The 288061-nt window shown below is 42.0% G+C and overlaps 6 protein-coding genes and 1 long non-coding RNA gene across 31 annotated transcripts; 4 read left to right on the top strand and 3 right to left on the bottom strand.

Annotated features, from left to right (window-relative positions):
* Positions 1–17102: 17102 nt before the first annotated feature.
* Positions 17103–21820, bottom strand: TOB1 (transducer of ERBB2, 1). Its single transcript, XM_054221810.1, has 2 exons — positions 21648–21820; positions 17103–19045 (listed from the first exon to the last, which is right to left on the bottom strand). Exon 2 carries the CDS (start codon positions 18909–18911, stop codon positions 17931–17933), a length of 981 nt encoding a protein of 326 aa, XP_054077785.1. The 5' UTR covers positions 18912–19045; positions 21648–21820; the 3' UTR covers positions 17103–17930.
* Positions 21821–67650: 45830 nt separating this feature from the next.
* On the top strand, positions 67651–76159 carry LOC128917954 (uncharacterized). Its single transcript, XR_008469421.1, has 4 exons — positions 67651–67864; positions 70106–70243; positions 73605–73948; positions 74528–76159. It is a non-coding gene; the product is annotated as an uncharacterized LOC128917954 (long non-coding RNA).
* Positions 76160–88089: 11930 nt separating this feature from the next.
* Positions 88090–152656, bottom strand: SPAG9 (sperm associated antigen 9). 10 transcript variants are annotated; one of them, XM_054221605.1, is made up of 32 exons: positions 152227–152656; positions 151558–151608; positions 145792–145912; positions 134270–134340; positions 125867–125961; positions 120961–121114; positions 116673–116883; positions 116053–116152; positions 114756–114877; positions 111540–111597; positions 110812–110964; positions 110673–110724; positions 110109–110239; positions 108779–108835; positions 107739–107912; positions 106933–107062; positions 106577–106669; positions 106117–106284; positions 105179–105350; positions 103845–104072; positions 102846–103041; positions 102541–102663; positions 101903–101983; positions 101333–101400; positions 99971–100119; positions 98618–98789; positions 97549–97662; positions 95711–95749; positions 94666–94842; positions 93735–93872; positions 91707–91814; positions 88090–89145 (listed from the first exon to the last, which is right to left on the bottom strand). In XM_054221605.1, the coding sequence occupies exons 1-32, from the start codon at positions 152530–152532 to the stop codon at positions 89081–89083; spliced, it is 4077 nt and encodes a 1358-aa protein (XP_054077580.1). In that variant the 5' UTR covers positions 152533–152656; the 3' UTR covers positions 88090–89080. The 10 variants fall into 10 exon arrangements, with proteins under 10 accessions (XP_054077580.1, XP_054077582.1, XP_054077584.1 ...); XM_054221607.1 differs by lacking the exon at positions 95711–95749; XM_054221609.1 differs by having other exon boundaries at positions 88090–91814.
* Positions 152657–152791: 135 nt separating this feature from the next.
* LOC128917914 (nucleoside diphosphate kinase-like) lies at positions 152792–161830 on the top strand. 6 transcript variants are annotated; one of them, XM_054221626.1, is made up of 5 exons: positions 152792–152867; positions 158432–158564; positions 159098–159199; positions 159945–160057; positions 160409–161830. In XM_054221626.1, the coding sequence occupies exons 2-5, from the start codon at positions 158436–158438 to the stop codon at positions 160524–160526; spliced, it is 462 nt and encodes a 153-aa protein (XP_054077601.1). In that variant the 5' UTR covers positions 152792–152867; positions 158432–158435; the 3' UTR covers positions 160527–161830. The 6 variants fall into 6 exon arrangements, with proteins under 6 accessions (XP_054077601.1, XP_054077603.1, XP_054077604.1 ...); XM_054221628.1 differs by having other exon boundaries at positions 152797–157195; XM_054221629.1 differs by having other exon boundaries at positions 152797–154909.
* A 947-nt stretch (positions 161831–162777) lies between these two features.
* On the top strand, positions 162778–165482 carry LOC128917915 (nucleoside diphosphate kinase). The gene is made up of 5 exons (XM_054221633.1): positions 162778–162932; positions 163240–163372; positions 163952–164053; positions 164729–164841; positions 165233–165482. The coding sequence occupies exons 2-5, from the start codon at positions 163244–163246 to the stop codon at positions 165348–165350; spliced, it is 462 nt and encodes a 153-aa protein (XP_054077608.1). The 5' UTR covers positions 162778–162932; positions 163240–163243; the 3' UTR covers positions 165351–165482.
* Positions 165483–166022: 540 nt separating this feature from the next.
* MBTD1 (mbt domain containing 1) lies at positions 166023–204705 on the bottom strand. 10 transcript variants are annotated; one of them, XM_054221621.1, is made up of 18 exons: positions 204181–204701; positions 202659–202706; positions 202134–202322; positions 196399–196600; positions 195043–195182; positions 194073–194187; positions 193894–193979; positions 188075–188192; positions 187291–187425; positions 186729–186817; positions 185194–185428; positions 183874–183929; positions 183483–183587; positions 182533–182680; positions 179798–179880; positions 179233–179467; positions 178506–178583; positions 166023–170043 (listed from the first exon to the last, which is right to left on the bottom strand). In XM_054221621.1, the coding sequence occupies exons 4-18, from the start codon at positions 196550–196552 to the stop codon at positions 169925–169927; spliced, it is 1896 nt and encodes a 631-aa protein (XP_054077596.1). In that variant the 5' UTR covers positions 196553–196600; positions 202134–202322; positions 202659–202706; positions 204181–204701; the 3' UTR covers positions 166023–169924. The 10 variants fall into 10 exon arrangements, 9 of the variants coding, with proteins under 9 accessions (XP_054077596.1, XP_054077598.1, XP_054077600.1 ...); XM_054221623.1 differs by lacking the exon at positions 202659–202706; XR_008469400.1 differs by lacking the exons at positions 202134–202322; positions 202659–202706 and adding an exon at positions 171302–171395 and having other exon boundaries at positions 169926–170043; positions 204181–204702.
* A 192-nt stretch (positions 204706–204897) lies between these two features.
* Positions 204898–213400, top strand: UTP18 (UTP18 small subunit processome component). 2 transcript variants are annotated; one of them, XM_054221748.1, is made up of 14 exons: positions 204898–205227; positions 205410–205537; positions 205643–205738; positions 206371–206450; positions 206693–206778; positions 206989–207114; positions 208004–208178; positions 208518–208618; positions 209440–209530; positions 209835–209958; positions 210830–211004; positions 211636–211778; positions 212513–212570; positions 213272–213400. In XM_054221748.1, exons 1-13 carry the CDS (start codon positions 204925–204927, stop codon positions 212535–212537), a joined length of 1653 nt encoding a protein of 550 aa, XP_054077723.1. In that variant the 5' UTR covers positions 204898–204924; the 3' UTR covers positions 212538–212570; positions 213272–213400. The 2 variants fall into 2 exon arrangements, with proteins under 2 accessions (XP_054077723.1, XP_054077724.1); XM_054221749.1 differs by lacking the exons at positions 208004–208178; positions 208518–208618.
* The last annotated feature ends 74661 nt before the right edge of the window (positions 213401–288061 follow it).

The following is a 288061-nucleotide window of genomic DNA, read 5'->3' on the forward strand; positions in this document are numbered from 1 at the left end:
TGACAACTTCGAGTTTAGAGCCTGTGTTTTCATACCAAATATTTGGTGTTTTCCCCTTCACTGGCGCTGGTTACTGATTGACTACAAGTGACCTCCAACTGCCTTATTGATTTACAGCGGCTGTCAAAGGACAAAAAATGGGCCCCATGTCCAGGATCTGAGAAATACTCTGAATGGAGGTTGCACAACTGAATAAATGTTCTGCCAGCTCTTTAAATCTTGGGGGGAGTGGAAAAAAAAGTCAGCTCTAGCTCCTGATCTACAATGCAAACACCGGTGGGATATGAAGATAACGCTGCAGCACTAGCGGACGTATCTATTAGCCAAAAAAGCGGCGCAGCCTGTTCAATTCACAGCTATTTATGGCTGGGCAAACGATATGACATTCAGGCCTGAGAGTTTAGAAAGCAAATGGAAAGCCTTCCAAAGGCTGCTCTGCAGTTCAGGTTTCAAAGTCAGGAAACGCTGATTTCGGTGTTTTGCTCTGCGCGCATCCCTGTTACCACCTTTTTGCTCAGCCAGCCCTCCCCGGTGCCAGCCTCGCTGGTCCTTACCCATCCAACCGCTGAATTTTGCGCCCAACCAGCAGGGTTGGGATGGTCTCCTCCAAACTTCAGGGTCGCTGGTGGACACAAACCTGTACGTGCTGCAGAAGCCCATGGCCAGCGCAGCTCTGGCAACGGCATTGAGAGCAAAACCCAACGGACAGGAACGTTCATGTTTCAGGATTACGGGCAGTTTGGGGTGGGGATGAACCTCCTCCAGACCCTACTCTGGGCCCTCTTCTGCGATCCTCTGGAGCTTACAGGATGGCAAAGGCCATGGGTCTAGTCCCACCTGGCAACTCCTACCCCCTCTCATTTGTCCCAGCGATGGCTAGAAATGCAGGAGGAAAGAAGGCTAAGGAAAAGAGAATGAGGAAAAGATTCATCTAGAGGGAGGAGGGGGAGCATTTTTTCACCTTAAACTGTCATGACAGCACGGTAGTTGGACTGGATTAGCTGGTTTCATTAAAAGGAACTACCCACAAAGGGGTTTGTGCCTTCTCTTCCTCCGTCGCTCCACCCCTAACACACCCAGACCAAGGGGGTATTGTAACACGTGTAAAGGACACGACTTCTTCTACTGCTTGAAATAAATAGCAAACCAACAGTAATAAGTCTCCCGGATCAGATGGTATTCACCCAAGGGTAAAAGTACTCACGTAAAAAATTGCTTAACCATTAACTGCAGCGGATAACCTTTGCTTCGGGCTGCGGCAGGACCAGAGGGCAGAAGGGGGCAAACATGGGGCTAATTTTAGAAAAGATTTCCTGGGGGGCTGAGTATGAAAACTCAGCAAGTCTGGTAGAAACTGTAATAGAGGGTAAAACTCACGGCTGAATGATAAAGATGACGTAAAGAGGAAAAGTCTGTGGACTTCAACAGAGGGAAGTGATGCTCCGTAACACTTAACTTTCTTTGAAGCCATCACGAGGACAGAGATGGTCCAGCTGATAGAGTCGAGTTGGATCAAGGCCTTAGAGCAGCTTCCTCACCCAAGGCTTTTTCTGACATTCAGCTGTCCTGCGGGGAGAGGTCAGGCAGTCTCTTGAGCCAACGACTGGTTGAAACATCGGCAAGAAAGGGTGAGACTGAAAGGTCAGTTTTCACAAGGAAGGGAAGTTATTGGCAGCGTCCCAGGGGACCTGGGCGAGGGCCTGGGCTGCTGGACGTGGATGGTCTGGGAGAGGGATGGGAGAGGTGGGCTACGAAGGTTGCTGTTGAGATCGAGTTATTTAGCGCTGCAAAAATGCAAGCTGACTGCGAGGAGCTGTAGAAGGGTATCGTAATACCAAGTGACAGGATGATAAAATAGCAGATGAAATGCAATATTTGTTAACACACATGGCGGGGGGGGGAGGTGAGCCCTCGCTGTGCCTTCCTATGATAACTTCAAACAAGCTGTTCCCGTTCGAGCCCCGGATGATCCGCACACGGATCCGAGCAGGGCGGCCGGTCCAGCCTGTCTCTGCTGCGCAGGCAGCCCCCGAGCCCATCCTGCACATCGCACCTCTCCAAGCAGCAGCACACCCCTCAAAACAGCTTCACGACTTAAAACGCTCCCATGAACAAGCACAAAAGCCTACGGACATCTTAAAAACCCAGCAGCACTTGCACGTCATGCTCAGCCAGCGTTGGTTACTGCCTTGCTAAGAAAACGCTACTTGCTATTAGAGACTTGCTCCTCAGAGCGCCAGATAAATCTCAGCCACATCCCAGCCCCAAAAATCTTAAAATACGAACCTTACCTCCAGCTGCCCCCACAAACACACCGTGCTGCAGGAGGGACGATGGGCACAGACACAAACCCTTCCAACTCTGGAGCCCCGAGTCTCTTTAGAAGCTGTTCTGCAATTGCTGCATCTATGGTGCTTGGGGACGACGCTGGAAATCACACAGCTCCCTCTGGAAACGACTCCAAGGTTGGCCTTGGCCAAGTCACTCCATCCCTGGACAGAAGGCAAGGTGCAACCAGGACCTTGTAGAGACAGCTGTGGGGCAGAGGAGGTCCCACTGCCCTCAACAGGACTCACCATATAAACAGGCAGGGTCAGGTTCTCCATCCAGCAGCGTCCAACCTATAATTTAATCACATGAGCCAAAAACAAGCACCAGCACCGAAGAGTGACACACACAATTATTGCCCCCGCCACGGCCCCAGCATGGAGGACCCAAGGTCTTCCTCACACGGTCACATCTTCCTATTTTTTGCAATATTTGGGGTGCAAAGAGGGAAAAAAAAAAAAAAAAAAAGCCTCGTCCCTGATCCCTGAAATGACGCCAGATGGCTGGAAATTGGGGCAGGAGCGTCCAGCTGCTCCCAGCGCCTGACACGAGATGGCGTGTGGCGTCAGGGTTTGGGGACCTCGCACGCACGGGGCCCCCGCCGGCTTGGGAAAGTGAAGCACCCCCCGTTGGGGTTGGATTTGCTTCGCCCTCGTCCATGGACCTGTTTGGCGGACACTTGGCTGTATCATTCAGATCTTCTGGGTGGCAAGCCAGCCCCCCTGGAGCTGGGTGGCCAGGTCTCGTTTGACTGACTCCATCCTTGTCTGGGCGCTAATACAGCCGGAGAGATTTTAAGGTTTATCGGGGGGAAAAAAACCCCAAACCATAGAGTAGGGAGTGTGGTAAGGCAATCACATCCATTCCCAGGGCTGCAGGAAAAAGACACAATGTATAATTTAGTTGAGGCTTTTTCTCTCCCTGTTTGCAGATTGCAGTTTCTAAATATATTGGTCCAGTTATTCAAAATTATTCATGAATCTCTTCAGTGAATAATACTTGACCTGCAGATCATCCACAAAGCGAATATTGCAATCAAATTCTCCGTTCCTGCTGTAATTTATTGTAGCTAACAGATGTACGCTACACGCAGGTAATTAACTCAGGATGAAACTCCAACTCTGTGTTTGATTAGAATATTTGCAATTCACGATTTTTACTGTGCTAGCCGGCTCCAAAAGTCATCTAATCAAGAGATGGGCAAAAGTACCTTCTCTCTGACATAACGACACTGGTACTTCTGTTGGGGGGGTGGGCGTTCGGGTGAAGGAGCAGCTGCTCACAAGCGCGGGCCACCAGCGCCGCAGCGCTGCGCACAGATGCAGCCGGTCTGCGCAGGCTCAGCAGGGAATAAACAGATTAAAAGGAAAAAGTTAACGGCTTTCTCAGATCTACTCCCCTCACAGGCGTGATAAGCAGGACTGACACCAAAATCTCCTTATCTATTGGGTCTCTGATGATGCTTTTCCCCTGAAAATATCAGGAGCGCGGTGGGGGTGGGCATTTTTCTCCTTCACTGTCCAGCCCGTGCCTGTGCTCGGGATTCCGGTACCGTGTTTGTCTTATGGGGGGGCCTGGAAGGGGGCCCCAACTCTGCGAAGAGGGACGGAGAGCTGCAGCTGACCCGCGGGGAGCTTGCAGTCCCAACAGAGGGGCGAGGGGAGGGAGCGAGGGGTCCCTCGGTGCCACGCGGAGCATCCCGGGTCCCGCTCCTGGAGGCTGGAAGGGCTGGGACCACCTTTCTGCAATTGTTACTTGTTGGGCTTTCGGTTACAGAAATATCTAAGCGCAGCCCAAAGCACTTAGGGATCGTGAGTCACCTCTCGGTGTCACAAACTGGGCTTTAAAACCTTGTTATTTCTTTTAAATAAATAAGTCCCTGGGTGTATTGTTCGTTCTTGTAATTTGCCTTCAGATGGCAGAGCCTTTTGGCGATCACAAGTTTACGCTTTCCTTTGCTGCCCCCAGCATTAAACGCATACTCTTTTTCTCGCTTTTATTTGTGAATGGAAGTTTCAGGTCTCACTTAGTCACATAATCTCCAAAGCAGGAGCTTTCGGGAGTCTGTCAACCCCGAGGAGACTCACAGGAGGGTCAGGAGGAGCAGTGTTGCCACCTAGGGACCTTCCGCGAGCTCTGAAAATCAGAGTTTTCTCCAAGACGGGATGCTCTGATGCCATTTCACTGGGGGGAGTGGCAGTTTTCCTGCTCGCTGGAGGTTTGGAGATGGTCTTTTTGGCTTGGCTTTTGTTTTCCTGCAAAATTATTAGCCCTCGTGGCTCAGGAATGTGTGCCAGCCAGAAATCCTGCCCCGCAGCCACCAGCTGCCCCATAAACATCGTCACCCAGCCCCTCCGCCCCGGGAATACATCCGTCCTGAGGTGCGCCTCTACACCTGTTACTTACCCATTCCATTTTTCGTGTTCAGCTGTAGGAGTTTTCCAGCAGACAAAAACTGAAGGAGGATTTGCTGCTCCCACCCCGGCAGGAAGATCTACACACGAGCGAATGATTTGTAACGAATACAGCGCAAGATAGATGGAGCTGCTTCTCTTGTTCACAAATTATTCACAGGCTACGGGCTTGAAGAGGAGAACTTTTTCCCTTGCTTTGTAAAACACATACACATGCATTTTTTTATTATTATTTATGACTACTTTCACTGTAAAAAACACTCCTGAGAGCACCCTTTTGCAGAATTATTGCAGCTCACAGGTTGTTTAGTTGGTAATCTCGAGAGAGGACAGGTTTGGGTTTTTTTTTTTCCCCCTTTCTTCTTTTTTTTTAGTCGTTGCCTTGACCAGTGAGACTTTTGTCACGGGTTTGAGCCTCTGGGCATTACAGGGTGATAAAACCTAAGTTTCTGGCCTGCACTTTTCTCCCCAGCCTGCTCAAGGGAGCGTATCGCAGCAGCGGCTCCTGGGTTTTGCCAGGAGAGCTCAGTCCTTAAATCAAGCTCCAGGGCAAACGCTCCCGAGCGAGGGTCTGTGACGTCATTCTGCAAGCGTTGCCCAGCCTGGCGAAAAAAGTGCTGTTTCCAGATCCAGAAAGGTTTCTGGCAAGAAGGGAGGTTTCTACAGCCTCAGGTGCCACCACGGGAGGAAGCGGTGGGAGATGGACACGTAAATAGAAACAGGGACCCCCGACACCCTGAAGGGCTCAGAAAGATGTTTCTAGGTAGGACCTTTGGAGTTCTGCTTATATTCCATATTTCCCATATAGAGGGACTCGTTTTCTTTTTCCGGATAAGACTTACTCCTCCCCACTTCCCTAGCTAGAATTAAAATGCATCTCCATGTCCTCGGCAATGCTGCGAGGGGGGCAGGTCCTCCATCCAGCTGTGCTACCTTCGCGTGCAACGTGGAGTTTCCCTCCCGGGCCAGCCGGGCGAGCCAAGCAGCTCCGAACCTCGCCCTCGTGGCAGCCGCAGCCTGGGGATGTCCCGCAGCCCTACGAAACGGGCATTGCTCCGGTCTGCCTAATAAACTCTAACAGTTCCTTAAAAACAAACAAAAAAGATAAATAAGTCTATTTTTGCCCTGAAGATCCGGCCGCTGCTAGGTGCTAACTAGGTCACTCTTCAAATCCCTGTCTTCACGGCGGGCGTGCTGCAGATGTGAGCACGTGTGGCTGCGTTGCACATCGATTCGTGCAAATCATGTAACATATGCAAAACTCATCGGCCCGTGAGCTCAGCAAATACACAACTGGTGCGCGAAGCCATTACTGGTAGGAGCAGATGGGTTGCTTGCTTAAATAAATGCATTTGCAAACTTGCAAACTCCTCCAGGTCCTGCTTTCAAAACCACCCGTTTGTTTATAGAGCGTGGCGTAGCCCGGCTCCTGCGCCCTCCGCTCGCCCAACCTTCCCTGGAGTGCAGGTGCTTGCGTTTTTGCATAAGGAAAATCTGAAGGTGAATACATTTTTGCAAACATAACTAAAAAAAAAAATATAAATATAAATACCTCTTTCGATTTGTAACGTATGAGTAAAGCATTGTTTACATTCGTGCACTGCTAATTGGAAGCATCCATAACACGAATACGTCAGCCTGAGGCAGAGCAAAATAGACACAGAATAAAAATATCTACAGTGACCTGGTCCTGCAAATGCTGAGTAACTTTATGCTCTGGAGCAGAAGTGCCTTGAACAAAATAAAGAAGCATTGCTTCTGGGGCTGCACACAGCGGGTGGCTGGAGTTAGCAAGGGCACGGGAGGGAAATAAAAAGCTACATTTTCCCTTAGTCTGCTGTTGCATCCTCAGCTGACAGAAAAAGTCAACGGGCTGGGGAAAAGCGCGTTTGTTTGCTTTGCGGCTGCTTGGGTGGGTGTTGCTCGTTCCCCTGCGGGAGCCCATTTCCAGCCAGCCCAGTCCTCCGTCCCAGCGCTCGCACAGCCCTACAGCCTGCAACCTGCCAGAGACCTTCTGCGGGACAGGAGGAGGAGGAGGAGGAGGAGGAGAACGTGCTCACGTGGCTCATCAGCTGCCTGCGCAAAAGCAAGCTGGTGGTTTCAGCCCCGTTCCCAGAGCACAATCGCCGAGAGCAGAGACACGGCGGGCTCTCAATGGCCACCTTTGTTGGCAGCCACGGGCAGGAGCGCGCAGGCTGCTGACGTGGCACCAGGCCGTGTCACCTTGCCCTGTCCCCTGCTGCGGCCGCACCGGGAGGCTGGACGCGGGGAGAGCCCTTCGGCTACAAGCGGGGGCTCAGACCACCTTCCTTCCTAATCTTTATGTTCACTTTCACGTCTTAAAATGAAAGAGAAAAGAGCACAAAGAGCAGAGCCCAGCAGAGGAGGGAGGAGGTGGAGGCATTTCCCCTTCGATAGGTCCTTCCTCTTTCTTCAGTTCCTTATTTCCCCCCCTTCCAGTTTCTTCCCCTACCTGTCGAGACACGGTTACCGCAACATGATGGCGGAAAAGCTGCAATTTTAGTACGTGAAGCTGGTACAATTTTAAATAACTGCTTTAAACCAAAACCAAAACCAACCCAGAGGAAGAAAGCGTTTCCCCCCTCCCCCCCCCCAACTCCTCTGCCACCCGCAGCACCCGGTGACACCGACCGCCCCGGCAAAAGCCAATGTTTACATTTGTCACATATATTTTTAGAGCATCCTAGACCCAGCCGTGCCTCAGCCCAGCCCCGTGAGCCAATTGCCATGTCGAAAGGCTCCCCTCAGCAAATGTTACTTCATCGCTGGGACGATGGAGGGAAGAAAAAAAAATGCCCAAGTGAGTCCCGGCAGGAGCCGGCTGCAGGGTCCCCGCTTCACCAGTCCGTCAGGTTCTTCCAGTTCGCCAGGACAAAGTGCGCAGCGAAGGCATTTGCTCTGCAAGTGGCCTCCCAGAACCTGACCTCTGCAAGGGCAAACGACGCTTACAGCGGCAAAGCGCCCGGCACAGACCCTCTCCCTGGGCCGGCCGCACCGCGGGCGGGCATCAGCATAAACCCGCTGGGTTTTGGTGGGCTTTTGGGGACTGCTTCTAGGAGGACTTCAAAGAGTTACAATTGGTAATGACCAGTTTACAATTCTCCTTCTTTTTGTCTCAACTGGCTCATCCCCATGCTGCTCAGATGCTGTTGAGTGTTACACACCAATTAACGCGTCTGTTGTGGGCACCGCACGGCCCGGGTCATCTCCCGCAGAAAGGATTTGTGCCCCTGTCTATGTTAAGCGACAGTCGCTGCCATTTCATCCCACTCGACATCAGCTCCCTTGAAAACATCCCCAAAAAGCAGCTGTCCCCAGTTTATGCACACCCCGATCACGCAGAGGATCCTGAATGGACGGAAAGCAAATACCACTTTCTCTTTTCCCGTGCTGTGGGAGGGATCGCGCACTTCACAGGAGAACAAGGGCCACCTTTGTGGTGCCAAAGTCCACAGCTCACCTCGTCCCTGGCTCCTCCACCTCTCCTCTGACCCGTCCCCACCTCGAGGACGGGGACAGCGATGCCACATGGGGCTTTTCTGAGGATAGAAGTCTGTTGATGACTGGGCGGTGCTTTACAACAGCAGCGACGTTGTACCCCCGGGGTCACCCAGGGCTCTCAAGCGAGAAGGAAACCTCACGGCTCCTCTGCAAGGCACAGAAACAGGGCTGCACCTTGTGCTGACGGGGAATGGAGGCCCACCAAAATGGGAACCGCTGCTGGAAGCCAAGGAGCAGGCGAGCACAGGGAGCAGGTCATATCCTTTCATTCCTGGCTCTCCACAGCATGATTTATCAAGTGGTTACAAAAAAAAAAAAAACCCCAAGTAAAGAAAGAAATAACTGGCTAGAGGTTATACAGCCTGGGCTCCCCTTTGTCTTTCATCCTGCCCAGATAAATGCCATTATGGGAAAGGCTGGAGATCAGATACAGCCCTCGAGTTCAGGAGCTCCAACGGGGAGTGGAAGAAAAGGCTCTGGATGAAGATAACTGCAGCAGTCACGTGACTAATCCCAACATCTACGGACATCTTCACCTCTGCCTGTAAGAGCTATGTGATCCTAAGCATCCTTAAGGAAAACAACTCCACTCTGGCTAGCAGGTGATGAACTGCTTGCAAATAACACAGATACCTTTTTAGATATGACAAAAGACCAAAATATCCAAGATGATGGTGCCCCACAGAAGCGGCTCGAAGCCGGGGCACTTGAGCACAGATAGCTCTTTCCGAAAAGCAACCGGGAACCGGACGACGCGAGACCTGGCCATAGCATTCCCAGCCAGAATGGGCCTTTTGTTCCAGCAAATGCAAAGGTCATGACTGGGAACGGGCCAGTTGCCGCCCCGCAGCAATGCCCTCGGCAGCAGGGTCGGGCTGGCCAACCTCAGATCTCTCTGGTAAACAGGCAAAGCCAAAATCGTAGCTCTAACCACTCTGACTTTTGTAGAGAGTCATCTCAAAGCCAGTCTCACAGACGACCCCTGTTCTCCACTTACATATCGTTCATTTCTAATTTCGTCAGGCAGACATTTAGGAGTGGAGTCTGTTTGTGCAGGCATCCAAAAAGCCAAACTCATTGGAGACCTCAGAGCAAAATGTATTTTAAAATGCATTATTACCCACAGAGCATATATAGAGAGGAAAAGTTTCAGTGACTGTAAAAGGCAAAAAATCCGCCCTGCCCAGTTCAGGTTTCCCTGCCCCCAGTTACCTCTGCTGTAGGTGAACAGGGTCATCATCCTCCTCTCCGGCCATCCTCCTCCTCCTCGCCTCGGTGGGCATGGGGGTACACCGACTGCTTCAACAGCAGCGGCGGCCGCGGCCATCAGCCTGGGAAGGGCTTCGGGATGCTGCAGGAGGGAAAGGGATAAAGTATATGATATTAGTACAGCAGGACTGTTTACAAGATTTAAGAGTCCCCCGTTGCTATTGACAATTAACTATAGACTAGCAGAGGAACATCGTTCTCTACCATAATTATGTGTATTTTTAGATAAACATGTTCCACAAATGCTTTGTAAAGGAAGCTTCTTTGCCTAAAGCATCTCCTTCTTCTATAGCCTCCAGTGGTACAGCGTAAACCGTGTTACTAATAACAATCGTTCCTGCATTTGTTTCTTGAACACAGATCACAAAATACACAGTTTATTTGGGAGTGTCTGTATACTCTTCCATTTCTGTCCTTCTTATTCAACCCCGTAGAGTAAAACAGGCAACAGTGAGTCCGGAGAGGGACACAGCCCTGCCCTGAAGAGATTACAGTCTCCATCAGATAATACGCTGCAAATTATACATGGTGAGGCACAGACCTCGGCATGGGAAGAACACTTGGTTTGGGAAAGAAACTAAGAAACGCAAGTTTTAAGGAAGACCTTGAAGGAAAAGAGAAGAAAAATAGAGAGGGGGAACCTAGGAATTTCAAAGAATAAAGGAGGTGAGAGTTTGTACAGCAACACATTTAAAAAAGGACTGATACGTAGAGATGAGATCCGGACCCTACGTTTAACCGATCTTCTGCTATCTGACTTCGGGCAGGGCAGCTGCTCCAAACACCGAATTCTTAAAACCAGACACCGAGACTTCAGAGACACTGAGAAAAAACAACCTTACCGACCTCCGAAAGTTCATCGCCCCCAAACGCATGCCATCTACTGAGGTGATCCTCACGTCAACCTTGCCGACGGCTCTCCAGTGTCACCATCACCTTCGCTCACCTCCCACCAGCCACTGCCACACGGCATGCGCGGGGACAGCAAGGCGATCCCAGGCAAGGTGGGCCAGATGGCTTGTAGACCCAGCAGCTCCACCACGTGATGCCTACGCTTCCCTCCTATTAATTGGGCCAGTAGAGCACCTCCCATAGTAGCTCACCACGGCTATGCCTTCGTTTGTAGGCTCAGCCGGGCAAGAACGAGCCCGGCAGATGCGTCGTAGCGGGGACAGTGCGAGACGTAAGTGAGGCAAGGGCAGGGAGAGGGGACACCCTTTATTAGGTCAGCTGCTGTACTTGGAAAAACTAGACACGCTTTCAGGCGCATAAGGCTTCCTCGGGTCTGAAATAGAAGCAATAACCTTAGAGCTAAATACAGGTTGAGAATAATTGTTCTGAGTTAAACTTCATTATATTAATGAATTAGGCAATTTGAGGGAAAGGGTGATTGGTTCCTGTTGATCAAAGGGAGGATAGTAGCCAAAGGACAGCTGATAATGTCATTTATGGCACAAAGAGAGGGCGAGAGAGACAGCAATAATTATTGCCTAGGGATGGCCGGTGGTAGCAAAAATTATAATGTAATACGCAATCAATATCTGAGTGATTTTTATATCCTAGAGTCAGGAATTTTAGTAGTCGGATTGTCTTTTGAAGACCTTCCTTGAAGGTCAGGAGTGAGAGGTCAGAGATGCAGCAGTTGATCTCTTACCGCGGGTTTCTGTCCTTTATCAGTTTGTACAAGTTAATTCGAGTTGGTTGCCGGCAGTTGTTGCCGCCAGACTGTCGGATCTGTGATCAAACCACACAGGCAGGAGGGCGGTGGTAGGTCTGGGTCCTCCCGTATCACTTAGACATCTGATTCCATTAAGCAGCCGTGGTTAATTGGCAAAAATTCTCAGTTCATCGCTATCCCTTAGATATTTTGTTTCCTGTGAAGTGCCAGTCCCAGGGAACCTGTGATTTCCTAAGGACCCAAATGCTCACATAAAAATTAAGTTCATAGAGGACTCATAGAGAAAAGTTCGAACATTCTGAAATCTATTTAACTCTATACCCAGAAGATAAATTAATACGGTGCGAGGTTGATTATTAGTTAAGATTACCTCATAATTTCTAAAATATTCTTGGAGGCCGGAACCACAATTTCTTGAGTGGTTTGGCAATACTGAAGGACTGTCTTTAAGGACAGCACTAACAGTCTAGAAGGCACAAATGGGGAATATCATTACGCGTTACTTAAAAATGAAGTACCGACTGTTCTCAAGTAAAAGAGGGTCTATGGCTCGAAGCAGTTAATAAATATGAGATTCACAAATACCTGCAAAGTCAGTAATTGCCGCAGGCATTAACACTTTCAGCAGCAGTCAGGAATTTTTCACTCTTCCCATTAAATTGCCAAACGGCGGTGCTGCTCGTACCTGACTAACCCCGAGAGACGGACAGAGAACCCACTGGCTTCAAAAATACGTTGCGGTTATCTACGACATCTGAGACTCAGCAGGGAGTTAAAAGGCTCAAATTTGGGCTTAAAACCACCGAAACTACTCTTGACAGGGCTGAAGCGATCTGTTGAAGGCTGGGCAGACAGTTCATAGCACAGCTGGCGGCAGAAGCCTGCAGCCCTCTCTCTGTGCTGGCGCGCGGGGTGCTAAACCTTATGGTCTAACGAAAATCAAAGGGGAATTTGTTTTAGCTCGTAAAATCTGTATGCAAGTCTAATTTTGACCAGCAGCAACTTCAGCGAGTAGGCTGGTGTAAAATTTTCACATGATTTGTACTGGAGGAATATATACTTCCATATCTATAGAAACACCCACAGAAATTCTTTTAGAGAATCACAATAGTCAGTATGTGAGATCTCACTGCTCCGACGGTGGGTGAATCAGACTCTATATACCATGGACAATGAGAATCAAGTGCTTCACTTTTATATGCATGCCTTATTCCAAAATGCAAAGGTCACCTAATACACCTTAAGTGAACTGTACAACGGAGGAGACTCTCAAAGGCCACTGAGACTAAAGGCAGTAGAAGGAGGGAATGGCAGGTCAACCTCAGAAGATGCTCCTGTGGCACACAGCAACTGGATGAAGTTCCTTATTGACCGCAAAAACACAGCAGTAGCCAGCTGACGTCTGACACTTGCTAACAGGGAATTTCAATGGAGACAGAGGAGGAAACCAACACAGAAAAGGGCAATGACTTGCCCAGAGCCAGATCTGGAACGTGGGGTGCCTGAGTTGTCATCTGTTATACCATGTTCATCACTAACCTGCCACCTCCCATTTCCATCAACGGGGCTAAAAACTCCCAGGCTGTTGCGTTACTGGACGAGGCTGCCCAAGCAGCAAATCCATGAGACTGTGAGCATCTAATACAATCCTTAACTGTATTCTGACATTCAGTAGTTCTTCACACTATGCCTTTAGAGAGAAAGTCAAGTAAGCCGTAGCCCACAAGGGGTGGAGGGAGAGGGCACCTTTCGGCAGCCAGAGCCTGGCGTGCCCAGCTCTGCCGTGGCACAGCAGCTCCTGGCGTGGAGCAAATTCAGAGATGAGGTCAGAGAGAAGTGGAAAGGGGTGAAAAGAAGAGTGGCGTCAAAGCCCATCGCAGCAGAGCAAGTAGCGAGAGACGGCGAACAAAGGGAGCACGCACAAGCTGGTCCTTCTGAGGATGCTGTGGGAGAGGCAGAAAAGACGAAGGAAGGGGTTATGGGCGTAGCAGGGAATGGATATATTCTGCCAAGGAAAAAGAGGGTGGTTTTCCAGGTCTGGTTTTAGTTACATTAGCCTGCCCTGTTGGTACAACCTTCTCAAAGCAGCTCGCAGGGGCACTAAACAATAATTAAGGCACTACATTCCCAGCGCTCTGTTTTGTTTCATGCTACGGGCAGTGTTGAAGCCAAGGGGAAACGGGAATGAGTGCAACGAGCTCCATGAGGGCACGGAGACGACAGCCTGTTTAAATGTAATGGTGTCCCAGCTCTCAGAGGAGGAGAGAATCTCTGGTTTCAGGCCTCTGAAGCACTAAATTACCCAATGAAAACTACAGCAAGTTCCACCAAAAGTGCAGCCATCAATACTACAGATTGTTTTGAGCAAACAAAAGTTGACAGAATAAAGGACGGGGGTTGAGGGATGTCTGTGCTGTACGCCAAGGTTTTTCTAAAAATATTTTACACCTGCTATTTGTTCCGCACACTGATCATATTTTGTCTATGAGGTAGAGAACTCGCAGTGCCAAAGGGAATGTGGTTTATGTTCCCGAGTCTTAATGCTTTTTCCCTTCTGTAAGGCAAAACTCCTTACTACCGTCACTAAAATAAAGCCAAGAGGACAAAAGTCACACGCGCACTGCCACGGTAACAGTTTAACCGTTCCTCTCGCTGATCTTTGGAAACAATCCCTTCAGCAGGATTTTACAGCTCTGGCACTTCGATTTAGCTCTGGCACTTCGATTTAGCAAACTTTTTATGCAGCTCATGAGAGGAATGCAGCCAACTCTGTACACTCAATTTAAATCAACTTGCTGATGATATAAAAAAGAGTGCTGAACCGCCGGTTTGCTTCATCTGCTCCAAAACTACCAACACAAACTCGGAGGTATTTATTCCTGAAACGTTAATAGAACAGTCTGGGGCGTCAGATCAGTAAATGAGCTCTGGTTTGATCCCATGCTGGCCCAAAGAGCTGATTTAACAACTAGTTGTTTGGTTACTTGATATTTCAGAAATGCAACTGGGCTGTTTGCTGCTAACGGGGCTGGGATACGGCGGGACACGGGGTGCTGGGTCATCATCTGCTGCCGCTGTCTGCACAAGCAATGTTAATAGCTTTCTAATGTTGCACGGAGAAGGGTGGATGGATCTTTCGGTGGCTTACACCCTGGTCTCAATTGGTATAAATGATGATAGCTTAGCTGGAGTTAAAAGAATGACAAAACTTGTACTCACCGAGACGGCAGTGCCCGTCCAGCCTGTGCCCTCTGGATCCCCGTCGGCAGCAGGAGCCTTTGCCAGCAGGACGCAGCGACGGAGAACTACGTATTGTCAACTCCACCTGCGAGCCGGCTCTCCTTTGCAGAAATAATCACATCAGTTTAAATTTGGTGACCGCTACTAGACTTCCAATTAAGAGTAAGGTCAGCTGTCTACCCACAGAACAAATGCAGCAGAGACCACAGCTGCCCGTTGAACCCCCTCCGCCCTGCCCGGCCACGATGCCCCCGCATTCCGTTTCACAGATCCCAGATTATGATCTTAAAAAGTTATCACATTGTGCTGAACTGAGCGAGCCATACAGCTGAAAGTGCGCTGAACTTGTGCCTGGGTGGGGACTTGGAGTGAAGAGACAGGATGCACTAAGCAGCATTGAGGGGGGACACATATTTAAGGTTGTACCCTTTTCTTCACCGTAAATTAAAGACACCTTCCGGGGTTTAACTTACACTGGCAATTCTAAGGAAGTAAACTGCATGTTCACACGAGAAAATACAAAAGAACTTGCACAACTGAGCAAATGCTTCCTTTCCCCCCTGCCTTCACTCCTTTTTAGGTCCCCGCTCTCGAAGCAAACGCCCTTACCTGGCAGCAGGCTCGAGAGCACAATGCTGGCTGCGTGCAAATTAAACCAGAGACTGACTTGGCACTCACTTGGAACAGAATGTTGCAATGTAAATGTTTGATCTAACAAATTCAGCACCAAACTTTAGCAAAAGATAAATAAATGGGTGAAGTAGACTGAAGAGAAAGCACACATCTTTAATTTCTATAAAGAGAAAACATTCAAAATCTTCCGATTTGCATTCTCTGAGAAAACTAGAAGCTCTCTCTACAGATTGTCTCCTTGCAAAACACCATCAACAACCCAGGGAGAACAAATCTCTGCTTATTAAAATCTTTGTATTAAAAGGTGCTGCAAAAAACCACCTCGTTTCCAGAGACTCCTCCTTGCTGCAAACCACCGCCCTTCACACGCGGAGCTGGAAGTGAACAAATCAGCATGGGAAGAGGATAAGCTCGATGACCTTTAAGACAAATAACCTCAGTTTAAATCACAGGAATAGCAATATGACAGAACACGCAGAATCGTCTCTGCCGTCAGAGGTGCTCAACCTCCTAGGCAGTTTAGGTATTACTATTATATTGTAAATACTAAAATTGTAGTAAGTCTTAAAGTCTAGGCACACAAATAGAAACAATACACAGAGCTAACATTCTCAACTTTTCAGTAATTCATCCAATATTTTTTTTCTTATTCTTTTTTAAAGCAAAACCATCCACTTAAAATTAGACACCAAACTTTTAAGTACGGTTCTGTCCACTGATGTGCCCTTAGTGGAAAGATAAACCAGATGGCAAACTCAATAAAAAGGAGCCAATTAAATACAGACAGACGAATGCCTAAAAAAACATTCGCTCCATTATTGCTTTTCAATTGGTTGCCATGACATTAGAAGTCGATAGCATCGTCAGCCTCCATCTCCCCCACATCCATTTCTTCGCAGCCTGACCAAAAGCAAAGATCCAAAGCAAAGATCTCACGCTTGGTGTGGAAAAACACCCTCTTCCTTGCAGCACTAGGCTTTTCCCACCAAAACTCTGCTTGCAGCAAACCGGGGGTAAAATCAAGTGCATCAAGTAGGAAGAGAGTCTCAAAATCCAGTTTCGGAATACTAAAGTTCAGATAATTTTAATCCTGTTCCACTCCTGCAGCTCACAATTCACCATCATGAGCCAAAGGATGACCCACTTGGCGTGTTGTCTTCTCTTTGTACAACTGGAACCGCCATGGAAAATAAGTTGATGTTTGTTAGATTTACAGATTCAAGTTTCTCTTTCCCTTGACAATGTCCACTAGCAAGGAGCACTATTTGCCGAACAGACGGAAAAGAGTACGGGATGTAACTTCAAAATAGCCCTGGAAAAGCTGAGTTGTTTTGTCAGCCTCCGAGTTTCTCCTCCTACTCACATTCACGGTTTGAGAATCAATTAAGTCAGAATCAGTAAAATCCACTAAAATAAAACCCTTAAATGTCACATTGTACTTGCATTACATTTCTCTTTTTAATAGAGCATATAAAATAAAAGTTTACAATGAGTTTAGTAAACTGTACATCAGCACTTTTATTCAGTCTAGTTTCTGAGCTATTAATCCCCAGTAGAGAAGCAGAACGCTGATGCACTGGTCTAGGACCTCTCCAGATAATAGTTCAAATCCGTTCTGATGACACGGAAAGTGAATTCCATTGAATCACCTGAGTCCCTTCTAGATACGTCACATCACACAATAACTGCACGTTTGCAAAGCTTATAGTCTTAACTCTCAAGGAAAAAATAAAAAAAATAAAATTACCTTCTGGCTTCAGTGAGCTGCAGTTACAGAAAACAAGTGAAAGTTTGCTCAAATAATTGTAGGCAAGTCCTTAATCAGGCTATGTGCTTTGTCAGTAGTATTTTAGGTAAAGCAACTCATTATTGTGGTGCATCAATACACAGCAAGCCTTTCCATCGCTCCTTTGTGAGGCACTGAGTCAGACTTTTTTGCATCATTAGCACTGACAACACAATAAACGCCGCGCTCTGATCTTCAGCAGAACAGTAAAAACACAGACCACAACAGTCAATTAATTTTGAAGAATTTTAATACAAACTTAATATAAACTATTTCAGTCCCTCTTAACATGTAAGACACTGACTCAAAATACTTTTATACCTTTTTTCAAGTATTGCACAATGTAGGTACAAAATTAATATTTACGATTACATTTTCTTCCATAATATATAGCAAAAATCTTTAAACTTTTAACAGAAAATACAATTTGTGTTTCTTTTGAAAAAAGCAAATATTTCGTACATTTTAATTCCACCACTAAGGAATATTCTGTACACAACTTTTTATTTTTTTTTTAGAATTGATGTCTTTAAGATGGATATCTTACAATTTCAGTAAAAAAAATACAACATGAAGCTGCTGCAGCTGTCACAGATCACTGTAGTAAAAAGATATAAATGCAATACCATGTTGTAGAAACAATATATATACTCTGATATTTTACAAACTTTGTACTAAATTAAATTATACAATTAGAAAAAGACCAATAAACCCACCTATTAGTGCCAATTTTTTTAATATATATACATATATGTTTGTGTACATATATATATACACACATGAAAAAAATTAGCCACGTCCTTGCTATATCTTAAATACTGTAAGAGGCCTTATTTTGAGAGTATATTTTTGTAATGTACAGTCAGTATAAAATAATTTTGTGCTTGGTTGGCAAATGAAAAAAAATGATGCATGTTGTATTTATCTAACCAAGCCTGAATGTATTCATACTACAAGCCTTAAAAAAAATCTCAAGAGGTGGAAAAAAAGATACACCCTTGGGTACGTGCATTTTAACTTGTACAATAGTATTTACTTGTATTTCACTTTCGTTTTATTTTTAGTTAGCCATAACTGGCTGGAATTGCTGGTTAGAATACTGCATGTTGTTTAAACTAAAATTCAAGCCATCCACAAAAGACTTCTCATTTAGACCTCCATAGGCTGCAAACATATCAAAGGCATTACTGTACTGGAGAGGACTGAGGTTAAGGGGGCTGTCACCAGGAAAGATGCTACTGGTACTACCTTGACCCTGCATGTTAGGGAAAATGAACTCCTTTGCGTTAGGAGAAAGGGCAGAAGTCTTCTGCTGTTGTTGCTGCTGCTGCTGCTGACTGCCTAAGCCAAGCCCGTAGAGAGAGTGCATGGAGGAGGAAAGGGCTTTCTGCTTCAACAGGTCATTGACATTCAAGCCAAGGTTGGTGGGAGAGGTGCGGGCGACCTTGTTGCTACGGCCGCTATTCTTCATTTTGGTCGAGCCAAACTTGGTGGCAGCAAATGTGGCAGTGGTGAAGGTTAAAGGCTGAGTGGAGCGGGGCATGAAAGTTGGGCTCACAGCAGCAGAGTGACCAAAGGGAGGAGAAGGAGAACTAGACACTGAAGATGCTGGGTCACTAATTGGCATGAACACCTGGGCCTCTGGGTTAAAGCTGTTCTTGATCTCCTTATCCAACTCACATCCATTTTCATTATCATCCACATAAAGCACTTTCACTGGTCCCTTTTCACCGATTTGGTATGAAACCTCAAATGGGTCAATCCAAACACTAAGATCCTGAGGCAAGTTGCCACGAACATCATCAATGTCCAAACCACTCTCTTTGGATGCTTGTTCTATGACTGGGTCCACTTTCTCCCCTATATGTATACATCTAAACCCTGATCCTTTGTATGGCTTTTCTGGATACCAGTGGCCTTCATACTTCTTCTTAAGAAGTCTTTCAAGCTCTTCACCAAAAATGTTGACACGTCGTCTGGGAAGCTTATTGTACAAATATGAAATAATAAAATTGAGTGCTACTTGGATTTCAAGCTGCATAGCTGCTATGCCACAAAGTTATAAGTCTGTTTCAAAACCCGAAGAAAGTGTTCAAGATGCCACAGGGAAACAAAATTTCATTCAAAGTGCTGATTCTAGTCGATTATTATCCTTCACCTTGAGTGCTCTTGTTCCTTTAAGAAAAAACAAAAGCAAACACATCCAAATAAGGAAAGCATAAGATCAAGCTCCAAGGCCTATTCTCTCAGCTTCACCTCCTGCATAAAATAGGTTACTTTTTAAAATCAAAAAAATGTGCATCAAACTACTTATGTTCATGCCCACGGAAGGTAAGGATGTCAATTACATTCAGTATGACTTAGAAACAATACTGCAGAAGATGCACCAGGCATGTGTTTACATATACAGCATGGGGCATTTCAAAATCACATGAGCTTGACATTTAGTTATTCACAAAGCAGCAAGGATAATTTTTAAGACATCACAGAACTGCCAGGCCTGTCAAGGGTTCAATTACCAACCCGTATTTGGATGATTTATAGTACTCAGCTGCAAAATTTAGCACCAGACTATTAGTTCAGCTCGAAAGGTCTTAGTCCAAGCGTCATTTATCATTTTAAAGTTTGCAAACATATTGGTTGCACCATAAGCTACAGAATTATAAAAATGTTAACAGTTGCTTTAGAAGGTTTCACACAAATAACTAAAATTATGCAACATTCATTTTAAAGTCCAAGCAAATCATCCGCATAAACTGTGCGCTGGCAAAATTATGCTAACTGAAGAGAAAATGTCCGCTGTACATATACAACAATTCTTCCTCAGAATAGCTAAAATGATAATGCAGCCAATGCATACAAAATAGATGCATATATCTTTTGTCACAAGGGTGGCAATGACCGTGAAATTCTTACAATAAATTAATTCAAATTTTTTCCCTTTCTATGAATTATTCGATGTTATCACATGTAATATATTAAAATTACTAAATTCATATATCGGGTTATCTGTAGCTCAGATTTCAAGAAGTTAGGGGAGCTAACAGGGCTTTTGATAGCCTCAAAAACAATTGCTTTTCTCCTTCTCCCTGACTCCATTTTACATTTAATATAAAATATGGTTGCCACTGCTTCACAAAGGACAAAAGAGAAATTATCTATCTATAAAGTTAAAAAAGGGACAAGAATCAAGTATTAGCTCATGTACCGCTAATGAAAATCCTGCAGTACCTTAGCATAAAAGGTACTCATCCACAGGAGACACTTTTGTTCAAAAAGTTCCAAAGAAACAAAATATGTGTTTTTTGGCTCAAGTTAAATGTCCAATGAGAATTTAAATTAAGTGTGCTTTTCTGCACTGCATCACTAGGAATGAAATTTAGTGTAGCTGTCACTAAAGAGTAGAGAAATCAAACTCAATATCAAAATCCTTTAGCAATGTGAATGCAAAGCTTTTTTATTTCTTGCTCCAAATAATCTCCTTTTAAAGTCTGGAACCCTATTTCCAAGCCACTCGTGTTCTCCCCAACATGGTATGGGAATAGTTTGAAAGCCTGTACGATAAGGCGACCTTTAAACGTTTGCTGGATCAGCACTGGGTGGGGATAAGGAAAAGATCAAGGGCAAACAGAAGATATTTACAAAAGGCACACAATCGGTACAGAAAAGCTGATTGGGTGGCTAACAGGGTCATTTAAACATTATTTATTAATCCATCTGGTTTGTTTCCCTTCCGCCACGTCCTTTAGGAATGAAATGATCCTTTCAAGGCGCACCGGGCAGACGCTGTAAATTTTCCTAAGCCCCAAAAACTGATCCACGGTACAAGCAGCTGGTCAAACAAATCAAGAAAGATCATTTAAAACTACTTTTTTTTTTTTTTTAAATTATAATTATTGCGAGGGGAAGCGCTCCCCGGGCCGGGCCCTGGCTGAGGGCAGTGTGGGGAGTTACATAACGCGGCGGCCGCCCCTCATTAGCTCGCTGCTCATTAGGTTGCTGCTCACAGCCCGGCAGCAGCAGGAGGAGGAAGGGCATTTTCTGAGCCCCTAAGAAAGAAAACGAAGAAGAGGAAGGGGGATGACTGGAAGGGGGATGGTGGTGGTGCAGGGCCCTTCTCCTCAGCCCAGCACCCCGGGCTCGGGCACCCCCTCGCCGTGGGGCAGGGTCCCGCAGGGCGGCTGCCAGCGCTGCCCGGAGCGGCCCGGGCAAACAGCAGCCCTTAGTCAGCCGCAGCCGGCAACGCTCACTCCTCCCAGCCCGAGCGCCTCCAGGGGATCGCCTTGGGAGGGACCCCCTGGCAGCCCGGCTCCCCGGGCCGTGCCCTCTGCCTGAGGGGCTGCCGGCGGTTCCGTTCCTCCCCCCCCCGCCCTCCTTCCCGTCGGCTCCTGTGCCGCCGCGCCCCCCCGGCCCTTCCCCTCTCCGCAGGGCCGTGCCCGCCTCGGTCCCCGGCACCGCGGGGTCGTGACCGGCTCGGCACCCCCGCCTCAGGGGCCGGCGCCGCCTCAGGTCCCTCGTCACGGCGGCCGGGGCCGCGCCCGCCTCAGCCCCCCGCCTCAGGGGCCGCCGGGAGCTGCCTCAGGCCCGCCGTCACGGCGGCCGCCTCGGCCCCCGGCCTCAGAGGCCGGGCGGTGGCTGCCTCAGCCCCTCGCTCGCCTCACGGCCGGGGCCGGGCGGTGGCTGCCTCAGCCCCCCACCTCAGCGTCTGCCTTCGGCCTGGGCCCCCCCCAGCGCAGACGCCCGGGCCGTCCCCCCGCCCTCAGCGAGCGGTACTCACCCGGGTGGGTGTGCGGGGGTTAGTGCAAACGATCCCGGCGGGGGTGTGAGTGCGGGGTGGAGGAGGGGTGGGGGCGGCTCAGCACCCGACCCCCATCTCGGAGAGCCGGCTCCCTTCGGCGAGGATGGGAGGGGAAAGGAAAGAGAAGAAAAAAAAAAAAAAGGGAGGGGGGAGGGTTGGAAAAAAAAAAGGGGGGGGAGGGAAAGGGGGGGAGGGCTGCGCTGCTCACACCCCCACGACGGGCGCGCTCGGCGGCCGCAGCTGGACTCCTTCTGCTACTGCCTCACCGCCCGGCGCGCCCCTATATATCCCCTCCCTTCCCCCGCCCCCCGCCGCGCGCCCCGCCCGGCCACGCTCACAAATCCCGCCCTCCACTGGCTGGCGTCGGGTTTGGCCCCGCCCACCACCCGCCAGGCCCCGCCCCCGCGCGCGCGCGCGCGCGCGCAGGTCCCTCTGTTGCCTCCTCCCCACCGCGGCGTGGAGGGGCCGCTCTCTACGTCAGCCCGCTCCTCACCTCACAACACCGTTGCGTCACTGCCCACGTCAAACCCTGCCCTCGCGCCCCTCGTCTCCGCAGGGACGGGAAGGGGTGGGGGGCGCGATGAACTACATCTCCCATGACCGCCGCTGCGGGGGGTGGGGGGGCGGGCGGTGACAGCGCACGGGGAGCTCGGCGGCGGCCATGGCGGCTCCGCGGGGGTCGGCAAGGAGGGCGCCCCACAGCCCCTCACAACCGGCGGGGCTGAGGCCGGGGGCGGCCTCCCCTCAGCGAGGGCAGCCCGCCCTCACGGGCGGGGGCGCGGCCCCCCCACCCGCCCCGCCGCGTCTAAAAATACTCCCCACAGGTAGCAACGCTGACCGATTGGCTGCCTGCCCGCCCCGCTCGCCGCCTGATTGGTCACTGCGTATCGAGGAGGGAGACGTCAAACCCCAGTTTTGGGGGGGAAAAGAGTTACCGGGGCGGTGCGGGGGGGGGGGCGTGGGCGCCGCCTGAGCCGCCGCCGGCCCCGCCGTGAGGAGGCTGCGGCGGGGTGAGCGCCGAGGCGGGCCGAGGCGGGCCGCCGGGGGCCACCGAGCCCGGGTTGGGCCGGTCGGGAGGAGCCGGGCGGCCCGGCCTTGTCTTAACGCGGGGCTCGGTTAAATCTTGGGGCGGGGGGGGAGCGGCGGGGCCTCCGCCTCCTGCCCCCAGAGGCGTTTGGGGTGAGAATCAGGCCCTCTCTGCATTAAAATATCCCTGGTTTTGCTCTTTAAATACCGCTTTCGGGTGTCACTGGGATTGGGGTTGGTCGGGTTAGCTTCAAACCGGCGTGCAGGGCCGGCTTTTGGAGGACGAACTGCGGAGGTTGATTTTGTTTTGCTTTGGTTTTTTTTTCCTTTTTTTTTTTTTAATCTCCTCCTCTTGCTCAGTGTTTGTATAATAATAAAGCATTTTGGCATAGACGCGGCATGGGCCCCAGGAGAGATTTGGAAATGCCAGTCAGAAGAAATGCCAGAACTTTAACCCTTTGGAGCTTGGAATATAGACGAGACTGTGTGGGAGGCGGGAGCCTGAACACCGAAATGTTAAGAAAAGGAGGATAGCAGGAGGAATCGTGGGGATTTTCCACTGCCGAAAATTTCTGCGAGAAGGCCAGATTCATTGTAAAACACATAGTCTGTTATTCAGATGTACCAGTGTTGATGCTACCAGGATTGCAATATTGCAAACAACTTGAAAACCTTAATTCAGGCTCAAAATAGTTATGATTTTTTCCCCCTATTTTTCATTCATTTTTAATCGTAAATGGTTGCATGGGCCTTCAATGAAAATTGGGTCATCTGTCATCACTGTACACCCCAAATGGAAAATAAAAGTATGAAGAGTATAAAATTATACACATTGGCAACCGGGAGACTACTGAGAATTGCCGTAGCTGGGAATCCAAACAAGTCTTGGCTTCTTTGTTTTGAACAGATTGTCATTACTTTTGCCACCAAAGTTAAGAGACCATGTGAAATAACTATGAAACAGATAAGGTGAAAAGGCAAATACAGTTGATTTTTTTTTTTTTTTAATTAGAACTTAGAAATCTCCCTAGTACAACAAACGCTGAACAAATTGACAGGTATCGCCATCAGCCGTGGCAGTGAACACTTCGACACGTTACTGTGCTGACGGGGGTAGCAGCAGCAGCAGCAGATTTCTCTTTGAAGTGGGAAAAACTGCACAACTCCGTAGATCGATGTTTTCAGGTGAGATTTAGTAAGGCGCTTTACAAACCGAGTAACTGTGCTGCTGAGTTGCTAAAAAAAAAAAAAAAGGTTGTAAAAGCAGAGACTTCCTTTTAAATGGCTTTAATGCTACATGAGAAGCATTAGGAACTGAATTAAATATACAGAGCTAATACATTTATAATCGAGGCAGCTGTGGGATCCTTTAAAGCTGTAAAAATGATGTACTTTTCTGTGGCTTATGTAAAGGAAGCTCCTACTGCAGTCAGTGCTAAAATTGCATGCTGTTAAACAAATCTGATGTTGGATGTCGAAGGCAGGTGATTGCCCTAAGAATAACCTCTTCAGGTCAGCGAGAATCAGGCCCATTCCTAGCGGCCCAATGGAAGCTTCAATTCGTTTGTCTGAGAAGAAAACTCTGACTTTCAAACTGCAGCGGTCATTATGGTGTCCACGTATAACGCATCAGAAGTAGGTGGCCAAACTGTAGTAGTGTTAAATTATTAGCCCCTAAAATCAGAGCCTAATCCAGGATCACTTGTATTCTTAAAACCTCAACGGGCTTTTTGATCCGCAAAGAGGTCAGAATAGGGCCTGCAGTATTTCTCAGTCCTTTTGACTAATACATTGCAATAACAAAACATCTGCCTCTCCCTGCTAGAAAAATCTTTAAAAATGCAGTCAATACAAAATAACAGCTCCAGCAGCAAAGTTTTACTCCCGTTGCCAATTCTATTCAACTGAAAGATTAATCTTAAAAGAAGAAATACATATTCTCATCTTTCCTGACAAAACTTGGCAATTTTTCTCACCAGCAGAGCACATCAACAGGGGTATTCCAGAGCGTGGCAGGGAGGCAGGAGTGAGATTGGAAGTAAGACGACTTTCTTAATCTATATTAAACGAGAAGGGCTTTGATCTCATCCCCTGTTCGTAGCCATATCCTGCGATGCTGGCCAGCAAGACGACCATCAACAGAAACCAAACTACAATTTCTGCAGAGCCAAGATCTCTGCAGCATCGAAGGCCCACAGCTCTGCAAGACCTCTTAGAGACTAGATACTCTCTGCAAAGGGACATTCTTTTTTCTACTAAAGCAATCTAAATTTGGTTCCCGAAATAATTGGTAGCACTCTTTTAAAATCTAAATCAATATTATTTATTGATGAATATGATACCTAAACGCAAAATACAGTTTCTTAGTCTTGAAAGCTGTTTAAAGGAATTAAAAATAGCTAAGAAAATTTTTACTAATCTATGTCAACATGGACAAGAATTTAAGCGCCATAGAAAGCAAGGCGCAGAATATCCACCACGCATCTGTGTCCTTTTCTTCTTCTCTGCTGAATGAATGTTGCTGTTCCTTACAGAATATATAAGATTTATCCTGACAGTGGACCTAAAGCTTTGTAAAGTACATTCCCAAATATAGTACAGTCTCTTTTTTAACGTTTTCCTATTTAGGGGAACAATTCTTCTTTTAGCGTGGGAGCCTGGGCTTTGATTTTGAAAAAATGGAAAGCTTTTCCCATTGTATTCGTCCCTCTCTAGCCCAGTTTTATCCATTTGCTGATTTTAACACCAGTTCCTTTTCCCCATCATCTATCAGTGTGAGCAACCAAGCCTGGCTGCTCTCCAGCATATAGCTTAACAATGATTTTGAAATGTAGTGTAGATTCTCTTACGTTTCACTTCACCAAGTGAGCAGAGATTTTTCCGTCAATGCAGGTCGTAGGGGCTGTTACACAGTTGCCCGGCTTCAGGAGCTCTCGGCCCACAAAGATTATTTTTTTTTTTTAGATGGGAACCACAAAATCAGCTTGTATGTACACACTGTTTTGATGGAACAACCAAGGAGAGAATTCAGCCCAAACAGAGAAGTTCATGGGACATTGTCCCAGCCAGGTCATCTTCTAGGGGAGCCCCAAGCCCGTCCCTCGTTATGTGAAGGGGCAAAGGGTTAGTTACCTCCCATCGAGAGCAGGCGGCTGGAAGGGGCTCCTGCCTGCGGGTTTCTCTGCCAGGTTAAGGGCACGCATGGCAGGACGTGCGCGCCGTAACTCTTGTTTGCAGACTCCTACTCCCAGGACAAACAGCCACAGCCAGCGACTGGCTGCAAACCCTGTGGCTCCGCAGCAACCCAGGCTGTGCCCGGACTTGTTCCTCCGGAGCGCAGGGCGATGAGGAATTCCGAGGAATGGGATTAGTGTCCCAGGGATATGGGAGCATGCAGGGAAGGGCTGGGGGAAGGAGGACCTGGGGGTTAGATAAATGTCTATTGGTCTTGACAGGGGTACAGTTAATCCTGCCGCAGAGAGGGAGAAATAGCCTTTGAAGTGGAAGGAGGGAAACATTGGGGTGAAAGGGGGAGAATGGAGGACAGAGGGTACAGTAACGAGGGGCTGTGATTGTGAGAACAGCATCCCTGTATCCCATCCTGGAAGCCCAGAAAGCCCGGGTACCGATTCTCATGAGATGCTCTGGGGCTGGCCTGGCCCACGCAGCTCAGCTGGGCGGGCAAAGCCAAACACCAGCCACCCAAGTTCCTCTGCTAATATAGCGTATGATGGTAGCGGCTCCGGTGATGCTAAGATTTCAGAAACTTGGCTATCAAGAGCTGGAGCTTGTATGCCAAGGATTGAGAAGCAGCTTCCAGATCTGGGGTATCTACAGCTTTGTGCAGGCAGTACACTCTGAAAAAAAAAAAATCCTTCTAAGCTGCTACTTTCTTAGATATTAGTGACCCTTCTTTAAAAAATAAATAAATAACATTTTGCTGGGCCAGTATCCGTAAAGGGGACTGATCTGCAGGAGCTTAGAGCTTACAAGACCATCGTTCTCTCTTAAGTGGCATGCTACTAATGTTATAGCTTGCTTGGCAAAAGTTACTGGAGTCCTGAGCAAGACACAGAAGGCAGCTGCTGGGTAAGAAGGGAAAATAAAAACAGGAGAAACCTGACACACTTTAATAAAGGCTTTGCACCAAAGCTTTGCTCTTCCCAAAGTTTCAGCCACCTTCCAGGATGAAGTAAAAAGTTTTGGGGTTTTTTTTGTGCTGAAGCTGGTATGAGGCAGGATCCCTTCTTGAAGAGAAGCCTGGTAAGTGACATTTTGAGAATGGGGTACAGATCCTGAGAAGACCAGGTAAAAAGAGTGAAATGAGGAGTAAGGAATCTAAATAAAAATGCTGAGAAAAATAACGGTCACAGGTAGATAGATACTGTAATAAGGCGAGGGGGAGGGAAAATGGGAAATATGTGAAATATTTCACGAGTATCAGAATTTTCTATAGCTATGAATAAATGGGCTGAAGAAGAAGGAAGGAAGAAAGATTGATTTTATACCTTAAAGAGGTTGACCTTTGAGGAAAGTTTTATTAAAATCCAATATAATTTTTTCCTCGTGTTCACCTTTGCGCTGGGATTCTGCCAGTTTAATGTCAGTTAGTTCCGCAGTATCTGCTAATAGATGAAATTATGAGGTTAGGACTGTCCTAGCTGATAGCCATGGAACTTCTTAGTTAATCAGCTTCAAATGCTTTACTACGCTCATTCCAAACAATGATTCATAAACAGTTTTAAAGAGACAGAAAGCTGCTTTTTAAACTGTAAGGGCTGCTTACATGAGCATGAGGAAATAACTCAGTCTGCCTAAACCGAAAGAAGGAGCAGTGGAGGGGCATCTGTTCACCGAAAATGCCTGATAAACACAGAGATTCTGCTAATTTTTTGACATTCTGATTATCTCCAGTTAGGGTAAAAAAAGATGATCTAAGAATTACCAGGGGGGTCCCTTTGAAATAAATGAAACCTCAACTTTCTTTAGGCAAAGATCCAGACAATAATATTTTTCTTGCTAGCCATGATATCCTCTAAGCCACTGCTCCAAATTTGCACCCTTTGGCTTTCCCAGCAATGTGTTTTGTTTACTTCGTAAGGATCAGATGAACCCCTTACTATTCTCTAGTCCTTTGAGAAAACAAGGTAGATGCGTCTTGAATGTGAAGAGGAGGAAGGATGTTTCCCACAAATTGACAATTTATCATAGAGAAGCAAGTGGAAGATACCTCGATTTTTGCAATAAAATCTGTAACAAAACATAATTTTAACATCCCTAGGAAGACCTCACCTGGTTCTTGACTAAGAATTTAAAGCAACCAAGCACAATACAGCTCAGTACGAAAGCATTCATATCGTAAGCTTTCAGGTGGGAAGCAATCTGTTTTTCTGGAGCACGACTGGGTTTCTTGTGCCTTTCTGCAACACCGTCCCTGTAAGTAACGGTGCTTTGTGCAGAACCCAGTACTTGCCCAGGGCTTTGAGAGTTCAGTTAGTGGCTGCTACATAACATGCAGAATATCACATTTAGGAAAGCCAAAGGTTACAAGTATTGATACTGGGTCTGAGAGCATTAATTTCAGAAGTGCTGAGTTAACCGGGTGTGCCGTCAAGCTGTGACCATGTGAATGATGGCAACTTCAAAGTAAAATGAGTTCAAATGTCAGTGCCTTGATGAATACAGTCTGAAAATCACTCTCATCAGAGGAAGATCATGGAAAACTCTCTTCTTGTTAATAAAAATCCGAGGGTGTTTCTTTTCAGATGAACAGAAGCCTAGTGACTCTATTTGTGCAGACACGAAGAGCTAGTTGAGTGGAAAGATGCCAGCTTATGACAGCTGAAGGTTTGACCCTGAATCTTTAAGAGTATTATCCATGGGGGAAAAGAAAGCCAATGGAAACTTCTCTTCAAGTTTGCTGCGCTCCTGATCTGGCCCTTATTCAACTCTTCTTAAAGTCCATCAGGTCATGGTGACAGGAATAATGGAGGGCAATGAAGATTCAAGCTGTGTGTTTGCTCCCAAGACAAACAAAGTGGATTTTAACACGGTTTGTGCATCCTGATTTTAACACAGTTCATGTATCCTGTTCTTGTAAGGAATAGTTCATGGAAGACTGAATCTGTCACTGGCATTCAAACCATCATTCGGTTTATATTGTTGATTCAAAGCATAGTAAATCACTCATTTCCTCTCCAACTCCTGATTCCTAAAGGTATAATTGCTCCAAAATAATATAATACGTGCCTTAAAAGATTAAGCAAAAGGTCACATTAGCATAACATCTTTCCTGGACTGGTGGCAAAATGCTGTGTAAACCTGGAGCCACACCTTGAAATCTCGCAGGACGGCATCTGGGGACGTGCCGGTAAAGCAGCGTCAGGGAGAGAACACGGATTCTTCTGTTTCACAGCTCACAGGCCTTTACCGTGCGATGGACAGACTGAGCAATCCTCACGTACCTACATATATATAACCCACTTCATTGTAACAGAATGTTTTCTCTTGAATACACAGACCAGTAGGAGCTATTATCTCATATTATCTCATACGCTATTATTAATGTGCAAGACTTCAGACTGTATCTGCACACAGCGGTGGACCTGTCTAGTCTCAAGAGTAGCCATAACTAACAACTTCTGAAGAAGGGATAAAACAGGCACGTTGCACAATTACGTTGGGTTTGGCAATGGGAAGAAGAGATTTCTTCTTGATCCCAGGTGATGATTATCTTCTACGCTGGAAAATGAGCTCTCGGAGTGACATACTTTTTATTGTAGCTAATGTAACTCAGATTTGTAAAGAAGGTGATTCTGCTATATGACCATATTATCTAAATTGCTTTGTCGCCAACGCATAGAAAACTGAATATAAAATTGCCTGAGCATAATTGAGTGCTGACTCACCCTCGATTAGGGTAAACGGTGCAGCGTTCCAGGGCGTCTTGGAGCTTTCCATAGTCTCACAATCCTATGTGAAATCTTCTGATTGATTTTTCTCCCCTCCAAGCAAACTTGCGTTCCATGCTCCTATTTGAGGCTAGATGCTACAAATCCAGCTGCTGTCACAAGACATCCTCCCCCTGCTTCGTTATCTTGATCAATTTTCTGCTGAAAGTCTCATCTTTCATCCTGGCTGGTGCAGTTGCCTCCCTTGTGATTATTCCAACTCCCGGCTCTCCATATTCATAGCCACTCTCCGAGCTCCAACTCTAACTCTCTAGTTTCTAAGGCTACATAGCTGTGAATGTTTTCTCACAAAACCCTTTTCCATAAATTCTCCCAATTTCATTTCAGTCAAATTTGAGGCTGCATCATTTTACATACATGGCAGTGCTCATAGCAGACTCTTTTAATAAAAGCACCGGCAAAAATGAGCAAGAAAACACAGCCCCAAGTATTTTAAATGGATTTTTTTTTTTTTTCGTTGAAAATGGCCTCATATCACAAAACTCCATTTGGAGGTGTGACTGTGGGACTATCCTTAAAAACAGAAAAATTTTCAGGTATTGAAATGTAAGTGGAAGAAGGGCAATTTTAAGAAGCAACGCCAGAAACCCGAGGTGAACTGAGCCACGGATACTGGGCAGAGAGCTCAAATTTAGCTGACTGTGGCACTAAGACAAACCAACACTTGTCCCTTTGGGTAACCTCTGCTCCGACTCTGTCACTCAGGTAGTGAATAGAAGGCGTGGAAGAAGAGCTGTGACATAAATAATTGGGACAACAGCAATTATTAACCAGCAATCCCACCCACAAGGATTTGCAGAAGACGCCAGCCCGCAGCTGGAGGATCTCGGAGTGAAACCAGTGATGGAAGTGGCAGAACTTGGTTTAGTTTCCAGCTAGCTACGAACATCTCCTTTCTTGCTGACTGAAATATCGCATTAGTAGCTGTTGAAAATCAGGTAGGGAAGAGACTGAAATTTGTTTCCTTTAGAGGTGGGACTGGTTTCATATCAGGTAATAACTCAGAAATGAAGAGTAACTTCGGCACACACATCAGGCTTTGGTTCTCCAGAAGCACTTGTCACTGCACAGCCCAACCTCGTTCCTTAGCAGGAATTTTAACTTTTGTTGTCTGGTAATAAATCATACCTGCCTTCCCCCAAAGAGGATAAATCTCATTTATTGCCAACTACAGAGAGGTAATAATGCAATTGTTCCTTCATACGGGGAGACCAGGCGTCTGTTACCTAGAAGTTCTTTTCCAAGTTGGATCAACTTTTCTCCAAGTACTTCAATCCGCAGAGTAAAGAGAAACTCAGTTGGAATGTATTTCCAGAGACGAATGAACCCCCAAGATAAAAGAATAACATTGATTGTAAAAAAATCACCATAAATATGGTATGGCGTGTGAAATCCAGAGCTGATCTAGAGCAGGGTCAGAATACATCCAGAATTAAGGATCTGATCTCTTCTGGTTGATCTGCACAAACGCTGTACCATCACAAAATACAGGCACATTTAAAAGACATAATGAAAAAAAAAAAAAAGAGAGAAATCTTCAATGGTGAAGAAAACAACACATTCTGAGAGAAAAAACGACTGTCTGAACCCTTCAAACGTAGCAGTGAAATACATGAAAATGTCCATGGCTTCCCCAGCGGGGTTGGTTGGTACTCCCAGCCTGGGCTGCCTTTGACAGCTCTCTCACTTCCACTACAAGAAGTGTGTTTTCAAAAGGGGGAAAAAAACCCAGATGTTCGAGCTCAGTATTTCTATCCAGATTGCTCTTGCTAAACGTTTGACACCAGCCTGTCCAAGTGACATCCGAGTGGGGACAGCGGAAGTATTCATGTCCCCGATTCAGCTGAATCAGGGAAGTGCCCAGATGACAAGGAAGAACATCCCCGGGAAGACTCGAGGGAGGCCCTCGGGGGCTTGCAGCGCAGGGCGATGTATGCCGACGTCTGCATCGCGGCAGTCGTGCCAGCGACTCCAGCGTTTAAACGTTTCATCTCCAGCGACTGCTGGGTCGCTGGGCTGCGATTTACCATCGGGCTGCTGGGAGGAGCGTGGGCAGAGCGGGGAAGGCAGGGGACCCTCAGCTGAAAGCCTGAGCTAATTCTGCAGTGAAGATAAGCCCTCGGATAGAAATTCTTCAAAGGGATGTGACCAGGCAGACTGTCACCATGCGGGTCTCAGAGCAGGCAATAGGTCCCCCCCCTTTAATAAATAGAAGAAGATACAAGATGGTCAGGGAAGAGTACACTACTTAAATGTGCTGGAGAAACAAGGCAGAAACATCTCTGGTTACTGATCCGCAAGGCGACAGAGGTGTTTGAAGGAGCAGTAGCGCCCGTGTAATCAAACGGGAGCGACTGTGCTGGTCCTGCCCCGAGGCTTGTGCTCTAAACTATAACTAATGAGTGTAAAGGCACTGACAAAAAAAAAAGCTTCCACAGAATCCCTTTTCTAAGGCCTTTGATTTTACTGGAACATGCACAGCAGTAAAATTCACATAGCCAACGGGAAAGCCACGTCCTGGCCTGACCCTACCGCAGAAAACAGCAAAACAAAGGGGCAGGGATTTGGGGTCACGTTTGGGGAGGATCCATGATTCAGCATGTCAGTTTACTAAATCTCCTCTAATTTGTCATGTAATAAGGGAGTGGGGCAAATACCTGCAGCTCCAGGCTGCTGCTTCGTTGTGAAAAGGTATGGCCCAGCCAGTGACGAGCATCTGAAGAACACATGACTCTCAATTAGGACAGTAGGTCAGAAAGAGCAAGATGATTCATATCCAGGACATACTCCAACCATCCACAATAACACTCAGCAATTCTAGAGAGCTTTATGTCTTCAAAGCGCCTACAAACACCCTGTCCTTTCAATGGCACTGGCAGGTAACAGGCAGCGGGGCTTGAAACGTGCGCTCGAGACCTGCTAATTGTTGGAGTCATTGAGCTAAGGTGGGAAGAAACAGCTTCCACTGTCCCTGCAGCGATAGGAAGGAATGAGGCAGCTCTGCCCTGGTGACAGCATGCCACCACTGGTCTAGAAATCAGGGGACACGGAGATTCACACCCCAGAATTAATAAATAAGGTCCCCAGAATTAATAGCCTCTTTTAGAGAACTGTCTGTATGCAATTTTCCCAGGAGCAAGCAACAGGTCGTGACAGATGGGGTTTAGGAGAGCTTGGCTCCTCGGTCGGCACCCTGACAATGCCTCCGCTCAGCTGTGCAAATCGTATTTTACTTGCTTGACTGTGAGTTGCTGGGCAGTGGGATGTAATTTTCCATGCTTGCAGTTGGCGCTGGGTTTTACCTTGACTTGCATTTGACAGCGCAAGCTCTGTCAACATTGTTTCACCTCTTGGCAAATAATAATTAAGAAGCCTGGACGATAGGTATATATTAGCACCCAAGAATTCAATGGCCAGCTCTAGCCTAGTCACCGTGGTTTACTCCTCTACAACAAAATGCCTTTTCCAGATTTACCTGAAGAGTGGGATGTCAGAAGAACTCAGGGATGCCAGACGTATGCTTGGTTGACTTTGATCTCTCTGAAGACAAATCTTTTAAAGTTTAGATCAAGGAATCTTTTAATGAAACAACGAAATCGTGCCACTTGTATCAGTTCCAGATATAAATAAATCAGCTAGAAATAAACAGGAGCAAGGCAAACGTAAAGGAGGTGGCCGTGCGCTGCAATGTCAGTGCAAAGTGACTGTCTGATGGATGATAATATGGCTGGCTCAGAAAAAAAGTCAGAGTTTAAGAGTCTTGCTGCCAGCCATCTGGCAAATCTTCCAAAATATATTGCAGTAAGACTTCACTGAATTGCTAGCTTTTTTGCATCTCCTGCTACCAAGACAGTCTATTTACTTTTTAAGTGTAGTGATGATTTGGAAATCTCTACTAAGACTCTCTCCTTAGGGACTCGTTACCTCCCTCCCCGTAGCCAACTCATTGTCCCTTCCCTCCACCTGTCTGCCATATATGCATAATCTGCCCAAAGTAAAGATGCTCTTACACATTTAGGGGGTCACTAAAACACCAAGCACATGTAGCTGCTCCGGCTGCTGCAGCCGCGCTCTCTGTGCGGTCTCAGGTGCCGTTCCCTTGTGCTGCAAACGGAGGCAGGAGCTGATGGCAGGGCATCCCTCCTCTTGCTCCAGAAGCATCGTTACTTCTCACTTGGAACGGAAGGGCGACATTTCGTACGTCTAAACAGTACAGAGCGTATTTTCATAACTGAGTAATTTGGACTCTGTACCCCATCAGGCAATAGTAAATATTACCACTTGCCACTTCCTAATGATCTGTGGCAACATAGAGCGATAAAAAATTACGGTCGCTTAAAAAAATCGTTTTCCATTCCATGAAAATTAAAAATCTCTTTACAGAACGGGCTGCCCTGCTGAACGCTAATGAATTTTTTTTTTTTCCCCTGTTTCATCAGCTCCTCCCACCTGGTCCATAATCCGCTGTAATCGAGTCCGCAACCCTCCCGAATTGCGATGAAGGATAATGGCTTGTGGCCATAGTACTGAGAGTACCGGAACGCAGATAACCCTCCGACACGCCGTCTGAGAGGCAGCTGGAGATCCTATCTGGTGTCCAGACACTCCTGGGTTCTAACATGGACTCAGTAAAAGCTATTTTCAGCCTAAACGATCTTTGATACTGAAACTAGAGTTAACCTGGGCAGTGAGTGGAGGAGATCATCTGCTCTGAGAAATAAACCAAGGGAGAAGGGGGAGGAAGAAAAGCAGGAAGACAGCAAAGGAGACGAACCTTGGGGGTGGGGTAGGGATTAAATTGAAAACACGCACTGATGGAAAAGGAGCACAGGAAAAAATTATGTTGTTGCATCTCCCCATCACGACAGATCAGGGCCCTGTCCCCCCTCAACTGCCAGCCGTGTTCACCATTTGTAATTCTCAGCCTTCTTAGATAGATGGGGCTAAGCAACAAAAGCTGTCTCTTTGCAGCCTTCAAGCTCATCTCAGCTTTGTTACAGCTCGTTTTAGACATTTTTAGTCAAATTGGTTTGGTTCTTTAATATGGGCTTGACTCTAATTTCGCCATGTACAGCGGTAACTTGTTAACAAGCTGCTCCAGGAGATCTTTATAGGACAGTGGAAGGCAGGGAAAGGAAATAATTACAGCATTTCCACCTACGGTAGTCTGCTTCAGGGCAGGTATAAATAGATCCATAAGTGTTTGTTCACTTAAAAGCGAGCTCAGCCTAACTGCTTTTTCAGTTGCCAGCAGCAGAATTGATGGTTTGGTTTTTTCCTTAAAAATGAGGGCAAAGATCATCTACTAAATATCACCCTCCCTTTCTCCAGACCGCAAGTAGCATTTTAAAAGTTTCAGAATTTTTACCAAATCCAGATGTCGGGTGTATAAAAGTATGGGCAATTTTTCAAAGCCATTATATTTGTGGAAAGGAGGACTAATTAGATCAGAAAACTCAATTCAGCTTCAGAACTGAAGAAATTAATGAAAAAAATAGTCATTCACATTTCGTTCACTTCGCGCGTCCAAAAAGCTCTGGACCGATTCATGCAAACAGTAACTCCCTTTGGGGTCCCACCACGAGTTTTAGGAAAGCACTTGCTAAAGTGTCTGAAAACGCCCCGTTTCTGGTCCGTAGGCAGCTGAAGAGCAGAGCGGGCACAACCCAACGCCCAGCTGGGATGGAACTGGGGTCCCAGCAGGTCGGGGGGGATCCATCTGTGAGCAGAGCAGCAGGACCCTTCCTTCCAGCTCCAGCATCCCAGAAACAAACTACCCGACTCAAAGAAAGTTAGGAAGCCTCTCCCCGGGGTCCAGCACACCTTGGTGCAGGAGGGAGAGGAGCCCAGTGTGGTGGCCCACCCAGGGTGCCCTGGACCTCTCTCCTGGAGCCACCCTCCCGTAGCTCCATTTGCTGTCCCACGGCTCCGGAGCCCAAAGCCCTGCCAACATCCACCTTTCCCTGCATGAAATTGTTTAAATAAACTTTCCCCACCGTGGGCTCACAGAAATGCAATAAACATCATTTAGGTAGTCTCCTCGGTAGCTCTGCTAATGGGCGGGCTATAATGGCGTTACGGGGGCTTTCTAGGCAAACCTGCTGGATGCTGCCTCTGGCCTCCCGTGTTAAAGCCTCACCTCGGTCCTCGGCTATAGCCCACGAGCACGTACTCTGCCACTGCCTATTGTTCAAGCTACAGGTACTATATTTAACTGAACAATAGCTAATAAACAAAAGATATTTTAAGTGGTCTGCGGTGTCTGCTGAGCACCAGCTGCCCTTTTTGTGTTTTACTGTGTCTTCAGTCCTGATGCTCAGGTCTCCCGACTCCCATTCAGCTGCAAAAGCCCACGGCTACAGCGAGAGGAACAAACTAATCTGATAGGGAAATAAAACAATTGATGGCTCATAAAAGCAAAAGGGACAGATATTTGAAAGGCAAAAAAGCAGAACAGATTCAAAGCTAATTGTAAGTCCTACCACAGGAGTGCCGTAGAAGCTGCGAGTTCCTCCACGTTCCTCCGCTCGTGCCCCAAGCCAGCCAGCTTCACAGGTGCCCAAACTCAAACCGGTGATTCCAGGTAGCGTTAATAAGGTTTAGATCTGGATGAAACCACTCTTCTGCTCGCCTGGGGATGTGATTCAGACCTCCGGTCTTGTGGCATGCGGCAGCCTTGGCTGCTTTAGGCCATGCTGAAGCACCTGGAGGTGCACATTTGTGGGTCCCAGCCCAAAGCCCTGGGACAGGAGCTGTGTGTAACCAAAGGAGGTGAGCTCTGCTGGAGTCTGCAGAGAGCTGAGGGAGGGAAGGAGCTGCTCCCAAGTTTCCCATGGGGAGCTGACTCCAAAATCAACGGTTTTGAAGGCAACAGCAGCTCAAGCTCCCCAACAGCACAGCGATACGTGGCTGTAGGCGAGGAGGACAGGAGGCTGAGCCCACTCACCCAATACCCCGCCTTCCCCCTGGCAGGGCAGTGGGTAGAGTGAGCTGCTGCTCTTCAGGGAAAAGAGGAGCCCGGGACCTGCTCGGACACCCCTGTGATGGGGGGTGACATCCCTGGGGCTGGCAGGGACCCCCTCCATGTCCCAGCTGTCTCAGCTGCAGGGTTTGGGGCTGTCACTTCCGCATCCCCCGTCTCTCCCCGAGGCAGCGGAACGAGGGCAGTGGAAATCTGAAGTAGAGAGATTTACTTTACTCGAGGATTCCTATTCAAAGCTACAGCTATTGACAGATATTTTTTCTATTCCTGCGTTCGGTGGGAGGAAGCTGATAGTATTTATTAAGCTGATCTCAGGCACCGAGGCTCGATCCTAACTCCAGATACGCAGGCAATCATCAGAGCCTGTTGTGTCTGCATGAATATACTAATCCTGCCTCTGCTTTCTGAATACATAAAGTGATGCATAGGACCATTCATCTATGACAGAGTCGTCTTGATGGCTGCAGAGGGCAAGACAGTATTTTTTAATATGGAAAACTGTATGGCAAGCTATTTTAGGACCTTAGGATCATTAACATTTTTGAATGTCTGAGAAGCTGCTAACATTTATAAGACTTTACAACCAAGATCCATTCTCCCAAATGGAGAAAGAGCTCATATTTTTCACATACACTTTAGATATTGATAATTTTCTCATTTTCTGATATGACAGGGCTTGGGGATTTTTTTTCCCCGCTGAGACAAGATGACTGACAGAAGGAGATGAGAATTTCTCATAAAGAGAAGCAATGCCTTTTTACACAGCCGAGGCTGGAAGAAAGCAATAATTGTCCTAATACGCAGGCACGGTTCTCCAGAACGGCTGATGATTTATTTCCAGAGACACCGCTGACAAAAATGCCAGGCATGTCTTCCCAAGCCAAGCCGTGAGGTGGGATCGGTTTGAACAAACCCTCGCCCGCCTGCCGTGCTGCCGGTCTGGGGTGAGTTCGGTGTCAGCCTGGGACACCCCGTCCCCGATGGACGTGGATCAGTGGAGCTTCACCGACCGGCACCTCTGCCATGGCAAGTCCGACCCGCTGTCCCAGAGGTGGGCTCAGTGGATGCTGGGGCGCTTAGAGGCGCCGGGGAGCTTTGGGCAGAAGTTAGAGCTGCCACTGCTGAACCCCTTTGGCCCCTGCTTTAGAAAAAAACCCAAACAAACCCCAAAAATGGAGAAGCTGCCTCCAGCGCTTGCGCCAGCGCAGAGCCTGGGAGCAGCCCAGTGCCCACCACGGGGATGCCTGTCCTCGAGGGTCACCAATGCTCCTGTATAGCCCTACAGCGGCCGAGCAGCTTTGCTTTCTGCGTGGCTCCTCTATAACCCCTGCCTTTTCCCAGGGCTTGCACCTTTGCAGTGGCTGTAGCTGTTTCACTGGTCCACACAAGCCAAAATTTACCCCCCTTTACCTGCTTTCCTCCCAGCCTCCTCTTCCAGCTGTTCTTTGTCTCCTCTCTCTATCTGCATCTCATGTTCTTCTCTGCTGTTCCTAATAGCTTTTATCTATGCCAAGTCCCATCCTACTCATCTCTCATTAAACCCCAGACCTTTCGCAGAGCTTTTCTGCATTGATCTCCCAGCCAGCTTTTGTCTCTTTGACATCTAGGTTCTCTTCGTTTGTACTTTTCTCTCTGGATCTGGGAATAATTCTGCCTCTATTGATGTTACTGGATCCAGGCCCTTATATTTTATTAAACTCCTCAGGGTAAGGATCGTGGCTTTCAAGGGATAGATGCGTATCTCCTGCTTCGCAGATATGATGGTGGGTACGACTGCTCCCTGCACCAGCAACACCCAGGGTGTCAAGAGGCTGATGTGCATCACAAACAGAAGGAATCTTACCCTGTGCTCGATACTGGCCCAAGAGAGACGTTATCCCTGGCAGATGCCAGCTTCACAGAGACATTTTCCATGGCAGCTCTGCCCAGGAATAGATCCTGACTTCATTTCAAAGAGGAGCAGGAGCTGGTTGTACAGCCCCGTGCCACTCGCTGGAGGACGGCATGGCCAGGGCGAGTGGGGCAGGGGTGGCCTCTGCGAGACCCGTGGTGCCTCTGCCTTCTCCCGCTCATTTTCCGATGGCGTGTTTTGCTCTCCTGCGGCCTCACACCAGGATCTCGATAGAAAGCTGCGGATATGAGCAGCCCCTGCCGGCAGCCACCGCTCCCCGGGGCACGAGGGGTCCCAGAACGCACGCTCTAAGCAGATCTCTGATTTGGAAAACTAGATGGTATTGACTATTTATAAACCTGAGCTTAGAGCGAGGCAAGGCCAGCTGGAAAATACGCCACCGTGGGGGAGTGAAGGTGCTTAGTTAGGAGCAGAGCAATGGAGGTTTTCAGCCCCGAATTACAGGGCAGCAGTGAGCAAGCGGCTTTGCTTTTTCTTTTTCCCCTCCTACTGATTTAGTTTGGAAGCATTTCAGAGGGCACTTTCTCCTGTTATATGGTGATAAAACCCTGGGCTCAATAACTGAGATCTGCTGTCTGGCATCAGAGCAATACAAATAACAATAAAAGAAACAAAATAGTGGTGAGTCAGGCTGGTTTCGACTTGGAAAAACATCAGTTATCCTTATTACTCACCAGCTCTGTCGTCTCCTGTGGGGGACTCTGCCGGCCACCAGTGAGTCTGCAGTCTAAGGGAGGCTGTATTTAGCTCAGACCCTCCTAGGAACGGTTTTCCCTGGGGTTTTGGCGGGTCAGCGGTTGCGTACCCACATCATCAGGACTGTGGGTGCGAGCAGCCTTTTTGCAGAGCAAGAAGCGTTTTGCAGCTGAGCCCAGTGGGAGCACGGGGCCGTAGACCTGATGTGGCATGGAAGGGCCACAGCCCAAGGTGGGGTGGACAGTCCTTGAGGTCTGTGTCTTCATCCGGGTGAAAAAGCAGGAAAGGAGCCCGGAGGGGGGACAGCCCTGTCCCCAAATGCTGGCTGGGGTCGCCCATGGGCTCCTGAGCGATGTGCGAGCCGCGGCTCTGCCGTGCCCCGCAGAGCATCCTCACAACAGCCCAACACGTCTGAAACACACCCAAGGGGCCAAGTCCAGCTGGAAGTTGATTTTTGCTATCGAGATTTGTATTTATTAATTTCTAGCCCGTTCGCTTTCTTTTGGCACCATTTTTCTCTGCAAGTGAAAAATTTAGCCTGAATCACAGCGTGTTATTTCCACTTGTCAAGATAAAGGTTAATGAAATACCAGGAACTGCATCACAAATCTAGCTCTGTATCTATCAGAGATTTTTATATGGCATGTTATGCTGCACAGCCTATGCCTAGAAAAGGCTGTGATTAAAGAAAAACCAAAACTGTCAGAGGTCAAGAAATTCACAGTTAGAGCAGCTGAGCCTCTGCCCTTCGCTCCTCACCTCTCGCCTCTAGGATGAGGAAGAAGCCCTTCTGCAATTGGCACAAACGAGCGGGGGTCGAGATTTAATCCGGCACACGCGATCCCGCAGGAGTGCGGTATTTAAACAGCATTTTCCTTTGCAGACATTCTCTGCCTCTGGATAATGGCTGCTTGGATATTTATACGCTATGTAAATAATATATAAATTACATATATCATAGAATATCTCAAGTTGGAAGGGACTCATAAGGATCATCGAGTCCTATAAACATATATAGGATTTAGAAGCAACATAATGCTGTATTTGCCATGTAGCTGTCTTCAAAGAGCTTTGCACCAGAGGTGCAAAGAGAATTTGACATACTTGTTGTGAAGAGTTTCTCATGCCCTGAACGGGAAAAAGGGGCTGGCAGGAGGGTGCGGGGCGAGGTGCTCCCTGCCCCGGGACTTGGGAGTCAAGTCCAATTATACAGTGACAGACACCCCCCCTCCCGCCCCCGGCTTCGAGATCCGCGGGCACAAGATGAGACCCCACACGAAATAGGTGGAAATAGAGAAGATGCACCCGCTGGGCAGCAGTTGGAGCACGTGAGCTTTCGGGAAGGAAGGGAGGAGCTGCTTTGTTTTCTTCCTTGGGAAGGCCGGTGACGACGGATGGATGGGATGAGTGTCAGAAACTGCCGTTTGGGATGAGTCAGGAGACTGGCATGGGGCGGTTTGCATTAACACCGGCTTGGATGCAGGCCAGAGAGGATTTCCAAAATTCACAGCCAGCTATTTCTTGTCATAGGGTTAAAAAAAAAATATAAAAATCCTATAGCCTGTTCTTCCACTCCAAGGCATGCAATCAAAAGCCTGGGGAGATTACTCTGAGGAGGTTTGTTTGTTCTGTAAATATGCTTTTAAAATCTTGAATACAGATGACTAAGTTTAAAAAAAAACAACAACCAACCAGCAACTCAAAAACTTTCAACAGAGCGAACCCTCTCACAGCAAATCTTTTCCCTCCTCCGAGGTGGATAAAAAAGCATTGTTGTGAAATCCCAGTGCAGATTTTATTATGGGCTGAATCAAAATGCTTTGGAGTGTTTGGAATTCAGATCTGAAGTTCATCGTTTCAGCCCATATGCTCCATATAAAAGTCAGATAAAGAAAGGGAGTACTTTTTCTTCCTTTTGATATGCAAAGATTTAGATGAAATACTTACTTTCCAATTTGCTTTTCAGTAGAAATTCACCAGAGATCCTACTGAACGTGAAACACCCTGTGAAACATGAGGAGCTCCCGAAATGATGGATGGATCAAGAGCCAAAAGAATATGTACAAAACATCTGAAGAAAGAGATCCTTAATCACCCTCTGAAGCCTGTTGATTTGTTGCCGTCTACTTAACTTAGAGCTTGTGCTGTCATATATCTAACTTTAAAATTTAATGACCCATTTGAAGAAAGGAAATCTCTGTTAAAAAGACCCCAGCCCTGTCCCTTCAGCCGAAGCGTGAGCAATAACACGCTTCATCAGATATTCTCAACAAGCCCCTCCTTAAAACAGCGGCACCAGGTGAAATCCGATTTCCCTAATGTTTGCAGGCTACAATGCAAGAAGGAAAATATTTAAGATCTTATGCATTCCTGAAGACCAGTAAAAAACCTGGTGCAAGCTCCCTTGCCCACGTCATTTGCTAGACCTCTTTCATTAACAAGTATTTTAATGTTGAAATTGAATATCAATACTATTTTTATTAAAAAAAAAAACCAACAACTTTTGCCCACTAGATGGCTGTAATTGTTACGGCCGTGCTTAATTTTTGGTATCACATTCCCATCTTTAATGAAGTCTTCTACCTTTTTTTGTTATTCTATATTATACCGTCTCGATCTCCAGCGCAGCGTTTGAAGCGATGCAAATTTCAGCTGTTTATAGAAAATTTAGGTGTTCAAAATGGCTGCTGCAATGGGTTTGTGCCACGTCTGAGGAACAGAAACCCGCCACCATCTTGAAGGATAAAGTGGGAATTATTTTCTCATTATTGCAAGAAATACCGTGTTTTCTGCTAATACAAAGACTGGTCAAAGACTCAGGGCCCTCCGGAAGCGCTTTTCCGATAGCGTGCCATTTAACGCGAGCAGCTTGTGGTTGCTGTTGTGTCACAAAAACGTTGCAAATCCAATGGCGGGGAGCCCAGAAGGCGGGATTGAGTGTCTCCTGCGTCCTGGATTCAGTGGAGGAGCTGATGTGAGAAGGCAGCAGGATCTGCTGGAAGGGGAGCTCAAACGCCCCATGGCAGGGAATACCATTGCCCTGCTGCCTGGGGGGGCTCTGGCCCGGGAGCAGGAGCGGGTCCGTGCCATGGAGCCGCACAGCATTTGCTGCCTGTGCTTCCCCATTCCTGCATTTTTCCAGAAGCTCCACCTAAAGGGAAGGACCACGTTGGCTCAGGTGCAGAGAGAGACTTCCCTGATGGAGCTGGCGAGCAGGACACGAACGCTTCATCTGAACAGAGCCGCTGGAATAGAAACATCTATCATGGGTTTGACAGCTCTCGACTACAAGATACATGGAACGGGAACTGGCTCTCTCCTCACTTTTTAAGCCAAACGCCAGTTTTTAAGCAGTATGCAGAAAAATTTGTAGCATCCCTCCACTGGGCATGAGTCTGTAGGGATTTGCCGAGGCATCGCTGCAGCCCCTCGGCATGGTGCCTGGGTCTGCTGGCGGCTTTGCAGCCCCTGCCCACGTCAGCTTGCCGATAAATCGGCCCTCAGTGGGAATTATTTGTTATTCGATGATGAGTTTGCCCTCCCACTTCAGTACTGCCCCCAAGGGGGTGCTCAGGGTCCGGCGGGTTTCGTAAGACTTGCGGGCAACTTCTCAATTAAGTGTCTGCAAAGAGGGTTTGCTCGAGCGGGGCCTCGCGAGCCGCTGGGATGGAGCAGCGCCTTTCCCCTCGTTAACAGCACCGCACCAATAACGAGCGCACCCCCAGCACCGCAGGTAATCGGAAAGAGAAAAGACCTCTGGCAAAGCGGGTGCTGCAACAAGATTTGGTTCAGAAGCAGCTCAGGACCGCTGTAGCACCACTTTAATATCGGTCAAGTAGATAATTTCACTTATTGCTCGCTCTTGCAGAAATACCACGTCAAAGTGCTTGGAGGCCCCAACCGCAGTCAAACCGGTGCACCGCCCCGCGCTTTAACTATATTTCTGCCTAATTCAGTATAATTAAGCACTCTCTTCTTGTGTGTGCGCAAACAGGTCCGGTGCCCTGTGGGTGGGGGAGGTGGGCGCTGGGGACGCCGAGCCCCGGCCCCTCTGGGCAGCAGTGCCCGGCGCGCCCTCAGCCCCACATCTGGCACAGCTGCCCCCTCGGGGTGGGCGCCTGCGGCAGGTTTGTCTTCTGCCCTTCCCAGTGGCCTGCAGAGCCAGTGGCACGGATTTAAATACCTGAGCATTGAAATCAAGTTCATCGCCCTGCTAGCGGAACACCTTATAAAGCCATGTTAATCAAGAAAGAATAAGGAGCCTTCAAATTAATCATAGAATCACAGAATGGTTTGTGTTAAAGATCACCCAGTGCCACCCCCTGCCCTGGGCAGGGACACCTCCCACCAGCCCAGGTTGCTCCAAGCCCCGTCCAGCCTGGCCTTGAACCCCTCCAGGGATGGGGCAGCCACAGCTTCTCTGGGCAGCCTGGGCCAGTGTCCCACCACCCTCACAGTGAAGAATTTCTTCCTAATATCCAGTCTAAATCTACCCTCCTCAGCAGTAAACTCACTCAGTTGTAAGTAAGGACAAAGGGGCTCTCATTCTAAATTGGTCCTTATTTCTAAGGCTTCTACAAAACAGGGAAAAGTATTTTTTATTCTGTAGCAAAACACTTGGAGATTAATGGATGAAAAGAGCTAGGTACTGCTCAGGAGGATGGAGATCTTTTTTACCCTCTCTTCCCAGTCCCTTGAAAGTAATTCCTGCTGTCATCCTTTGAAACAATCTGAGTAAGTCCTTAAAACTCAAGGCACTTCTTTGAGATCCTCTGACTTGATGACTTTTCTGTCTCTCTGTGCCTACAGCGAATCTTGCTGAACAGGTTCAACCAAAATAATCTCTGTGCAAACACTCTGCAAATCGATCAATGCCATATCCTGTATCAAACGTCCGACCTGGAGCCCGCTGAATAAATGGATGTCTTTGCTACAAAATTAAAACCCAGAACTTCATGTAGCATTGTAACCATGTAGATTTGAAATAATTTAACTTTCAGCATACGAGTTTTCAGTGCTGTAATAACAGCAGTATCAATAGCCACGTTTTCCGAGCATTGTGAAGGACGATTCCTTAAGGTCAGCGTCCTCGCAAGAGCAGTTTGTCTTTGGTGCCTGATTTAAGACTATCTGGAGCAGACCACGAAGGCTCCCGTTAAACAGTGATGGAGTTTTGGATGCTTTGTATTTTCTGGTAATCACCCCGGAGAGATTTTAACCTGTGCACACAAAATCCAGAAGTACGCAGAACTGCAAGATGCTCTCAGAACGACGGCAGCTGGCTCGCGGAGGGGATGGGGCTGGCTGAAGGCCGCGGCGCTGGCTCCTGCAGGCAGCGAAGCTCCCTCCGAGCTCGGCTTTGTGGAGCACACGCCCTCCCACCAGTTCACTTTCACACAGCAAACCAGGTACCACGGGGACGGGCTGGGTAAGGAACGAGCCACCTCTGCAGTATAAGCGCTGGGGAGAAGGAGAGGCAGGGCTGTCACGGGCGCTCCTGGCCTCGCCTAACTCGCCCCGGGAAGATGCTCGGGTATCCGGGAGCGTGGCACACGTCAGACCCGAATTGAGACGTGTCAGACCCCACCAGAGTTGCCTGAATTGTGGTAGAGATTTCCAGCTCAGACTCAAAGAGCTGGAGGACGCCGCGAAGGCTGAGAGCAACCAGGTTGGGTCGGATGCTGCTGGCTTTTTCCGGCCGAGGCACGTTGAGCTCCCGGGTCTGGAGCCAAAACCCCCGCAGGAGGCTCCGGCCAGTGTCCCTGGGCGTCCGACGGGGCCTCGGGGGGGTCCCACGCTTCCCGAGAAGGGATGTCTGCCACCTTCATTAATCTTATCTAGGGATTGCTCCGAAACAAAGCATTTCGTGAGCCTGAACACAAACACTGGGCAGCGCTTGGCGGCGAATTCTTTTGCACGCTCCCTTTTTGTTTTGTATGATTTCCAACATTTCTGGCAAAAACATTTCCTCTGACTGTTTTCCTTCTAGAAACAGCCTCTTCCAGATAGGGCTGCTCTGCCACTATTTAGCCGGGTAGACACGAGGCTATTTAAAACACGGAGCTGGAACATTAGCAAAACACTTGTCTCATTCCAAGACAAGCAGGGGAGGGGGGTGCACGGCTCAGGGTGCAACCTTGCTCGTCCCCGGGAGGTTTGTGCCTGCGTCACGCCGATTTGTGCTGAATTTAAGGCTTCTGGGGACGGAGTCTGTGACAAAATCTGACAAGATTTTTTAGAAGGCGCTGGTTCGCAGCCTTGAGTACTGATGATTTTTGGCTGCCAGCTCTGGCGCACTCTGTGGTCAGCGGTTTAATTATTTACCAGGCTATATACGGCACGGCTCAAGCGGCAACCATCAAACCCGACATTTTGATAATGCGAGGGTAATTGGGTTATTTTTTTTTTTTTTACTATTCTCTTTTTTCTCCCACCAGCTCAAAGCCCCCGTTCTGCCGGGAGATGCAGAGTCATAGCTCTGCCGGATTGGCTTCCTGCCACCTCGCTGCTCCTTTAAAACCCCATACCTCCCATTGAAGGAACTCGGTGTCCTGTTCGCCAGGAGGACGTCAATGTTTCTATGGAAACTCTTCCCAAAGATTCTCGCTCCACGCTGCCGCCGCTGCGTATTGTATGACCGGCTTTGTACACTGCAATTCATTATCGAGGCTGTGACGAAAAGGGAGCAGCTTTCTGCCCGAAGGGAAAAAGCATTCAAAAAAAAAAAAAAGCTAAAAAAACCCCACCTTAATATTAATAAAATAAGCCACTAAAACCAAAGGTGCTAAAGCTGTTTGGTACTCGAGTTATGAATGGAATCTGCTCGCCTGTGCTTCTTGTAATGAAAAATACCCTTTGCTGAATAATTAGCTCAGCTAAAGCAGCTTATAAATTCTACGTAAGGTCCTTTTTCTTCTGAGTAGCTAGGGGAAAATTTTCCACCTCTCGCCATTACAATCACGATGATGGATGAGTGTCACGTAGATAACAAATGGGCCTGAACAGGAACCCTGTGCCTGAACTGCTTTGGGCGCGGGGGAGGCTCAAACCCAGGCTCAGATTTCACATTTGAATTAACGCCTGCAAAGGGGGACGCAGAATTAATGGGTTGAAGGAAGATTCACATTAATTTCCCATTTTCCTCAATAACAGGAAATCGCTGGGACCAGCGGAGAGCGTGTTGATGGTGCTTACGTACACCTCCCTCACTAATTATGTCCAAAGGTGGCCAGACCGCGAACCCTTCTGCAAACGAGCACCAGGTGTTCCATACCAGGAAGGCAAAAGGTCTGGATTTTGTTCCCACCTCTGCCCTAGATTTGCTGTTATGTTATATTCAGAGGTAACTGTTGACTTGGAAAATCTGCAGTTTCCAGGTGCGGGTCTGAGGGACGCTGGGAGCTGGTTTTGAGCAGGGCTGGGGAACCTTGACTCCTGCTGGAAGCGTCTCAGGAACTCAGGCTGCAGGTGTCCCAAAAAGCAGGGACCCCGACACCGAGGTACTCCATTAGTGACACTTGCAGAAGGGCCACCCCTTAACCCAGCAGAAGTTTGAGATCTCTGGAAGAAAAAAAACATTACGTTTATCTACTATGCTGGGAGACGGCACCGAGTAAAAACCTGAGTAAAGACGAGGACGAGGGGAGACAAGTACTTTATTTTTAAACCTTATGAATTTCTGAGTAGTTCTGCTTTGTCGCTTTGCTAGGGAGGAGGGCAAGGTGGGGAAAACGGCAATTTCAAATCCTGCTGGCTCCCTGATACTGTGCTAAAGACTTGTATTACCTTTAATTGATGTTTCTGAGTGCATCCTCATTGATTTACTGCAGCCGCGCTCTTTATGCAGAGAACATTCTATTCTCAGAGCGTAATCTAGAGCCATGCAAACAATATAGATGTTTCCTGATAACATAATTTAGAAAGAGGAGATGTAATTACTGCCTATGCTGAACACACAGCATCTCTGTGCTTGCCAGTGCACTGCGAACCTGTGACCTCTTTCGGAATCCGTACAGAGAGAAACTCCCAAATCCTTCAATGTGGTTTTCATTTTCCTGAAAGCCTTTTCCATCGTATCAAATACGCTGGCCCTCGTGCCTTTGATTTCTAGCTGCCTAACGATAGCGCATGCTGAAATTATTTAGAAGGATCTCAAAGGCTCTCAGAGATGAATCTCAGGGATCATTCCTGCGGAAATGTGTCCATTGGTGGAAGAGGGGCCAGCAGCCACGTGGGCTTCTGCTGCCGAGGAACAGGGAGGGACCCGGCGCGTTCTCCCTGGGGGAGCTTGTTCTTTTAAGAAGCGCAATGAGGCAGGTTCTTGCTTTTGGGGACTTCTCTTAAATCCTTGAAGAGGAGGCTGGAACTCATCTGTCCTGCTGCGAGAGAAGTCTGCTTGCCTGTATGTAGTCCAGTTGCTGTGATTGAAGATGAGTAGTTGGAGCGCTTTGGTCTTATAAATCATCCCATAAGCACTGCGTTTCACTGACTTCCCGCTGATGGAAGGATATACAGGGTGAGACATTACAATCTGAATTTTCTCCTCTAGGGTCACATCTGTCTCAGTTCAGTAGTGGCTGGAAAGCCTTGCCCCGTAGTGGGGTTTTATGTGAAATAAGCACGCGTCCCTCCACTGCACGGTCAATTGAGATCCATATCACAGAGAAATCACCACTGTAATTGCTCCCTGTACCAGCTGCCTCAGGAAAAAAAATAAAATAAAATAATAAATAAATAAAAAAGTAAATCAATGACTGAATTGGCCCTGGAGACTCAATAACTCTCCTCTCATTTAGCGAGCGGTCCCTCCTGAACACTTTTCCACATTGCAAAGCCACCACATAATGGAACAATTCAGCTCAACTGACAGCCTCGGCTAAAATAGCCCCGGCGCTGCCCGGGGCGATGGCAGAGGGGGTGTAGGTTAGCGCCGCGGCGCTTGGCAGGGTTGGCAGCGGGAGCCGTGCCCACACTGAAAGAGTTTTTGAAATGACTTCAGCAAGACCAGAATTAGCTCGTAAGCCTGATGCAATGGATCAGTGCAAGGCCCTTTTGTGTTTTGAGCTCCCGCTCGTCAGGTACCGGGCTTCTGCCCACGCTCTGCAGCAGCTTTCCGGTTGGAAAACGGGCAGTTAACGAACAGGTACGTGTTGGGTCTGGGACCCCCTGTCAGAGGAGAAGCCCCAACTCCACAATCTGTTTCCTTGCAGGGATCTGATGGAACCTAAATTTAATTTGCCCTATGAGCCTGGGTAAAGCCCAGCTACAGACAAAAAGCATTTTCTGTTTAAAAAAAAAAAAAAAATCTTTAAACATGGTCCTAAATAGGTCTTAAGAACCAAAGGTGCATATTGCAATTGGACATTGGGGAGCAAAAGAGTTCAGCAACCGTCAGGATTAAGGGAGAGCAAGGAGACCAGCTTCAGGGAAAATAACAGCAACCGAACACAGTGTGACCCTGCAGAACATACAAGAAAAGAGGAACCGGTTTACACAAGTGAGGGTAAATACTACTGGCAGCGTTAATCTTTTAGTCTTCATACCGCTACGTATCCTCCCAAATCTGGTGGGACCAGACAACCCAGTGGGTTTGGTTTAAAACCGGTTCAGGTTGATTCTGCAGAATTAGCATGGGTGAGACTAAACCGTATCGCTCATGACGTAACAGTTTTACTGTGTTCATGCTAAGAAACCAAACTGAAGTTTAATTTAAAAAAAAAAAAAAAAAGCCAGCCATTTTCAAATAAGGCAGAAGTGCAGATAAATCAATGACAGAGAGGAACTAAAGGTGAAAGTTGAGAAAAAAATATAAATACATTTATTTTTGAACTTTTTAATTCAAAGTCACAGGAAAACCATTCACTCTGTACGGTTCCTGGGGTTTCTTTAAACAGGGAAAGAAGATTAAAATACTAATCTCCGCCGATTTCCCTGTGCAGCAGCAAAAATGAGCGTGGCTAGAAAGACTGACCTATGAGAAAAGATTAAGAGGAGCTAAATTTGTACAGCTTGGCTAAGCAACAACAGCGGACGGGGGACACACAGGCAGGGTGCAAAACCAGAGAAAACGGAGTATTATTTGGAAAAACAACAGGGTTAGGATGAAAATTAAAGGAAGGTCAGGCAGAACACTAGAAAAATGTCCTTTAAAGCCCTGTCATATATTTTAAGTAATGAAAGCAAAGGTACTCCGAAAATATAAGCACGAAGCTGAACTAAACGCTGGTGTGAGGATCGTTGGATGTGACCAGTGACTTCAGGCACTTCTGTTCCTGAGTGTCCAAAGCAAATCACCTTTAGAAAAGTGACGGCTCAGCTCGTACTATAAATCATTTCTTCTCAAGCTGGGCATCCAGCAGCCACTGAGCCTTTCTTGAAATCTTGAGCAAAAAATAAACCCCAAGGAACAATCCTGCGCGCTGGGGGAATGGCCAAGCTCATCGAATACATCTTTGTCATCTCTGGTTTCCATGACAGTTGCATAATCAGACCTTTATGTAAGAAGAGGTTTCCTCCTTAAATAGCAGCCTATGATCTCATGTGCACCTACGGTATAGCCCATTTGAATGGAAATGACGTGCCAGTCATGTGTAAAACTAATTTTTTAACGCTTCTGCCTTATTTTTTATTTATTTATTGTGGCAAACCAGCCCGGAGAGTGCCGCTCACACATGACTGACTTCTTGTTGTGGTGTTTTATTGGTCCAAAAATAACCACCGTCCCCAGGTCTGATGAGTGGCCGGGCTCCACGCTTGCTCAGCGATTCAGTATGGAAAACCACTCCGTATTCCCGAATCCCGAGCCCAGCGCAGCGCCTATACCAGCAGCCTTCAAGTGGCTCTAATCTGCAAAGGTTAATGGTTGCCCTCAGACGTGGTTTCAGGTTTGCCGCGGGGTCGGGATTTCCTCGCCACATCCCGCAAGGACTGGGGCGAGGGCTGTGACGGGAAAGCTCCAGGGGTTTGTCTTGGCCAAACTGGGATTCCTCGGGGCAGGAGGAAAACGCCCAGGCAGAGCCTTCCTTCCTCACGGCTCCTCCGAGCTCCCGCCTGTGCAGAGTCCCATAAAGCAATGCCAAAAATACAGATGCCTTCCCATGGGCGATATTAATTGAAATGGGGGGGGAAGCAGAACCGGCCTGTGAAATCTCAGTCCTACTCCCACCTAAGTTCATGTAATAAGAGCGAAATGCAAGCGAAAGTAACTGCAGCTAAATCTGCTTGCAAAAATAAATAAGTAAATAAATAAATAAATAAAAAATCAGCTACCTGAAAGAAGCGGCTTTTATCTAAAGGCTGCAGACATCAGCAGCCTAGGGAGTTGATCCCAATAGGCAGAGAGTTCTTTATATGGTTATTCTGGGGTATCAGAGACTCTCCAAAACCTGTTCAGAAGCTGTGTCCGGTTAGTCGATCCCAAAATGTAAGTGGTCCTATTTAGACTGTACCCTTAGCACTTTTTTGCATCACTCGGCAGCATCCACCATATGCAAAAATATCCCCCGAGAAGAGGCAAAGGGGCAAGAACAGAAATCTAACCCGTTCTGCCAGCCTTTGCAGCCTCAAATCGGTGGGGCTCTTGCCAACCTCTAGATGTTGCGGTGCCTTCTCTCAAAGATCCTGCTATTAGAATAACACAAAGTATATTACGGACGATTGTTCCCAATGTCAAACAATCAGCAAAAACATCTCCGCCTGCTCCTCAGCTTAATCTCTCTTTCTCCCACTGAAGCTGATTTAGTCACAAAGATAGAGGGGAAAAATAGGATGGATTGGGGTTTGCAAGTGATGGGCAATTGGATTTTGTAAACCCAGCAGTATCTCGGAGCAGGCTTCAATTTTCCCTCAACCCCCTGCAGCTCCTATTAGCCTCGATAACTGCTTCTAATTTTGGCCAGGACATTCGCCCAGATTTTTGAAGGGGATGGGAGGGGGAGGGGGGGGTCATTTCATTGTGCAAAGCGACTCCTACCTCCGTGCAGCAAACACGGGCTGTGTAAGGGCTTAATTACAGCGAGCTTTGCCGCGCCGTATCGCCAGGCTCTGACGCGCGTTACGTAACTGGATTGTTAATGCTTTTTATATGTTGGCGGAACTGAAATTAAAAGAGGAAATTATTCTCCTGATGCTCATCTCTAATCCCCATCTGTCTGTGTTTTTACTTTTCTGCACTTGCAAAGCTCCCTGATCAAAAGGTCTTGAATAGATTCCAGATTTCCAATTTAGTTTGCTTATGCAACCCAAAATATTATGGCAGTCTTTCCTGGGGGCGATTAAGCATATATTTTCAGTTCCTCCAATTCTCTCTGTTCCAAGAGCGCTAAAAATGGCATAAAGCTTTAGCTCATTCCATACCGTTAACATCACAAACAACTTTTTTCTTTTTTTTTTTTCTTTTCCTAAAGACTTCTTTAGAAAGATAGGAATAGCCAAGAGCTTTGCAGAGCAGGAATATATTCCGAATAAAATGTGATTTGTTAAATGTCCCCCATGCCTTGGCAAAACAAAGCAGGGAGTCTGTACTGACAGAGCTGCAGCCAAGGCAAACAAGAGGGGAACAGACGGGCGAGGAGGGAGCGACGTCCTCAACAACCAGGGCAGATTCTCGAATCCGAACCACTTGAGAGCTCTTTGGATCTAGACTTTTGCTTAGTCCCATCCTCAGGATGAGCTTCGGCTGGACAGCTGGGAATAGATCCGATCTCTCATGTGGTACTTGGATCATCCCTGTCTGAAAATTGGCACCGATTTTTTTGTAGCCATTTACTCTTCTTTCCCATTCCCAGCCCTTCGCCTGGCGCTAGAACTCCATGATCAGCAGCCGGTTTTCATTCAGGCAGGGAGGAGGCTCCTTATGCTGGAAAATGTAGCTTTTTACCCAAAGTGACAATGAATAAACCCAAAGCACCACTGCTAACACTTGCATTTCATCGTCTCGGGTTTCCAAGCGCAGGACGGGAGCCAGCACCCACGATGCTCATCCTCGCCGCGCGCGGCCTCAACGCTGCGGCACGGGAGCAGGCGACAGGGGGGATGCTCGGTGCCATTTGCCTTGGGTGCACTGTTGTTAAAGAGATATTTTTATTTTTAAATACAGAAGGAAAGTGTTTGCCCACGGCTGATGGGTGCCTGCTGGCTCAGGTGACGGTGCCTGATGCTGCACACGGGAGGGTGTCACCCCTTCTGGCCAGCGATTCCGTGCTTACGGCAGCTGGCGAGTGACTGCGTCTGGGTGCAACTCTGGATCAAAAATTTGAATGGCGCTTTCTCCAAATTTGGATTACGGAAGTTGTGATTTAAGGCTGATGCTGAATCCCAGAAAATACCGATTTCTGGCTCAGCCAAGGCTTGGAACATTTCTGCTTTCCAGGATAATTTGATTCGAGAGTCCGAGCGCTGCCAATCTCCCAGGTTTCAGAGGAACTCAGCACGCGAGGTGGCCAGAACCGAATTGGTGATCTCAGGGGAAGCCCGGCTGATCCCAACCTGCCTGGGTTTGCTGGACTCGGCGTCCAACCATCTCTGCTGACTATTTTGACAAAGTGCCAAACTCTACCCAGAACATCTCCAGCCTGAGCTCTCCCTCCAGTGGGGTCTGGTCTGAAACGCACCAACACGCTTGGAGCCTTTCAACGCTTGAAGCCTTGAAACAGGAAGGGTGCAGCAGAAACCCCCACCACAACAGGGACGCCCAGAGAAGGCAGCAGGGCTCAGATGTGCTCGGCAAAGAGCTCCGGTCGGATTCCACGGGCCATTTATTATCTGTATTTCAGCAACACCCACAGGCTTCAGGCAGGGACCTGCGCTCTGCGCGTACGACAACATCCAAATATAGAGCAATACGACAGCACAGCCACAAAGCTCCGCTCGCTCCAGCAGCAGCCCTCCCCTCCCCGCCCCGGCACCAGTCCCTCCAGCCCCAAACTGGGGAGGACGGTGTGGGACAGCCTGTGCCACCCAGGGAGGAGCCGCTCACGCTTGTACCAGCAATAGGCTATTTTAAGGAATTTTTTCTAATGTTTTTAGCAGCGTGACAGAGCCACCGGCACTACAAAGGCAGGTGGGTAATCACCTGCCAGAGCTGCTCAGGCTCCGGGTTTGGGGAGTATTTCAGCATATGCTGAAAATCCCTTGTCTCTGGTTAAAGCAAAGCACGTGTTTAAATGCTTTGCTGAACAGAGGTGGACTTGAGGACATACCTAGCTCTAGGCATGTGCTTAACTACTTTGTAAAATTAAACTGAAGATAATCAAGTGCTTTTGCTGAATCAGGCCCAAGTGCTTCTCAAACCCCCATCCTTTTAAGCAAGGCATCTTTCATCAACATTTAATTGGAAAACATGCTCAGAAAAGACAGTTTAAAAAAAAAAGAAAAAAGTTAAAGAGCCAGGAGCCTTTAGAGAATGGAAATAAATAACTAAAAAAAAAATAATCTGAGGAAATCATTAAGCTGCACAAACCAGCAGTGGTCTTTAAAAAGAAACTTTAAGTTGTGCTAGTTCAGCATTTGCACATCGATGAGAGACGCTGCAGCTCTAGGGATTCACAAAGGGTTATTTCCCCCCCCAACTCAGGCCACAGTTGCTGCCGCCGGGTCGGGCAGGTTCAGCCTCACATGTTTGCCCTTTGGTCTGGCCCAAAAGCAGGTTATTTTGGCAAACCAGGGTGGGAGGAAAGCTGCGGTAACCGGGGTGCGCTGGGGCAGGCTGTGCGGAAGAGGTCCCCAATCAAACGTTGCTGCAGTGAGCACCCCGCGTATAAACAACCCCCGATCCCCTTTCCGCCTGACCGTCACGTCCCAGCCCTGACAAACCAGCTCCCTGCAAATCCAAACTTATCCAATTCACACCCCCGTCCCAGACAAGCCTCCCCATGGTTTTTGGGCTCCCGTCCCAGCACGGGGTGATGGTGATGCCCCCCATAGGGACGAGCCCCGCCATAGGGACCAGCCATGGCATCAAGGGGGATCGTCCCCAGACGAGCTCGGCTCAATCCGATTCAGCTCCGGCACCATTGGGGTGGTTTTGCCAGGGGATGGGGTGTACGGCGGGGGGGGTGGGTTTAACCAGTGTGGAAAAGGTTTGATAAATGGGATTTGCACATTCTCAGATGTCTTAATACAAAGTAGTAAAGCTTAGATAGAGTTTACAAGACATGGAGTTGTGCTTTGCAAACCCTTACTCTTTTTTTTTTTTTTTTAATAGGTCTTTTGAAGGCTAAACTTACTGCAGACAAAATTATTGACGTGCACGTAACACGCAGATTGTGCCCTCTCCCCCTCGCAGACTTTCATCAAGAGGAGATTTCCTGGTTCGACTTCGGCTTTCAAATCTCAGGCCAGGCTGGCAGCGTTTCAAGCCAACTTGGGCTGATTTGGAGCTTGGATGCAAAAAAACCTCAGTGACCCGAAACAGAAGGAAACGTGCCTGTTCCCGCATCGGTCTGTACCCAAAACGCTGCTGCTGCTGGCCCCGCTGCTCCGGGCAAGCTCGCGGGGAAAAGGGCACCCCAAAAAACAAACCCCTGGCCAAATATCCGCCTGTGCACGCAGACACCACCATTATCATTTATACTCCGTGCAGCATTCCTCAACAGCTCAAGAAGAAAGTGTTCTTTCTTTAGGAGCCTTGCCTTTCCTCTCAACTACAGTTGCCCAAATAAATCTCAAGCGCCAGCCCACCTGACCTGGTTGGGATTTTTTGCTCACCATAAAGTGTCTACCACCGGGCGTTTTCCTCAAAATTTGATTTTGAAATTTTATCAGAACAACAAGAACATGAATAACCTATAATTCCTTCCTGAGCAATTTGTTGTAAATATTTAAAGGCTTTAAAAAAAAAAAAGATCAAAGAATCAAGGTTACCATTGGTACCGCTAAACCCCACGGTGCATTTCTATCCCATTGCTGGAATTACATAAATCTACACGATTTATTTTTTTCTTGCACAGATGCTTGGGGAAATGCAAACTTGAAGATGTGCTCGATGCCAGTGCTTCCCAGCGATGGCTTTAAAATTCCCAGCTCCCACAAACATTCCCGGCAGCACAAGGTTTTCCAGAAGGCAAGTGGAAAGGAGTCCTGCGCTGCCACTTAGTTAAATACTCCCAGGATTCAGAGTAATTACTTCCCAGCAGACCTGGTCAGCTCTACGAGCAGCAGAGCAGAACGCTCGAGTGCATTTTCACATTGGCCACTGCAGGAAAATCCTGTTTTGAAGCCGCAGGGGCATCTCGTGAAATTTTGAGATACAAGACCCACGGTTCAGTGACCCTTTCCATACAGGACGCGGGCTTCCACCCCGGGTAAACCCACCGGCCAGCACCCCTCCAGCATCCGAACCCAATAAAAAGCGCCAAGTAACAAACTTTGGAGCATGTGGAAAAGTGAAACGTCCAAAAACTGGCCTTGGAAAGTTCATGGACTTCTGAGTTTGTGCCTTCAGACCCTGGCTAAGGCGCAGCTTGTGTTGCACGGGGCTGAGCCCAGAGCAGGGAATAGCGGCCGCCAGGCAGGGAGGGTACCCGGGGGCCGTTTGCCAGGGCTGAAGGTAAAACCCTCGCCCTGAAGACACGAGTGAGAGCAGACGGCAGCGTTTTCTCCCTGCCAGCAGGTCTTGAAGGCTTAAAAGCTTTGCTTTGGTTTTAAAATGCTTCTTTCAGCATTGTCAATGTCCAGGGAAGTTTTAAACTTTTTTTTTAGTATTTTTGTGTGTGTATATATAAATATATATATAAAACTTCTAAAAGTTGAAAGAAGGGCAGAAATCCTCTTCCCTCATTTGAATTCCTCATTCGAGCAAAATTCCTCATTGAAGGAATAATATACAATTTATTTTTTTTTAATTTTCAATTGAACGCTCTCAGCACACTGTACATTTGAGACGATGTTTTTCCACAGCCGGGGCTTTGGAGCCTGTTTAAGAAAGCAGAGCGTTCAGAGCGAGTGGGTTACTCAGTATTTATTTGGACAAGTAGGTTTCAAAACCAGGTATTTTGCAACCCCTCGTCACCACGGGTTTGGGCCTGAGGCCGTGCTGCGTTTGGGCCGTGCCTGCTTCTGGCAAGAAACATCAGCTGCATCCGGGCAAGTTGGGCTTGTGTTTTAAGCACAAACTCTCCTTCACAGGGCTCTTAATTCCTCACTAATTGACAGCCTTCAGTCTCGGTACCCCCGAGCAACAACGGGGGCTGAACGGCCCCGTGTCGTGCTGGGCAACTTCAAAGTCATTTTAAATAGCGCGACTGCTTGTGCTATTTGGGATCTCGGAGGGAATCCCAGCTCATCCCCAAAATATTTCCATCGCTTGCTTGTCCTGACCACCCTGTGAACCCAGGAGGTCTGGCAGGTCCAGCGGGGTTTTTGTGCCGGTGCCAAAGCAGAGGTCAGCACAGTGGTACCCGCCCGGAGATCGGGGATCGGGCAGGCTTATTTACCAAAATATTTTCACTTTTCCCGCCCCCCCCTCCAGATAAATAATGAAGGACCTACTAAATTGGAAGCTGGGACCATGCTCGCCGGCTCGACTGTGAAGCTTTTAAAATATAACATTAAAAAAAATAAACAAACAAACAGACAAACAAAAAAATTCTCACTCTTCAGTGTAAACCTTACTTTCAGGGTTTTTCATTATGAAAAACTGCAAAGTAGTGATATCCCAGGTCAAACTGTGATTGCTGGAGACACTGCGCAACTGTATTTCAGGTAATTTAAAAACGCTTCTGAAAAGCCATATATGGGATACTCAATGCAAGCTATGAAACTTCCTATCAAAGAACCTCCCTTATTTTTTTCCTTTCGTCCCCGGCACCACCACTTTTAAGCTGCCCCGGGGCCGCAGCGAGGGGGAGCCCAGCAGCCCCTGTGTTTCCCAGGAGGGGTGACCACATCGCACCCCCCAGGGACCCGCCTTGGAAACGCTGTATTGGAAACAGAGCCCTGAAGCAGCGCAACCCCTCGGCTAAATATAGTTGTGTAAAGACGGTTTATTTTCCTGCAAGAGCGAGGGAAGCGGTGGCTGCCCCCGGGGACTTTTCACACACTTCGGCTCTGGACGAGCCCTTCGTAGCCAGGCTGACGGGAGCAGAATTTCAGTGCTCGGGCACAATCTGTTATTTGCTGCAGGAAAAGCACTGGTGCCTCTGGCAGACCATGATCTGCTTCATACACGCCTTTTGTACCACTAGAAACCATCACGGCTGGACACGCGACATTTATCATCGCCGGTTATAGTAGAGACCCTCTCATGTAGAAGCAGTTAAAAAAAAAAAAAATAATCCACGCTGTCCTTTCCTGCTGTAAAATAAATATGTTGCTATAAGCATCTCTTTTTTTCCCCCTACCCCCATTGCCATTCGCACACAAACGTTTGCAAGAAGAGCTAAAGTGGAAGAACAACCAATCTTTTCCTTTCCTTTCTTCTGGAATTAATTTCCAACGCGTTGGGGTTTTAAATTGCCTGATAGCAAAGTCTAAAAGAAGTATGTCTCCAGGGTGGCCTGGGTGTAATCTAACAGTATTGTAAATCTATCAAAACCAACATAAACTATTATTTGTATTTTTCTGTGTTCACAGGAGAAAAAAACGTATGTACTGAGATAAACTGAACCTTTCTCTTTGAACTTTTTTCTTTGTTTGAAATAAACACTCTGGAAGGCAGCAAGTTAATCATGCTGCAAAACGCATCAGGTTTGCAAATTCAGATTATTTTTTTTATTTTTTCTTTTCAATGAGCAAGTGTTCTTGTGATAACTTGGGGAATTATACTTTCTGAATGGTGGGAAAATACACAATTATGTCACATCCCTTCAAATAAAACACACTAGTCAGGGAAGAAGAAAAATTCTTTTTCTTTGCCTCTGTACTGGAGAGCTTCAGTTGGGGATTATAATTCCTTTTGAAATGCTCCTTCTTAATGATGTTGCTCCTATTCATGTTTCTGTCTCAGCGTTTCTGAATGGTTTTAGGTATTTGGATCTGATTTCTTAACTTGGAAAACATATTTTCCCCCTTATAGAGTAACGCTACGTCTTAAAACCCTTTGTGTTTTGATGTTATGAAGTAGGTACTCTTGACATAATGGTTAATGCCTCGTGGTGCAATTAATCGTCTTGCCGCGTTTCCGAGGGTAAGTGCTGTTTCTGATACAGTAAATCACTCGTCCCCATCGATGGGCAAGTCTTGGGCGGGCTGGGGGTCGGCTGCTCTCCCCCTCTCTGCACAGTCTGACCCCAGCTCGGCAAGAACCTGCGTCTGAGCCCTGCAAGAAGAGACCAGAGCAGCCAGTCCGACCTCTTCCAGTGCCCTCAATCCTCCACCTCCATGTTGTACCCTTGGGGCAATCCCCTCCTCTCCTCACAGCGCAGCTTTCTCCCCTCAGAGCCTCAGCAAGGATGTGACACACAAACCGATAACCGTCAACTGGGCTTGATGTGGGCTCCGGGAAAAAGCTCAGCATCTTTCTGCGGAGCTTTCCAGGCAGCAGCTGGCATTGTTTAGCTTTGAACCTCTCCGATTAAACTTTTCCGCAAAATTTATTTTGATGGGGATTTTTCTTGTTGCAACAAGAAGCCATGCCAGCTTTGGGAAAAGCCAAGCCGTTCCAACCAGCGGAGAGAAATGTGCAAATTGCAAAATGTGGTGAGTTTTTCAGGATGGAACGAGCCCAGATGGATTCTCCTGTTTCCTTTGCCAGGAGGAGAAGTGACTCAGAGCTCGTGCGTTCTATGGCAAAGGCTCGGCACTGGGCCACGGGCCCCAGGGACAGGACTGGGACAAGAGAGCAAAGGCAGGGTTCAAAATCAGACACTTTTCAATTACTGGAGACCAAAGAACAGACCCTGGCACATCAAAGTTGAAGGACAAGCATAGTTTTTGGTGCTTGTTAGAAATGTCTGCTTTTTTCCCCAGAAATCGGCTCCTTGTTTCCTTAGTAACCCCTCTTGGTAGAAGTAAATGCACCTGAGCGTAGCTTAGCAATGGGAAATTTCTACATACGTTGCTGCATCCATTTCCACCCACTCGCAGTGTCTCCATCAGCTTCCATGTCAGCCCTGCCGTTACACGGTGTACGGGCTGACGGCTCCAGGAGTAGGTGCAGTTGGAGACTGAGAAGCCCGTTAACCAAAGTCTTAGCGAAGCCCAAAAATAAACCCTCACCAGTCACCGTTGCAAATGTTGCTCCCAAGGGATGGGGAAAAACGTACGCTGCGATGTGTGCGCATAAGCCTGCCTACGCCTCTGTGTGGGAAGGGGTTTAATAGAGAGCCGAGAAAGAGCCTGCACGTAGGAGGAGAAAAGAGCAGATGTTAGCAGTGCCTTTTTGTTTTCCTGGACGGCATGGCAGGGAGGGAAGATGGAAAGGAGAGCTCCCCTTCTGCAGAAAGAGAAGCTGGAGACGGGTAAGGCTTTTTCCATTGGATTCAGGGGCGTTTGCAAGAGCAGCGCCGGTGAGACGAGGACTGGGGGCTCACTGGCAGCACCACGCAGTCGCCATCCTGGAGCACCAAGCACGGCACGAGCCTTGTTCTGGGGTGTCAGGCTTGGAAATGACTTCTCACTGTGCTTGTGGAGACTGGAGCAGGTCCTTTCACCCTCCCCCAGGGACTCTGGGGCTGGAGACAGTCACAGACTGCCAGACTCGGCGTTCTAAACCTATGGTTAGGGGCTTCTCCCGTCACAAACCCCTTATCAGGTTTCCAAATATACCCATGGTTCCAGTTCCACTACAAAGACTTTGGTGACTTTCCAAAGAATCATCTCTCTCCCCAAAATAGCCGTGTGGGATGCAAGTACATGTAATTCGACGTGTAACGCTCAAAGCAGCAGAGGGCTGGATAATTCACCACATCAGACGGGCGCATTATGCTGCAGGGCCATACTACTGCATTCAATACCTTGAATTTTATGCCAGGCTGTTCCATAATCTACAAATTCCAGATGGACGGCAGCGCCCGGTGAGCCACAGGCACACAAACCCCGCTGCTGCCAGCAAAGAGGCTCCTTCTCAGGAGAAAGGACTTGCAGGTCAGATACAAAGTGCAAAACTAAGTCAGAGGAGGAGCGGAGCTCTGTTGATGTGGAACACGGGACTGGAAGTTCGGAGGGCCAAATAACGCCTGGCCTTGCCACAAACGCCCTCTGTAATTTAGTTTGCACTACAGTAGCTTTTAGAAGCCCTGAAGGTAACCCTCGGCGCTGCGCGGCAGAGAGTCCCCGCTCAGAAGATTTTTTTCAACTTTAAATATTGCACAGAGTTTCTCTGTGCTCAGAGAAGGGCCGGGACTGCATAAATACTGCAGGAGTGTCTGGATTCTACAGGCAGAGGCCATTTGGGTGTCAAACTAATTGTCCTAGCCACGTTTTTATATGTATTTATATATACCTATATATACTTCTATTAACTGGCAAGGGCTGAGCAGGCTGCTCGCCCCGCAGCTCAGCACAGCGGCTTTGCGAGGCGGAGATACAGGGGCCCTTTAAAACTTGCATGAATGAGGCTCTCATAAATTCCATATTTGAGAAACTCTGGCTGTATCCTTTGGTCATAAAAAGAAATTAAAACTGCATATAACATTCAGTACCCTGTAATCCCGCTGCGCAGCCTTGTGCCTGCATAAATCAGAGCCTCTCATGAATATTGCACTGTACCTGCAGCTGCCTGACCCACATGTTTAAAAAAGATAAATAAAATGAAAACAAAGCGACAGTCACGTAAAGGCTTCACAAACAGCACCTGCTTTCTGAAAGCCTGAAAGGTCACCAAAAGCAACCTGAGAAGTACACAGATTTCAGGAACCCTATCAAAACCTTAAAAGGAGGAGAGACCGTGTTTTTTTCTTTCCTCCCTTGCAACAGTGAAGAAAGCCCTGTAACGCACGGCAAACCCTCTGGCAGGAGTTTTGTGGTTGGGGAGAGGGACAAGCTGCAGAACACCCCGAGGGTGGCGAGGAGAAAGGAAGAAAAGCTATTTTATAAGCCTGGGAGAGGGAAGGAGACCTGAGCTTCAACAGTAAAGCGCTTTTCCGCCAGAAATAACTCACAGAAGTTTAGGATTTCAAGTTTTGCCTTGGTTAGATATAAGGATCCACTCCGTTTTTATTTTTTTTAAATCCCAGAATTTTACAGAATAAAAATCTAGGTTCCTGTCCAGCCCCAAAAGAGAGAGCAGGAACTGCTGCTATTAGCGACTTCCCCAGAGACCTAGAAAACGCATCGTGGTGCTCAGGGGGTGGGTTTTGGTGCAGGATCTTCAGTAGAGGACAATAAAATTCAGCCAAGAGATCACCCTCTGTCCCCTCCACCTTTCCCGGTTTGTTTGCTGCCCAGCAGGTCTCACTCCCGGTATTTGAGCATGGGAACATCACAAAGGCAGGCAAGAGACAGCGAAAAGCACAGTGTAAAGCCACCTTCTCTGGAGGGACCAGGGACCACAGACCAAGATTGTCACTCTCTGGCCACTTACTGGCTTTGCAACCTTTCCCAAGTTAACTGCTTCTGCCTCGGTTTCCCCCCTTGTGAATCGTAAAACTTTAGCTACTTCGAACTCCTTGGTGTCCACCAAGCGTCCTAGAAGATACCTGAGCTTTGGCCTGCATGATTTTACGCAGTGGTTTGTAGGGACCTGCTGCACACTACCTTCCCACCAAATATGGGGTTTTTTTTCTTTAAAAAACCCCTTTCAGCTCCTCACATCGCAGCTTTTCCCACATCAACCAGAAACACAAGGCAGCATTGTACCCCCCACCCCCCATTGCTGTATCGCAAAATCCCATGTCTTAAAACATTGAGTGAAGGTTTGTATCGTAGCCAGAGAATACTGTTAAAAGGGTATCGAATGCTTTTTCCGTTGCCATTAATTGAGTGAAGAGAAAACAGACTCTGCTGCTGTCATATCACATCAAAATAATTAGCTCAACTATAAATAGCACAGCTTACTCACTTTTTTGCTTTTCCTCTCTTTTTTTAAGGTCAAGACTGCAGCCAAAAGGAGTAGCAGCGCATCCCAGAAGAGCATCCCTCGCTTCTGCTTGGATTCAGACAAAACAGCGAGGCAAGGAAGTGCATCTGTAATCAATGATCCTAAGGCCACACAATTACATCATGATTAGAAAACTAATTAGTCCCATTTAGGTAAGAAGGGGGGGGAAAGAGTGTTAGCAAGCCCACATCTATGCAAAATTACGTTAGCTTAATTAATGAGCATTTTCAAACCAATTTTAGCTCAACTGCCTTTGTTTTTGTTGGATGGTGCCTCTGTATCAAGTTAGCTTATTCTTTAATCACTTCAGCTTTAAGTAGAGCTTCTACACGAGTCAAATGAGTAGAACAAGCTGTGACACCAAGGCATTTTCTTCACCTTAATTAGGGGGCGTCAACCCCCAAGCCAGAGGGAGCCCTGCCCTTGCGTTTGCTGCAGCTGCCCCTCGTCCCCTCTGTCCCTCGTTAGGGGTTATATCCTGAATATACCTCTGGATGGCACCGTATCGAGATCCTACAAAGAGCAATAAGAATAAGCAGTCGTAGCAACACTGAGCGCAGCGCAGGCTCTTTTACTCTGCTCCCGCACGTTAAAACAGACACAGCTGTAAGAAAGCTACTTATTGCTCGACCCAAACTGCAGCCGCACCGTGTTCCCACAACCTTCCTGCTGCATGAGCTTCGCCATCGTTTCAGAATTGTCACCGTGTTAACAGCAGTTAATACCTCCAGCAGCCAACAGATCAAATCCACACTAGATACCTGTAAATCGTAGTAGCGTTAATTAGAAGGGGTCCTTGAAGTTTCTGCACGGGGGCTCTAACAGAGCTGTTTGTGCGAGGTTATTGTTAGCCCCTGGGAAGCCCTGATGCTTACAGCTGCACTTAGGTATTAAACTCCTTTTCAGTGATGTTTATTTTGTGCAATACACAGTCTCAGTTCCAGTCCAGGGCTTGCACAACGGCGTATTTAGATCCACCTCCAGCCGCTGTATGAAACCTGAAATAATCCTCTTCTTTCTTCCTAACTTCCCAACTCTTTCTAACATCATAAATCACAGACGCCTCACCGTGCTCGCTCGGGGCCTTTCTGCAGCAGTGTGTGAGGGGGAACTGAAGTCTCTCTCCACTGTTCAAAGCAAAAGAAGATTTTCTGCCATCACTGAGTTTTCACGGGAGCCGGTGGGAGTTAAATATCCAGCTTGAAAAATGTATTTGCACTCAGGCAGGTCTGGCAGGTCTTCAAGTGGATCCTGACCTACTCGCAGATATTCCTTCCTGGCTAGTCTCACATGCAACCGTATTTTCCAGATACGCTTATCTACCTGCCATATGCAATGATGTACAACACTGAAAAAAGCAAAGTGGGTGATTACCTTTCCCCAGTCAAGTGCAGTAGAAAGGTCAGGTTTAATGCGAAGCTGAGGGGCGATGAAGTGACACAGAAACCGTACAAAAATAGAGCGTAGCCACGCTGAAAGGCGAGTGTGTCTGCTCGTCCGGGTGAAACGCCCAGCAGCACAAATGCACCATTCATCTCCACAGAGGCTCTTTATTGCTCCCTAGTCTTCAATTTGGGATGTGGCTCCACTTCCACGGGAGATACCTTTTTTAGGAAGAGCCTGGGAATTAAGCAGGTGAATTATTTTCATCTGCGTGGCCTTCGGCCCCCCCGAGAGCCCCCTCCTGCAGCATCCCCCGGCCTGGCCGCAGGCTCCGCGCAGGACCAGTGGCATCCAGCGGCCGCCCGGCTCCCTCGCCTCTCCCCAGAGGAGGGGAGCTGGAGCCCACCCGGATCATCCCAAGCTTTTACGATGGAAAAGATATTTTTTCCCCAGTCCCACCCTTCCGATGGCTGGGGAGCTGCCACACGGCGCACAGGCAGCCCTACAGTTATGTTTTAATCTTGGTAGTATCTTTGTCCGAGCACCGCCGGACTGACAAAATGGGCAGATTGTTCACAGAAATGGAAATAAACGCACAATCCAGCAGCTCCTTGCGTTTGGAGGAATACAGCGGCAGTCCCTCTCCATGCCCTAAATGCAATCGGATATTTCACAACCTCTACATCTAAATTAGATTTTGCTATGTACGTTTTTTTCTCCAATCCCCGCCTAAAGCCTGCAGCAGATTTCAAGGAGAAATTCTGACCACTCATTAGGGTTCGAGCCCCAGATCCGAAGCCCTTGTGTTAAAGATTCAGGATCAGCCACAGAACATCGGAGCGGCTCTTAAAGTAATTCCACAGCTGACAACTAGCTCCTGCTTTTACTCTCCTGCCTCATTTTTGAGGTCAGGATTCAAAGTGCCTTTCCAAACTCAGCTCTGGGCAGACCTGCTTGGGTGGATAAATGCCTTGAAGGTTGTGGGTAAGACATCAAACTTGGAAGTGGTTATTCTTAAAGCTGAGAAAGGAAAGCTTCTGAAGCTATCTATGATAGGTCGATAAGAAATAATGGAGAATTGTTTCTTTTAAATACAAAGAACAATTCAGTCATAGTATGACTCGTGATAGAGACATTATGAAAGTTATCAGATGAAAGTCTGCATGTTAAACTCTTTAATATTGAAGAGAAATGTAACAATTTACTGTCCGTGCTAAAGCCTGGGCTTCCTGGAAGAGTGTCTTGCCTTGCTTCTGCTGCTCTGCATTCCCTGGATCTGCCTCTGTCTTTTAAATGAGTGCCATGAATCACAGTCTAATAATAGTTTTTTAAAGAATTACTTCTTTCCTAGGAAGTCAGATCAAGCCCAGTTAAAAGTGAACTCTGTGAATGTGCCAAATATTTAGAGAATAAATCTAAAACCCAATAGTAATCTGCTTCCTTTATCTACAGATACTGGGCGTGATCCAGATACCAGCACTCCCATTATCTCCCGTGGGCCCATGGTGTGCAGCCTATCAGGGGAGTTTTCAAGGAAAAAAGAAAAATTACATGTAGAACCAAAAACATATTCCAAAAAACCACTAACAGCTAATTCTGGCCCGCTAGAAAATCAATATAGGATCTAAACCAGCCATCTAGACCTTCCCTGTTGAAAGTCTGCTTTCTAGCAGGGCCCCCTTGAGCACCCCCCCTTCATCTGAAATGTAGCACCGCTAAGCAGAGAGCTGGCTTCCAACCTCTTTAAGGCCCATATGAAGAGTCCATGCCCTGCAGCAAGTTTGGCAGTCAGCACTTGAAAAAATAAACTCAGCTACAGAATGATGATTTGCATAGTGCATGGTGACTAAAATTAGCCGGCCTCCTCTCCATCTCGAGAGGAAGTCTGCCTTGCCGCTGCAGTTTCAAGTTTCTTGGCTTTAAGAGAAATTCATAGCATCCGAGGATCACGGTCGTGTCTCCTGCGCAGTTCTGCTCCTCTCGGCTGGCTCTCGTCTCCAACCCGAGGCGATGGCTACGCCTCAAAGCTGTCCTGCACCACCAGCAAAAGCCTCTTTCTTCCTAACGTGGGAAATCAGAGTACGCTGAAACCTGTGAAAGCCCCATTTTCAGTATGAAAATGCTTAGAAGATGATTTATTAAGGAGCGAACATGCTGCAGGTCACAAGATGGTCTGTCCTGGACGTAGGAAGGAAAAAAATCTCTCTGAGACTTAATCGCCACATGAGACAGAGGTTTCTTAAAGCAGAGGTGCGGTGAGAGGTGCTCTGCAGAAGACATACACAGTGTAAAGTCGTTTTAGGCTTGGTAGATTAATCTTCATTAGCTATCGGCTTAATGTGAGATACCCCGACTTGATTCTCAGTCATTGCCCCACATCATCCTTGCATAACAGCTCGTGTTCCTCCATCATAATTTAATATTGTGACCTGGCTGGCCAAACAACTCACACGCTCGCTCTGTCTCATTTAATTCTGCAGATGAATGGATGTCCATTGGAGGTTACGCCAGTCCACCATGGATGTCTCTGATGAATTTAAATTATTCAAAATGTCAGTCATCAGCTAAGTGCTAAGCTGTTTTTTTTTTTTTATTTCAGCTCGAGATGTGGCTATAGCCTCTCTCCCCGAGATGTATAAATAATTCATTTCGTTATGTAGTGGGATCGCTCAGGCCCCGTGCTACAGAGTGCTGCTTGCGCAGATCCCCGTCTCACCTACTGCACGAACTCAGCTCGGCTCGACCGTATTCCATCCATCCTCCACAGCTGACGTTCGGGCTTGGGCCTGGGCCCTTGGACCACGTTTCTCAGGGTTTTGTTTCCTCCATCACCGTGAGGTTCCAGGTACCTTTGAGTCTGAGTTTGTAGCTACCAGAGGTTCATAGCTTAATGCTTGTATTAAATTTGTGCAAAATAACCCTGCTGTAGCGATGATCCAGTTAAGTATTGGGTTTTATATTTTATATGAACGTAAGCCAGCATCTAATTTCGTTTTCTGCTGTGTTGTAGAATTGAAAGGTAATGATTCACTCTTAAAAATACATTTAAAATGATTTAGTTACTACTTTGACTACAGCCTATATCTTATGGAAGGAGCCCAGAGTAAAAGCTCACTGATGTGCAGAGTCCTGGCTGGTTGCAATTAGGAACAGAACAGCCCCATGACATGAAATCTGATGATACATTGAACTTCTGACCTACAGCAGAAATCTGATCGTCACAACCCAGCTTCTTCTTCATTTCAGCTCTGCTCAGGAAAACAAAAGTCTTCATTCAACATTCAGTTTTCTCCACCCTTCACCACTGGAATTTTTATATGATCTGAATTAAATATGCCAGACTTTGAAGGTAAATGTTTTAAGTGGCTAAGCGAAATCCATGGTGTCTTTCTGTTTCTTTAGCTATTGTCATTAAGCCTTGTACTGATCTGCTGGGCTCTGCAGGAAAATGAGGTGCTGCTGCATCCAACTTCACTGTGGTTTAAGCAGAATAAAATACTGAATCTAGTATTACTGGATTTTATTATTTTTTTTCTGGACGGGAGGCAATCATTGCTTTTTGCCAACCATAGCCACATTCTCTGCTCCGAAATTTAAGAATTAATCCTGAAGTCCTTATTCAGGACTCCTAATATCCAAGGCAAAGTTTGAGTATGGCATAGACTACCCGAAATTTAATTACCGTGCAGCGGTGATGAGCTGGGGTAGAGGTACCCAATAACCTGCGGTGTGTCACAGCCACGGAGCTGACACTTCTCCAGCGTTGTGTGAAGATAAGAAGTTCTTAAATGACATGCCACCATGCTGGATGGAGTCCAGTTCAGCAGACCTCCTGATCTGAGCTTCTGCCCAATTTTACACACATACACCCTTTGCTCATCAACGGCCAGCCTCCATGGGAGCCAAGAGTGCGTAAGAGGACGACGGCTTTACCCACCCACTCTTCTGATAAGCTAAAAACAGATTGAAGGTCCAAGTCAATTACACTTAAGCATGTGACAGAATTCTTTGCTAAACTGGGGCCTAAGTCAGTGTGATCTTAGGGTGGAATGCAAATAACTGCTCTTGGAGGAAGAAGAACGGGCACAAGAACGGAGCCAAAGGTTCTCCTGTGGTGACGGGCTGGGCCGAGCAGCAAGAGCCTGAGCAAATGGGAAAACAACGTGATCTGAGAGAAGGAAGGATTGTATGACTGGCTCCGTGGCTACGGCTTGGGAGGAGGAATTTCCTCGTGGGAACATTGCCAGGAGGGTGAGGAAATTGCTTGCTTTTCTAAGCAGAAGTAACTAATAAAGGAGGGGTGAGAACAAAGATTCTCGCCTGCGTTGTAGGCAGTGTCACTAGGACATAGTACTAGTGGCACTTTGAGTTGTGTTGGCTGAAATAGCATGCTTCCTTTAGACTTTTAAAAGTCGGATAAAGTAATAGAGTTCATCTCTCGTAAGCATCTGTGATCACCATTCAGGAGGTCTGCAGCAATGGCTTGTGTAGTCGAGAATAAAAACAGCCCAGGACTAAGACATCAGTCCCAGATTTCACCTTAAGTTCTGGAGACCAAGTGTTAGTGAAGTCCCTGGAGCTCTTCATCACACCAAGCTGCTTCTGCCGGGCTGCCTGCTCCCTGTTTCCACACTTACTTGGGGGCGTTTGGGCCACCTCTTAGTTCCTTGTTCTAAAACATGCTGAAAGTGCTTCATCATGAAATAAGGGAGAGCTTTGTCCCTCTGGAAGAATTTGTGGGAAAGGCGTGGAAGGGCTAGAAAAGATTATCAACACATGTTTCAGGCTTTTGTCCCTGTTGGAAAATAAGTACTTTGCAATCTGGATAGAGGGGTCCTTAGCTTCCCTGGAGAACATTTTAATACATCAGGAACTTAATACTGAAATTGGTAGAGCTGTGCGTGCCGGAACCCGGCCTCACCACACCCAAAGACACGCTAGATAGAGCCAAAAAGTCTGTGAAAGGCAGAACCAACCAACCTCCCAGAAATGACCCACTGCCCCCAAGGGGGCTTTGGGGCTCTGTGCTTGCTGAAAGAAGCTTGGAGCTGTGCAGGAAACCTGTTTCTGGAGATATTCCTACTGCACGGAGGGAAAAAAGACTTCATGCATGAAGGATCTCTGTGATTACATCTCCATTTCGTAGGTGCCATCTACAATTGGTTACAACCCAAAAATGGTAACTACTGCTGCTCAGAAGAGACAGGAGCCACTTTTCTCCCATTATACCAGAAAAAATTGTTTTGAACCGACTCTTCTAGATAAATAGCACTTAGATGTAAGCGTAGCTCTCATGATGAGTCTAGTGTAGGGTTCCGCAGTCACTTTTCATGCCAAGGATCACAAATTAATTAAGAAAATCTTGTCGCTTGGAAACTCTTCTATTCACAGGCGCATCAAATCACTGTAGCAGTAACTTGCATGGAAAAATAACATTAGGGATATTTTTATTTTTAGCTGTCTTAATGAAATATAGCAGATGGAAATAAAGAGGAGAAGCCCGTCCTATGTGACTAGCCATCTGTCTGGGGATCAGCAACAAGTATTTCATGGATCACAGCTAGAAAATTAGTGGGTAATTAACGTCAGTCTGCAAGCTACCTTACAATTCTTCACTCTCATTATTCCACTCTATAGAGTGGCTTTCAAATGCCGCTCATAACTTACCCAGCCATGAGAGACATGCTCATAGCACCACCCTTAGCTTTAGAGTACTAAACCTTGGGTTGAGCTCCAATGGTTCCCTGCAGTCCCTCCCTCCTGCACAGAACTGCAAAGCGGTCAGTGCTCATGTAGCCATCCACTCGCCATGAGCTCCACTACCAGGATCCTAAGGACTATTCCAGCCGATCTAAATTTGCCTTAAAGACATTCATATCCCGCCCTCGGTCCTGTAGCACACCAAGCACTGGGACCACTGGGACTGGCACAGGACCATCCCCTGTACTAGGCACGTCATGGAAACCAGCTTACTAACTTGAACAGGGAGTAAAGATCTAATATCCCAAACTAATATTTTTGTGTTGGGTTTCTTACTGACACGTAGCTTTTCCAAGTTCGTTAACTAGCTAGTCTGGAATCTCGCTCTTCAAAACTGCTCCAATTACTTCTACGCACTGTTGAGTTGGAGGAAGCCTGTCTTGTTTAATGACATCCTAAACAGACACACAATCCTGAACGCTGCTAAAGGTCACACAGCCCGAGCTTTTGGAGATGAGATACTTATTCAATGTTGTCATCATTATACCCTCTCGGTGCTCACACATGCTGCATTACGGCTGCAGCGTTTTCTCCCTTTCCTTTTTGGGAAAATCAATGCCTTGTCACAAGAAAGTTTTTATATTTCACCATTACAGAGTATTGCTTATTCTTCTCTGGTAACGGGATATTGTTATCGGGCTGTTTTAACTTTGTTTATTACCTCCATTCTGCTAGCTCCTACAATTCACTTGATACTGTTTTGGTTATTTTTATGCTTTGATTTAAGAACAGCGTGCTCCAAGACTGCACTTTAAGAAATGCCCCGAGGAGCAGAGCCACGGGAGTCATCAGCTCATTTACTGGACTGTTCTGAGCCCTACACGGTGCCTTAGGAAATAACCTCTCTTCCTGGAAATCCACGGCTAGCTGGTAAAACTCTACTATATGGCGTAAACATAATTAATCTTCACCAAGCCCTAGACACGCAATATCTGAACCCAACATAGCAGGTGGAAATTTTGTTGTTCCTCATACAAGGAAAGTGGCCCCACCAACAGAGCTCAAATCTAGGGAAACCAATTTGTAGACCTTTTTAGCTATGTCTCTTATTTTTGTGGCCCCTTTTTTCCCCTCTTCTGAATGGTAAGCAATCTCATTTTGCTGAAAAATACCAAATATTCGCAAACAGGTTTCAGTTTACCCCTTTGCAAGCTTGCAGGTACATTTACAAGTCGTGGAAATGTCCCCTCGACTCCATGACAATAACTTCACCATCTCATCCCCCTTCCTTTAGATCAGCCGAAGCGCCGGTGGGGGCCGTGCTCGGCAGCGGGGGCCGAGCCGGTGGCATGGCAGCTGGTCCTTCTCAGCATCGCACCCGCCGAGGGCGTCGGGGCTGGGGCGGGATTGGGATGTCAATTAGAGGGAGGCCATCAATCAGCCCCTCCCTTCCAGCTCTCCTCCGAAAATGCCTGTTAGGAAATTATTAAAATGCATCCCTGCTGATCCCCCCCGGCCTCGTCTACTGAGGTGTAAATGAGAGGAGCAGATGTGTGAGTTCGGTGTGCACTGTTTTTTCAGTGGTGCCACCGCACCGGCTCTGTGCCACCGCGACGCTCACGCCAGCGCCGTGACCCTGTGCCGCACGGCGGCTGGGTGACAGCCGGGCTCAGCCCCCCCGTGCCAGCGAGCGGGGTTCTGCTTTGATAGAGTCTCTCTGCCTAAAAAAATGGGGATTCTGTAGCTTACTGACTTCATAAAGAAATGGTGGAGATCGTCTAATGGATGCTCGGAAGGGTTGCTAGAGAACTGCAAAGTGAGAGCTTATGAGGTGTAAAATGCCATTTGCTTTTCAATGAAGAAAGGATAAAAATATGATCTTAAAAACAAACATATATGGAGCACCATGTGCCTTCTGCACGTGCTTTGCTGCAGCCCGGTTTGGGGGTTGGTTGCCTGAGCACATCTGGGTGTGCACACAGCGGCTGGAGGGGAGGGATCGAGCATCTTCTGCTTCCTGGAGGCTGGACAGACATAAAAGCCGACGTGCAGAGATGCTTGTGGCCCGGAGAGGAGCGATCCCTGCTTTACTCCTTCGCTGGCTGCGCTTTGAGAATATGTACAGCCAGAAGACTGACTTCCCTGATATTTTATATCCAAGCTAAGGCAGTAAGATAGCAGGGCGGCTCCAGGCCTCTCCCTCCTTTCCTCTCCACCTAAAATTTCAAGCAGGCAAAAGGTTGCACAGGAGGAGAACTTTTTCATAAGCTTTACCCAAGCCAAATCCCCCAACGGTCAGCTCTAAAGTAGTTCTGGAAGAGCTGTTAGCTCTGCTGTGGTTTCTGTCTCAGCCACAGGAACAAGCCTGAGCCTTTCGCAAGGCCGGCAGCGCCCGTTGCCCAGCGGGCTGCCATGGCCGGGCTGGTGCTGCCGGCAGGTCGCAGCCAGGCAGAGCTTGGCACCGGCCCCAAAAACCACCCAGATGCTGGCTGAAATGGCTGGTTTGAAGCTTGTCTGGGGCTCCGGGCACACACTGTGCACATCCTCAGTTTGCCTCCCATTGACCACGAGGAGCCTTTGCCAGGTCTTCCAGTACCTTCTATTTCCCACCCATCTCAGCCCGCTGTCGACAGCACTCGTAGCAGCAGGCAGGCAGCACTGAGCTCGTTTCAACATCCACTTCTGCTTTCGCAGCCAAATTAACCTCCCAGCTATCCAGGAACAGTAACAAAACCCCATGGCTTCATGGGCTCGATGGTCTGTTAATGACGCACAACGTAATCATCCTCCCCCTCTACGCTGCCATCCCACACGCAGAAATCCAAGCCTTTTTATGGTGCGTTTAACCTGGAGCTCTACCTCCCTGTAGGGATATGGCTGGGATTTTCAAATGAGTCCACTGGGAATTTGTTGCTCAATTCCAATGGTGTTTCTGGGGATTTGGCGAATAACTCACAGCCTCTTTTAAAAAATCACAGAACGGCAACGGAGATAATTTGCAGGTTATCCACAGAGGCAGACTGCTCGAGGTTCATTACAATACCAGTTAAATGTTATTTATCTCGTTCATCGTCTCATTCTAGTTACTCATTTTCCCTGGAAAGCCAAAGAGTTGGACACAGGAGCTGGCTGGACAAGGTTCTTCTTTCAACTGTCGTTCTCTGTTTAGAAATAATACCTAGAAATATCTTTTTCTACACAGTCTTAAGCCGCCAGCCAGGGCAAACAACTGCTTATTACAGGAGCTCAGATCCAAAGTTTACCACCATTCATGGGGAGCTGGATCCAAGGTTTTGGTTTGGCTGATGATAAAGAGAGGCGAGCAAAGCCGGGTAAACCCAGATCCCGACTCCTCCCGGTGTCAGCGGCCAGGGCCCGGTCTGCTCCCAGCTTATCTTCACAAAAGCCCATGGTCTGAGCTGCAAAAGTTAATTTTGAAGCAGCAGAACTGGGTAAAAACGCATTGCTGTTACTAACAGTAAATAAATATACAAAGTAAGGCTGCTGCGGTAAAGAAAACTGCACCTGAGCGGTGATATTTGGAGCCCTGAGCTGCACCCCCAGGACTCGCACCCGGGGCTTGCCGGGTGGCTGGGGTGCCGGGGGGGCGGCTACCCCCGGTCCAGGCTTTTCTGAGAGCTGCCAGCGTTTGCTGGGCTGTCGGCCAGCCCAAAGGGCTTCGGGCGCTGGGGTAGGTGACATACAGCGCAGCTGCTCGGGGCGCTGGAGGAACGCGGAGGGCGCGTATCGTGCTATTTGATCCAAGGAATGGCAGCGGAGTCCCGGCGAGCCCCGGCAGGCACGGCCGCTGGAGCGGGGCTGGGCAGGGAGAAGGCGCATCGGCCGGGTGCTGCTCCAGTGGCAGCGCAGCCGTCGGCCGCCGCAAACTGAATTCTCTCCCTGATCCCTCGTTTCACCACCCAGACACAAACATGAACTGGCCTTTGCAGCTGAAGCAAAAGGGCAAGAGGGTTTCTTTTCCCTGGCAACCCCGTCCGGACCGTTCAGATGTTGTGAGTCAGAAATCCCCAGTATTTTTTTGAAGTCTGAAGGCTACTGAGTTGCAACTAGTTCCCTGCCATTGATCTTTTAACGTTACTGTTTGAGGACTGTTTTCATTACAGCAGTAGTAAGAAACTATAACAGAAAAAAAACCCAAACCCCAGATTTTCTTTTAGTTGCGCAATGCCAGGAGGCAGATATAGAAAAATGACTGCAAGCCTTCGCACAGATATAATTACATTGCAGAAAACTCCATCCTACTCCTCAGCACTTAAATTCTCTTTTCCAGCAAAACGCGCCGACTGAGCTGGGGTGTTTCCCAAATGAAGGCAAGTTCCCGAGCCGTGTTGTCGGATGCCATTCCGATGAGCACGTGCCTGAATGCTCTGCTGAACCTCTGTCTCCCAAAGGACCTCTCAGCTAAATACCTGGTAGCTGCTGGAGCTTATAGCGCTGAGGATCCTCATGGGACAGATCCTTCATAACCCACTTAAAAATCAAAATATAAGGAAGTCAGTTCCTGCTGGTATTGGTTTTACCTGCCCTTGCTAAAACATCATCTTCAGTTTCCAAACTCGCTGCTGCCTTTCTTAGGACCAGAATGACAACCAGGCTCATCGGGCTGGAGGATTGGTGAGTCCAGGCTCTCATCCTGCTTCCTCGCTACTTGGGAATCATACTGCGTGGTTTGGTTTAGCCGTCCCCTAAAATAAAAGAGGTGATGCGTGAAAAAGGCAATAAAAGCCATAGTCTTATCCAAAAGCCCTGTGCCTAGCGAAGCGCTGTGGCCCCAGTGTACACACCTCCCTGCCGGCTGCCTTTTCTCTGGGGATGGGTGCTGCAGCGGGTCCCCGCTGTCACCCTCTCCATCCTGGGCGACAGGGTCATGCGGCACTCCCTGATTCCTGTCAGAACATGCACTTTTTGATTTTACTCATTGATCAATAATAGCCAACGTGGTTTATTTTCACATCTGCTTCAGTAGTGGGGGGGGTGTCAGGTGGGCTTTGTGTCCGTTTCAAAGTGGTGGAGACCAGCCCAAGTCTGGGAGGTTTTGTGAATGTTCTGCGCAATGGAAAAAGTCTGATGGGGGAGAGGAGGAGGGACCAAGCCAGGAGAAACTTGCTGCTGCTTCCAGCCACGGCTCAGGCAGGGCCCAGCATGAACATAACTCTTAGTGAAGGCTCTTCACCTCCTTATTTTTTTTTTCAGCTCATGGACAGAAGTTGAAGTGTGTGTTTCCAATCTAGAGGAGCAACACCGAGTCAGTCCTCTCTGCAGCACAGCTCCAGGTTGTCTCACCCGCCCGTATGAACCTGGTTTTCTCACCCAGTTTATATATTAAGAGCTACAGGGACATTCTTACTGGTAATCGTCATAAAGTGCCCTGCCCAGGGGGGCTGATGGACCTCCTTGTACCAACTGAATACGCACAGAAAGACCTTGCCATTGCCACGCAAATTAACGGGTAGAAAGACACAACATGTGCATTAAATCATATTGAGCAGTCCAAAGGATCAATTGCCCTGTTCACATAAGGGATGGTGGAGAAAAAGAAGCTTTCAAAGGGTTTAAGTTTCAGGCCCATCACTTTGCTGTGCATCTGGCCCTCCCACACCGCCTGGTTTGATGTAAATCTCTCAGATGGGGACTCTGTGCTCGGAGCCCTCCGCTGCCGCTTGCCCTCCACAGGCAGACACGCGCGTGTGTGAGTGCCACACGTCACCAGCCTGCGCTTCCCAGCAAATTAGCAGAAACACCACGGCATTACATTTGCTGGGATCTACCTGTCAGTCAAGGAGAGTCCTATGGTCCTTCCTGATACCAGGATCGCAACCGTCCACTATTTGCTACTAAAACTTGAGTCTCTGCCCACGAAGACTGATGGAGGCATCCAGCTGGTAACGTCTCACACCCAGACCCGGGGCTTGGCCTCCCCCCTGCCTGGAGTGGCTGCAGCAGCAGCCAGCAGCAGGGGAGCTAGACCATAAAAAGCGCACTAAATAAACCCAATCTTAGCACCAAGGTTGATACAAAAAGCCATAAAAAGCAGGGACAATAAAAAAGAAAAATGCACGGCAGCATCAAATCCGAGACGCTGACATGAAAGGATTCTGTTTGAAAAAGCCTGCCCAAAATTCTCTCTCCTGAAGGTGATCGCCACGTCCTGTCCTAGCAGGATTACTGCTTGCACACACATGCATACGTCAGCTTGTATTCATAGCCCTAAAATGTTCCTGTCAGTTGTACGCTCCACAAATACCAGCAAGATCTGAGATTCTGCTTCCCCCTCGCCCCAGCCCACCCCTGGTGTTGCTGCATCTGCTCGTTTCATCTATCATTGCTCCCGTCCCCGTCTTCGCCTGAGCATATGTTGCAGGAGGAGAAATATAATTAAGTTTGGAAAATTCGTCTCGAGGTAACCAGATGTCTTGCACCACCTTCAACATATTTCCCACACCTTAATTAGTGGAGGGAAAGTCACTGCCCGTGGCTGAGCGGCGCCGACGGCAGCGGGGGCGGCCGGCAGCCCCTGCCTCGCCGCAGAGCAGACAGACTTCACCCTCCGACGCGGGGAAGCATCCTCGCCGGGAACGCGTCCTGCCAAGGCTTTCGGAGCGCTGCCGTGGGTTTGGAGAGGACTCAGCTTCTGGCGCTCATCACCTGTACACGTCCTGATTGCCTACACGCATGCTTGAGCTGTGACTTCCCTTTGTTTTGCTTCAGGGCTGCGTGCTTGATTTATTACAGTCAGACAAGTGTGGTTATGCGTTCGAACACTGAATCTGCATCGTTAATTTGGGTCGTTACTTCTGGATGCTTGCTGGGTACCTTGGTGCTGGATGGGCAGTCATACAGCTGTGCTCGGGCAATGCAGTCGCAGGAGCTGCACGCACTAAATCAGGATTAGCTGTGTGCCTACAACACAGACATCCACCAATAACCTGTGAAAATGGCCTTTCTAGATTGCTGGTTTACAAGAAATGCCTTGTTATTCTGTAAAAAGTTGCAGGAGATGCCAGCCTGCCAGTCAGGACCAGATATTTCCAGAGCAGCAGTTTGCACGGAGCAGCGGGGCTAGTTTAGCTCTCTGCAAAAATCTTTCCTTCCTCTGCCAAAGCCTTAAACCCCTCTGACAGCCTTGAGGTGAACTCCTGGCCTGCGGAGAGGGACGGGATTGTGTGGAGGGGTCGGAGCGATGCTGGGAAGCCTGGAGATGGTGGGAGCAGCTGGGAGAAGTGCTGCTGGGAGGATGCTGGACGCTGCCCAGGTCACTCCTGTCAGCGCAGAGGGATGCTCGCTCCAGGGGAGGGTTTTCCTTTTTCCTATCTATGTCCATGCTGTGTGCCTGCTGTCTAGGGAACTGAACACTGGCTATTTCTGTACCCCCGTCAGCAGCCAGGAGCGATGGGGTATCCCTTTCCCAGCCCCGCTCCCACCCCCAGGGCCAGGTGTCCTCCTCCCGTCCCAGCCTGGCGCTGGGTCCCTGCCAGAGGCCCCGGTGCCAATGGAGGGGTGACGCAGCACCGGTCTCCCTTGCAGGAGTGGGGAGGGACGGGGGAGGGACTCTGAACTCTTCTCTGACTTGTGCCCTTGTCACCCCCCAGCTCCCTCCTGTCTGCACGATCCTGCTGCGTTCCTGCCGGGAGAACCACGCTGGTGTTGCATTTGCCGCAGGGATGTGTCTTCCCTCGCCGAGAGCACCCCGGAGTTTGCCAAGCTCACACCTCAGCTGCGCAAACCCCAAAGCAACACCCCAAAACCTGACATGACATCCCATTTCTGCATCATCAGCTGCGTTTGGAAATGGCTGAGATGGACCCACCGCAGTCTCCGTTTCCATCAGAAACAGCCGTGCCCATCCCAGGAGCAGCAAAGCCGTGCCGGGGCAGTCAGAGGGATGCAGGTTCTGCCCTGGGACCGGGCTCTGGTTTTGGGCTCAGCTTCCATGGCTGGGTTTCAGCTGCCGGCCAAGCGGAGTGGTACCCGTCCCCCTGCACCCTCCGAGCCGCCTCGGTGTGTCCCACGGGGACAAAAATACCTCCCCAGCTGCTGCCCACCTGGTGCCTGAGATGAGTTTAGGAAACAGCAATCAGAAACTGAAAATAAAAGGCTGAAAAGAGATAGATACAGGGCTCGCACCAGAAGTGAGAGAGTTAAAAATAGAGGTGATACGATCCTCAGAGCTATAGGTCATAATTAACCGCTCGAGTGTCTTCAGGCATCGAGCAAGTGCAATAGGAAACTCACAGGGGTTTAGCAGCCGAGACGGCGTGTCCTGGGCTCCCGGCATGCCACCGCTGAAAATAGATGTGTGGACAGTCCCCTGGCCAGCTGATGCCAGGCACCGGCGGGGGGGGGTACCACCCTCCGTCCCGCACTGGGCACCGCCACACTTCTTTCACCCCCGCCATAGAGACGGGGATTTCCCCTGGGATGAGCCACCCCTTTGCAGGGTGAGCCAAGGCCAGGGAGGAGCAGGCAGGCGCCAGCCCGGGGGCACCCTCACCCTGCTGGGCACAAGCCCACTGCCGTATTCCAGGTGGCTGCCAGGGCTGCTGGGAGGTGGGTGCATGGACGAGCTGCAGGAGCTGCTTGCAGGGAGCCTGCATAAGCCTCAGGTGCAACAGCATTTCCCTCGTGGCGGTTTGGGAAGGAGAAGCCATAGCCCTGGCTCGTCTTTGAGCCTTGGGACCAGGGGATCGGGGCTTTCTCGACTGCCCGTGTCAGGCAGTGTGCGGCACCTTCCATGGGGGTTTCTCCGTGTCTGCCCCTCACCAGGACCAGCACTGCTGCGTGGCTTGGTTGCAAGCCAAGCTTTTGTCCAAACCCTGCTTGATGCTCAAGTGATCGAAGCGATCACGGCAAAAGGCCTGGATGTGTCCCATCTCCCCTGAGCGGGGCCGTGCCCGCTCTCCAGCTCTAGCCCTCCCAACACCCTCATCTTTCACCGAGCGCAGCGACATCCTCCTGGCCGGGAGGGACCACCCGCTCCTCAGGGTGCCCCATGTCACCAGGGAAAAAGGGGGCTCGTAGAAAGGAGGGGGGTGCAGGAGGAGACTGTGAGAACCGAGCAGGGTAACGCTGCCGCAGAGGGGGGTTCGGCCCTGGCCCCGCTGCTGTGCTCAGCCCAAAGCCCCACGGGCCCAGGGCTCAGACCACTGCCCGCACCCGGTGACGTCTTGTAACAGTCACGGGGATGGATCTGGCAGATCGAAATATCACGGTTAGTTAAAAGGCTCCTCTCAAGTCAGTTTATGCTTGATATTTAGTTTCTGTATATATAGGACATTGCGCATGAGATCAAGTGGAAAGTTTCTTCTTTAATTCCTCCAGAAACAGAATTATTCAACTGAGCTGCTATTCCCTGGAAGCAGGAGACCCAAACATTACGACACTGTGATAGAGGAGAAACTCAACACCACCACCACAACAGCCCTCAGCTGATCCATTTTCTTTTCTGGGAGCAGGAAAGCTCAGACAGGGAGAAAGACATTTCAACCAGTTCAGCTCTAACAATCATAGAATTGTCGAGGTTGGAAGGGACCTTTAAGATCATCAAGTCCAACCATCAACCTAACACTGCCAAAACCACCACTAAACCACGACCCTAAGCACCACATCTACCAGAGTGAAATAGGTAAGGATTTTAAAAACAAGTATATGACTTAATTGATCATGATCCTAAGCAAAGTTAAAGCAGCTACAAACCATAAAGAATGTGGCGGGTTTTGGTGTTGCCTATTATGGTTGAAGAAGCCTGATGTCAGCCCTGGGCTGGGCACAGCCCCTGCACGGCCAGAGCTGAGCTGGATGGGAACAGCCCAAGATCCCACCAAAGCTGCCCGTGAGCGCTGAGCTCGGTGGGGGAGGTGAGCGCTGACCCCTTTGCAAAAGCACATGGGTACCCACTCAGATGCCGGTTCCCCAGCTTGCATCCCCCCAACGTATCTGCTTTAACTCCTGCACGGAGCCTCTCTTACCTCTCGCGGGGTTCACACCTGGCCCAGCAGATGCCCGTATCCCATACGTTCCTCGGGGTAACGTTACATGGTAGAGACCAGACGTAGCCCGATGCCCTGGGAAAAGGGCGGCCTCAGGGACGAGCCGTGCGCCCGAGGGGATGGGGGGGGACAGGTGGGCTCGTGCAGCTGTAGCCACGCAGGGTGCAGGGGGACGGATACACAACAGGTTTGTCCTGGGTGCGAACAACTCAACACTTTCTAATCAGCATCTCGCTCTCATGGCTCCTGCTCCCTGCCCCCAGGTCCCGGTGCTGCTTCTGCACAGCATGCGCAAGACCTGGAAGGAGACTGAAGGGCATTGCGTCTGCCTGGGGCTGAGATTTAGCAGAACTTTGGATTTCATGGCACAGCCAGTGCCATCCTGACCAGCAGGAGCACAGCACTGGGACCAGGAAGAGGAGACCAACATCATCTGCACGGCCATGGCCAAGGGTGCATCCCCCAGGGGTGCATCCCCGAGGGGTGCCCTGGAGACCTGCCGCGGCTGCAGAGCTAGACTGGGTTTGAGTCAGAAGAGCTTGAAAGTCATAATTTTATTTTCTCCCATTCTCCCTATTTTTGGCTTCAGATTCTTGGATGTCTCCTGCCTACTCCCAAAATATGTGACAAGGAGTAGGCTTGAGATAGTAACAATATTAAAATGAGTCAAAGTGCAGCATGAACTGAAAGTTAGCACAAATGCAGTATCAAAACTCTCAGCAAAAATATCAGCCAAGGAACAGGAGGATCCAAGCAGGAGATCCTCTCCAAGCAGGAGATCCTCAGGAAAAGACCAGGGAGCAAGGGGGGATCGCAGGCTCAGCAGGGTCCGCTGCTGCACGGTTTAGGAAGCCTCATGGGGACTGTCACACGTTTGATGTGCTCTGCTCAGCACAGCTCAGTCTGAACAACTGAGGAGGGAAAATCCAGAGAGGGATGGAAATGATCGGAAAATATGGGTTATGAGGAGAGAGAGAGAGATAACCAGGGTTTGTAGTCCATGGAGGGCCAAGGGAGATATAGTAACAGCCTCCAGAAGTTACTGCAAATAAGAAGGGAATAAAATTGGTTTCTACATCCATTGACTGTGAAAAGGGTAAGACTGTCCTGACTTGCTTTGCGTGACCTCCTGAAAAGCCCCAGCCGAAGGGATGCCTTATCTCTGACATTTAAATCTGCTGTCGAGTCAGTGGTGAAGAAAGCTAACCTGCCTCGGGCATAACGCGGATCCCTCTGGAGCCTCCGCAGGTCCCTCTTCCAGCTCAGTTCTCCTCCAGCAAAGACACAGAGGCCTTTCAGGGAGCTACTGCTGCCTTTGACAGATCTCCTGATACTCTGGTGAACCGACCTGGGCCAAGCCCAGCTGTGGTACCCGGGGAAGAGAAGCTGATTTCTGGGGAGTGCGACGGGAGCAAGGAAGGAACCGACACAGTGAGAAATGCTCATTTGCCTCATGCTGACCCCTCAGCAGGAATGGGTCTGGGGAGGAGGTGGACCACTTGCAGCTTCCAAATTAAAGTGACCTGTGTTAACAAATCACAGTTATTCATCGCCTTCTTTAGGGCACAGAGTCTTCGCTATAGAAAATATATGTTGATGCTGAGTGATCCATTTAAAGGCTCTATTCTTGAGCCAGACATTTGAGCATACAGCTCCGGCCTGGAGAAGTACAAAAAACTTCATGAACAAAGTTGGGAAGTGAGGAAATGAAAATGAGCCAAATGTTCGAGGGATCGATCAGACCGTGGAACAGGCTAACACGAAGCAGCAGATGCCTCATGGTTTGTGCAGACGCCAGTTGGGTGGAGAAGATGGCAAACCAGGATTATAACAAAGGGGAAGCAGAGATAGGAGAAAAAAGGCTTAGAAACCTCGTGGACCACCTCGGCGTTTGCCAGGAGTGTATGGTGCCGGGTAATGCCCCTCACTCCTGCACGGGGCAGTGACCCAGCCCAGCGTGCCCATGTGCCCCGAGAAACAGCAAACCTAATGGCCATCTTCTGGGAAATGAGAGCGCGCTGGCTTCTGAATAAGTCATTTCATTGAGGAGGAGGAAAGAAGCGAGATTTTTCCCCAATCGCCAGAGTTCCTAAGTCTGAAGTCGTCATTGCCACTCTTGTCCTTCCTCCGTGGTAATAAAGGAACTCACAGTATTTTGGGGGGGAAATCTTATTTCTCACGTCCCTTCTCACACCCTCAATTTAAGGCTTGCAGAGTTTGTAATCCCACAAGAAGCAAAGCGGCCGCTTCCCGTGGGGACATGAATAGCCCCATTGAAGTCATGTGCTGGGACTTTACGTGTGTGCTGAGAAGTTTGCAGCACTGAGGCTGTCGAGCCCAGGGGTCGTTTCTGGGAGAAGCGTCCCTGACACCCCAAGCACCCCACAGAAACTAAACGTACGCAGACCGTGGGTTCAGAGTCCCTCCTTCGGCAGGCATAGGGAATTGGAAGCCTGCTCCAGGAGGGAGGCACACCACAGTCCGGGTGCCCGTCCTCGGGCCACCAGCTCAGCTCTTGGCATTTTTCTCAGCTCCAGCACTTGTCCCGGCCCTGAACGGACCAGGACAGTCCCTAAATTGCACTTACCCACAGAAAATGTTTAACATTGCCCAAGTAGGTGCGTTTTTGATAAAAACATTTAATTACTGTACTTCCTAAAGCATCCCAGAAAGCACAGTGCTGTCAGGCAAATAAAATCTCTAAATAACTCCAAGCTATTAAAAGCCAATAGGTTCTCGCACCCTCCACAGCCATAAAGCCTGCAGAAATAAAGACGCCAGGTACTGACGCTATTCAAAGGGAGGGCACAACATCATGTCACCGTATGGTGACGTGGCGCTGGCCAAGTCCCTCAATTACACCGCGTACATGGCAATGGCTCATTTTTTTGCTAGTGCCCAGCTTTCCTGGGGCGCGCAGGCAAACAGCAGCACCCACACCAGAACCCGGCTGCCTCCACGCAGCAGCTCCCACCTCTGGGCCGAAGCAGCCCAAGTTTGAACAATCCCAGACTACATCTGAACCAGCTGCAGGCCAGGCTGTCTTCAGCCCAACTGCTCGCTGAGTGAATCCAGTACCCTTGAGAAAGTCGCTGCCATTGTGCGGGGTGACTCATGGCTGGAGGGGAAGGCAGGATTTTGCAGCGCCAGTGATTTATTTAGTTTTTGATGAGAAGTGATGAGAGCTGCCCAAGTTCAGCACATGCAGGGTGTGAGATATACTTAAAAAATGGAATTGTACAAACAAGAGAGGAAACTGCAGCAGCTGCGGGGATCAGCAAACACTCCTGTGTGGTTCGTCCAACCACCAAAGCTTCCCTGGAGGAAGGCGTGCTGCAGCCTAAGGCCGGTATTTGGGAATAGAGCAGCTGGAGGACCAGAAGGACCACCAGCACTGAAAATCCTCTGAACTGTGCCTGTCTGGTCTGCAGTTCTTGTAAACCATGACCATTCCAGCTAGTTCTTTAGCTCCCATTTTCTCTTTTGGGGACCAGCCTGAGAAGAGACCTATATTTTATGGTGTGCAGATACCAGCCTAAAGCAACGCTGAGCGAGCAGTAAGAAGCGTGGTCCAGCTGGGGATCAGTTGCTTGAGGTGCCAGGAGCCCAGTAAAGTCCGCTTTAACCATAAGAGGAATATGGAAACAAATTGTCACTTCATCAGCAGGGCAAGCCCAGCCAGAGCTGCTGGCCTTCCTCTGGCACAAACTGGAAACGCTCCTTAGGACCCACTCTGAGTTACTTCTCCTCCCTTTGTCTCATTTAAGATCACACCTTGCAGTGTTTGCAAAAGCCAGCTCACAAAACAGGAACGCCTTCAACACCCAAGTGCCGCTGTCAGCCCGAAACCCTGCTGCCGGCTCAGGCACAGCTTTGTTAAAGTCTCTTCATTCCGCCAAAAAGTTTCCTCTGTGCTCCCTTTTGCGGAGTTTCTGACCCGTTTGTACGATTCCCAGGCTGAATGAGTAGCGAGGGCATATCCAGGGCAAGGCTGGCTGCCGTCTCCTCTGGGGACGCGGTAGGGTGATGAACCACGTCTCCTGCCCTCTCCGCTGCTGTCACACGAGGGGCTCAGATGCCCCCAGCCCCTCTGATAAGCCCCACAGCAGTCACAACTACTCCTTTTCACAAGGCCGTGCCAGTTGCAGGCTTTTTGCCTTTGAGATGCCAAATTTGACCATCAGAGCCCTGAGCTTCTTGCAAACCAGGACCGTAGCAGAACCCAGAGGGGAAGGGTCTGAAGAGCCATCACTTTTCCTGGGAGGACCAGCCCCGCAGGATGGTGGTACCTCTCCACCTCGCCTCGCACCCGGGCACGAGCTGCCCGCCCGCCTCTCCATGCACGGCTCTGCAGCGGCTCAGCCGTGGCTTTGGCCCAAAGTTGACATTTCAGGCTTTATTGCAGACACGGGTTGCTATGGTGAAACAACCTTCCGAGCACCCTGAAAAGTTTGGAGATTTGGCTGAGAAATAACTTTTGCAAACACTTGCCAAAGACGGTCATCCGACGCGCTGTGCTGAGCTGACGGCAGGCCGGTTTGACAGCCCGGCATCACCCAAGAGGCAGCAAAACTGTGTCCTTACCCCCGTCGCATGAAGTCTTTACCCTGTCCTGGAGTTTTACAGCAATGGAAGTGCCAGTCGGACGTTGCTGGGGATGTTCCTGGTGCCACCTGCCCCACCTTGAGTCATCCTTTCTGATTTTCTCTTCCCGCACATGGAAAAGCACAGCCCCCCGCCGCAAGGATGGAGACCTCAGGTCTGGTGCTCTGAGTTTGCAACGTGGCTGCTGGGCTCCAACTCACCCCACACCTCCCAGGTCTCGCTGGGCACGGAGACCCCGGCAGCAGCATCCCTCCTTCCCGGGAGCAATGACATACAGGCACATCTGCAAAGGGCAGAAGAGCTTTTTTTTTTTTTTTTTTTTTTTTGCTACTGAGCACCCACACAGTGTTTATTTGCAAGTGAGTCAACCGGACTCTGATGGGTTCGTGGATGCCGCACAACTCACCTCTCTCTTATCTCAGGGATTTTCATTACCTTTTGGGCAATTTTGACAAGAATTCAATTTTCCCTGCCCACGCACACATCCTGCTGTTCTCTCATTGAACACATCAATTAGCAGCCAAAAAAGTCCTCAACATCTTTTCTCTCCTGGATTCAGCCTCCCCCCTCAGCCTTTAACACCATTTCCCAGTACAATTACCCACCGCAAACTGCTGCCAGGTCTGGCCTGAAAGACTGAAGCTCCTCACCCAGCTCCATGTGCTTCTCATGCCCACAGGCATCTCCCCGCCGTCCCGGGGAGCAGAAACCAAACGTCCCACACGAGCAGGGACAGAGCCCTGCATGGCACCCGCATCCCTGCGACAGCATCTGCCAGGAGCGCCCATGCAGCAGTAAGTGTTAAGTGGTGGAAGAAACATAAAGTTTTATCTCATTCTCAGTATTTACCACATCCAGAGGCATATCCAGAGGTATTCCAGCTGCCTTCACAAACAAATGACTTCCTGCTTTTTATTCCTGCTGGGATGCAGACAGCTGCACCGTTCTCCATCAATCCTGTTGCTTCCAGAGGCAGAAGCTGAGTCTTAAGCCTGAAGGCGTAGCAGGCTGCGGGGTCACCTACGGCTCTGCCCCGTTCTTGCCCTCTCCTCCCAGCGTTTCCTTTCAGCCACCCTCAGACAGGACACCAGGACCCCTGTCTCACCCACTGCAGCACCCATCAGCTTTTTTTTTTCCACCCCTGAACACAAAGGAAGCATCAGCCTAATTTTATTTTAAAGGGAGACCCTGAGAACCACATCTGCAAACGAGGCCATGAGATAGCGTAACGATGACACCATAACCAAGTGCCACCACTGCCACGAAGCTGGTCCAGAGGTGGGACCCGTCTGGCAGCAGCTCCATCCCTGCCCGCACAGAGCTGGGGCAGGGCCCCAGGGCCATGGGGACGCAGCGCTCCCCATCTCGGCCCCACGTGCTGAAAGGTGGAAGTGAAAAGCAGATGTGGACTCTGGGAAGCTTTCCAATACGTTTTGTTTTTTCCTTTATTCCTCACTTAGGCTCCAGACCTGAGCCAGCCTACGAAGCAGGAGCCCCTGGGCACAGTGACATTTTGTGCAGTGGCAGCAGCCGCAGCAGGTGATGGCAGCAACCCTCCCCTCCGCTGCAGAGACCGCCTGCGCGTCCCACAGCCCTCGGCCTCTGGGGTGGCAGAGGAAAGGGGAAGGTCCGTGGCCAGAGGAGCGCCACCCCCCCGGCCATTGCGGCCAGAGCTGCTGCTGGAGTGCGGCTTTCACAGGGCTGCGCTCCAGGCAGGGTGTGAATTAACGGGGTCGTTAATGCCCCACTGCCAATTGAAGCAGGACTTCCCTGGAGCTGGAGAAGCAGCAGGCAGGGGGACAGATGCTGCTCAACACGCTGCCTGGGCCTTCTTTAAAGAGGGAAACTCTTGCCCTTTCCTCTTTCTGAGCATCAGATGCAAAGGGCTGAAGAGGTCCCAGCTCCGGAGCAGCTGCCTCCAGCCCAGTCTCTTGGCTGGGGCCGTACCGCAGTCAGACAAACCCCCACAACTTGACTTAACCACGGCAGAGAGGTGGAGGTGAGGGAGAGCCATCTTCCGAACCCTTCGATGATGAAACACGCAGATTGTCCTTTCCTTCCTTTGACCACTGACTCAACAGCTTCACCCTGAAGAGCTGCTAGAGGAAACCTGAAACGTGGATGTTGAGAGAAAAGTAGGGAGAAGAGGATACTCCAGGAAAATGAGTTTTCCCCCTCCGTCTCCACATTTCCTTTGAATTGTAAGAGCACCATCTTGTGTTTAAACCCAACACGGCCGGCGCCCAGTCCCGGGGGTTCCGGCCTACCTAGAAGCACAAGCAGAGAATAACAACAATCCACGTCACTTCTCACCAGCTCCCTCCTCGCCATCACTTTACAGAGTGTTTTGAAACGCAGGAAAACAATTCTCACGCTTGGATTTGCCATCTCAGAATACCTCTTTAAGAATTTAACTGTTATCCTGCAAAATTGCAGCAAGACCTGAACGCTATGCCATGAATCGGAGTATGGTCTGAGGCCAAGAGACCTCCTCAGAGCTTCTTTTGCAGTAGATTTAAGGGGCATTCGTGCAGAGACCATCATAATATTAAATAACATTTACAGACTGTGCTACTCAAATAACTTTCACACAGGATGCTGAAGAAGGGGGGTGATGGCAAGAAGAATCCCTCATTTTGGTTTGCTATTCCATTGTAGAAAAAGGGAAATCATCTCAATCTCTGTCAGCAAGTTTGAGGTTTAGTTTCCAGCAAACAAGTATTTTCCAATAAAAAGCGTTCACATTGAAACATTTTCACTTCCTGTATGATTAACACTTCACATATTACGATTTGAATACCGCTTTTTATAGGAGACTGACACACCTGAGAACTTTTTTGGTACCTGCTGCAGAAGCGGCGAGTGCTTTCCCCGTTATCCCCGTGTTCGTTGCAGAAGGACCTGGGTATTTTCTAATGGCTTAAAACTTCAGTCTCCAAATATCATTCGTAACACCTTAACCCAGTTCACAATTCTATTAGCACTTCTCTCTCAATACAGGATCTGAAAAATTAAATCACTTACCCACAGACCCGAGGTGCTGCCAGAAGGGCGTAAACATTTGCACAACAAAGATTTCTGATGCTTCTTTCTATTTAAAACATACACGCGCTCTCTCGGCACACGGCAATGACATGACGTGCATCTGCATGGACACATCCCAAGAATAAACACTCCGAGGAGAAGGAAATTTGTCAGTACCTATGTTCTGGAGGGGCAAAAATCTTGCAAGAAAACTCCAGTGAATGAAAATAAAAAATAAATGTATTTTTAAGCACCAAGGTGATAAAATTTCAAGTTGGTACAACACTGGTTGTAGGACACAGTGTTTTCTGAACCACGGATGGATTCATATGTTTGCATGGGCCAATATGAAGTATTTGTATCCTAGAGGTACTCAAAATCAACGGCTTTACGCCAGTCCTTCAGTGGTGCTGAGAAGCGCGTGCCCTGTGCTTGCACACGTGCCTGGGCAGGCAAGGGACCAGCCGGCACCGTGCCCCGGGCACTCCGGGGGACAGTTTTCACTGCACAGGTCGGGGGGGGATCACCCCAATCCCTTATAGGAAAGGTTTCCCAAGTATTTTCAGTGCCCTGGCCACTTGTTACATACTAATCAAGATAAATTGTTGGGGCAAATGTGAGTAGGAAGTGGCAGATGAACCAGAAAAAAAAAATTAAAACCTGGTTCTAGGTGAGAAATGAACGTCTTGTCACGGAGTTCTCATTCTTCTGCCTTATAAATATACTACTTCCTTTGCTGTGTGGTAAGTAACCAACTTGCATTTGAGCCTTTTGAATCTCTGGTAAGGTGTTAAAACTCAAACACCAAATTCCAGTGCCGGCGCCTACCCCAGCCGAGTTCAGGGGGTCTCCTCTCGCTTCACCCTCCCTCCCAGCGGTGTGTGGCCACGCGGAGGCGAAGCAGCACGGCAGCAGCTGGGAGCCAGGCCCCGAACAAAGTTTTTCTTCAGCGTTTTTGCTCAGGCCCAGTAGGAGACAGCAGGGTCACACCAGTTGTGGGCAGACTCAAACATATCACTACCCATGTTCATGACGGCAATACTTGGCTGCTAGTGTGAAACACCCACTTACTGCTCCTTCTGGTAGCATCAGCCACCTCTGAACTCAACATGAGACTACAAAGAACACACCAATCCGATGCATGTTTCATATACATATTTATATATATTTCATGTACAAAGTTACATTCTGAACCCCATGGATTCAATAATAGAAATAAATACTGAAATAACTACACTGCTATATGAGCTTTTCTGCTCACAGAAAAGAAGCCTCAAGTTTTAACAGACAGCAAGTTTAACGCTGTAGTATCCATCTCGGATTACAGAGGCAAGTAAAATTCAGCGTAAAGTGTCCAACAGACAAAACTTTCAAAAATTACAGACCATAAAATGTTTAAAATATATGTTTAAAAGATTGAGAAATGTGCATCAACAAAATTAATAAAGGAAACTTAATCTTGTTAGAGGGCGGGAGAGACATTTAGTGTATAGAAAAATGCTCTGAGGTGCAACATAGGTTGTTACAATATGGCATGACCCTGTTAGAAAAAACATTTAATTTCCCTAAAGAACTGTATTTGAGTTTACCGTGTCTGGTTTTACAGAGCAGGGCCTTCACAAGACCCCATCTCAACAGGGTCACTTACAAGAGTGCTAAGTCAGGTTTAATCCTTTGGTAACTTTTATAATACTCACATGGAAATAAATATTCAGTTACACAGCATTTTAAAAGACACACGTTCTTTAGAACAGTTAGTATAATAAAACAGATTTAACATTTGTTTGTTACTAAGGCAGCCTATGATAAAGTGTCTACGCTCTGCCAGCTCTATCTGATCCAACGCAGGAAGACCTTTACAAGAAACGGACGATGCAGCAGCTTCTACGACGCGTTTCACCTTTACCATGCAAACACCCTTACCCAGGCAAGTCATGTGCTGCATATTTTGTGCTCGAAATGTTTCCAAACTATTAACAAGCTGTAGCTATCAAGAGATTAGCTCCTATTTATATGATGCTTTAATCACATGAGTGTCTGCATAAACGCATTCTCGAGGCGGATTTGGAGGAGCGTATCGTCATCTCGGTGCCGGGGTTTTTTACCTGCTTTGTTACCCTTCAAAGCGACCTCAAGTAGAGTTTATAAATCCCGGCGCACTGCGATGACAATAGGGACCCATCGAACCTACTGTACCTTAGGACAGGGGATAAAGTTTTTAAATGAGAAATACAGAGAAGTGCACATGCCTTTTATCTACACCCACAGTGGTACATAGTTAACCTATTGTTTTCTTTAAAACCCTTCCACTTTTAGACAGAAACAATCATTCTCTGAAAGATTTGCAAGAGTTGGCCCACTGAGGTGACTAAAATGGCACGGTGGACCAGATACATTTGGCAAAAGACCAGGTACACACTTGCCAGCTTGAACCGCTCCATTTGAGAGCGGGAACGCCGTTCAGAGAAAACGGCTCATCACTAGTTACAAATAAAATGCTATACAAGAACCAAGGAACAGAATTGTGCGCTTTTTTCTTTTTTTCTGAGAACATGAGAATGTGACAATCAACCAGTGAGTAAAAGCTTTGGAGACTGTGTTTTCCAAAGAGGGGGGGAAAAAAAAAAAAAAAAAAAGGAAATTTAAGAAAATGGCACGAAAAGCAATGGAACTGCACCACTCACAGTGAAGGTTCTGCACAACAGTAAAAGTTTAGACAGCATTTTTCTTAGACATCCAATTTCCTAAGTTAATTCAGATGTGCTTCAGGTTCAGCATACACGTCTGTAAGTTTCAAATGGGTCTTTCCAAGAGTGTTTAGCCAGTTTACTTTCTGAATTTGTATTTTTTTCAAAAGCTCCTAGGCTCTATATTTAAGCCGAAGTACTTTAAGAGTGACGTTAAAGATGAATTTGGAAAGCAAATTATGAACAACATGCTCTCATCGCTTTTGGCATTCTGAAGAGAAAAATACTACCAAGATATTAGACATCTTTAATAAGGATTTTTACTACATAGTTCATGTCCTAAATACATATTTACGAGAGGAACAGCTGTGTACAAAATATGTTGCTTAAAAAGTATTTATACATATAAATCTAACCAATAGACCTGAATGGAGTTTTTCTGGTTTATCAGCTATGATATGCATTTGAAAAAGCTGCCTAAATATATATTTACACAATAGACTTCAGCTGAATGTGTTCATTTAAAAAAATTAAGAAAATATATAAACACATGTTTGCCTGATAGACCAGAACTGCTCCTATTGCATAAAAATGTTTAGGCAGTTTTAAAAAAGTGTTCCTATATTTACTCCTCTGAAACTGTTCAGTTCTCTCACATAATCAAGTCACTAAATTTCTCTGCTAACCCAAACGGAACAGTCCCAGCCTTCTGGGGGTAAATGCTGGATGTTTATTAAAACCCCGCAAAACTTTTACTTTCCAGAGACTAAATGAAAGAGCACATCTGGGTTTTAAAATATTCTGAAGTACAGAAATCATGAAGCATTTAACTCAGGCTTGATACTAATGTAGGAAATTCAATGTAAAAGGAAGACAGTCTTCAACTCACATTTATGGTTAAAAAAATAGATGGTGAGTAGACAGAATGTCAGCCTAATATTAGAGTCTCCTGACTTTCATCAATTTACTCAGTGTTACCTGCTAACGTTGTCACTAAATTTTTATTTATTTTTTTTTTTTTTACTAAATTGGGATATGCGATTACGAAAAATACATTTTGTACCTAATTATCTGGCACTAGAGTTCCTTTACAATCTCACTTGGGCAGAACGCAGTTTTCCTGTACACTCTCAGTCTTTTCTCATGCTCTAATTAAGGTCTCTAACCTTCACACATGTAGTGCCTCATGAGTTTGACCAGCTAGGCAGAGAAGATCATTCTAGTGCTTAGGACATAAAGAGTTAAGACAAGAAAAGAACAAAACATACCCCCTGTTCAAGAATTTTACCATTATTTTCAGCTTTAAATCATCCTAAGAATAACCTTTGGAAACCGAGTTGTTCCATATCTGGAAATGCTCAAAAAAATGCTCAAAATCGCTCGTTATTGAGGGCAGCAGTTCTCAAACTTTAAGGTTCAATAGTGAAAACATGTAATTTTATTTAAATATTGTCATCTTAATTCCTATACAATCCCCTCTTCCCCCCATAAATTCTCATGAATGTAACAAATTAAGCCATATACATTATGTAAGCAAGATTTTCCAGGTTTGAAAACACAAGCTGAAGTTTACAGTTTGCTTTAGCCCTCACTGAATATTTGGATGAGTCTTAATAATCCATTTTATAATTTGTCAATTTTTCAATACTCTGGGAATAACTTTGCTGTTTTACTCAATGCATTATACAGTGAAATGAAGCTCAGTTGTAATAACGCTGAACTCAAGTGAGACTACCGAAGAAGTGAACTACATTAGATTGCTGTGGTACAGTAAAACTGATGTCTCAGTTGCTTAATAGGGTGTGCACACCAGTTTTGAGAAAGGTCCGATTTCGTTATACTGTTCCATGTAACACGGGTGCAGTAAAACAGCACAAGCTAATTCCTGTATAGTTAAAGGTATGACAGATTTGCAATATAAAGTTAAACAGCAAAGAAATGCTTCAACATCATGTAGTGAAACAGGTTTCACAAAATAAAAAAACATGCAGAAGCTTTTTTTTCTTTTTTTTTTTTTTTTTTCCTTTTTCTTTTTTAAGGTCTCCAGCTGCATCTTACAGGCTCACTCACCGCCACACATTACTTGCCACACTATCAAGTGACTCCTCTCAGCTTTGGCTACAGAAGGTTCAAGTTGAAGAGCTTCTCCAAGGAGTTCAGATTCTCCACCCTCATCACCTGAAAAGCAACAGCTCAGATTCAGGCAGACAATAACAACCAGTATTAACACCAAACGCAGCAAGACAAGTGACACCTAGGTTTACAAGAAAAACACTCTAAGAGACAGTAGCTGCCATATGCTCATATAAAAGCATATTCAAGATTATGAATACATACATTACAAACTGAAAGACTGTTGCATAATTATTTCAGAGCCCAGTATTCTGATGGTCATATTCTTCAGTTCTAGCCCCCCAAATTAACTGTAGTTTAAGTATCCATATTCTACATATTTCTTTACTTATAGCTCTTTGAGGCAGAGAAGCAACAACCTCATTTGCAAACTCGCAGTCCCTCCCAGGCAGAACTGGAGATGGTTACGCTAAGAGAAAGAGTGCTAGCATAAACACATAAACCATATAAAGTGCTCTGGAAATACGAGCAGTAATTGAGCACAAGACAGACAATGCAACACTCATGTCTATGATGAACAAGAGGAAAGATGGGGAGAGGTTCTAGTTATCCTAGCTTGTCACGGCTCTGCACGCTGGCACAAGACAGCCTTAAGCCTGTTCTCCATTATTGCTCTTCAAAAGAGCAGAGCAGTTTTATAACTGCGTCTAAAGTCTTGATGACATGAGCTGACTCGCATCAAAGGTGACTGACTAACCACTAAACAAAACTGCACGTAGACAGTAACAAACACCAATACAGAGGCAGCCTTGTGGTACAGAAGAACGTCAGTTCAATCAGATGAAACGGGAATGGACCTACAACTTCAGGAAGGTTTCAAGTCACACTGTGGCTGGTTTTCTGGTTAGACTACTTTGGAGACCTGAGGAATCTAAACACAGAATGGCCTGAGCTTGCTCTTCAGCCAGTTTGCTGCACTGATGTGGTAGCGGCTGAGCTAATGCAGCTCTAGTACTGACGCTGAAGCTCACGGCTTTGCATCGTGCTACAAGGCCAGCAAAATGCACGTTTGGTACACAGCTATACCAGCTCGCTCGCAACAAGCACAGAGTTTAATACCTCACTACAGCGTGGCACAGAGTTGCCTCAAGTCCTGTCTCCGGTGTAACTCCCCTTCATTGACTAGTGGGATGACAGAATTTGGGCTGGCCTTCATAGGTTTTTCTTTGGAGTGTTGTTTTGGGATCTTGGTGGTTTTGGGGGAGTTTTTTATTTGTTGGTTTTGGTTTGTTGTTTGGGTTTTTTTGGTTTTTTTTTTTTGTTGTTGTTAAAAACCACTACAGACAGATTAAGGCAAAAAGTCAAAACAAGGTCTAGGAGTTGTGACTGCTTTTTATGCACTTTTTGTCAAGGTCTTCAGCTGCAGATTCTAAGCATACAACAAAGTGAGAGTGGTTATAGTTCTACTTCCCCAAAAGCTTCAATTAAAAAAAAAATGTTTACACAATAAATCTTTTATGGGGTAGATCACGTAAAAGTGCTATCCAAAAAAAGCAGCATTTAAAATAAGAAGCACACACAAAACCAATGGTGAAGCACATTTTCCCCTTTTCACTCAAAAATGAGTAAATTTTAGTTTGAGTGTTCTTCATGTAATACATGACTGTTTAGAGTCAGTCTGCATATTTAAGCAACTGGACATATTTTCCAACAGTTGGGGACAGAAGACTAACCTTTCAAAGGAAGAATGACAACATAAATGGTAAGGCGGTACATGGCTACAAAGCACAGTTTCAAATAAACCTTTTTACAGAGTCAGCTCAGAGGCCGTGGTCTACTGGGAGAAGAGGAAACTGAAGGTGCGTGTGTGTGTGAGAACACATACTTCTATCCTCGCACTCGCTCAGTAAAGACTACGTACTGACCACACAGACACGCTCTGCAATCGCAGTGGAAGTTATTATATGGTTAACGACCTTTCACTATGAAGAGGTTACAACTGATTTTAAGCTCAGTATTTCTTACCCATTCTGAAGTCAATATATCCTTCTCCACCACTTATCACCAACATTGATTTTAAGGGACTCTGGTTGAAGGACTCTTGGGCCGGTTTATCAGCTGTTAGCTCTGTTCCACCACTACTCTGTGGGCAAACAACCTGACCTGGATTAAAAACAGAATACAGTTTTATGCCACATCTCACAGAATACTACCACACCTGTATTTGGTCATTGGATGACATAGTTAATCCCTAACGATACACTTAACTTTGGATTCTAGTATCTCTTCAGCAAGGGACAGAAAGCTAGCTTTGCCCCAATTTCATCTCTCTAAAGAGAGATCAAGAATCTGCTCAGGTCAGTTCAATGGAAATCAGAAAATTAAATGCCGCTTGATAGCTTTCACAGCACAGGCATGCAGATCTAGAGAATGACACTGAAATAGACTTCAGGACTTTCAGAGACACAACTGAAATGATTCAGCGCGTGTCAGCCCATTAAGCAAACTTCTGTCATTTACTTCCAGCACATGAGGTGCACACAAGCACTGAGAGGGTATTCAACCGGCACTGACCTTCTAGGGAACTCTTAGCTTTTTCAACTGAGATTCTTTCCTTTGGGGGCTTCTCCCTTAGCTCATCCTTCCTGCAGGATGTCAGACGCTTAAATTGGACCTTATATCAATTAGCAGTTGACTGCCGCCTTAATAGGCAAGTACTCACCACAGCACCTTTTTCCCCAGAAGGAAGCAAAGCACTTCTTTGTGACCAAACCCTTTCCCTCCCATTAAACAATACTGCACTTTGGAATCAGACAAGTCTTGTAAACAAAATATAATAAATTGTTTCTGAATGTATGATTTTTTTTTTCCCCACTTGCTATATTTGCCTAAACACTATGTTTAACTATGAGGGAGAAAAAGAAACTTCATTTGAAGCACGGCAATAAAACCTTACCAGGTACTGCGACAAAGAATTTTACAGCATCACGGTGCCCGTGGAAGCAAAGCTGCGCGTGTGCCATTGAACAATATGGTATAAATGTTCCAGGAGTGACTTTGTCGCTGTTTTCATCACCATATACACGTATTACACTCCCTGGACGGTTTCCGGAGCCTGCTGCTGCTTTATTAGCTGTAAAAGAAAAGAAGTGTTTTCTACTTGAAGACACAAATTACAGGAACGGTTATTTGTTAAGAAACCTTATGGTACCATCTAAAAGCTAAAGCCAACTTAGATAAAAATGAAACAGGAGGGCAGCAATGCCAATTCAAGACAGAGCTGGAAAGAAAAAAAGATTGCATGCTTCGTTATTTTAAGTACATCAGAAAATGGAGCAGGATTCTTATTAGTCTAGCATAAACATCAGATTTTAATATCCTACTTTTGGAAAAAATAATTTGTGAAAAGGACTGTATCTTTCATAGAAAATAAGTACCTCTAATGTGTTTCAGTATGCGCAAATTCAATGTACTTAAACATATAATTAAAGACAGTTTCATTCCAACTAATCATAGGGTATCCCCTTGCCAGCAAAGATTCTCCAAAAATAGCCACCTGTGGGCATGAAGGAGCTACCCTATTATAATTCTACATCTAGTTTTTACTGAGAAGTTTTAAAATCCATTAAAACAGAGAAGTACTCATGCTAGACATACAAGCCATCTCCATTCCAAAGACTATCAAAGGAGTGAAAGAAACAGTGATTTGTAACAAGACAGTAAATGATGTGGATTAATGACAAAGTTATAAGATATGGTATCACATTGGCTGGAAGAAAAACAAAGTCTGTATGAAAGTTCAGCTGCAACACAGGATGATATACTAAACTGCTGAGCAGATTGGTGGCTGTTTAGCAAACATAAAACTGCTGCAATGCAGTAACTGCAAGTGGAAAAACATTTAGGAACATACAAAGGGTAAATCTATAAGGAGTGGGAAACAGCCTTGAAGTGGCTATTAGAAGCCTGAAAACAGATTTTTGTTCAGGATCTGCACTTACCCCTCAGCCCCAGTAAACGTCCCTGGTGGAGGATTACAGCTAAAGTGAGAAAGGAGGAAAGGGGAAATGGATAGGTATGACAGTAGAGGAGAAGGATTAATGAGAACCCACCACTCTTGTATTTTGGATTTTGATAAGGTAGAGCTTAAAATTTCAGCTCCTAAAACAGTAAATATCTAATTACAGAAGATTCAATAAAAAGTCACAAAGAACAGCATCTTGTTATAAAAGTTTCAGGACAAAATGGACAACAAAAGCACTGACACTTTCATGTGCTTTATTGCTATAAAGTTTATTATTGATTAGCAACTTTTCCCCTTTCTCTCTTTCCTTTGTAGGAGGCTACCAAAATAATATATAACAACTCATGTTTTCAAGTGCCCTTTTGAAACATCATCTGTAGATCTGGAAAATGCCCTGCTATTGAGACCCAGGGAACTGAGATATGCAATTGCTTATGCAAGGATAGGACTGTTTTTGAAAACCACGAATACTTCTAAGAAGGTTTCTCAAACCCATTAACAGGCTAGCCACGAACAGTTGTTCTGATGCATGAACTAACAAAACTGATATTAAACGGAATAGCTTTAATAGGGATTTTTTCACGTTCACTACTGTTTTAAAACAAACTCCTCCGGAAACATTAAATTAAGCTTGACGCAAATTAAGAGCTATAATTTTTGAAAGCATGATTTAAACTACTTCAAATTCATGATAGGAAGTCTGTCCTTCCTTAGTACATTCATGCAATGCAAAAAAAGACATTTACTGAATGGATGGACAATGTAATGGAACAGTATGAGAAACAACGCATGTATGTGCTGTTCAACAAAGCAGATACAACATGAAGAGTTTTTGCTATTAAATAACCCTAAGATTCCACCTGTCAGGCTGTACTACTTTCTATATAAGAATACTACAATTAGGACAAAGGTGTATATTTAGTTTTCTGAAACTTCCGTCCATGTGTTTTAGTCTCAGGCACAAGCGTTGGTTGGGGTTTTTTTATTATAGTTGTACATTGTTGTTGTTTCAACATTGCATTGTTGTTTTAAATGCAATCAATTTACACACAGATTCTTCCTAAGCTTTACCTATTTAAGATTTATTTTGTCCTTGAACTAGACTGTTCCCTCCTCCTGAGGTTCAAGTGCCCATGTCTGCATGCTTTCTCTCCCACCCCCAAGTAGTTTCAGCCCATGACAAGAGTTTGGGGTCTGTTTTTAAGCAGATACCTGGATGCGCATGATTGGAATTTTACCCAGAAGTTAATGCTCTATTGTAGAATGTGTTTACAACTCTTACAACTTTGAACGTGCCCATTAAAGCAGTCTGTACTACTGCCGCTCCAGTCCTTTACACCAGCTTTGTAATGAATTCTCAAGAACTAAAGCCAATCACATTGCATTAGCAACAATTGCTAATCAAATTGCTTTGCTCAAATCAAACAAAAATCTACTTTGGTGATCATATGGCAGTCAAAAGTAACATTAATTAGAAAACTAAAGCCATTTCTTACAAGCAATAAACTTCTATAAATACTGCTAATGCTCGTAACACCTCTAAAGCTTCAAAGCATCTCTTTCATTCATGCCACAGCAACTCTGCTCAAATTGAAGTACAGGAAATTTTGGAGATACGCTTTTTGCTCAAAATAACTGAAAACATGTACACAGATTAGGTGCTAAACATCACACAGGCCCAATCTGTTATGAACCTGAAAGATTCAGCCTGTCAGTAAAGCTTTCTATCCATTAGCAAGCATCTGAATGGGTTTAATATTCTCTTTTTGTGTCTACAGCATATTGCACAGTGCTATTCATTTATATTTTACTTACTTTCTGTTAATGGAATGGAGATGATGACACCATTTCCTGTTCCTACCCATAAACGATTACAAGACACCATAAGAGCTGTGATTCTCACAAATGAGAATCCCAGTTTACCAGTACCTAAAAACAAAAGATGCTTTTCATCAAAAATTATGAGCAAGAATAGTTTTAGTTCCATAACAGAGAATCTTAACTCTAACTCCCAAACCACGCAGACAAGTAATTCCCCCCCACTTCAAACAGAAACAAGGTAGAGGAGTACATTTCAGTTGTAAAGATAATCTGAAAGGCTCTGCTAATTAAGTTGCAAACCCATACAGAAAGAGATTAACATTAACTGTGAGAAAGCACAAAGCGTATAACAGCTCCATAATGCTGCACAATAAAAATCTTTTGGAGCACCAGGGCAGCTTCTCAAATAAAACAGAAAAGGTGAGTTTACAGATGTAAGATAATGGGTTCTCATTCATTAAAATTAATTTCTCATCCATTAGCACTATGAGGGGAGAGGAAGAAGGCTGACCAGCTAAGCACAATGGCACAGTAGTTACTTGTATCTGTTGTGTTATGTGGGTGGTCAAACTGCTCTTATATAAACATTAAAAAAAATATCAGGAAGCTTATTAGCTTCAATAGCAATAAAAATTTGCTCTTTTGCATTTTCTTAAAAAAAAAAAAAAAGGCAATTTTTCCAGGCAAGTAATGGATTCTCCCCACTCTCAGATTTTTTAAAAAAAGACATCAGTACAGTTAAAAACAGGAAGATTTTAGTGTGTCTGTTGATGCCCGCCCAACCCAACCACCATTGTCCTCATTAGTTCTGAGTTTTTAGGGACACCTTAGACATCAGGTAGGATCAACAGACTGTATCAGAAGACCTATCATCCTCATCATGCTTTTCAGACTGACTTAGGCTTCTACTTCCAGATTCAAGTTTTCACAAAGAGGATTTGACTAGCATTCCACCCACCCTTCGCCCTAGCTTGCAGTGAGAACTGCCTGATCCATAACAAGAAAAGAAAGCTCCAGGCAGCAAGAGATGTAAGAATACAACAGTTTTTTCTTATCAACTTACCTAGCATTTTGCTTACATAAGGTTCAATGTCCACATCTTGTAGATGCTGATACGTGTGCGCATGATAGAGACGCAGGGTGGAGTCCAAGCGAATAGACACCCATACCCCATCACCCACCCATGCCAGCTGTCTCACTTGGCTTTCTCTTCTTGGGTGTGCATCAAATGACTTCTACAAAAAATTAGATTTTAAATTAGAAGATGAAACGAAGGAAAGAGTAAGAAAGGCTTCTCTGTTACTCTTACACTGTCAATACTGGCAATTTTCATAAGTCATCTACAATCCTCTCATTTGCAAGACGACTAGCAGATACTGTATAGCTTAGTTACAATTACCATATGATGCTGATAAAGTCAATAGTAGAAGTGCTGATTCCCTTCCCTAGAGTGTGATCTCAAAGCCATAGTTTCCTACTGCGTCTTCATTTATATATCACATCCCAACCTACTCTGGCGTCTGTCTCCATTTAACCTGGAGCCTTTTCGGTATGAGATCCTCCTGTCACAGCACAAGGTACACATGCCCAAAAAGTGGTTTTCTCCCTAGTTCTGTCAAGCCTTGCTCTTGCCTACAAACCCACCCATACAAAACACACTCTTCTCCACCAGCCTACAAACCCACCCATACAAAACACACTCTTCTCCACCAGCAAAACAATTAGTTTCACTGTTGTATGAATTCCTTCATTTCAGTTTTCCCATACATATCATCTTCTTCACAAAAATAGATGATTAATTGGGTGCTTGATATTTTCAGAAGAGCTGAGCAGTCGCCCACAAAAGGTCTGGCCCATGTCTCAGGCCAATTAGCAGAAGCTGAAGTATTAATACTGCTAATGGCTTTCAGAAACCTTTGCCACTTTCTGTATGTGAGATGCCAGGTACAACACTGCAGAAACACCAGCTTACACACCTTGTATAAACAAACTATTTAATAACTGGAGGAAGAGTACATTCAAGATTAACACTTACGCGCCTCTAAAGTATGCAAAGAGAGATCACAGAGCAGGTTACAGGCGGGTGGAGAACCTAATGAGACATGCCTGCAGAGTAAGCTGGCAGCTAGCCGTATGAGCTCTGCACAAGGACACTTTCCAGTTCCTGGCCAGCTAGAAGTGGAGAACTAAACCCCCAAAAAATTGGCTTCAGTAAATGAGAACTGTCTCCTCATGGCTTAAAATCTTCTAAAACAAGGAAAAGAAAATGTAATAGTATTTCGCAAGACAAATTTGTTTGGTAGCTTGTTTTCTGATGAACAAAGAACTTCTCTGGAGTTACTCTGCAGTTTGAGCTGTTGCATGAGATGGCATTAAAACATAACATTTATTTATTTTGAACACCATTTTAACTTGCCTCTATTTTCATGGCCTTTGGTTGAACAACATAGATTTTGTTCCGGTAGCCACACCAGACTTTGTCATGTACCACTGTCATGCACCGTATCGAGTGATGTGGCCGGCCCAGGTCTAAAAGGTGATAGTTTGTCAAATCCCATTGACCATCTTTAAAAACAGAAGAAAAAGAAGAAACAAAACAAAACATAGGTTTCTATGAGTTTAAAAATATTTTAAAGTACAGGCAAATATCTTAACAGTCTAATTTTTTAGAAGCACTGTAGTAATCTAGATAAGTCAATACAAATTTATGACTAGATTCCTCATTAAAAAAGCAACCAGTTATACGAACTACCAACATCCCAAATGATACTTTGTTTAAAGATAAGGTTGTACAGTGACTCATGTTCAAAACACGTCAAAATATTTTTCAAAACAGCAAGTTACCTAGTGCTAACTGCTTTATTTGGTATACATTATACAGTATACATTACAAGCAGCAACTACCCACACAGCACTAGGCACTTGCTGCTTGACTGAACAGAGAAATGTTGGCCAGTGCATCAAGATGTTTTAGAATATGCTGCAAGATCTTCAGAAAGGCACCTGAATTCTACTAAAAACATACTAAATTTGGTCATTTGACACTAAGTAAAATTCTTCTGTAGGCTGAGCTAAGCCACAGATCATCACTGACATTTACTCGAGATCCTTAAGGATTGTAAACCACTAGAGTTTGAGATGAAAAAAAAAAAAAAAAAGAAGAAAACCGAACAATTTAATCCCAGATGCATCTTTCCCAATATTTGCATTACTGATGTGCAACCTCTGTAACTCTTCTAAATGCTGAGATTTAAATGCCACAAGGAAAAGAACAAATGAGTAGGGAGTCTGTGGAACGAGGTAACAGCTAAGTTCCAGTTGCTCCTAGTTAAGACCTTCCCCTCCAGGTCATTATTCTGGAGGCTGAAGAATGGAGCTCGTCCAGGAGTGGTTTGGCAGATATTCTGAAGGGATGCTTACAAAATTCTCATTGAAATACTTGGCCACAGACAATTATTAACACTAATAACAAAACAGGAAACATAACTATTGAGCGTGATGGAAAAGCAAAAAAGACGATGATCAAAGCAGACTTCACTGCTTTTCGCTATTTAGCTTAGATATTCTCCTTCTCAGAGTAAGGAAAAACTCCAGGAATGCACCAGGACACTGCAAAAACGGTAACTGAAACTGCAACTGAAATACTAAAGATTTCTCAAGACAACCTGTAAAAAGGCCATTAGGGAATACAGTTTCAAAACACTATTTATAAATGGCACATTTCTTTCCTAAATACCATTACAACTTCACTGGTTTCAAGGTCTAATAGAATGCTTACCAACTCCTCGGTGAAATATTGCTAGTGTTCCATCAGCTAGTGCAACTAATACTATTCCTTTTACATGTCTGGGAAAAAAAAGGAGGCACAAGAATATACACCGTTAAACTGCATTTCTCAAAGTGCAAGTTCAAAGCAAGGTATAACCGTTTTATATTGCAGCGTACTTTCTATATTCACGTAAGCCCTAGTGCTTTGATTTCTACAATACAGCTCAAGAGAAGGGACAGTAACAAGGCGTCAAAATCCAGTTCAGAAAACTTGAAATATATCTATCTACAACGCCTGAAGAAAACAAAGGATAACAACCTATAGCTGTTTTGAGTATACAGGTACAAAGAATACCAAGTATACAGCTACAGCTCATTATTTGAGCTATAGTATTTCCAACAGATACAAGATTCCTTTTATTTTCCTTACTCCCCAAGCGTTTTCCACTGCCCCTCAAAGAATATGCATGCATTTATGGCAACTGACATTCTCAATATCTGAGGAGGAAATATAAAACTACTTTGCAAATATTTTAACAAAAGTTCATTATGATTTACATGACATTCTTTCAGGACTTACACAATACTGAGAATAGAATCTTTAAGTTTAATGGCATGAACACATTTCCTCCACTGGGCCACTGACGAATGAACATAGAGGCTGCAAAGACAAATCAGGAGGGATTAAAAGCACTAGGAAAGGTCTACCAGACAGGAAAAAACCAAGCAAAAACCCTATAATTGAAATCCACAATCAAAGGGAAAGTAAGTTTTCATCTTCCACTGAAAACTATGTGTAGACTGAAAGAAAAGCTACATGAGCAGGCAGAATGGTTTTTCACAGGCCTAAAACGTTACCAACTCCCTTGCAGATACATCTGCAGTAAAAAGGGCAACGTACTTTTCTGGCACAATGAAATACTGGAAGTTATGGAGTTATCAGACCATAACTATTTATCTGACTACAAAAAAAAAAAAACCAACCAAAACTTTTCTGCAGATAAAAGTGTTATCCACCAAAAAGAGCTTACTAATCACCTACAATACTTTCTTTGAATTCTAAAATTCCTAAATATAGCAAAGCGTACAAAATTCAGGCTCTCTTGAGGTCATCTGGAACTTAATCTTGACTGGAGACAGTTATCAGGCCTGTAAGCACAAGAAGCAAGTTTAAAATAATTTTTCCAAATACATTTAACAAGATCAGCATTTTCTTACCATCCATTCTGTGCTCCAAGCCACATTGTCGGCAAAAGGCTACTCATTTTCTGTGCTTCTTCTCTCACTAGATCTTGCTCATTTGGCAAAACTGCAATGTCTTTATATAACTCTGACTCAGTACTGAAAAAAAAACCACAACAAAACAGTTAAATACATTGAATTGTAAGAAGATTGTAAGAAAACTTAAAAGTTAAGTTTTAACTTAAGAAAAAAAAAAGTATCTGTTTCATCCCCATGTTGTGTTCCTGCAAACGTTTTTTTTTTTTTTAAAATACATTTTAAGAGGTATGAGAACTATGTACCTAGGGTGGTACACTGGAGACGCCTCTGTTGTATTCTGCACTCCCAGAGGATCTGTAAAGACATGCTCTGTGTAGACTCCAGTCTGTGCAATATCAGCTGTGTCTTCTCCTGTCCCTGCATTGACTTCTGTTGCTTCTGTTGCCTCCTCTGCTGTTGGAATGTTCTCATCTACTGAATTACTTTCAGTTGCAATATCTATGGAACAAAACATTTGAAAAGCTTTTAACAATCTCGAGAGAAGAATTCTCAACTGTTTAGAACAGCCAGAACTTGATAGTTAAAACTTAAGTGAATAGCTGTAATAATCAATCACAATGCAGAGTTTGTATTTCATCTAAATAAAAAAAAAAAATCAGATGAGAAACAGTGCAACCTACTAAAATTTGGGTATCAACAAGTGTCAAATGCAATTTATGTGGCAACTCAGTGACTGATAGCACAGCTTGCCTTTTAACTCGATTAACCAGAATAGCAGTGAAATCCAATCAATTAAAACACACACAACTGTGGCACAGTATTATACACCAGAAGAAAATAAATGATGTTCAAGTCCAATAACCCCACATGCATTAACAATCGTATCACTATACAGCTCTGAAGGGTATATGACAGAAAATATTAAGAATGCCTGCAAAGGAAACAGATTCATTTAAATCTCTATTAAGACTCTCTAAGATTTAAGGCTTATATCCATCTACATTCTCTCTAGTCATCTGTCAGCAAGATCTACATTTCAAATACCGAATAACTTAAAAGCTCTCTTTAGACCACGCACAAGATACATTCTTTCAAATACTTTTGAGAACTGTGTTTAACATCTCTCCACAAAGTTTTCAGCTAGGAATACACAGTGCAAGTACGTCAGACTTATGGGCCACTTCGCACAGAGTACCTCACTGCTTACAGCCAAGCTATTCCGTTAGTACCCGTACCATTCATTTCTCAGTTACACCTAACGGTGTTTGGCCAGCTTTGGCACACTTGTAAGATTTTCATACCCGACTGTTTATCTGTCATGGGTGAGCCACCGTTTGCATCGTGAGCTACAGGTGCTCCTGTGACACCCTCTGCAGTGCAGCCGACCACGGTTATTCCTCCCAGCAAGCTGTCGGTTTCCGCAGAGCTGTTGCTCGTCATGCTCCCACACAGAGAAGACTTGTCCACTTGGCTGGGATCTGCTTCTTGAGACCCTTCTTCTCCCGCAGGATAGTCTGTCTCCCTTGCCCCTGGAAGAGATTCAACTCACATCTTTCTTGTGGGCATAAAGAGGAGTCACTTTTCTATCTAACAACAAACTAAGCTTTCAAACTGAACGAACCCTCCAGCAACTGAGATTTAACACGCAGATACCCATCTACAAGCTTATTTTAACATGATCAGCAGACATTAAAGATGCCGTCACAAAGCTCAAAAAGCAAAAGCAGTATCTGCACATCTGAATGTCATACGCTGTATTCCAATATGCAGTTTTCCAACTAGTTTATTTCTATTTCAAATAATTTTTCTATTGAAATTAGATTTCGTAACGGTGCATATATGCAGGGATACCTTTCTACATCTTTATGAAGAATTTAAATGCAATAAATCTTTTGTTCTGGGAGAAAAGCTGCTTTTCTCTCATACAACCCTCTCGAATATTTTTAAGATTTAAAATATTATTGTTGGTTTCTTGAAATTTTTATCTTATCTTACTATATTTATGCTGGTTTGATTTTACAAGTTATACATAGTTTCAATGGAGCAAAACCTCAGACTTCACTGCAAAGAGATTTCTTCTGAGCTCACTAAACAAGACTACTTCACCAGAACTAGCGCTGCAGACTTCTGTAAGTGTAAGTCAAGAAACAAGAAATTCAAAAGCACAATTAGTTTTTCTCCAGAATCATAATATCCTCCTAATTAAACTTCCCTCAGTGCACTCTCAACATACGCTCCCAAGGTAATAAGGATTCCTCTCTAGGAAGCTCCAAGACTTGCTACTTATCTTCAAGAGACTGAAGAGGTCTAAAAAACCAGCACATTTTTCTTTTGTGATGTTCACAGTTCCATAAAACATTGGCACTATTGCACAATTTATAATACAGCAGACAAAATAGTTGCTCCTGGTGACTGATGTCTCTTTACCTTTGAGTTAAAATAGGTAAAGAGCCAACTGAAGAGTGGAACAGTAGAATAGAAATCCAATAGTTTTCCCTCCAACTAAACACCTTCTATTGCTGTGGTTACCGTAACACTTTATCACACTAATTAACAAATATTTGGCTTTTCATTGTGTAAGAAAATCCAAATACGATACAGTTAAAGCCTGAGCTAAAACATCACAAGTCTTTACCTGGTACGCTAGCGATACAAAGCACATGAGAATTGCAAACAATGAAACTGTCCAGAATATTTCCTGGTTGATTAGCATCGATGATGATAACTTTTGTAGCAGAATGCGTGCTAGTACAGATCCAAACTAGACTGGATAATTCTTCCTGATGTTTCAGCTCCTTCTGCTGGTCCTGAAGGAGAATAAAGGCAGAAGTGAACAACAGGAAGGTGGAAAAGAACTATTGCATTTGATCTTGTATGTTCTTACATTATCAACTTCAGAAATATACATAAATGTGTGTTAAGTTCAATATCTTTAATGCCATTGTAACATTACATGTATTAACTTGTTCTCTACGTACGTGGAACATAAAGCCCCTCATATTTCATACTTGTGTAAAAAACTATAGAAAAGAATTACACCGCACAGTTATGCGGTCAGACAAGTATAAAGCTACAGAAGGATGCTATTTACGTGCCAGCTACCATACTTGGTATCGCCACAGATTAAAGTACGTAAAGTCCCCAAGCACTTCAAAATTAAGCCTTTGTTTCTGTGCCCCTAATACAAATTCCATTCATTGCTTCTTCATGAAAACATGAAGACTAACACATTTTTAAACAACTGTACGGACACCTAAGAAAGCTTTTTTTTAAATGGCAGTCAGAACGATTCTGTCACCAATGTTTTTTAAAGCAGGCAGCACTGGTATAAGCAGTGCATCATTTTGATATAAAATTGATTTGTTTCTCAGATTTGCCAACAAGCTGGCACACAGGAATCACACAAATTTTGTAGATGGATTCAATAACTCAAATATCTTGGGTTGATGACTACCCAAGAAAGAATTATTCATTACCAATAAACCCAATTAAAAAATTTATTATTAATCTACATATAGACAGTAAAGATGTTTAACTATAGAAAATACTTAACATGCCTTACTGTGATCTTACCTTGAGCTCCTGGTCTAGTTTATCTAAGCTACTTTGAGATCCTGTTTGCTGCTTGTTGCCGTCTGCGTCCATACCAGTCACATCATTGTAGAATACACTGGCACCAACCACAGACCCGCCATCCCGTGTTTTCCCCCCTGAGAGGTTTACCCCTACAGCACACCACAGCTTGAAAGAAAAAGAAACACTTCACTTAAACATTAAGCTAAAAAAAAAAAAAGAAGATACCCCTATTGTTACATATACTGAATTAAATCAATATTATTATATATCTGCAGTCCATTTTAAGGAATTGATGAAGACTGAAGTCATGTACATTTCTACTGAAGCTTGAATTCCAATTCCCCTGTGCTTTAAAAAGAAACAACTTCATTTCAAAAGGAAAATAATCGTGTCTAAAATAAAAATATTTAAGCTATAGGTCGTCCAGTTCTCTATATCATTGGTGTAAGCGTCCTACCTTCATAGAGGTATCCTTCTCATCTAAAGGTCTCAGGTAAACAGGTACAGGCAAGTTCTTCATCTTATTGTCAACCTGGCCACCATTTGCCACCTAGGCAAAAAACAAACAAGCAATCAGAAAAGCCTTCCCCTTTAAAAGAGGTTTACAGTCTTTGGGCTCAGCTGATCAGACTTTGTTAAACACGATTAAGAATTCTGCATTGTGTTTTTTCTTAGAAAGGCTTTTTTAACTGCAAAAGTTCAACAAAAAAAATGCTGTAATCACTCAAAACACAAGCTGTGAAATTATCCTCTGTTCAAATTTCACAAAACACAGAGTTGTTACCACTACATTTGAAAATATAAGCATGATACCTGTTTGTACTTCTGAGGTAGACTCCAGCCAAATGCTTGCACTCTACCATCCTCTTTCTGAACGTGTGCTTTCACTTGGCGGTACTGCTCCCTCTTCTGCTCTCTGCGGGAGGCTAAACTGGCTTCGGTTCTAGGGAAGAATCATTATTAAAGAACCTGTTATTTATGCTCTTTAGAATTCTTTCTGTAATGGGAGTTGTTATTAAACTCAATAGACAAGATCTCTGTGGAAGCACTGGGTTACCACAGAGATCACTGGTTTTTCACACAGCAGCTACAGAAAGCCAAGTTTCCCATGAGCTATTTCTAAGGGACCCGTGAAAGACAGGCAAAACCAGAGAGTCTATTGTCAGTATTCTTAAAGAAAATTAACTTGGGTTATGTACCTCTACTAGAAGCTTTACGAGTTGTAAAGAAGCACAGGAGGAAAAAAAAAATTACAGATACTTGATAGTCTGACTGGTGTTATTCCATTTTTCCACTGAACTTAAAGTGAAAGTATCTGTACAGTTATTGCTGAACTACAACACTTGCTTATAAAAGTGTACCAAGTGCTGCCTCCTGTGCCTGAAAGCACTTTTATAAAAGCCAGTGACATTTGCCAAATAGAGTACTACTGCCGGGAACCCAGCATACGCATCCAGTGCTGTGCATTTCAGGCCGCACTATGTTGATTTCTTGCGTATCAACACTCATTTCAGGAGAACGTTATACCTATACTTGGCAGTATGCTATTTATCTCAGGGGATTAAGAGAGTAAATACTCGATAGAGCATATCTAGTACTGTAACACCAAAATGACTTACTCTTCACTGAGGAATTCAAAGGCTTTAGATTTGTCACTAGGTAATTGAGATAAGGTGCTGCTTCTTTTCTTGACTGATGGAGTAATATGCGAGGTTGGAGCATTGTATTTAACGTTGACAGGAGGTTCTGGTTTCTTAGCTGTATTGCTAGATGAACTGAAGAGCCTGCTAAAACTAGAAGAAAAGAAAAGAAAGATGAGAGTTAAGATTTGTAAGATACATCCAAATTAGACTATGCAGACAAAACACTGCATATGCTAGCCTGCTCAAGCCAGTTAGACTAAGAAACTGGAGCCCAACATAGCAGCAGCCACTGCACAGTCAGCAACACTCCCAAAGCACTGAAACTCACGTCAGTAAGAAAAATTGTTAAAGAATTATCATCCCGTTCGTTTATCAGGTTTAATGGGATCTTCATCTTGAATGAAGATCTACAGGGAACCAACAAAATGAGGATGTGAACGTCACACCCGCTAGAAAGTTTTACGAAGCATATTAGTTCATGCACTGAGCACTTTAAAAGCCCCACCATTTTCTAGGCTAAAAGATAGAATAGTTATTAGCAAACCACAACATCAAAAGGATTATTTGACAAATATCTTATTGTGAATAACACTGGTTTAGATTTAAGGAGCTTGAAGTTAGAAAGAAAAATTTAACAATCAGTAAGTGGTACTTCACAGAGGAAAAGGAAGATGAAATAAATGCAATCCATTCAAGTTTCTATTTTTCATCATAAAAAAAAAATCCAGAAAAATGTTCAGAACAAGAGCCCTGGTGCATATTCAGCTAGAAAAAAATTACAGCACTTTGGCATTTAACTTCACAAAGTGCACAGCCATTCACTACGCAATGCAGCTTACGATACATTTTGTCTTCAAGAACAGTCTTACCGAGCTGGCATGCTAGGTAACAAGAGGAGAACAGTTAAGACATCTTAATCTGCCAAAAGATAATTAGCTAACACACAAAAATGTGCCAGCTAATTGGTTAGGGTCTTTTATTTATTTTTTGCCAGCGAGTTGCATTTCAATACTTACAACTGCCAAATGCTTGATCTCTTCTTTTCTTGCATGGCTGGATTTTCTCTTGATGCTCTACAAGAAATGAATTCCAAGTTTACTGAGTAAGCATTAATTAAGAAAAGGAAAGGAACAAACAGTGTGTAACACTTATTTAAAAAAAACAGGATAACATATCAAAAATATCAAAGCTTACTTCTTCACATTGCCACTTCTTTTCTGATCAGCGCACAATATTGAAATTCTCACTAGATGAACTGAAGTCACATAATAAACATCATCCACATTTATTTGTATCACAAGCACAACTGGGGACTGCTTTTCAGACAGAAGACACAAATCTGTGTAACACTGCAGTGAAAACAACTAGAAGAACGCAGCCAATAATTTTAAGTTCTTCTGCCTCCTGTTTTTTTTAATATTTTAACCACTGCCTCTTATTTTAAGACCTCTTATTCTTCAACATATCATTAAATAAATTATAAAAGTGATTGTTCCTGAAGCCATAGATGCATTAACAGAGATACGAGAGGATTTCTACAGGAGACCACAGCTACAGAAAAGCAAAGAATGTCTGCTTGGGAATAAGTATTTTTCCTCTCACAGGCTCAGAGCTGAAGTGGCTCACAGGTATTGAGGACAACAGAAAAAATTAAATGCCATTGTTACACCTGACCGGCAGGCGGCACCAAGTGACACCGTTACCTCTGGACGGGACACGGCTCGGGGGGATGTGACAAGAACAAGCTGGGCTGAGGCCAGGGGCAGGAGACTTTTGTTTTTAAAAATCATACCTTCCAGACAACTCAATATTCAGGATGCAAATTAGACTGAAACACCACCTTTATTGCTTATATTTAACAAACCTTGTGCAGTTTTAAAATTGTGTTCTCTCCTGAACAAGCCAAGTCCCAACAAATGGCTTACACTCAATCCGAAGACTGTACGGTATTCCTGTTTTGACCTCCCAGCTGACAACTGGGCCCACTGCTTTGAGGTATGGGCACACATACACACAGGAACGTTTCCTGCCCACCAATTAATTGTTATTTACAATTACCAAGTTTTGTAACTGTTCCAAAATACACACATTTCTTCAAGGGATGCTTATTTCACATCATATGAAGTACTACATCTTCACTGAGGTCTCACCAAGAACCCATTTGGACAGGGTAAGTTCTATGCTCATAACTTGAAAATAAAGCTATTCATGGGCATGCAGGGAGACAAGCAAAAGGGCAATTAAGGCCTCATAAGCGAATGTACTGACCAGATCCCTCTGCAGCTAAAAATCAAAAGCTTGTAAAATCCAAGGAGCTCTATCAAAGATTTTAAAAGAGCCGGTTACCTTATCATCTCCGTCCATCGGACAGCTTCCTGAAGCTCCATCAACCTCTCTTTATACTGATTTCTTTCCATCAGAACACGGGCCATTTCAACACGAGTAAAACGCTTCCGCTGAGCGGTGGGGACATCACTCTGAACACACAGAAAAGCAAACATGGGACAAACAAAGGAGCACAGTAGGGCCTTGCAGAGTCAGCCTCTGCCTTCCCGTAAGAGTCAGTTTAGGGCACAATTCCAGGTTCCAAATCATTTGGGCCTTTGTAAAACTAACTCAATTTTACCTTCCTCTCCTCCCATCCTTTGTATGTAGTATAATCTGAATAAAAACAGTTCTTCAAAAAGAATGTGACACACAATAAATAGGCAGAGAGGAAAAAGAAAACCAGACATGGTCAGTTTAAGTTTACTTGTGCTCTTTAGATCTTCTATATTTTCTATACGTGGACGAAGTTTACCACCACTTATTAAGCAGTAAAGTTTAGTAGCACTCCCTAAATGCATGTGAACTTCTAATGTCGCACTGTGAATTATACATACAAAAATAAACACACACACAAACACCTACATCATCATCATCTTTAGCTTTCTGTCTTGCTTCCTCTGCTTCTGCACGAGCTCTAAATAGAAAACAAAAAATAGCTGCATTAGATACCACAGTGGTATTTTTTTTTCTTTCTTTTTCACAACCATAGAATTAAACTTACTTTCTCAGCTCTTCTTCCAGTTCCTTATTCTTCTCTTCAAGCTTTTGTTTTGCTTGTTTTACAGCCTCTAATTCACCTTGTAGTACATCCTTCTCACAGGTCAATTCATCCACCTTTGCTATCAAATCATTCTTCACTACATTCAGTGCATTTCTACACAAACATTAAAAATACACCGTTACAAGGATGACTATGGTCTCAGTAGTTTAGCTTCAGCCTGATTTTATTCTTCAAGACTTACAAATTTCTTACATAGAGCTGCTGTAAAAAGATACAGCTTTCTAAAACGAGTCAAACCCTCTCCCCCCAAATCTCAAATGCTCAAGCGCATTCACACCTCTGTATTACAAGAAAGTACTGATAAAGCAGAACAGTTTGCTTAGAGGTTGAATTCCTCAACAGTGCTCCAATGGATTAGCTTCTGCAATTACTGCCGTGTTTCTAACAAAGAGGCAGGGCGTTGATCTCATTAGGACACGGCACTGCATTTCTTGTAGCCTTACAAGGATAAAAGCAGCTTTTGCTTCTTAGGTCCTTAATTTCTAGAAGGATACCAACTAAGCTATGTACTTAGCCAAATCTACATACAAATTCAAAATACTTATACCACCACTACTCTCAGAACTGAGAGCACATTTGAATAGTTTCAACTTTCTGGGTATGAAGATATTGAAGATATAACAAAAAAACCAGAGGTCAGTATTTTTTACATACACATTCTGACTTACTTTGTCTCCAACAGCTGAGTGTTTTCCAAAATAAGGTTTTCAACTTCACGACCCATTCCTTTCCAAAGGAAACAAACACATGAAATTAACAGATAAAATTGATGTTATTGTCTTTGGTTTTTTTTCCAAAACCTATGTTTTGCCATTGTCTAGAAACAGTTGAATTTTAAGTATGACAAACTTGGCAAAAAAGCTACGAGCTATCTGAAGTTTCAGGAGCGACCTACTTTCTAGAGTTAGCTTTCCCCTCCACCTTCTTCCCAATCTGCCTTCAGTTAAAGCCTGAAGACAACCCTGGCTGACCACTGGCTAGTGCTGCCTCTACCTACTCTATGTATAATTTTGAACAGGTTACAGTACTAGTAAGTCAAAAAACAAGCATAGCATTACTGGGGAAGTATTAGTCCACAAAAAGTTAAGTTTAAAACACTTGACTGTCTTTTATACCATGTTAGATGCAAAAGTACATCAGCTACAGACACAAGACATGCTGAATTATAAAGCTCAGACTGTGAAAGCCCTGCAGATTTCCCAGAGCAGAGGGTACCTTACCAAAGAAATTATGGTCTTTAAAGGCCATGCATTCCATGTAGAGCAAAAACAAGAACAAGAAACATTTCATGTAAGGTGTAGTATGAGCGAAGAGCAATAAAAGATTTAGACTTATGAAGTAAGAGTGAATTAAAACAAAGCCACCACCAAAGATCTGAAGTGGAATGTGATGTGATTAGAAGCAGGATTTATATGAAAGACAGATGTTAAAGTTAAGTTTGTCACACCCATTTCTACTGGTTAGACCTCTTATAAAAATCAGTAGCTTAATGAAAGCCTATCTCATTTTCTGTGAAATAATTTAGAAGCACAGTACTTGGAAGAAATGCTAAGCCATTCAGTAAAAGTTCCAAATCAATATGCTGCTATGGAAAAAAGTGAACATAACTCTTTAGGTAATTACTTCAATATGATTTAAATTTCTAGAAATTAATTTCTCACCCTATCGTCTGCATGCCTCAAATAATTTGTAGGATTTTGAAAAGATAAACTTTCAGGTAGAAAATAATTATTTTACATCTTGAACAGCAAAATAATTACCACACTGATAATGGCAGAAGTTATGCTAATTCACAATTAACACAACAAATGAAAAAGGCATCTTAATGGTGGAGGCCTTTTAAAATAGTCTATGAACACAATCTTCTAAGCAACTTTGATAACCGAAGACTTAAGATATTTGGATAACAATAAAAAAAGGTATCTAAAAATAGACATGCAAGTCAAAGGTCCCTCTTTGGGAATTTCTCTCTCTGGGTTTTGGATTAAAAGTAAATGACATTTAATACTGAAGGAACTTAGATCAGCTATTGTTACTTTAACAATATCTAGAGAAATCCCCTATACTACAGTCATCCAGAGGTTTTATTCGAGTGGCTATTGCTTTTTAAATGTTTTCAGTATTCAGAGATAAAAGTACTTAGGATCAATTCCAACAGGTTTCAAGATCCTTTATAATGCAAGAACAAAAACTAGAAAGCCAGAGTGCAAAGGCAAAAAAAAAATAATGTTACCAAGCAGGGAAAAAATGCAGAGAATGTATTTTATGAGAGCAGCAGCCAAGAACGCCTAACTGTAGAAGCAACAGATTTCAAAGAATTTTTTTTAAAAAAAGAAGCATACACACCAGAATATTCCCCTGGGTATGCAGCCCAAGAGAAAACAGATTAGAGAATCCCAATTAACCACTTTTACAGTTTAATGCTCACTTAGAACAGATCCAAATGCTTGAAACACATCGACTACCCTGGATGCAGATGTGGCTTTTAAGTAACACAGAGTAATTCGGACTGTGGTTGTGCTCGAAGTGAAACGGTGATTATATAGTAAAACTTTCAGACCAACACATTCTGCATAACAAATGCAGTTATAACAATGTGTTCGTTTTGCACACACTGGTGTGTAGTTTTACAGAAAATGGTAATGAAGTCAGTGACAAACTTTTGATATGTTATACTAAAAAGTATATTATTTTTGCCCATGGAAAACAAAGCATCTATTACCAGGAAGTCCTGACAGTAATTTGATTTCTTTAAACAATTTATCATATAGATAAGGGATGGAAAGTGCTATATGTAAATAGTTCTTCTCATGTATCTATATTTTTGCATGCAGAATGTGTCATCAGTTGTCCCTGTGACAACAGAGTGCAAGAGTTTTGGATGAAGTTCGTTCCAGCAAGGACGTGGTGGTCCTCACTGCTCAGGATTCAAAGCAGCAGAGAGCGACAACAAAGAAAACCCATCTCAGACTGGAGATAGGCCCACTACTCCCAGGGAGTAATACTTTGCAGAAATGTCACCTGCTTGATGTAAAATAAGTTTCTGGTGGAACACTGAACAACCAGAAATCCAGACTGCACACACAACGGTTCTAAACAACACTAGTAACAATCTGTATTTCTGCTGGGTCAGACGACAGAAGCAAACTGCTGATTTTCTATACAACACATTCCTAAAACACATAGGAGTTGCATCGGCATTTTATACATTCCATAGTACCAGCTTTCATTATTTCAAAATGAGGCCTGAACACAAATATGTCCCAAAATATCTTGTTATAATACATGACACTCATTGTTTATAGAAAGATCCTTCTTTTAATGACCTTTTTGCTCCTGATCATCTCATATTCCCAAAACCTACATTCTGTTCAGTCAGCACACAAGCGGCAGCAAGCCGCTCAGAGAGAGGAGAAATGTGGGTTCCCCCTCCCATTTCAATTAATGGTTTGATTCTCAAATTACCCCCACTGCATTCTGCTGCAATTCCTTCTTACATGTTAAATTCCACAGAGAGGTGATAAAGCCAGGCCATTACAGATTGGGCACAATCGCAATTAATCTATCTAAAACTAGTTCAAGATAAAAATCCTTGCTCAAATTAAAAAAAAAAAAAAAAATCTTTGTATCAGAGAACATACGGGGAAAACTGAAATACAGAATAGTGTCACAAGCGCCCCTAAACATTAAGGCTGATATTATCATATTGAAAAAAAGAACAAACACTTTCTCCTGTTTTTTTGAATTCCAATAACCACCTTAGGATGATATTTAAAAGATTTTAATGCAAAGGAATCCTAACAGTAAATCCAGCAAGGATAATTAAGCTCTACTAACTAAACTCCACTAACAAGGAAAATTCCTCTTTAAATAACCTTTCTTACCCAGTAAATCTGCACCTTCATCCACATCTCCAATTAGGCCAGAACCAGCTGATGACAACTCTTCAAAGAGTGACTCTGTATTACGGTCAAATGCTTTGTTCTCTATGCCTTTGGTTGGAGTGCTATTCAAAGAATTAAAACAAGACATAAAAAAAAGCAGAAAGAAAACATTCCCAAATTGAAGAAAGTTTTCTCCATGTTTTTACTACTACTTCATTCGTTACCCCCCCAAAAAAAAACCAAAAAACTCAACAAAACAAAGCAGAAGTAAAATTTTCAGAAGGTTTCAACTGGTGAAGAGTCCCAAATTCTATTTTCAAATACTATCTTGGCATCAAGTAAAGATTCCAAACTTGAGGTATCTGCTGATAATGAGCTGGTCAGGATTTTAATAAATTAAAGCATATCAAGTTTTGGCATACAGAAATTCAGCCCCTTAGTCAGCCCAAACGCTTGAAGAACAAACAGCTCAGCCAAACTGGAAATCATTTAATATAACAAGAACGCAAGAGAACCAAAAAGAGATCAAAATGTTCCTCTGGCCAGAAAGGGGGCTTCTCTCACACAAAGATCTTGCACTACTAACATTCACTATAGAAGGTCATTTTTTCCATCTCACCAGACGAATGAGACACAAAGACGTGTAACATATTGGAAGGACTTGGGGCCAGACCCTAAATTGTCCAGGGCCTGCCTAGAAGATCAGGCACACCCCCCATTACTAAAACAGCACTTGGTTATTTTTGATGGGGCTTTAGACTTTTTGAAAGAACTGTTATCCCCCACAAGCAAAAGCCTACAAAGAAGCAGACTCAGGAAAACCAACACTGGGATTCCACCATCAGAATCTGATAAATAAATGCTGTAACATTTGCAAAGTCAGCCATAAGTCCAGATTTTAAAGATACGGGTGAAAACACAAGGGCCCAGCTTGGAAACTGCTAGTACCTTGAAACCTCGATCTAGTGAGAAAAGGTCTCTTGGTATAGACCCTTTGCTTGAAATATGGAAAGAATATTTATTTAAGCATTCTTAAGTCTGCTGCAATACGAAGTACCCTGAACATTCATCAGGCGCAGCAGAACAGAAGGAAGAACTGCTGTTGCACTTAAAACCTCCTGAGGAATCTGGGGAAGTAAGGTCACGGAAGTAGCAAGTTCATTATACAAAGTGTGTTATCAGTCTGGTAAAACTTCTAAACAAGTCACGAGTTCAAAACCAAAGTCTGGTACCTTCTAAAATTGGTCTTCCTACTCAAAAAAAAAAAAAAAAAAAAAAATCACAACACTCAACTTACCTGGAACCCTTATATCCACTGAGATCTTTATCCATATCCAACTCTGGAGTTGACTCAATGATTGCCTGAACTTCAGATTTTTCTTCATTTTCATTTCCACCTAGGGAAAAGCGAGCGGTATGTCTCCATAAAACAAAAATCACTGTGACATATGACATTATCTAAACATAGTTGTTATTAATCAGTCATCAAGTTAGTAGATTTCAGTTCAAAGACTTAAAGTAATTAAATGAGAAGGCCTATGGATTTTGATACTCTAGTGCAGACACTGGGATTTCTAAGTCTCTCCTGAATTTAACTTATGTCATCCAATGGTAATTATTTCCCACTTCTTTTGCAATCAAAACCAAGCAGATGTCTACCATCTCAGGACTTTTTCCATCTAGATGAGTGCCACTTCGGCTGTTTACAAGGAAATGTCATAAACAATTCTAATTCTAGGAAAATATAGACTACAGCCAACAATAAACAACAGACTTGTATCTCTTACCAATATTCCGTACTCTAAAAATATTGAGAAAAAACATTTCTCATTTGTGGCACAACAATTAAGATATTTCATAAAGGATTAAATATGAGGCCTATAATAAGCATATACTAAAGAGTTTAAAGCAGCTCACCAGTGGACACATTTCTTGTCTCTTGAGCTACCTGTACTTCGATATTCTTGCTTACGTCCAGCTTCTCATTCGGCATATCTGTGTCCTTTGCAAGCCCTTCAACATCTTCCTTTTGAGGAGTTTCAGCAGGCAGCACGGGTACATCTGAGGGAGCTGTGGATGCTGGAGTAGTAGATTTTGAGCCTGCTTGGCTAACGTCAGAGAGCTCATCCTAAAATTGAACAGTTACCATTTGAAAAGTGCATACAAACTTAAATTATTGTTAGAAGAGCTACGTAAAGAACAAACACCAACATTACTGTATTTTACTGAAGAATAGGCAAAATAGGCAAATGCAAAGAAACAGGAATGGAAAGAATATACTTTAAGCCAGTACTGCCAAATTAATCTTTAGACTATGGGTGTTTCACTTCTGTTGAGGAGGTTATAGCTACATAACACATGTCCTTATTTTTAATACTGGTGTTTGATCTCAGTTGATAATTATAGTGACAACTTTAGGATGCTTTTCTGTTAAGTCTTCCAGACAACAGGCAGCATTCCCATGTTAATAACCCTTCTAGCTGCACAAGGAACTGCTGAATCTTCCCAAAGCTGTTATAAAATTAATGGTTCAACATGTGCATGATTTCTTAAAACATCTTCTTAAAAAGCAGACATTGAAGCACTGATGCAGAACATGGATTTAACTGACACAGTATTTGCAAGCACTTCACTCAAACTGTTTTTACACGCTTTCCAGTCTGAACTGTAAGCTCTGGATGACATTGGAACGAGACCTTGAACTGCAGTGACTACTTGTCTGGTTAGATTTCATGTCAACTATAGAACATCAGTAAATAGCTCCTTCTTAGAAGCTGATTCCTGGCAACAGTTTGCATTAGAGTGCCGCTGTATGGAGAAGGGACAGTATGGCTGTTAATGCTGCAGCTGGACTCCAGATGACGATCGTTACTCAGCCAGGGCTGCATCAGGCACTGCGTTCCAGGGCAGGCTGGACTGCGATACAACTAGAGGCTACACCTGAGAATAACAGCAGCCCTTTTCTGGACTTTGTCTCCTTTCAGTCGCATTTCACCCCTCGTTCACAACCACAGTCATACCAGCATCCAGATGTCTTAGTTAAGACTTAAACAGCACGTAACAGTGAAAAAGCACTCGCTGCTGATATGAAAACAAATTTGTCTGTTTAGGCCAATATTTTCTAGCACACAGTGTTAGAGGAATCTCCTTGGGAAAAATAAAGACGAAACATCAAGGCTGGTAAGTGCAAAATGAAGGCAGAATGGTAAGTTTTCAGAAAAAGTTCTTTTAAGGGGTTTTTTTGGGCATCAGAGGTGAAAGCAAGGCTCCTAGACAAGTCTGCAACATTTAAAGAAGATGAATCTGTTATCTCAGGAAACCTAAACTTGTCAAGAATGAACCAAGTTTAGACTTTGTGAAGCATCACACTGCTAGCATCCCTTTTTGAAAAGGAAGTGACACTAAATTTTAAGGTTATTTAAAAAAAAAAATACAGGTGAGACCTGCATATAGACACAAATTCTCTCATTTGTATTTAGTATAAGATGACTAAAAACTAAGAAACTCTTACTCTTGAAACTTCTTGGCAAGATAAGATTTTAATTTCTGGAGTCAGGGAGGAAAACACATTTATGTATATCAGAATAAATGAAAAGCTTGCATCCTATAGTGACATCCCCACATGGAATTTGCAATCTTTAGAAATAAAATTCACTACTTTCCAATTTTCATCCTTTTTTAGTAAATCCCCAAATAACTGGTAATTAATATTTAATATTCTGACAAAATTATTCAGAAATATAGTCCACTAACAGATGCCTTTAAAGGAATAAAACATGTTCACTTACCCGTAGTAATACAAGGCAACAAACCTGACATATTAACGTATTACGTCCATTAAAAAAAAAAAAAAGAAAAAAGCTACACAATTTACCCACTTGCCTTTTGAACTGGTGAGGTTCAGCTGATGGATAGTGATTCATACTTCAGCAAGCAGATACAGAAGGGAGGAAATGGTTACCCCTTACCAAGGGAATCCGGAGTTCACACAAACAGGGAATGAAACCTCAACAGAGCTGTTGGCTCCGTTCAAACATTTCTACATCTTTGTATTCCAAAAGCATCCACTAACCGATGCAGCACAGACTGATCACTGACTTTCACACACAAAGCTCAAGAAAACCAGCTTGACAGCACAAGAAAAAACGGTGAAGAAAATGGTCCTTTCCTTAAAGGAATTTCAAATAATCCCATCTATTTTACATTTCTAACTCTATTGTCTAGCTTATTTTTTTCACTAACTCTTGGAAACTACGCTGATTAAACTATCATGAGTGTTTGTTTCTAGAACTAAAGAAAATGAAATGCAATTCCATTAAGTGACAACGAATTAATCAAAATATCTCAAAGCGTAAGCATCTGAAAGTCAATGCTGGGTTGACTTAGCAAATTTGACTTTTTTGGCAATGTTGCCAAAAGATTGTTCTGGAAAAAAGAAGAATTAGTTTAAAAATTAGATAATTAAATCTGAAGCAGCAGCAGCTCATCTGCAATGCTTTGCAGAAATAAGCAGAAGAGAATGAACAGCACAGAACTGTATGTTGTCTTACAACAATACCCAGCAACGTCACTACCGTACAAGCTATGGGATACCCAGTCTTTTCACTCTGGGTTTCTCCCCAACACCTACTCTTTGTGATACTTTTAGAGGAAACACTGACTGTTAGTGAAATGCTCGTGCATGAATGGAAAGCAGATGCCTGAAAGCAGCAGAACATTGCTTGTCCCTTGTACTTGATGTTAGAAGTATTTAGAGGAAATAAAAATTATTAGAAAAAAGTTTCAAATTCTGGTTATGGCTTCAATACATTATATTATTCAACATGTTCACTCCAGAAGTACTTTACATTCACGGCTAAAAAGTAAAGATGCTGCTTTGAACCTAAGGAACTTACTCTGACTAACTAGGTTTGGAAAATTACAGTCTGTGCTGTTTTGTAAATTCTCTTTTAGCAGTGCATTATTCTTAGAAGAACTATACCAAGAAGCCTATTTTGACAATATATAGTAACCAATATGATTTTCTGAGGGGAGAGGATGGGATCAGAGACTTCCCTTTTTACCTCATCTTCACTTACTCTTAGTCATAACTTCAAGTTATATTTCAGTCAGCTCTCCTGAAGTCTGTCAATTTACTGATGTTAACTGACACAGGACAAAAGGAATAGGACAAATTTAAGATCCAAAAATGATCCTAACCAAGAGTTTGTTAAGTGGTAAATTTTTAGATCCAAACTCCTGTTGTCACTTTGATATGTTTATCATTACTTACATTACTTAATATATTTAGCCATTACTTACACTTCCAATTATCTCCAGATGACCTCTAGGCAAAAAAAAGTCTGGGTTCCAATTATGTCTGGATAGTTTTTTTTTTTTAGTTCTTACCAGTTGAATATTCCCCTGCTAGGTATTAAGTTCATTTAGGAGGAAATTCCTCTCGGCTGTATGCCTTTTCAGAAAAAACAGTACATCCATAGTCTTCCGAAAGAACCTCATCAACATAAAGATACAGGGAGGCTTTACACATTCTGGAGTTCTTCGCCCTGCAGATGCCTCCTCCTGCTGTGCTGTTAGTGCGCCCTAGTCCCGACTGCCGGATTCACCACACTCCAACACCACTCACCCATTTTTCCATTTCTGCAGCTTGTTCTATGCCACCCTCTCACTGTTGGAACACAGAACAATTGCAGGAATTATAGCCAAGCTACATGTAAGGGAAATCATAATTGCAGGCTAATTTAGGAAAGTGAGGTCATTCTGAACTCTGTGGTATACCTGTGCTATACGCAGAGAGCAGGCAGAGGCTGTGTTCAGAGTACTGCCTGAGTGGTAATTAAAGCTTTCCTTCTAAAAGCATATGAATCCAGCAGGCCTGTTTACACTGTCTAATTACATATCTAATGTGTAAGGAACAAGTGACTGACCTTTGGTCCTTAGTCAGAAAGAAAAAGCGCACTCCTGTGACTGAAAGGAGAACTAGCCTGTCCTAGCGCTCATTTGGGAAATGCAACCCAAACTCTGTTTCTTCCAGTAAATAAGTTCCCTCAAAGCTCATTTGAGTAAACAACATACCTGGCTCACACAAAGATGATTTAGGGTTTTCCCTCCTCTCCTTCAATTTGCGTTTTCTCCCCACTAAGGATCTATAACCTGTTTATGGGTGTTTCTCCTACCAGCCCAGGCAGCCGAGCTGCGTGCTCACCTTCAGGCTCGTGTGGGACCGTGGCTGACTCAGCTCGTGGAATTTCCAGTGCTCTGACCCAGGCGTTTCCCCCGCTTCTCTCTGAGTTTCAGGCGTAAGTAGCGCATCTCCTGGAGGTAAGGGGAAGATGCCCAGAGATATCGGACGCTCCTTTCTGTTTGAAAGAGAAACAGGTTTCATCAGCCATTTCAGATGTCGCACAATTTCTTTTCCTCTACGCCTCCAAGATCAGGAGGGAAGTGCTAAAATTATAAATTCAAACATTCATACACTACTCTCTACTAAATATACAATACCACATACACAGTTTGTATTACAGCACATAATTCCCCAGTTCACACTATTTAATTGCAACTAGTCTATTCCGTGGCTTGAGGCAGCAGTCATTGACGGCATCACAGCTAATCTATAGTAAACAAGTTATACACAGAAGTGGAACACAAATAGGAGTATAAGATGAAAACGCTGCCTTATTTCAGACTAAATTACAGTTTTCAGCAACTACTCTTAAAAATATCGGTTTTCACTTTTTTTTTTTTTTGCAAGATACAGTACCACATAACTTCTACAACCGCCAACAGCTGAATCACGAACGGAAGCATTTGGGAAAGTTGCAAACAATCAGCTTAACACCCAGCTCTTTGCAAAATGTATGCTATTTTTCTTCTGAAGATCACAGGAATTACATGGATTTGTACAACTGAAAAAAAAACTGGGTCAAGGAATTACTTATGTTAAAACTAGCCCAGCCAAAACTTCTGTAGTTTTAACAAAAATCAGTTTAACCCTCTACTTCACCCTAAAGCGGTACAAAAGCTTGTGCAAATAAGGCAAATTACTTCATCCCAACTCTTCACCATCTCCGCTATCTTTATCACTTCCCTATGGCAAACAATGTTTGGAAATTCCAAAGTTTCATAAATTGACCCGCCAAAAAAAATAATCCCCAAGTCAATCTTGCTGTCAGTAGTGTGATCGGTGAACAAAAACATTAATTCTTCCTGCTGGCAAGGGACAAAAACATTGTGTAGAACGCAATTCATGGGATGCTACAGCCAGCCCTGAAAAAGGAAAATATCAGCCAGGCATAGAATTGAGATAAAGAAAAGTATTTGTTCAGTCAGAACAACAAAATACAGAAAAAAGGACTGTAATCAACTAGCACAGCTTTAAGCATACTACGGACAGAAAATAAAAGCATGCACGAGTGATGGCAGAAAATTACGCTTCTTGAGAGAAAGCACTGCCTGTAGGTACCCCTGCAGAGACAGTCCTGAAAAAAATATTAAGATTTGAGAGATCTCATATTTTAGCATTATAAAAAGTCAAATCACAACCATACATACTTTCTTTCGCAAAGCTTTTCAAAACTTAAACATAAGTTAGGCAGAATTCTACGCAGAATACCCACATATAAGTTATATGCAAAAGGAAAAGCTAAACTTTTATTTCTTTATTTACTTTGAAGAAAAGGTAGTCAAGAAGGGATTGTATTTAACAATTAAGCAGTAAACACCTTTTGGTAAATTGCACATCACCAAAAAAACAATGTTCAAAAAGTAAACGATTTTAATTGGCATAAAACTTTCCAGTCCAGGCGTACAAAAGATGCTCCCTGTCACAAAAATCTTTGCAACTACTTCTCACATTGCACGTATCTTGGTCTTTCATCAATATTATTCCAAGTTAGGTCATTAATTAGGAAGCAATTTAGCAGAGCAAAGTAGGCAGCAAAGTAAAGCAAAATCGGTCAAGGTTGTGAAATAAAAAGCATCAGATACTGCTCCAGCATCTGCAAACTAACTGTGCTGAAAAGTCTTCAGGAAAAATACCCACAGAACTAAAGAGAATTTGATTCCAAGGGTTCCCCCTATTGTAACAGGTTCTGCTTTTCTTTAGGTTTCCCACAACTCCACTGTGCGTGGGTAACAAAAGCCACAGCACACCATGGAAGCTGATGGTAAGAGACAGGCTGAGGCGGTTTCATTGGTTAAGAAGTCCAGTGACAAAAGAAGTAAAAAAAAGCGGCCCTTGGGTGGAAGGGAAAGCGGTGATAAAGCCTTCATTGTGGAGGCCCTTCGCTTTGGGAAACGCCTCCCGGAGCAACGGTTCAGGGCAGAGAGATTTGCTTCCGTGCAGGATAGGCCACAAAGCTCAGCTTCTTCGCAGTCTTCAGAAGAGGGAATTTCAACAAAATGGGTACCAAAGGAGTTCACAACTGACATTTGCTTTTTTTGCAGAATAGTTCATTATGAACCCATTTTGATGTGCTAAACGCAGTTCAGGTGCATCGCAAAACTACACAGTAATGAAAGTTGAAAAGGGGGCTTATTTTGGAAGTGAAGGATACTATACCCGTGCCTGCATTAAAAGGAATTATCTGATTAGACTGAAGCAATCTCAACTTATTTCACTCCTCCTTGACCAAAAAGCAAAGAACCCCTTCTCCTCCCCCAATGTCCAAGAAATAGCTGAAAATACGACAGCGAGCAGAAGGCAGGCACGTGTTTTAAAAGCTTAAACTAATATTCTGAAGTGATGTATGGAAGCATTTGCAGGAACCGTAAGGATAAGCAACCAGATGTCTGTTCTAAAATCCGACTAGTGTTAAAAAAATAGAAACAATTATTCTACAATTAGATTCCTTCGGCCTATATTTTTTATCTTTTTAAAATGAATAAAAGATTAAGGAACTGAGTTCCAATAACTCTAATTCCTAAACCAACAAATTACTAGGGGCGGGAAAAAGCACAGCTTCCCCAAGCCCCTCAAATCCATTAAATATTCTCCAGGGAAGTAAAAGCACATTACAAAAAAAAAAAAGTATTTCTTAAACCACTTGATATTTTAAATATAAGAAGTCTGATAAAAATTATTGAACACGAAGTTTAATATTTTGTGGGTTTTTTTTGTTTGTTTGTTTTTTTTAGAGTTGCGGATTATTTGGTTTGGGTTTGATTTTCCCCCTTTTAAACAAGGGCAGCCTTACTAACTAGTTCAGACTATAGACAGTTACACTTTATTTTATTTCTTTGTACTTAAATATTCATACATATATATTTATTATCGTTGTTATTAATAATCAGTATTTCTTTTATCTATTGATTAGCTTTAAACCTTTGGAACAACCCTTCTGTGCTCAGAGACGCAAGTTAAAACATACAAGCATACAAAGTCTACGTGCACCATGTACTATGGAGAAAAAGTCACATGCCTCTTTCAGAGAACACCACTTCCAGCATTTTTCCCTCTTTAAATAAAGTTTACTATTCAATTTACAACCACAGTTAACATCTGTCAAGTTATTGGGTCAGAAAGCTACATTTTAAAACTTTTCCAACTGTTTCCCATTTGTAATCATAGCACTACAACATGTCAAGATTACTGCTGGTCACAATATTCTAATGCATCTCCGCTACTGCTCCAGGCAACTAGGACAAACAGCACACAACTTGAGGGGGGACCGAGCTGGCAGCTTGCCATGCAAGTACCGAAAAGAGGAGAGGATAACATTTGGCTGAACAATAGTGAATAGGCTTTAAGAGCTCTAAAGCTTAAGTAATGAAAGATATTATTTTTTTCCCACCACCCGGTAATCAGATTTTTTAAAATAACGTGATCAACTAATTACTGCGGTTTTGAGCAGATCACCAACTAACTGATCTTATATAATTCTTTTGATTTAAAGAAGTGAAATTTAATAGTACAAAGCCTCAGACTGCATACATTTATGGCTACACAAGATCAGCCAAGTACCTGGCAATACACTTAATGGGAGCTTTATCCACGACATTATCACGGCTTTTTTTGAAGGTTACAGTAAATCGATGTAATAGCTTTCTAAAAGAAGATACATAAACTGACCTTGTACTTGTTTAGATAAAAGACAATGAAATTTGAATGTATAAAAAAACATACTGCCATATCCTAATCCATAAATGTTCTGTTTACAAAAGAATTTGAAATTTATGCATAATTTACATCTTTAATTTATCCTTGCCCTTTCTGTTTGAAAGGAAAAAGGAAAGCAGAGAAAGAGGAAGAGCACACGAAGGCAAGGTTCAGTGGGTCAGAGTACCTGAGTATCCTCGGCAGGTTCTGCGTCAGAGCTGGCACACCGGTAGAAATAGAAAAGTGCACGAGCAGCAAAACCGAGAGCGATACCAAAATCGCGGAGTTAATGACCACCGCCCCGCCAACGAAGCCAAACACAAACAGCAGCATGCAGCCAGGATTCATGGCGCTGCGCTGGCATGGTGAAACGCCGGAACCGAGAAGGCTACAGAGGGGCCGAGGGTGTATCTTTGTAGGCAAAGTCTGTCATTCAGCCGCTGCCACAAAAACAATGCCATCAGCAGCAGCTTTCCGCTCTTCTGCGGCGGCGGCGGCGCAATGACATCACCGCTCTCCTCCCCCCCGCGCCCCAGCCGCCGGGAACCTCACAGCATCTCTGCAGAGACACAGCCAGCCCCGGAGCATCCTCCCCTCCTTCCATCCAGACTTCATAGGCTGGAAAGCATCAAAATCTGCATAATACATTCACATCGAGCCCTTAGGACAAACGGGTACCACCACACGCACCTTATCAACCTGTACACAAAGCCGTGGCAAGATCGCAATTATTTTGGGCCAGCTGCTGACATTTTCCCTGCCTACCCAAATGCAAACATGAGAAAAAGCAGAAATTGTTTAAGGCCGATGCACAAAGTATATCTCAACGCTTAGCAAAAGCCTCTTTCTATTGATTTCTACACTATTCTCTTACCGCATTCCAATCATACAACAAATCTTTCTGATTCAGCCGAACTGTTGTTGTAGGATTAAAGAACAAAGTCTTGCAAACACAAATGAATGGATTTTTTTTTTTTTTTTTCATTTCAGGGCGAGAGCGCAATAAATAGCTTACCTAATTCTACTGTGTGTTGTGGATTCTAGCTGATCACCCCCTGTTAGCTGATGAAGTTTGGTTCTTTCCAAGTGCTCCATATAATTGTGGATCATCTGTTTAAAATGACAGAGAAACAACAAGAAATATTTAATACCATTTACTTTTACTACAACTGCATAATTCTTGGCCAATACAATATAATCTTTCCCTGTAAAGCTAAAAATAGTAAAAGCATTCAGAAACATTAAAGAAATAGATAAAGAAAGAAGCAAAATCATACAGTGTGTAAAACCACAAACCAGAGAGAAGCCCACAGTAAATAAAAAAAATTGGAGAACTTACTTGTGCATTCATGCACAGGAAACATCCTAAGGGCACACAAAGTGCATGTGGTATTACAAACAAGAGTTTTGAACAGAAGTACCATGTGCAAATCCATCCCGGAGGGTGTTTAAGACCTCCATGTCCAGCAGAAATTAAAATTTATTACAGGACACAATACATTTCACTATAGCCTAATTGCAGAGTACTGTGAAGGTCAAACAATATGCACCTCATCTATTAAACATAATGAATCCACAGCTAAGAATCAAATTATTTCCGTAGGCAGAAATCTGAAGTCAGAATCTCTTCTCTTTTTTTCTTCTAACATTCCAATAAATTTAAGCTTTCTGTATTTTCTAGAAGTGAAGTTTGGTTTTACATTATCTGGACTGACTTGTCATAAACAGGACCGAGTGCCTGTGGATTTTCAGCGCTCGAGAAGAGCTTTGCTTGCTCTCTCTCTTTTAACAGAGACAGCCACAGGCCAACACACCGACTCCTGCAGTCATGATTTATTTAGTGAATCCCGAATCCAATCGGCCAAGGGATGATGCTACTAATATGTAACTGATCCGGAACATGCACGGGGAGAAGTAACAGGTATCGCTGCATCACTCCAGAAGGTTAATTTGAACATACGTCTGTGAAATGAAAACGGGGAAAGCCTGAAGAGAAGCCTACATGACATTTGGTATTTTTAGCATTTCTACACTCACATTCAGAGATGAATAGGGCACTCGCAACAAAACAAAAAAAAAAAAAAAGAAAAGAAAGAGAGAATGAAATCATAGGTATACTGCAAAGGAATTTAGTGTACTTTTTTCCCCAAGACATATTCAGGTCACGTCTCAAAGGCTTCCTCTAGAAGAAAAATACCTATCTGTAAAACTGTAATTTCGTCTGCTATTCTAGAAAGGGTATAAACACGCTTTTAGAGCAGCGTTATTAGCAGGCATTTGTACAACCAGTATTACATAACCTCTTATTTTGGGGCCATTTGCATACATTAGGACTGAGTTCAGCAGGACCTGGAAACCTGCATCTCCATGGTACTTTCAAGTCAGGGCTGATGTGTCCGAGGCCGATAAGCTTCACCTTCTGATGCTACTGGCTTCAGTTAATGTCAGCCTCTCCACAAACACTGCCTGCCAGCGTTAGCTACGTATGAATAGATCTTCTTAGTCTGAGACTTTTTTGGTAGAGCAAACTGGCTTAAGATATCCTGATCGATGGATATTCTATAAATCACTAACTTATATGGTAAATACTGGTTACGTACAGATCCTGGTTTTCCCAGCATTCACCTGAACTAATTAATATAATTCAGACCAGAAAAAAAAAATCTTGCTATTTTTAGAGAAACATTATATAATATACTTTAACTGATGTCAAAAGCTTACAAAATTTATCCTCCAACAAAATGATATAAATGCAGTGTTTCACTAAGACCACCTCATTAGCTTTCTGAACTTTTTAATGCTTGATCATACACAGAAGCAATCAAAAAAAATTGAAAGCTCCACCTTTAACTGTCCACATTTCTTGGGGTTTTTTTCTGCTTCCACCAAGCAACCAAAATTAGGTGTTCCAGTGGTTCCTGTGCATAGTTTACACAAGAAGTTTATTACAATCCAAATTAATTTAGAAATTCCAGGAAAAAACCCAATGCATAACTTTGAAATGCACATTAGGCCATTCTGTATGCTGTTCATGTATTTCCTCATCACAGGAGGGAGATATTACCGAACAGAAGCCGACCTACCTGCAAACACTTCCCTTTGCAGCACACCAATTGGTCTCTCTACGTAAAATTCTACACAGAACATCTGTGGTGCTTTTTAGCTACTGAACAGAAGCTGAGTAACTAACTAGTACCCTTCCAGGGAACAATTAACATATGGGAACAAAAGAGTAGGGTCAGTAAAACCCACACAACTTTGATGTTTTGCAGAGTACAGGGTTTAACCTACTTTCTTCCCTCCCATCAGTCTATTCTTTTGTTTACTGAAATGTCTCATCATGTTTATTACCCAGATACAGAAGCTGGAGGGCAGGTCAATTTAAAGGACTATGTAGTTTGGTATTGTTCTGCTGATGAAAATACAGCTGATGGTAAAATAAGCAAATCTGAAGGCCACATACTTCGGCATAAAGTTTGCAAGCTACAAGAACACAAAAATAAAATGAAAAAAACCTAATGTGTGCATCATATGCACATGCATGGCAATCTGTCCACAGATTCAGGCTCTATATACCAGCGATGCCCCAAAAATCAGAAAAACAGTGGTACTGTCATGTGAAGCCTACGCACTGCCTCGAGCCAGGGTCCCAAGGGTAAAAGCTGACGATACTGGAATATTGTCCACAAGCAGCGAAGCTCCTCACCCTCCCTCCCTACCCACGGGACCCGAGGAGCTGTAGAGTTATGAGACATAACACACAGAATCTCAACTTCTAGAAACCAGTTAACGAAAAGGTTGAAATAAAAAATTAAATACTCTAACTTCTTGGTAAGTTAGTGAGCTAACTGCTCATCTACAACAAAATTTTGAAGACTCCCTCCAAAGCCACTGGGATTTTAACCAGACAACCTCCAGAGGCTCTTTTCAATCTAAATTACTCCAAGTCTCAGCATATCCTTGAAGTCGCATCCTGATCAAAAAAAAAAAGTCTAATGAATTAAAACACTAGAAATCTCACGTGCTCAAAATTTGATCAAAAGTTTTGATGTTTGGAGATTACTCAGCTATCCAAAGAAAAATATCTACTATTTCTGACAATTTAAAAAAAGAAATAAATAATTGCTCTATACTCAGCACAATTCTTACAGAATTTACAGTAAAGGACAGACGGTAAATAAAAGACTACATCTACTACCCTTCTCTTCAATACAAGTTAGAGTCAATATTTCACCACCCATAACCTTTACTACTGCCAGCACACCTTGCTGCCCCTGAAGTCCACAACTACTTTGAATATGATCAGTTGTTCCAAGGAAGACATCATAAATGCTGACCGCTCTTCATCTTTGTTGTAATTAAATACATTGCTCAATTACCATTAGTTGAGGGGATTAAAGAAACTCAAAACTTGGAAGAATTGCCTTATATAGTTAACAGCATTTCACAATTCATGTGTTAGCTCATTTTAGGGCACAACATGTAAAAACTGACTACAAGGAGTTTCTGAAGACATTAAAACATGAATATGAAAGTCATTCCCTTCAAATGCAAGAGACAGCAATGCAATGTCTTTCCATCTCAAAAACTACTCAGATTGGTTTCCTCATACAGCATGTGACACGTTCTGCAACTATAGAGAGTGTAACAGGTTTTTCTACATCCTAAGCTTTAGCATCCGGCAAAAGACAATGAACGTCCTGCCACTGGTGTCTATTCCTTCCCTTACAAATATGACCGCTCCCAACGTACACAAACCTGACACTTTCTTTGTCACAAAAAAAACGTGTATATATCACGTTGTGGTTATTGTTACCTGCACCTTTTCCTTAACCAGGTTGAGAGCATCTCCTGTATACCTTCCTTTCTCTTTCACTCCTCCTTCCTTTCTGTGTCAATGCTTTAACTCCCCCAGGAGTTCAGTAATTCTTTCGCTGTCAGAATTCTTTCTCTGTGCTACAGCCCTCGCTGTTCATCCTGCAGATCCAATCAGGTTTGGCACAAGCGGCTCCTCCCTTTGGGAATGTGCGACCAACTGTATATATAGATCCTCCTGTGTCCCACATAATCTAGATTTATTAAGGTAATGTACTGAATCAAGGAGATTCTAGAAATGTCTAAAAGTCCTAAACATACTTCCACGTAACCATTTTTTACCTTTAAGCATTTGTGGTGAGCTTGTCACCTAAGCAAAAGCATCATTCCCACTGGTGAGCCTGATGCATCTTCATCCACATAGAAGACAATGTTGCTGGCAGATACAATAGTATGTAAAGACATTAAATTTAGGCTTTGTGCATCAAGCTGTTAACACTTAGCATACAGCTTTAGAAAACCTATTTGCTTGAAAAGATATCTAAAGTCTAATCTCAAACCCACGATGAGTGGTACCCATGCTTAGCCACAATTGTAATTAGACATCTCCACTTAGCCTTCTCTTCCTGTTTCCCTACACAGGGACTTGCTGGGGATATCTGTTTATCCAAACGAACCTGACAAAGTACATTCCCAACGCCAGAGACAGGCTCACTGCTCTGTCACATCGTATCAGTGCAAAACACTGAGAAACTTCCATGGCCCAATTATGCTTCATTAAACTAAGCCCATATTCTGTGTGTCAGGGAAAGAGATATTGAACTATCTTAGCCTCACATTTCCCAAAAGATAAAAAGAATTACTTCCTTAAACAGAAAAAAAAAAAGTGTTATTTGGAAATCTGTGCAGAGAAGTGCCACAGGTGTTAGTCAACTCTCAAGTAGATGCTAAAGCACTGCTTTGCCTCAGTTTCCCAATTGGGTAGTAAACGTAAAACAGTCTGCAGCCAAGCCTTTAAAAAGGCAGTGCCATAGTTAGGAAGTGTGCCCCATTAACTCTGCACAAAAAGAAAATAACACCTTTTACCTCCTACTCCAGGGGTTTGCTCTGAAAGAGTCACTACCAGCACTGCATCACCTCTGTGCAGCAACGGCAAAAAGCACCAACTGGTACACGCAGAAGACAAAACTGCTTTTATGTAGGCAATATAACAAGGAAACTTTCTATTAAATAGAATAGTATTTGAGATAAAAGGTATAACTGAGTAATAAAACGTCTTTCTAAGAGCAAAGGTCCAAATATTTTTGGATTAGACCGCTGTCAACCCTTCAGCTTTCTACCACGCTGTCCAAATGCCCAGCTACACGCCACCTTCCCGTCTACCAACTCAACCGCTCAGGTTATCATACCCTAATCCATTTAAAGTCAAGCCAGCTCGCTCAAGCACAGACCTACCAGGGAGAAAGCTTAAGGGGATATGCGCCACTCATACTCATTAGCTCGTCTCCCGAGCTGCAAGGAGATAGAGGCTGATTTGACAGAAGGGTCTAAAGCCTCTTCCCAGAGCTTTAACAAGTCAGGGCCGCCCTACCTGCTGTCCCCGAGCTGCAAAGCCGCCGGGCTGCTAGGGCAGGCTGGTGCCATTGAGCAGCAATGCCGAGGAGCCCTGTCCCTGGCATCACTGGTGTAACTCCCCATGGCTTAACCAGTTTATGTAGGTCTTGGTCCATTTTGACTGGAACTGTTAAGGTGAAACGCCCGTGAGCTGCTGAGCCAGCAGCGATCCCCAGCACACGGCAGCCAACAAGCAGGCTGGGTTAGTGCTGGAAGAGGACATGGTCACAGAGCCTCGGTGAAGCCAAGAGTTGGAAGAGAAAGACATCTGAAATACTAAGCTGTGAATTAAAGAATAAGGGGGGAAACAGAGGGAAGCAAATACTGAAGATAGGCAGAATAGAGAAAAATGGTTAGAAATTAAGATTGCAGAAAATGCAGACAAGTCACATCTTTAATGTGACACCTGTCAAAGTAATCACTGCCAACATCTTTGAGCTAAAAAAAAAAGTAAAAAAATATCTTTCTAATGCTCTGTTCATTATTTGGTCAATTGAAAGGAAAACAATTGCCATTTCACTAAGTGCCAAAGATGGATCACTTGCAAAGACAATGGTGAAACTGATTCAGAAGGAAAAAAAAAAAACATTCCTAGAAAAACATGGAAGTAAGAAAGGTTTCAAAAACAAGTATCATGATAGAAATATTTAAGCCAATAAACTCGATAATGCTTAAAGGAGGTTGGATATTTGCCAAAATATATTGCATTAAAAGAAAAGAGTTACTACACAGACCTAAAACACTGGAATTTGTTACGGGAAATGGAAGCAGGAAATCACAAAGGGGATGGAGGAAGAATGGCACTATTATCAGACAGCCCTCTCCGGTCCCCAGGGATTTCAGTCCTGGAGTTTTAACCACACCAGATAGCAGCACTAAAATGCTGACCTGAGAGAGTCTATGGCTGAAGTACATCAGGAAGCTGATACTTTGCAAGATTGGCAATGGCCTCTGTGATTGTGCTCAAAAATGTCTTTGCAAATGAAGATAAGGAGTATCTACTTCACTTCCTGAGGTTAGTCACACAGCTGATAAAAAGGCTGCCAACTCCTGGTAGCTATTCTTTGCCCCTAGTTGCCAGCCCAGAGCTGAGCTTTCACAGCCCACAAACCCACTACCCCATCAGCTCTCCATGTCCTATCTTGAACATACTGTTGTACTTCAGCAGCTGCCAGCTGGTGGTCTGAGAATTCTGGGTACCTCTAGTAATGTGTACACACACTTGTCACCTAAAGACAGATCAAAATCTTCATAGACGAACCCAGAAATAACCTAAGGTAAAGGTTTTTGGTTTTAGAAGCTATGTAACATAAAGGGAGAGGTGAAATATTCAAAAGGGGAAAAAATGCTGAGACTGGGAAACAAAGTAAGAAGGAAGTAAACATGCTGAAAGGAAGGGGCACAGAAAACACAAGACCTGCTTTTAGGGGCACAGAGGTATGAATATACCGTGCAGCATTATAACTTATTTCTTTATGAAGGAAGGACATAGTCACCTCAGTAATAATAAAGCCCAAGGAAACACCTCTCCCTACACCAAAGAAAGTGAATTTAAGATGTAAAAGCATTTAATAAATTGGAATCAAACCAGCAAAGGTTGTTGTCCATTTTGGAGCAAAACCTACGTAAAAAGATATTCAGAACATTACATTAGCATTTCATGAAATTAATGGTGCCCAAAACATTTAGTTACGTTGAACGCTGCAAAACAGGATTCAATAAAAATCTTTCTGTGCCATTTCTATTGTGATGGTACCCACAGGTTCAAACTAAAATAAACCAAAACTTTGCAAGCACGCAGTACTCTGAAGTACTTCCAATTCAAAAGGATGTAAAACTTAAGTGGGCAGTACTAAGCTTTGTCACTTCTTATTTTACTTATATTTCCAATTTTCAGCAGATGTAGCATTCTAAAGCAACTATTTAGTAACAAACGTGATCTCAAATACATTAGGATTTCAGTAAACATGACTACTTTTTAAGAGCCGCAGAAATCTTGTCATTGCAATACTCCAGGGCTATATACTGACTGTGGTTCCAAGCCACTTCCAGCTCTTGTCAGTATAATACACTCATCTTAAGATCGCTAAGGAAGTATTAAAGGTAACCAAATCAGACATCTGTGTTTGCTTTCCCTTTCCCCACATGTGGTCTTCTGAACTAGGAACAGTCAGTATTGCATTCCCCACTGTTAGAGACGATCTAAGAACAGCTATCTGACCTTTCAAACAAAGGCAATCAGAGTAAGGAGGAGGACTGCGCTCAATACTGGGGCTTCAAATTAATCAGAATTATTCAGAGAACCTAGTGATTTCCACACTAAAGCAAGTATATTAGTTAGACAGTAAGCATCCCTGCACGGGAAAGACAACCTGCTGCTAAAAATCAAAGCACCCCAAGTCCGTTTATGCTCTAGAACCAACTTTAAAAGTGTGGCTCTTAGTTATTTAATTTAACAAAGTCAAACTTGTTCCATCTTCATTAACAAATACTGTTTTCAGTAGCTAGCAATAAGTATGGCAGAACTTGTTTTAATCATGAATCTCAACAGGAGGCAAATTTTTTAAGGTATTTGTTCCTTCAATGGTAGAAGTAAAACCAACACAGCAAACTGCTGGAAAGAATACTGAGATTGCAATTTCATTTCTATTTCTTTGAAGTTTGCTAATGTGCTTTGAAGAATTGTCTTTGAAATGTGAAAAAGCAAATTCCTATTCTTTTTTAAAAAGACTTCTGAGTATCTGAGAAAGCTATAAAATTGACAAACGTGTAATCAAACTAACATGGAGAAATAAACACGTAGATGTGAATCAGAAAAACTACATACCAAATGAAGCCAGGTTACAATCAACATTACCAACATAAACATCCAAGCATCAGTGAATAAACTAAAGCATCCAATAATTTCCCTAGTTGCACACAACATGAAGTTTTCCATAAATCTACATTTTAACAGATACCCCGAATTCATCTTGGCATAATGACCTACCTCTGTATGCCTTGAATGAAGTGCATTGTATTCTTTCTTGAGTTCTGCCTCCCTCTCCTCAAGTCTGCTAACTGGAAGAAGAAAAATTAGAAAAGAAATTAAAATTAAATTCAGAGTTCTAGTAAATGAGACTGTGACTTGCCTAGGACTAGGCAACCGGCTCAGAGATGAGCGTACCCTTAGTAGTGAACAGCAAGGAGCGTGATAAAAACTATGTTGGTTCTTGTGTTTTTGAACTCTCAACACTTGAGCTTCCCAAGTACATCAGCAGCAGCACAATCCTACAATTTGCAGTCCTCAAAGAGCTGAAGTACTATTTTCCCCAGCTGATTGCAAGTCCAACAAGAGGGGAGTTTTATGTTCAAAGACAGCTTACTGCTGGCACCAATCCAGACTGTTTCACACGGGCACATGGAAAACGTAGGAAGAGGCAGAAGCCACGTTACAGAGCTAGACTCAGTCTCGGATGCGAGCCGTGAGCTCCAGTTAAGGTTCTACATTGGTTTCCCAGAATATAATAATCACACATAATTTCCAGAGGTGTTTAACTAGGATAAACATAAACAAGGTATTTTTTTTTAAATAGCTTCAAGTCATATGTTGTGGTACAGAAATTAAGACTTCTGCTGGTATTCTGAGAAATTAAAAATACATCTAGCAGATTTAGTAGAATTTGAGACAGCAAATTCACATGAAGAGGAGGTGAGCTGGAACAAACTATACAATTGATTTGCAGAAAAATGAAGAGAAATCAGAATGTTCTTCACATAACTAATTCCATCTTTTTGTTTAGGTATTTTTGAGCATGATATTTATGCAATATAAGCATATGTTTCAAGTTCGGTAACCGAGCTTCTCTTCTTCCACTTGTCATGTTTAAATACCCCTGGGAAACTTCGAATTTATAGTTACTTGTCTCCGGAGAGCCATTGCCAAGCACGCATTATCTGAAGACAAATGCCAGCGTCTTCTCTGCCATTTGCACATTTTCATACGGCCAACTGGGCCTTCTGAAAATTAATTCTCAATATAACATTTCTTTTTGCTCCATATATCTGTATTTTGGCACAGTATTTATCCTAAGTATGTAACAATCAAAAAAAAATATCTTTGCCAGAGTCAAATGCTGGAACCAAAATACGTAATTGTCTACTTACTCAAATCTGTGTAAACAGTCTTAGCTCCTAATCTAATCTTGCTCTTACAAGAACATTAAATTCCTTGACACAACCTTTTGCACTCCACCTATAAATATCTGACCAAAAGCATTAAATCACATTTTATTTATACTAACGTAAGATTGAACACTTTCATTTCTGCACTGTTATCAGACTGAACGAGAGTTCTATGGGTCAAATAGCAGTAAGTGATGTAAAAGTGTTTACAGCACAATATATCAAAATATATTTTAAAGCACAATACATACATAAATATGCATACTTGAGACACAATGCAGGACACAAATCTTATCTAATAAATGGAAGATTTTTGTTTATTATTTTTAGGCAACAGATGCTTTAAGCCTCCCTATACATTTAAAGAGAGGTTATATGGAAGTTTGTGGTTAAGTGCCTACAGAAACAAGGGTCAGAATTTATAGTTACAAAGCATGACATGACAAACCAAATTTTACCCGCGATCTTAGACTGGCCGGTATCCTAGTCAGAAGTAATTACATTTTACAACAGCTGGCCATCAGAGACAGCCTAGCAGCGAGCAGTGGGTAGGTACAAGGCTGAGCTCAGCAGCTCTCGCTACCCACACGCCGTCCAGCGATGGCTGCGCTCACTGTCTGCGGGCTTTGCGTCGCAGTTCCCTGCCCCTCTCCCTTCAGGCAGACCAAGGGCCTGGAAGCCTTTCTGCTGTGCTAGACGTGCTCTAGGACAGGCAAACAGCCTGGAAATCAGAGAGTGCAAACTGCGTGACTAATTGGCTTCATGTTTCTGTGAAACTAGCTCCTTCTCCTAGAAACAGTGTCCGAGCAGCATGCAAGGGGTGGGCAGCCGTGCCCAGCTCCGTGCCCACACTGCCTCCTGCGAGACCCCGCTGCTCCGCGCTGGGCGCCAAAGTCACCATTCAATGCAGCCTCACCAGGAACCTGCAAAGAAGCCCCGGTGATGCTCCCCGACGCTGCTCAGTACACTCATGTCTAGACAGCACAGCCAACACCAGCTCCTAGAGATTCATTTTATCTGGTGGATTCTGAGAAAAGTACTCGACAATGCATTTAATGAAGATTAACGCTACATTAAGTGTTACAAGCAATCTTCTTTCTTTGTAGCTATCCATAACCTACCTTCATGAAATCCACAAAAGTGTTTCCCACTGTTATGGATATAAAACTTTCACAACAGTTGAGGTTCCCTAACGAAGCACACCATTTTCTCCTTCTACTGCCCGATTTTAAATAGTTCCTTAAACCAAGTCATAGAAGACAAATGCACATACATATGGGTACTGCATAGTCAAGGAGGATATCTACGTTAAATCTGAAAACTATTTTTGTTACAAAGGTTAAAAAAATGACAGCCCTGGAAGATGATGTAATTGACATTCAGCATTTTCTTCTGGAAGTCACTGCCAGCTGCGTAACACATGACAGTCCTACAGCTGGAAGCTTCAGTCACAAGCGGATGTACACAAAATTTACATACCCGCAACAGACACCACCATTAACAGTCCTCAAAACAGGCTCTTCCAATACCAGCAGGATGATACACAACACCAGAAATCTATTTTACCCAAAACATGCCTCCCATCAAAGATAAGATCAAACCACCAAGCTTCCCTTTTCCAATTAAACACTGTGGAAGAGAACAGATGTTCCCTGAGGATCAGAGATCACCACGGACTTGAACACAGAAGATACCTGAATGTAGAAGACCACGAGATTCTTGCCCCAAAATCTTGAAGAAACTTAAGTCGCTATTAAAGGTACACTCCCCATCAGCAGTAATGGGAAGCGAAATAGGAGACAAAAAATGCCTTCCACTGGCACCCAGAAGTACATTTAAAACCGAATTGTCGCCGGTTCCATTTTACTCCACCAGCACACAAAAGAGTGGAAGTCTGGCACCACCTTGATAACATCCACCCCAGAGGGACGGAGCTGGGTGCTGGCACTGCCCGAGACGCTGGGTCTGCAGAGTGGCAGCCAGACACAATTCCCATCAATGTGACTTCTAAGTAACAATAAAAAAAAGCTCCTCTGATATTTTAGTCTGTGACTTTCTTCCACTACGGTGGCAAATTCTTAATGCGTAGATGATAAAATCAGTTTGATGATATACATCGTAAAAGTAAAATATCCATTGTCCCTGTTGTAAGATGTCTCTTATAAAGCCATTATATCCTTGTTACATCATGGAAGATACTACACTGCAAGATTGCATTGTGCAAGACACTGTATGTGCAAAATACAATAAACATCTAAGAAGTTTCACTACTCATGGTTGCAAGTCTACCTGGAAAAATTTCCAAGGCCTTTCAGCATCATAAGCATGAGCATAAAATGCAAATATTCATCCCACTGAAACAACACCACAAACTCATGCCCAAGGTCTGCCTGCAACCTTCTCCAGCGCTGTCAATACTCTTAACACATTCAATGACCTGAAGTACCAACCCTAATCAGACTTCTCACAAATCAAACCAATCAAGCCTAAAAAGGTGTGATTCAATATTATAGCAAATTAGAGAGAAGCCTCCAGACTTTCTGCCTCCTGACAGCATTACGAAGAATTGGGCAGCAAAGCTGCCCACCCTGCCTGTTCAAAAATCAGAGCTTACCTCCCAAGTCTGATGGCTTTTACCAAGTTTGGAACACCCTCCATCTGTATGTTGTCCTCTGCCTCAAACTGCTGATAAGCCTGAGGGGGAGAAAGAGAAACACACCTGCTAGAATGCCAAATCCAGTATGATGCCTGCAAGAGGAATTACAAGTTCCTACTACACAAGCCAGGCCAGATCCAGCTCGTTACCGAGCCTCTTCTAGCACTAAGACTATATGAAGGTTCTCCTTGGACAACTTTCATCCAACTCCATTCATAGAAGCAGGTCCCATACTAAAGTTAAGATCAAGCATAATCAATCTCCAGGAGGAGCATAATCAATCAAAATCCAGTAGGACCCTATGACCTATTAAGTAGTTGCTAGAGAGCAGACACATCAACCATGGATTGAAACGAGGACTGAAGCTACCAAACAAGTATGTAACCTGAAAGTGTAAGACCAGGAAATAAGCAGCACAGAAAACTTGTAAAATTATAAATTCGACTCCTTGGCAAGACCAACATCTTCAAGGAGCTCTGATCACTGTGAACTACAGGTCTAGTTCTCAGATTAAGAAGTAGGGCACTTTCAATTATGAAGATAATTTAGCTGTCAAGAATGCTCTGTTGATAGCAAATACCAACACATACAGCTGCATGGTTCAAGTATCCACTATGTCTCAGACCCACAAAATCACAGTAATTTATCACCAAAAACCTGTCTTGAAGTTTAAGGAGATTTTTTTAAGTATTCTGCCACAACCATTTAATACAAAGACAACCTTATGCCAGGTTTAAACCTCATAAAGGTTGAAATTCAAATGACCAAGGATACATACAAGCCAACTTCTACCCAAAATCAAGTCAAAAAATAACTTGGATCTAGTACCAACTTCTCGCCTAGTCTTTGGCCAAAACAGTGTTTCACTGAGAAAAGTTTTGATTGATTGACTGCTTTGAAAACAGTGGGATGCTTCATTTGTACACTTGCCTATTGAAGCAAGTAACATTTTTTAGAAAATCCAACATGAAGTCAGCACGAACACAGAAGCTACAGCAGAATGGGTATGTTTTTAGAGCCAGATAACCAGTGACAACTCAGGAATGTAAGATTCTACAAGACATGTAAAGCCGTTTTCTTCATTGCTGCAATATTTACAGCAACAGAATTATTATAACAATTAAACTCCAGCACCTAAACCACTAGCACAATACTCCTTTAATTTTAAAAAGTACATGAGCAGTTAATTATATGCCAGTGGATTTCAACCTCCTCTCACCACTTTTGTTCAGGTATATTAATAGACGAGTTTAAAGCAGGCCAATCACTGCTCTAATTTTCTACTCCATTTTATTCTAGCCTCCAGTCTCGCAGCATGACGGGGTGCAATCTCTTGAGCTAACTGTACCCTCTGCTCCATCTAGTGGACTGCTGACTCCCCCAGCACAAGAGAGAGCCAGTGGGTGCTCCTGTAGCTTCACAGGACAGGGCAGCCAGGAACGGAACTGAGAAATGCTTTAGTCAGAAACAAAGCCCTTCCCTTCCCGTACACTTTGAGGATCACACTTCTTACAGAAAGATTCTTCAAATTTAGTAAGTGATACCCGAGGCACAGCGTAGGGAAGGGCAGTGGGGGAATCTGCTTTGTAAACAAACTAATGTAGATGAGAAACAGCAGCACTGAGGAAAAAAAGTGGCAAACGGCTCCAAATGTGTTAATCAAGAAATACAAGAAGTCAAAATGTTCTGTTCCTTCTTTGTTGGAAATAAGATCAGTTCTGCTGCTCTCAGTCTTTGAAAAATACATAGGAACAATCCAGATCCCCACTGAACAAACCTCAGCTTTTCAACTTCTTTCAAGATCTATTGAAAAGCTTTCTTGTATTCCTCAGAAAAAACACTACAGTCGAGCCATACCTAGAAATAGCATTACTGACAGACGTATTTCATATCAGTTTAGTTATTCTCATCATCACGTGTGCAGATACACAAGTCACAAGTCAAATCTCAAAACAACGTTAAGCTTCACAGCTGAAAGTTCGTATTAGAATCTCCTTGTTAACTAGGCAGATCTGTGTTAAATTGCTGCTGCAGCTCTGTGCAGGTGTATCTCAGAGTATTGGATGTCTTCAGACTATACATCAGGAGGTTGTGTACCTGGGTGTACATTACAGTAATGCTGGTATCTGGAGAGCTCGAATGAAAATAAAATACTTAATAACTTAACATCTGCAGAAGATTCAGAACAGAACCTGGTCTTGCATTTTCTCCTGAAGCCAGTGAAAGAAATACTTCTGTTCGCTTCAGAGGAAAACAAATCTGCATGTTTTCAGGTCAGCCGCCAAAACGTTTGTCTCATATCCCAAATAAAACCTACAGCAAGCTATATCAACTGCTGCACGATGTCACCTGATGTGGGAAATACAATCATCCCAACACTTGCGTCAACATTTGCAGCTCTGAAGACCAGGAGTTGTTTCTTGGTTTGGTTTTTTTTCTCTTTTTTTTTTTTTTGGGGGGGGGGGGGCGTGGTTGTTTTTCACATATGTAGTTTTCCCCAAATATAATCTAACTTGAGCATAAATTACAAAGCTAAGGTTTGGTAAATTTAGGAGGTACAGAAACATATCTGTGCTTTGGTTGTCCTGTCAAATGCAGTATATCGCTTTGGCTGTACTTTAGCACTAGGCAGATGCAGAAAAGGAACCAAGTCTTTCAGCTCCCACAGCCTACCACCTCCATCAGAAAGCACCTCAACCATGTAGACACCGTGTTTTTCAGATTCTCTCGTAAATAAGTTACACTGAGAATGATTCCTCCAGAAAGCATCCTCCAAAGCTGTTCCGTTCCTGTAGTAAGTCAAAATATACCACAGTCGTCTTTTACTCCATAAAAAAGAACTGACATTCCCAAAAAGGAAGGCAAGACAGTGAAAGAAATTAAACCTCCGTAGCCCCCACAGAATTCAGTGGTACATTATGTGGGCGCTGGAAGGCACTTACCCCACTTGGCAACTGGAGACGGAGCAGTACCCAAAGTAGTATCATATTCCCTCATGGCGCATTGCTGGACAAGTGAGCTGAGTATTGCTATTACAAGTTTTTATAGCTCTAAGTGCCTGGTTTTCCAGAGTCAAGGCTGAAATTTGAAATGTTCTAATGCCACAAGCTAATTACAGGCAGAGCTAGGAGTCCCACCCTCACAGCAAAGACTTGAAATAATGCGGAAGTCAGATATATTCAAGGTCTTGTAAGAAGTGTTTATATCAAAAGAACTTCAGACACATCATGGAAGCAGAAGGGAAGGTGAAGAAAAGAATTTAAGTGTTAACTTTTATTTTTTGAAAGCCTGGCATTTCCATGCTTGGTGCACCTCCACAATATTCAGAGATGCCTTCTGCTGCTGAGAAAACAAACAAACAAGAAACCATAAAAGTCTAGTTAAGTGAAAACCAAAATGAGACATTTGCTCACAGTCAGTAAAAGTTTGCCAAAGACCAATACCAACAGCTTCTGAAAATTCTGCCCGTACCAATATTGTCCCTAGACAAAACTCCAAGGAACTCTGTGATATTTAACTTGCTTTAACTTCCACAAGCCAGAGGCCCCTAAGAGCACTTACCTCCCTGCAGAGGTAATGCTGACAGCCAACACGCCCCAACGCGAGGGCAGAGGCAAACCACGGAAGGTTCCAGAGAGGAGCAGCAGTGCAAAACGAGATGAGGAGATGGGTGAGGGGCCAAAGAGCCACACCACTGCAGCACGTTCCTGTCCTCAAACAGAAGTCGCAAATCCTTATGCCTCGCATCCCAGGATGCAACATGTCACACCATTTTTTGACAGCAAATTTGACTTAGGCAATCACCACAATCCACCAAACACCGGGAGCAAGTGTTGTATACCATGCAAGAGTAGTAACTCCACGCGCATCTGCCCCTGCCATTCAGCGTGGCTCACAATCCGCCCAGCAGTGCCACCAGGTCAGCTCTCCCTCTTTCCATTTCCTCCTATGAAAGGGCAGAGTACAGCAGTTCACTCACCTAGGAGGGAGCTGACAGCAACTTATTTAAATTTGTAATACAGGAAAAAAAAAAAAGTCAGTGAACCACAGGAACTAGGTAACTGGTTGACACAAAATAAGCTTCTTATTTCACTTCTTTAATTTCAGATTTATTCCAACCCAGCTGGTTGAATACATGGCTATGAACGTAATCCCACACGATAAATTTGAGTGCAAAGAAATATTTCCCTTTTTCTTTAGCGTGATGATCACCAAGACTGCAAAAACAAGCACTTAAAATTCAGGACATAACAAAACTACGGCTTCTTGAGCAACTTGATTGAGATGCAAGTTCAAGCACAATCATGCTGAACCTTACCATGTAACTTAAGAGGTACCCTCTCCCAACGCTAACTAGTCTTCACTAAATGCTCAGGATGGACGGTGTTCAAGGGAATCAGTCGAAAGTTTTTAATGGACAAAACTTGTCCTCACACACCTTGCTTATGTCAGGAAAAACACATATAGCGCAGGAAGTACTCCACAAGAACCAAAAAATCTTGTAATTAAAGTACTGCATGGGATCGCGTCTTACCTGTTTTCTATTCTAAACTATTAATCATACCATCAACAGATGTTGCCATCTCAGACTCTATACTCCAACACAAAAATGCAAAGCCAGGTTTTATTTGTTTACCTGCTCTGTGCCAGGCATTTGCAATCCCCATTATCAATGACAACACTACCACTATTTTGAATGTTGATATGGTAACAGTTGGCAATACCACAGGCTAATTTAAATCCATGGACAGTAGTATAGGAAGTAGAAGAGAAAAAGAATTATAGCTAGGAGACTTGTAGCCGCATCCAGTGAATTCAAGTGACACATTGGTATCTTTGGTATGGTAGGACAAATAAATCACCTTGCCTAGAAAACAAGATAATGCAGTAGAGTCGGACAACTTCGCAAATATGTACACCAGTATGGTTTTCACACCCTAGAAATTTAGATCACTAAAACCAGTTCACTTGCATAATGTTCATTAGATGTTCAACAATTGTGTTTATGTCCCCTTTGATCTTCCTCAGCATCAGCAGCACGTCAAATCTTCATAAGTCTTTCATGTTGTCCCAGACAAGTTATCAACCCAAATCATAAGCAAAACTCAATGTTCAACAGAGCTCTACTGTTTCTCCAAAGTTACATTTTTGCTACCACAAAAGGTTTTTTCCCCCTCAATAAAAAGATTTTGGAACTGTTTAAAAGTCACATGTTCTATCACCCTAACTTCATGCTGTTATGATAACTGTTTCAACAACACTACTTCTTACCAAAACAAGCAGTTTTGGCCAACAGTCATGGTTCTACAATTCAGTTTCTCATGCAAATACTTTAATTAATATGATACACACACACAATGTAATTAAAAGCTTAAAATCATATATATATTATTGAAGGCTTAATATTCAAGGCTAAAAAAGAATGTCACACAAACAGATTTGCAGAACAACATAAAATGGCATTATGTACATCAGTATATAAGTGCAATTTCTACAAGAGAAACTCTGTGTATAGTGCCACATACATTGCCAGGAATCCAAATGATTTTTCTTTTTTGTGCAACTAATTTGTACTTTTTTTGTATTAACAGAAAAAATAATGGCCTATATGACACGATGCAATCTTGGTGCCATAATCCTGTTGTCAGAGTACAGGGTTCCCTGTTAACAAGTTGTTTGGGCTGTGGGCTCAGAGCATGGGCGTTCTGGAAACAGTGTCCTTTGTTACCAAAACAGACCACTCAACTCTCCTTCCAATGTTTTCTTTTCCCTTCTTCTGATGCTTTTGAACACTCAGACACGCTTCCATTCACAAGAATCACAGCATTTCTGATATGAGTCTCTACAATATGCTTTACAATTACCCATTTTAGCCTGACTTGATCTATAAAGATACACTCGTATAAATCAATCATCCCGGTTTTCACTAGGAAAGACTGCTTGACATGTTCCTCCATCACAGCCTGTACAGAATCCAAGAATATTTTAACTGCAATTGACCTGAAGTACATGCTTCTAAGATTTCCCAACAGCGTTTCTAAACCATTCAAGTTTTGGAAAGATTCACCTCTGCATGCCACCTATGTTAATCTTAACACCAGCGCACTAATACTCCCACCCTGCTATAGACTCACTCGCGCCACTGAAAATTACACTTTACAGGAAGATTATTATACCGTAAATTGAAAAAGAGAGCTATGACTTATTGCATTATGGGCATGAAAAGTGGCCAAGTAGAAACAAAGGAAGAAAGAACAGTGAAAAAGAGCTGTTTTGACAACTGGCACTCTGCTTTTGGAAACTGATCTTATCTCAACCTTATCAGGCTTGATATATTCTTACTTTAAATTTCTGTATGGCCTAGCAATGAAAGCTGTATAGTAATCGATAGACACGATAGTCTTATGTCAATAGAAATTAGCTTAGAAGCATGACAAAATGTTCACATTAATTCATATTGATCATTATTTTCTATACTGTGCTAAAAAGGTTAAATGAAAACAAAAATCATAACCCTCATTGCATGTTTAACAGACTCACAGCAAAAAAAAAAATGAATCCATTGTTAGCAGCATAGGTCTTTTATCTTCAACTTAAGACTGCGGGGCAGGGGAGACGAAGTGAGAAGATAAGACTGCTGTGGGTTTGAGGTGTTTGGGTTTTTTTTCCTCTAAACTTTATTCAACCAGAAGCTGAAAAACTGTTGATCAAGTTTCATTCAATGACCATGTACCTGGAAAAGAAGCAGTCCAGCAGAATATCTAAGCTACAATATATTCACATTGTAACTTTCAGGATTTCAGGAAAACTGATCATTGCTATCTTTTTCCAGAACTTACACAGGTTTTCATAAATTACACACAACATCTCTAAAAGTGGAAGTGTTCTTCCTCACCTCTTTTCCTGTAAAAACTAAATGCCTAAGAAATAAGTAATTCAGCAAAAATTATACCAAAGCTAATGAGAATCAGCATCAATGGTATTCTCATCCCAGTAGTGCTTCGAAACCCAAAGGTTACATTTATTTTTAGCACAGACAACAGTTTAATGGGAAGAAAACTAGCTTATTTTATGATTACAAACAAGGCAATAAGTTCTAAATACCTCCTGCAAAAGTTGCTAAACATGAAAATAGCATGGTCAAAGAGGAAAAAAACCCAAACAAGTACGATACCAAAAGAATCAGGTTACGAGTCACAGGCTTGGATCTCATTTGTTTGCCTTAATTCTAAGGAAAACAAACCTGCACAAGAGTTAAATCTAGTTATCTGTGGAGACTGACTCTTGTTCAGGGAGTGTAGCAATAGGACAAGGGTAATGGTTTTAAATTGAAAGAGGGGAGATTTAGATTAGACATCGGGAAGAAATTCTCTCCTGTGAGGGTGGTGAGCCCCTGGCCCAGGTTGCCCAGAGAAGCTGTGGCTGCCCCATCCCTGGAGGGGTTCAAGGCCAGGCTGGACGGGGCTTGGAGCAACCTGGGCTGGTGGGAGGTGTCCCTGCCCAGGGCAGGGGGTGGCACTGGGTGGGCTTTAAGGTCCCTTCCAACCCAAACCATTCTGTGATTCTACACTTATCTTTCAAAATATGGGAAATGGACAGCACAGTTGTTTAGCATATGTATTATAATTTTACAGAATGAAATTTAAAATGCACTAATGTAACTTAAAGGAAGTGTAACATGTTTTACTTACTTTGATCAGCATAGTTTTTTGCTTTTAGTTCAAGCTGTCGAGTTTGTGATTCTAATGCTTCCACTCTAGTCTGCAAGTCCTTTTTCTCTTGTTCTTGCGAATCTTCAAACTCAATGAATTTCTAAACAAAAAAAGGTGAAGTTAGACTCAACAATTAATTACAAATTTTTTGTAAGAAAAGCCTGAGTGAAGTCCATTCTCTACAGAGGAGGAACAGGTTTACAGTCATTCCTAGGTTTAAAAAGACTTTCACTTGAAGCAGCATGTAGGAAACAACGCGGCAGCCCTTCACAGCAAGGAGGGGTATAAGCAGGTTTCCAGAACAGAACAGATCTGCAGCCCACATTTAAACATCAAGGACACTAACTATATTAGTCCAGTGTCCATCAGTCAAGCATCCCACCTAGGTTGCTCTATGTAATTGCTATCAACTAAGTGACAACTACTTCAGAGAAGCTTGCTTGGCTAACATAAATATGAATTATTTCACTCTGGTTCGTAACTTCACACACTTGCCTGCCAACACTGCATCCAAAATTACATGCTATCTTTTCATTCCTACCCAATTTCTGTTATCATTTGATAGATTATAAAATGCTCACAGTCTTCATCAAATACTTCATAACCATCTCCTACAATCTGTCAACTGCATAGAAAACTATTCACGGACACTCTGCAACTGTGCTGATCACCATCATCTTTCTGCTACCTTGGTGTACCAATTTTTATAACATTAAAGTTACCAACGCATCATTATAGCGGTTTCAAAACCATATTTTTTGCTATTTTATCTTAACCAAAACCATAAGAAATTCAGTGTGTACAGGTAGCACAAAGAATACTTCTAATAGCCAAAGATGTCTTAGGTAATGTAGTTCTCTCTATTCTGCATTGCAAGGAGAAGGCAAGGCCACAAACACAAGCTATGCAGAAGGCTCATCATACAGGGAGGAAAAGCATACCAGAAGCCTTCACAGAAAAAAACCAAACACAAACAAACATCCAAGACAGCTACATGGTCAGAAAGCTGCAGCTGGGTACCACATGGAAGCAAAAAGACAGAGGAGGCAGCAACTTAAAAATAGTAATATTATAGGTGATGCAAATATATATTTTTTCCTATGTATTGCTAGGAAAACTTAGTGGGAGAAATACTTCAAAAGCTCACACATCAACTTTTAATAAGCTACTACTAAGTTTTAGCCAATGTATTTTATAGCTTTTAAAAAAAGTAGAAACTCATAACCCTATAAAAAGAGCTTCAGCTTAGCAAGGTCATCAGAAGTTTTGCTTAAAAATTACTTCAGATGTAGAAATGCATCAAAAACTATCAAGTGGAACAAGAGTTCCTTTCAGATAAGCTCTCCATGGCTATCACAGGACTAGGCACGGTGTTCATATGACTCTGCTTGAAGCTAAATCATGAAACAATTGAGAAACAGCTGACGGCAGGCCAGGTAGCGCTGCTTTGGGTTCAGGGATTTAAGATGAGTTCTCGCACTTCAGAAAGACAGATGTGCAAAAGTCTCTCTGCCCCCTCAAAACAAAGTTTGGGAATATTAATTTGTCAACATAATACTGAAAAACTAAAACTTTAAACTTGTTTCATGTCTCCTTTGTAGTAAATGATACATGAGTTTTGCCCCTTTTATATTAAAGATTCACGTCATGTCTGGCTTATTCTTAGCAGACTCCCTTTTTAAAAAGGGCTTCAAAGTTTGACACAAACTTGGCACTGGGGCTAAAGACCAACATGCTTTGTTACATTAAACATGGGAAAACATGAAAGACGAATTATAAAACTGTAACATCTTTGTTTAGTTGCTTCTCTGATGATTTCCCAAAGTCAGATATGTCTCATAACTTGCAAAAGGTCAGCGACTATACTTTTGAACAAACAGCCGTTCAAAGCCATCAATGTCATTGTTACTCATGAACTAAAGATAGATGTCATTTTACATCTCCTCTAAAGTTCTTCAACTGCAACTATTAAAAATGGTTTTGTATTAAAGTTAAATGGTTTGATTATTTTTCTTCATTTTGTTAAAGTTGGAATTTAAGTTACAGCTCTTCAGAATATTTTTATAATTAGAGCTGGGCTATTATTTTTTTTTCCTCTGCTGAAAACTATACTTGATCAAATTATGGATTGAGTACTTTAGACTTTGAATGTTTCTATTTGGTTTCATCTCTCTCGTAGTATTAACACAGGCTGAGTCCCAGGAAATTGGTCATCTCATCCTGACTAAGCCTGTATGACTATGATGGAAGGACTAGTCAGATAAACCGCTGCAGCAGCCAAGGACAGGTTGAGCACCCATATTAAAAGACTTTTTATTTTATTTTTAAATTTACATTGACGATACACTCAAATATTGCACATCATCTGCATTGTTTAAAGTAAATGCAGCAGCATATGCAGGAACACGTTAGCCACTCAGCATACAGGCACTAGACATTCTCGTTTCAACCCAAGCTACTGGTTACACAAAATACCAAGGCAGACATTTAAAAAAAAATTAATCTAGCTTTCCTCATTTTAAGTGACATCCTGTCTAGGCCACAAAGTCATATCTTACAACTCTAACAAGAAGTGAGGGTTTTCTTTTGTTTGTTTGGGTTGTTTTTTTTTCAGAAGAATAAGCTGAAAGACACCAACCTGCCTTTAAAACAACCAGACCACAAGATTATAGAAGATACGGCTAGAACGGTCCTTTAAAGGTCATCTTGTTTCAAGGCTCTGAGGCTCCGTGTTGATATCTGGAACCTAATTTTGATTAGGATATCATGAGGTACAAGCACAGGATATGATGCACGTTGCCTCCCGCATGTGCCTACTGCTGAAATCCAAGCTTGTGAAACCTTCATGAACTATGTTTGGTAACTCCCATTTAATCCTTCTCATTTTCTCCAGGCAGTATCAACTATGTCATTTCAGAAAGACGTTTGTCTAACCTGTTCCTAAAGACCTCCAATAAAAAGTATGAAAAGGTACTTCACAAACAAGATTCAGAAGCCTTTATGTAATCAGTTTTAAATCTACTTCAAGTTCACAGCAATAATCATTACAACAAACATGAACTGAGACTACACAACGGAACAGCACAACACACACATTTGGAGCCCTCTTTCATGCACATAACCGTTTCATCACTTAGTAACACAGTACTATCCAAATCAAACCTTTCTTCCTATATTTATGTCATCATCTGCTTCCTTATGTTTAAACTTGCTTTCCCATCACATGATCCAGGTGCAATACTAAGTGTATCTGATGTCCGGGTTCCACCTACTTGGCAGCCTTTATCACCCTATGACATGTCCCTCAGTAACTTTTATTGCGGTGATGCCAGCTCTCCAGCCAATGGCATGTTCTTCCTGGAGAAGGCAAAGTTAACTATGAAGGCAGCTCAGCTGGACTTGGGGTAGATAAAAATACATGTAATTGAAAACAACCAAGCAAATTCTACACTATTTTAGCAAGCTTTTTGTATAATGGATCTCGATTTTGCTCTCATATAAATAAAAAATACTTAAACTCTTACTGCAGAGTGTTCATTTAACATACAATCCTAAGGAAGAAAGTTAATTTTGGGAACAGGAAGAACTTAAACAAATTCTCATGGTGGTAAACCCTGCTTCATGGTTGCAAAAGTAGCAACCATGTATTGAACATCAGTTTTCAAGAACAGCTTAATCCCACCAACAGCAGAAAAGCTAGAAGATGTACTAGACAGCTTGACATGGCTAAAAAGAGTAGATTTCATCCCGTTCCCAAGTCCGCACAAAACCCCTTCTGCGAGCCACACACCCCCGGGTATAGAGCAGTACACTTCTACAAGAGTAAAATATATTAATGTATAAAATAGCAGAACCCCAAATCCTTCTTCCTCTCCCACTTCTTTGTGGCAGGGCATGCTGCCTGACATTCACTAAGTGGGAAGATAAGTTATGCAGAACTGTAAGCAGAACAGCAGAATAGCTGGTTCCTCTATTTCTTTAGCTATCTCACAAAACACACCACGTTAAAAGTCAGACAAGTGACCTCACAGCAATTAAAAAGATCATGGCTTTTACCCAGAGGACTAAGAAGTAGGCCCAGAACTTCTGAAATCATATTTTTTTTAATGTCACTATAACAGAAGTCCACAGGCAACAACTTTCAAGATGTTTCTTTAGTAATGGCTCTTAAGGAAAGGAAATAAAGGAGGCAAATTAGGACAATGGTGTAAAGAAATTCCTATTCAACTAGTAAACCATTAATATTCATCAAGACACTACTGCAAATAAAAATTCTTACAACAGCAAGCAGAAAGTAAAAGAAGCTAATTCTTCAGGACAGTCAGAACAGATGATACGGAATATTTAACTCAGTAGCTCAAAATTCTCGATTTTGCTAACAGATTACACAAACAACCTCCACAATCAAAGAAACGCACTAAACCAGTAACTTGTTTTCCAAGTAAAACAGTTCCTTTCGTTTCAACCGTACTGCACCCACCAGATTGTCTCAACATTCAAAAAAAAAATGGTTGCAAGTCAAGTCTGAATAAAACACGTACCTCTCATAAACATACCATGCTTTATCTATGACAGACATTTTCACACATGTACAACATAACTGACCTCAGCACATACCAAAAAGATGACCTTTGCACTTACAATTGAAAATATGGTCTTTGATCTAATTGCACTTTGGAAAGCATCAGTAAGCTGTCTTGCAGCATGAGTACTAGTTTTTAGACTGCATAATCCTTGTCCCCTCAAGTTAATTTATCATGACATAAAGAAATGGAGATCAGAGTGAAGTACGCTGTCAGTATAAGCACGTACAGCTCCTGAAGAGCCACAATAACACTGTTAATACCATATTCTATTTTATCATATTGTTACAGTTTCTGTTCTCTGCCCAAGGCCTGCCTTTTTTTTTTTCCAACATGACAAATGTTGCTGGTGTATCAAGCCTGACTGATTTTCTCATGAACTAGTTCAGAAAACATTTATCAGTCTTTTAATAAAAATAAAATATGTTTTCTAAAAATGCCTTTTACATGCAGCTTGTGTCAGAATTAGTGATTAAGTCTTTATGGCAATAGTCCCCAGACTGAAGTCCATACAGCTCTGTCAAACAACTACATGTCTGACAAGGAGATGAATGGTCTGTTGGTCCAAGAGCCTGGGGGACACTGTTCCCACAACATTACTTTGTGGCAAACTACTGAAGCCCTGGAACAATTTGCAGACAACATTTTTCACTCATTCACAACCATAACGTATACAAATATTTGCACAGGGCTAATGTTTTTCAAATTAAGTTTTCGTTGTCAATATTGTCTTTACCTTCGGTGTTGTTATTTTTCTGATTTAGGTAACATTTAGGAGGTAAGCACAACAACAGAGCTAAGCACAGGACACCAAGTCTGGAAACAGACTTATAAGATGGCTTGTTCTATTACAGATAATACTGTCAATCCAATTTCCTACAGGAGTTTGGCAAGACAATGAGCTGGAGGAAGTTATCCTGCACAGCCGCTTTCTATTGTATCGCTTTATAATCTTGCGGAAAATAGTGCTTCGCAAGCTTATTTATGCTGAAGTAATTCTTAGAGATTTTTTTTTTTTAATTTTTGTAGTAATATCCTAAAGAGTTTATGCTGTTGAACAGTCTGCACCACCTGTTGCTGACTGCAGCTTTTATGTATCAACTTTGAGGAACTACAGTCTAAACAGCACTTATTTCCATTTCTTTTTGCAATGCCTCCTCACCCTTTTTTCCGAATGCCCTCTACAACTGATGCGAAATGGACTATCCACCTCCTGCCACGGAGAAAACCCGGAGGGAAAGTGAAAGAGCGGCACAGCCAGGGCACGGTTCCATGTTGGCCCTGCAAAAGCAGCGCTGCTTTTCCTCCGTGGCCCCGGTGCCGGGCAGAGCAGCGCTTCAGGTGGGTTATTTCCGAGTCCTGCGGGAAGAGCCAGGCCGAGGAGGGGGCCGAGGGGGGGCACAGCCGAGCTCTGCCACGGGCTGCGCTCACAGACCGCACCGCGCTGCCCGCAGCGGCACCGACCGGCTCCTCCGCGGCGCCGGAGGCCGGGCAAGCGGGGCGGGCAGGGACTGCGGACCGCAGCAAGGCAGGCTCCCCGCCGCCGCTCCTCACGGAGACACCGCGCGGCCTCAGCTCCTCTCCCGGCCCCTCACACGGGACTGTCATGTCACCCCCTCCCCCGGCCCGGGCTCTCCCTGCGTGGGAGCGGGCAGGAGCCGGGCCCAGGTGCCGGGAGCACCCCACCCTCGGCGGCCCCGAGGGCAGGAAGCCCCCCCCCCCCGCGCCTCCACGGAGGAAGCCCGGAGCCGCCGCCCGCCTCGGGAACGGGCCCCCGCCCTCCACCGGCTCCGCTGCCGCCTCAGCCCGCGGGCCCGGCGCCCGCCCTCACCTCCTCGGCCTGCTTGCGCAGCGCCTTCTCCCGCTCGTACTGCGTGAGGAGCTGCTCGTTGTCGTCCCGCAGCAGCTCCAGCTCCACGCTGGTCTCCTGGCTGTGGGCGCACACCGAGTCCAGGTTCTCCAGGACGGCCACCACCAGCGGCATCAGCTCGGCCACCACCTCCTCGTCGTAGCGCCCGATGAGCCGCTCGAACTCGCGGTAGATGGAGCCCGCCAGCCCCGACACCCGCTCCGACATCATGGCGGGGCCGGGGCCGCCGGGGTCCTCCTGGTATACCACGCCGTCCGCCAGCTCCATGGCTGCCGGCGAGCGCCTTCCCTGCGGGGGCCCGGCGGGGCGGCGGCGGCTGAGCGCGCTCCCTCTGCGGCGGGGCCTCGCCTGCGGCCGGGCCGGGCGGCGGCGGGAGGGGGGGACGGAGCGCGGCGCTGGCGCACGGCACTGACCTCACCCGCCGCGCCGGGGCGGGGCCGTCGCGTCACGCGGGGGGGCGGGGCCACCCGCCGCCTGCAGCGGTGGAGAGGGCGGGGCCAGGCGGTGATGTCACGCGTGGGCGTGGCCGGGGCGGGTGAGGCGATAGCGGCCGCCATCTTCCGGGGTGTCCGCGGCGGGTCAGCGAGGGAAGAGTCGAGGCGGTCGGTGTCGGGGGGCTGCCGGCCCGCCCGCCCGCCCTCTCCCGGGAGAGGGGCTGAGGCCATGTCGGTACCAGGGCTGGTTGCCGGCCGGTCGCGGCGCGGGGCTGGAGGAGAGGCGCTGAGGCCCGACGGGCCCAGCCCTGCGGGAAGCCGGGCCGCGAGCTCTGGGGGTGGGACGATTAACCTTCGTCTCTCGGAATAGAAGAATTCAGGAAACGCTATCGGACAGCTGGCGTGGAAGCAGCGTTATCGTTTATTTATTGCTCCCGCAGAGGCATAAATAGGCCAAGTGATTCATTTCGGGATGGCTGAGGGAGCTGAACCGAGGAGTTAGGCCTTGGCAGCTCCCAAACCCTGCTTGGGGCACTGCCTTGGGTAATTCCGAGGACAAAAAGACCTTTTATTTCTAATAAAGTCCACAGATAAATTAGTATTAGAGATCCTGTTTTATTAGCAGTAGCACGGCTTAGAAAGCATCTTGCAGTTGCTAAAAGAGACTCGTTTTCCTTGGATTTGGAACACTGAATTCCATTCCGGATTACATGTTTTGTCATGGGAATGATGGGAGCTATTCTGGACATCTACTGTAAATTTGAAAACGTTTACTGAGATTGAAAAGGTTTAGAGTTGCTTCACGTTTTCGTCATACAGTTTTTATCATACAATTCATATTTGGAGAAATCACTGTTTTTCGTTAAGTAAATGTATTTCGTGTACAAGGGAGCTGAGGAAGCCAGTGGCCTAGTGGCAGTACAGGAACAAAGAAATGGGTGTTTTAAAAATACAAAAGCTTGAGAAGTGGTGGAGCTTTAACTGCGGTGATTGCATTAATTTCCACTGGAGAGCAGTAGAGATTTGCAGTGTATTTTCTCTCATTTGGACTGATCTAAGACCGAAACTGTGCTTTAAGTGCATATGCTGCATTGTCCTTTTATGTACTAAGCTAGTGGATCTGCGCAGGAGTGACAAAGAAGAACATACAAAGAAGAAGTTTCCTCAGCTCTGTATATTGTGTTTTCACGTGAATTGTGTTTAGACATCCTCTTAAGATACTATTTAGCATAGTGCAGCCAGGGCATAGGCAGTTCAAGTAGGGCATAGGCAGTACAAATTTCTTTATAAACACAGGAAAAAGAAAGAAAAGCTGTTTGCCTTTTATTTATGATCAAAAAAATTACATCATTTTAGCTAAAAAATAATTTTAAAAAAGACAATATGTACTTTCCTACTCCCATCCCCTCAAGTGAAATTTTCATTTAAATTATTAGAAATGATCCCTATGAAAAGATTTTTTTTTTTTCCTCATATTTCTCTCTAGCTGTTGTCCACTAAGAAAAGAAAATGCGACTTCCCTGTGTTTTCCTGCTGTCTGCCATGGATTACCATCTTTGCTTGGTGCAGGAGTGTTGAGGGAAGCTGTCTTTCAGAATTTCACTCTCCCTTTAGGTCATACATCATTTCCCATTTTTCCGAGTTGTTTGCGTTGCGGGAGACACTGAGAGCTTTTTGGGTGGGGGTTATTGACTTGTGTTTTTTTTACTGAGCCTGAATAAATCTTGTAGGAAGGCTGCAAACAGCCGAAGTTGAGAGGTAACTCCGTTCAGCTCTCAGGACAAGGTTGGCGAGCCATGTCTAATCGCAGCGGACTTTCCACCTAGAGCTCCCCACGTTATTCATGCATAATACTGCATAATGTGAGGACAGCTCTAAACAACTGCAGATTATTGTGAGGATAAAAATACCAGTCTTCTTGAATGGTAGCAGAGATCATTTTCTCTGTGGAAGGTTTTATAGTTACTGACATCGTACTTGGCAAATTGCACCAATACATTAGCTCAAAAAATGTACGTTCTGGCAGACAGCAAAAATGGGTCAAGGTGTCTGCTGACAGCCTTTAAGGGAAGGGGTCTCTGAGGATATGCTATTTTTATTCTCTTTCTATTAGCAAAATTGATAGATGTGGCTTGCTTTCACAGCTGGAGCGAGTCCATCACTGAACAGGCCGGCTCTTGCTGCTAGAGTTGCAGTCAGACTGAGAACAGGTAGAAGAGAGCCATTTGTGCTCGTGTTTTATTTCTAGTCACCTGGGGAGGGTTTCTAACATGGATAAATGAAGTATTTAAAAAGAAGGAATGTTAGAAAAAATGACCTGGGAGTGGGAGCCAAGTTACAAGTGGTGTAAAAATGTATTTTATTGACAGTCTGACCACTGTGATCACGTTTTATGGTGTGCACCTTGCAGTCAGCGTGAGATCAGAAACTCAGGAATGGATTAAAAATAGAACAAGTTACGGAATTACATCCTAGTTTTTTGCCAGGAGATTAAGAGACTTTGATGACCTGTCAATTTAGTAAATTAATCAAGTATATGAAAGAGCACAAAGAAACCTGATAGCGTTGTCCGTGTAGTTTGAAAGCAGTGTGGTAACTACTAGAGTAAAATGCAATTCACACTCTTGGAGAAAGAACTGTCTGAAAAAGAAATTAGTTTTCTGGATTACAAGAAAAATTATATTCCCTGTCCCTAGAAACAACAGTTTATTCGAAAGTAAATTGATTTGCAATTTACCAGGGAAGAAAATTAGCCCTTGAATTGGTATGGGGTGAGAAGAGTTTAACTGGGACTTTATCCAGAGAAAGAAATTGTTGTTAACAGCTTCATTCTATGGTGCCTTATATCTTAAAGCGCAACAGAAATCAAGCTAAAACAAGATGACTGATGGCAATACTTAGCTAAATGAAGAACAGTATAGCCATGAGCAACAAACCACACCAGGCATACGAGGCTGATTGTAAGGAGCAAGAGTTGCACAGCACAAAGTGCAAGTCCCGATGAGAACTCCCCGGATGTTCTGAGTGGTCCAGATCCAGGCTGTTAGCCGAAATCATTGTAAAGCTGGGGCCAGACCAGCGAAGATAGGAGCCACGTTTCAATTCTCCTGAAGTTTGGAAACATTCACAGGCAGTCTTTTGCCTCAGGCCTGTTTTAAAAGTCTCTGCTGGTTTTAAGTAATGTGTAAATGGCTTGAGCTCGGCAACTATGCTTAGTTCACTCACTGAAGACTTTGAAGGTCTTTACTTTCTCTTCCCATGATCAGTTCGTTTTTAGGACATTATTTGTCTAGACTGTCTACTTCTTTGCATTTTAGGTAAAAATAGGTAATTTTCAATGTAATTTAGTAATTTTGGTAGAATTTTCGGCCAGCAAAAAAGCTGCTTCTTTGTACGTTAGAAATATCAAGAAAGCATACTTCCTTGGTGCTTCATGTACTATACAATGCACAACATGCTCTGCTAATCATGGATTAATCTCAAAAGTGACAAAGATGGCCCTTATTTAAGGAGGTTAAAAGACTTGGCGAGGATCACACAGCAGAGCTACGGTAAAGCTGCAAATAGTGCTTGCCCGCTTTATGGCAAGTCCTAAGCTTTAATCGTTAAATGACGCAGTTTTAGCAAGGCTGTAAGTAGATGTCCTGTTGCTGCTTTTTAGTGAATATTTTTCTAAACATCCTGTTTCTAGAGACCTTTTTCTATTTTTAAATATTACTTTGCCTGAGTGAGGATTACAGCATTAGAGTTTGCAATAATAGTGTCTTAATGAAGACACTACTTAATGAAGACATAATGACATATCTTAAATAATCGCGTATTGAAACAAGAGAATAAAGCGGATTGTCATTATCAGGAGAATCCTCAGAAATTTTAAGTCCAGAATAACTGAAAGGGGAACTTGTTAGAGTATAGGGTGCTGTGGTTTTTCAAACATCTTTCATTAAGTCGGAGACCTTGGAAAAAAGAGTACATCATAGTATGATCATACCTGGATAAAAAGACCCCCAAATACTAGTAAACAGGTTGTATGAATAGATCCTTATGTCAAATGCAGATTCTCCCACCAGGACTAAAAGTGAGATGTGGGTGTGCGATGGATCGCAGCGAAGAAAAGGGATCCCAAGTAAGGAAGTCCACACTATCAAAAAGCTGAACTTATCCCTGTTCGGCAGCAGCCAAGTCCTGCCCAGAGGGAGGTGAAATCCATATTATTTTAAGAGAGTCAGGGAGTACAGCCCAGGAAGCTCATCCCAGTTTGAGAAACAAAACCAGGACAAACACAGATTTCCTCTCAGCAGGACGGGCTGCGAGTGCGGGAACTCGGGTGTCCAGATGTTTTATCCTCAGATCTCTCAAAGGGAATAAAATGCTCAAGGCAAAACAGTTACGTGGCAAATTGTTGAAGGGTGTTTTGGACTCAGAGATCTAATGTGATAGAACCAGGGGAAAAAAACAAAAAGAAGCCTTCTTTAAGAAGAAACTTGAGCAGAACGGTACGATAATGAGATTTTTATGAAAATAATTTTGTGTGCCTTTTGTGAAATAAAAAATGAGATTCAGCAGCTGAGACTGAAATGCTTAAAAAAAAGGCACTTTTAAAATAACTTTAAATACCCCGGACAACAGAAGATCGGCGGGTGACGGTGCGAGCCGCCGGCGGCCGCCCCGAGCTCGGGGCCGGGGAGCCGGGCGCGGCGGGGGTGCCCCGGGCGGCGGGGAGGGACCGCGGGGCCGATGAGAGGGAGCGGTGCGGGCCGGTCCCGGCGGGGGGTCCCGGGAAGGGCCGGGAGCGGCGGGGAGGGCGGGTGTCCCCGGGGGCAGGGGGGGGTCCCCGGGGGCGGCGGCACCCGCGGGCCGGCCGCACAGCGCCCCCTGCGGGCGGGAGGCCGCCCCGTCGCCATGGCAACCGCCGTCCCCCGGTCGGCGGCCCCGCGGGGGCGGCTTAGGGCTAAGCCGCGGCGGGGCCGGCAGCGGCGGCCGCCACCGGCCGTCAGAGGCAGCCGGGGCCGCCAGCAGGTGAAGCGGGAGCGGGAGGTGCCGGGGAGAGAAGGGGAGGCGGGGGGGGCCCGCCCGGGCCGGGCATCCCACGGTTCCGCGGGGCTGGGGGGCGGTGGGAGGAGCCCCCACCCCATCCCCGGCCAAACCCGGGCCCGTCTCGGCGCTTTCCTACAGCACCGGGACGGCCCCAACGGCCGCCTCCCGCCGGCGACGTCCTCCGCGGGGCTGCGCTCTGCGCGTTGTCTGCAGGCACGGGCAGGGGGACGTACACACCCGCGTGTGCCGCAAAACCGCGCTCAAAACCACCCAACCGACGGACTTTACAGGTGAAAGTGATGCACAGGGGTTTTTTCAGCCCACTTTGCCCTAAATTGCAGGCAGCAGCCTCCCATGCTGCACTCAGAGACGTGTCTGTGACAGTCTTTACCTTCCATTCCATTTTAATATTCCTGATTTTAATCAGGAATTTTAATTTTTTATCCATTCCTGATTTTAATATTTGCTAATTCCTTGCTTCTGTATTTGGCCACACTGTTACTCTTTTAAACTTACTTTTCTAGCACTTGTGAAAACCCGGTGTATGGTGACTGATTTATCAACTCAGTGCAGATCATGGGTTAACGACCTTCAGATTTGATTATTATAATAGCTGACATTACACGCGATACAGGGCTGTGATTGCACTTGCCTGCTGATCCTGGAATAATGATTTTTATTCCCTTTCTCATTAGGACGATGGCTTCTATCGCCGAGCGGACGTTCATCGCCATCAAGCCTGACGGGGTCCAGCGGGGACTGGTGGGAGAAATCATCAAGCGGTTTGAACAGAAGGGATTCAAACTGGTGGCCATGAAATTAATACATGTAAGTGTTCTTTAATTTGTATGTCTTCCTTTTCACATGAGCTGCAGCCTTAAAATAGAACAGCACGCTATAATGACAAATGTAGTCTTCAGAACGATTAAACCCAAAATTTTGAGAAGTCTTTGAATATTTTGGATATTTTGGAAAAATTCCAGTTCCCAGCTCTGGCTAAATGCTTTAGACATGCTAAGCACGTTAATTTTAGTAACTTGATGTCCTTAGTCTGAAGAGAATATTTTTTTAGGTTCATCCTATAGCTAATAAATACCTCCGCATATCTTCAACAAATACCAGATCACGAAAACTGCCTCTATTGGAAAAAGATACTTTTCTATGTTCAGCTGAGGTTAAAGCAAACAGTTAAAATTTATATTGACTGAAAGTACTTCTAGGAAGGTGCTAGAAATGCTGAATTTTCAAGTGCGTGCAAGTTTTAGGATTAATAGTGCTGTGTGGTTAATCTATGTGATTTCAGTATGCTCTTAAGTTCTTACGGTAAGCTTTTTTGTTTGTTTGTTTGTTTTTTAATGCAGGCCTCTGAAGACCTCCTGAGAGAACACTACATTGACCTAAAAGACCGGCCGTTCTATGACGGTCTGGTGCAGTATATGCACTCTGGCCCTGTTGTAGCTATGGTGAGTTCTTAAAAATTAAGCTCAACTAAGAAAAATTGACTGTTTAATTGTCTTACCTGCAATAAGATCGTGTTACCTGTTGAATTCTAGTTTACTTTTAGAAGGACTTTAAAACCTAGATTCGAGTACTGTAATTAGGGAGATGTACTATTAACTCCTTTTTCTCTAATCTTTTTTTCAAAATCTTTCTCTCCTCTGAGTCAGTAAGTTGAGGAAGAGGGCAGGGGTAAAGGGGGAACCAAAGCTGTGACCCTGAGGAACAGTAAACCTGCACAAAAAACCTACTGTGAAATGCCATATATTAAGTATGCTGAAAAACGATGCTAGAATATTTTTATTACGCTCCTAAGCTATAGCAGCTTTGAAAATCTTTTTCAGTCTAACTTCATTAGAAGAGATTTTCTCTTTTTTTTCCCTTGACAGTGTATTTGTAAAATAGTTGAGCTGGAGGTCTAGATCTTCAGTGAGCAGACAGCTTTGGAAGGCTGTTTACCATATTGAAATTTAAAATGACTCTCTTCCCATCCTTGGTGAGGAGAGGTGTTGTGCAGCAGAGAACTGCAGCAGGTGCTTCAAGAATCTGACAGAAAAATTGGGGATAAAATATGTCTTGCTATTAGGAGTATTTGTGTGGTGATTTGTGCCATGATGGACAGCATTGTGTAATTCTGGAAGGTATGATTAACTCTTGCTACTTTATCTACTGCTAAGATTTAATAATCTTGATGGATTATTTTTTTTTAAGGTGTGGGAAGGTCTTAACGTTGTTAAGACTGGAAGAGTGATGCTGGGGGAGACTAATCCATTTGATTCAAAGCCTGGCACTATTCGTGGTGACCTCTGCGTTCAAGTTGGAAGGTATATTTTGAAACTGTTGATGTCATCTAAAGAGGCTAAATGTCCAGTGGTATGTGATGATTATATGTCATGATACGTGCAGGAACCGTGCTCCGTCCTTCTCTGTCTTACACACGGAGTGGCCGTTTCCTGTGCCTGTATCTGTCTGTGCCCGGACTATCTAAAGATGGAAGGCGAGTTTTTTGACAAAAACCACTGAGCGAAGCTGGGACTGCATACTCAGTGCCTGTTACTACTTTACGGTTACTTACAACTTCTCTCCATAACAGAGACCACTTCAAAAAAACGAAGCTTGCTTTGCTTCGAGTTTGAGGATTCTATTACTTTTATATCCACCTTTTCTTTTCCTAGGAACATCATTCACGGAAGTGATTCTGTAGAAAGTGCTGAGACAGAGATCAATTTATGGTTCACTCCTGAAGAACTGGTTGATTACAGAAGCTGTGCTCATGAATGGATCTATGACTAAAACTGAGCCTATACCTCCTGATATCCTTACTGTCTGTAAAGAGCTGCCAGCCTCTAGCTGTTTCACAGCCCTGCACATAAACCGGTAGGAACCTGTCTCAGAAATCTGTGAGATTGTTCTGTTGTGAATGTTAAACGTAGTCAGTGTTTGCTGCTGCTCTGGTTAAAAAAGTTGTCAAGCTACAGACGGAATTGTACTTTTAAAAAGCTGCTTCTGGGAGTGAGAGGTATGAAATTAAAAGACAGAGCATATAACGCACATACTTTTCCTGATACACTCTGTAGTCAAAGAGGGCATTTTGGTAAATAGAAAAAAAAAAAGGTAAAAATTTATTTGGTAGATAAATATGCAAATGAACCAGTATCAAACAATAATTTTGTTAAAATGTTAGGGAACAACTGGTGATATGTAGATATGCTGAAAGTGTGCCCAAATGTTGAGGACTGAACTTGCTATCAAGTGAATCCCCATGCCCAAAACAGCTGCAGAAGCAGCAGATTTGATTTCTCCCTCCAGAACACACCCTGCCTGCACACACAGCATAGCTTTGATTAAAAACAGAACTTTTTGCTAGATTGACAGTGTTTCTGCTCGCTTCCCCCCCCCCACTCCAGATTTGTTTAGTATTTTAAGGAAGGATTAATAGGCCAGGCTTTCTGAAATGCCCTTTTATGTGAAAAGAAGATTAATGTGAGGATGGATGAGGGAGATCTACCTTCAGCCACTTTGCAGCAGCACAGGGCAGCAACAGTGGTTTGCTTTATTGACAGAACAGCTGATAATTTAGCGACGTTCTCATTTGTGTGGTCTTTCCCTTAATAGCTGAAACTACAAAGCAAGCTGTTCTTGGGGGAGGTATTTCAGAAATGACTGTAGCAATATTTATTTATTTAATCATGCAAAGAAATACAGCCATAATAATAGTAAGTGTATTTCAGTAGAGGTGGCTGCTGTCAGAGAAAAGGATCAGCCTCTGGCAGAAATTTTAACAAACACTAGCTGGACTGGATGAGGCGGGAGAAATGCCATGGGGTCCACATTATGTATTTATTTACCTGCAACATTGTATTCATTAAAAGCAAGAGTTTCATGAAAGTGGTCTGTTCAAACGCTCGATTTTTTCCCTGTGGTGAGTTCTAGTTTCAAATACTAAACCGTGCAATGAATGTTGAATTCAATGCTCATGATACTTTATAAAGGTATCTACCTCCTAAAAAGAGGTTGTACAAAATAAAACATTTGCTGTATCTTAAGTAAAATAAAAGGAAATTTTCATTATATTGTCTTAGATCTAATTAATAAGGAGAGGGAAGAAATTCCCTCACTACCAAACTGTACATGAGGTTGTTAGCTTCTTTTCTGAAAATATTTGGTGTTATAGAAGATAAATAATGAAGTTAAAGGCTGTTAGAAAAAAGGGAACACGTGACAAACCTGTGCACAAGATGAGTGCTCTCCAGTTCCGCTTTCGCTTGAGATTTCGTTGAGATTTCTTTTTCCTGATTGCTTACTACAAAATAGAGAAACTTGGGTTACCTGGAGACATGGGGGTTGTCAGAAAGCTACTGAGTATTACTGAGTATTACTGATTTTTAATGCGCTGAGCCCGAGAGGAGGGGGAGGTCAGCCGCCTCGGAGAGCGTGCACCGGAGGTGTCTGGCTCTTCCAGTTCCACTGACTGTAAGTGCCTGGTCAATGGGAGATGGCGTAACTACTGCAAAGGGCATTTCTTTAGTATTACAACTGCAGCGATGGTGTACGATTATAACTAGCTCAGGAAGAGAAAAGGTGTTTTGTAAATTAGTGAAGTACCAAGTAGTAAACATAATAAAAAGTAACAACGCTCTTCCTAATTATTCTTATGACACGGGTCCAGGGGCTGTGAAGTTTCACACCTGATTTTTGACACTTTGCAGCTTTATCTTCACATATCCCAACAAAATCACTAAAAAATTCCCTGCCTTACAGCTCCTCCCTCACTTTTCTGAGGGATGTGATTTCAGGCAGCTGTAAGGGGCGCTGCTCGGTGAAGCCAGGCGGGCAGCGCGACCCGTCGTTAGCAGAGGGCAGGGACACCTCTGAAAATGGCACAGGAGGAGAGAGAAGGCGGCAGGTGCGGCCCGGCCCGGCCGCCTGCCAGGCGCGGCGGGGGCTCGGCCCGGCCGAGGGAGCGCAGCGGCAGCCGCCGGGCCCGGCACCCGCGTCCGCCCCGGCCCGCTCCGCTCCCCGGCACCGCGGGCTGGCGCCCAAGCGAGCCCCCAGCCCCGCCCGGCCCGCCCCCAAGCGCCGCAAGGCGGGCGGCTCCTCCTCTCCGCAGGGCGGGGGATCCAGCCACCGCCCGCCTCCTCCTCCTCTTCCTCCGGCGGCTGCGGTGCGGGCGGCGGCGGCTGCGGGAGCTCCGGCGAGGTGAGGCGGGGGCCGGGCCTTCCCCCGCGCTTCGCGCTCCGCTCCCTGAGGGGAGGCCGGGGGGTGCCAACGGCGGGCGTTTCATGGCGGACGGGCCGCCTCAGCCCCGGGCGCGGCGGCGGTGGGCTGCGGGCCTCGTCTCAGCGAGGGGGGCGGAGGGGAGGGCGGGCTGAGGGTGGCCGGGCCCGGGGCAGGCTCAGCGCCAGGCCGCTGCCACGTGGGCCCCGCCATGGTGGGGAGGCCGCCGGCGGCCTCCGACCTTGAGGCGGCGGCGAGGCTCAGGCCTGCGCCTCCCTCTGTCCCGCAGCGCGATGGCGGCCAACTGCGAGCGCACCTTCATCGCCATCAAGCCCGATGGGGTCCAGCGGGGGCTGGTGGGAGAGATCATCAAGCGGTTCGAGCAGAAGGGCTTCCGGCTGGTGGCCATGAAGTTAGTGCACGTAAGTCTGTCTCCGACGAAACCGTTTCTCTTGCCTGCCAGAATAGCTACTTCTATATATATATATATATTTGTATCTATGCGGCTTTTCCTGCATCAGCGTGGGAATCTGATGCTGAATTTGCCCAACAGCTGGAAGCGCCGGATCACATGTCAGGCCGAGCTTTCTGTCGAGCACAAAGGTTTGATCTCTCCCGTTTCCTCAGGAAACACAATTTGCTCGGATGGCTTAATGCAGCCTAATTTGAGCGAGCTGAAATGACCTTGACCGAAAGGTTGTATTGGGTAACATCATCCAGACGTCTTGTACCCAGCTTATTGCTGAGGATTACTGTAACACAAAGAAATGGTTTTGACAACTCTTAACAGTGACACTACTAAAGGAAAGGTGGTGCGTTGTGTGCTCCTTTAATTTTACATTAGGGATTTTCATTGAAACCCATAACAGCATTGCAGCAGCTGTCGGTAATATCAAGGACTGGTGGACCCAGTCACTAATGCTGTAGTCTGACAGTAGTAACACCGTTTGTGGCATGGTATTTGGAAGGTGGTATTTAATGTTACATCTGTCCTTTTAAAGGCCTCTGAAGACCTTCTCAAACAGCATTACATTGACCTGAAAGACCGACCATTCTACCCTGGTTTGGTTAAATACATGAACTCTGGACCTGTTGTGGCCATGGTAAGCAGCTTGATTTTACTTACAGACTACTTTCTTGAATATATTTGTCTTGCTCCATAAATTATTCAAAACATTCTGATACACTGTTACAGAAACGCTCTTTCGAGCTACCCAGTTCCCATAGTCTCAGAAGAACACAAAAATTAAGATGAAGGCAATCAAGCAAGAAGTTACTATTTATTAACAAGGAGAAAAGTGTGCATGTATAAAATGCATATTAAAATGCTTAGCGTGGGTTAAGCAAAATTCCTGAAAGCCAATCTTCTGCACCAAAGAATCTTTTGTTTTGGGCAAAAAAACAAAACTCCCCCAAAAACAATAAAACTGCCCCAGTAGCATCTCCTTTGTTGTGACTATGTACCTAACTGGGAGCGCCTGCAACTCACCAGGCTGTGCTTACCCGCTCACTCCAGAAAGGTGTGGGAGTTGGCCTTGTACATCAATCAGTTAACTCTGAGGCTCGGTAAAGTATTGATAGTCCTTTCTATAATACTTCCAGTTTACATGTTTTTTTTTCCCTGGTCTTCTTTACAGGCCTAAGAGAATCTACACTAGATTAATTTTTTTTAGTGGTGGAGCCCTTGTTTCTTTGCAAAGTATTTTATTAACAAAGATTAACTCTTGGTATTTTGTATAAACGCGTATTAATAGGATTTATTTTCTCTTTTCCTTAAGGTATGGGAAGGACTCAACGTGGTTAAAACTGGGAGAGTAATGCTAGGGGAAACAAACCCTGCAGACTCAAAGCCTGGTACCATCCGTGGTGACTTCTGCATTCAAGTAGGAAGGTTTGTGCTCAGTTATCAATTGAGATTAAAAGCCATTTTTTTGGGGGAATTCTAAGTTCTTGTTAGATACCCCAGTCTGATGGTATTTTATTTGCAGGTCACAATCCGTAACTGCTACTTAAGAAAATGGCTTGGTACAAAACTGACTTTTTTGAAATACAGCTACTCGTCAGAGGTTCATGTAAGATCAGTCAGTGGCTGGTGTGGTAGAGTAGCCCTACTCACCCCTGCTAGGCTTAATTAGCTCTTATAGTGGGGGTATTTGAATACTCTACCCAAAATGGTAGTCTTGCAGCTCTAGATGCTTCATCTGAGTTTTTGCCTATGGAGAACTACGAGGTTGCTGAAGGTGTATTTTTATAGGAAACAATTCATTTGTCTTCTTCCACAGAAACATCATTCATGGCAGTGACTCTGTAGAAAGCGCACAGAAGGAGATCAACCTGTGGTTCAAGCCTGCAGAGCTCGTTGACTACAAGTCTTGTGCACATGATTGGATCTATGAGTGAAATGGGTTTCCACAATGAATTGTGCCTTCGTAACGCATCATCTCATTCCAGCTATTGACCTGGGAGCAATTACCACCACAGTTATTTTAGTCATTTTTCAGCACTGTCAAATAAATGGATGATACAAACTCACTTGTTGTGGTGCGTTCATTATAAGACAAGACTACTGTGTTCAAATATTCATATTGTCATTTCACTCAGCTGTTCAATGTTTTCGTCTTGTAGAAGGAACGGTTAACACAGCCTGACATGTACAGGCATACCAGAATAAAAATTCTGTGACTTTGTTCACTGCAAAGTTGCTTTGAAGGCTACTGAAATACCTTACAGTTGTAAAGCCAGCTTGCAGAGGGCGAGGGAAGGGAGGGCCTGAGCTATTTCCAACCTAGCAGAATTAAATGAGAAGAAAAGTGTGGTACTGCTCTGTGACAAAGTTTCCCTCTACACAACTATTAATTATCTGTGAAATACCAGGCCTTGTTCTAATACCACCCTCTCATATTAAAAAACCTTACCTTGTGCTCCGACTAATTACCCAGTTACTTAAAACATGCATGGTTTAACAAATTGGTTTTTTTTTTTATCTGCATTCTCTGAAGAGAGAAAGCTGGAATGCATTTATGTACCTGCCAAGGAGTGCCTTTTGAACACCACAATCAATACTCAGAACAAGACTTTTTATCATTTTTATTTTGTGTAAAAAAGGCAAATTTAGTGAATTATTTTCATCTTGTACACAAAGTTATAATTTTAATGCTTTTCACATCCATGCTGAAAATCTGCAGTCTCGTAAAAATGAAAGTAACATTAATTTCTCCAAAAGCATTTTTCACTTAGTTATGTACATTGCATGAGAAAGCTTTAAAACTCTCTCTCATTGACCACACAAATTACCAAGAAAATAAAAGATTAAATTTGTACAGATATTGATCTATATATCAAATACATACAGAAACGATGTAAAAACCCTATTTGTTTAGTCTTGATTCCCGCCCCAACATTTTCCCAGGGGCCAAAGCTGATGCCTTTTTTGTATAAATGGCTGTGGCTTTTTGTTTTAAATACGAAAATTAAAAGGAAGAAAAATTCAGTTTAAATCACAGTTTTTTAAAATCCCTTCCCAATAAAGGATTGTTACCAAATATATTAGCACCATCGTACAAATATTGATGGGAGAGGGTATTCACATCACATAAAACAACAATAAAAAACAAACAAACACTGAAACCCGTGTTAGTATCCGTAGAACAAGGAATTGATAACTGCTTTAGCTTTCCTCAGATGCAGCAAGGAAAAGGTTAAAGAGTTGTATTTAAAATAACATAAAAATCAAAGATCAGCAGAAAGATTTTGAGCAATAAAAGACGGGTAGCTGCAAAGTAAGGTACGTAACTTGTGCTACCCCACGGTTACAAAAACCTGCTATGCCAAATGCTGCGATTAGTTTGATCCCGTTGAAGATTTCAGATGTCCAACACTTTGCTGCTCTTTTAGCCCAAGTAACACAGCTTAGAGTAAAGCGAAGAGAAAAATATCTAGAGCCATGTTACTGACAAATGCTTTACAAATACAGTGAAGCCCATACTATGGATACCACAGCCAACAGGGAGCCCACGCTTTGAAGAGACCGCTCTAAATAGCTGGCAGAGTTTTGCTGAGGTTTTCCTTAAACCTCTCCTAAGCAAGTGACTTCGGTTAGTTCCTCATGCGGTTTGCTTAGGACAGATTTCACTGTACTTGACAATTACACAATTTAGGTATATTCTGAATTCAGAAACAAGAGAAATTTCACCCATGAATCTCAACACGCAACTCCTACTGCGGTCATACGTGTCTGAGAATGCAAGTCAACTCACATACTTTAGTGTTTAATGAATAAAATACCTATTTTTAAAGAACATTATAAAGACTGACAGACTTCAAATCCGATTCTTACATTCAGGAAGTGTGTTCAACTTAAGTGCTAGTTTTCCTTCTTGACATTTGAAGACTATAACTCAGAAATCAGGTATAAGCCTGGGCAATACAGAGAAGCCCAAGGTTTAGTGACTTGGCAATATACCTTGCTCATTACCAACCCAAATTTTCACATTATGAAACACAAATTAACACAACAGTTTTTCTGCTGAAGTCAGAAGCTATTGATTGATGAGAGAAGAAAGCAGGATTGTGCCAACCTTGTTGCAGCTGACTGGAAATCTGCAAGTTGCTGCATTAAAAATAAAATCAATAGTGATGTACTTACCAAACCAAATCAACACTTGCAGAGCGGGATTTTACTGCAGGTTAAATGGAGAACACAGGAAAAAAAATAATCAAGGCTCAAAGTGTCATTACAATGGTCTCTAATCCTACTTCTCCAATCCAGGCTGTTCAAAAGAAATGTCATGGGTGGGTCAGAATCCGAGAGAATGTATTTGAAGTCCACCAAGCCTGACAAAGTCCTTTTTATGGCTATTTTAGAGAGCCAAAATGTCATCACCACCTGAAGTTGCAGACACTTATAATCTGATTACCAGATTCTGTCAACATAAGAAGCTGTTGTTAAAAGGGGTTCACTATTTAAGAAATTTTACCAGTATGGGAGAAAAGAATTCCAGACATTTCTACACTATACAGGACATTTTTTACTTCCAGTAGTAAATACAAAACTTTACATAATTAACCCCTCTTGCATAGAATGAGGTAAACCTGTGCATATCACCAATACTATGTACCCAAAGTTAGAGCAATATTTTAGAAAATAATCAAATTGCTGGTTTTCAACTTTCTATGCACTTTTTTTTTTTTAAGCTCAAACAACAATATACAAAAATGGTCTCCCGGGGCTCTGTGGGTTGATATCCTTAAAGCATTTCTTAGGCTGTAGGAACACAGGTGTTAATAATTTTAATTTTTTTTTTTTTTAAGCCCTAATTTGTGGTAAAGAGTCAGATGATCATTGTACTGCTCTGAAGGGGACCTGCTAAGACCCAGAAGCACTTATAGAACATATGCAGTTAATTCCTGAGAGTTTAGTTAATGAACCTTACTGGTAAAAGCTAAAGCTCTTGATGCACATTTTTCCAGTCACAGCTCTGCAGGGCTGATTAATCATTTCACTAATCAACTCCATGAGTGACGTCATTTACAAAAATGTACAAAGTTTAAAAATATGGAAAGATAAAACCCGAATTATTAAGAGCTCATGCCAAAATACTTTATATTTCACTGGTAGTAATTTTCACCCTTTTACATTACTTTTGCCTTTAAAAAAACCCAGACAGTTAAGCAGGCAGGGCTAATGGGATACCTGAAGTGCGACACAAGGATTCCAGGCAATAAGCAAATCCAGTTTATGAATTACACACTAGACAGTATATGGTTTACATACTGTTCTCAAGTCTCAACTTCCATATTACGCTATTGCAGCAAGAAAAGAATATTGCAGGCTGTGCAGAACTGAACTAATTTTTTTTTTTTCAATCCATAATGTATGGCTCCTTTTAGCTCACCTGAAACCACGTGGAACATCAGTTTTGAATGTTCAGAAATATTTACGATGGTAAGGAAACGTCTAGGTCTTTCTGAATAGAAAAAAAAAAAAACCACAATCGGAAGAATACTCAGAAGTTCCTTCTTACTACCAAGGGAGGCCTCAGTTACTGTTCATCTAAGTTTCTTCTTCAGCCTGAATTCATAGCTAAAACTAATCTTCCAAATGAGGGAATTTGCTGAAGTTCCAGTTTGGCATAGGGCTCTGTAAACATTTGCTGAAGCTTTCCAAGATTACAGACATTCATATACAGACAAGAGCTTTGTAGTCCCCAATCCAATGCCCACTGCAGTCAACGGAGACAAGGCTACTGATATTAATGGGCACTGAATCAGACCCTAAGGAACTTTTTTTTTTTAAAAAAAATCTTATATAAAAAAAGTATTTTAGAGTAAAGAAAAACATCTTGAAAAGTTAAAATCTTCCTCAGGTGACGGCTCCGTTGCAACTGGGGCTACTCACTGAGTAGAGCTTTACAGGACTATCTTCCACACACAATTTTTGCCTCTAAATTAAGGCTTAAATGCCTTATTTTCACAATTAAAAAAAAAAAAAAAAACAAACAACCAGAGGCGTGACCAGTGCAGTTCACAAGAGTCTAAAAGTCTCCCAACTTGTACCAAAAAGGTTCATTTGTTATGACAGTTCATTTGTATTTGCAACTATATCTTCCTCCAACCGCTTCCCACAATCATGCTAATTAAACTTTAATCTTACCAAAAAATTAGAATTTCAGTTCTTGTTAACAATGCACAATAAATCTGAACTGGAAAATATTACAAAATTCTTTCAAAAGCTTCAAATACAACACAAAAGTGTCCATTTTTGTTTTTAATAAATTGAAAAATCTTTTTCACTAAAATAGTTTCCCCGCCCTTCCAAAAAATTCTGAACTGAGTCTAACTCATCTACAGTTAGCAAAGTGCCCCAGGTACAGTCTCCTGAACTGTACCATCCAAGTGGGAGCAAAATCAGTCAGTCTTGGAGAAAGGCTCTTTTCCTATCACCAATCCTCTGCCCCTCACTTTTCTGAGCTGCCTTATGGTTCTTGTTTGATGTAGTAACTGGCAGATCCATTGCTTTCCTGATCAGATGCTCCTTGAAGGAAGCTATACTCCTCTCCATCCAGCAACTCCTCCTTCAGCTGCAATGAAGTCACTGAAAATAGAAGATGAACATTAAAGATCTATGAAATTTCAATTAAATACAACTTTTCCTTACATTTACTAACTTTAGGTAGACCCCAGCTTTCCTATTTTCTTATATTCTGTATTTTAGTGATTCTTCTTTTTAACATTCCCACAGAAAACAGATGCTTTCTGACCATAAATCGAACCTTAAGTTATGCTCCAATATTAACATATTTGAACAAGTTACTTGCAGTAATTTATTCTCTACAGGGTTTTCTCAAGAACTTAGTATTTTAAAACACTGGTTTAAGAAGGTAACTGAACATATTAATAGGAATAATTACTTGCTCAGAAGAACACTTATTTTACTGTTTACTCTTGTTTACTTTCTATTAAGTCTCTACGCAAGTAAAAATAAGATTAACTGTTGGCCTTTTAAAATCTACAAGTCACATTACTTAGACTAATTACTGTAAACGGTCTATGTGAGACGAGTAAAAACATTGACAAAGATCTCTCAATACATCATTAAAATTTTAAGATCCCAGAAGATAAGTTTCATTCAAGCGAAACATCTTTTTTGTAGTGTTAATCTTCTCTCTTCTTTCTTTTGTAAAAAGAAAATAGAAATGAGATCTAAGACATAAAAACGATGTTATGAATAGCAACAATGTCACAATTACTTTTCCAATTTAATTAATGAATAGTGATAATTATCAAAATATGAGCATAATGAAGAGACCACTGAAAGCAAAACATGTCAAGACTTCCATTAAAGGTGCAGTACCCACATTAAAGGGTTGATTATACAAAAATAAATGGTTCTCTACGACCAAATGAATGAGAAGAGCAAAGCTTGTAGCTACTGAATACAAAGTTTATATGCGTATCTTGAAATGCAGAAATATGCAGTGAAAGCAAAAATAACCCCCATAACCTGTTGCTACTAGTAGCCCTGCAATAACTTACAAGTCATTTGATTATTCTTTTATTATTTTTCTATGTCATCTTCCATGTTGAAACAAACTCTTGTGCTAAATAAAATTTGAAAATTAAGATATTAAAAATGTCAAAAAGTTGCAGTATAATGCAAGCCCTCCTCATTATTTTCTTTAATAGATACCTCCTCCCGCTTTCATAGCCCACAATCCATTGATCGTTTTTTTCCCTAAATACTTTTCCCTACATTATGCCCAACTCTGATCAAGAATCGTGATCTGTGGAGGACAACAAAAGCACTGTCTAAATAAGACATATAATTGGTTATTTGGATATGCTGCTAATACCTTAAGCAAAGGCTACACAGAGGTCAGGGATACAATCTGAAATCCACCAGGCATGTTCTTTTTCTTCTCTACCCCCAGTATTTGTAGAATGCTTCTGCAGGTACAAAAGTAATAACAGTTTCCATAATTTGGCTTGCCTCTGGCTAATGTAAACCTAAATCCTTACATTTAGATATTTACTGATACTATTCTTCATTTGTCCTTGTTATACAGCTTTTAACTACAATCCTCCATAATAAAAGCTACAGCTAAACAAGAAAAGTTACTTGAAAAAAAGAGTAATAAAAAAAGCCAATGGAAGTCATCTGACTGATCATCTTGGAAGTAAAACAGATGCAGGTGCGCAAGGTACTCCTTTTTTAAGTAGTCTCAGTGATTTGCCTGGAGACAAAGACTGTGTCTGGTGCAGTGTCATTTAGATTCCCCAAACATCTATACAGAATGGAGCAACATGGCCCAAAGTATGCGCAGAAGTAGGGTGAGTCTCTCGGAACAGTCTCCTCCTGCAACAGGCTGGCTATAGGCTCTTTTTAAAAGCAAAACTGTCCAACAGTTGCATTTCAGTGCTTAAAAGATCATTTCATATGCATCGAAAATGCAGAGTACTCACGTATGCTAAAGCAGCACCATGACTTCGCTAGAGAGCAAAACCATTTCATACTACACAAGATGAATAAGTCTGAAATCTTCTCCTGTGCTTATGACCGTACAAGAGGGGAAAGAGTTGTTTAATGAGCCTTAGCGAGATCTTTGATAGACAAGAAGTTTTAGAGCAGGTGCCTGTCTCATCACTAATCTTACACTAATTCCATGCAAAGCCACATGGGCATCTCATGCAACGTGCCTATGTCCTAGCTACAGCTCCTAAAATGTGAGGCAGTACACGATGCTGAGGAATATGCATGCAATTATTAAGTTCTGACTGATATCAAATGAATTTTTAACGTGTTATCAGGGTTATGCCCTCCTCTTCCCCAGAGATTTTAATTTAAACACCTTTGGAGAATGACAAGGCTACATCACCAATACAACTGATTTTGTCCAGCCTCTCCAACATTCAGAACTTTGAAAAGCTCCCCCAAAATGATGATAGAAAACATCGGGTGTCAGAAACCAAAGAACACAGGTGTTTCATAGGAACTCAGAGATCTAATGACACAGAAAACTGAGACTGTGCATGTCTGTGCACTACATAAATGCGCTTTAGCTGTAGATCTGCAGTAAGAGAAAAAGAAAAGCTGTGCAGAAATGACCACTCCAGAATGCTCTCTCCTGAGCAAGACTTATCTTTTGCATCAAAGACTCTGTTAAAAGACAGGCATGCACATACAAGTAGCAAGCTGAAGTAAAAATAAAGGAGTTCTTCAGAAGCGTTGAGAGGTGCGCAGAAGAGTCAAGATTTGTTCTCAGGCTCTAAAGGTGGCAAGTAGGTTACTGTGTCCCATTCTGTTAACGGACAAGAGAAACTGTCTGGGATGTATCCCACAGTCAATGGAAAGTGCAGATACGGCAGCCTACTTAGACTAAAGAAAGTTTAAGGGACTGTAAAATCAATCAAATCTGAAGGTAAATCTATCAACCTAGCAATTGTCCTGCCAGGACAGCATAATCCAGTTTGTCTGGATCATGTTGCTACAACATATTTGTTAGAAATAATTTGTTTTCCTGCTACATTATACTGCCATATATATTAGGAAAAGGGAAGAGAAAAAACCACCAGATCCTTGAAGTTGACTTCTATAATTGAAGATTGATTACCTTACAGAAACCATCCCTAAATAAGCTCAAAATTTTAATCTACTTGCTCAGTATTACTGATAAATGAGTTTAAGATTTTGTTCCCTATTTACTCATATAGATGCACAATTATACTGTCAATACTTAAACCAAAAACACGTTTTGCAGCAAAAACAGGGAAAAGATCAAATTCTAAAAGGACAAACTCTTTTCACATATATTTTCTATATTAGTAACCCACAAAATTTCAAATAATGCTTACATCTGGAGATCTTTTTGCAGATAACTGTGTTTTTCTGACACAAAGGCAAAAATCACTCCTTATTTACTTGTACAGTTACTTTTTCTGCAAAAGATAACGCACACTAACTTCCTGCTTATATCAAATATTCCCACATCCACGTTACCATTCAGGTTTACGGACTACATTTTTGTATTTTAAAACTCTGCAGAGCTCCCCTGTGCCTTTGTGCCTCAGTAGCCTACAACTCATCGTCCTATGAAGTTCTAAAACAGTTGCGACCCTTTTCTATGATTAATTCAGTGATGTGGTGCATCAGTGAGAATGAAAAGCTCTAACAGAAAAAAGAAAACCAACCAAAATTTAAAGAAAAGAAAAAAAATAAGAAAAAAAAGAAAAATTGATGAGTCAGCACATTACATGCCAGACCATGCTTAGTTCCCCACCCGGTCTGTCATTTTTCCCTCTGCAGTAACAGAGGCTGCTGTGGCTAGTTACCTGTTTTGAGGCTGGGACTGAACTCTCGGCTAGTCCTGGGAGGCTGGAAGGCCTCCGGGGCTGTCTGTGCTGGAAGGGTTCGATATGGAGGAGGAGTCAACTCGTCATCACCAGAGAAGCTCCTCCGCACCTCACCTGTCATGGGTGGGCTGGACAAACTGACAGGTTTCTTCCCAACTGGTATCTTCCTCTCTAAACATCAAGTCAAACTAAAATAAACGCTTGGGTTAAAGTGCATTAGGTAACTCAGACTGTTCACTGAGAAATGGCTCTGCTTCATATTCACTGATTCTGGAAGACAAGGGCCTGTTCAGTGGTACCATCCAGTTATTATTGGGAATATTGTTCTCAGCCACACTTTAGTTACTGAATTCTATACAGACTGGCTGGTAGGACTTTCATTGCATTGCTTAAAAACACAATCCACTTATTTCATACCCTATCAATGAAACACAAATGCCATAAATTGCTTCTGCTGCAGCTACACTGCACAGTCAATATACAATCCTCTGGTTGGACACTCAAGACATACAGGCTCAGCTTGAAACTGCAGTTGTTTCAGTGTGTGTGCCTAAGAGATAGAAAGGATGGGTCTAAGGAACCAATACAGTCCAGACAAAGTTTATCACCTCCAAAAACATAGTTTAAAAATGCGTGCTCTTAATTACTTTAGAACGGTGCTTCTCATTTCTACAGTGCCTTACAAACATCAATGAGCGTTTTGGTGCTTAGAAAAAGTACCTTCAAAAATGCCTTCAAATTATTGAACATTGCATTCATGAAAAAGTGTTATGAAAACATTTCCCATGCAAACTATTAATGTGTTCCTCCTTTATCACTAAGACACTCCAATTCTGTGCCCGAGGAAACTTCTCTACGATATCAGGCATGCAAGCACTAGAATACATCATCTCCGCTGCTTTCAGCTATACCAAAACTACGGTTGCTAATGCTGAAGTATTCTCAGCACTGTCAGATAAAGACATGGCAAACAAAAGCCTAGCCCTGAATAGAAAAGGTAACTGGATTATGCATATGCTAGAGATGTCACCATGCTTAAATATTTTTACAAGACGACTTCAGGATGAGCCTTTTAGAGAGATAACACTGTTGTCTACAGAATCCTGGCTTTTAAAACGTTGAGGTAACATTACCATTTCAATAACCCTATTCCATATATACACCTTTCAGAAAGCAGGTAATACGAGCAGATACTGCCTGCTATATTATTAACGAATTGTCTAGGCAAACTGATAAGTTACACTTCAAGTGTTCACCTGCACAGCTTTCTGACCAGTATATGAATGACTCAGAGACACTCTGGAGCGCACTGTGAGTACATATGAGAAAAATATGCAAAAGTAGCACTTCTCTGTGGTAAAAATAATCTAGTTTAATTAAGACAAATACAGAGTTTCTTGTTAATCAGCTGTGGTTACCGTGTGTTACTATGAAGGCATTACTACTGCATTATACCTTTTTACAACTGAAACCCTTTTCCAAATAAGACTTTCTATTTATTTTTATTGTGAAAGTGCTGAACGATAAAAGGCTACAGAAAACGTTTTTAGTGTTATTTCCTGTGACTCAGCACATGTTTACTCATAGTAGGTTATGGCAACAGCAGGCAGCCAACACTAACTTTTCATGACCTGGTTCTCTCATCTCCATTTGATAATTACGTAGACTTTTTAGTATTGAGTAAACAGTCCAGAAGAGAAACCCAACAGAAGTTTTTCCTTGTTTCCATAGCCCACATTTACACTTCAGGCTACTGAGAAATGAAGAACAAATTCCACTACAACAAATCTCCGTCCTATGGCACAAGATAAAGGGAATTTCCCTTCCAGTGTTTCTGTCACACTTACTGTAAGAAAGGTATCAAGAAACTTCTGCATAGGTATTAGCTGGAAGGAGAGGGATGAAGTAAGGAGCAGGATGGTCTCGCACAGCTTGCTAAACAGTATCTGCTCAGAAAGTCCAGAATTATTCAAGAATAGGTCCTACACAAAGGTAATTAATGATCTTTCCCTAGCTTAAGGCAACAGCACTCACCATTTTCTCTAGATATTCTCAAATCAGCAGGTTTTTTTGTACCTGAATTCTATTTAAAAAATACTGATGCAAGATTCTGAACACGACCTGGATTTTACCATTTATTTCCTCAAATAGCAGAAAGGAGAAAAACAGTGCAACGTTTGAGACACTTAACAAGCGGTTGTAAGAACTTCGCAGACACCCGTGGCACTCACTGGTCAGCTGCTTTTTATGTACGAAGACCAAAATAGCAAAGGTTGCCTTCTGCAATGACTAGTGAAGAAGGTTCTACTCTACTCACAATTTAGCAGGAAGACAAGACTTTTATTTCCTCACATTAGTTCTACACAACTGTAGCACAGCTCTTCATTTAGGTCAGTTTTTTTATCACAGGCAAAGCCCCAGATAAAAACAAAGTTTTAATCTCATTTGACACAATTCTCAAAATTGCTGCAGGAAGCTAGGGTAGACCTAGCGCATAGTTTAGCTTCAGGTCCTACTCAGAATGACGATATCTTTTGTTCCTATGCCAGGTCAATAGGCCCTCCCCTAGCAACTAGAGCAGGAGCAGTTACTTCACCTTGCATAATTCAACCTAGTAACTGGTCCATTTAATCAGACTTTACAATGAGCGTCAGACCCATCTAGAGTTCTTTTCCCCTCACCATACTATTATTAAATCTTTCACCTCACCAATACTTTCCTCCCATACCTATTCCGTTATCAAGGAACATTGGGCAAAGGCACATGACAGTCCTTAGAAATCAGCATCATCTTCTGGAAGCCTCCGATTGTAGCATTGGCAGTAATATTGAAGTCATCAACATATTCAATGCTTTGTAAGATAAGGCTGTCCAGAACTTATAAAGACTACATACGGATTCACCATCAGGAAATATATGTTACTGAGAACGGCTGCAACGCAGCTACACCTCACATATATAGAACAGCAGTACGGATTTCTACAGCCTCCATATGTCAAAGTGAGTTTTTAAGGGATGGTGGAAAACTATCTTTCAGAGAATGTGCCTTAACATTTTAGATTTGTACTTGTATGAGTCTCAGAGCAACAAAACTCTCTGGAAACAAGTCTAAATAAGTCAAGATGACACAGATTCTAATGGTAAGAAAGGCCTAATGTTTTCACTTAGAAGAGTATTTCACATAATAAAATCTCTCCTAATGTCACATTAAGGACTGTTAAACATTAGTTAAGTTTGCTGACTTGCAGGTAAAATAACTTTCAACAACAAAACTGTTGATTTGATTGAGTGGCTGCTAGGCTGTCCTATTAAAAAAAGAATATATTGACAAAGAAGCAGGGCCAACTCAAGATGACAGATTATAGACCCTTTTCTGTAGCCGATCTGCCCATATGTCTGCAGTGTAAAATACTGCACCTTCTTTCCAACTCTCCTCTGTTTCCAAGAAAACACCAAGAGAATGAGTCAACATAATGATTTGATGCTGCAAACATAATATGCATAGTTAAGCTGTCTGGAACTAGGCCATCTACTTCTATCAAGACAAACTATTCATTCTCATGAATTCTTCCCCCCCTAATTGCAATGGGTTCTTCTTACAAAAAAAGATACTATAAAATCTTGAGTTAAACATCATTAAGAATTGTGTAGCACTTAACAAGATTATAGGCTTACCCTACGTTCTCATTTACCACGTTATCTCTTGCACATACATTTTTCTTGTACAATGTCTGTCATGTTGCTGCTGCTCTTCACTCAAGAGGTAGCTGCCTTTCAAAATTGTCAAATTATTGGAAAAATGGATTAAGAACCTCTGGAATAAAACTGCCATATGAAACTACAATATTTCTTAGAGGAGAGAATACAGATGGATCTAAATTCCAGAGAATAATGGGAGAAGGCACAAGGTCCTCTTAGGATTGGCTGCCTCTGCTCTCTTTATTTTACTGATACAAAACAGATTTTCAGTTTAAACCAACAGTCAGGGAAATAAAAATGTGGAGGAATGCAAAATGTGCATTTATGCAAATTCAGACTGGTTGTGAATTTTGAAGATAATTTGATCCCAAGGGAAATAATTACTATGGAAACAACCTGAATACGTCAGATTCTTTAAAATGTCATTACTATGTTTTATAGTGACAACAATTGTCACATACAGCAATGCTATTTATAAGATTATTTTCAGAAACAATAGAAGTTTTATTTACATACAGCTTCACACAGATATCTCATCTAAAAAACTGGCAAATAAGTCATTTTTTTGACTTAAAAAGGAACCAGCTAGATGGTAATTTGAATTTCCTGCATCTTGTTCTTTCTGATCTTATTCCTACAGGTTCTTATTCCTACACCTGTGTTACAAAGAACAGAGTTAAAACTGTGCTGATACCTGAGTATTTTCTGTAAGGCAGTATACCTACACAGTCAATGTATTATTTAACTAAAGTGATGCCCAAATACCAAAAATATTGTTAACAGTAGTCCACCTACAATTCATATAGATTATTAGCAACAAAACCCCTGTTGCAAGTTATAAAAAAAAAAAAGGTTATTCTCAATGAAAAAGTTCCTTTTATGGCATACTGCACCTTTAAGCATAACACCTGTTTACACACAAACATTTCCAAATAGAATAGGGGCTTAGGAAGAGACCACAAACTTTTTAAAAGAACAGGAAAAGTGCAAACATTGTTTTGTCACCCACTTTTCTTATGTCCTTTGTATTGTTGCGATTTAGCTTTTTTCTTCTGTTTTGATGAACTTGACTGGCTATCTCTTGATGCTGCAAAAAATTAAGAATTCAAAATTAGAGTTTACTATTTTGGAAAAACACTTCAGAATGCGTCAAAGCTGCTCACAGTTACAGAATTTCTCTGCAGTGACTGAATGAAGGCAGAATTCCTTTATTGTGGGAAACACCTCCCATTAAACTACTACAAGTAACTCCTGTTACCCTCCCATTAAACAACTACCAGTTCCTGAAATACAGTTGTCAAATATTATTGTATAACTTGACAGGACAAGTCTTGATATACTAAATAAAATACAGCCTTCTCACATAAATAGCTATGCACACGCTGAATTCCATCAATTTTTTTTACGTAAAGCATATAAATTTAATATCTTAAAGCAATATAAACTCTCTGTGATACTATCCAGAACTGACAAGCGAGTAACAGGCTTTTTCCCTGGATTAAATGAGCATCTTCCAGCATTAAAAAAATAGTAAGTAGCCACAGAAATTCCCAGAAGTACTTTAAAAGTCAAGGTGGAAGAGATTAGAACTGTAGACTTCTAAGCATTGTCAAGAATTTGTTCTGGCTTTGTTATGCCTGGTGACCTAACTTGAAAAGGATGAAGTAGGAAAATCATCTCCCATGAACAAGGGTCAGTAAGCAACTGTTGCATTATTTACAAAAACAGGAACTTACATTGTGGCGCTGGCGGCTGTAGTTGATATCCAGTTAGCTGACACCATCCCACTGGATAGAGGTCTGGGGACTCGCAATCTACCCACTGATCATATTCATCTTCCCACCCATCAAAGTGTATCCTCAAAAGACGATGGATAATGCGAGTTACTGTGGCCACACATACCAGACGAGGTTCCATCAGATCAACAGCCTCCAGTTTCATTCCAACATGAAACCCATGGTTTGGAACTTCCTGGAAAAGCAAACACAAGCAAGACAAGTATCAGTAAACAAACATGTTAATTAAGATGGTTTAAGCACAGTGTTGAAATGAATATTTCAGACAACTTAACATAGAAAAATACTAAGTATTATTTGTGAAGTTTCATGTACCCCTGTACTTATTTAACATTTCAGAAATATTCAAGCTTAATATACTCAAATGGTTCTTATTTCTAAAAGTCTCCATCTTAGTTTTTCAAAGTTGTATTTAATGAAATGTGTCAATCCCATGGACTATACAGACAGAAATTTAAAGAAAATACTAATTACAGTTTAAATATACACATATAATGTTTATTACCTTATTGAAGAGCTTTACAGGTGCTGCTATTGAGTCAGTTTCCCTGAGGTAGTCAAACCATTTAAAAGGGAGTTTTGCATAACCTGTGAATTTTAAACAACGTTTTCATACATCAACTGCAAACATCATGCATAAGAACAACAACAAAAATAGTATATTGGCACTGTGTTATGGCTAAAAAGACCACAAAGAAGCAAAACATTAACATCAGAAACTTCCACTCTCTGAGCTTTGGTCTAAGGGACAAGACAGTTATCTGGACATTGCCCATTTGCAACAAACAAGATGAATGAACCTCTGGATAATATAGAAAGTGTCATTTAATGTTAAGATTAATCATTCATACTTGAAGCTTTCTGTCCACGTAGATTCTTGATCTCTACAACGCCCCACACAAATGACCCAGAACAGATCACGTAATTAAGCACATCCAGTGTCTTTCCTGTGGGGAAAGAGCTCCACTATTGAAACACTTGAATTGTTATGAATAGAGTGGTAAGAACAAGCATGGATATATAAATAAGGCTAAAAATAGCAATAATATGGAAAATTACAGTATTTTTTCTTTTTAATTTCAAAAGCTATTATAAAGGGAAGAAATTAATCTCTCAAATATATTTAGCTTTTGTTCACCTACAGAATAAGCATAAAACACAAAGGACTTCTTTTTTTTTTTTACTTTGGGCAACTTTTACAACTGCTTAAACCAACAATTCTCAAATTCTAGCTGGAGCAACAGCAGCTTGGAAGACTTCTTTGTGGCAGTATGCAGTGCTGGACTTTCTGAGAAGATTGCAGCGTAGTGGGCATGGCATGGGGAGCTATGGGAAAACGCTGGGTCTCCTCTAAGGCAGGACAGAGAGCTCCCACTGAGTCATAGCTCCGTACTGCAGGGCCAGACTCATCGGGGAGCTACCATTCACTGCCCCAAACGCAAGCCCATTCTTGAAAATGTCTAAGCATCTTCATCTTCTACTGATTTCAGCAAGAGATGAAGATGTTTGGAAGGAATAAGCTTATAAAGTCCAATATTTCAGAGCAGCTTATTTAAGTTCTCCACATTAATAAATGTAATTTTGAAAAAGAGTGTTCACATTAGGTATGCAATACCCGCAAGAACAAGTGTAGCTAACAATTAATAAGGGTAATAATGGATCAGTTCTGCATATTAATGCTTTTCTTAATGCACAGTTCCTCTGTCCAGACCAATACATTTATATGCAAGCCCTTTAATTAACTTCTCACCACACACACACTAGAGACATGTTCGTGTGGTCCTTGTTAGAGTAGTCGGAATTAAGAAACTGTCTATTTTCAAGCACAAAATTTGGAAAGCAAAAACACCTCATAAGAGCTAAGAAGCTTTGATCACTTTGATCCTATTAAATATGTTAATGTGCATTATGGTCTGTATTTTACTCCTGTTAATTCCTCTTTCAAATGAGACTATTGCATGAGTGATTTATAATCTCCTCTCAGTGGATGACACAGGACTGTTACGGAAAACTGCAATAAAAGGAAAAATTTAAACGTAGATAAAGAATAAGGTTGCCACAATACAAGAAACACAGAAGTATCATAAATCCGTTAACAAAATTCACATACTATTGTGTAAGTAATGTTTAAAGAATAAAGAGGAAAAATTTCATCATAGAATGGAGGTTGTTTCCTATTCTGTATCATCAATTTAAGGTATTTAATTCTAAATTGATTGATATTTATTGATATGCATGCTTTTTCTTCCACAAAAACTTTTCCTATTGCAAGAGGCTCTTGCACCACATATTTCTGAGGGGTGATTATGCCTATGAATTTCTAAATTCATATTCACTAAATTCACTAATTCAGCAGCAAATTCAGCACTAATGCAGCAAATTAACTAAATGAGTTGACTGAAAAATAATAGTAAATCTGTCCAACTGCGCTTTCCACGTACGTAAAGATGACAGATTCATTAGTGTACAACAATGAAAATGATATGAAATTATTTTCTTCATGTTGCATTACACTGTCTTTGTAGTTATTACCTAGAAAAATAATTTAATAAATACAAGTAGAAGCCTGCAAGAATAAGAACGGAGAAAAAAAATCCATAAAAAACACCATTATCTCCTGTTACACAGCTAGTTACAATCCTCTTTATAAATTGCTAGACCAAGAAAATAAAATGGAAAATAAAGGCAATACAGTCTTCTGTAGGCATACATGCTAGTGGACAGACAGCTTTTTCCTCACAGAAGGGACTACACAGCATACAGCTTTAATGGCTACTTCCTCAAACCTCAAGTTTGTACATATTCTTCAAAAAATTGACCGGTATCATTGCAAATTAGCCTGAGTCTGAGATTCTTTACAATGTTTGTTAATCCTTTTTGTGACCAGGACTACCCAAGCAATGACATATTCTGAACAGTCCTTTTAATGACTAGCATACTTCCCATTCACTTAATGGATATACTATTCAACTAGTGGCTATCCTCAATTTCTGACAGCAAAAGCAAATTATTTTAGCCAGAGAATCAATCAGATGTTCAATTTGACTTTTTCTAAATTAAAAGTTTCTTATCGCTGTTTTAGATTACTTTCAAGTTATGCTGTTGTATTTGTTTCAGACTTGAGAAAGTCCTAAAATGTGACATGAATTTTGTAGACTGAGTTAAGAAACAAAGCATATGGCACATACAATATCACTGAAAAATATTTAAAATAAAAGGTGGTCAGAACACTATATGTACCTCTGGGTGGAGTTAGTTCAATCATGTTAATTTCACAGAAACCAACAGGGAAAATAGAAGGGGAAGTGGCATGGTAACAAAACCAATCAGACCCATCTGCTGCTTCTGAGCCATCAATCCCAATCATAAGATAGCCATCTGCTAAAACCTTTGTAAAGAAAAACAAAATTTTACATTAAATACCTTTAACTGTGTGATAAGGCTAGAAAGAAAGCATGCCATGTTTCAAAAGAGTGAAAAGTAACTCAATAATAATGGAAGTACACTTAGAAGGATATTCAATCACATTGAAACAAAAAAACCCCAAACTATACCTGTCCTCCAAGACCATGTGTACTATTGTCAAATGTACTTTTGTTAACTGCAAAGTCATGAGATGAACACTTCCTTTTTCTGACCTCCAGTTCATTTTTCTTGTGAATATCAGTTCTACTTCTAAAGTTTTATAATTCACTCTACTCTTTAGCTTGCAAGGATATTCTGCACACCATTAATAACAAAAAGACTTGAAATCATAACCACACTCCTCATTGGTACAGTTATGCAATTCTGCTAAGAATTCAAGCTAGGAAAAAAAGTACATCCTTAAAATGTCTTCATAGACTTCTGCAAGTAAGCAAGATGAGGTTTCTTTTTAAACAGTTGCAAAACATTTGGTGTAATTAGCAGAAGGTTGTCCTGCAAATTAATCTCACTAAAATATTACACTCTAATTAGAGGTAAGGCTGAATTTCCAGAGATTAAAGTCAAAATAAAAAAAATAATTACACAAGTATACTGTTTTTCATAGCAGTTGTATATGAACTATTAATGGGCGTATTCCATAATCATTCACTGTGTGAATGAACTGCATTTATTTTGGCTTTGAGCTTTTTGTTTCAAACCTGAATAAAGCTGAGTGAAAAAAGGATTCCTATCTACCTTCCCAAAAACCACATTTGTTTTCTTACCTTTCTAATAGTTGCCACACATATTGCCGAAAGGTTTAAGGGGTCTATAGCTTCCAATTTCATTCCTTCTTTAAACCATTCTCCAGCTGCATCAACCTCTTTTACCTAAAGAATCACATAACAGCACCAGAAGCTAAGAATGTAATAAGCCTGGAACAAATTATAACCCCACACCAAAGTAATAGATTGAAATACCTGTTCTGTCATCTCAGTTTATGTCAAGGAGGCCAAATGAGGCAAGTGTTTGAATAAAAAAAGAGTAATGCTTGTGCTGGGCATATTCCAGGGCTTAAGGAGAGTTTCAGGTCTGATTTACACACACCAGGAACCAAAGGTTCTCAATCAAATTTGAAAAAACAGCGCTCTTGCTAGTTCTTGCTAGTGAACTCACCTTCATAAATAGATGTGAGGGTGCATCAAAATGTCCATCCTGTTTTTTCGTAATATCTACAAGGAATAATAATACATATTATTCAGAAGTTTTGTTAATAGAGCAGACAGCATGTTTTTCTGAATATGTTAACTAATACAATGCAATCACGGGTGTGGGAGGCACATAGTTTATAATAAGTCTACCACCAAAGTCTGGAGGACATAATGCATCTATTTTCCTTATTGTCCTCTACCTGAAATACCTCTATAACACAATTTATGGAAAAAACCCAATGTCCAATATTTGCAAGGCTATTTGATTATATCACAAAATCGACACAAATATGCATGGAAGCTTTTGCAAAAAATTGGCAAGTAAACTACTTTGCACTACATTATGATAGAAAATTATATTTACATATTTTTAATATAATTATACATAATCACTTTAAATACATATATGTATCTGGTTTTAGCCAACACTTGAATACTACTTTCCAAGAGGAATCCCTGGAACTCTTAGAGACATTGTCTGGGAAGTAGCACTGCTCTTGGTTTCTCCTGCTACTTTTATTTATAAATGCTTTCAGTGAAAGTAAGTACCAGGAAAACTGAAGGTTTTCCTGAAGGGATGGCTTGTAGAATGTTTTACAGAAATTCTGTTTCTGACAAGGGACACAAGCTCAGTGGAACAGATAAATATTAAAAAACTGACTTTGTTGTTTACAAGCCATAAATATTTGAAATTACAAGTATTTTTGTATTTTAGATAACAGTGGCCTTAACTGTGTACCATCTATTTGACTGTCACTTCATCTTCCCTGCCCATCTCCCAATGCCCTCTAAAACATATAAATCTGGCAATATAAAAATATTAAATAGGCCTTAAAGTTGAAAGCAAAAAAATTCAGTATCCAATAGGATATTTGTCCATGTTGTATCGTACAAAAGAGACAAATTGTGAAGAAACTAGGAGTTTGTGGAGCATCACCGTGTAATTCCAGGTATCAGCATGAAAAATGAGGTTTACCATACTTGAATATTGCAATTCAAGGATTTCCTGTTGATCATTTTATCTTTCTATATATCAACATACTACAAATAAACCTCAAATTTATTCTGGCTTTTCCAATGCTGCAAAGTACACTAATTATACTTTTAGCTGAAACTCCCAAATGCGATATAATTGGTAAAACCCCTGGGCTGCACGGTATAAATTTTTAAAGATCATTATTCAAGCTAGTTTTATTAATTTTATAAAGCGACAGTATTGCTTATGTCAGACTTCTCCAAGCCAACACTGGCCCACAAAGACACCTCTAACACACAAGCAGCTTACCAGATCTTTTGAATCTGTGTCCTATACTTCGAGACCAACCAATATGATGAATGAGCGGACTGTACATATGGCACCAGAAGTCATCAGTTTTGTCTTCACTTTCTTCATACACCAATCTTAACCGTCCCCCAATGACACTTTCTACAACTGCTACCCTTGTTCGACAAAGGTGCGTTTTGTCAACAACTTCTACTCTCATGGAAGTTTTGAATGGATACTGCATACTCTCAGACACCTTAAAGTAACAGCAAAAAAAACATTCTGTAAGAATAGACTCCATTTTCCCTTAGTCATCTGTCTTCTGCTATTAAAGCGCAGTATCAATGTACTTTTTATTTAATTCAATTACTTGTTAATTAACCTGCAAAAATGACAAATTATTTGTCTTATATTTCATTGTACATGGGAAAAATGAAGTGTTTCAGAAAAATAAGTAGAATGGATCCTACAATACTTTAATTATCTCAAGTACAGCCCCTAATGCAATTCTCACATAGGTTACAGGAATTTTCCATTGACTTAATGAAAGTTTGTTCAGTTGTTAACAATGGATAAAATTACCTTGAGAAACAATTTTAACAAAAAAAACCAACCCCAAGATTATTTTTTTCCCCTCCCTTTGTCACCCACTCAAAATACAGCACTTTAATTATATTGAAGGTTTGTTTTCCATGCCTTTTAAAGCTCTCCACTCAAACATATTTCTTCATAATATACCAAAACGAAAGGAAGGGAATAGAGTAATGTTAATCTGCCTTGTGACAATACATTGTGCTTAAAAATCAGTATCTGTCACTTGCCATTTCCATTATGAATTCCCCAAAGTGTTGAGATCTTGCCAATTTAATTTGGTTTCCAACTGAGCCAATTTTTAAATAGAAATGAACAACTGCAGAAAGGTCTTTTGTTTGTTTGGGTTTTTTTTAATATTAGATGCAGTTTAAGGCAACAGTAAGTCTCATATTCCTACTAAAAACTATGTACCCTTTCACAATATTGTTAAGTAAACTTAGAGCACACTATGCAGGCAGCTGCCACACTTAAAGACATGACTTAAAGATATCAAAAAATGTAGTCCAGAGCAGATGAAAATATTAACATTTAAAAAGTATGTACTTTATTGCATCTAGATATTTGCTATATATGCCACATTTTGTTCAGTTTCTTGAAATAGTGCATGACAAAAATCATTCGTGAATTAGAAAAAAATCAGTTTTAATTTTTCTTACATATCACAGGGTAGCTTATTAACACTTTTTTTTTTTCTTTAAATTGGGGTATTTTAAAAATAAAATAGACTAACTAGTTTTTAAAGGAAATTACTTTCCGCTAGAGGAAACAGTTTTCCAAAAATACTGACAAGTGTGGACATAAGCGGAGGATAGAGATTTCAAGGAAAACTGTATCTAAGAGAAGAAACTATTGTATCATCTTCACTATAAAAGGAGCTAATGTGCCATTGTAAAATACTTCAGTTCTTCACATTGTGCTGCAATTTCGCTTATAGTACATCATTGATATTGCATCAGCCTTACCTTCTGAGAAAAGTCAGGAGGAAGTGTTTTGGCACCAGTAAGTCGTTTCACTAGAAAAGCTTTCCAGTTTGTGTATTTGTGTTGGATGGCTGTTGCAAATGAAGGGGAAAAAATAAGCCACTGATTTTTAATTGTGTCCGTTAGAGACAATATTAGAGTCTGGAATATGTAAAGAAGAAGTCCCAGATGACTGTTAAAAGGTCTGGATGACAGTAATGACAAAAACCTCTTTAGAGAATGAATGCTACCCAAGATTAAGTTTATGGGTATGTCAGGGTGAAGAATTTTATAACAAAATATAAGTAAAATCAGTGCATGTTCACATCACTGATTAGCTAACTGCTTCCACCTCAATCTTAAAAACTAAGTCGCATCAGATGGGCTACTCCAAGAAACACTTTCAGCATCAGTCAAGTTCCTTATTTTTCCAGAAGTTAAAATCCTTTATTCATAACTGTTGAAAGACTTCTATGGTAAAAAAAATACTTTGATATCTGGACTATAAGCAAATTTAGTTTAATAAATAGTAGCCTTACTGATTGATATAAAAGTCTTTACATACTTCGAGGAGGGACTAGGGGCTTCCCACTGGTTGCACACCAACCAACTGGGTGGATGTCAGACCCACAAACGTTGCACCAGAAGTCAAGACTTGAATCATTTTCAAAGCCTTCGTATCTTAGCAGAGCATTGTAGCCTGAAAGAAAGCAATCCATTAAAAAAGGACAAAAATTAAACAAGATTATGAAATATGTATTAGTATTTCTTTACTAATGATATTAAATATTACATTTGATTCGCTAGACTGTAACTTTTTATACAACATTATTCTTACTGCACATTTCTGCATGTTGTTAATACACAGAATGGATTACTTTGATAAATTTGCACATGCTATCATGTAAGCAAAATGCTAATTAAAATTCCTGAACTATAAACCTTTAGAAGTTATATGTAGGAGGACAAAATTAACTACCCACAATATCTGCTTTTCCATATCTTAGCTATGTGACCTTGAATTTTTAGCTTTTAACCAAGAAAAGTGATTCGTATAAGGAGGCTTACTTGCTAGATATTATACCATTTCCTGTCTCCTCATTCTGCACTGCTCTTACTGTACTCTGAGGCAACATAAAATAAAACCCCAAGCATTCTCATGCATCACTGAAGCCACTGTAAAACAGTATAACATAGTGACAGTGCTAAAACATATAACCTATTGACACAGGTCTGACAACCTAACCAGTGTCAACATTCTACTAACCAGGTGATCACTGACTGAATTATCATCTCTCTTCACACAGTTATTTTGATTATTTTCATCATTTCAACTAAAATGTATTCACCTGCTAATTTTACAATTCCAGCTATCCAGAAGACTTTGGTAGGTAGGCTGCAGTCGGTGTTTGGAACCTCCACTCGCACTCCTTCTGAGATATCCCCCCAGCATGTCCCCATAGGTGCCTATCATTTAAGGTAGGGGGGAAAAAGTCACCAGTTCACCACATGAAAATAATTAGTTTTTGTTATATCAGTGTTTTACAAGTGACTTTAAAAGACAAAACAATCAATATACATGATAAGATATAAGAATATTTTTAGAAAACACTCTACGAAAACCCAGTTTGGTTTCAATTTTCAACATTATGTGTAGTATTGTAATTGTATACAATTATCACTGTGAATTTCCTGCAAAAACTACAGGATTCCAAGTTTGAAAGTCCATAAAGCACAGCACAAATTGCATATACTTACAGGTCAGCTTTATTCTATTATGTTTCAACTAGGTGCAAGACACTGATTTTAGCGAGAATGGTGTAATTCCTCTGCAATTCTACTTGCAAGAAAATTATGGTACTTCAAATTCATACCTGTACCACATACATCATAATCTTTACACTTTGTAAATCAAAAATATTCCTGAAAGTGGGTAGAAGTTATTTCTTGGATCTATTGTGATTATTTATTATGGTGGGGCTTATCACCCACTGGTCCACATCCTCTCAGAAGAAGAGGCTTTCATACTACTTGCAAGTGACCATTCCATCAAGTAAGCAAAAAGAACAGAAGGCTGAGTGGCACCTTTTTAACGAATGCCAAAAGGAAATGCAGAGCTAGATTCCTCACAGACTGTCCTGAAGGCTTAGGCTAATGTGTTAGTAACAAGAAGAAATACAAGCTTGATGAACTACTAAGGATTTGTGGATATTGGAGATAAAAGTTACATTTAGTTTGCTATTTCAAGAAGAACACTTTGTTGAACAGAACATCATGAAAAGATAGTCAAAGCGGGAATTGTAGAGATATCAGAAACGCACAGTGCTCAAGAATCTAAAACCTTAAAAGTTACTCAACTGAAGTTATATTGGTAACAAACTAGAAAATGACTCAGTCTACGTTAAACTTGAGACCGCCAAGAAGGGAAAGATTCAGATTCAGGGTATTTTAAAACAACAGTCATATCAATTCTAAGGTGTTCTGAGAAAAATAAATTATCAGTTCAGAGAATATCCAGATATCACAGGGACAACTGAAGGGATCCTCTGGTTCTGTACGTAGTGTGTGGACAGCATTCTAAGGCTGTGTCTCATTTACAAAGCTCTTTGCAAACACAGAGAACTTAATCGCTCAGTGGGAATAGCCTCCAACTTCACAAAATTTTAGCTGAGAGCCACAAGTGAAGAAATTTGGATTAATCCTGAATGTTTGGAAATCACAGTACTGGAATTTTGCTGGCAATCAGCAATAGCCAACTAGCAGCACTAAAAGCCAAACTTATCTTAAAAAAGGGATACCCTTCAGTAGTAGAAATATTTGAGGCTAGGCATGCAAAACTTAAAACTAGTTTTAACTATTAAAGGAAAAAAGTTATTACAATTACGCCAGTTTCTTATTCTTGAAGCCTGCTTTCTTCATGTTCTGCTATGTCCCATCTACACCAGTCTAGACCGCAGAGCTCTTTTCTGCCATCTGGCAGACAGAGAGAAAAAAAACAACTTGAAAGATGATGGCTTATTTTCACACATGAAATATGCAGATACTGCTTCTTAATCAAGTCCTACTACATATTCACTATCATCTCTAAATTGACACGTGTAGCTTTCTGAATTGAATTGGGGAAATAGTTTTTTCAAACTGCATATTTTAGTAAATCTTGTTGTCTTGTATAGAGATATAGATGAAGCCAAACAATCAAAAATAGTAGTGCTGAATAATTTCATAATCCAGCTGCACTTAATTGAAATATATTTTGCTGCTGGCTCACCTATTCAGTTGATTCAGAGAAAAGTATATCGAAACACTCCTTACATCAACCAGTAATGGAAACGTGACAAATTCTTATTTCTAGAGCATGGATTGGTATAGAGGGAAATAGCAGAAAGTTAAATTTGTCCTTGTCTGTGAAAATATTGGTTCTGCTAGTTCTCCTACACCAATCCATATTCCTTCCTTTAGAAGGAAGCCATCCCTGCGTAGCATCACTACTGAAACGACAGATAACATTACTGTCCCTGAAGTGATGGTTTACAGTATACCTGGTATACTGCACCATCTTTTCCTTTTTCACTCATTACGAATATTCTTAAGGGAGGAAGACTGCATAAACCAGGGCTATAACAGCCGTCTTCCTTCATATCTTCCCTGACTTCATCTGATTAATCAATCAATGTTTGCACAGTGCTTTGAAAAACTCAAAAAGCACCATATAAGCATGAAGTCTTATTCATCTGCTGTCTGGAAGGGTAGCTATGAAGTCTGGATTGGCATAGTGCGAACTAGCAGAACCATAATTTACAGGTAAGAACAAATTTACCTTTCAGACTCATGACGAAGAAATCCACTTCGTGTCACTCCCAAACAAGGAAGATTTGGTTCATCCCTTCCTGCTCCAGGAGATGACCTGGGAGGGTTTATCTGTGAGCAGCAGCTGCCTTCTCTGCAAGGTAAGTGGCAATCAGGAAGGTCCTGTTCGACAAGAGCTAAAGGCTAAGTATCCCCACAGGCCTGGCTGAACAAAGAGCTCAGGAGTTAAGCAATTGGCTCCTAAAGGTTAGGGATGGCATTGACACTGCCATGATTTCAGGCTTGAAACTTGAATCAGGATTTTAATGGCAAAGTGATGCTACCAGTTCCTGAAGGGTAAGGGTACTATGCTCAAACCTTGTGTGTGAACAGTACCCCCACAAAGGATAATGCCAGAGAAGACAAATGGTTTAAAATAGAAAGTTCAAAGCAAAGCCCTGCCACCTAGTGTAAAATCCTGGAAACACTCCCTTAGAGCAAAATATTCATTTATTTTAATAACAAAAGAAACCAAGAAAATATTTCAGCTCAGAATAAAATTCAACTGGAAGAAATACTGAAAAAATCTTAACTTCAAAAAATGCGCATCTCACTAGCAACAGAGTGGAAAAGAAAAGTGTCTCTTAATTGTGCATTAAGTTGTATACTAATTAGTACTGACAAATGACTCAAAGCACTATATTTGCTTTCATTTCTAGGAATGGTTTGAGCTAATAAAAGCAAATATGGAAATAAGTGAAAACTGTTTAGATGACAATGAAATTGGAATGCAGGTTAGCAATGAGCACATTGTAAGTTACTAAGCTATAACACAATATTAAAAACATTAAATTAAGAGTCTTTCTCCTTGCATCAGCTACTGCTGCATGTCTGATCAATGCAATACAAACAAAAAAACGTGCAAGGCGCACAAACTGTAATTCTGGCTCACAGGCTTCCTATATGACATAAGCCAAAGCAGCTTCCCTACTTCAGAACTATAAAGTGGCCACAGTTGCACTATTGCTAGTGAATTTCACGAGTGTTACTCAACACTGCAGTCTGGAATGAAGGTAACAGGGAAGTACAAAAGGCACATTAAGTGCATCAAAAGACTTTGAAATTAATTCTGCTTATACAGAGAAAGAGATAGAGAAAACTTTGAGATTTAAACGCTTTAATTCTAAAATATAACTGTTTTTAACTGAAAAGGAAATAATTTCCCAGGCAAAAAAAAAAACCTGATGTGGGAAAATTACATCAGACCTGACTGAAGCATGTCTGGTTATTAAAACAATAATCAATAAGCCAAATCCCACATCTTATAATATCAAATATCCATAGAGATACACCCAATATAACCAGACGCATATTTTATCAATATTTATCATATTTTAAGAGTAGATATGTCATGATTTTACTGCCAATTCAAAACTTTTGTTTTGAACGGAATAAGCTTTATATATTCAGTCTCATGGACATACACAACACATGCATGGAATCCATAAAGGGATGGTAAACAAACATCAACTAATAGAAACTTTTATGAATCAAAGCAATATAGTACACAGAAAACATAGCAATAATCTTTCCAGACAGACAAAAAGAGCATTGCTTCTTTTAATTATCAATGGAGAGTGGGAGAGAGAGAAGGATCTAACAAGATTACTACTGCGTTTTCAGATTCTGACTGGTTTAAATAATGTATTTTTGAAAGAAATAATTAGAATAAAACTAAATGCAAATCACACCCTTGTAACACTAATGTCCACCAAAGTAGAAATCTCTAAAGGAGATTGCAGGAGTTGCATTCTACTTGCATAAAAAAGGAAAACAGGGATGGAAAAGAAGCAGCATTCAGGCTTAGTAGCACTGTTGCCATGTAGCCTGTGAAAATTTTCAAGGTTAAATATGAGCATGAGTATTGTATCTGTTCACCTTATTGGTGTACCATTCAACTTAATGAATGAAGCTGTAAGAAATGAAGATATAACTCCTTTTAATATGGAATGTTACAGCATAATTTACAATTGAACTATTGTATCTGTATCCCAATTAATGATGTCGTACATCATGAAGCATTTGTTGTTATAATAGCACAGCCCATGTTATCAAACAATACCTTTTAATATGTACCTATGAAATTACTTATTATAGCATGTATGTAACAGTGAAAGCAAAGTACAAACATGCTTACTTAAGCACGTGGAATTTGATACAAATTCATGAAGCTATACTAACGCAAGGCTCTGTTCTGGGCAATAGTTGAGGCCTCTGAACATAAAGGCTGCTATTCAGAAAGTGCCAACTGCCAACAGTCCTCAACTCCTACTGATTTATGAGTTGACAGGGCTCAGCATGAATCCCAGAACTGGACAGAAAATGTGTCTCTTCTCCCCGTGAACAACTTCCACAAATCCAAATGTTTGTTTTGATTGCACTTTTAATCAGATAATTTTGAGCAAAATAAAGCTTTTGCAAGAAGATGGAACACTTCAACTTCCCAAATAAAAAAAAGTATGCTCAAAAAACAGTCAGAAAGTTTTTTAAGAGACAGAAAGTACTGACTATTTTAAACAAGATCTAATAATCAGAATTTAACAAACACATTAAAGACAGACATTGCTAGATTTTCCTCATCCCCTAATTATATTCTGTAATGACTGAGGACTTTTGTTTGGAATTTTTGTAACTCTAATACAAAGAAAATCAACCTCTTCCATTTCAGATTTATAAAAAGTCTTCATTTCAGATTTATAAAAAGTCTTCATTTCAGATTTATAAAAAGTCTTCATTTCAGATTTATAAAAAGTCTTCATTTCAGATTTATAAAAAGTCTTCATTTCAGATTTATAAAAAGTCTTCATTTTCTTACACTACCTGGCAGCATCACGGACAGGGAGGAACTGACTAAAAACCAAGAAAAAAAATTCCAAATCCAAATATATAACCAAAAGACCAGTTCAACATAATGGAGCAAGCCTGACTCGATCTAAAATGCCTTCTGCAACTTTTTCTAATATTGCATGACCTGGTTGGTTTGATATTCTTTAGTGCATTTGATGATTTTGTACCTTGAATATAAGAAAAATAACTCCACAAGTGGTTTTAAGCATCGTCCTTTTCCTTTTCTCTTTATGGGAGCATGTACAATGAGTAACTGATAGTGTTCAGAATGGTTTTAAAGGACAGATAAAAACAAACATACCTATCTAAAAAGTAGCCATACTAACACAGTTTACAATATAAGTTTCATAGCCCAACGCCATGAAACATATTTGGATATTAATGTTTTGCAAAAATGAATTCAAGAATTAAAACGGACTCTCCCTCTCTCTCACACGCACACACAAAAGGATAGCACATATTGAAAAATACTTACGTGTTTAAAACAGGTAACAGGAGCTGCTGTAAAGCTATTGCTATTGATGTAGTTACCCCAGCTGAAACCTTCCACAGGGACAGCTGCTAAGAGAAAGTTATTTTATTTAGGAAGCTGCTAATGAGCCACAAATCTTGTATTACCAAGAATTTGTTCGAGCTCTGTTTATACGCCATTACCTGCTTTAGTCTTTGCCTGGTTTTGTAAAGTTGCTTGGTACTGAGCATATGCTGCTAATTTAGCCACTAAAGGTTGTTTTTGTAGAACTTTAGCCTTCTTTGTCGGAGGTTTACCCTAAAACAAAAAAAGCTAAGTAAATAAAGTCTTTCCAAACTCCTACCAGGAAATTTCCATAGATCTGTAGCGTATCTCTGGTACATTTAACTAAAATTAGAACAACACAGAATGGAAGTTGACTAAGTATCACAAAACTACACGTAATATTAAATAAATTTAAAAACCAGTAGCAAAGAATGTCCAAAAGATGGCTTTTGTACTAGTATTCCAACTTGAACAGCATTATAGATTCATTGTTGTTTACCTGAAAAAAAGATAGCTTTTAAAAGCAGGTCAAAATGAAGCACTTTTAATTTAATTTATACCCATGCAATTTCTTGGTATTTGTTGCAATGAATTTGAGATAGGATATAACAGTATTTCATAAAATATTATTTCAGTGTTACAAATATACCTTCAGGATTATTTCACTAATATTTTAAGTGAGCAGACAAAAAAAACATTTTGCAAATCTATATAGTTAAGAAAACCCTCAAAAACAATGCTAAATAAACCTGAATTTCCTGAAATTTAGGCTAAATAAACCTTTATGCTCTCTAAAGCCAGAAAATATCTAGGGTATGAGATGCATGTAATTTCAAGTCACTACATATGTAGAATGAAGATTTTTACTGATCTTTTTCTTGCAGAAGGGCCACTGTAGCAGAAATGAAATAAAGTGTCAGCATTGTCTGGAATTTGCTCTGCTGAGCAAAGTAATTTGTTCATGACTGATACAGTTCTGAGTTTTGGCTTACAAAGTTACTCATGTGAAAATTTCAATGTCTTAAGAAACTTGACTTATCTTAAAACATCATGCAAGTTTTACAAACACAGACTATAATAAGTATATAAAGAAAATGGTGTCTGTACCGCTACCTGAAGTCTGGCCAGAATGCTGGCCTTCTTGGAGTTCGATGAATAGCTTCTAGAGCATGACACACTGCAGAAGCGTTTTGTTTTAGAGTAAAAAGCGTCACGGACACCAACCATTCCACACATCTCGCACGTAGCTAATCAGAGGAGAGAAAAAGCCAAATGTTAAGATTTACCTCAGTAAAAATTCAGAACAAGAGCAACATAAGGAAGGTCCTGTAGGTGGCACCACCAAACAGTTCCTCTGGGTTTGACCCCGTAGAGAAAAATAACTTAAAATAAGATCACCACCACAAATATCAGTGAAACACCAAGAACCTCAAGTTCATTGGTGAAAGGGTGTCTCCTTTCTGCTCCCTGTTAATTTTACCACAAGTAGAAGTGAATGACCCAGTTAAATCAGCTAAAGCCCATTTTTGTGTTTTCATGGCTCTCGAGGAAATGTCTGCTTTGAATCTGGGCCTGCCAATCTTGATTTCCTCTAAATATTTAATACTTCCAACCTGAAATAAAACCAGATCTCTTTTTTGAATCATAAATTAGTATACCAAAAAGTACCCTAGCCCACGAATATTCTCTTCTAGCTGGAATCATATACTACGGAGGTAGACAGCATCACCAACAGAGTTGTTCCATGATGAGTAAGACTTTGGGACCAACTTATGCCAATGGGACAATACCAAGATTCTACCAGAGAGTGCTCTACTAATCACTCATGATTTTGGCTAAAATATCGTTTGCCTGATGATAAAAGCAATCTTCCCTTTTTTTGGTTTTTGTTTTGTTTTGTTTTTGTTTTCCCCCCCCGCAGTATACTCTATCTCACAGCTAGTGGGCAGTGAACAGGTATACGCTGACAGATTTTAAACAGCAGCAGTAATGAAGTTTTTCTAGTATAGGAAGAAATATATTTAAATATATCATATACATAACAAAGGGTAGAGAGAATATATGCCAAAGTGTAGAGAGAACACACAGACATTTTCATCAAAGCTCAAAGAATAAAAACATACATGAGAACTAGATGATTTTTAAGCTCCCTTCCAACCCGAAGCATTCTGTGTGTGTGAGAGAACATACACATGCATGTGCATATATACACAACACACATTTGATGGGAGGGTGAATGTTCTCATACTATTTCTTCCCTGGCAGCAGGATTCAAAATCTGTCTTATTTCAGTTTAGCAAAAATCAAACAATTCCCCTCCCCCAAACAAACTACCCCAACCCTTCAGCTGTTATGGTCCATTTCCAGTTGGGACCAATATTTGGGATTGCACACTCACAACTCACAGCACAGGCTGAAAAACATAAATATCAAACTCTTTCTACTCATGCACCACATACTTACCCATACCAGATTTGCCATCTGGATAAGTATAGACCTGTCCATTGTTCTTTATAATTGGGAGACTGGACGGCAAAGGAGCAACCTCCTCTTCACTCTCTTCTGAACTGGAGCTACTGCTCGTGTCCTCACTACAACTATCATAACCGTCAAACATCCCGAATGAATCACGTCTTTTCCTTTCTGCTCTTGAAGTATGTTCTGTCTAAAAATTAAAAAACAAACAAACAAAACAAACAACAACACCACAAACCAACAAACAAAAATCCCAAAGAATAGCAGAGCATTCTGAATGCAAATATTTCAAAGTCAAGCTTAAAAAGTTTCAAAGGTCAAAGTCAGCCTTCAAAAGTAGATGTACTAACAAACTACTCTATCAGCACAGAGATATGAGCCACATATTGCCAATGAAATTAGTGTAGTCAAAACTAGCCAATTTTTGGTATTGTGATATACAGGAACAAAAATCTATCTCACAGTCCACTGAGAATACACAGCAGCAGTCCATACATTTTTTTTCTTGGTATCTTCAGAGCTCATTAATCCTGATGTGCTGAATAATGACAGCTAGAAAGATCTTATATGCAAATTAGCACATTCCAGATAGCTGCAGCCAATTTCACTAAAATTCATTCATTTGAGAAAGCTGGGCAGAGAAAAGACAGTTCAACCAGGACAGCACTATTCCCTAGGAACAGAAATGAGAGTCTCTCTCTGCTCTCATTGGCTTGCGAGGTTATCGATAAATCACTCGGCTTCCCTATGATTCAGTTTCTCACGTGTGAATCAGGAATACCTCTCTACCTCACAGGGATGTTCTGAGGATTAATACATTAACAATTATGAAGAGCTCAGTTACTATGGCAATAGGGTCTGTATAAATGCAAAAAGATAGAAAGGTGACTAATTTGCCACTGTTATATACAAAAACTTGTTATATAATAGTTTTCCTGTAACAAAAAAATCTGAGGTGAAATAAAAACCATACAGTTTTAAAACAGACATAATAGTTAAGCAGTTTCCAGCAAAGACATTGAAGAATTATAAACAACAGATTAACTGGTGGGTTTTTTTTTCTGTTGCACATCCAATATATGCATTTCAATACAGTGACAATTTTAACTTTATTAGTATCTTACACAGCTCTACCAAAACAAGGCTACTGCTACATGAGCTGCCCTCATTAAGCTAAAAAAATAAAAAAAAAATCAAAGTATTTCCATTATCCTTAACAGTATCTACTAAGTTTGAGAAGAAATCACAGATAAAGACAAGACAAAGAAAAATTCTACAACAGAAGCACAAGTTAGGAGAAGGAAGCACAACCAAGAAAACAGAAAACAATTTATTAAAAAAGCCTTTGCCTCTATTTCCTTTTCCAAGAGCTAATTTTATTTAAAAGTCATTGTAGACAGAAAAATAATAATATGATTGGACTTTCCCTTCTTAAATTGCATTTGGATTCATAGCTTTAAGATTTCATCACAGTAATTCCCCAAATCCCTTTTCTAGAGAGTATATGCCTGAACATCTTTATTGTTGGACATCATCTGAGCCTTTTTCTGCCACATTATCCCTTTTTTATAATATTCTCTATTCTCCTTTGCAATCTAACCAAATCCTATTATGGAAGGATTTCCTTATAGTTAAAAGGGAAAACTGATTTCCACACTGACCCAATCCTAGCATCCAATTAAAAACAAACAAAAAAAAAACCCCAAATCCCAAAACCATTAAGCACAAAAGGTTACACAATAAGGTAAACAAATTTAAAACACTTAAAGCAGCTCTGAAACAAAACAACAACAACAAAGTGAGTGTTATGTTAATTGTGCACACATTCCTCAGCCAACAATTCAAAGCTATATTAAAACCAATCAAAGCTTAGGATAGGCCATAACTTGACAGTCCTTGAAGGACCTGACATCTGCCTGAAGTGGCTAGGCTAACAGTCACAATCATTGGAGGAAACACTGAGCAATGGCAGAACAAAACCTAGTCCCGACCTGCACTGGTAACAAGTCACACCTGTACATTATTACCAATGCTATCAGCCAACAAGAGGCAAGATCAGTTATTTGTTTGTGTGTGCACATGTGTGTAGATGAAGGCAGAAGTTGAGCACAATGTTGCCATAGATACAGTGTTCTGCAAATAGTGCCAGTAATTTACAGATCAGAACACGAAGACTAGTCATCTTCCTCAAGATTTCATGAACACCTTAGTGTCTCACAATATTTAACTTTCCTTGACCACAGCCTCTGCTAAGAAATGAAGTGCAATACCATATTAACCATTCACAGCAGTAATACCAGAACACCATGATGCCTTCTAGTATAATGGATAGATACTAGTGGTGTTTCAGAGCCCATTGGCAGGATCTCCCTCCTCATTCACTCATCCTCCATAAATCAGCTCATGTGATTTCACTAAGAGATTAGGGCTCATCCCACATAAAGGAGGACTTCAGCCCTTTAGTGGAGGCTGCAGTGCAAGGTAGTTTTGGAACATCCCTTTTCCATTCCCGACTGGAGAACTCTGGACCCACACAGCAGTTCTGCTTTGCCCAGTATTTTGCTGGTAGAGATTTGAAACGCTGTAGCAGCTCAGAAAGAAGTGCAGCCTGCTCCCAGTCCCTCCAACTCCTGATGCTACCAGTAGAGAAACTCTACAGCCAGCACTGCAAGGGAAGGCAAAAGCAGAAATGGGAGCTTGGAGACAAGACGAAGGACCAGTGGCCCAGAAGGGAAGACAGGCTGCTCCAGGCAAGTTGAAGCACATTCCAAGATTACAATTGCAGATGCCACAACACCACATTTGGCTCATTTTTTTGGGTTCTTCTTTTGCATCACATACATTTAGAACCTCAATACTACTGCCAAGTCCTCTTTGACAAAATATCCACAGATGAGAAAGAAAACATTTTCACTTTATACACGGAAAGTTGGGCCCTCTACTAAGTAAATCATTCTTCAGCAAGTTCCTAAGTAGCAATCATCAAGTTTGTCAAGTGTAACTACACTGTCAAAACAAATCTAATATATCACCTTTCCATTTACTTTATATTTGGCCAAATTGTCTCAGTTCAAGCTACAAGCGATTAAAACCAGCAGCTTTGCTTACTGTTTTAAAATAATATTGTAGTTTTTATCCAAGTTTTTGCCAGAAGTGAGCAAACTTGCCAGCTAATCTATGTAGGGCATTCTTAATCTTAATGTATAGATATTATCCAGATCATAATTCTGGGGAGATTACTCAAAATATGTTTTGTGAGACCTGGAAAAGGTACCATTTTGCAACAAAAAAACCCCAAAGTACTTTGTGTGCAGAAGCATGTGGAAGTTAGGAAGATGACATGCAAATAGCTATGCCAGAATTTTGCTAGAGCAGATCAAAACACTTCTATTTTGATAATAAACACCACTAAGGTTCTTTTTAACCCATGTTGAAAGACAGCATTTGTAGAAACAAGCCAACACCACATGGAATCTCCGATAACCCTTCCCGCAGAAGTTAGAGTTCCTATTCTTTTGCAAATCCCATCTAACATGTGATACAGAAAAAAGTTAGGGTACAACTCTGAACTCAAAGGTCAAAAATGGCATCCTTACAAAACAGACAATATATGCCTCAAACAGAAACATTACTGAGATAAAACAGCTGCTTCAGTAAGAGCAGCAGCCTGCAATTCCTGCTGAGTTCTTGCAAGTGATGAGCAACAGCATGCCTGATCAGCTGAGCAGCCAGATCTTGTCTGGCTGACAGAGAAGCACCTAACCATGGTAGCTACAGGACCTCTATGATTGGAAACATCAGAAAGAACAGCTCATTACCCTGCAAGGTGTTCCCACTGAATTTTGATACACTGTCTATGAGAACACAGTCTTTCAAAAAGCTACCACAGACTAATAGCAGTAGTAACTTAATCTAACAGTTACAACCATAGTAAGGTCAATTCATGTTTCACAATATAGGCATACAAGAAAGTTTCCTACTCCTAGAAGATGGATCTAGCATTAAAAATCATGCTGAGGAGGTTGTCATTTCCTCAAAACTGAACCAGATCAGTGTTCTTCGCCTTCTAAAAAATGAGGCAATAGCATCCTGCCTATCCACAAAGCACACTTTGAGCAAGAGTCTGGCTTACTATAAAGCATAGAACATTTTAGCTGGTTAATACCAAAAGAGCAGTAGCTTAAGTAACTCCACCACCAATAGAGAATCTATTGGTATATTAAGCAGAAGCAATGCACAAACGAACACGTCAAACTTTTAAGCATACTGGCTAAGGCTTATTTTCCTAATGAGGTTACCGGTTCCTCAACAGGAAAGATTTTTAGACAGAGCACTACAAAGTCTAGGGTAAGCGGGAATGGCAAATGAGCCTGTATGAATATTTGCTTGGGGGTTTTCTTGCATACTTTTCTTTATTGAAGGGATGGGTGGAGAAAGGAACTCTTAAGAACTGCTTTCTTATTCTGCCCAACTTCCCATTTTCCTGTTCTTCCTCTCCTCCCTGTGAATACTTGGCAACAATGTATTTTTAAGAAATACTCTTAATTAACCATTACACAAGGCAAATGGTACGATAAAAGAATACAGTTAAGGAAACTGGTTTCCCTAAAAGCATGAAGGCAACTCTAAACAAATACAAAAAATAACTAGTTTCTCCCACTCTCTTAATATGAAGTCTTTTACATATACAGTTGATTTTGGTCAGCACATTAGGGCATACACTCTTTGAGTGTAATAACTACTCTTTCTGCATAAAAAATTGGTCACAAAGGGTGAACAATGCATGACCAAAACACAAAATAAAACCATTTAATGTTTAATTAGACATCAAATACTTACTCAGGAAATTGCTTTAGTGTCTTGATGAAGACTATGCTCAAGTATTGGCAAAATTTACGAGAAAGTGTTTTGAAGGTGAAAATTTGCTACAAAAAACATTATTAAGTAACCAAACCCCTTGCCCTCAAGCGCATCCTTGCCCTCAAGGGCATCCCGGCCAAAGGCGGATGATCCACAACAGTCACAGAACGGTTTCAAACCACTCAAAATGGTTGTTGTTACTACTGAATCAATTTAGTGCTTGAATTCAGAAAGGCAGCAATTCAGAGCTTTGAGTACAAGAGCTGTAGCTTAACAAAGGCCTACTAGCACCTATAGAGATAGGCATCACTTTCTGTATTCAGATCTAACCCCCAGAAACGTGACAGAAGTATGGACAGATGGTATTTGAAGCCAAGGTCAACAATGAGGTCACCATAACCTTCAAGCCAAGGGTCTGTGATAGGACACATTTACTTTCATCACATATCCTTAACAGATCATGCATTTCCCATAGCATATTTCCAAGTTGGTACTAAATTTGATGCACAGCTTTTGTTTTCAAAAGTTCATTAACATTTTATGCTACAAGCTTAGTTTTAGCTTTGGCTGTTAGCATTAAGGAAACAAGACGATGGAACTAATTTATTACAACTCTTCTAAATGTAAGCTGGCCAAAATAATTTACTGTAGTAATACTAGTTTGCACCCTGTGGAACTGAAGTCTAATTGTGCCTCATAGCATGACAAAAAAAAGAAAACTCAAACATGGTACCAATTTAAAGAAAACACACTTTCAGCTTTCATTAAAAACAAACAAACAAAAAAAACCCCAAAGCTAAACATCTTGGGATTCCTGGAAATCAGAACCAACCAAACTTACTTTTTTTATACAAGCAACTCACCTCTATCTGGAAATGTGCCTTCCACTCTTATTATAAGTAAAATCTCTGCTGGAAAATTACAGAAATGATTTTTCCTGTCTCTTCATTTGCTATGTATGACAGCATTTTGTCTGAAGCCAGTTTCTGCTGTTTGCCAATGGTTTTGTCCATAGCCTCTTCCCCAGGGGGTTTCACACAAGAGGGGAGACTCTTTCATAAAAAAATATATCAAATTAGCAGGCAATTTTGGAGGGGGTGTGTGATGATTAATATGTGAAATATCCAAGTTTTGAGAAAACTGAAAATCTGTTACAAACTCCATTATGTTTCTACAAAGCCCTTACACATAGGAGTATTTGGAAGAGGCAAATACTTCACTTTAAACACTGTGTTGCCGTTAAAAAAAAACCAAAACAATTTAAATATAAAAAAACCCCAAAACACACCACCAACCCAAACCCAAAGTCTTCAACACCTTAATTCACTCCATGTGCTCAGAGCTAGATTCAGCAAATTATCACACATGCCCAGAGTGTACCGACTTACCTGAGAAATGAAGGTATGCAGTAGTAGTTTGCAGAAGGTATCAAAAGCCTTGCAAAATTAAATCAAATTTTAGAAGGTAAGAGAAATGAAAGCCAATGAGAGGGAACTTTTGTACATGTTATTATTACTGCCACAGTCATCTAGCTCTTTGGGGATCAACAATGAAGAGAATTCTTACTTTCAGTCTACAATCCTTTTGCACATGCCCAAGCCTACACACTCTCAAGAACAACACGTAAACTATTCTTGTGGCATAAATAATAACTTCCACATAGGAGAGTATTTACCTCTGCTATGTTCCCCTATAGCATACATTGCACACTTCCTCAAAACGATCCCTAGGCAGAAGCAACGAGTAAGGACTACTAGCCTACCAAGTTTGACTGTTTTTTTAAAGGAATATATTGTTTTAGTTCCCGTTTAGTATTCCAGATTAGAGTCTCTCATAGCTTTTTTATTCCATTCCTTACAAGCTGAAATCAGACTGCTATAAACAAATACAAATAAGTAAATGCAGGTTCTTAAAGCTGCAAAATAATTTTAATTTAAAATACAGACGACTGCCCTGCAGCATTGTTTTAACTGTTTTTAGATGTGAAAAGTCACAAGGGTTGCCATGCATGTTTAAAATCATTATTTTTTAAATGAATTATTTTTTCACACGCAGTAGTTTCTTCCGTAATTAGCATATACTTTGTAGTAGGATTTTTTTAAGCCACACTGAACAGAAATTGCTACACTTTAAAACATTTCCAGCAACGACCTGAAAGTGAAACTGGTTTCACGGGTTTACTGCTCCCCACACTGAGAACAAAGTCACAATATAAACAGTCATAAAAATTATATAGAGGGGAGAAACTGGATGCAAAGAATCCTGAACTTTCGAAGCGCTAGTAGTAAAGAACACAGCACTCAAAGCGAGCACGAGTGGAAAACTAAAACTTAAAGGGTTCAACCACAAGAGGAAGTTGCTGAAAAAACGGCACTTCACTGGACCACTGCGAGAACGCCTGTATCACTGAATACGAGATAATCTGAAACTTTTTGCTCCCGACCTGGAGTGCCGGCAGGAAGGAGGAGGAGGAGGGAAGGAAGGACAAATAAACCCCCCGCCCGGGCGGAGCGGACCGGAGGGGGGAGCGCAGCGCTTGGCCAGCGCAGGGGATCACAACAAAGGGGGACCGTCCGCCGCCGCCTCCACGTGCCCGCCGCTCCCCGCGGGTGACAGGCTCGGCGGGGCTGCCAGCACCTCTCACGGCCCCAGGGGACCGGGTGGGCTCGGCGAGGTTCCCCGCCACCAGCACTGCGGGGAAGGCGGCCTAAAGCCAGCACCACCCCCGCGCAACTCATCCCCATCCCGCCCCCACAGAAGCCGGAGGGTGCCGGGGCTGCTCCCCTCCCACGGGCGACCGGCCGCCCGCGGCGGCTTCAGCCCTCAGCCCCCCAACCCGGCCACCGCTCCTCTCAGGCGCGCGCCCCCTCAGCGGGGCAGCCCCCGCCTCCCGCGAGCTGAGGTACTCACCAGGTCCTTTGTGTTTTCCATCAGGCCCTCATGGGCAGGAGACGCCCGCTGCCTCTGCCCCCTCCCCTCGGCTCGGCCCCCTCCGCCTGCCGCCTCCCCCTGCGAGGGGCCGGGCCCGCCGGGGCAGGAGGCGGCCTGGAAAGTTCAGCCTCTCCCTCCGCCGGCAGAACGAGCCCGACTCCCTGCGCCGGAATATCAACAACATTCGCATGGCGCCTCTGCGCAGGCGCGGCGCCCGGCCCACCGCGCGCCCTCATTGGGCTCACAGCTGTTTGGGGCTTCCTCGCTCGCCGTACCCCCCCGCTGGGCGAAACCATTCGGAAACGGAGGGGGGATTCAGCGGCAGGGCAGAGGCTGGGGGATAAAAGCAGCGCCGCCGCCGCTCATTTTGCCTTCCAGTAGACAGGTAGTACACTTAGAGCTGTCGCTGGGCCGCCGGTGAGGGGCTGTTATTGTCACACAGGGCGGGGGATCCCTCCCGAGCGCGCAATGGAGCGTCCCAGCCGTGGGCCGCGTCACGTGGAACTCAGGGTGGGAGGGGGGAGGGGAGAAAGGGAAGGCAAAGAAAGGAGGTCACGTGACAGCGCCTTGAGGCCGGCGGTCCGTGGCTGGGTCACGTGGGCTGAGGAGGGGCAGCAGCGAGAGCCTATCACGCTCGGGGGGGCGGGGCGAGGAAGGCAGTATAAAGCGGTGTCACGTGGAACGTGAGCACGCCTTCCGGTTCCGGCGTGCTTGTGAGGAGCTATGCAGCGTGCGGCGGCGCCTCGCCCGGGCCCGGCGGAGAAGAAGAAGAAGAAAAAAAAAATGAAGAAAATGAAGAAAACAGTAAAGCGTCTCCAGCCGCGCGCGGAGGACGTGGCAGCTAAACGGGCAGCGGCAGAGCAGGCGGCGAAGGAAGCGTCTCGCCGCGCCCGGCACTTGAAGGCGCTTGGTCGCGCGTCGGGAGCTGAGCAGGAGGAGCTGGAGGAGCTAGAGGAGCTGGTGTTTGGCGACAGCCTCAACGTGGGGGAGGACGAGCTGCTGCAGCGCCTGGCTGACCCCCAACGGGTAGGACTCTGGGCATTGCCCCTGCCCCGCGGCCCTCCCTGGGGCATGGGCCCCGCCGGGGGATGGCGCGTTCGGCGGGCCCGAGCGGTGGCTGGGGCTTCAGGTCCCTGCCCCCGCCGTGTCTGTCAGCTGCCTGCAGACATCCGTGGCTGGGCTAACAGGGCCTGCTTGGTTGTTTTCAGCTGAAGGCTACAGAGAGGAAAAGCTTCCAGAAAGACTCCAGCGATTCAGAAGTAGAAAATGAAGCAAAAGGTAAAATCTTGTCTAAAAAGCCAGCCTGGGTGGATGAAGATGATGAAGCTGAGGAAAAGTAAGTTAAAGTTTGGATGTAGGAATTATGTGTCATGCTTAAGAGTGACTGTAAGTGGCTTCAGTTTGAATGACATTCATGTTGTGTGTGTTTTCTCACTGATAGTGTTGATATGACCCATCGGTATAGGAAAGACTTCATGAAAAGCGATGCTGAGAAGATCCTTACTAAGAAAAAGCTAAAAAGGAGGCTTGAAGAACAGTGAGTTTCACTAATGTTTTTGTGGCTGACTTTATTAAGATGGGATAAGATATGCCTGTATGACATTCAAAGTAATTTTCCTCTTTACCCACTGTATTCACGTGGACTGTTTAAAGCTAGTGCTTTGTACAGTATTTGCACCACTTTTAAATCCAAAATAATAGTAAATAAAACATACATTAGTTTTGTCTAAACTAATTTGTTTAATACTTGCTTTAGTAGAGGTGCACAAACCTTTAATTTGTCCTCTAAGGAGTTATACCAGAAACTTTTTATAGCAATGTGTTGCTTTGTAAATAGGATGATGGAGATGGTAATTTAGGGTGACCTGAAGAATGAGCTGAAATGTGAACATAGTCAGATGGCAAAGTAGAACTTTAGATGTGTTTGGGTTGACTTGGTGTTAGCATGTATCACTCCAAAGAACAGTGCTTTTATGTTTGCTATCAATTAAGCCAGCCAACCACAGAAAGCCGAGTGAAACATTAAAAAACTTAGATAGTGTTCAAAGTGCAAGTAATCTTGCAAAATTATGCCTGTGGGTCTTGTAAGTACGTAACATATAGAAGGAAATTACTTTCTCAAAAAAGTTGGGTTTTTTTCTTATTTTGCCCCCACCCTTCTCTTGCTAGGTTTCAGCGAGCTATGGGAGGAGTTCCTGCCTGGGCTGATTTAGAAAACAGGAAGAAACCCAAAAAGACCGCAAGTGATAGTAAATAAATCCATTATTATTCTAATAAGTGTTTCTGCGTTTCCTTATTCACCTTCTTAAAAAGTAATTATTTTTTATATTTTCTCAGTTTCAGTAGTGTGATAATATGCTGAATAAGTCAGCTTTATTCCTTTCTTCTTTCTGTGTGTGTTTGATCTAATTTGTTCCTGTAAGGAATTTGTGGCTTTCGATGTGGGAATATTTGTGGAATTAGCCTTTTCAATGTGCTTTGTGTTAATTAGGTGACAGTGATGAAGATGATGATCTGCTATGCAGGACTGGCAATTTTATCTCAAACTCAGAGTCCCTGCCAAGAGGTATTTTGAAGGTAAAGGCAAGCCTATCCTTCTGCCTCGGTTTGAACCTTGTGCGCACTTTGACTTCTTTGTCAATGTTCATGTCATGCTGTCTAAAAGTTTGTCATAGAATTTGAGATCTTGTTCTTGTAGTTCAAAGAGCAATGAAATTGACTGTTCGTCAGCATAAGCAAAAGTGTGTAAATTATATTTTGTTTTAAACTGTTTGATCTTTGTTCTAGATGACTACCTGCTTACCTGCTAATCAGGAACGTTTTGCTAATGGAAAATTGGCAACTGTGCAGTTTCATCCATCTGCTCAAGTGGTCATGACTGCTGGACATGATCGATCTGTGTCACTCTTTCAGGTGAAGAATTTTGTTCTATGCTATGTAAATGGCCACTAATACAGAATCATTATTTTTTTTTTTTAAGTGTACACAAGATAGCCTGGAATGATAGACATTCTTTTTTCTCTTCCTGTGATGGTGTGCTCACAGGGGTTGTAATGTCTGTGGTGACAATGGAATTTTCCGGGTTGAAGGCATCTTGTTGGAAGAAATTTCCACCTGTGACTTCATACCAAACACTTGCAGAGTGTAGGCAGTCTTAGTTGTAGCGGAGTTTTTAGTTGAAGATTTGTTTTTAATGTTTGGTTTTAAGGTTTGTGATGACAAGGAGTAATGAGATCTTTTTTTTTTTTCTTAAGTTGTTTCCAAACCCTACAGTGTGGAGCAGCCCACTTTTAAATAAAAATGTAATATTGCTGTGAAGTCATTTTGGGGGTGGAGAGACTGTGCTGCAGCAGGAAGCTACTTATCCTGCAACACTCCTGCCCTGTTCCTCTGAAAACTAAAGATCATAACTTTATTTCGGAACTTTCAGCATGGCCCAGTATCAGTGAAATGGTCAGACACAAGTTGAATTTGACGCTCCCACAGGGCTGCAGGAAAGAACAACATGAAGCTAGTGTTTCTGTTTAGAAAATCACAATAGAAGATTATTTGAACAAAGTGTGGGCAAGACAGGGAAGAGTAAGAGGTGTGAAGTATATCCAGGAAGGCTGGGAGTGCCTGATTTATAGGGTGAGGACCCAAGAGCCTGGTTATTTGTCGATTGAAAAGAGGAAGAAATTGATGTTTCAAACTGGTGTACCTCTTACTGTTTAAGTCTCTTGTACTGGCTAGTTGATGTGAGTTTTCTCTGTAGAAGTATTTGGTATGTTTCTTAATATGATAATTTGGTTTTTTTTTGAAGGTTGATGGTGTAAAGAATCCAAGAATACAGAGCATCTATTTAGAGAGTTTTCCAGTCTATAAGGCTTGTTTCAGTGTTGATGGAGAACAAGTTATAGCCACTGGTACTCACCATAAAATGTTCTTTGTGTATGACATGATGAGTGGAAGTATTATTCCTATACAGAAAGTAAGAGGTACGTTTTATAATGCTTTAAGTATCTGGGCATAGCTGAAGATGTACCAAATAGCATGTGAATCTGCTTTAAAAGGAAGTGCAGTGAATTGTTGGAGGTAGCATTTCTAATTTGTCTTCAGGCATCTTTACTCGAGTGTCTTTAGCTTTAGTTTGTATGGGACCTTAGAAGTTAATTGTTACATGTAAACAAGGTTGCGTTGTAGCTTTACTGTGACAGTCTATTACAGAAGTGAAAAGCTGAAGTGGAGTCAGGTCTTAGTCATATTCATCATACTTCTGAATATTGAGAAAAAAGGATAAACTATGCCAATTTGAAGTTCTGAATCTCTTTTTAAAGGTGTGGAGGAAAGATTTCTCAGAAATTTTGAAGTCTCTCCAGATGGATCATTTATGCTTCTAACTGGAACTTCAGGTTATCTTCACTTGTTGTCAATGAAGGTAGTTTCTTGTCATGGTTTGTGTAGCTTCAGTTTCTTGGTACCTTTTTCCTTTTGAATCTGCTTGCTTATACTTAATCTGAAAAGTGGTCTAGCTTTCAGTTGAAACAAAGGTATGACGCATACTGTGACAGCCTTTAAAAATGACCTGCTGAATCAATTAACTCTAGCTTTAGAAGATTATTTTGGGGTGTCTGGGAATTTTTTTCTCGTTGTGCAGCTCTCTTTGGGACTGGTGGAGCTAAGGCCAGTGTTCCATGGGGTTTTTAAGCTGTCACTGGAAAAAGTTGTATGTTAATGTTCTGTTTCAGCTGATTGCATGAACACTGTGCTGGCAAATGGCCTCAGCATGTAAACGGGCATCTGAGGGCGGAAAAAATGTAGGACTGATTTTATGGGCGCTAGTGCATGCTGGTGTACCATGTTCATGAATCATGCCATCTACCGTGATTCATAATGCATGCAGATTTTTATTTTTCAGTTAAATTTTAAAATGCCATATGGTGGTACATGGCTTTGGTTTAAACTTTTACTAGGAAAAATACTTTTTAAAAAAAGGTACAGTTCTGTTATATAATGAAGACCCTTCATTGAGGGACCAAATGAGTGTTTATTGAACTAGCTGTAGTTGTGCAATAATAAATTGATCATGGACTCCTGAGTGTCAGCTTCTGCTCTGCTCTGTAGGCACTTGAAAGTGTTGGTGCTGTTCTTTTAATGTCAGTGTAGCTAGCTTCAGACTTTTGTGGGACAGGAGTATGGAAACAACTTCCCTACAGATTTTTGGCAGAATAATTGTAACCATTGTTCTTCATCCTATAGACAAAGGAACTGGTTAGCACTATGAAGGTAAATGGAAGATGCACTGCATCTGCTTTCACTCCAGACAGCAGTAAAATATATAGCTATTCAAGTAAGTATTCTCTCTAACAGCACTAATCATAATTCCATTTAAATTGCATGAGACTAAGACATTTATTGTTTTACAAAGATAATTAAAATACTTTAATTTTGGCCTAAATGGCCTAAAAATGCAACCAAGTGATCAGTCATTAAAGAGTGGAGTTAACTATTTTAGTATGCCTTTAGTTTTGTTTTTTTATAGTTGTAAATGAGCTAATAGTTGTCATCTAATGAAATTTATTTTAACAAAATAAACAAACTATGTGTTCTGTATATATGGTTTCTGTAATCTTCTCCTTTTGTTCTGCAACCAGAGGAAGGTGAAGTTTTCATTTGGGATGTGAGAAGCAGAAAGTGTCTACACAAATTTGAAGATGAAGGTTCTTTGGAAGGAAAGTGCATTGCTGTTTCAAAAAATAACCAGTATGTGGCATGTGGGTAAGTGACTTGGATTTGACATCTTCCTCCTATCTCATTTTGAAGCTCTTCAGTAAACTTATTGGTGGTTGGTGAGAGCGTAGGAACATGGAATAAGTTTGGCTTTATAAGGTTAGATTAGAGGTGAATATTGCCTGTTTTATGATAATTTAATTTGTTCCATGTATATCTAAGTTACCATAACATACTTAATACCAGTATCGCTTCTAATGTATTACTGTTGCTATATATGGGTTTAGCGGTTAATTTTGAACTCATATTGACTGAAATTGCAAATTCTGTAGTACAAATACTAATTCAAGTTCTTCCCCCTTTCCTCTTTCCTATGCTCCTAATTTGGCTTCTGCAGTATAGCATGTTAGCATTTGGAAAGATGACTTCAGCTCAAAGTCACAAGCTTGAAAATGTTTCTCCAAGTGTACTTATTGAGATGCAACTTCAGCTAGTGTATCAATCCTTTTAAATGAGACTAGCAAATACTTAAGTACAGTATGCGTTTTCTTAGCCTACTTAAGAGGAGGATTTTTAAGTGGAATTACTCTACAGGGTATAAAAAAAAATAATCAAAAAGCTTGAAACTTCAAAGAATCTTTTGATACCAATCTCTTATTGCTTTGAATTCATTCCGTGTAAAAGATGGCTTATCAAGGCTCTTCACAGTTAAGTGTGTCTCTAAAAAAAACAGCAAACCTCTCCACTAAATACTGTCATGAACTCCAAAGCAAAATCAAGTTCTAAAGAAAATATCATTAGAAATTCCAATAAATAATTGGAAATTACGTTTTAAGTTGAATGGCGGCTATAGAGAACAAGACAGTATGTACTGTAAATGTTACTTTGTGATATAATCTTTGCTAATTTCTTTTTTTAGTTCAGCTTCTGGAGTTGTAAATTTATATACTACTGATGTCTGTCTCAAAGAAAACCATCCTAAACCAGTTAAAGCCATAATGAACCTAGTTACATCTGCTACATGTGTGACCTTCAATCCCACCACAGAAATTTTGGCAGTGGCTTCCCGTGAAACTGATGAGGCTGTCAAATTGGTATGTTAGCTTTGTTATACAAGCTTTTTTGTATCTTGATCAAAAATATCCCTGGTGATGTAATAAAACTGATATTGAGCAGATATGTACATTGCAAAATTTGCTAGACTGAACCGATCAGGACAGATACAAGATACTGTATATTTATAAGGAAATATTTTTTTCCTTCAGGGAAGTTGTTCTGAAAAGAACAACTTATGGTCTAGTTTACCTTTTTTTCCCTTTGCGAGGTGCCCTTATTTTGGTGCTGTAAATATAACTCAGCAACAAATGTGAATTTTCAGCAGCTGTTAACTGTAACGGTCTTACTATGTGGGGTTTTTCCTAGCTCATTCAGAGTTTTGCCAGCTGTGTCAGAATTCTGGCCAACAGTGGAACTATTGAATTAATCTGAGGGTTTGGAAGCTTACTTTTACTACTTAGATGTAATTACTTAAAAATAAATGACTTGCAATAACTGGCTTTTGTAGTGTGTTCCCTGCACCTTTCCTCCATATATAAAGTGGCGTAGGATAGGAATATAATTGAATGATTGAACTTAACATTGACCTTCAATTTTAAATTTGTACTTTAATTTGAATTTTGGTGGCTTTTTCCTAATTGTTATAACTAATCACTTATTTCTCAATAGGTGCACATTCCTTCATATACTGTATTTTCAAACTTCCCAGTGTTCAGAAGAAAACAGATTTATCTTGCTCAATCTATGGACTTTTCTCCCAGAAGTGGTTTTTTCTCTGTAGCAAATAACAAAGGCAAAGCTTTGTTATTTAGGTATGTACTACATTAAGTTTCATCAATCCCAGATAACATGTTTATATTCTGTAAGATGGGGCAGATGACTGGTAAATTATAAGGTTTGACTTCATGACTTAACTGAGTGGGGATCTGGCTTTCCCTTGTGGAGAATGAATGAGCATTGTTTATTGTCTGATTATAAAATAAAAATTGCTGCAGACAGACATCCCTGTCAAAACTGTCATTGTCCTTTTTTGAAGTAACTACTATGTAAAAAGCCAGATGTTCTCCCCATTAAAAACCAGAGGATTGAAAGAAGAACTTGACCCTTTTTGTGAGAAGGGACAAGTGGTTTTTGTCTGCTGGTGTGGTCAGGGGTAAGGGGCGGTAATAACTCAGAGCAGCAATATTCCTTTTTTTAAACTAAGTAACTCTATGTGATACTTGAAAAACTTTGTATTTTTAATGTGAGATGTTAACGATTTATGAAGTCTGACAGGGAGAATTTACAAAAAGACTTCCAAGCATGTCTGTAAAAATGTGAATGAACCTTGTGATTTGTTCTTTGTTGGAACTTGAACTGCATATTATAATGGCACTTCAAGTAAATTGAGCATGTGGATGATTGCTATGTTTTGCTACACCTGTGTTTCGGGTTAGCTAAGAATACTCAAAGTGACATTATTGAGTAATTGTTGCTTCTTTGTGCTGTTCACTCAACAGGTTACTGAAAAGTTTTAAATGTCTCAACTGTTTTTTTTTTTCTTCAGGCTGAAACATTATTCAGATTTTTAAAAGAAGATACAGGAGAAAATGGACCAGTAACAGGTAAAAGAAGCACTAGAACTGTTGACAACACTGCCGTGAGGAACTTTATTTTCATTTTGTTACCTCCACCTCTTTATAGATGGCCACAAGAGGTTCTTAATACTGTATAATCTGAAACTGTTCTCTCTGGATCACTCCTGTAGTAGGCTCCACGCGATGGGCAGGAGTTAGGCTTGTCTTGTCAGTCTCGGCTTTTCTAATAACACTCTTAGAGGGAGTTGGTAGTTCAGCTAAACTTCTGCTCATTCCTGTTGACAGTAGTTTTAAAAATCTGAATATATTTAATCAAACTCATAGGCAGGGTTGTTAAAAACAGCTGCAGGCTGGCAGATACTTGGCTTGATCCTGTTATGAAGTGATGTGAGCCCACATGAGTCTGCATAACTTCAAATTTAGATGACGTAAATTACTGAAATTTGAAGTGTAGCTTGTGTGCAGATACGATTTTATTGTACACTTCAGCCTCTTCTTGGAAAACTGGAAAGACTCGTCAACCTCTTGTTGGAAAACTAGAAAGACTTGTAGCCTTGACAAGTAATACAGTAGTTCTGTTTGACCCCTAATGTGGTAATGATTGGAAGCTAAACTCATTCAGACTGGAAGTGGGTAGTTTTCTGCATGTTAAGCTTGCACAAGATTTTGCGATGGCTAAATGTTTGGAAGATACTAACAAAGTTCTCTCTCTACTGATCTTTCCCCAGGTGTTGTAACCTGCAGATACAAGTATGCTCACAAATTCAAACAAGTTTATTTTATACGGAAGTTCAAAAATACTAATATAACATCTGTGTTTTTGAATGTTGTTTCTTAATAAATGTACCTGATAAGTTTCCAGGCAAGTTCTTTCAACTTTTTCCAATGTTTTGTGTAAGCAAATGATTAAGTAGATTTTTAACGGTTGGCATTCAAGCTACTGTCTTCAAAGAATGCTTAAATGTCTTTAGTTATTATGAGCATATGAAGTTTTCCAGTGCTGAAACAGAAAACATCAGTTTTGTGTAAACTGTAAGCTCTGCTCCGTGCGTTTTGCTTGAGCTTTTCCATCAGCCAGGTTCATTTGAGACTGGGTTGGAAACAGCATTTTGCTGACTGGAGGAGCAAATCAACCTGAAACCCTGTTGGTGCAGGTCTTGTATGTAGGTCAGCCCAACTTAACGGGCCAGCTACAGCTTAAAGATTGCCTAAACTAAAAGGGTAGAAACAGCACCCTCAGTTGTGCTTACTGACTCCTATGTGTCAGAATATGTAACATGGTTTTAATTCTTAAAGGAAGACCACATTCTTATCTTTCTGTGAAAGCAAAGCATCCTGAGTTATCACTTCATACTTGATTTTTAAATGAACTGTGAAATTCTAATACCATTGGGCTCGGCAAGGACTGCTTTACAACTGTTGTTGCTGGTTTGTCCGATGGCAAATATCACCCTTCTGATCACTTTGTTCTTGAAGTGGCCACCTCTTTCTTTTTAAATACATGAAGAAAAAGTTGAGTAGGAATCCGCTACAATAAAAACCCTGCTTTGAGAATAAATTGTGAATAATACGTCTGTCTGCTTCACACGAGGGAGCTTTTTGCGCAGTAACATCAAGAGCCAAGGTGCTCCACTAACCAGTAGTGAAGTCATTAAGCCTTCAGTGAAAGTGGCGTTATAAAAAAGGTACTCTGAGCATGAGAAAAAGCTAATTCTATCAAATTTTTTACGTATACGAGCCTATTGTTAAATGCTTGTCATACTGTTTTAAAAAGTATAATATTGTGTCTTCTGATGTAGTGGGTTTTTAAAGTGACTTTGCCAGTGATTCATTGTAAGATGAGAACTTGATCTCACTAATTGGAGGAAAAAGTAGAATATGCTCTGGAGGTGTTAAATTGACTACAGTGTTTAACCTTATTGCAGTGCTAAGCCTAAACTAAAGGCCCTAATATGGAAGAGTGAAATGAAATTGTAAGTGCACTTTATTAAGATGATTGCTGTGGGATTCTTCTGTTACAAACAAATCTAGCTAATTTGTCTGGGACTGAGATTTTGTTATATTTTAGAAATCTAGATGGTGAAACTGGGTTTATGACTTCACTAGAGGGCAGTACTTAACCACTCATTTGGAGACTTGACTGCTTCATGTTACTGAACAGTATGTCTTGTGCTAGCACTGCTGATGAGTAAGGCTTTTGTTGTGGTTATCAACACAATTTGCCTTTTTTAATCATCTCTGCGTTTCACTGTTAAACTATTTAAACTATTAAATAATTTTGAATCAAAGACTTCTGAAAAGGTAGGTTTTAAAATATATTGTCTTTTACCAAATCTCACTGAAGTACCTCTGAGGTATTTTAATACCATTGAATCTGATTGTCCTGAGATTGTCCCTGTCTTTGCAGAGTATGTGCTTTTCCACTTTGCCCATAAAAGTGTGTGTATATCTATATATCCCAAATCTAGTGATTTGAAGCCATACAGCAAGTCATTAGCAGATCTAGAATTGGAACTTGAGAATTAATGGGTTCCTGGACTACTTTAGTTAGCATAAACACAACGGTTCCTGATGTTTTTCCTTGCCCATCCTGCTGACATCTGGTTGTAAGAGGTCCAGATTGGATGGAGTGTGAGAGTGAATGGAAAAGGTGTTGCCAGACACACGGAGGTCCTTTGTACTTCTTGTATCACTGCAAGTGATTTCAAATAGTGGCAGGAAGGAAGGAGAGATTAGACATCTCTTTTTGCAAATTCTGTGATGTAAATTGCAAATATTAAGCTTGATACTGAGTTATGGGGAGCACTGCCATACGAGAATGTTTAAGCTTTGTACTAAATACCTTAATTCTTGTTGCGTTTTTGTCTTCTGCAAAACATAACTTACTGCCCGATCCAATATAAAATAGGGAAGACTTTTGCCTTGAGAAATACAGGCAACCTCAAGACTCTTGTTGCATTTCTTCATAGGTTTTGAGCAATGACACTTTCATGTACTAAGCAGGTCTTCAAGGTTGGATGATATGAAGTATTGCAAGAAGTTGAAACTCTTACTAGTGTGTCCAGGGATATTTATTTGCAATGGGATGAGTTACTATTAAGTGTACATATCCCTGTACTCTCATTCTGAAAACCTCAGCTCTTTGTCAGTTTGCCATGTGTTAAGAGTACTTAAGCTTCTGACCTATTTAAAACATCTTTCTGTTTAATTCCTTTTTTCCTAGCGTGGGTTTTTTTTTTCTGGCATTGCTAAGCTGAAGTTCTTTTAATGAATTATTTCTCTGCTTTTCCTCTCCTTCCATTCTCCTTGGCAAAATAAATTTTATTGATGTAGCCCATTAAATATTTATCACCAAAGCCTTTCCCCTTCAGGCTGTGATCTTGTCCGATTTTGCAAGCTAAAGAGAATTAGTCTGGTTAGCGCTTAGAAAGGAAACCTCCAAGAAAAAAAACAACCCATGGCTAGATGTTAGAATAACGCTGGTTAGTTAGAAGATTATTGGGTTTTCTAGTAAGTCTGTCTTGAATCAGCTGTTTGATCCTGCTCGTGTTTGAGAGCTGTGTTTGTGGTGCAAGTGGTTTAGCAAATTCTTAAAGGGCTGAATGATTTTTTTTTTTTCCTCCTGTGTCTCATTCAATATCCATGAGCGCTGCTTTCAAAATTGTTTGGAAAGTTACGGTTCTGTAAATCTCTTCCATGTGGAACTGTTTCAAGTGCTACCTGATTTTTCCAAATGCTTGCTGATCAGACAGCAAATTAAATTTGCCTCGTTGGATGTAGTGCTGAACCCATCTAGTGGATGTGGCAGTCCTAGCACACCTTGAAAAGAAGCTGGTTTCTTGCCTAAGGATGTTTCTCAAAGTATTTGAAGGCCTCTGGTGAGCCTTTAAATAGATATTATTTTTTTCTCTGATTTGTAAGATTTAGGGAGAGGATACAGAGCTCTTCTGGAGGGTGTCTGAAATACGTCTGTACAGGATAAAAGCCTGAGTTACTGCTGTCCACTGCCTCCAGGAGTACTGGACATCCAGCTGGTATCCAATACACCGCAGCATCGCTTACTCTTGCACTGAATTCTGATGTATCCTTTTGGATACCCAGCAGCAGCAATCTGCGGGGCAGTTAATGACACATTACTGACATTGTTTGGATTTCTTCTGTTGAAACTATGGAACAATGATTGCTTTTTCTGGAAAAAAAAAGTTTTCTTGTGTATTTGGACAGTTTTGTCCTGTGCTTGTATGACAGTGAGATAGCAATACAGTCTAATCCATTTTGGGGCACTTCTGTAGAGGCAGTCTGCACCTGTGTATTTTCTTACAATGATTAAAACTATGCAGGTTATACATCTTATTAAATTACTTTGAGGCCCCTGTGTAAAATCATATAAGCTGATCAGACACTTTGAAATGGCTGCAATATGATTTGGTTTTCATAATAGATATTGTAAAATGTGTCTGAGATCTCAGTCTTCATAGCATTATATTTTGCACATAAGATTGCCTGCCATATGAGACTTCCATTTTGTCTCTACAATATTGAATGTTTTATTATGCTTAAACAGATGGGAGGAAGAGTTGAAGCAGAGTGGAGTTTGGAAACGTGATGCAGGAGCCCCTACTCATAATTGCTACCCATTGCTATTCTTCTGCCTTGTCAGAAGGTCAGCGATCTCTATTAATCATGGGTTTAGTATGTATTCTATTGCATTTTTCAGTCAGTTTCTACTGAATTGAGACTGACTTAAGAAATTAAGCCTAGCAAGATGTTAACAGATTTACACGGCTAGGAACTTGGGGAAGTTGAGCTTCAATTTAGGGTCTTTGAAGACGCATCCATTTTATGAAAACTGAGTAACTTCTGTCTGCAAACCCTGATGCAGTGTAGTGTTTAGCTAAGGGTCTGTATCACATACTGAAATAAACATCCTTAAACACAAGGGTTCTTTATTCCTGTTTAATCTTTGTTTTCAGCATTGGATGCAGATTGTGAAGTTACTGGAAGAGAAAAGATGTTTTGAGTATTTAAAATTCAAAGATAATTGTTCAAAAACTTGCGTTGTCACTCAGAACCTCAGCATGCTGCTGTTTGTGAGATTGTTTCAGTTACTTGGTGAAAATCTATTATCCCTGATCTACTGGGAGGAATTGCATTAAGAATGAAATAATTAAGCCACGCGTTGTTGGGTTTTTTTGCCTGTAGCTTCTCTCATGAAGGCATTGCAGAAGCAACAGCTTGTTCTGAGCCTCACTGTGCTCCATGGCTGCATTGTCCTTCCTTGGAGGATCTTCATTTGTACAAACGTGTTAGACGCGACTGCAGTCACAGCCATGCTTGCGTGTGCTCTAACAGACTTCAGTGGATGTGGGAGACCGTGCAGAGTACCTTTTTCTGCGCACAGGGATTAGATTCTGGAGATAACAGTTCAGCTTGCTGAAGAAGTTTAGGTAGGTTGGAAGATATGAACTAGATTACAGAAGAAGAAATTGCGTCCCACTGATCGCTAACACTTTGCATCGATTCCACGTGTGAATTCTGCAGGGTATCAGGTTTGTACTGCTGAGTCATTCTTAAAAATACAGGTATCTGCTATTCTGTGGGACAATTGTTAGCACTCTGTCCTAGCTGCAGTATGCTGCAATTCAATAAGGGTGAGCTAGAGAGAACATCGCTGTAGTGGGAGATGAAGCAAGTGTAGTTTGGAAACGAATGGAAAAGGCCTCTGATGATAGGAAATTCAAGGTTACATTTAGTCGAGGACACCCAAGAAGTGGTTGGGTAAATATAATAGGAAAATGACGTGGGATTCATGAGTAAGAGACAAATTTGTGTAAGTTAATTTTGTATGTAACAAAGCCATTATTGCTTATAAAAATATTTATGTCTATATTAACACAAACTAGTCTTTCATCTGCATAAATTTATCTAGCAGAGTCGGGCCCGGAGGCTGCCTGTAATAACTACAGAGGACTTCGTGGGCTGTCAGTTCTCAAACCACTTTGTGCTGGGATATTTCAGCTATATCATGTATCGCATACTGAGACGAAGCTGTAGAATAAAGTGGTGTGTACTACTTGAGATTAATTACTGTAAAAGATTTGAGTATTATGGATGGATACTCGGACAAAATTGAGCAAATCTCCCATTAAAGTTTTCTTTCTTGAAAAAAGAACATTGTTTGACTGACCAATGCTGATTTTTCTATCCCTAAATTTGTCTTGACCTATTATAACTGTATGTAATGACATTCTAGTGTAATTGTGTAAAAGAATAGAGGCTGTACTTGGGATCCCTCAAGTGTGCGGGCTTCAGTTACAGGAAAAGCCAAGCCTGAGTGCTGTTTCCAGTTGAGTGGAAAGCGTGCTTTTTTGTGAATTATTCCTGTTTTAAGTGATGTGTGACATCAGCCCGGATAGCAAATGGCTTACTTGAAAGATACTGAGGAAATTCAGTAATGTACAGATTATAATGGGGTGGATCAAAAGTTTTAAATTTTACATAGTTAAACTTCCTAAGTAGACCTGTGTAACTTCGGAGCAAGTCTAAGCTGTTGCAGATTTGAAAGCCTTTTTGAAATTCAGGACTATAAATGATACTCTTTCCCATTGTAGGATGGGGATTATGTATCTTATTTTCTTCTAGCTTTTAAACAAAAGCTGCAGCTTCATACTTATCCCCTAGGAGTGTTGTGCAGCTGAATGCGTGTTTCTAACATTTCTCAAGGTGCTCGCATGAACGGCATGATGGGCAAGACTAGCAAAGGTGCAGATTACTGTGGTCAGAAAATAAACCAGTATTTTGCTTAAAACTCATCCTATTTTGCTTAACATAAGAGCAATTTGTTCTTACTGCAGGTAGAATGTCCCCTCGATGGTCTTAAAGTGAAGGCAGTAATTTAACAAGTCAGTGTCCTGAAGCCCAGCAGCACAAAGTCATGGGAAAATGTTAATGTATTCTTTGATAGTAATCGTCTGTACCTGCAGCCCCTCCCATTTGAAGATTCAGAAGGGCTTTATTAAGGCAAAGCATCATGCATAGTAAGTAATACTAGGCTCATCTCATGGGTGGGGGAAAGAGGTACAGAGGTGAAATGAATTACGTGCTGAGTCAGAATTGGGAATTTCAGCTTAGTTTCTTGATTTCCTGTCACGTTTGGGTTTTTTTTTTTAAACACTAGATTAGCTTGTCACACTGAAAGCTGCCTTGTTCTGTTCTTGTGTGCATGCCTGCTATTTCCTTTTTTACTGGATTGCAGTTTTTGAGCGATGCTAAAGGTGCTTCATTTATTCTCCAATCTGTTCTCCTTCCCAGATACTTAAATGTGACTGCTGATGAGTACAGCATTCAGATTTTTGTGACAAATACTAGTCTGTGGGATCTGACATTTGTATCAGTATTTCTAACTAACCTGTCAGCTTTGGCAGGTTTCTGCAAAGATACTCATCTTACAAAAGTTCAGATTGTTGCAGAAAATTCACTCCTGCAGAAAAATTTGCAGGTTCCTGTGGCTCTTCTGGATACAGAGGAAGATGCAATCCAGCAATGGGAGAGGGATGGGGGCCTGTGGAAAAAACAGATGCAGTAAAGTTGGCTATGGTCAGGGCCATGTAAAAATAACTACCTTTAACATAAACTTACATAAATATCCTGCTGTCTGCATGGCTAATACTCTCAGAGCTGATTTTCCATTGCGAATTGTGTCTAAGGTCCTAAACATTTTGGGTCCCCATCTGTTTTCACTCTGTATGATAGACATGAAACCTTTAAGAGACATGGGATAAACCCCACCTCCAAATCACAAGAAGTAAATTTTTACACAAAGCCTGAAGGAGACTTTTATATTAGTTGTCTGGTTTCTTGTCAATAAAGAGAATTCCGGTGCTGTTAGGGGATTTAGGGGCTATGACATACTTAACAGTAGAAGAGTTACCCCGCAGTTAGCAGAAAGTTTAGAAGAGGCTGTCGATGAGAGTTTTAATCTGTGATGACCTATGGGCTGCACTGGTGCACTGCACGAGGCTCCAATGACAAATGGAAGCGCTCAGTAACACGCAGTCAGCATTGTATCCATTGCTGAAATAATTGCTTAATGCTATTTCGCTTATCTGAACTCGGGGCGTCTTAGTAAACAAATGTCTCATTACAATATGTACAGAATCGTGTGATACATTCGGTGTACTCCTACCTCTCTCCAGAAGGAAGCTGAGAGATACCTCTGGAAACTGCATTTTGGGGGCATACCTTTAAAATTAACAGCCACAGTAACTCACTGATTTGTTTGACTATGTCCTCCAGGAAATCACGTCTTCACCTCAGAGCAATTAAAACAGTGGAACAGAACTTCACTTGAATGCGTTTACTGCTTTTCTCCTGCTTTTGCCATATGCTGATTTCTCCCAGAGGGAGAAAATCTGAGTACCGTGTAAGATTTTCCAAATAGAATAATAAACGAGTGGGTGTTTGAGCTCTGGAAGGATATGAATCTCTGAAGCTGGCTTAGCTGATTTGTTATTTTAGTTGCATAGAGTAAACCCAACATTTTCAGGGGTGTTTTCAGCTGAGAAACGTGTGTGTGCTTATGCAAAACATTGCCAAGAACAAATGAAGGTGATGCACGTACAATAAATTAATGAACAGGTCAGGTCTCTGGTATCCCACCTCTGGAAGATTTTACCAGCTTTTAACTACAGTAATTAACAGGTTTGTGCTGAAGGGCTCTGCGAGAAGATGAACCTCTGCCCCAGCCCCTCCTGCCCTCAGTGGGGCACGGCTGCCTGGCAGCCCAGCCAAGCACTCCTCACGCGGCTCAGCCTTCGCTCCTGCCATGAAAGAGCTTCTGTTATCCTGTACAGATGCAAGGGGGTGTTATTTGGATGCTTTTCTATGCAAGGAGGCTCCAGAAGGGCTGCTAAAGGACTGGTGAGACAAGGAGAAGGTTAACGCTCAGCCATTGATGTGTTGTACCTCAAGGCAGAAGTTCCGTGCAGGGAAGATGCTCAAGGGGAGGAAAAACCTCATTTTTCTTCTACTGCTTATCGGTCGCCAGATTTCCAGGCACTTGGTGTCTCTGGTAATCAGTATCTTAGCAGTGTGGCTAATGAGTGATAGAAAGCTGGTATTACAGGTCCAGCCTACTGCTTCAGTAAGGCCTGTGGCTGCTCCAGTTTGATGCTTTAGAGAGTCCCAAAATTCCCAAGTTGCTCTTTTTCTTCTTTTCTGCCTTTCCCCCGATCTGTCCTCTGGGATCCTCTTCCTTGGTTTCAGGCAGACTCAGAGAAGACCTTAGACAAAAGGTTGCAATAGGTCTCCAGCTCAGCCAGCACTCTTAATCTAAAAATATGAGGCACGTAATTGCTGTTAACACTCATAACAGTTTTAAGTCTGTGCAAAATTAGCCAGTATTTTTAATGGGGCTACTTCACAGTTAGATTATGTTCCTGATGAGTATGTCATTGCTTCATTAGTTTTCTCCCTTCATAGTTTTCCTGCATTTTGATAGCAAATGATCCTTGGCTCTCAAGGACACAGCCAGAGCGCGTGTTCTGTGCAGCACGCGGTGATACCACGTAGAGAGGTACTTTACTATATAAAGTGGGCATGCTGCTTCCAGAGATCGGCGTAGTAAGAAGGGGTGGGAAGAAAACTTGAAAAAATTAAGTAAGTTTAGTAAATTTGTATGGTAAGGATTTTGTATACTTATATATATTGTGGTGATGAAAGTGAAGAGATTTATATACTCCAGCTACTAACATATACTTCATTAACTTTATTAGACAAAATTACTTAAGACTTCATAAATATCAACTGCTAGTCCCTGCACACAGGGTGGTATCGCAGCATTTATAAGCATCATTAAGTGCTGGAGCATACGCTTCCACATGTATGTTGTAGCAGAAGCGAGATAACTCTAAAGAACTCAGATGTACATATTTATTTTCTGTCAAACAATTTCATGAATGCATGGGAGTTTTGAAAGTATTTCAAGGAGTTCTGTGTTTCATTAATTGTTTGTACTTACGCTTTATTCTGAAGTTTTTACCCAGCAAAATACCAGCTGGGGATGTTGGGTGTTTCTGTCTGGATGAAGGTTTATGGGGTCATGGTCTCAGACTGCAGAAACCCTTGATTTTTGAGATGCTGAACACCCATGCTCTGGCTGGAGTCAGTAGGAGAAACTCGGGTCACGTGTTGTTACAGAGGATCGGGGTTCAGTCCTCCTCCTCCTGCTCTCGCTGTGTGGAGTAGTCACAGGGTTAAACACTTAAGACCTACTTAATATCAACTATTCACCTCTAAGCCTTGCAAATGAAGCATAGATTCAGCAAGCCCTTACAAAATGGAAAAAAACTTCAACATCATGAGGCTGGGTCTTATTCCCACAGAATTCAGAAGGAGCAGGTACACATTTCTCCATTTTAGACTATTTCTTACTTACAACACTAGATTTTTTTACCATACTGGGCAAAAGCTCTCTTACTCATACCAAGAACTGTGACCATCCAAGGTATTTTACAAATGGCTACGCAATGAATTTGTGCCAGAAACAAGGACAGGTTGAACTTGTTAACACTGTCACATTATCAGGTTAAATGGAGAAGCCTGTGGTAACTGGTGTGTGGTGGGGCAGCTGGGCTGCGGGGAGCTCTACTTGAGCAGGCTCAGACAACAGCCAGAAGCTCCCTGCGTGGAGGAGTTCCTTGGGTGATGGTGGGAAGGCAGGTAAGAGTTTACCTACAATATTCAGCTATTGGAATAGTCTCCCCAGGGAAATGGTGGATTCTTCATCATTAGACACTTTTAAGATTGAGCTGGATGGGGTGTTGGATGGTCTTGTCTAGACTGTGCTTTCTCTAAGAAAGGTTGGGCCAGATGATTGTTGAGGTCCCTTCCAACCTGGTATTCTGTGATTTAATACAATGCTTTTCTGAATCCTTGAGGTCAAAACTTTGCCTGTTGGTCTACTCGTGCGATGCTGCTGAATTGCTTTGGTGCAGCTCAGAGCTGAAGTTCCAGGTAACAGCTCTGACGAGGTGTTTCTCTAGACATTTTAGTTTTGTTATTTTGATAACAACTGAGTTCTGAAGAAGGGCATTCCCAAGGGAATTTAAAGGATTTTCTTCAAAGCCCCAGGGATAGATCAGTTAATCTGAACATGGTGAGCTGTCTGGAGTGCAGTATTATTATTATTGCAGAAATTGTCTATTCAGGCAGGATCCCTTTCCTGAGAGATCCGTTTGTATTCACAGATTTATAACAGGAAAGCTGTGGGGATGTAGGCCAAAAGGAGTTGCTGCCAGGACAGGAGACTGCTTACCTGTTTCTCGGTCTTTTCCCTAATTCTCAGCTCCTCGCTGGTGGTTGTGGGTCTGCTGACTGTCCCCAGGGCAGTGTGGGTTGCCAGTTTACAGAGCAGGGAGCAGCTGCTCTGCTCCTTTCTCGCCTCCCCTCTGCTCGGATTAGCTTCCCACGGTATCATCTGATTGAATGGCTGTTTGTTCATCGCTAATCTGCACTCACAAAACTAAAAAAGAACAAACAAAAGAATGTTAATGTGTTGCTGTGACTAGGAAATTCATGTGTCTTCAATGTTTAATATTGAGAACCCCTGAAATTAGTATCCTAATTAATACTGCTTTGAGTTAATCTGTGCTAGTGATTTTTTTATCATGTTAAATGTGTTAAACATGTTGATGTTTGGTAACATTCATGATTGGGTTGGACGGGGCTCTGAGCAACCCGCTCTAGTGGAAGATGTCCCTGCTTGTGGCAGGGGTTGGACTAGATGGCCTTTAAAGGTCCCTTCCCACCTGAACCGTTCTGTGGTTCCGCATGTGACCGGTTATCCCGAAGGCCTTCCAGCCTGGCGTTAGCCTGGTTGCATCTGCAGCGAGCTCAGCAATGTGACTTTGGAAGTCAGCGGGGATGAGGAGAGAGGCAGTGGCGCTGCGGGAGCTGGTGTTGGAGCAGAGGTGCGTCCCTCCTGCTCCCGTCCCACAGGTTTTTCCATTTTCCTTTCTGTGTGTAAAGCTGTTCCATTGCTCTTGGTGTGTGTAAAATTACTGCGAGGTCTTGCTGTGTAGTAATTCTTAATTGTGTTAGATATGTCTCCGTGAATTATGCTGACAAGGTTGCCCAATGTTGCTTAGCACCTCCCCTTGCCAGTTTAGGGATGGAGCTGCTGTTCGGGTACGTCCCTTACAAAGGTGGTAACAAGCTGCTGGCTGGGTTTGTTGCTAATACCTGGGTGCGCTTCTAGGTACCCTGTTAGGCAGTACTTTTGTTGATGTGGTCCCTTTAAAGCTAAAAGAGCAATAGATGATTTGTAAGCACGAAAAAAGACCTCTTATTTAGTCAGAAAAAATTTTGTACCAGCTCTGCAAAGAAGCGTCACGTTTTTAGGTGTAAATGTCTTGGAAAATCTCAGGAAAAAAAAAAAAGAATAAATCAGTCTTTTATAAATGGAGCCTTCTGGTACTCAGAAGAAGCATATGCAGAGTAGTTTGTATGGATAAACGTTCTCTCAGCTGAACTGCTACCCAAGGGAACAGGGTGTTCTTTAAAGTTCAAATCAAAATGTAAATCTTTCATATGTTCTCCTTGTCTAATAGTATGTAAAAACACACAGCTCTCTTATTTTCCTCCCCATTTCTCTGCTTGGGCAGAAGGATTCTCATTCTGGTAAATCTTTCTCTAACTGAATGAAAACGTTGATCTGGAGGGGAAAAAAAAATAGTTATTAGGCCATGTGGCAGAATTTCTGCCATGATGTGGGTTTTTTTGATCCGTGTGAGAGCGCACAGGAGTGAAACAGCTGGTGAGGCTGTTTGGGGCTCTCCTCTGATGTACGATCCCCAGCATCACGTGTGTTTATGATCCTTGGGTGTGCTGTTCTGCTCTACAGCTCCCTGTTGGGCTGCCCTGGTCCAGCAGCTCTGCCAGGGGGTACTGCCTCTGCTGGTGCTGCTTCTGATAGCTGCTGGAGAAAATTCATTTGCCGAGATAAATCACTTTCATTGTGATAAATTCTGTTTTTCTTCCCCCTACATCTTTGCTTCCCAACATCACTTCTTTCTTTTTAACATAGCTAGCCCAAGTGGGATAAAAGCAAAGAGTAAGTTGCTGTACCCTAGGTAAAATGTATAGCTTTTGAAAAGCTCCTGCGGCTCAGGATGTTAATTGTAACCTGGGACTCGAGCTTGAGGAAGTAAATCTTTAATAACCTCAAACGCTGCTACTGGAAAGGGGAAAAAGAATGAACAGTCTTTTCCCCTAAATGTGCCACTGTAAGGTCTCTTTGCAGCAGTTTTAGCGATGGCATAAAATCTGGAATTTTTTTAAAAATCCAAAAAGTAGTCCCAGGCGTGTGTATATGTACCAGGGCTGTCCCAGAGTTTTTCCAGTGTTCGGGTAAAATTGAATTGTGTAACGGTGACACAGGTGGGGGAGAGCAGGAGTGACGAACCCTTTGAGGAGCAGGTGTGAGACCGCAGCCTGACCGCTCGGTGGAGCTGAGAAAAGGAGGGCGATCGAGAGACTTGTTGCATGGCTGGATTTCTTCCTTTTTTCTTTTGTTCTGCCTCCTGTTTTACCTGGGGCTTATCTTGCTTGTATGTACACATGCATAAATCCATTTTCAGCTTCTCTCAAGTAAGGCCTGAATTCATTTCCCTTGTGTATTTTTACTGTGTATTAAGATGGCATCTGAAGGTCCAGCCATAGAGCAGAGTCCCTTTGCTGTACGCAGTAGGTAAGCACAAAGCAAAAAGATGTTGTCTTCCCTCCAGAGGTTTCCAAGGTTATTTTTTGCAAAAGAAAAACCAGTTTTTTCCAATTTTGTTTTTCATTCTGGGGTAGCGAGTCGATCTATTCTGCTGTTTAGCCATGAGTAACACTAAAGTCACTTGAAGAGTATGGAAGAGGGCTAAAATAATGTAACAATCTTCTAAAAATTTAAAATGAGCAGGTTTCATGACCCAGAAGACTAATTCAGAGAGAATCAAGTGATACATGGCAGAGGTAAGACATCTGATGAACAGCTCTGGTACAGAAGGGCAAATGATGTCAGCTTCATTTGGAAGTAACTGGGTTTGTACATGGCCAGCATATCAACTACAATAACCCGACCTTACAATAACCTGACACTACAACGCCAGTACAAATGGACAGTGAAAGCAGATGCTTTATTTTAATATTCAACTAGCAGCACTTCAACAACACCTAATTAATTTATATATAGATATATTTCTATTTGAGAGAGAAAACCACTGTAAAGCTGGAATGTTCCTACAAGTGCTGGTCTGCAACTTTTCCTGGCTTGCAAAGTGTGAGTTTGTTGCTGAGGAAGGGCAGGTGGTCCAAAACCAGCTCAAGAAGTAAGGTATGGACTCCAAATATTGTGAGTTCTTTAAGATCGTTTCTAGTTGGTGGACAGAAAATAACCACCACCTGATGCCTGCTCATTCCAGTCTGCAAAATAAGCTGTTGGTCTCAGTTTGTTCTTTAGTAGACAGGTATACTCATCATCCAAAAAATTCTCATCAAATTTAGCACTAATTGGCTGCCTTGCTGGCAGTCTTTGCTCAGAGACGTAAGTGTGAGAGCAACACAGATGTTAAAACATCCATTTATCCTCAGAGTTTGCTCCTTTTCAGTCTGTCTTGTACTTTGTTGTACTTCCTCATGAACTTTGTTGTCATTTATGTCTGTGCACTCTGAAGGTTAAAGAATGTGGCCCTTTGTCTTTTAGTTAAAGCAGGTGTTTTTTGCAAACATTCAGTATTTTTATGAAGCCTTGAGGTGAGGCAGTGCCCCAGATGCTATCAGGTCAATCGCTTGCAGGTGAGGTGTTTTTGATGGGGTGGAGCCACAGGTGTGGATGATTTCTGCAAGCTCTGTTGAAGGGACTGGTATGCAGAAGAACTTTGTGAAAAGGGGTGAATTCAATGTATCCCTCCACAAGCTTGTTTGCAATCCTGCTGCCATGTATGAACACTGTCCACTGAAGGAATCTGGTGTTAGCAAATACCTGCGAGTGCTGGAATCCATCCTTGGGATTCAATAACAGACCCGTGCACAGGTAAATCTCTAGTTCTCGTTGATCCTTACAAAACCGTTACCATTATGGTCTGGTTGGTTGGTTTTTTTCCAAGTGTCCCTTTCTTTATGGCGTTCCAAGTGCTCCATGTAGATAAGGATTCCCCAGGCAAGTGTGTTAGGAAACTGTGGGGCTCTGTGGGCTTCAGGAGCTGTATCCCTGAAGATATCCTATTCTGCGTCAGAGGATTTAGGGTTCAGCGTGTTGGTAATGGGACTCCATTGTGTATGTATGATGTTCTGTTGGCTTAGTAAATTTTCGAACGCAAGCTTTTTTTTGGTAAAGATTAAAACTCTGCTGACTATTTGACTGGCTGAATTAAAATCTTAAGAGTTCAAACCTCTCTGTCTCTCTTTACATGTTCTCTGACTGCTAAATGATTTTTATTGTATTTCCTTTTGTGTGATAGCCTTATCACAGACTGAAATGCTTCCTCAGACGGAACTGATGAAGTCTCAATTTTCCAAATAGGCTTCATTTACAGTTGCAGCAGCCTGTGAATATTGAGGCTGCTTTCCTTCCCCCCTTTGCAGTTCCAGAGTAAAGAGCATGCAGCAGTGCGAGGAACACAACCCCTAGCTTTTCAATTAAAAGTCATTATTTCCAGAACGGGGAGCGGGGGGGCTTTGTCTGGAATAAGTGCAGAGGGAAGCAATGGCTTTTAATTTTTTTTGATCCGATAGTCCACCGGAGGTACCGTCCGAAGCAGTACCCCTGCACTGTTTCTACCATGGTTCAGCATCGCACCAGATACTTCTAACCTGCGCGGAGCTGGAGCTAATAATACAGAATGGGAAAAGCACGTTTCCTATTACCATAGGGCATATATCCTACTTTATATAGCTCTTTTAAAACCATTAAAAATGAAGAACTTGCTTAATGAGTTTTAATTAGGCATTCTTTGGCATAATATGGGCTTACTGTGTTTTCTATAGTGGGTTCTGTGGCTATGATTGTGTATCCCTGTGTTTCCCTGCTGCTATTTGGAAAGACTCATATTTTTACAGGAACATAACCCATTTTCCCTTTATTGTAATTGTTTTGGAATAAGAAGTAATCATCCAGGACTGACCAACTTGTTCTACCAAACACTCTGTTCTCAATTCTAGTAAATTGCTTTGAGAATTGAACAAAGCTCTGCTCAATCATGCAAGATATCCATTCTGAAGAACACCAGGAAAGTAAACCTACTTTAGCCCATTGCAATCATTTTTTTTTTGCTTCTTAAAGATAAAACTGTGAGAGCATGATTCCAAATGCATGGAAGTTACGAATCTTCATACACTGAATAAAGAGATTAGTTTGATTAAAATAACTTCATGTTCCTCATCTAAATCCCCAGACCTGACAAGTGTTTAACTTCTAATTTATTACTAATAGAGAAATATTACTTTGATAAGAATCTTCCATCTGGATGTTTTGCAGTTACGAGTGAAGGCATCGCACTCTTCTTTGAAGGGACCTGCACAGGGCTGGCACGTGGCAGCATGAGGTGCTCTTACTGCCTTAAGGAGCTCATCTGGCCCCTGGGTTTCGGCTTTCCTTTCTTCTCTGCACTGGAATGAAAAAGGGCCACCCGCAGCTTGACTGCTCTTGTGTCAATTCATCTCTTATGTTTCTTTAAGCTTATGCTTTTTTAGGATGGCCAGGACTTCAAAGTTTTGCTGATATTTTGGTGTGCAATATTAAACCAACACTGAGCCATTCGGTGATCAACTGTTGTGCTGTCTGGAGTGTGATAAGTGATGCACCACTTCAAATCTGGCTGCCAGATATTACTGCAAGCTTTTTGTTTGTGTCTTGATTCATAGTTATTGCTGAGATAGAGACTTCCTGGAGCTCGTATTTCTCAAACTTAACACAGAGCAGCCACTGGTTGAACTAAGAATTTTGATAGACTGCTATCCTTGGTGGGTCAGGTGTGCATTTGGTGGGGGTTAAAAATAGTAACCCATCGGTGTATTAAAAGAGAATTCTTCTGCTGGAGTATGGTAAATTCAGCAAAGCTCAGCGTGGCACCTGTTGGGGAAAAAGCTTAAGGATTCCAAGGGAACAAAATATGAAAGTGGTCTCACTTTGGCAACTCGTGTAACTGTACCAGAAGCTTTTTTTTTAGTTACCAATTGAATTGCATTTCACCTCCCCTGCATGTATTTGCACCTCATTACATAGCTAGTTGCTCCTTTTGCACACATAATGAAATTTGGAGAGGTTGAGTGCTTCACCTTGCCCCAGTTAACCTGATAGCATTAACTTGCATTAAAAAAAAAAAAAAAATCTGTTGTGAGGGACTTTTGGGTTGAGCTTTTATGTTTTGCAATGGTGAGCAGGACATATAGGGATCGTATGTAAATAGGAAATGTTTGTATCCACATCTGTGTGAAGAGCTTTATGATGAATATAAAATGATGAATGTTAGATGAATATTGCTGAATAATGGAGTGAACATCTGTACACTCAGGCTATAGCTTCATAAACCCAGTATCCAAAGCTGTCTTGGTCAAGTTCGGAAGAGTGATGGGGCATCTGGACATGGAAATATTGTTGGGCTTTTGGCTCCACAGCTGGCCTGGGGTGCAGACTGGCACGAGGGTAGGAAGGACTGACCAGAGTCTGGTGCCGGGGCTGCTCCTCTCACAGCAGCCGCAGCACGCGTGCGGCAGGGACGGTGTGTATCACAGCGTTACAGGGCAGCAGTAACTTGCCCGGGCATTTTATTGGCAGTATGTCCATAGATACCATCTTTATCCCCTGTGCTCCAGACTAAACCTCCCAGGAAAATGCTGTCCAGAATAGCATCTTGTTACCTGGACTCTTTTGCTGTTAGTGCTACGTAGATATCTGTATAGATGGGAAAAGATCTCCTGCGATCTTTCATCTTTCTTAGGTGCTAGCGCATTACCTGTCAGATTGGGGTCTAAATCTTTCCACTTTTCTTTTTTTCCTCTGTCCGTGTCATTTATTCCTTTTATTTGTTGTTTCATGTCATAGTTGGTTAAGTCTGAAATTAAGCGTGCAGGCTTCAGTGCCGTATCGTGTTCTCGCAGTAACGCACAGTGTAGCCACTGGCACAAGCGCTCTCCTATCTTCTTAGGGAAAGAAAAAAGGTAATCAAAGTTTTTATGGGAATAAGAAAAGTGACATTGGAGGTACTTGTTGTTCACAGAAATGCTGCCTTTTCCAGAAGAATTGTGTGAAGGTTTCTTATATTTCATCGTTTCTATTTGTATGGAAGATAGGTAGTGACTACTTGAAAGAAACCATCCACCTCTTGAGTAAATAATATTTTATAGGCTTCTATAGACTTTCTTTCCTTTTTCTTTTAAAGATTATAAAATAGTAAATATGACAGGAACAAAAAGTTAGGGCTTTGAAATCACTGGGGTGTAACAAGCTAATAATGATAGAGCCTTTGAAAAGGGCAGCACACCTGGGAAAACACCAGCATTTTCAAGGCCAGTGTAAATTCAGGTTAGTAAAACAACTAAATAATGTCATCAATTTTATCAGTACAGGCATCTTCAAACACTGGGCAGAGTGCTGCTGTGTCTTCAGTCTACTTTTTCTCCATGAGGTTTCTGTTTTGGAATAGCAGCATCTTTCGTTAGTACAAGCTGTTTGTGGTTGGTTCTTTCAGTCTCTACCAAAGCAAAACTCCCACTGAAAATCTTCGCACCAGCCTCTTAGTTTTGAGTGACATAGATAAAATCGGGTCTGTTTTTCATAATGTTTTTATATATATATATTTATATTTTTTTATATATATATTTATATATTACATTGGAGGTACTTATTGTTCACAGAAATGTTGCCTTTTCCAGAAGAATAGTGTGAAGGTTTCTTCATTCTATATATAAAAGTCCTTTAAAGATATGTAAAAGATGCATTTAGTAAAATCTAATTAAGGGTTCCTGCTTCTAAGTCAGTCTTGTAAATAAAAGCTACTTAATGCCTGAGACACTATGTCAAGTGCTAGTTCTAGAAATGTCTTTTCACACACATAGAAATAGGGCTAATTATTCTCCCTGTACACTGTTTATGCGTACAGTACACTCTAATATTACAAACAACTAAAAAAAATAATCAATAGTACTTAGAAAAGGGAAGGAGGATTTTATTAATTCAGTGAAAGAAATGTTTACCCAGAAGAGAATCCCGGAGTCGGTCTGTGCACACTCATGGTGCTTTATGGGGCTCACGCATACACAGCGTCGAACGCATCTGCGCAGGTAATTCCCAGTGCTCTCATACGGAGCACTCGGATACAGGTGGCTGCGGCTGCCAGACAAAGACTGTAACCTGTTTCTGTTTCTCTGTGTCCAGAAGAGGCCGTGCTCTAGAGCAGCCGGGTTGTCCTGGCAGGTTGCAAATGGCTTGTAGCCTGTTGGACAATGTGGAGATTTTGTACTGTACGTGCTCTCTGAGCTCTGTATTCCCAAAAGAACATTGCTTTTTTAAAGCTTTAATTCTTCATCACAGAGACTCACCTTGCTGGATGTCAAATAGCTGACAGAAGTAGGTGCTGAGGGCAGCCTTATTTTGTGAGCTAGGATCCGGAGCTTACGTGGCAGTCTGGAAATCAACATGGCAGAACAAGTGAAACTTGAAGATTTTTTTTATAATCTCTATATACTAATAATGTTAACATGTATAAATTGGAAGCTGTAAATGAAGTGTATCAATTTCCTTTTGGATGATGGAAAAATAGATCATAAAAATAAACAGGAAAACAATATTCTAGTCCTTACAATTAACAATTTTTCTGGTTTCTTGCAAGTAAAATTAATTGCTCTGTCTAGAAAATTGATTGATCAATCATTATGTATTTTACTGTTGCAGACTTATGCTTCATATACCTATATTCATTTTATGCTCACTTGTGCAATACCTTATTGCCTTGGAAAGGTCTTTCAGTATTTGCATCTTTATGGGATGGTAATTCACTAATGAAAGAGCTTCTCTAATCTTTGACTGCCGGTGAGCAGTTTTCCTCTTCTCAGGGAGAGAGAGAGCAGAATAGTGCCATTCCAAACTAGCATTGATAGGTGCTTCCAGAATGGGATAGCACGAATGTAATTTATTTGACTGCATCATAACCACTGCCTTCACTGCTATTATAGTGGCAGGTAATAGGGAGGAGAGAGAAGAGAGGGTGTTCAAACTGCTGAAAAGAATGAACGATTAGACTATAGGGTAAGAGTACAGTGTGTAATCTGGCTAGGTTCTGGCTGAGGTCAGGGAAAAGCAATTACCCAGCAATAACTATGTAATAACGCCAGGAGTTTGGGCAAGGAAATGGCACCTGAGTGGCTAATGTACTTCAAGGTTGTGGGGGGACCACTGGCATCATGAGATCTGGCCAGACTGTGCTGTCCTGGGCACCCTGTTGTAAAATCCTCTGAGAATAGTAAATAAAGAAAAGGAAATATGGTATCCAAACAGAAGGATATTGATGGTCAAAAAAAAAAAAAAAACCAAAAAACCAACTATTTCTCCATGTCGCTGCTTATAGACAAATTTATGATGGAAAAAAGACATTTGTAACTGCTGATGCAATGAAGTTTTGAAATAACTTTCCTGTTGGAATTGTGGAAGGAAGATAAAGCTTGGCGGCTTTATGAGAGGGATTATCACGCTCTGGTTTCCTGCTGCAGGAGGGGTCACAATAGGAATACAAAGCCCAGCTTGGTGCGGTAGAGAAAAACACACTAAAAGAAATAAATTTGAAACATCATTTTTTTTATGCTTTTTTTTTATTATTTAGTACTGTATTTTCTCATTTAAAGTCTCTTCAAAGTTTGAATTGCTCATAGTTATGCACGTAATTGACTAAGGCTTTCTAGTATCTAAAGAGGCACCTATTCGGCACAGTCTCTGGATTATTGTCTCTTTAGATAAAAATCTTCAGGGAAAAAAAATTGCACTTTATGATGAAATATTCTGAAACCAGCGATAGAGTGAGACTACATTACATTTCTGTAACACTTTGCATTCAGCATCTTTGAGCTTGCCAAATTGAAGCAGAGGGAAGTTAGGGAGGCTTGTTTAAAGTAATTCTATCACAGGCAGAAGTAGAACTAGGAACCTGTAAAGCCCTATTTCTTCTTTTTATATGGAGTGATCTTCCCTGAAAATGCCACATGTAGCCTACAAAAGCAACTGGAGGTTCGTTCCGTGTGTAGCCTGTGGGGAGCACTCCTGGCTTCTTGCTAACGTTGGAGTGAGTGCTCCGAGTCTGTATCTGTACTCCATCTGTCTCTAATGCTGCTGGAAAAACTATGTGTTTCTTTTTGGCTTAATACAAATCTCAAGTTAAGGCCTTTGCGTGACTGGATGTGTCTGTAGTGCCTGCACTGGCGATGCAGTTTGCCTGTGGGGCAGAGGACGTGGACCCACTTTGGAGGAAACGAATGAAATTTCCCATTGCCATGGTCTCCTGCTGCCACGCACGCGCCTGGGTGGGGCTGAAGGAGTTTATTGAAAGAGAACATAAGCAGGGCCAAGATATTTAATTTTGAAGTGATGGATGTTCTTCCCTTGATGTTTTTTTTTTCTTTGAGAAATATAAGTAATTGTGGGTGCTCTCAGCTGTTAAGAAATGGCTGGTCATTAAACCAAGAAATTCTAATTTCAGTAGATTTTTATGAGGTTAATAAATACATATAAACTAGTCATTAGTGTGTGGATAGCACTGATGGAAGCTACTTTTTTTTCTAGTGAAGCACATTTTTTTAACATCTTAATCCTGCAAAAAGTCAACTTGACCCTATAACTCTCCTTGTTGATGGTCATTAAGCGGGAGGCAGCACCACCTCCTTCAGGTTCAAGCTATCTTGGGATATAATAACTGACAAAACCCTGGTACGTTTTGATAGTATTTTTTTTTCCCCTGTATGGTTTTTTCTGCATTCGTTTCTAGTAAGGTGATTTTGAGCCATCACCCTTGGTTGACATCTCCCACCAGAAACATGGGATTTTCTCTAATGCAGATTCCCCTTATGAGTTGTGGGAACAGGCTTGTGATGGGCTTCAGTTTGGTTTTTTCCATCAGTAACGCACAGCCGCTCAGGGACGGGTGTCTCTGAGCATGGGCTACTACTTCTCCATATGAAGTGTCCCCAGATAATTGGGTTCATTCCTTCCAATTATCAGTTTTCATTCCTAAGTTACGTAACCTTCTTGATCTATGAATATTTCCCATTAATTAATGGATGCATCAAATATTTTCAGTCATGTCTATTTTTAACATAACATTATTTAAAGAGAGTGACGTTCAATTAATTGTGGAAATTTGATTATGACATTCTTAATTCAAAGGATTTTTGGCATGTATTTACAGGTATTCTTTTAATGGTAAGATTTTTCTACCATGTGTATGTGTTTGTATTTAAAAATGCTATGCGTTTAAAGAAAATAAAGCAATATGAATTTTAAACACCTTGGTGCCACATGATGGCACTCATCTGTTCCTGTTCATCTTAATGAACTTCGGAAAAACATTTGCTTTGCACTGAAAATACTCTGTTTGGATTAAGGATGTCATATGATGTAAAAACAAGAAAAAAAACCAACCCCACCTGGTTCCACTTCCCCATTTTGTGGTTTGTGGTTTTGGGTTTTGTGTTTTGTTGTTCCCCGCCCTGACAAAAGGAAGCTATTATACCTTTTTAGAGAAATTTTGGGAAAAGTCCTTTTTTTCGGAACCAATAATGATCTTTTTACGGCTGCTCAGTGTATATGAGGTAACATTGTATTACCAGAAGTAATTTCATAATGAGAAATCTGTCGAGGCTCCTTTGCGTGTTGATAACAACAGCAAGTGATGCCTGAGGCGCTGTCAGATACGATGTAAGCAAGGTGGTGCCCCTAAACACGAATCTTTCAGATGGCGTAAACAAGAGGGTCCGACTGTAAATCGAGCCTGATAATAGAGGCAGTTAATTCTTTTCCTTCGATTTCTTTTTCATTTCACTTTTATTTCTCACTTCTGCTGGCATTTATGATTGCACTGTTTGCTCTTTGTCATTTTTTTCTGCTGTATCGTGCTATCTGCTTTCACAGTTTTGTAATACGAATTTTAACCCTTGTAGAAAGTACATGCGTTGCTTTGCTTTCCCCACATTAGACATGAATGGATTAGCCATATCTCTAAGAAGACATAAACTTCAGCTGCGTTAGTTTGTATTTTAGGAATGGCATTTAGTCTTTATAAAGAGGCTTATATCTGAGAGGAAAAATGTCTTGATTACTGCTGAGCTATGTAAGTGAAACTAGTATCAGCCCAGTGCTTTGAAATTTAATATAGTCATAACAAGGTAGTTCTAATTTAAACTAGTTAGCCAAATTCAGCATAGACCTTGATCCTACACCAATATGGAATTTGAACTAATTGGAAGTTGTGGCAGTCAAAAAGCTGATCAGAGAGAACATTATCAGGTGGTACCATGGATGCTGTGATTGGGGGGGTGGGACGTTATTGAAGTAGTTTCAAGCTGACTGTCACTCTTGGTGATTTACAACAAGAAGCACCTGGCCTTCAAGCATTCCAGTTTTTCTCTTATGTCGATGTGTCAAAGACATGCAGAAACAAACTGGTCACACACGCAAAAAGCCAACTAAAATAAATACTTCGACAGGATGCGTTACTAGCAGCAACAGTATGCATCACTGGCAGAATACCTGAAGTTCATTAGGGACCAATTTTAGTTTCTGTTTTCCCTTTCAAACCAAACTAATAATTTCGTGCTTTTTTCCCCTTCTGCATCGGATAGAGATCCTCACAGCAGTGGAGGGTGGTTCATTTTATCTGCCTCAGCTGCTGGGTTGTGCAGCCCGAGTGTCTGTATCCGAACCAGCCCCGGTTGAGTTGTCCTCTTCTGTCTGTGTGACCGCACTAGGACCAGTCGGTTGGGCCAGCTGATAAATTTGTGCATCAAGGATGCCATTGAAGGCACCTACAGGATAATTTTATTGCACCTTCTGTGAAATCTCTTGTAAATTTTTACATGAGAGGGTTCAATGTGTTTGGTGGAACATACACAACCAGGTCGCTGAGATTTCACCATGTGCAGCCTCACCTGGTTCTCCCCGCAGCTGGGGGTGTATGGAAGTGAGCTCCCTGCAAGCACCAGCTGCTAAATAATAATCTAGATGATCAGCCACGCAAGGTGTTTGTGAACAGTCTTTGTCCTGGGTCCCAATAACTGCTGAAAGCATGTGCTGAGCTGCTGGTCTGGCTCGTACAAGAGGGGAATAAAAGTTCCAAGGATATTATACACAAAATTAACACACGTTGACCTCTTGCTAATCTGTCTCTGAGGTCACATTGAAAAGGGGAGATCTAGATGAAAAGATTAATTTCTTGTGTTTCTGGACCTCTTGAAATTAAAAGAAAAATTATGTTTATACCTGTGTATTCAGGATTTCTTTTGTTGTTCCTACTACTCACATTCATTTAGAACACATCATGTGTCAAAGTACTGGACATGGCTAATCCTATTTTAGTCTTTATCTTTCTTTGATAGAAGTTTTATTATTGCATTTTGAATGTCGTTGAGAAAGGCAGCTTATGATTTGTGTAGTCCCCCCAGAGGGAAACCTTAGTGTTATCTTGTTTAAACAATGCTCATTGCTAGAATTGTTAATGTGTTCATCACTTATACAGGGTAAATCCTCCAGATGCTGTATTGTCGCTATTGTAACTGGGGCTAGGGATTCACCAAAGTGGGTCTGTGTTGCAGCGCTCTGTTTCTGGCCCCTTGATGCTCTATTGCTAAAAGACTGAGATATAATTGCAAAATCTCTCTTCCTTGGGGATAAAGCAAATGTGAGGCCGGAGGGTGATGTTTGCTCTCATTCCAGCTGCCTGCAGCCTCCAAAGCTTGATTCTACATTTTAATTATGACTTTCGACTCGGAGCCCTTGGTTTTCTTGAACTGAGGGGACCTTTCTGAATAGGGCTTTGATGGAAAATACCTGCTTTATTTGCTCTGCAGTTTGTGTATTTGTTTTCTTTTAGGAAGGCAGTGACTGGGCAGCAGAGGGGAAGATTGTCTGTGCTGGTTGTGCCGGGGGGCGAGGGGGCAGGCTGAGCCCTGGGAGCAGCTTCCCCGGGGAGGGAGAGGGCTCTGCGGGGACAGCGGATGCCGGCAGGTGGCTGGCAGGCATAGGGTGCTGCTTGTCCTCTTGAGGGACAGAAAGAGGCTTTTTCTGAAGAACTAGAGCAGCTGAGGGGAGGCTGTGGCAATGTCCAAGGCTGGAGGAAAGAGCCTGCTCTGCAAGGAGGTGTGGACATGTTTATAGCCCCCTCTTAATTTCACTCTCTTGGCCAGTGGATCCGAGTTCTGACTACTGTAAGAAGTTCTTTGCTTTAGGTCATTTAAAAGAAAGCTTTAAAGATTAAAACAGCACCCCACATTGTTTTTCAAGGAATTACTGCAGTAGGGATAGTGGCTCTGGCTGCTTGTGCTGGGGGCTGAGCGGGCGCGGGGGGCTGGCCCCTGCCCTGCTGCTGTGCCCTCTGCGTTTCTGAGGCACAGCTGTAAACACACCTGGTGCAGAATTGCAAGTGGCTTTTTTGATTGCATCTGTTACTAGTTGCCTTTCTTAATATAGCTTTTCCTCACTTTTCTCTAATGTACTGGAAAGCTTTTTCTTTTTTTTTCTTGCTACAATTGAAATTCCTTTTTTCACAATAGCCAAATTCACACCTAATGTTCTGCTGCCTTTGTCTGCAAACCAATTCAGCCTGATCTGAAAGTTATGGAGTATTTGTGTGGTAGGAAAGAGATGTACTTAATTGGGTGGGTTTGGCTGAGCGTCGAAGCTACGAACGTCATGAGGAAGATGAATACAGAGCAGCTTGCACTGCAAACCATGCTAGATGTTCTCATCACTTACGCAGGAGCTTTAGAAAAAGATGGGGGAAAATGGCACACGAGAGCTTTGTGTTTCTCCTTTTTGAACTTTGTATCCACTGTTGTTCTCCAGATGTGTGCTGAGAAAAGGAGGAGGGAACCTTGAGGTCTCCATGTCCTCTGCTCATCTCAGCAGTGAAAAAAGGATTGTTTGGGAAGGGGAGGCTGAGAGGCAGCGAGGCAGTTCCTGACGTGAGGAGGAAAGTCTGTGTGGTTTTTAGTGTGTGTGTGTAGTCCTTGCTCTATTTGCAATAGGCTTAACTGTAGATTTTGCTCCCTCCTGGTTATGAAGCAGGTAAAGGAGGGTGAGCCTGAAAAACTAATGCTCTCGTGGTTTGTGCTCGGTGCCAATCTCAAGAGAACAAGCTCTACCTGAAGTGTGGTGTGTGTGTTTTTTTGTTTGGTTGATTTTTTAAAAAAAAAATGAATAAGTGGTCTGCCCCAAAATAATTAAAGTCTGCTCTTTGTGTGTGTTTCTTGGACAGAATAATTAGGGTTTTTTTCCTTCTGAAAGCACTTACATATTGATCTGTGCTGTGAGATTGCAAATGCTTTTCCCTGGCTGAAAGGGTTCTGTACCATTGAAAGGTGTTTCTGTTTCTCCTGTCACTTTTTTGGAAAAGGAGAGGCTAAAAAAGGCTGACTGGAAGATCCCAGGATGAGGATGGAATAGGGAAAAGTGTCTCGTGGTATTTTGCTATAGCCAGAGTGGTATATGGATGTAGATGGGGTAAGACATGTAGGTGCTGTAATTTATTACAAAAACTGGCATAGCTGGACAGAATTGGAGAAGCTCTAGAGGACACAAGAATTGCATCAGAACAGCTCTTAGAAGAGCTAAGGAAGAAAGATAGCAGGTATCTGTTATCTACGCGTGTCGTTTTTCATATGGGTCATTAGGATATACGTGTGTTGTTTTGTTGTTGGCTTTTAACTATTTTCTGTATAGCACCTGCCAGCATGTATTAAAATAGGAATTCTAAAAATAAAAATCTCTTGCAGGTGGGTAAGGTGGGTGCTTTCAGAAAAGACCAGAACACTGTGAAAGGGATCAGCAAACTCTGGTATCTAGAATGGTGTTCAAGCGAGAGGGGAACTTCCAAGGGAGAAGTTGTTGTGGGGTTTGTGTGGGGTTTCTTGTTTGTTTAGCCTTTCAACTCTTATATGGGAAGCCTTAAAGGCTTCCTTTCTGTTGAAACCTGTTAGTGAAATTTAAGACTGAATTACTTTTGTCCCTTTAATGAGCGTTACAGAGTTTTGGCGATTTCTCCCCCTCACAGTTCTTACTGGGAACACTTCCAAGCTTCTGCCTCTGGGTTTTGTGGTTGTCAGAATTACAATGTATTTGTATTTCGTGCTGGAGATGTGCTAAACTACACAATGAGTCTGAGAGCAAGGATCAAAATACTCAGTTGGTGGCATGGATAAGAAGATGTTTTGCATGATAAATTTTATAACCACAGCAGAAAAGTCTCATTTGGTTTCAGATTTGTGGTGTCTCGCTACATGAAATACCCTAAACTCCTGGCAAGATATTCTATGGGTGGTAATTTTAATAAAATGATTTTTGTGTGTGGTTATGTTGTGTAGTAGTCTGTGAATCCTAGCCAATATATTCTGAAATGTATATGTTTAGAGATGTACTTTTAAATGCAATTTGTGTGTTCACCAAAAACAGTGAATATTTAGTAGTTTTTCAATCAATAGATGCTACATGACATTCAGACCAATATATGTATGTTTTCCCAGGTGAGATGAGATAAGGTTAAAGGGTCTCATTGTCAAAACGGCTAAATTAATTTCTTGTAGTGACTTGCTATGTGACCTCAGCTGTATTTCATGACTCATCAGCTAATGACTTTCAAATAATGGTATCATTAATTATAACGACCAGAGACAGTTTACACGTCCTTGGGAAAGCAGAGTCAGCTCCTGCCCCTGCTGCGCATCTGCTGATGCCATGGGGCAGGTGCTTGGAGCAGCTCATCTTAATCCTCTCTCCCCAGCATTGCGGTGCCACAGGGCTGGGGGTTTGGTTGACCTGTTCGCTAGGATACCACAACCTGTCTTTTTGACAGCCAAAGCCCTAAATTATCCTGTACAGCTCAAGGAATAGCCAAGAGTTAACCTTTTCCAAGATGGATTTGTTTTGGAGCAGCAAACACCGAGGAGGACAGGTTTCTGTAGCCACAAGATGGCAATCACAGAGCAAACTTCCAGTTGATGCTCTTCTCTGCAGGATGCATCACAAATTAACGCTGTGCTCCTTGAACCGCAAAGATACCTATAAAATAAAAATGGTATAGCAGGTAGAGAAAGGTACTGGGTAAAGTATATGTGAAATGGACCTGTGCTTGTATAAATGCTATTCTTTCACTAAAACCCACAAACACATGGTGTAGTATGTAAATATATACTGTTCACCGATTCAGGCAATTTCTGGGGTAGCTTTTTTCCAGTTTGTTTTTATCATTTAAGGACTGAAGCAAGTCGAAGGCAGCAGTGTTATACTAATACACCTAAGATGGTTCCAGCATACTGTAGTTACTGTAAAGCTGTTTAATAGTGGCTTTTTATTTCAGCTTTTACCAGAAGCTGCACAAATTGTCTGGTTACTTTCATACTTCAGTCCTGAGGGGAAAAAATCACTGTAAAAATTGGTTTGGAATGTTTCCTGTTAAACTATTTTCACGGGTCAGAAGCATGACGTGAAATATCTCTACAGAGAAAATAACAAGTTCTGCAGTACGTCACTGCTATAGGCTCCATTTTCGCATCCTGTAAAATAGCTCCTCTCCGTTCTCCCTATTTTTCTTGCTGTGTGAATGGATATGGAAGTGTTAGCAAAGCTGGCTGTGGTGCTGTGTGCTGATTTTGATGAAACTATTACAGAAACAACAGTTAGTGTTAGCCTCTTCTGTAGGGATTTGAGCAGAGAGCCCACACGGTGTGATCACTGCATTAAAACACCTCTCTCTCCATCTGACTCTGCTTCTCTTAATCTGCAAAGGTCAGGCATCACTTCACATGGCTGCAGAAATGAATTGAAGTTAAGGATACGTTGCAGAGGACAATATCCTCTGAAGCAGAGGCATGCTGCTTCTGAGTGGGCAGCCTTTCTGGTGAGCTCGGTTGGAAATCCTGCTTGCAGCCATCAGGCTTCACATGTGTACAGAGTCTCTTGGCTGTCTGTGCTTGTGCCCATCTGTTTGGATGGTGCTGTGCCTGCCCACAGGCTTGTTGCCCCTCTAGAGATGGGATTTGGTCTTTCATAAGCACCTTCTCACGTAACTCCATTCCACTTGTAGTAGAAGACGCTTGCATCCCCGAAATAAGGATGAACAGAGTGTCTGATACTCAGCAGTCACCTTGTCTTGTAACCTACTAGAAAAAAAAGTTTGGGAAAGTGAAAGCACAAGGAGCCCAGAGACAATGGGCTGTACTTTCCCCTGTCGTACCTTGAGGGAAGATTAATGGTATGAGAAAGTCACTTCAATAGATTGGGTACCAGAGTACCTTCCAGGTATAGGGATCCCTGGGACTCCTCACATAAATCTGAGCAGAGCTTGTTGCCACCTTCTAATATACTGACAAAGGGGTTTATTGGGTGACTTTAAACTTGGAGAATAGCCTGAGTTATCTATGACACTTTTAAAATACAAAGCACTTAATAAGATGTCTAGTCTGTTTTTGTCTGATATAAGCTGACACAGGATGGTGAGGACATGACCGGGAGTGTACGAATTAGTTGATGCTGGGCCAGGCACACTCCAGGCAGCTCTGCTTTACTCTGGAATCAAAGCAGGGAGTGAGGGATCTCTGCTCTCAAGCACCATGTTTGCAAATATCCTCATCATCTTGTGAGCCTGGGAAAACAATTAATTATAGCAATAAACACCAGCGGGAGGAAGTCCAACTTGTTTCTCTGGTATTTCTATTGGCTTTGAGCTTGTGCTGTGGTGGAACACCACACCAAGGTTTTCTAACTCTCCTTTAACTCTCTCATGGCATTGTTATTTCTGGGGTGATTAATTTGTGAAAGTTTTACCTTGTGCCAGACTGAAATCACAAAGAATGACATTTTCTGGTTATATGTGGAGCCTGTGCGATATTGGTAGGCTAAATATATGCATATTTTAATCAATAACTGGAAAAAAAAAAGATCTATTGATGTGCTTGCTGGCTTTTTATTCCCCATGTGGGTCTTTTCCTTTCAGCTCATTTCAGCTTCTCCTCTCTGCAGCCAGAAACTTGCAGCGCTGACTTCTGCTTTCCTTTCCTAGACCCATCAGTTGGATGTTCTGGTCCACAGGCATATGGAGAGTGGCCAGACGGTCAGTGCAGTGGAGCAGGGAGGCAGAGGTGGCCTTGCAGCAAGGCAGAAGGCTAATGAAGAGAGTTAGAGGGAGAAACTAGAACGCGAGGTGGGATGGCACAGAAGCACAACACTAGGGGAAAGCTGAATCTAACAATAAATTAGAAATGTACAATAAACATCAGTAGCCCAAATAAGTATCAATTCTAAATATTGATCCCCCCCCCCCACTAAACAAACTCTGATCTCTGCAAAGCCTAAATATGAACTGTAATAGTGTCACTGTCTCCATCCAATCCTATAGGTGTTGCAACTTTAACTCGCCTTGAAGAATAGGAGTCAAGACATAGCAGACACAAAGGTCTTGAAAGAAATAACTTTCTTTTGGTTGGAATATGGCAGGTTTGAAAAGAATGTTTTTTTAAAGAACTGGAGTTCTGTTTCATTGCTTTGGTTAAAAGAAATTACAGGAATAAGGTATTGCATTAAATCCTCTCAATTTTGTGGCCTCCAAATTGTAACCAAGCTAGGCAAAGTGAAAAGCTCAGATTAAAGCTGAATGCAGAGTGCTCTTTATCTGTATCTTCCACCATAGCTGCTATCCAGAGCACATCTCTATTTTGTTTCCTTTTTGACATTGAATGTAATATGGCTTATGCTCCCTAATAGAGCTGGCACAATTTCAGGCTGATATGGCTGTCCTGGCAGTGTCAAGTCTATCTTGAGCCATCAAGGCACAGTCGCTCGTTACATACTCATTTTTATCATCTCCTGCTTGATTCTATTGGAAGCTTACAGCAGAGGTTAAAAACATCATCTGCACTGGGGCTCCTCTCCAGCTGCTGAGGGCTCATTTTATCCCTGACCCTTTAAGACACTAAAGCCAGCCTGCTTCATCTGTCACTGGCATGAAAGGAAGCCTGATCCCTAGACATGCTACACCATTTATTCTTGTTTTCCGATCCTGTGGACTTGAAATCCATTCGATCTGCCATTAAAAAAGGTTCTACCAGATGCACAGAAAGAGCAGAGACCTGTTGACACCAGCAAAACATCTGACCTCTGCTGGGCTATCAGATATTTTTTTTCCCCCACATTATGACACTGGTGATTTGAAAATAATCTGCAGCTTTGTAAAGAAGAAATGTACTGTTAACCATTTTCAACAACTAGGTTGGTTATTAGCTCTGTTGGGTTGGCTTTTTAAAGGGCTATACTGTGAGCATTTTGTATTTAGGGCTGTTCACAGCTAGCAGTATTCTGTGTGTACTTTTTTTGGCCAAAGCCGTACTTATTTCTGTAATAAATTCCCTGTTTGAAGTTGATACGAAGAGAGGCCTGAGGCTCAGGCAGTAGAGCAAGCTTAGACATTACAATAAGAATGGCAATAAAAGTAGCCATAAAAGGGATTTTAAATCAGCAGTCACTTTTTTTTTTTTTTCTGCCCTGGAAACATTTTAAGTGTTTCCTCAGTCTTCTGCCAGTACTGCTGTTCAGGTGCAGTTAAGGACTTCACCTCTTCTGCAGCTTGTCCGTTTAAAATCTTAAATTTTGTCTGAGAGGTCTGTTGGAGCTTGTTGCTTCACCATAAGGACTTCTATTTGCAATAGCAGTTAGAGTTCTCTTGAGGATCACAAGAAGCTTTTTTAAAATAGGAAAATTAGCCCAAATCATTTGAGGTTGCTTCAGAAACTGCACCTGGTTTTCTGTGTTAGCTTAAGTATCTTCTCTCATTGTCCATCACATAATCTAGTTTCACATGAGGTGAAGCTGAGCGCAACTTCCTGAATTTCATGTGCGTTGTACTCACTGGAGCCAACAGCATACAGCTGTGCATCAGTTTTAGAAATGCAAGTATGTTTTGAAGTATTATTTATTGTCAAGAATAGAGTTTTTATCTGAAGCTAAATAAGATACAAATTTCCACAGAAAGACAATTGGATTAAACTTCCTTAATGGATAACCTTGGCGAAAAGCTGGTCTGCTTCCAAACTCTTACTCTCCAGAAGGTGACCCCCAGCAGAGGATGGGCTCCCCCTTGTGTCCCATGGTCTGGACCATACTCCTGCCGAGTGGTTTTTATTTGAGTGTAGAGTGAAGTTGAGGAAAAATGGAGCTCTCTGCAGAAGCCATTAGCCCTTCCATGTGTGAAACTGATCCCCCAGAAGACTGCAAAATGGAGCTTTTCAACCAGTTTGCAAGTCTGGCAACCTGGCAACGTCGCCTGTGCCTGGCTCTTCCCTCATGGACTTGCAATTGCTTCACTGCTCAAAAAGCTCCACCTTCGGCAGCTGCAGAAGTGGTTTCTGAATTTTTCCAAAATAATATTTCTCCGAATGTGTGTAGAAAGCATGCATCCCTTAAGCAATAGGTGTTAAAAGTCCAAAAGAGAAAGCTATTGTGTTGGCTTCTGGTGCTTGGACTCCTTCCCCAAGCATCCAGGAGGAATCCATAATCACTTGGCTATAAATACTGAAGCTCGTGTTATAAATGTATGGAGCCTGTTCAGAAGGTGATATGCCAGCTTTGCTGGGGGACAAATACAAACTGGGGATGGGTTAAGTTGTGTTGGCAGCCTGTTCCAGGCTAGAGACGTTTGCTTGTTGGCAGAACTGTAGCCCTGCACCGTAGGAATACTATCTACGTGCATCAGCTGCCATCTTGCCTGCTGCTTTTCTGTTTTGTATAAATGCCGTTTGATGTTTGGACACTTAAGGAAGAGTTTGTTGTGTTGTCTGATGGATGGAACTTTCCCAGCATGATGTGAGGGGGGGGAAAAAAAAAAGGCACGCCTTTCAAGGGTATGTTTCTTACCTACGTTTAGTCATAGGTACTCCACAGAGGTGGAGTCAAAGCGAGTTAGCTGTAGGGAATGGCAGCTGGAAGGCAGTTTCAGCTCAGATCAAGGTGTGACGTACAATGGGACATGGTTCATCCTCAAAGCATAAAACAGCACCTCATAAACCCCTGCTCACATCAGGCAAAGAAGAGAGAGAGCCCAGAAACTCAGCACGATTGATACTAGATTGGCTCTTTGAACGACTTGCAAATGAGAGAGGTCAGAGGCAAGGCTGACTCTACCGACTGACCTGCAAGAGCATTTGTGTAGGCAAATATGACCACGGGCTGGGTACCTTACTGCAGTAAGCTGTGACATCTCTAGCATGCCAAAACAGTTATGCTTAGGTCAAGTATTTTTTGTAGCTCAGGATGCTTTTGTCTGCGTAAATGCAATTACATAAGACTTAAATTCCTTGCCCCTGTTCACTAGTAAGGAAGATGGTCATAAAAAGTGTCCAGGCAAACAGGGTCTAGTGTCCTCATTAACCCCTGAACCGCATTTCTTCTTCATCCTACCCAACAAAAAATGTCTTCAGAGCATTTTCAACACTGAAATCTTAAAATTAGGAAACGGGATATCACAAACAGTCTCAGTTTAAATAATATTGTACTGTAGCAACTTTATGAATTAAGTAAGAAAGAATAATAGAATGTTATTAGTTTGTATAATACTGATGAGAATACGGGCTTTGCTTTTTGGTAATGTGTTGCTTATGTTTTCAATTTTCTAAGACTTTAAAACTCTCCTTACTGCAAGAAAGGTCTTTAAGAATTTCCTAGCGTTATACTATATGTTATCTATTTCACTTCCTTTCCGTGCTAGAGGATAATGACTTTGATCTTTGATTCCATAAATTGCAGGGAGGATCCTCAGGTACACAGAGCTGAAATGTTATACTGGCTACTGATATGAGTACAATTTTTTTTTTAATCAGTCTTTGTAATTCTAAAACTGAAGACAGTTGTGTTCTGTGAAATACTACTTATGTCTGTCTGGACAGCTCAACCAAATCTCAGACTCCAGAAAGTGCCTTTATATGTTTTGTTACAGCTTATAAAAGTCTTTAGGTTGTGGCCTGGCTCTCTCTAGGTATTGGGCTACCTTTTGAGACCAGAGATGTTTCACTGCCTCAGCATAAACTGCAGCCAGAACTTGAGTCCAGAGGAGGATTTTTCTAGTTGTTTTAGCTTCGTGTAAAAATCCAAATGTCTCATGATTTAAAATAAAAGTAAGTTTATGGGCTGATTGGACAGCCTGATTAGGTTTTTACTGTGGTTTTGTTCTCAGAATAAAATATTTTCCAGTGCATCAGGTTATATTGTCCTGAGGATGTCAATCCATGTAGATATAGTTTGGAAGTGAGCTGTTATGATTGTGGCATATCCGTGAATCCTAGGAAAGCATGGTTTTCTTGAGTGTTATCTAGCATATGGTAAATGGAGATGCTGTGATTATCTTACAGTCTGAATGCTGGATACACGAAACTGTCTGTCAAAGTTGCCCTGTGACTATCAGTGGAAGTAAATGGGAGCTGGGTTGTTTTGTTTCTAGACTTTGCTGTAATATTGTAAATTCAGAGCAATCTTGTTGGTTTCTAAGAGGAAAAACTAACTCTTCAAGGTAATATTTCAACAACTGTGACTGAAAACTTTAATATTACTGAATATTAATATATATTTCTAAGTCACAACTTCTTCCTCCAGCAATTCAGAATTTAGTTATGCTGGGATGATGAAACTAAGTGCTCTGCATTATTGTAACACTGTCAAATAACACACGTGGAGTGTAGGTGATGTTTTAGAGATTAATGGCATAATGTGTACAGAAAGATATCGAAGAGGAATGGAAGGTCAGACTTGATATCACAGAGAGAATTCATTTACAGCGAATGAAGCCTTCAGTGCAGCTCTCATGAAATATGAAAAATTGCAAAGTTTCAGCAGATTCTGTTTTAAAATCTGAGTAATGTTATTTGACAATTACATTGTTGTAGGCAATTTAGTACCGGTCACCTCTGCCATGCTGGTGCAGGTCCAACACTTTTCTATATGTGTGCGTATCAGTCAGGGTTACACATCTTCATAATATTTCCTCCTGTCACCAATGACCTTACTTGAAGCAGTGCTTGATTTAGGATTTGAACCTTTTGCAGTAATTCCTTCTAGTACCAGCATATACCACAATTTGAACAAAATTAATATGACTTTAGCCTGCAGTCATAAAATAAATCCATGTGTTTTTTTCTTGGCTAAGGAATCAGCCTTCTTGTAATTTCTTTCTTTCTTTCATTTCTTCTTTTTTTTTTCCCCTTCCTTTTAACAAATGTGGTTAAATCAGATCATGCCAAGACTGAAGGATATATTTAGATAGCTTTACCTATTCCCATACTACCTGGAGGAACCATCTCAGTGGTATTAAAAGAATTATTGTTTTATTTAAAGGGTCAAGGTTGAAGCAGCAAATGTCAAATAATCTCCAACAGCTTTACATCAGCTGCTAAACTGATGGGCTCTCCTAGCGAAAGGGATTTAAAATGACAACCAGTGACAATGACTATTATGTGGGATCCCCACTGCAGTAAAATGGATATTGATGCTTCTGGTCAGAAGCAATAAATTTTAATATTGCTTTTTTTCTTGGTTTGGATCTTTTTAGAACTGTTTATTTCAAAATAATAGTTAGAGAAAGTATACAACTGAAGTGATACAACTTCTAACTAAGATCAGATCAGAGAAGATCATCTAGTCGAGGCACTGGGCTGGGTAGACTCAAACTTGCTCGTTTTTTTTTTCAATGACCTTGAACATGTCATTTAAACTAGTGGTACATTACCTGGTCTTCTGCAAGATGGGGATAGCACTTTCTCTTCCTGAAGAAATGAGTGTTACGTTATATCTGTCAGTACCTAGGAAACACTATTGCTATTTTTACACTGATAGCGGGTAGCAAGCTCAGGACTTGGTGCAATAACTCAACTTTAAAAAAAGGCAGCAGGCAGTCACAGAAATGAACTTAACTGAACAGAGGGGAAGGAGTCTGGGACTGCATTGCTTTACCTTCCTCGGCAGTTAAGCTGATTGCAGTGGTGAGAGTCTAGCAGCACTTGCTGTTTTTACTAAAATCCAAGCTCCTGGAACCATGGGAAGCTCAGTTTTAAATAAAAGAGGAAGAAAAGTAATCTAATCTTCCTGGCTTTGCTCATGGTTTATAAATGTGTGGAGTTGGCTGTATTGAATTTGGTGTAGCAATGCGTTCTGCTCTTGTGAAAATGTATTAAACAAAATTTGCTTATGTCTTGCTAACTCTTCTATGTTGTCATAGCATTAGGATTTTTTTTTTCAGTGTGCATGGGATTAAAGTTATTTTGGGACCCTAAACTGTGAATTCCTTCTTAAAAACTGTCAGAAAAATGTAGGCGGCCTTTCTTTCTGTGCTGATAGCTGAGAAGAACTATTTTTTTGGATAGTTTTGATATTTTCATGGAAAGCAGCCTCTTCCTGTCTTGATGGTATTGGCTGGCTTCTCTCAGGGGTGTGGTGGTGGCAGAGCAAGGATTTTAAATACCATCAATTTGATCAGTCAAACTGTATTTTTCCCCAGTGGTGGATGTGTGCTGGGAGCAGAGGTTGTTTCCTTTGCATATCCCATAAATTAAAGAGTAGTAACTCTTTCCTTATTGGCACAGATTTCCTAAGGACTTTTGCACACACAGTTAGCTCTACCTCTCCCACTCCTAACCCTTAGCCACATGGAAAAGAAGGAAGGAAAATAGCTCGGGAGCTTGGACACCTGTGATGGTGGAGAATGAGCCTGCTGGAGGAGTACTCTGGGTCTGTTCTTCTTCAGACACTTGATTGGTACAAAGCCAGGACAGGCTGGTTGATCAGCATGACGGGATGCTTGCAGGTTGGAAAATGCTGCTGAACTAGACTAGCTCGTAATGCTCTTTATTGTTTTGTCAAGATACAAGTCAAACTTTGTGGGGTTTGAGTGCTCCTGAGTTTTAGAGAAAACTCAGAAATAACAAGTGTTGTGTGTTTGAAAAAAACAAAACTAAACACGGAACAGCATTAGACTGCACAGCTCTCCCCCACCCTGAAGATAACATTTTAGGTGTTTGTGTCTTTATACAGGAATTATTTGTTCTCTCTCTCCAAATAGAAAATTATATCCTAAGAAACAAAATGGTCGGCTACCTTTTTAGATTTAAAGGTGGCTGAGTTTATCCGTCTGGCATTCTCTCACTGACACTACTTATTTTTTTTTGAGGGTGTTTTTATAGAAGGCACATCAAACTTCCTGAATGTTTCCATTACGAGAGTGGCTTTGCAAAGCCAAAGTAGAGCTTGCAGTGTAAACAGGTGGTATCGCTCCAGAAGGGTCATGGTATTTCTACTCTAGCTGCTTCTTGATCAAGATCAGAATGGTGTCATTATATAATGGGAGAAGTTACTGTTTTCATATCAGGCTTTCGTTTGCCAATTTAACAGTAGTTTCAAAGCTAACCCGGTACAGGAGGTCTTTTATGCTTTTATTTTTTTATGTACCTATCACAGTGCAATCTCGCATTCAGAGGTTTGTGCATTTGCATTCATGATCTGTGACTCTTCTGAAGAAGCTTATAAAATTTAAAGCATGTTGATTCAGGTGGTTTGATTTAAAACAAAGAAATAGAATTTGCTTGATTGAAAAAGTGTGCATCGTGCAAGGCTTTCTCAAAGTTGGCTGAAATTCAGTTGTGCACCAGAAGCACCAGAACTCTGCCAAAACAAGACACATGAGGTATGTTTTCAGCTGGGGAATTACACACAAATCCTGTGATGGGGACCTGTGACTAATTTCTGTTGCTCTGCACCAAAAATATACCACTTCATTGCTGAGATCAGGCAAGTCACCACTATGAAGCCTGTCACAGTGTCTAGGTGACTTTAGAGCTCTAAAAGCCTGAGCCTGTGAGGTCAGATTCCTAACGGACATCAGTAATGACACTAAATGCTGAGGACTGTGATGCCATTAGACACCTAATCATATACTTTGCATTTCCTCTGAGTGCCTTAATTATGGTTTACCCCCATTGTAGTAAGGGTTATCAACCCTATTATACAAGTAAGCGAGGCCCAAAGTGGTTAAGAGATTTGACCAGTGGCGCACAGCAAATCCACTGAGCCATGAAAAGGACTCTTCGGTTCTTGATCCCATTTCTGTCTTCTAATCCAAAGACCACATTTGACATTGGGTTGCAAAAATAACTCCAGAAACTTGAAAGCACAGAGATGTGCAGCTCTCTTTATACTTGTTTGTGTTGCTGCTCAGTTCTGCAGATAAATGTGGTTAGAAAAATATTTTTCTTAACTCCAATAAAGGTGCATTTTATTGATGAAATTAATGTGGCTTTTTATTGTGACCATCTGTTAAAAAAAGTTAAAGGGAGAATGGTGCATGAAATCTGAATCTGGTAAGCTTTTAACTGAGGATGGGGGTAACTTTCTGTGAATTAACACATATGCTGGGAGAAGCAGTGAAACTCTCTTCTCTCGCCATATCTCAGAATCTTTCTCAGTCTGTGGGTCTGTTTGTTCTCCTTAATGAATTGTGGATGAGGCAGGTCAGATAATTTCTATGTGAGCAAGTTCTTCTGCAGGAGATGCTTCTGATGAGCTTTAGAAGCATAGTTCCCCATCTTCCTTTCTGTATGCTGTGGCATCCCTGATTCTCCTTGCATTTCTTCCCCCTTCACCCCTTTTTTTTTTTAACCAAAAGGATTACCCAAAGCCACACTATTTTTATTTTCATAGATATATATGTATGTATTATATATTATTTTTTAAATATATATGTGACCTGTAACCAATTTCTTGAAGCAGTTAGGGACTATTAGTAGTGGTGGTCTCAGCTTTTTTCTGGTTTTGTGTGCTGTGCTGCTAATGTCCCCTGAGCACAACAAGTATCGATATGAAAAATGAAAACTATCCAGCTGAGAATCATCTGCATGACTTCACTCATGAGAGGAATTTATCCTTCACGGTTTGGAAGCATCTTAATGTGTCCAATTCAGTCAGTGCTGGGCTAACCATAAAGAAAAACTCGATAATAGCTGAACCTTTTGTGTTTGTAATTAATTTACTTAATTGATGGGGTTTGATGAATATGGCAATAATTATAAACCTTTTTGCTAGACATAGATTTGAGCTTCTCTTAAGGGGTTGTTTTAGCAGCTACTGTTGTTTTGCTAAGCTTTTATAAAAGTATCTTCACATAATAATAACTGAGCATTTCATAAGCTTTTATAATAGTGGGAAGTGAGTTGGCTGGATTTTCACCTAATGGTTTTTCATTGGAAGTCTGGAATAGAAACACAAAACTATTTCAAGGATTCATATACATTGGTAAGCTCTTGGACTACTTGAGCATTAAGATTACCTAATGCTATGGCCGCTGGGAACCTACTCTTAATTAAGTGGTTTTCTTGCTTTCCTAAACGAGCTTTCCGGGGTGGGGGTGGCTGAGGGAGCTGCTTGGCAGGGCTGTGGGACCGCAAGCTGCGCAAGTTCCCTCTGTGTTCCACAAACTGCAAGTCTTCAGGAGGTGGAGGAAATGGTGTCCCTTTGAATTAGAGGAGGTAACCGGTAATGAAGCTATGCATATCCCAAAACACAGGGTTTTTTTCTGTTCAAAATTTATAGGTGCTGATGCAAAATCCATTCATTTTACATTTCCAAGTACTTAATTTTTTGCTATAACATGAGTACACAAGAACATGAGGAAACAGCACAGGTGTAGCTGAGCTCTAGGCAATCCCCTCTATTAACAAGGCAGAAATATGGATGTTGTAACACACACATTGTGCTGTCCTAACCTTCATGACAGAGTTCTGAAGTGTACACCCAGGGCTCACAAATAAAAATCATTGACATCTGTCTCCGCCATGGAGAAGATATATGACACTTTGAATAGCCTTTTTTTTTTTTTCTGTCTGATCAGCCCCTTACATCTACTCCATACTGCTCTGTGGAGTTGTCTGCACCCCAGGGGTGGTGTTTTTCATCATCTCCCATTTGAAATTGCAACCCCTTTGACTCTTTTTTTTTTTTTTTTTTCTTTTTTTTTAATCATCCTACTTATAAGCTTTTGGTTAACAATTCTTGGTATTAAGAAGATACTTTGAATTTATCTATCTTGTTGCCCTCTGCACCCCTCCTCTTATGGTTAGTATCAACAGCCTAGACACATCTGATCTTCTGTGAACTCTGCTTCTTGCGTGATTTTTTTTTTTTTTAAACTTAAATTCTTTCAATTCTCATCACACTGTTTTGCACTAGACGTTACTGTGTATTGACATGTGATATGCTTTAATATAGAGAGTTGATTCATAGGAGGGTAAATGTTTTTGGTTTGTTTTGCTAGTCATTGGTTTTTGATCAAAAGTTTCATCTAAAGTGAAAGCAGAAAGGGCTTTTATACTCAAATTGAAAGGCAGGAAATAAAGGATGCTTAAATGAGAATACAGCTCTGGAAATGTGTGCAAAGAACTTGTCTTCTGCATTCATAACCTGCAGTGGCCCTGAAGGGATTTATTAAAATTCAAAGCAAGCTGATCTCAGACTGTTTGATTTCAAACATGAAATTGGGGACTGACTTTGATTTTATTTATAGAAAAAAAATATATTCATATATATGTGTATGTATATATACAGATACAAAACCTAGGCATCAAAATGCAGATTGGTCCATAAAGACGCATTGATTTACACTGCACCCAGTAGAATAACAGACTTGCATTGATACAAAATCATAAATCTGGAGAACAAAAAAGGACCAACCACTACTTTAATTTTGCTTGTCTTTATAGTTTTAGAGTTTATGAAAAATAAGCAATTTATTTTCAGTAGATGTAATTGATTATGACTTAGTGGAGCCCTCTTCCTCCTGATAGTTGCAAATGTGCCATGAATTGATGGAGTATAAATAGTTATCCCATTTCAGGTAAAAACAGGCTCAGGAGATATGTTGGCTAGAAATCCAGACTTCCAGAATTCAACAGTTGTCAGTGGTGCTGATAAAGTAATGTCACCACCCATCTGTAAATCCAAGAGCTAGACTAACTTCAAACCTTGAACATAGTCTTCTGTTACTTTTCTATACAAAATTCTTTCAAATGTGTTCAGACATGTCACAGGAAGATATTTAATCTGAATCTGTTTCTACTATTAAATGCTGTGTTGAAAAAAAAGGTGTTTTAAAGACCCCATGTATTCACCAAATTGGCGAATATTAAATAACATTGGCAATATCCATTCTATTTCTTGCTGCTGCAAAAGTTACCATGCTTGTTTAATAAATCCCAGTCATGTACTAAACACATTCTAAAAATTGTGGTTCCCATCTCAGTGAAAATGGGGTTGAAGAGAGCTGAGAGTTAATTTCATTCATTTACATTTGGGTCTTAATGCATTTCAGTCTCACTCTTTTCATTTTCCATTTGAAACTTACTGTGTTCAAGGATAGCAGGAAAAAAGCTTTAATGGAATTATGCATTTAAAGAGGTGCTGCTAATAAAAAGTAAGGAAGACAAACAAGTCTTCTTTCATAAATTCATGAGGGCTTAACTAGCAAAGTTCTGTTCACTTTTATTACATATTTCTTCCTGAGTGGGTTGTCCAGAACTGGAGAATCTGTGGTATTTAAACTTTTCAGTGCACGGGAAAAGTTCATGCCACATCTCTTGTGGCAGAGGTACGTAAAACTCAACCAGAGTGAGTCAAGAACTTCTTTATGCTCAGGATAATGGCATTTTGTGCTATAACTTTTTTTTTTTTTTTTACCTGATGTTAAAATATAGCTGACTCTTAAGTCTTGACTCTGAACAAGAAACTGTGAAATGGACTATAGTTTTTTCGCTATAGATTAAAAGGTATCTATAGTCGGGAAAACGGAAGGGCAAAAATTTAGGTCACCTGGGTTGCGTGCGTGTATTTACGGATATGTTATTTACCCCCCCTTAAACATGACTATTTCCAAAAAGTCTTGGAAGGCATCCAGTTCTTCTGGTCCTAATCTAGCATCTGGTTTTGTTTTCTGCTCTTTTTAAATTAAACTCGTGAAGAATCTTTTTGAGATGGGGTCATACAGACCCCTTTTATGATAATTGCAAAATATTAGTGAAAAGTACTTTGCGCCAGAGGGATCTGCTCTTTGCAATAGGCTGTACAGATCAAACAAGTTGTTATTAAAAACAGATTCCTGACTGATAATATCCACCATCTGGGAGCAGTGATTGCAGATACAAAATTGGATTCACCAGGGGAGGTGGTTGTGCTGCTTGATGTTGAAATAGCCTTTGATAGAATAGGAAGAAGAGCTGTTTACTGCGGATAGAATTCCACGAATTTCTTGCATGAATCCATTAAAACTCTCCATTATATCTTGGGGACAGTGGGTGATAACTGAGTATTTTCCAATATCTTTTCACATTGCAAATGGGGGAGGGAATTTAGATAAACATGTATTTCCCTTTCTTATCACATTTCTTTGTTTATTATTGTCAAGTCCTGGCAGAGTAGACTAAAACAACCACAGATTAATGACATTTGAACGGATCTTTCTTTATAGATAGAATCTGCTATTTTTTTTTTTCAAGTGCTGAGTACTTAGAGGTATCAGCAGATGCTGAGCAAATCTTTGTGTGACTTATCCTTGTTTACTAAGGCTGCAGAAAGATTTTTGTAAAAGAGGATGAGAACTGAGGATTTTAGCATTCCTGTGCTCACACTGCTAGCCCTGAAACCATTATATTTTTCCACTGGGGGCTATGTTGAACTGTCCTTATGTGTTTTCTTTGCGTTTGAATCACAAACCCCATGGCTGGAAAGACTGAATACTTGGTTTGTGTTCCTTAAACTGTATTTTTATAACTTGCGTAGTTCTGGTGAAGTCAAGCTTTTACAGAGACAAAAGGTTAATGAAGGTTCCCCTGGGAGAGCTGGAATAGAGCCACTGAGCACAAGCATGTTCTCTGGATTAAATCCCTTTGCATGTAGAACTTTATTTGGTGAAAGTGTTCAGCAGGCTCTTCTTCACACACCCTGATGGAAAATAAACTTTTTGGAATTTTTGTAGAAATTGAGCACATCATCATTCCCTAGTCCGCATCATGATCGTATTATGATGGCAGGTCACCTCCTCAAAGGCAAAAGGACAGAGCAGCACTCCCAGTAAAAGACTCATGGATTTGTTCCAGCCTTGCCCAGCTCCTGTTGAAGAGCAAGAGGATGAATAGCTGAAGACCTGAGTAACGTGTACTGTTAAACTGTAGTCTCAGCATTTGGCACACAGGACATAAAATATGGTGCAAACAAATGTAGACAAAACGAATTTGTCAAAACCTATGCTGTGGCAGCATTAGTACCGCAGATAATTTTGCCAAATTCTGCTGGAAATAGCTATCCAGGATGATAATCCTATAACTGCCTATATGACACGGGTAGAAAATACATCCTATACTAGATGTTAGCATTTCTACTGAAAAGCGCTCAGCTATAACTATGATAAATGCACAAAACTTCATAAAATAGCTTCTGGTGGAATGGTCTTATAAGTGAACAGTCAAAATGAAGTTAGAGAAGCCAATATGAAACTGTTTTGTCTGGATGATCATACTAAAACCAGCAGCACCCATGTTGGGAATTCTGAGAAGTGCTGTGTGACACAATACAGTGTACATCTGTATGCTGGGTTTTGCAACGCTTCTGTCAGGTCCACCTCCCTGAGGTGGCAAGACTTGCTGTAAGTATCACAAATATTTAAAAAAAAAAAAAAAGTTTGTGAAAGAATACCAGCACCTAACTTGATCACTGTCTCGCGTTTATCTGTTGATACTATAGTGTTTGTATAAACTCGCACGTTACCAAAACATCTCTTGACTCAGAATATGATGATTTTGAGTGAACTGTTAGAAATCTGAAGCTGTTCAGGATGGAAGAAGAAAGTGGGGGTGTGCACAAAAACAAGGAGATACTGTTTAAAGACGATTCGGCTTTCTTAAGAGTTCAGAACTCCTATATAGGACTTCTGCAGGAGAGATGTAATGCAGAAATATCAAAGTATGCACTACATGTCAATGGAAAAAAAGAATTTATAATCACTATTTCATCTGCAGATTGGATGATAGCTGTCACCTCACATAGAATAGCTGTCTTCTCACAATTCAGGCCTGTTCAAGAATGAAGTTTTCTTTATTAAGAGATTTATAAAGAAATTGCTATTTCCAGTGGGGGATTTTTGTTTTCATTTTATTCCTTTCTTTCATAACTATAACTACATATATATGTATATTGCTTTTTCTTCATAACTGTTATAGTATTAAAGGAAAGGAAAGAGCCCACTGTCTGAGGCACACTAACCTGGGAGTTGAAATACCTGGGTTTGACTGTTGGGCCGCAGATCTCTTGAGTCTCCTTAAGGAAATCAGCAGGATCAGATCACAGAGGAAGTGAAATGGATGTTCCACAGTAAAATCCAACATCTAGGCATCCTTCTCCCTCTGCCTGGGGTCTGCCTCCTCACTGGGGTGTCCTGGCTCTTTTGTGCAATGCATGGGAGTGTTAACTACTTTAGGATGAGATGCCATCCTCTACTGCTTTGCTTTTCATAATAGCAGGCTTGGATGGTGTACATAAAAGAAAGTGGGGACAATGCCCTTTTTGAGGATTGGAGTGAAATTGAGGTTTAACATCAAAACTGGTAGGTAGAGACACTTCCTATTAAAAGCACAATAATTTAAGAAGGATGTTTTCGTTAACTGCACAATTAGTAGCATATCTGCAGTGTACCGGATTTCCTGTTCCATGTTAGTTTGAGAAATCACTGCGTAGTTCTTCACCCCATTAAAAGCAGTCTTTGCTGAGCTCGTATCATGATGATGATTTGAAGCTATGGGGGGAAAACAAATCAATCACAGTTTACTATTCATGAGTTGCAACTTGTGAAGTCCCAAACTATCATATAATGTTCTAGAGCAAAATGTGTTGTAATAATAATTCATGTTTTATTGCTTCTTCATGCTAGCAAGGTGCCTATGTCTCCCTTCAACATATAAACCTTTGATCTTGTGAAAATGGAGTTCATTTGTTTTGCCTCCCACTGCAGAAGCAATCTGCCAAATGCTCCTTGCCCAAATTCTGATTAACTGTCAGCTCAGCTGTGCACAGTAAGTCTGGGAGGAAGGCAGATTTAAGAGAAAATGCTAGGACTAGGTTCTCTCCAGTCTAGGTCCAGCAGCCTTCTATGGTCACTGCAATTTTAGATGTCATTTATGTCATTTACAGATGACTCTGGAGACCGAGCATGCAAAAATGCAAAAAGACAGTGATGTGAAATGCATGCTTTTTTTTTTTTCTTTCTTTTATTTTTTTGCTAGTCGTGGTATATCAGGCCGTGCAACTTCTTGCTTCCTTGCCTAGCAGCATTTATACTTTTTTTTCCCTACTCACAGTTACTCTTTTGAATAATAATACATGTTTAGTATGTCACATTGACTTTTTTCTTTTAAAGACTTCTAGCATGTAGAATATCTAGATAGATTAGCCTTGTACGTGCTTTTAATGAGTAGATCACATAGTGTTGTTGAGTTGTATGAGTTATGTAAAGCTGGACTTGAAGCGTATAACTATGATAAATATTTGCAATAATAACAGGTGATGTAACAAACACTAGAGGACTGAAGTGAAGGGGGAGTATCCTTGAACTTCCCCTCCTTTACTCTGATCCTAGCTAAAACTCTTGTAGGAATGTTGTATGTTCTAAAGATCTGAGTATTCTGCATGCAGGACCAGCCTTTAGTTCGAAAAGAATGTGGCAGAGGAGCTACGCATTCCTTGAACATACACTATTTCAAAATTATCACATAGGTGCAAAGTCAAAAGTAGTTTCATCTTTTGCTTTTTGTCATAATGCTATGCAAGAACATAACCCTTTTTAAAAAAAAAACTTGTTAAAAATTTAAACAATTACTGAAAATGAAATACTAGTTTATAAAATGTGAAAAATTAAACTTATACACACAAAAAAACCCTCCCAACAGTTACTAAGGCTAACACTCTGTAGATATTCACCTGAGAAGGCCCCTGTTAAAAGACTGGAATTTATATGCCTTTATAGGGAGCTGTAACTATGCAGTGATGACAAGGACCTCCGCAGACAGCTTCGCTAACAGTAACTATATTCAGACAGGAAAATAAATGCTGATAACTAAGTAAAACTGTGTCCTATCTTCTGTTGAAATACTTTGAAGGATTTGCAAAGGAAGAACAGGCTTGTAACTGAAATGGAGTTATCCATTATTTCATTAAACCTGTGGGAAGTTATTATCTTCGTGACTGCTACCCTTTTGCTGACTTTATTAAGGCTAGCCAATAGGTTAAGTCATTATTACAAGGACTGATAGACACGCAGGTACAGTAATTGCTTAAGCCTCATTTCGTTAGTAAATTAGGCCAAAAATAGAATGGAGAAACCTCTGACTGGTAAGACTTGCAGAGCCGTAGTTTTAATTTTCCACAACAAGGCCCATTAGAAACAAATTGCATGCATCAGTGACTGTCCTTTCCTCAGCACATAATGGTAAAATGCACATGTTTCTAACCCTATTATCTTTGTACTTCCTAGCTCCAATAAATATACAGAATTTATGAGCAAAAAAGGATGTAATATTCAGAGCTTGAGCTGTTCTGCTCTTTCCCATTAAAAGCAATATAGAAGCAGGTACGCTGGAACTTCCCACGGATGTTCAGAACTTCACTGTACCTGCTACTTTGTGGAAAGGTTTCACATAGTAATGTGATAAATCTCTAGAGGGGAAAAATATTTAGCATCTGCATGCAATTAGTTATTTTCACAGATCAGCATCTGCAGTCTGCTTTTCATCCCTCACCTCTGTTATCATTAAAAATGGTAATAGTCAAGGACTGTGCTTGTCAAAACATTCATATAAACAAAGGTGAAGTTATGGAAATACAGATGTATGGTTTTAGAGCATTTCTCATCCAAACATTATGTATGACTGAAGGTAAAAAAAAAAATAAAATCTTGTGATTGCTTTCTATCTTTGCTCTCTTTTGGAATGACTTGTCAAGGCCGTAAAGCTCCACTTAAAATGAAGTTATTTGCTTAAAATTCTAGGGTGGGTATAAATGAAGCAACTGAAATTAGCAGTGTGCTTCTATACAGACTGAACTATTTGTTGTTGCACTGGAAAAGTATTTGATGGTATTCTAATCAACATTATTACGTAAATACTGGAAACGGCAGCTAAGTCGGAATAACGCTTTGTTTTAAAGAAAGTTGGGCAGGTTTAGAAACCCTCTTATTTAAAGTTTCAACTTTCTGTGTCTGTTTTATCAAAATCTGTCCTTTTCTAAATCATATGGGGGGTGGAGTGACAGGGAACGGTTTTTAGTCGGAATTTTGATTCTGAACCAGCTATAATAAATAAGCTGAAAGATTTGCAGCCCACCTTTCTGGAATTTCTAGTAATCCTTCCTATTGAGTGAGCTGGAAACGCTGCTTGTGGTTTGCTTGAGGCTAAAGCGGTCTAGATCTGTCTAAACATGGTGAGAGAGATGTGAATTTCTTTAACGGCAGCAGTATCAATTTACAGATTTATGTTTTGTGTACAGGCTGTTTCTTTGTTGTTTATGGTCTCCTATTGCACGAAAATAACTGATTAAATTGGTACAATAAAGTAAGGCCTTTGATTTAAAAAAAATAAAATAAAATTCTTAGCTTTCAACAAGATGACCACTAATAAAAAAAAAAGCATCAGACAGGGGCTGTCAAATTGTGGTACAGGTATATCTTAACTCTCATTAGACTCTTAATATTCCCTCATTGTCCCTGAGTAACAGTAAAATCCCATATCAGTTCTTTACCAATACCAATGTCTGGAGACTGTAGTAACTTTTGGTTTCAGATATTTTTCTCCCTCTGGTTCCCTGTGTACTCTTATTTCTCTTAGTAAGTAAATGAGGAAAAATATCTGACACCAAAACAATATGAGGCAAGAAAAACATGTCATTAAACGTCACATTTGAAAGTATTTGTAGATAGAATAGAACAACAATTTAAAAATAACTGGGGTGTAGCACGTATAAAATATTTGGAGGCTTCCTGAAGATGTGATTTTAAGAGAAAAATAAAATTATATTTATGCGAATGCTGCCAGCAAAGCACAAGTTCATATCCTGTCCCGTGCTAGATATATAATAGCAGTGACTTTTAGGCTGATTCACGTGGATGTTTGGGATGCTTAATTACAAAACCCAGTGTTGTTTTCTGAGCAAACCCCTCTCTGCCCCAGGCTGTGGGATTTGCCCCGAGTTACCTTGACGCCATGAGGAAGCTCCATCCATCCCGCCCAGCCATGGCACCGGCGTGAGCCCTGAGCACTGTCTCTAAAATGGGTTCCTCATGTCCAAGCCTGTCTGTCGTGTTGCGGCCTGTTGTAGCAGAAAACACCAAGAAGAAAGGTGGGAGATATCTTCTGGCTTTTTTATTTTTCTTCTCTGCAGGTCACACAAACGTGGCTGCTTGTTTCAAACATAAAATACAGAAATGGTTTGGGGACTTACATTCTGCTGGGCTTGTCCATAGCAGAAATGTGCAGGTGTTACACACATTTATTTTTAGATGTTCATTGCAGTGCCATCCCCTTCCTTGTTATGAGAAAACTATGTGAAAATATGTGACTTCAGTGTAGGCCTATAACCTCTCCCTGTCACTGCAAGAACTGTGTTTACTCACTTGTGTTTAACCCAAAAGCTAAATTGTGATTAACTCCAGATGAATATGGCCCTACAGTCCAATTTTCATGATGTATTTATAAAACCTACTCCCCTGTGGCGTGTGGGTGAAATTGTCCCACACCAGCTCAGACTGGCTGGGGAAGGAGGGAGAGGGGCCGTTAGCGGCCTGCCTCTCTCTGTTTAGCTTTGAAATGGAGAAGCTTAAACCTCAAGTGCTTTACGGTAGGAAGTTTGAAGGTTTTTGGGGGGGTTTTTTTGGTGGTTTTTTGTTTGTTTGTTTGGTTTTTTTTTTAATGCTTTCTGACGCTTCCCACATAGTTCATTTGAATAAGTCTCTTATAGGGGCATTGGGCCGAATTTCTTTGCCGCCACAAAGCGCCTGTGGCAGCGCCCACACCGCGACCTGTCAGCCTCAGTGCTCCCTGGGGAAGGGTTTGTCCCCTCATGGCAGAACAAAACCTGCCCTCAGCCTCTCCTCCAAAACATCGTTTAGAAGGAGGGGAGGCCTCTTAGGGTGGCGTGGCTGTTTTTCACCAAAAATGGTTTTAAGGAGAGAGACTTCCACGGTTTTACCCGGGGTGCGGGGCAAGGCAGACACTGTGGGCTCCTCTTGCCCCATCTGGCCCAGCTGCCCGCTTCTCTGTGGTGGGAAGTCATGTTGTGTATATCTATTTAGATATACACATAGCTACACTTTTTTTGTTGTTGTTTTCTTTTTGTTTTAATATATGGGCAAAAAACCCATGTGGCGGTTGCCTGGCAACTGGCGAAGCTCCGGTGGAGGCTGTGAGGAGCCTGTGTGGGGGGGTATTGCCTAGCAATGGCAGTCCCCTCATGCCAGACCTGCTGCAGCCATTGGGGTCTCCGGGAGCATGGCTCTCTGGAGAGCCTGCGGATGAGGCTTTTAAAGATGTAAATTAAAGATCTTTGTACGTATTCTGGCCTCCACTATCCTGCAGAAAGTGCTTATTATTCCCTTCCTCCAAAGGAAGCAAAATACTGCTTTGCAAGCTCCCTTCCTTTTATGCAAAAACATGTCTCAATGGAGGGCAGCTCCTTCTGTTGGGTGTCCATTGACATGCGGAGGTCTGGCTTTACAGATTGTATTGATATTTTGCACCAGCCTCTGCAGCTGGGCTTGCTAAAAATATCTTTGCAGACAATTCAGTGAGGAAAAACATCTAACTGTATAGAAGGATTTTATTTATTTTTAAGGTCTGAATGGCTGGTAAATTTCATTCTTCTCTCTCAATAATATGCACTATCGAATGCTCTGTGTAGTGCTGTCAGGCATCTGGGTGCTATCGGCTAATGAGTCCTATCCAACCGTGTGTCAGTCTCTTCAGACTAGGTGGGATGGTGTATTTACTGAAGTGGAAGAAAAAAAAAATCCAAGAAAATATATAAAATTGCCATGACAAGGATCATTGCTGTCTCATTAAGAGTTGTACAGTTAGACCTTTCCACACTTGAGATTTCCTTTGTCTCCCAGGCAGCTACTTTCACTGGTCTCCTGATCCTGCTCTGCTGTACTGGTGTGAGCTCCGCTCCTGGGCGTGTAATTACTAGTAATACCGTTCTTGTCAGGAACCACCCCTCCTCAGTGCGCTCTCATTTCCAGCTGTTAAATGTAGGATTTTTCTACTTCATAAGAAACCTGTGCAGAAATGCAGTATCCACTGTGGGAAAAGTTAAAGTGGGGGGCAAGAGGAAGCTTTGACTGAAATGTCCCAGTTCATCTGGGACCAACTGTGACAGATCATTAGAGAAGGCAATGATGGAAATAGGAGCTCATGGTGGAGAATGCCCTTTCGCTGGCTGAGTGGTATAGTGATAACTTTAGCGACCTCTCTGTTTTTCTTAAACGAGAACCACCTGGAAGATGAGTAGATTGGATCTAAACTATTCAAAAAATTTTTCTTTTTGCTGCTTGACAGCTTTTCCTCAACTGTTGATGGTGGGATTCAGGTATGTTCAAAGTCTAATAAATTACTTTATTTGGTAAGTGTGAGATACAACAGTAACTCCATGCCCAAGATCTGGGTACTTGCAACTTCTTCCAATGTGATGTATCACCACATACCAAGACATACTGCCTGTAATTTGGAGGGAAAGGGTTTTTCCACTCCACAATATCTGTGGTATTTCTAAGTGTGCCAATCCTACTGCTTTCTGTATATGGGAGATCCACATTCCAGTCCTAATTCTATGTAAAACAAGCTGTGGACACAGCTCAAACTCCTTAATTCCAAGAAAATGCCCAAGTATCAGACTACAAACAACACATGACTGGGTCTTTCGCGCTAAATCCTCTCTTGGTCTGTTGCATTGATTTAATGAAACAGTAAGTCTGCCTGTTCAGTACAATATCTATTTGATTATGTGTTTTGATGTTGCAGTTGTATCAAATATTCAAACATTTCATCAAAAGACAACGTCTATCCTCATCTGCTGTTTGCTACAAATTACTGAAGTAGGTGAATTATAATTGGATAAAAGCTTCAGTATGATTGCTTTACCTCAAGATGCATCATAAGTCATGAGTAGCCAGTTACTTATTTCCTTTTGTGTTTTGATGAAATACCCAAATAAACAAATTGCTATCTGAGGGATTGATTTAGAAGTAGCAAGCAAACAAGAGAGAACATATATTTACCTCCTGACTTTTAAGCAGGGTTGGTGGTAAATGAATAAGTCGGGGAGGTCTCTCAGGGTATATTGCACTGGTGGAATGCAAACACACAGTGTATTGTGCATTGAGCAGAAGGAAGGCTGTATGCTCATTATATGAGAAATGCATTACAGTACAAAGCACAAATTTTGGCTATAATGTGGTTCTTGCTCTTGATTACGTTGCACGGATATTGTGGCCAACAGGACTCTTGATTTCAGTGGGAGCAGAACTTGACACATGAATCGCTTTTTCAGCTTTAAGGAACTAATTCTTCAGAGTTTAAAAACTGAGGTGAGAGCAGACATTCATTACAAAGGTCTGTTTTTGTGGAGTCCATTAACACAGTTGGAAGACAATGATAATGCTATTAAATGAGTACACTTGACAAAAGCTTAGGAAAATTGTCTTGTTAACCGGAACCAATGAGCTGGTAACCTGAAATTAGACCAGTGGGACTTACTACACGTTACAGATATTTGGAGCTAGAGGCAGAAGGATCAAGATTTTAAGCTCAGAAGAATACACATTTTTAAATTCCAGGTTAGATTGAGAAAATATGATTACATATGTCTTTTAATGTTTTAACTTGCAAAAATTATCCCTAGTTCTGGAAGAGCTTTCACTATGCCATAATGAAGATAACAGTCTTGACATCAAACACTTTGCAGCCAAGTGTGGAGCTTTGACACTGGGTGGAGTTTATGAGAGTATTGCAGGAACAGGCTGATTTTTGTTTGTCCTTTTAACTGTTGAACAAAGGCTTTGCAGAAATGGTACCTCTATAGATGCTATTTCAAGGAAAGGTCTGCCAGTAGAACATTCTGAAAGTTTGTTTGTTTAAAAAATAAAATAAAATTACAAGCATATGGGATCTAAAAGTTGTCACTAAAACTGCACTTTAGGGCAATTTAGTGCTTTACCAATGCACAGAAATACTGAGATGTACTGATTTTATACCAGTAATAAATAAATTATCATTATACCGTTTGCAGGGTTAGTGGTGTTTCAGCATTGGTTTTGTGAGAAAAATAAACAATTCTTTTAATTACAGAAAGTTTTGATCTTAAATAAGAATTTCAAAGACGCAGAGCCTGGATAATCTTTATGGTTACGTTGGTATGACTTGTTTGAATAATGAAGTTGTGATGCAAAATGCTAGCAGCTAATTAATATTCTTATTGGTTTAATGAGACTTGCTCTTAAATAGATAAAACCTCAACATAATTTAAATTATAGATTTTATTTAGATTTAAATTATTATGGGGGAAGAGAAGTTATAAATTGTGATATTTTAGGAATGACAAAAAGTAGACAAGAAGTGAGGTTGGGTGGATTAACTCTGAATGCCCGGCTGCTCACGTGAACCACAAAAGCGATTCTGACCAGCTGACAAAACCCCCTTGGTTTTCCTTCCTCTCCATGCTGAAGACAAAACCCACATAGCAAGCTCACTAGTACAACCAATGTCTTTTGTAGCAGCTTGGCACAATATTGCGCTTACTGGGACTTTGGGAAAATGAACATTATTTTTGGACTTGGGGAAAGGAGTTACCCCTTGAAAGGAGACATGAATGTCATTTCTTCTCATGTGGTTGTCTCACGCCCTACTGTTTTAGGAATTATGCTGTATTTTTCCTTAATCTCTTCAGGTAAAGCTGTAGCTCAGTTCCAAGCACAACTCCAGCCTTCTGTTTAATAACACACACAGCAAATCATAATTTAATTTATATACCTGTGAAGGCTGTTAAGCAAAATAAACCCCCCACATATTAAAGTCATAATAGAATTTATGCAAATCCTATTTCCCACATGAAATACTGGGCACTGTTTGTCAAAACTCTTTTTTTTTTTTTTTTCTTAATATGAGCGCTGTGCTGCTTCTGTTTTTCATTTTGTTCTCTTAAACTAAAGTGGGAATCAAAAATAACTTCAAACTAATTTGATGCTGAATTTTTCATTTAAATAAAAAAAAAAAACCAAACCCAACCAACAAAAAACCCCTGAAGGTATGAATACAGCAGATTGAGCCCCTGCCTGAATTTTCAAACTTGAAATCTTGTCTGCGTGCTCTGGTCAAGTTCTAGTTTTAAATTTTGTGTCTGCATTATAGTAAGTATAGAGGAACAATGATGTTTTGGTTGGGGAAATGCTATGTGGCCCATCAGACTTTGCATCTTTCCCCTTCTATTTTATTATGTATGTTTTAAAACCTTTTTTTTCTTCCTTTTTTTGAGGGGGGTGTGTGTGGAATCTTTCTCTGAAGTTGTTTCCCTGGATATTTTAGTAAGAATGACTTCTAAATGACCTTCTTTCCACGCCAAAGGGAAAATTCAGATAGTGAGCTCAATGGTGCGGCTCAAGGCCTTTTCAGCGCCACGTTGTGCTAAGATACCATAACGTTCATTCTCCCGAGGTCCCAGACCCCAGTAGTTTTTGACACATGGGAAGAAATAGCTGGTGGAAAGGGTCTTTTGTTGACCCTTTGTGTAACTGGGGATGCATGGAAGTACTTTATTTTCTGTTTACTTGTTATTACTTCAGCTGTGCTCTGTTAGTTATGCTGTGTGGTGGTTAGCAGTCATAGCTTGCATGAAAGCAATTTTTCACATTTGATTCGCGAGCTGATGTCTCCTTAATCTTGGCTAATGTCAAATGTTTCCTCTTTTGTAGCATGATCTATAAAGCTAAAACATTCCTATTGTTTTAGAGATTATCTAATTAATTGCAAATTAATTCTTTTCTCTGTGGCCAGTATGTTCTGGGAGCTTGCTTTGAGCAGTATCCTTCAACAGTTCTGCACTAAATTGGCTGAGGCGCAAAGCTATGATATGCGATTGTGCCCTCTAGGCTGTTTACCTCTTCCTTCAGATTTGGAAGAACTGAGACTCTGATGGAGTCGTATCTTGGTCTAAAAAGGCACATTTACCCACTTCAGTTCTTTCTCAGCAGACGCTCTCAATGTTAAAGTGAAAACTTCCTTGTAATTCTTTGTGTGTTCTGTCACTGCATCTACTTTACAGTCTCTTGTGCGTGGCCATGAGCTTATTTTTTTTCCCCTGCGTTTATAACTTGCAGTCTTTGACAACTGTTCAGTTAGATTTACCAAACTTTGGAGGACTCAGTTTTGTGTGTGAAGGTAGAGGGAAGAGTTAAGCTAATCTTTGATGTATGTAAAGCAGTTTAAAACTGAAAAGTGCCCTCTGGAGTGCTGTTCTGCCTGCTTTGTTCTTGGAAAAAGTGTCTTGGAAAAATCTTTAGGGATTCTGTGAGCTTCTGATTTTATTCCTGAATTTTCATTGTAAGTGAGGGATGACCAAAACAAAAAATAGGTTAAACTTTGGGAAAATTCAAACCTAGATTTGCAAAAGAAAATTCTGCTTTGTTATGTACATAATTCCTGCTGATCCGGCACAGGATGTATGCCCATGTGAAGAGTGGGGCAGAACTGAAGCTCTGAAGCTTTTGAGGTTTCCCTTTACTTCAATAACCATTTCTGGTGCTCAGCCCACCTTAGTCAGGCCTTAAATGTCAGATTTTTTTGATCACATTTAAAAAAAGGTGACTCACTGTGAAGGCTTTATTGTATGTTGGCCTAGGAAGGACAGATAATGGAGTTTTGATAACAAAATATCAGAAAGTAGAAGAGATCTCATTATTGCAAGAGTCAGAAAGTTAACGTATTTATCAAAGTTCTGACAATTGTGACAGTCATCCTTGCCTGTAAATGTCAGTGCATTATAAACTTCCATAGCTTGCTGCTTGTTTCTCACTCTTGTCAATCACTGCAATTATCTCATAAATCAAAAGTCAGAACATAAACTTTCTTTACTTGGCTGTTGCATCCTTTTTAAGCTTAACATGGGATGGAAGCTGTGATTTGTTTTTCAGAAATATTTGACGACCACTTGCTATTCAGTAGGATGCTAGTGAAAGTACTGACTATAAACCCTACACGCTCGTCTAAATGCCCAGCCACAGTAGGTTAACACTTTGCCTAGCTTTATGGCTTTTATTACACATGGATTTTAATAAATTATTGCAAACAGGAGAGTACACAATCTTACATAACTGACGAAAAAATCAAGATGTAAAAGGGAAAAACTATGCATGAAAGGTAGCAGTTATATGATGAAAGTTAAAAATTGGGGGTGGGGGAGGAAGCAAGGGAGAAAAGTTTAATGATCGCATTTTTCTAATCCATATGCAAAGTGCCTGACCAGAACTCTGTTTTAATTAGCCACTTCTGCAGCAGCGTGTTCCAAAATAAATCCTTCTGCCAGCTGAGTTGAGACGCTAAGGACAAAATATACTGGGGCTTCCCCAGCAGCTTACAGCTGTGAAAACAGATAGGGGCCTTAAGTTCTTCAATGAAATATGTTCCCACTGAACAGATTACTAGTTTGATTTTTTTTTTTTCTTGCTTCTAAACTGTCTTTAATGTCTGTGCTGAATAGTGCATCTAGAAATCTAAAATGAAGAAGTTAAAATAGTTTAGTTTCTGAATCCCTGGTGCTGCACAATTGAAATCAGTGAGGACGTAGCTATTTACTTCAATGAATGTTAAAATCAAACCCTAAAGGAGGCTGTTCTATTGCTGTTGAAACAATTCAGTATGTCATATCTATCTTTCAAAAGTACATAGATATATATATGTAGACAACAGCTGCTCAACTGTGTTTTTCATGGTTTCTCTGTTTAACACAATCTATGATGTGTTTGCACCAATAGCTCTCGGATTAATTCTTTTCAGTTCTTTGTTTGTTTATGATTTCTAAGCTTCAAAACAGAAATAAACCTTCAGGACAATAATTATCAAGTCATTAAGTTACAATTTCATTTTAATATTTGTTTAGAATATGAAAGGTTTTATGCTTTTCATAAATCAGCTTCCCAGGAAATCAGTCCTTCAGTATTTCTGGCAAAATCCAGCTGGCAAGGATTACTTGAATTGGCACTGTATCCTTCTGTTCGAAGCTCTAGCTATATTTATAGCCAAAAAGGCAATATTAGACAGTCTTGTTATAAATTACTTGACTAAAGTCTTAACAGACAAATCCTGTCCACTGCTTAGGTGTCTTGTGATCTTAGTTGTGTGGAGTTTCTTGGAGCAGTTTCCTTCTTTGTCTTCATGGAATGTTTGTTTCAGTCTGGCTGCATGAAGTAAAGAAGTGGTGGGGTTTTGTGTGTGTGTGTGGTTTTTTTTTGTTTTTTTTTTTCATTTCAAACTTCTGTAGTTTATAATCTTCCAAATTTAACTGTGTGTAACACAGACTAATTTTCATGTTAACAGCCTTCTAAAGTAATTAATCATTTGATTAGATGTACAACTTGATTAAGGAAAGATTTTTTTTTTTTCATCAAGAACATTAATTATAAAATACTTTGTCCAAAGTAATGGAATACATTTTCCTTAAAAAAAAAAAAAAAAAAAAAAAAAAAAAAAAAAAGGTAGCATGAATAGCTGATACATCATTCTGCTGGCTCTCTCCTTTCTAAGAAGGGCAATCTCCTGGAAGATGGTCTTTTCTTATTAGCAGGAAAATCTGACTATCCCTGCTTCCTCATTGTTCAGGTATTCAACATGTTGTTCTGGATGGGATGGATGCTTCCCATTGCTTCTCTACAATATGGCAGCCTTTCAATTTCTGATTTGATTGTTTTGAATTTTCCCATTTCAGAAAATGGGCTAAGGAAGTTTTAGAGGAGAACATCCTACTTTACCAACTGTGAAGTCATGTTTTTACTGAAGCCAGTAGCAAAGATTTCTTGGTTGTATGCGGGGTAAGAATTTCACCCTTGAGTGTTAATCCTGAGGAGCTGTTTTCTTAGCGGACCGTAGTGTGATGAGAAATAATCAGATAATTCATTCCTGAAGACAACTTCAAGTTCTCCTTGTGTTCTTAGGATTCAGCCATACATTAACGTGTAAATATAGGGTATCTGTGCATACTTTTACAGAGAATGACTGTATATACTTAGGTACCTATGAGAGAAGAATTATGTTAATTACTGTATCTCTATCTGAATTGCTCACTGGCAGCTCATGGTTGGGATGGATGTGTGAGACACAGGCACCAGACCCTCTAGTGCGTCTTTAGGTAATAGTGGAAGTAGGGTTTGGAGCTCTGTGTGTTCCCTGTCTCTTCATGCCTGAGAAGTCACAGTACTGAGCTGCGTTGTAGAGGTACCTAGGTGTACGCCAGAACTACATCTAGAAAGGCAAGCATTTTTTAATAGTTAATGCTATACTGTAAATATCTCATTCCCAATATGCTCTACTTCATTCCCCAGGCACCCATCCTGAGTGGGTCAGAGCAATGACACTGAGAGTGTCGCATTCCACTAGCAATGAGCATACATTTATTCATTCTTTGGTATAAGGCTGCTCAATATTGGAGTAGGCAAATCCAGACGCCAATTAGCTAAATTATCTCTGCAGTGAAATATATGCCCCAACAACAAGACATGCTTTTCATGCATGATTAGGTAATTGAGTCTGTTCTATTCCTGTAAATTAAAAGGAGACCATATTTAAGTTAGCTTGAGAGAAAGTGAGATATAAGGTGGGATATCTGTTGTTTAAAAATCCTTTTTTTGCTCTTTGTCTTGCTACAGTTTCTAAAGATAAATGTTTTGTCTTGAGAAGGTTCTCATTCAGTGTCACTGGTCACAGTTTCCAAAGGCAACAAAGAAAAGTTGTCCTAGCCCCACGAGTTTGTGTGCAGGATAAATATTTATCAAAATGCAGATCATTAAAACATTAAGTATATTCTGTGTCATGTTGTGTAACTAAAACAAACAATACAGTTTAACAGTGAATTATTATTTTGCCAACAACTTGTGCTTTTTAAAGTGCAATCTGCATTTTATTTGTCTGTCTCAATGCAACAAGCAGCCAGATTCATTGCTCTGTCATTCACCTGTAAAATAAAAAGGATGAAGACTGACAACTTTTCATGTCCAGTAAATGATAATTAACTTAAATCCTTTGTTGATGACTTTGCAGTCAAAGTCACTCTTATAATACAATTTAATCTTGTACAAATCAAGAAAATACTGGGTGAAGACTTTGACTTACTAATGACAAAATTAGCCAATTAATGTATTCTGTGAAAAGGTCTGAATTGTACAGGTATTACAGGTAGTACGTGACAGACATCACAGCAGCATTGATACATCGTGGTCAGGATGTCACCATGGTGAAACATGGTATGACTACAATATACTGTGGCTGATAAGGCTATAATTAATGCCACCTGAATACCGATACAGTGTCACAATAAATCTGCCAATGAGTAGGTTCCTCCAAAAGGGTGTCTGCCTTACTCTTCATGCCAAGCTTCACTAATCATCTTTACTGGTTCCCCAGTGTATTGTTTTCTTGCACATGGTAATTTCCTGTATTAAAGTAGCACATCTGAGGGCTGCTATAGTCCAGGCTGCACTGGCATTTTCATTACAGAGCCCATTTCTCACAGGCTTGTGACTCTTCTGTAAAAAGGAAAATGCCGTAGGCAGACACCTGGCCACTGACGCCTTCAGTCTGTCTGTTCTCAGCCCGGTCCTGCACATGGTTAGAGCCTTTGACTGTCTGTGTACCAGTGAAGGTTTGCAGTACCTTTAAAGAATTGGCCCCTGTGTCTGTTTGGTGGGTTTCTGTGATTTTTAGAAAAAAACTAGAATCAAGAGTAACTTCAGACATAATGCCTTTCCTTTAGGTACATACCTGTTTATATTTTTCTGGCTGTGCGGAGAAATAACATGGAGTGAATCAAAGTCACCTACCAGTTACAGAAAGTTGTATTTTCACACTGTAGCCATCCACATCCTCACAGGTGGTTCTTTTCTCACATGGGCAAACGTATAGTTGATGGAAATAAATAGTAAGTGCCATCCAAAGAAATTATCATCTTTGCTTGGTGAACAGCTATGGACACAAGTGGCAGCAGTGTGCAAAACTGACTTGGTTAACTTTGTGTTGTAAAATGTGGTTAGAGATTTCTGGGTTTTGCTTGAAATTCTGAAACATTGGAGTAATAATATCAGTGACTGTTGAAAGATCTAGGTTTGCTTTATCAAATCCTGCTTGCACTCCCCTGCTTTGCTCGCTGTTCTTCTAGTCTGTCCTCAAGCCTGAGTAGATCTGTGACGTCTGTGTTCTTGATGAACCATCTGGAAACTGCAAAACTTTGAGAATCTGGAAGCGTTGGAAGAATTCATTGTCAGTAATCGATCATTCTGCCAAGCTTTATGCCATGGTGCAACTGATTAATAATTCTTTGAATCAGGTTGTTACTATGTAATTCTGGATTATTTATACCTAAAATAACAAAATGATGTTTTGTGAGGCTGAGGTTGATTCTCAGGAAGTGGCATCGCCCAACTCATGGTGGCTGACTCACCAGAAACGTATATCCTACTGATGCACCAAACAGGCTAAGGGGACACAGATATTCCGAAATGCTGCTGAAATGAGGACTTAAATATGTCTTTCATGTTTTCTTTCATGTACTCTTACAGATAGAATTTTTAATTCTTTGGTTTCTGTATTCAGCTCTACGAATTGAAGTCAGATTTCTTAATTAGAGAGTATCAAGCAGTTCTGTTCACAGTCAGTCTCTTCTAAGCCAATACAAAACATTTTTTTTTTTTCCCTCTCCCTGGGTTATTTTTTTTTTCTTCTGTAAGTTAAATAAAATGTTAAGGGCTTTGAGAGGATGATTAAACAGTCTGTTTTGGTAAATGATTCTGACCTTGTCATTTACTTTAAAAACAGGCTGTACATCCAGACCACGCTCTTGTTCCATTTCACTGAGGATGTGCTCAATCTGCAGGCTGTGCATACGTTTGTTTTAAGATTTTTCCAGCAAACTGAAAGCTGTATGTAAATAGCTGCCTGTGGAGGAAAAAGATTTTAAAAGAGGAAGAAAAAAAGATGGCAATGAGTACTTTTGTGCTCGTGAGTGCCACAGATGCTTATAGGAACAGCAGTGGCTTTTTTCCTGACTTACTGGTACTTGCAAATGGTGTATTAAATGGTTCTGTTGTAAAATTGCATAAATATATATACATACCTTCTCATAGTCTATATACACATGTGTGCAGTGATTTGCAGCTTCAGTGCTGAATTTAGAGCAAGACAAGTCTTCCTGAAAGTTGATTTCTCAATCTTGAATGTAACTGGTCAAACAACCCCCCTAACCAACCCCCCCCAAACCACAAAGCCCCCACAATGCACGACCACCCAATAACACGTTCCGCTACAAAAACAGTTCTGTGCTTATGTCGTCCTGTCTTCCCTCACAATTTCTTTTTTTTTTTTAATTCCCAAACCAGAATTGTTTCTGTAGAGATAAAGAAGAAATGTGCTCATCACATACTTCTTGCAAACTATTCATAATCTGAATGTTAAACTCATTTTCTTTAAAAACAGCTACAACATAACTTTAAATTTACTAATTGTATTTTGGCTATATGCCTTGAAGTAAAATGACACACTTCCAAAATACATGGTTTCCATAACTGCACAAACAAGTTGTTTTTATAGTCCATTTCCAATGTGATTTACCATCCAATACATCAATGTCAATGTGGCAGTGACAGCATTTAATGAAGAATGTCAAAGGGGTAAAATTTTGGGCATTCCAGACTTTCCCAGAGTTACCTTTTTTTAATTTTTATTTTTTCCTTTTTATTTTCTTCTTGAACTTACCAAAAAATAATAGATAATTTTGTGCTGAAGGGTTTGCTTGGTTCTCTGTGCTCTAGTCTTTCTCGTTATCATCATGTTGACCTCAGCACATTTTATTTATTTTCTTCAGACTTGGTGAACTACTATATGTGCTATTCGATAGCTGTCAAATACAATAAGATCTGATTGATGAAGGAAGAACTGCCTGTGAGATCCTAGTCCTAAAGAGTGTCTTCAGTGATTTAAAGGGCACTTAAAACTAGAAACAAGTCTTAAATATGTGTTCTGGGGCCTTAAGCAATTGATAAGAACAAGCCGTTGTGCTTGGTAAAGAGGTAACATCATATTAAGCTTCGTCATTTATGATTTTCTTTCAGACTACACCTGCCCTCATCTCTGCATTTTTGGATTTCATCTCTGAAAATTTGGATTTCAAGGCAAAACAGATTGCCAGCCTAACCAAAAGAATGTGATATAGCTGTTCTTTTGAGTGGGTTTTTTTCCTTTTTTTCTGTAATTCCTACTACTGCTCTACGAAAAGACTTGGTTCTATCTGTAAACCGAGTGGAGCTGCAATGGGAGTAGTTCACTTTGTCTGCAACCATTGCAATATTCCAATAATAAGAATAATAAATAAATAAATATATATTAAAAAAAACCTACTTTGACCCTGTAACGCTTTTGATACCTAAAACATTTGAAATCACGTGGAGGTCACTGTGTGTAGACAAATCTATGAGGAAGGCTTTAAAATAATGTGAAAAGGAGTACTGTATCTTCATCAAGACTTTTCTTTTTCTGAAATTTATATGTTCAAAATGTGCTTTCTGAGATACGTTGTTGTTGTTAATGTAGTCTTTATTAGGCTGGCAGTGTATTTTACCTTAATACTAATCTACAGTACAGGTAGATTTTGTATGTACAGCAAGTGTAAAGATAATTATCTGTTGGTGTATGCATATAGGCTAAGCAGAAGTCTGGGGGAATTACCATGTTCAGAATAGTTAGCAGAGCCTGTAAGCAGCCAAAGGGTGATTCGACAAATATTAACTTGTACCTGTTCTCAATTAATCAGTGCAGGGTCAGAAGGGGTTGAGAGGTACTATTTAAGAGTGCTTCTTTTAAAGATGTCTACAATGCTGTCTTTATCTCCTCTTATTGGGAAGATTGTCAGTTTTGAGTAAAAATTTATACTACTTAAGAAGCTTTTTTGTTAAGGAGCTTAAAGCACACGTTTTATGACTCTTCAGCAGTGTGTAAGAATACTAGTATTGCTACCACTTGCAAGTAAAATGACAAATATCTTAAAGTTAGTTTTGTTTGGGTGTTGCAATAATTGTCCTTTGCCCTGTCTATATTTTTATTCACAGTTGTAAAACTGACTAGAATGTTAGATAGGAGTCCTCCTCATCTGAATGAACAAATGTTGATTTTAATTCATTTCTCTGTTTGGAAAGTATTAATTGTGATTAAGGCCATTCCAAACAACTTTGAATTAAGTTTCCTGGCTAGAAATTTGGAGGCAATTGGCACCAGTATTCATTATTTTTCAAGCTTCCTTTTTCAATTTCTGAAGAAGTAATTAAATCTGTCTTTTTTTTTTTTTTTTTTTGGCAGTGGTGGTGTCAGATTTCTTCAATAAGTAAACATATTATGAATTTTGAGAGCCTTATGAATAGAGAAAGCTTAAGATTTTAAACTCTGCGGCTGTTTTTCATGTTGCTTGCTGACCAGAACCTCAGTTAAAATGAGGGAGAATTTCTTCCCAAGTCTAGAAATTTATAGTGTGTGTCTGTATGCAGTTTTTGGTAACATTTTGTTCTACAGCTAAATTATAATTTAAGTCCCTATTATAATTAGTGTAATTTGATTTTAAGAATGTTGAACCATTAGAAATGCTCTAACAGCTCAGAAGATTATGTAGTGTATAAGCCAGCTGGCAAAAACTAAAAATGGAATATCTGTTTTGATGGTCTTGGAAACAGCCAAGTTCCTCTCTTGTATTTGGGTCATTTCTTAGGATTCTAATTCCTTCACAACAAAGTACACAAACCATTTTAATTGAAACACTTTTACATTGGGAAATGTTTTTATTTTCCATCTTGACATTTTGAATATTTGAGATGAGGAAAACTTTCAAGAAGTGGGCTGCATTCCCCTTGTATTTTTTTTTCTCTTTTTCTGAAGATACCTTTGCATGTACTACACTGAGTTGTTTGGTGTGCTGTTATCTATTCAGTTTTTTTTCTGTTGGACAGACCTGGCAGAACCAGCATGAATGAGACTCACTTAAATTTGTGAATGAAAGAAAATTGTATATCACAAAAATGAAGCCAAGCTGGGTAGTCATATTCAGCTCAGTGGAGGCACTTGGCAAGTAGACTTTGTTCAGTAGTTCAGATTGTTGAGGTTTTATTCATGGCCCCGGCTCCTTATTCATAGAAGCAATTCCTCTGAAGTCAGGAATGTTACTAGTGTGTATTTCCTTATTTTGTGAAGAGGTAAATTCTCAGTTCATTCCAGTGCAAGAATAAAACCTTTGCTTATTTGTTTGAATATGTGGGAGGGCTGGTATTGTTGCTGCTGTGCATTTATTTTATCCACTTGAATTCCTCTGTAAATTATATGTGTGAGTCTGGTTATTTGTCAGTTGTAATCCAGGCAGGTCACGAGTTGCTTTTGTATTATGGTCATGCACAATCAATAATAGAGCGAGCGACTCCTGACAATTATTAAATGAATTTTGGCATCTTTCTGTTGGCAAATTGCTTGTGAACAGATGGCAAAGCTTTAAGATTTAGTCAAACTTCAAAGTTTTTCCTATTCTGCCACCTGAAACAATCGGATCTGAAGCCAGAATAAGTGTAAATTTACTGCCAATGTGTGGTGGAATAATTTATACTCTTCAGTCTTCTAGATGACTTGAATGCCTAAGTAATACCATCTTTTCAGCAAAGGAAGATTTTATGAGAGTTGGAGTTTTCTAGCAGTTAACTCTGTGGCTGTGTGTTGGTTAGTTCAATCTGTATTTCATGAACTTTGATTCCCGTGCTTTTCAGTTATAGTCTGATCTAACTCCCTCTGAATTGAAAGTCAAACTTTAATGATAAATACATTTATTCAAGTTCTTTACTGTATATACCATTTTGTGATGGCATTGAGTCTCTAAGGGGCACCTCACAGATTGAGTGTCACAGACAGCAAGAGAAGGGTAAAGCACCCTGTGGCCTAGAAGTCCTGTCGTGAGCTGAGATATACTTTAATTAAAAAAAAAAATAAAATTATTGAAGTGAAATATACATTAAAGTAATTAAGAAACACTTTATGAACGGGATTAACTCTACAAATATCTTAAAATAAAACTAAATAAATATTTTACCTTAGTTCTTCTGGAAATCATTGCATGTTAACCCTATTCTTTTTCAGTGTGTTTATAGGGCATTGTTTCAGACATTCATTTCTTTGTACGCAAAGTCTCGTTCTTAGGGATACAAACGATGCAGAGAGAGGTCCTCTGCTATGTGCTATTTTAAATGAGAAGAGGAAGAGTTCAGGTTGAGAAGCAAACCAAGCACTGGCAGAGGTGGGGGTGTTGCGTAGCAGCGTTGCAAGGTGTTGTGGGTAAACTGACAGCAGGACCTGAGTTCTACCCCAGCTCTTTCACTTGCAGCTTTGCCCAAGACAATACTCAGCAAAATCCTTCAGTGAGATAATTTTAATTGCTAAGTGTCTTTGTGTGTTTTTTGGTGGGTGGGGTTTTTTGTTTATTTGGGTGTTTTTTTTTTTTTTAATTAGTGAAGAGAGTAGAAAACTTCTGAGAAAAAAAGTGCTGCTGTATAGTCATGGGAGAAATCAAATTTAAAAACCAAACTGCTTTTTGTATGTTGTGTAGACTTTTGCATTTACATGGAATTTTATCAAAGACCATTGTCTCCATTGCTGATTTATCACTGAGTATGGAGCCATCTATAATATAATGACAAATTATGTGTAATCATTAAGGCAAAAGTAATATGTGTGACAGGTGGATTTAGATGAGACTGGACTTGAACCTAGAGGCTGGTTCAAGCCAACTAGGTACCATGGTACCTAGGTAAACCAACTAGGACAATGTTTCAGTGCTGAAGGGAAAACCAACATGGACATGTCAAGTGAGAATTACACAAAGAAACTAATGATGTATCTTTCCATTCTCTCTTGTTCTTCTTTGGACTTGAAGAATCTCAGCCTTTTAAAATTCAAAGATACATCTCTGACTGCATGATAAATTTGTGATTATCTAATCCAATTTATATGGTAAAAGGTTAATTTCTTTATCCTCTGCAGTAGAATTCTTGTCTGTAATTTGGTAATTCCCTGTGGAGGACATCTTCTTTTATAGGGTGCTTAAATCTGATTCTAATCTAATGTGAAATCTAAACGAACTAGGAAGCTTATAAGATAATGCTTGAACACTAGCAATAGCCATATGGATTATTTTAAAGCAAACTGTAAACAAATTGTTTTCTGCAACAACATAATATAATAAACATAGCACTAATGATTTTGATAAATTGCAATTTATCAAGCCTTCATCGTTGTATTTCAGATGATCTGCACTGTGCAAAGGAACGTTGTGGGAGAGTGCATTAGCTGACTGCATGGTCCGCAACAGCCAGAAAAACAGTCCCGGGATCTGATTTTTTCTAAGTAAAATTATGAAATAAGGACAGAGAATTGGGAGGCTGAGGAAATGGAGACGTGACCTGGCCTCATGGATCATCCAAGGGTGGCGGATCTGGGTTTGGGGAGAGAGAGAGGCAATATGGAGGAGTAAGACAGCATGAATGAGAGGCCCATGTTGAAAAGATCAAGTGCTTCCAGGGAAGGTTGTGGAAGTGGTCTTGCAGAACTGAAGCTGGGCGTTTTGGGGAGCTTGAGATGGGTTGAGTTTTTTCTTTTTTTTTTTTTTTTTTTTTTTTTTTTTGAATTAACTGTTTTCAGGATAATTCGGAACCCTGTGTTCAAGTCTTGCTTGGAGCGCCACCCTCTTTCGTAGGTCACGAGTACAGTCATAAGCCAGTGTGCTTCCAGCGTGGTATTTAAGAACCTCTAGCGATGACACCAGTACAGCTTCTCTGCCTAGCAGTGCTCATTTTCCTTATGAGCGCATAGATGTTTTCAGCGACGAGCTCCAACTTACCTCCTCCCCTGTCTCTCTTCTAATTGCCACTTGTAGATCATACAGCATTTACCTACTGGTTCTATACTGTAGGACAAAGGCACCTTCAGCTCTGCTGCTGATAATGCTGAAGCAGCTGACAAAATTTCTGTCAATTTCATTCTGCCATGAAAATACATGTGTGTATCCTTGGAGGGGGAGGGAGAGAGAAAATGATAGGGAATAAAGTGATAAAATTAATCTATTTTTCTATGAACTCTAGATGGTGACACACATGGTCATAGGGAACTACATATACCTGATATATCTTGTGTGCAAGGAGTTTTATAAAGTTCTGATTATGTGCATGTTAAATATAATTACATAAAATAATTTATATATTTTATATATATAATAATAGAACACGCTATTCAATTCTCAACAGAAATTCAGTGTTTGTGTTGAAAATGGCAATCATTTTTTGAAACTCCCCATCTAGCTCACTGCTGTGATTATAACATATGATGGAAGAAAGAGCCATTCTAGCATTTAATATTTTAGACAAGATCATGCTTTCAAGTGTTTAGAAATGCTTCTGCAAGAATAGTGGGGCAGGAAGGCAACTAGATTCTAATGATGTTGTGGATCTTTCTGCGCCTATAACTAACGCTTTTTCTGCCCTGCTGTAACTCCTCATGCCTTTCTATTCCTCAGTTGTGCATCCAGTATATGCATACCTATCTCTTAAAGCAGGCTGAATATAGTGGCAAAGTAAGCTTGCTAGTCTGTAACCTAAACGTGTTCAGCACGTACATCTCTATTGTCATTCTATTACTAGGCGTATGCTGTAGGCGAGTGAAACAGTGGAAAGAGAGCTTAAATACAAAGCTATTTAAATTTCAAAAAGAAATTTGTAATTTCAGGGAAAGACCTTTAACTGCACAGTAGGGACTAAACTTTTGCTGGAAAAGATGTGGCTCTGTCTTAGGCACTGCTTTGAAATGCTACAAAAGGTCATGGCTTCTTGTAGTAAAGTCAAGAAAAAACAGGTGCCTTTCTGTCTGTGACTTAGCACTTATGTGAAGTCTTTGATTTGAGAAGCTTAAAGCCCCTGACAGATATTAATAAAATCTTATGACCCTACTGTGATACAGCTCTATGGCAGTCTCCCCATCTAAAAGATGAATGTTCCCCACTGTAACAAACCTCGGTACTTGATGCAGTGGCCTTCTGAGGAAAACAGTATTGAGAAACTTCCAAAATGGGAAATTCTTCAGAAGTTTTGACATTTTCCAAGAAGTATCTTGATATTTTTTTCTTTTTATCTATTTTTACCTTGCACCCCCCACCCTCCCCCAATATGTTTTAGATGTAATCTAGTTTGCCTTTGACTTGCCTTTGGCCAAGTCTTTGGTTAGCAGGGAAAGGGGTCGGGGAAGAATCACGTAATGTTTAAAATATGATATCACTTCAGTTTGTTTCAGCTCTGATACCAGGGTGCCAAGAAGCACTAAATTGCCCGTGAAATGGCACTTGAAGGGTCTTTAGGATTTGGTGAAGGAAACGTAATGACGCTCTGAAGAATGTAATAGATCAGAACTTAACAGATTTCCCCCCCCCCCCCCCCTTTTCCTAGTGTTTTTTGATCTAAAGGATTCAATCATTGGGGATTCCTTAGAGGTCTTAAGTATCTTATATTTTATTTAAGTCACATTGCTCAGCCTTTATTATGTCCATTTATGTCAATGCAAATGCTGCTATTATTTCAGTCCGAATACTTGAGGAAGAACTAAATTCTTAGCAGCAGTCCAAAATGAGTACTCTGTTCCATTTAACCCCATAACACAGCCATCACAATTGAACAAACGAGGGTATGTATTGTTTCTCTCAAATTGCTAAAGCTATAGTTTCACTAATGGTTTATGGTACTGAAGGTGGGACTTCTGCTATTTGCTTCTGTGCTCATTTTGCCCCATCCTTGGCGCCAGCAGAGGCATTTACTGAGGGAGCCAGGTTAAAACTAAATACATATTTTTGTTGGACGTATTTTAATTAGGGTCCTCAGTCTTACTCGCGTATCTCACAACTGCCTCTTCAGATACAAGGTTCTGGAGCAAGACTGAACAGTTTGGGGAGGAGGTAACTGGAAAAAGGCTGTGATCAAAGTTAAAAGCTGCTTTTAACTTCAGTGTTGGCTTATGCAGTTTAAGGTGTTTCCAAAATCATTGCCTTGAAAACAGAGGAGCTCAAATGGGCCAGGTCTGTCCTGTAGCTACAGTGATACTTGCATATAGGAACAGAGTGAAAATGGTTTAAGTGAATAAAAAGGGAGAAGAGGAAAAAAAAGTCAAAGGTCCTCTATGCATAGAGCTACAAAGTGCTCTAAAAGGATACCATGATGTCTGACACTAGAGCATGATCAGTTCCTCCTTCCTCAAAGATTTTTTGCTGTGGTAAGAAAGCATAAGTTTTTTGAACTACCAAATCAATGCTTATGTATATTGACTTGAAACCTAATCTGAATGTTCTTTGTAAAACAAAACCTCTGAAAATTCTTACTGCATACAATAGAAAACTAGACTTTGAATTGTTCCTAAACATTTAAATTTCTCTTGCATCAGTATATCTTAACTTCCCTTGTTGTATTAGCTCCTTTATAAATTAATTGCCTTATTAAAGTATGCAGATTTATGTAAGTTTATTGTCTTGTTGTACCTGGTTTTGCTCATAAACAACACTAAGCACGCTGATTTAGAAAGGCTGTAGATAACTTATCACGTATGAACGCGGTTCTGTGTTTTTGTGGGACCTGTTTGAGTTGTAGCAGTGCAGCAGTTCATTTGAATACGCTGTTATAGTGCTGTCAAATTCATACAGTGTTTGTGGGGTTTTCTTGCAGCTCACGCCTCCCCCCCCCCCCCCCCCCCCCCATATGTGCTAAATGTAACCTCTGGCTGTTTAGGATGAACTGAAAACAAGACTGGAAATGTGTAAGCATATGTTCCTTAAATGATGATTACAGACAATAGTTTGGCAATGAATTTTCAGTACCAATGCAACTGTTTTGAAGCCAGATGGCTATCAAAAATTCTAGGAAACAACACTTACTGGTTTGCAGGATTTATTTTCTAGAAAATGATCATGCTGCATATTTAAAAACAGAAAGATGTTGTAGAAAATATCTACGTTTGTTCAGTTGGAGACATGTCATCTATTTCTGTGTGAAGAGTCTAATGTGGCAGTATTGAGACAGATGTAGGTGCAGCCACGCCATCCACCTGGGTATGGTGATTTATGCAGACTGTGTTGCACTGCTTGGTGTTCTCTGCTCATTTAAGGTACACTGTGGGCTCCAGTATCACACACTGGTTTTGCTTTGCTGAAAGGAGCTTTTGTCGATCTTAGGACACCTAAGTTTTCATTCTTCTATTCTCCCGTGATTCTAGATACAATCACATTTGTATAAATAACTATGTATAAAAGAGATGGTACAATAAGTTAGTAAAAAAGGTACTTCATTAGCTTTTGGAACAGCTGAATGTCAGATTGGTATGTGCTAAGCTGTTATTGCCTTACAGCAAACTAGAGAAAACTTGATATAGTCAATTGCTCTAGCTACTGCATGGGGCTTTCTGTTTAGTTAAAAAAACATGTTGATATTTTCACCTGCATTTTGTAAATGCTAAAGCAATGTAATCTACTCTTAGAAAAGAATATATCTTAAGGATGTTGCAGAGTGAGACTTAATTCACCAATATTTTGGTGTTTGAGAACCCTGTACAACACATTTTATGAGCGTCGAGTGAAAGAGGATTACAATGTTGAAATAAAGCAGGGTTCAAAAGTAAAATTTATTGTGGTAGTGTCTAGATGTGTCTGTGAAATTTAAGAGCTGTTTGCCTTTTTGTTTAGGGACCAGAAGCTTTCCATTCTTGTTAAGTAGCAGTTTCTTGCTATGAAGAATTCCGTTCTGAAGTAACTGATGAAGTAATATCGCATAGTAGGAATCACAGTTTATCTCCTACAATTACTTATTTTGAATACTAGATACATATATTTTCCACTTAGGATGTCTTGGGTTTGACCTTGTTGGCCAGTATGAATTCTGTAAAATCAGTGTGATGTAAAGTGATGCCCCATGTCAAATTTAAATTTCTGAGAACGCTTGCTCAGTGGCTCATTTTTTCTTTGTATACAAATATAGCCAAATACTATGATGATAGGAAGAGTGATGATATATGCACTGGGCACATTAATTCAAGGGCATAGTTTGATGTTTTCAATAAAAAAAAAGGGGTTTCTTAAGCCCCTGCCATACTGAACATAATTATGGTTACTATTGACTCATACAAAATTCAGAATTGTTAAAGCTGTCACCAAGTAATAGTCAGTTTTGACTGCGGTAGGAAAAATATTTATACTTATTGCTTACACAGTAAGCATTGTTTATATGGATTCCAAAACAACAGCCACCTTCTGTCTCTCTTAGGTCACCACGCACATAAGCATTATGTGAAAGTAGTGGGGTTTTTTCCTAGAGTTGCAAGTACTTGAAAGAACTGCTGTGTATTTTTCCCCCTGCATTCTCCTTTAGTAACTGATAAACATTTACATTTTAGTTACAACAAAGTGAAGATTTTATCTTTAGTGGAAGCTTTGAGACCTTCCCTATTTTAATTCAAAGGAATTAGGATTGCAGGTTCTTGGTATAGCATAGGCTCCATGCCCTTAAAAAAATAAAAGGAGGCTATTTCTACGCTCATGGAAGAAATCTGATGTTTTATGCTGGGGAGAGTAAAGGTGCTTAGCTCTAATCTGAGAGAGAAGAGAGTAAGCACTAGGGAAGCTCTGGGTAGCACTGTGTGCAGCAGAATGCTTGATGGTTTAATGTCCTCCAGGTGCGTGCCTGTGTGCATGCAGAGGGGCATAAAGTAGCTGCTGGGGGGCAGGGGCAGCTTGGTACTTCCAGCTTTACTGTGGGTTTCCTGGCTAATATAAATGAAGTGATAAACCATGTTGAGCAAGTGATTTACAGCAGGTTGGAGTCCAGCAAGGTGATTATATCTAGCACTTGAGGGAAGCAGAGAGTATGGAAATAAATGTGTCAGAAATATAATTAAATGTTTTGTGCTGCTGCTGATAGATGTGTAATTACAAACACCACCAACATCACATACCTACAGGGAGGGAACAATGAACAAAGCTACATTTGTGAACTTACTTCTTGCTCTATGGGAATTCCCCAGCTTTTCTTTTACCTCACAATCCTGCTGTTTTTCTTTTTAATTGAAAGGGAATAATAAAAGGTTTTTCTCTGCTACAAATTCAAAGTAGATTCATTCAAGCCTATATGATTTTTTTCATAAAAGAGTAAACAATAAATGAACACACCACCAACCTGAAGACAAGCTGTCAGCTGTGGTGAAGATGTAACCTAGCGTCTGTTATTTGCTTTGGGATTATTTGCCTTGGCTTTAAACTGAGCAGTGAATTTGGATACTAAACTTGAAAACCCATCCTTGCTGAATGTAAATAAGAAGTGATACTGCCCTTTTGAATACTGAATTAGATGACAAGCTGAACAGTGACTTGAAAGTAACGTGTACCTGGAAGTCCAGTTCTTCAGCTCACAAATACTTGAATGATCTTATTCCAAGGTCTTTGCTGTGAATACAAATTTTCTTTAGTGGTTCAGGCAGAGACAGCCACAGTTGATATTCTAAGTGAAGACAAGATTTAGGCTTTTGGGAATGTCTTTCTCTTCACTGTTCATCATCTATGCTTGTTTCAGCAATTCTCTTTTGCAGATTTTTTTTCTGTTCTTGTGAGTTTCTAGACGTGCTGGAATGAATGATACTCATCTGGAATTCTGGCCAATGAAAATGTAGCTCAAGCCTTTGTGTAACCTAAGCCCATCCATACCCAGGATCCATCAGACTTTTTTGGGGGGTGACAGTGGATGAGCATAAACACCAGGGTTTGGGAGTAGCCTTTTGATTAATCGGAGTTGGGATCTTGATAAACTAGCCATAGCCACCCACGCCTCTGGTATTCCAAATATCTGTCTGAATCTTCTGCGAATCTGACTCTTCCACTGTCCTTGAAACAAATAGCTGTGATTATATATTGCAAATATGCTTGATCAAAATATGTTTTACACTTCTTTCTATTTAGCTGAATGAGGACTTCAGTAAAATTGGGATCTCGTCAATGCTTGTGAAGTTTTAGAAAGAAGTGTTATCCTTACTGTTCATGATTGCTGAAGCAGCTACTACTTTAGGGAAAGCGGGAAAAATCTTTCAAGTATTGTTAAATCCAAAGTGAAACAAAAATGCAGCACACAAACCCTTGCTATTGGAATAGCAATTTATGCTTCCCCCTGGCATGGTACCTTGAGTTCTGCATGAACAATGATTGATTATATTTTAGATTATAGTTAGTTACCCTAAAGTTAAGGAGGTGTGTGTGTATAGATTCTATATGTTAAGTGTTTTAATGCCATGTAAGTAGAGGATTTAAACTGAAGATTAAAAGTGAACAGGTCATGAATCCTGTGCTTAAATTCCTCAGTGCTTTGAGATACAACAGGAGGGTTTGTGTGTTTCTCTAGCATGGGCATTTTTTTTGAAAACTGTTTGCAATGTTGTTCTGTTTTGAACGAGAGGATAGGTGGAATAATAATGTATTTTAGCTAGCAGTCCGTTGGTCACGATACTTATGGTTCATCTGCTGGCTTGCCTTTTAGGACACATCATTATTTTACTTCTTAGAGGGAGTCTAAAAGGGTGCATAGACACCCTAAACTCTTCTCTTTCATCATCTTCCCTTTGAAAAGAAGAACTAGATCCTTGCAAACTGTGTTTTACTTTCTCCAGTAATCATTTGTAGTAATACTTAGCGCTTCCAAAATATGCTTTTAAGGTGTCACTTCTCCTACAGAACCTTTTGATTCACTTTGCAGCTGTATTTACTGGCTCTCTCAGCGACCAAGAAATGTGTTGGCTTCAGTATTAATTGTGTTATTGAGGATTATGCTGTGTACTTACTGGTATCTTAAGCATAACTTCAGTATATCATACAGTTGGATAGACTTATTGTACTATTAAAAAATACATTGAAGTTATGGCATGCTTCAGATCCTTTAATCACAAGAGACATTGCATTCAGAATGTGAAAATTAATACCCAGTCATCATACTTTATTTATAACCTATGTTGTTCGGGTACTAATACTTAATCATGAGTTTTTGCTAATGTAAACACCAGTAGAATTGATTTGATAGGACACAACATTCCCATTGCCTTCCCTATAATGAAAATATTTCTACAACGTGTAAAATACCCTACAGATGTAGGCTAGGTGGCTAAATGTGCCATCTGTACTCAGCGGATCTGGTTGATGAATAGGAATATAGACTCTGTAACATTTGGGTTTCGTCCTTTCTTAATGAAATATCAAAACTGGCTGGATTAAATCACTCCTTTTTGACATTCATTAAAATGAGTCTGTGACAGGAATTGTGTAGCTGCTGAATTAAGGCAACACAATTAGCTGCTGCTTAATGCCTAAGAACTTAACCCTCCATTAGAAAAACAAGTGCAAAACGTGTGTCCCACAGCACGTTTCTCTGTTTAAAAGAGGTAATATAAATCATCTTCTACAGCAATTCCCCCCCTGCCCCATTTTCTCCCGAAGTGTCTTTTATACTTTTGTAGTGGTTATATTTGGTCCTATAATGAAAGAGTGATTGTAGCTCAGTAATATGAAGTTAATTGATAAACTCTGCTTCTCAGAAAAATTATATGACCTGCTCTTTAAAAACAAACAAAACTGAGTAAATATTTACCTTGAAACAAATCGAGGAATGCTATTCTTGATCCTCCAGACTCTTTTTTCCAGGGAATCAAGGTTGCATCCCATGGGGCTCAGATGTTAACACGAAAACGTTACAGGCATCAAATCTGGGGGGGAAATTTGAGGACATGAACTATTCTGAAAGGGAATATATACAGAATCACAAGGAGAAAAAGGAGATAAGTGCAGAAAGCAAAGAAGATTGAAGGTCGGATTGACCAGGCTTTCAGAGTATGTAAAGAAAAAGATATTAGTGGCAGAGATTTGAACTTTTCTGGAGACATAAGAATTAAAAGCCTTAATTGGAACATCAGTTCTTTCCTCTACACTGAGAGCATGGAAATCCTTCTCATAGATATGCGTCATGTCATCAAGAAAGGAGAGATTTAGACAACAACAGCTGTAACTTTAAAGGAACCTTTTAACTTACTTTTAAAAGACACGTTGGGGTTAGCTTAGACTACAGGGATTTTTAATCAAAAAGACGAGATTCAGGCAGATGTTGATCCTAGCAAACTGCCCAGCCTGGACCCTGTTCCCTCCCGTAAGGGGATCAATCGCTGCTACTTTACCTTAATGCAACCCACAACATGCTCCTATGTATGTCACAGCTGGCTCGAGATGGAGGCCTTTAGGATGTTTTGTTGTTGCTTGAGGATAAATTTCTTGGCTTTAAACAATGCGTTCATCATCTTTTGATTAAAATGCATGCTTGCTATAATTTGGGGACCTCTAGCCATTTTAGGCCTTGTACATCCTGTTTAGCTTAAGCAGTCTAGGTTATTAATAGTAATGTAATCAACCTGAAGTGGTTTTTCAGGTAACGCTAACAAGAAACACATTTTCCAAGCTGAAAAATAAGGCCTTTAGGGGTGTTCAGAGGTGACATTTCAATGTTGGGCTGGGACAGTGTGTGGATGGAATCATTCCCATTAAATTTAATGTGTTTAATCTAAAGGAACCTGCAAGAAGGTGTCCGCTGTCATTTCTTCTAAAAAGAAAAAAACCAACAAACCATGTTCACCATAGGGGTATGATGGATTGGAAGTTTCTTCATAAATATCAGCAGCTGTTTATTACAAACATAGCCGTCTGTGGTAGAATCTGCCTTGCCTATGTGTACAAGGCTACAGTGGTTGCTTGTTAAATGGTCAGAAATGATCCACAGTAACACTCAGATTTTCCTTTTCACAGG

The sequence above is a fragment of the Rissa tridactyla genome, chromosome 15 (assembly GCF_028500815.1).
Source record: "Rissa tridactyla isolate bRisTri1 chromosome 15, bRisTri1.patW.cur.20221130, whole genome shotgun sequence".
Classification (NCBI taxonomy): domain Eukaryota; kingdom Metazoa; phylum Chordata; class Aves; order Charadriiformes; family Laridae; genus Rissa; species Rissa tridactyla.

Excerpts from the sequence above, each read along its gene's own strand:
- TOB1 (XM_054221810.1), bottom strand. The coding sequence starts at position 18,911 with ATGCAGCTTGAAATCCAAGTAGCACTCAATTTTATTATTTCATATTTG.
- SPAG9 (XM_054221605.1), bottom strand. The coding sequence starts at position 152,532 with ATGGAGCTGGCGGACGGCGTGGTATACCAGGAGGACCCCGGCGGCCCC. Across the intron at positions 111,598-114,755 it reads TGAAGGTGCAGATTTACTGG|GAATGGGTCGTGAAGTTGAA; the intron begins GTAAGAAAGGTT and ends TCCTTTGGAAAG. Across the intron at positions 110,725-110,811 it reads CTGGAAGAAGAGCTGAGAAA|AGCTCGTGCAGAAGCAGAGG; the intron begins GTAAGTTTAATT and ends TTTTCTATTTAG.
- LOC128917914 (XM_054221627.1), top strand. The coding sequence starts at position 158,406 with ATGATTTTTATTCCCTTTCTCATTAGGACGATGGCTTCTATCGCCGAG. Across the intron at positions 158,565-159,097 it reads TGGCCATGAAATTAATACAT|GCCTCTGAAGACCTCCTGAG; the intron begins GTAAGTGTTCTT and ends TTTTTAATGCAG. Across the intron at positions 159,200-159,944 it reads CTGGCCCTGTTGTAGCTATG|GTGTGGGAAGGTCTTAACGT; the intron begins GTGAGTTCTTAA and ends TTTTTTTTTAAG.
- LOC128917915 (XM_054221633.1), top strand. The coding sequence starts at position 163,244 with ATGGCGGCCAACTGCGAGCGCACCTTCATCGCCATCAAGCCCGATGGG. Across the intron at positions 164,054-164,728 it reads CTGGACCTGTTGTGGCCATG|GTATGGGAAGGACTCAACGT; the intron begins GTAAGCAGCTTG and ends CTTTTCCTTAAG. Across the intron at positions 164,842-165,232 it reads TTCTGCATTCAAGTAGGAAG|AAACATCATTCATGGCAGTG; the intron begins GTTTGTGCTCAG and ends CTTCTTCCACAG.
- MBTD1 (XM_054221616.1), bottom strand. The coding sequence starts at position 204,201 with ATGGAAAACACAAAGGACCTG. Across the intron at positions 195,183-196,398 it reads AGATGGCAAATCTGGTATGG|CTACGTGCGAGATGTGTGGA; the intron begins GTAAGTATGTGG and ends TCCTCTGATTAG. Across the intron at positions 182,681-183,482 it reads GTGTGGCAACTATTAGAAAG|GTTTTAGCAGATGGCTATCT; the intron begins GTAAGAAAACAA and ends TTCTTTACAAAG.
- UTP18 (XM_054221748.1), top strand. The coding sequence starts at position 204,925 with ATGCAGCGTGCGGCGGCGCCTCGCCCGGGCCCGGCGGAGAAGAAGAAG. Across the intron at positions 207,115-208,003 it reads GATCTGTGTCACTCTTTCAG|GTTGATGGTGTAAAGAATCC; the intron begins GTGAAGAATTTT and ends TTTTTTTTGAAG. Across the intron at positions 211,779-212,512 it reads GGCAAAGCTTTGTTATTTAG|GCTGAAACATTATTCAGATT; the intron begins GTATGTACTACA and ends TTTTTTCTTCAG.